This window comes from Agelaius tricolor, unplaced genomic scaffold, assembly GCF_023055355.1.
Source record: "Agelaius tricolor isolate 1412-34295 unplaced genomic scaffold, bAgeTri1.0.p SCAF_1, whole genome shotgun sequence".
Taxonomy (NCBI): domain Eukaryota; kingdom Metazoa; phylum Chordata; class Aves; order Passeriformes; family Icteridae; genus Agelaius; species Agelaius tricolor.
The window spans coordinates 65,679,060-65,925,102 of record NW_027269261.1 but is presented as its reverse complement, the minus strand read 5'-3'; the positions used below and the strand labels follow the sequence as shown (position 1 = coordinate 65,925,102).

General features: G+C 39.0%; 1 protein-coding gene across 2 annotated transcripts; it reads right to left on the bottom strand.

Moving 5' to 3' along the window:
• Positions 1-56,952: 56,952 nt before the first annotated feature.
• MAN1A1 (mannosidase alpha class 1A member 1) lies at positions 56,953-197,352 on the bottom strand. Of its 2 annotated transcripts, XM_071437815.1 has the most exons (13): positions 196,792-197,352; positions 196,439-196,710; positions 160,381-160,477; positions 151,161-151,276; positions 140,698-140,778; positions 117,317-117,411; positions 85,288-85,411; positions 82,914-83,007; positions 78,327-78,442; positions 67,595-67,814; positions 66,573-66,745; positions 61,123-61,238; positions 56,953-60,472 (listed from the first exon to the last, which is right to left on the bottom strand). In XM_071437815.1, exons 1-13 carry the CDS (start codon positions 197,027-197,029, stop codon positions 60,346-60,348), a joined length of 1,869 nt encoding a protein of 622 aa, XP_071293916.1. In that variant the 5' UTR covers positions 197,030-197,352; the 3' UTR covers positions 56,953-60,345. The 2 variants fall into 2 exon arrangements, with proteins under 2 accessions (XP_071293916.1, XP_071293908.1); XM_071437807.1 differs by having other exon boundaries at positions 196,439-197,352.
• Between the last annotated feature and the right edge of the window lie 48,691 nt (positions 197,353-246,043).

The following is a 246,043-nucleotide window of genomic DNA, read 5'->3' as shown; positions in this document are numbered from 1 at the left end:
GCTTCTCCTGGTGGGAAGCCCCGAGCGTGTGGCGGGGGATGCCCCGGGCAGGGCAACACGGTGCGGGATGCGCGAGTGGATGGAGCTGGTCCCCGGGGTCGGACCGCTGTGAGCGTGGGACGTGCCGTGCTCTCGCTGCAGGAGGGGCACGGGCAAGGAGCCACTGGAAATAGGAGCAGGTAGCACGGGACTGGCACGGTTAGCTCGGGGTCTGAAGGAAGTTAGGGGCTAGCCTCTACTCCCAGCCAATTAGCGACAGGACGAGAGGATAGAGTCTTAAACTGCCCCAGGGGAGGTTTAGGATGGACATTAGGAGGAATTCCTTCACGAAAAGGGATGATAAATGTTGGAATGGACTGTGCAGAGAGGTGGAGGAGTCACCGTCCCTGGAGGTGTTAAAGACAAGACTGGATGTGGCACTCAGTGCCGTGGTCAGGTTGACAAGATGGTGTTTGCTCATGGGATGGACCCGAAGATCTCAAAGGCCTGCTCCAACTAAACTGATTCTGTGATGAAACGCCCACAAGTGCTGCGGTGACCCAGCCAGCGAGTGGGGAGGTGTCCGGCTGAGCCAGCCGGTCTCTCCTGGCTCACAGGCACTGCTCCTGCAGCACACAGCCACGGGCCAGCAGACCGATGGGCATGGAACAAAGGTTCCCGCCGGAGGGGTTCACAGCTGGATTTAGCACGACCTTTAGGTTGGGTTTGACTGCTCTCTTTTTCAGTTCCCATCCCGTGCAACTCCTGAGAACTGCCACCCTCTTTAAGAATTTAACATCTCCTTGCTAGGCTCTGGCCTTGTGAGAATATATGTATATTAATGTGGTTGGACACATCTGATTCCCAGATTAACAGCCTCTGCACTCTTCCTTTACAGTGTTCTTGGTACTCTCTGTTGAGTAGTTTTATCTTTTTACTGCTTTTTTCCCTGCTCTAAAAATCTCTTCTCTGCCTGCATTCTTTGTAGGCAGACAGAGGTATCAAAGAGGCAAACCACAAAAATATACAGCTAAGTCTGTGCTTCTCAGCAATGTTATGGAGGAAAGCATCACTTAGAATTTGCAAATCATAGAAGTAGGTGGAATAGTAAAGTAGGAGAAGAGATCCGTATTACAGAGCAATGTGCCTCACTTGCTAATAGAGATTCGTGCTTGTATTGTATGATAAATAACCAACTAAACCCAAACTGCCAGTGCAAACCTGAGGTCATGGGGCAAATGAGGTTCTGTGATGCATAAACTGGTCACTGTCTGGAAGGCACAATTAGATATTGCTACTATTGATTGTGAGAGCATGAGAGAAATACTTGCATTGCGTTCTGCAATTTCCATGCATCAACACACTAGAAAGGTCTTCAAAAGGTCAGAAGTTCTGGGAAAAATCTCTTATAATGAGCCCCAAACTATTTTGGATAACAAGGAAACTAAGAAATAATTTAATCCTAATCTGAAGTAGCTGTATTGCTTTAACTCAGAATTTGCATTGTCCAGGAAATTCTGACACCGATTTTTTTTTCCTTCTGAAGTGGCCCATTCTGGCAACAGAGAACAAAGGACAGATGGTGCCTACCCAGGCAGTGATTCATACAGATAAAATACAAGGGGAAGAAAGAATATTAAGAGCATCTGTTTCAAATCTGTGTCCATAGATTACATCCATGAATAACACATACTTTTAATTCAGTTTTATCCAATTAAAAAATAATTCAGTGATTTTTCATGTCTAGGAAGGTCAAACTACTAATTAAGGCAGTAGACTGATTGTGGAGCCTTGGTTACAGGTAACGGTTGTGTCTGGCTGCATGTATGTCATTGTGCAAACTACTTAATTCTCATATAAAAAGACACATTCTTTAATGCACCTAATAATGCCCCAATATGAAGGAATGGCTGGCTCAATTTATTAGTGCTCCTAGAAATTTCAAGAGTTACAGAATATTTGTATTTTTATTTTAATCTACACATTTTAAATATTTTTGATAGATTTATTTTTTAAATAAATTAGAGCAGTTTGGATTTATTAACATTTTCTCTGAGACAAAAAGCCTTAGTGTTTTATTTTTCAGTTTCTTTTTAGAAACCCCTTTTGCTGTGGTTCATATTGGCCCCAAATCATTGTTTTGGAGCATTTTGAAGTGATTTATATATGGCCATGCTTATATATGTTCAACAAAACAGTCAAATATGTTCAATTTCTGTCTCCTACTGAGATGCTAAGTACTGAGTTTTGTCTAGGTGATTTTAAATTTTTTTAAAAAGCGATTAAATATTCTTTGTCAATATTTCATGTGTCATTTAGTAGCTAACTTATTCCGATTTTTTTCAAGCTTCTCTTTACACTTTTTATGCCTTTAGAGCTCAGATGGTGACTGCTAAGCTCTTTTCCTTTCAGGTCTGCACGTATAGGAAAGAGCCTGTTTTCTTTAAGGTCGCTGATGAAAAGGAGCAGCAGCGCAGTCAGGATCCTAGTGGGTTTTTCTCCTTGGTGGGATTTAATGTGCAGTAGGATCTGTCAGTCTGAAGGTTTTCCAGGGCTTGGGCTGAGGCCATCCAGAGGCAAATGAGGAGACAGCACTCAGGGTTTGCTGAAGGGTGCACAAAGCTGTGGAACAAGGCAGGGCTCCTGCCACGGATCACTGCTCCAGAGCTGCACAGTGAAACCTTTGGTGTCTCTGTCACCACGGGGTTACATAAGTGAGGTACACTTTGGATCTATCCAGTGTCTCCATGGGGTTATGCACACTATGTAGCTCTTGCTGTATGTATATGGAACATTTTTATGAATTTGAAAATAGAGTCAGTGAATATGTGCTTTAAGATTGCATTTTTTTAATACATTTGCTATGGATATATAGCAGCATGTGGGAAGGACTTTGTACTTTTGCTTTCTCTGATGTAAAATCAGCAACACTGCCTGTGTGGAAATCTACCTGTGCCTTTATTTGTATTCTACTGCCTATCTATTTATCTGCATATTTGCGGTTCAAGTGTTCTGGTATGTATGTAATGTTTTCTAAAATTATGAAATAACATCACTGATGTTTGCAAAACCAGGAAATAAATGTCATTTACACTCAATCTGCTGGGAATATTATGGATTACAGATTTCTATGTGCACTAACTCCCCCTTATTTACCTCATCACAGCTCTGACTAAGATAAATTTGTGCAATCACTGTATGCCTTATTTTCAAGCCATAGGCACAAAACTCAGTCTCTGATTCTTTATAGACAGAAAGTGTTACAAGGGTCAAGCTTGCTTTGTGATAATGTCTTTTGACAACTCTGAAGATGTCAGGAAGTTGGCGGCTTTTCCTGAAAGGACAGTTAACAAGAAATTTGACCTACTGGAATTTGCAGGTTTGTGCTATTTAATTTGTAACCCTGCAGCTACAACTCTGAACAGAATTTTCAAATTTTTTTGCACATGTGTATGAACAAAGTAACTAAATATTTAAAAATACAAAATATAGGAACTAGTTACTTAAAATACTAAGATTCTTTAAGAAAAACATTTTATTGCTACAAGAATTCTAACTAATAATTTATTATATACATATTTTCAGTTTATATGCAAGTTTAATTATTTTCATAAAGTATGAAATTCTTTATTCATTAAAAGAATAGTATAAAGTATTCAAAATAACAACAGAGCTTAAACATATCTATCATCCCTGCTTTAATTTTCTAGTCTGAACAAACCTGGTGGAATATAATAACTGAATAAGCCCATGGTGTCCTACTTTAACATAAAGACATCATTGCTAAGGCTGAGGTTAATCTCGGATGCTGAGGTTTCTGTGTAAGAAATCATGCAAAACCATTTTGTTTTGAAAGTGTACAAGTAACAAAGGCTTCTTCTGTTAGCTATAGATAATTGTATACAGAGCCATATTTCCAGATCTGTAAAGGATCAGAGTACCTAAAATTGTCTTGCTCTGGTTGCAAATACTATCATGAAGAATATGTGGAGAAAGGAGGAGAACCAAACAAAAATAAAAATTAAATATCCTAATAGTGTTGAAATAACCTCATGACCTTTTAATTTGTGGGTTAGCAAGACACTGATTTATGGAAGGTGAACAATCTGATCAACATTTCAGGATACTCCATCTGAGTAGTTCAGTGCCTTGCTGCCTCTGTGTATGCAAGTAAGATTTCAGTTAATATGACCCAGTGGCACAGGGTGACAGACACAGGTTTAAGACTACCTGGTAGATCTTTGGTTTTTACATCTTTTTTGGTTTTATAATTTTATGGCTCCACACTGACTTGGCCTTCAAAGCTTAGAAAACTCAACCCCTGCAAATCTTGAACTAAAACCTGGCATAAATTGAATTTTTCTGAATAAGAAAGCAGAGAATGGTGAACACCTATCTGATATAGATAAAGTTGTCTTTATTATGTCTTTTTGCCCATCTAGGAAACTGTTAGTGTGAGGAAAATAATTTAGGTCACCAAATCCTAAAAGGAATGATGCCATTTCATGCATGTGTCAAAACTGAAACTACTGTCAAGGTATGATGAAGGAGAGAATATTTTTGCCTGCAACTTGTGAACAAGCATGTTTGAAAGATTGGGGTTTTTTGCTGATTCTTTGGAAAAAAAAATTCCAGATACTGTAAAGATGTGCACTGGCACACAGAAAGAATCCCATGAGCAACTATCTCCAGGTATTTCTCTCTTTCTTTAAATCCACTTATACCTTGTCTTGCACAATATTTTTATCCTCACATTGAGGATATATCCTCGCATGCAGTTGGAGGCATATGGGTTTTTATTAGAAAAATTAACAATAATCCACTCTTTTACATTAATTGCTTTTAATCAGTAAAGACATTTCTATTACTTTAATTTCAAACACAAAAGAGTAGTTAAGCATGGAAAAGTTGAAGAAGATCAATAAGAAATGTGTAAAGCTTTTTCTTCTGATATAGCTCTCACTTGGAATACTTCACTCGCTTCATAAGTTGTCTGTTTTTTAAGCTTGTACCCACATTTTTTTCAGCAAAGAAGTTTTATTTTAAAGAAAATAAAAATTACAGAGAAAACTTTTTTACAGACAAAGAAAAAAAAAAACCAAAACAAACCAAAAAAACCAAACACCAAAACCCCAAAGCAGCAGAAGAAGCAGGAACAAAAGTAATGCATTGGGAAAAATTTCTATCCTCTTCAGCTGCACAGATGAGGAAGACAGGATGAATCCTCAGTTAAGTATGAATCCTACGATTTCTGTTAGTTATCATAACTTTTTCTTTGTCAAGTACTATTTCAGCCCCTTTCTAGTTTATCGGGGCAGGAAAGCTTTTGCCAACATCAAGAAAGCAGCTGCACACATAAAAAAATCAACTCTCTTGCTTTTCCCATCAAAACACAGAACTAAACCTAACAGTGCTCACCACTGGACAGAAAACTAATAAAACAAGTGATCATTGCAAAGCCAGAAAATTCATGTAAGTGGCAATAGTGCCTGTACAGAATATTTTGTGCCATCCATCTGTGCCAAGATGCAGCATGTAACCCTATGGAGCCTCTCAGTAACAGCTTTTAGTAATGAGTCACTTCATTCCTGGCTTAGAGATAGTACTTTGGATGACAAAATATACTTTTTGAAGTAAGCCTTCTGACTAAATGTTTTATTTTGCCTTTTCTCAAGGCTTTTGAGTTTGCTTTTTAAACACATGGTTCACATTTGGTTTAAGTTGTCAATAAAGTCCTTCAATAGGATAAGACAGTCCTTGTAGCCTTCCATGTCCCCTGCAAAGATTTAACATATAAGCTACTGCTTTGAGCTTCTTCTTAACAAGGTTCCTCATTTCATGTTCTCCTTATTTAACTTTTGGATGTTATTTAGGTATTAAAAATTAGACCTAAAACTGAGAAGCTGGAAGCTTGGCCAAGGGCAAGTGCATCAGAGGAATGGTAGACGGACAGGAGGAAAGGAACAGGGGGGTCTTGTTGTTTAAGTTTGGGCCCTCTGGGGCAGGGTGGGCCTTTATGCCAAGGAATAAGAGGCCAAAGAACATGATTTGAAATAAGGCCTGCCCAGCAGAACTCTGACAGTGAATTTAGCAGACATTAAAAAGAACTACTACCCTTTCCTGCACAACTTGTGTAAATCAACCTGGTTGATTTCACTCCCTGAAATATGTCAAACCAAATCCTGACTTTAATGTTTCAAAGAAATCTTTCTAGATTAATGCTACAAATAAATTTGGGGATGCAGAGAAAGCTTCATTTAATTTTTCTGATTAACTCAAGTTGCAGGCACGTTTCTGCACATGAAAATGCAAATTTATCAACATATGTTAAATCTAGCATACTTTCTCTTATGTGGAATTATCTACTGCAGAGGAGATGTCCAGTCTTGCATTCCACATTGGAATATAAATCTAATCATTTGCCTAAGACATTTTTATTCAAGTAGGTTTGAAGGCATTTTTTGTTTAGTTCATGGACAAAAGAGCAGAGAGAACAAAATTTGATGTATTAAGTAAAGTTGAATTTGAAAGTCTTATTCATAGACTTTTAGTCTTTTACATTCTTATGCTCCTCTGATAATAACTCATTAAGGAGACTGTTCAGATTAGAAAATGAATACATTTCACTTAATTCAATTAATACAGTCATATTAATCCTTGTTACAGTGAAAGCACTCCTATTGAAAGGAGCAGTGACCTTTAGTAGACTATTGGAGTTTCTCCCAGGGATGCATTAAGTAATCTTACTAACTTCTGTAATGTTCCTCTAAGGACTTAATTAAATGGAAGGGAGTGCCATAAGTGAGGCTGTCTTGATGCAAGTGCTACAGTGAGCTCAGAAAGGAGACAAATAGAAGGAAATCTGCATGGCCTTTTAGTAGAAACTGGTAAAGATTACTTTGATATATTAATGTGACTTGCTCAGCTCAATCCTGACATTTCTTTAATATGCTGGATTTGTTTCACAGAAATGTAATGCACTTATTCTCTTCTTGGAGGAAAAGCAGTTTTATAGGTTAAAATATAAAAAACATTCTGACCAACAAATATATTATTCAGATTAAAAATATGTGATAAAAAATCCTAAACAACTGTGATTGAGAATAAGACACTGACCTTCCTGGGAAAATCTGGCTGGCTGATGATGTTTGTTTGATTTTGGCATCATTATTGCCAGTTGATGTTTATTACACCTATTGTGCATTTTGAGGGAAAAATTCTTGGTAAGAAAAAGCAGCTAGATAGACTGTCCCCAGCTGCTGAATTGTGCTGCTCTCAGCACCTTGATCTAACATCTCATATCTGTCCATGGTGCTGGACATGCCAGAAATGTATATTCCCAAGCCAGAGATCCAATTGTATCCCAGCTGCATCCAAAGGAGTGTGGCCAGCAAGGATGATCAGAGGGAAGGAGCACCTCTCCTGTGAGGAAAGGCTGAGAGAATTGGAATTTTTTAGCCTGGAGAAGAGATGGCATAGGAGCAGCCAGTGGCCAAATTGTGGCCTTCCAGTACCTGAAGGGAGCCTAAAAGAAAAACGGGAGGCACTTCATACAAGAGCATGTAGTGACAGACAAGAGGGAGTGGTTTCAAACTGAGAGCAGGTTTACATTAGACATTAGGAAGAAATTCTTTACTGTGTGGGTGGTGAGGCTCTTGAAACTGGCTGTCCTGAGAAGCTGTGGATGCCCCATTCCTGACAGTGTTCAAGACCAGCTTGGATGGGGCTCTGAGCATCCTGGTTTAGTGCAAAGTGTCCCTGCCCAGGGCAGGAGGGTTGGAACTTAGGTGATCTTTAAGGTCTTTTTCAACCCAAGACATTCTATGATTCTGTGTTTATAGGAGCACAGGTACAGAGTTAGGCAGGGCAAGGATTTAGTTCACTATTTTTTATGCTGGCATTTATATTGCTCCTTACATGTACTCATTCAGATTTCAGGATGCCTATAAAATTCATGTGGTCTTGCAACAGGCATATTGGATGAAATGTAATTTTTTTTTTCATGAGGTCATCAGTGGAAGGTTGGATGGGACAGCTGAAAGCCACACTGAGTGGCATAGTTTAACTACAGTGCATGCAAAGGCACCAGAAGCACCAGGACTGCTCAGGTTTTCCTTCTCCCTCAGTACCAATGGGATCACTTGGAAGCAGCCACAGAAATGCTCCAGTAGGAAAGTTCAAACAGATGGCTGGTGTAGCTCTGATCCTGCCCTCAGGGTCATTCTGCAGAGCAACACAGACAACATTTGTCATCTGTATTTCTCACTGTGTTATTGGAAATGGAGATTGGTTGCTTGAAGGCTTTTACTTTGAATGTGGCTAATTAATCTCCAACATTGGTTCGGGATTTTCTGTTCCACATACTTATCTCTGGTCTCTTCCTTGACACATATGAATTCAAATTGCTGTCTCTTGCCAATGTATTTTGGGGGATTTGAGCATTCAGATTTGGAGACTAGAGAGGATTTTGGTTATGCTTCAGGAAGGAAGAAAGATAGAGACTGGTATATTTCCAGAAAATTGACAGATGTGCTAAATTGTGTTGAAGCCCCAAAAGCTGTGCACAAGTGTCAATATTCAAGTAAAAAGGCTTTTGTACGGGTTTTGTTACCCTCAAATAGGCAAAGGCTTCTTTTGAAATTAAATCTATTGAAAACTGCAATATTTTAAGATTTATTTGCATATGCAGGTTGCTCACTGAAGTCCCATTTTATAGAGGTGTTGCATAGAAATTGTGGTTAAGGGAGGATAAAGAAGAGTACTTATAGATTATTACTGGTCTTCAATTATGCTGTCAAAATCAAGACTCATAGCTCTTGATGTAATCTAATGAAATTGATACAGTAACTAAAACCATCAGGGGTAGGGGAAACAGAGCAAAGTTATCTGCCCCAAATCAGATAAGCTGCAATTACTCTAAGTTCCAGTGCCCATGCTTATTATCTGGTGACTGTTCCATTATTATCCACAGTGGTGGTGATTTGGGACCTGCTTGCCAGACATCTGGATTTGAACTGAAGGGTAAGGAATTGTCTGTCATGTGTCTGGATTAAAGTGCAGCAGGCCTGAAAATGTCCCATTATGCTCTAATTCAAATCAGCAGCAGCACAGTTTGCATACAGCAGAAGGGAGGGTTCCCTGTTCTTGACAGGGAACCTAATTCACTCAATAATAATTAAAACTTTGGAAGGGGTCAGGATTAGTGTTGCATATGCTTGGTTCTGTAAGAGATTTACTTTGGGAAAGGGCTTCCCTTGAAAGCTAAAATACATTCTACCCCAAATCAGCATAAACTTGTGTTTTAGCATATCATGGATTTAAATTTCAAAAAGTGCGTCAAATATTGGTGCATCGTATTTGGTGCATAATCAAGCTAGTTTATAAACACCAAAATGTCAGTATTTTTTATTATTATGGGAAAAGGTTGTAAATTTATTGAAAAATGTTCTTAGGAATAAAATGTACAGATAATTTCCGTGACAGAATAGTACTTAAATTTACAAACTATTGCTTATGAAGTTTAAGAACAGAAAAAACAAATACCTATATTTTTCCGCACAAAGCATGTAAAATGCTCATGAGTATCTTTTGAAATTTATAAGTACTAGGGCAAAATTGTAAAAATTATATATCACTGCTAGTGGTTTTTTACATCATTATTCATTTTTACTTTACATCTTAGTTACAAATGCCCCTAATTATGATAATAAAATCTAGTTTACTTGCTTGTAGACATATCCTGCTAGATATTAAGAAAATAATTCTGAAATAATTATTACAACTCTTTGTAAACTGAGCCAGTTACAACAGTTTATTGGCTTTCATATAAATCCATGTTTTGAACATTAAAAGTTTCAAGATTTGTAGGACTAGAACTACATAAAGCTAAATAAATATTTACAACACTTAGAAAGGAAAGTCATAAAACAAAGCATTTGAATATCAAGAGTTATATATCCACAAAGAATTTTTTAGTCAAAGAGTGTTATGGAGCAATGTAGTGTCTCTGAAGTAGAAAACATGAAGGGCAAGGAAAGGAATTCACTTCAAGTCTTCATCCACTTAGACTGAGCTTGGTGATTAGTGCCTCAATCCAGCAGGTACATTCTTGGCTTTGAATATTCAAGCCAGCTCTTTGAGATCAGCTTTCTCTTGATCAGTCTTGCCACACACTACCAGCCAAATACAGAAACACATCTCTACAAGGATTTTTTGCTATCTAGTATTTTGAGCCTACCATAACTTTCAGAGAATTTTGGAAAGGAAGTCAGTCAGAGCAATAAAAAAGAATGAAATCTTTTAGGAGCCATTTCCCAGCTGATCTTTAGTCAAACAGTTTGTCAACACTTCACAGGAGGATAAAAGTTTTTTTATTTTGTTTTAATCAGGAGTATAATTTCTCCACAGTTGAGTTGTCCGTGGCATTCTCAAAGATCATTCAGGTATGACATTTATAGGGCTTAGTATTAATCCAAAGTTATTTGTTGTTTGTTTGTTTATTTTTTTCTTGCCAAGCTTATCAGAACCAGTGAATTATTTGAGACTGAAAATCCAAAAAGCACAATAAACTTTCTAGGAATAATAATGCCTTAATCTTTTGTAATCTAAAAATCTGTAAGCCTTTGAAACATAGTATTCAAAAAAACCTTTGAAGCAAATATGGTAATTCTAATATTTATGAAAAGTCCAGTTTATCTTTAAAACACCCTCATTTCTTTTAAAGTACTTTAGAAAGCGTACCTGTGTAATTTCTAGTGCCAGGTTTCTGCATAGTTACATAGATGTCCTGTAATTAGTAAACCCCATGTCATTGGAGAGCTCTGTCTTCCTATGGGTTGTGCAGCTGGTTTCTGCACTGTTTGCCACAGAAGCTTTTTGATGCTGGACTGCACTTAACTACTTAATGAATACCTACTATCTTGGGAAATTTCCTGAGGAAAGAGGTCATATGCTAGTTCCACACTTTTATATTCTAAATCATATCAGCCCTCATAAAGATATCTTAAATCTCTAACACTTGGTTTATTTCAGGATAAAATAATTTGCCTTTCTGAACCCTTTTTTCTAAGCCAAAGCTTCTGCTGCAGCACAAATGGGTCCATCATAGTTGCAAGCAGCTCTCAGTTTGGCATGCACCCAAACCAGAGTGCAAGGCCAACCAGATATTGAGAAGTAAGTGACTGATTCTACCCCATGTAGCTGTCATACAGTGTGTTCTCTGGAGAGATGTCAAATTTGCCAGAGCAGGAATTGTAATAAAAATAGGCTCAGATCATGTCCTGCAGATATAGTGGAAAAAGCCTTGATGCTAAAAGATAAATCTCTATAATATACTAATGTTAAAGAACACCTTCAGGGTCACATGTAACCCATATATGTAAAGGGGAAGAATACTAACTTGTTCTTGCTTAGGTGGAAAGCCCCTCTAATGAAACAGTGATTTCTATTATTGCTCATAACTACCCTATTTAAATTCACAGATAAATGCAGACTTACAGTTTAAATTATAACCTTCTTGACATGCACAAGAATATGATACTTGTGCTCTAAAATAAAATTCTTGGAGTAAAAAGACTGTGGCACAATTCTTACTCTATTTCTGAGAAACTGGAATATCTAGGTCTAGTAAAAGATGTAAGTGATATTTAGAGAAAGAATATAGAGACTTTGTTGTCATCTGGTAGATATGCAAAGGATGAAAACTACTGGAAAATCTATACACAACTGTTTTTTCATTAAAAGAGTATTTTAATTCTTCATGCAAGAAATTAATATTTATTTTATAATAATACATAATTCAGCTGCTCAGCTCTCTTCTAACATCACTCAGGGATAAGTGTCTGATCCAGAAATACTGCCCACCGCTCAAACTCGTTTTTCATCACAAACCAGTTCTTTCAGAATTATCAGTCAGCCTTACATAATTATCATGCTCTTCACTTTGTGTTTGGTTTGTAAATTGCCTTCCATTTATTTTTCTTTTCAGTCATGAGAATTAAGGAAACTATACTACTGCCTATTTTTAATTCTGGTCCTCAATTACTTTAGCTAGCCCATAAATATTGAGTTAAATTGATTGGATATTTCTTGTTGGTTTTTTTGTGAATACTTTGGTGTCCACAGCTGAGAGAGTCCATATTAGTATGCAAGTTCATGCCCTCTGTGTTGGTAAAGGAAAAATTTGTTTGAATGGGAATGCATCATGCTATTTACTTCCATGCTAGACTTCCCCTTGGAGAAAGAAAAATATAATTCTGAACTGCACCTTAGAGAACTTGCTTAGCATTGTCAGATAGTAGTATTTAGGAAAAAAAAGCAATAAAATACACTAAAAAGAATATTAAGATGCTTAATTGCTTTTCTTATGAAAATATGAGGAACTTCCTAAATACTATGCCATCAGTAGGCTACCAATACCTTCAAGTATCAGCTGAATTAAATGCATTTTTTTTTATTAATAACCTTTGTATTGTATGTATTATATGTATGTATTAATATACCTTTGTACCTGTGTATAAATAAAAATTCATTTATATGCTTGTATCTTAGAATTTCTATACTGTGCTATGTAGCCCACTTCTGTCTTCATCATTAGCATTAGGTACTCATGCTAAGGAAACAAATGCCATGCCAAACACCAAGTAATTTTATAATCAATTTATAATAAATTACTTGAAATATTTTGTGGATTGTGCCATTAAAAACATGGTCTTCTCTCACACCATTTTTATAAAAATTAAAAGAGAGGATAAAGCCATATGCAAATAAAAAAGATGCATTTTTACTCAGGAGAGATTAGTTCTGCAGCTCCAAGTATTTCCATATTTGAGAAAGCAAGCATGAAAATGGAATGGGTTTGACATGGCTGAAGAGAAAAATACTAACCTCTGTTTGAATTCCTGCATCTTCTGCATTTTATTCTTCCTCAGTGAGCACAGTTCTGAAGTTGCCTTCACCAGATACTAGTCCTGGACAAGAGGAATAAGCCAAACATAATTTCGTCCTAGGAAAGGACCAAAATAAACTACCAGCATTGTGTTTGATAGAGGGATGATACAGAATACTGCTGAGAAACTTCCTTAACTGACATCCAGCTCTTCAAAGACTCAGTCATTCTAATAGTATAGATCTAATTTAGAATATAGATGACACAGTTATTTTTTGGTTTGGCATGATATCAGAGCATCTAGTGAGACTGAACATCCTTCTTTTTCAAAGGCAGTTTCAGGTCTCCAGTTCAATCAGTATCACCTAGAGAAAACTGTTTTTACAATGCTCTTACAAGTTCTTACTGATACCAGTTTCATGTTATGATCCCAAGACAGGTGTACAGAAGAATATAATACTAATTATGAGTAATTGCATAATACTAATGTAATCAAGATTTGACATCCTAACAAGTGAAAAATCCATCTTAATAATTTTACATTGCTTATCCACCAAGTATTGCTACCTCACTGTTATATAATAAAGCAAAGATTTCTCTCTCTTCTTTGATCCTTTCCAATTAGTTGTGATATTTTTTGTACTTCCCATACCCTTCAAGTAGGAAGAGTGTCTCTCTACAGTAATGCCTTTGGACTTACTTTTCAGTCTTGCACACAAAAAAACAAATCCAAAACCAAACCACAGTGGTAACAAACCAGTCATCCATGATTTCTTTCCAATATATTTCTTCATTATTATTTCCTTTCATTTTTCTCCTCTGCAGCATTTCTACTTTGGTGCCTCTGTCCCCACTTGAAAACTAACATATTTTCACACAAAACCTATAAATTTAAACTTAAAATTCATGGATCAGCTTTAAAGATATGCACAGAAAGTTATATTTAAAATCATTTGAGAAATTATACTTGTGTTTTCTGGTAAAGTAACTGCTAAGAAGCAGGATTACATATCATAGAAATAATTGATATATGTCTATGTTAATCCATTTTAGCATGACTTACTCCTCATAGTTCTAAGGCAATAGATGTGTCTAAGAAGGAAAGGAATTTCATGCATTATATGCAAAACTAATTTCATGCATTGTGCTTCTCCATGCTACTTGGAAGGAAAAGACAGGGTTACACATGGAAGGCCAGGTGTTAGAGCAAACCATTTTTTACTGATGACAATTCCATTCCCTGTTAGCTCTTACAATGTCTTGTGGAATCTTAATATTAGACATTAACCCAATAGACCACATCAGCTAAAAATCTCTTTATTAAACCAAAAGACAATTTACTTCAAATATTTTTCAGCTAAGTAATTACAACACAAAGTATTCCTACCCAGACAGGTTAGTAATTGCTAGAAAAATTCAGGTTAGGAGGCACCTTAGGGGGCCCCTTGACCAGCCAGGACTTATCCAGGCTCAGCTGTGAGGCCAGGCTGTGTCTGGTTAGGGCTGGAAAACCTCCAGTGATGGAGGCAGCACAGCTTCTCCTGCAGCCTGCTGCTTCTCTCCCTGACTGTCCTCATGGAGAAAGGTTTTCCTCACATGCAGTTTGAACCCCTCTTGTTTCCATCTATGCCACTGGCACAAATCCTTCTGCCATGCGCCACTGCAAGGCTCCATCTTCCTGATAAATCCCTGGTAGGTATTAGCATGTTGCTGTTGGATCCCCCTAAGCGCTCTCTTCTCCAGGCTGAACACGTTCCAACAATGCATTTGCAAATCCATTCTGACTAGCTTCAAAAGAAAGCATCAGGAACAGGCACTAGCTTGCATTATTTATGGTTTTGGTTTTGGTTTTATTTAAGGGTTTTCTGACATGTTCCTCCTTCTGGTTCCTTGTTTTTGCTAGGACTGGTTGAACTCAACTTTGGGCTATTGGGTTATTATATCCTGCTGCAGCATTTATCCTGCAACCTTGAGCACATCTTATACTAGCTGAGTCATACATCTCATCATCCTCAGTGATAAACATTCCCTCTTCCTAGCAAAGGACAATACCTAAAACAACAGATTATGGTCTTAAAATAATAAAATTAATAAAAGAATAATTTAACAAAACACAGCTATTTACTGTGACTTCTCCTAATTTAAGATCTGAGGTAATTCCATCACCAGGGTTTGAGGAACAAGAGGAGAAGGAGAGCAAAAATCATAAGATGGATTGTTTTTATTTGTATCAAGTCTTATGGAAAGCTTTTTTCCTTTAATTCTGCCTGTGTGGGAGGTGGAAAGATGATGGGAAGAGTTCTTTCTCCGACAGATATCCTGTATATATAACACAGAAAAATTTTAAACAAACAAAATAATTGCATCCTTCCCAGATGTGCAGGATGATACCAAAATGAAGCCTGACCAGGATAGCAGAAAAGCTTTCATATAGAGCCATCATGTAAGGTGCAAGATGTCACTTTCTGTAGAGCTGTTGCTTCATAGCCCTGCATAATATTTGCTAGACAGCCCAGATTAATCCACAGGATTAAATTAGGGCTCTAAAATAAGGTTACCAAAATAAAAGCTTTCTCATCAAGAAATGCTGTCATAAACAATCCTTCACAACAGAGGTACTGGGAGAGTCACCTGCTCTCTCTCTTGGCAACAGAAAAGTGCAGGACAAAACTAATAGCGTTTTTCTAGCATATGAAATACTGTATTGGTGCACTACAAAACCAGTTACAGCTTGATGTAAACGTTCTCCCTTATTTTTGTAAGGTTTTGACAGAGGAATATGATAATAGAAATATCAACATAAGGTAGTTGGGATCTCTCTGGTAACTTTGGCTGAGACACCCTGTCAGCCTCATGTTCCCAATTCCCATACAAGCAGGAATTAATCCATTCAGGGATGTGAAGAACTGTTGTTGACTAACAAATTGTCCACTGCAAACACTTGCAGTGATAAAAACCCATCAAGTTTTTTTTCAAGGTGGTATTACAATATTTTTATAAAATAATTGTGTCATTTGGCTGTCTCTTCCTGTTATAAAACTTCTTATTTACCACTTTCAAATTTCAGTCTTTCTTTTGACTTGTCAGAGAATTTTCACTGCTGCTCTGTGGTGAATATATAGGATGAAACTAGGTCACTTCAGTAACCTGGGGCTGTCTTTGCTCTGTCTCAGTGAACACTGTTGGTCCATGGTGAATGAATTATTTCTTTTCTTGACTGACAAGAGGAGAAATTATTTTAGGAAATTTTATGCCCATTTTAGACTGGTTATGTATTAATATGTAGACCGCTAAGGCTTTGAAGACCGGATCAGAATACAGTGGGCACTGCTCACTAAAGACTACCTGGGAGAGCCCCAGAAAGGTCAGTCTTTGCTCTACATTTGCATAATTTTTATGTGAGCAAAAGCAGACAGATCTTGAACCCAGGTACCACAGAGGTGGAGACAACACTTGGGTTCATCTCTCCTGACAACGTGCAGCGGTACGACAGCCATCAGGAAGGCAAAATGAAGTAAATTGAATAAATTTTTAGCCACAATGAGCTCTTTACCCATGACACCCATGAATAATATTTTATATTCTTCATAGAAGAAATTATGGCACTCTGGGTTACAGAATTGACTTCATCTAGGAAACAATTATATTGTGTTCCCACAGGACTTCAGCACTAGACTGTAGCCCAAGCCAGCAGTTTAGGAAAAAGGCTAATCTTAGACACACATTGATGACAGTGACTGCTATGAGCAAAAGTAGCTTTTTGCTGTTCCTGACACTGGTTTCCTTCATGAAGCCCCACATTAGGGTTTCTGTCCTTATTTTCAAAGTGCTTACATTCAGGAGATGCTTGTGGATATGAAAGTTCTCAGCCAGACTTAAAATAAAACTTTATTAGAGACTTTTTAGCACCATGGCAAAAACCTTAGTGTTTCCTTCAGCCTCCCATGGGAGGCCCATGCTGGAGTAGGCTCTTGGCAAGGACTTGCAGACCTGTGAAAAGGGGAGGCCACATTGGAGCAGGTTTCCTGATTAGGACTTGTGATCCCATGGGGGACCCACAGTGGAACAGCCTGTCCTTGAAGGACTGCACCCTGTTGGAAGAGTGACCCATGTTACTGCAGTTTGAGGAGACTGTGCCTGTGGGATGGCTAACACTGGAGCAGTTCAAGGAGAACTCTCTCCTGGGGCAGGAGACCCATGGGGAAGGGCAGGGGAAGGACTCCTCCCCGTGAGCAGTGGAAATAGCAATGTGTGATGAGCTCACCATAACCCCCATTCCCTGTCTCCCTGTGCCACTGAGGGGAAAGGGAGGAGGGGCACGGTAGAGCTGGGAAGGAGGGAGGGGTGGGGGGGCAGGTGGTGTTTTTGAGATCCTATTTTACTTCTCATTATCCTGCTCTTATTTTTTTAGTAAAGCAATCAGTTCATATCTCTAATTCGAGTCTGTTTGGCCCATGATAGTATTCAGTTAGTGATCCCTCTCTGTCCTTAACTCATCAACCCTTTGTTATATTTTCTCTCCCCTATTCAGCTGTGGAGGGGAGTGATAGGGTGGCTTTGGTGAGTGCCTGGCATCCAGCCAGCACTAACCCACTACAATGGGCATCCTGTAAATGCCTGTGTGCTATGGATAACAATTCCCAAATGTGATGGCTGTAAAGGCTGAAACAAAGCCCCTGTCTGGTCATGACTTGCTTACTCCAGCTGGGATTGTCACCAATCCTTTCCAGCACCTCTTGTTTCTAAACAGTAACCACTACATCCATCTGAAATCAGAAAGAAGTGGCCAGACAGTGAAAAGAAGAGAGTGGAAATTTTATAAATTCAGGACTGTATCTCTCGCTGAGCTGGGGCATCCCACACAGTTTTAGCACAAACAATTGAAGGCTTCCAAAATTTGTTCTTGGATTGCTCATTGCTGTAGTACACTACAATTTCGTTTGTTCAGTCATTACTAAAGCCATCCACCCACTTACAGCTATTCTTATAGAAAATAGCATTCTTTCCCACTGATGCACATAATTTGTATCTTCTGATAATTGTACATCTGATGCATGGAGAGAAGACAATAATAGATAAAGGCTTCAACTTGATTTCTGACATACTGCTGAAAAAAGGAGGCAATGGCTTTAGTTAATGTGTGCATACATTTTGCCTGAATGATAAAAAAGCAAATGGAAAGCTTCAATTGCACTATTCAGTAGTGGCAGTAATGTTCTGAGTTTATGAGTGACTGAAATGTTATCGAATGGACATGGATATGCAGTCACAGGCATAATGATTTTGCCTGTCAGTAACTTGCAACTTTTAAAAACTAAAAGTTAAAAAGCATGTCAGACTCTATAGATGCAGTTAAGAAGCTCAAATTGCAAAATAAAATGTGGCATGAAATAATCTTAACAAATGTATTTTCTTGTTAAAGGGAACATTAGTTTCTATTTGGTATTACTATAAGATTTCAAAAATTATTTGTTACTTATGCAGTTTAATCTGTTTATCAAAATAATGGAGCACACATTTAAAAAATAAAAAAAGCCTTGTGCAAGCATTTGGAATTCAGATGCTTAGAAAAAGAAGGGGAAGACAAACATAGAGTTATAAATCATAGGGGCTTGGAGTCTTGGAATAATTTTCTGTGAACTTCAGGAAGTACCTAGTGACTTTTGCAAAGCAAATTAAAAATCTGAGGAGCTGAGATAAAAAACTTCATAATGAAGCTCTACAATTATGGAATTATATATTTTGATGTCTACCTATATCAATGTGGAGTTCTTCTGTGTTCCATATTCAGCTGACATGGCTGAGGATAAAGCAAGCTGTGCCTCCCACCTCTCCACATAGCTGCCTGACCACCAGCTTGTGCCTTGCTTGGGGGCTGCTCCTGGGCAGAATAAGGAGGTGTGCCTGACACTGTGCTCACTTGTCAGCTGTGTTGGGCTGACTGCAATTCCTGCAAGCAGCAGGTAGCTCCAGCCAGCCCGAGTTCATGTCTGTAAGTCTGAAGTGTACAGACCTCCTCCTCAGAGCTGCCTTTGGCAACGGGGAGAAAAGGTTTCACTAGACAATCCTTTGCATCTGCACATGGAAGGATCTATCATATGTTTACACAGACATCAAGAAAAACTCATCCTGTTGTCAGTACATATAATCACAGAACCTTTGATTTATGCACATTCCATTAAGTAACATCATACACATCTTTTCTGTACCTGACACAGAAAGTTTAATGTCTTGTGATACTATGTGGGACTCTTCCTATGGAGTGCTCATGGAAGTCACGTAGGTGGAAAGTATCAAATATGTTAAAATTATATGTGGAAAAAGAAAGAATGAAAATTTTCTGCCAAATATAGGTCACCTATTTGTGCAAGTTAGCTTCACAGTTCACTGCCTAACCTCTTGCTTTTTCACCTAAGGAGTGTTGTATAGCTAACCCAAAATGAATATATGGTACTTAAGCTGTTTTAATGTTATTTAAATATATTCTTGAGGAACGAAATTGAGAGTAATACAGCTAAGTAAAAAGAAATACACTGGACCATTAACATGATTAAGTTAGTGTAAGTATGCAGGATTAAGTAATGAGTATAAAATGCCCCAAGTGTGCTTACAGTTATAGCAAATGCATAGTTGCATTATTTTACAAATGCCATGTTGTCATATCCTAAAACTTAATTTTAATGTAGGAGCCGAAATAAACTTTTTGATGCTGTTAAATTTTAGGCAATGGGTGTTAAAAAAATAAGCAAAATAAATAAATTCCTTGCACATGACAGTAGGGTACTACTTCTATATGTAGCTTTTTGATAGACTAATCACAGAGTTCTTACTGTGGAGGTTGTTTAAATGTACTCACTTCATAGACTTAGGGCAAAATTAGAAAGGTACCAAAAATTCCACAGCTTAGAACTGAATTTCTACTTTATTATGAAAAATATATAACACTGAAGCTGCAGCTCTCTTAATAGAGAGCAAGCAGGCACAACTTCCTAAGGATATTTCCTGGGAATCACAGAGAGGAACCTCAGAGAAAGAGAAAACAATTCTTATCTCTACTTGTTGCCCCTGTTGTTTTGCACATGTGGAATGTGTTAGGAAGATTGTTTACCTGAAGTGTTCTTAATTGGATTCTGGTGATTTTGTTTATATTAATTGGCCTATTGGGTCAAAGCTGTGTCCTGGCTGTTGGCAGACAGTCACAGGTTTTTCTTTAGTATTCTTTGTAGCATAGCATCTCTTTAATATAGTGTAGTATAATGTAATATCATTTTAATAAAGCAATTGTTCAGCATTCTGAATCAATGGAGTCAGATGCCAATCATTCCCAGATGTTGGAGTCATCCCTGTTTACAACAGAATCAAAAAGCCATCTCAGAAAATGTGTCTTTTTAACCAGGATGAGTTCTCTGGTAAGACTCACTGGAGAGCAGCACAGAAGGCTGTGACAGCCCTAGGTGGGGCCTCAATGGTGACTGTTGTTCCATTTCTAGAGTCCCATATTGTTGTTACCAGATTTCTAAAGTCCATACCTCCTCAGTGTATTCTTACAGCTGCAGATCTTCACTGCACAGACTCCTGCATGTTGTTCTCTCTTAGTTGAGGGCTCCTCCAAGGCTCTCCCTGACTGGCTAACCCACCCCCTTTTATCCCAGTCATCTTCATTGGTCACAGCTGCAGCCCAACTAAGGACATCACAGCTGCAGCCCATCAAGGACAACTGGAACCTCCCAGGGCAAAGCCTCTATACAGATATTCAAATACAATACATGCACTTTGCTAGGACTCCAAGGCCACCTCTACTATAGGTGACATAGGTGCTGCTTTCAGTAGGACTGCCAGTCTCTGCTGCTTTAAGGTGTTCATTTACCCACAGCTTGGGTGTGCACCTCCTTAGTGACCGAGGTCAGGCTAGGTTGGTGCTGGCACAGTCCCATGGCATCTCCTTCCTGCCCTCAGCTGCATGCTCTCACCTTTCTTTCCCTTGGCACTGGAATTTTATTCACCCCTTTGAGAGCTAGTTGGGATGGTAAAAGCAGCAGAGAGCTGTACACTTTTCTAACTGATTTAATTTCCACACTGACATATCAAAAGGTCAATATGAGCACTATGGGTGGCAGCATGAGAGCAACGCAAAGCTGTGGGTAGGATTGCAGCATCTGGGTTGTCTTAAATTGTCTTGGAAGTCAAACAGGTTTGTGGCAGCCAAGGCTTACCAGGATTAAGCTGCAGTTCTATGTTCATTTTCCTGGCTGCATGTTCCTGCAGATATTGGCATACATGGAAATTGCACTGGTCCAGGGATCAGCTGAAAACTAGCTACCCTTTTTTACTAAGTAAGATTAATTTGCAAAGGGTCCAGCTGCTGAGCCAGCTTCCCTTTCTGGTCACATACACACCCACTTAGGCTTGTTTAAACTGCTATGGAATTGCATTTCAGGGCGATGTGGTTTATGCACTGAAAGATCTCTGTTGCATGGAGGAGTCTGGAAGTGAAAGCAGGCAGAGACAGGAGCCCTGCAATGTGTGAATTGCTCCATCCCTCCTGCTGGCTGCTTTCTCTTCCCAGAGGCGATGCCTGTGGGCCTCTGAGCTGGCAAGGTAACCCAGGAGAAGCAGTGTTCCCTGGGTGCCTGCTGGAGCACGTGGAAGAGCACAAGTTAACCTTCACAGCAACACCCCCAGCACACTCCTGCCTTCCCAAGCTCTCAGCCCAGTCCCTGGGACATGAATGCCAATGTCATCCACCCAGCAACGTGACAGGAAAAGGGGAGGTTTTGCTGTCCTAGGAGGGAAAGCGTTCTGTGACCTGTGTACCTTCTTACAGTCTGCAGGCGGGCCCCTGTTTCTGACTCATTGTCTGCAGGCAAAAAAATTAAATGCACCCTTGAACATACAAGTGCTGACAGCTACAAATAAGGCAGATTTTTTTCAAAAAAATCTGTCTTGTGAGCAATGTGGCTTCCAGGTACTGTGAGGCTTCCTTTTAAAAAGTGCCAATGGATATGCATAAACATGCTTATGCTAAACATCCATAAATAAATTGCATATACAGTAAGTTAACTGTAACTAAGCACAAAACAGAAAGGATAGAAAAGGGAAAATGTGTATTTCTGTCACAAAAAATGTTGGGGGAGTGAATCTGATATGTTTATGTGTTTCTAAAGGATCTGAGCAATTTGCTGGAAAAGCATATAAGAAATACCGAATTTTAAGAGAAAATATTTTCTTTGTATTTACTGCCTCATACATACTAAACCACAGCTTTCCCTGGGGCTGTTTTATTTATAAATTCATAGTTATAATTTCCATAGAGTTACTCTGAAAAAAATTACAAGACGCAGCAAGATTAATCAAATAAAAATACAGTAATTTTTACAGGAAATACAGTGAAATAATACCTGCAATTGCCTTATAAGCTACCCAGTCTCACAGACTGTATTTAGAATTAAATAACACTGAAATTACAAATGTGGGTGTATCAGACTTTACCTTTCTTCAAAACATATTCCCTGGGGATGGCATGTGCTGCCCTTCTGCTGCTCTTCACAGCATGGGATACCTGTGCTTAAACCCATTAATTGGAGTTGTAATGAGGCTCTGGTTAAGAGCCTGGGGGCTTCAGAAGGAACCAGTTGTTTTCAAGGAAATTTTCTCAGAAGTCTGTGTCGACCCAGAAAAAAAGTAATTGCATTTTTGCATCTGCAAATATGTAAGTAGGAACCTGTTTTGTCTACTCATACTCTATAATATGTGACAAGTGTGACATAGGTGTGTACGTATCCTGTGTGTGTCTGGTGCCTTTTTCCAGTTCTAGGCTGGCATTTCTCAACTGCTATGTCAGGGGCATGCGTGCTGCAAATGAGGTGGTTGAGGGTCAAAGACAAAAAGGGACAGAGGACTGACCCTGAAATAAGTAAGAACCAGACTATAGGTTTTAACAGGTTTTTAACAGGTTTATTGTAAATTTTGAGGCATTTTTTTCCCTTTATTGTTAATTCCAGTTAGGGTGCCCACTGCTGGGGTTCATGGAATGGCTTAGGCTCCTGGTCAGGGCACTACAAACATGGACCCACATTCTCTTTTCCCACTGCTGCTACTGGAGCAGCACACCCTGGCACAGGGACAGTGCATTGCAGAGGCTTTGGATCTCCCTGCAAGATTTGCCAGGGGGCATCTGTCAGAGCCCAAAGAGGTAACAGCTGCACAGGGCAGGGTGGAACATTTTGAAAGAGACCGAGTACTGATAAGGAAAGAGGACAGCAATTTTTATCTGCCTAGGGCAGCAAAAAACCTTGCATCAGCTCTACTCAGTTTTATTACAGATTTTATTCTGGTTTTGTTCAGTTTTCCTAGGGAATGTTGTGATGTGCATTTGCATTGCATCTGCTCACCTTATTCAATTTAGGGAAAGGTATTCTAAGCAGAATACATTTTAGAGTTGCTTTTCAGATTGTAAAGCCCATCAACATAATGAATAGCCTCTGGAAGGGTCCTGCACCAAAAAGCCACACACACTGGCGCCTAGCAGTTGGAAGGCAATATTTAGAGAAATGAAAAAGGTCACTGGTGCTAAAATATGTACCAGGAAAGAAAAGGAAAGAGATAAAAAAAAAAAAAAAGTGTTGCCATGATATACTGAGGGAAAAGTACATATCTGAAGATTGCCAGCATTTAATGGAAAGATTTGACAAAAGCTGTGCTTTTCCTTCCATACAAGAGCCTTGGTGTTTACTGAATAAGTTCAAGCCTGTAACTTTTAGGATTATTATTACAGGATGTAAATTATTACAGGATGTAAAACAAGTTCAGTGTAGAGACGTTAGTGTTGGTGATCCTCAAGAACCTGCAGTCTCTCAGTACTGTCCAGAAGTGAAAGGAGATGTCACTTTTGTTGTTCTATCAATTTGTTCAACTCCATGCAGAGTCCTCCATGCAGATGGAAATAAAATCAGATTTCCCCAAGTGAACCTTAAAGATGTTCAAGATGCAGATTGGGTTTTTCCTTGAGTGTGCCATGTCTAGCAGTGATGATAGAAGTCTGCATTACCTGCAAAGATGCTAATGAAACTTCAGAGCTTCTTAGTTCTCATTATCCACTTACCATGAGCCTTTCCTACAGCAGTTCCACAAGTCTAATGTGAGGAGTAAAGGTCTCCTTGCCTTTCCTTGGAAAGCTCATAAGGAAGCAGCAATGCTTTTCATAATCAAATATAAACATTTTTCCTGATTGTTTTTTTTTTCTTGTCTAGGCTCAATGAGAGCTGCTTGCTCCCTGTGGGAGCATGAGCTGTGTCCTGAGGGTTACCCCAGTGCTAACCATGACCTCCTGGGTGGGTGTGTTTGACCATAGTGGGCAGAGCTGGGGGGACTTCACAGGGTTCAATGACAGCCCCTGAGATGGATAGTGAAGAACCAGGGCCAGGGACCATCCAGGTGTTCCCATCAGGAGCTAAAGCAGAATGGGCTGGGGGCAGGACTGAGACAATGAAGGGTTTGAAGTTCATACAAGCGACAGGGACAGAGACTGGAAACAAGGTGCAACATATGACCACAGGGGCCATCCAGGAAAAAATAGATCCATGGACATCCAGGTGGCAGGGCCACAGACAGAGATGGGAGATTGGCACTGCTTCCACACAACCCAGGCAGGGGTTGTCGTGGGCAGGACTGGAGGAAGGTCCCAGATGTAGCTGCTCAGGTCCATTATGGCCTATGGGTTCCCACAGGACCCTGACATTTCAAAAGGAAACCTTCTTGAATGGTTCTTCCCATCACTCCCAATAGCCACCCAAAAGATGTGTCTACTCTTGTCTCTCATCCTCCTCCTGTAATAGCAGCAGCACTGACATGGTCAGGCAGAATTCCCAAGTCTTGGTTCCTGCTGGATTCTGTCCTCAGGAGTCACACTGAGGCAAGATACCAAGAAAAAGTGGATTAAAAGCAGAAAGATTTTTTTGCGAAGCATCAACTTCAAAGTTCTGCTGAGTTTCTAACAGCATGGGGTTTTTTTTATTATTTGGGAAGCAAAACATAAGCTGTTGCACCAAAACTCATGTGTCACTGGGTTTCAGATTTAGTATAAAATCCTCACTGCACTAACTTCAGCAGCAATTCTGGGATTGACTTCAATATTTTTTTTCCACCTGTTATCTTCTTATACTTAACAGGATGTATTTGGTACTGAGGAAGCTACAAAGAAACCATGCATAAATGCTGAGAATCAATCCATAGGCCTGTTCCTCAGCTGATGGATTTAAAGCTCTGTTGTATGATTTCTGAAATCAAACTGGATTTTCAATGCAGAAATTGCATTTTGATATTGCTTTGCATCATGAGTAAGGCACATTAAGGCTCCTGTGATCTCCTGGCCATCAAGAAAGAAAAGGAAATAAACCTAAAGGAAGTTTAAATAGAAATACCCATAGTGCTAGGGAAAATGATAGATGTGTATATAAGAGAGAAAGGAAGGAGCTGAGGTAAAAGGGAATGGAAAAGACAATAAAGAAACATGATCAATTAACCTACAGCAATTAACTTTGCTAACAGTTACCTATAACTAGTACCTAGTGGTTTAGGAGAGAGTGGATATATGTCACAAATCTCTATAGGCCTGTTTGAATATGAAAAAACTATATTCAACAGCATGGGCAAATTGAAGTTGTTGGCCTGCCTTTGAGTGATGCATGAACCCAGGGCTCCCCCTGTATGAGAGGATAATAAAAAAGAATCTGAAATTCCCTTCATGTGGGTTAAAATATGAGACCTGATTTGATTAGTGCTTACAGCTACATTGTCTCACTGCTCTTTTGTTTCAGTGATGGACTGAATGTTGCATCTCTACTACTGTAGTTGTCTCAGAAAAGTACAGAAACAAAAAGGCAGATGTTGAACCAATGAGATAAGCATGTCCTCGTAGCCCAAGGCCATGAAACAATTTCATATATATACTCAAACAGACTCTGGGAAAGCATCATTTAGGCTGTATCCTGGGGTGAAGCTTTTCCCTGTCCTTCAAGACCACCTTTTCACTAATGTACCCACCAAGCTGCTGGGTTTAGACACATTCAGATGATCACCCTGCTCAGTTCCAAGGGTCCTGCCAGTGGCATGTGTAGCACCTCCCCAACTCAGTGATTTCCTCACAAGCCCATCCCTCACTGTGGCCCATGCACTGTGTCACACCATCTGTTTCCCCTGTGAAGCCAGATGTGGATTGTCTCACAGTGTACAGATGTTGAGGCCGGTCTTCTGGCCGGAATTTTGCTGGCTCCATTTTGATTATTATTTATCTCAGTAACAGTGTCCTCAGTAGATGTCCCCCAATTGTTTTGAATTAAATAATGAGGCAAGGACATGCAAGTGTCCTGTTCTACCAGACTTTCTTCCTCCTGCTGCTGACTGCAGAACTGCAGGGAGTGCTAGAGGGCCTGACAGAAGGCAGGGAGAATCTACAGCCCATGCTCTCTGTCATTTTTTTCTGTGACTTTATGCAAGTGATTGGCACCTTCACTGGGAGAGCTGTCACCTCTCATCATCCTCTGACATTTGAATGTTTCTAAACAATTCTGCATGTTTCTGTGAGCTGTGTCACCTTCTAATTTAGCAAATGTGCTCTTTTCTTAAAATAGTTTTGTTTATTTCTAATATAATAGAAAATGTTTTTTTCTTTGTATAGGAATCAAAAGTTACCAGGGTTAGACTATAGATATATTTGGGGGTTTGCTGCCATCTGCAGTTGAAACATAATAATTATCCTAGTTTGCATGAGTGAAATCTTCCCTGTCTTCAAAGACCTTCAAATCTCAGCCAGCAACAAAACATACAGTGAGGAACTATCATTCTATTCTGACTCCCTGCTCCAGCAGAAGGAATTAGAAGTTAAATTTATTTAACTCCTCCTGGCTGTAAAGTTCACCGGCAGCCTGGATAGATAGCAAACTCTGGTAGGCATCTCTTCAGCTCTTGCTTTGGTCAATTTGTTCCATTTCTGGTCCATACACAATCAAGACACAATCCCACTGTTTAAACTTCGAGTGGAAACTGTTCAGAAACTTTATAGTCTTAACTCAGAACTGGACTGGTTTGGCAGTGAGAGTTGACCATCTGCATTTCTGAACTGGACTATCTCCTTGTCTCATCTCTAAAAGAAAGACAGCTGCTGATGTAAGATACCTCTTCCCACAACACTGTATTGGGTTTCCTCATTGAGATATATGGTGTAGAAGAGAAAGGCATTATAGCTTGCTGTATAAAACAAAATAAGAAAAGTAATAATATTTACTCCCACAGTACTGAAATCATTCTAGACACCAAAAGATCCCAAAAAATTTAGATGCATCATGGGATGTTCGGAATAATTGAAAAAAACCTAAACAAACACCCCCCAAAAGCCAAATAAACCAACCACAAAACAACAACAACAAAGAAACCCCATAAAACTCCCTGAAATGACGTAATTTCTAAATATTTAATGATTTAGTAAACAATGCATGTTAAATAGTAGGAGAGTAATTCATGCAGTTCTTCACACATCCTGCAAGTAATTACAGAAACATGTAAATAATCACATAAAATAATGGGAATGGCACAAGTGGAGTGAGTAGATGTATTAAATTGTTGTGGCATGAACAGTCTTGTATTTTTTTAAATTAACCTACTCAAGCAACTTTACTGAGGTCTTAGTCTAAGAAATTATTTATTCTGCACTCCACTAAAGGAACTGCATCCCATTTCACAGGTATTGGTTTTAACTCCTTTATTACAACACATTTACCAGCTAAAAATCTCTGTACTCATAAGGATGTAGTATGACAATATCTTCTGATTTTCCTATCTCTACAAACCTTAGCAAAATTAAGAAGTATTAAGCCTGATCGTCAAGGGCCATAAATCACTGTATCTCCTTGAAGCCAATAGAGAAAGAGAAGATCTACCCCTAGATTTTAAGTGTTTCATAATCACTTCACTCAAACTGAGAGATATAAATGATGATTCAAATGATAGTTTTCCTTCTGCATATTATAGTTTATGTTCTGTTTCCCAATTTGCAGTATTTAAAGCATCAACAAATATAATAAAGTACAATATAGCAGTGATCAGCATGAAGTACATCAAATTACTATAGTTAAATCATGGAGTGAACTGCCAGCTTGTTTTTGCAGTCACATAAAAGCAGTGTCTTAATCTCTTCTGACAAATGGAGATTGTTACTTATGCAGATGGTGTGTATATGAAACATGAGTGCTAAAATTTTGCCAGCGTATCTTTTCCAAAAGAAAGCTTAACAGAGCAATCCTAAAATTCACATAATAAAAAAGTATTTCTGTGCTGGGATCTAGGTCAGAAATTGTAACCACGGTCAATCCAGTTTCAACAAATTGTTTGTATGGTCAAGACTTTGTAGTAAGGCATTCCAGGGAATCGGGTAGTATTTCTGGTCACTAGGGAAATAGACTTCATCTGGTTTGAATTTATTTTCTCCACTTCCTGCTCATGGGAAGACTTCACAATCCTCACATGTGCAGAAGTGCTCAGGTTTCTTATTCAGTATCTGGGAATTATGGGATTGAGTCTGGGCTATCCCATTATCTACTGTTGGACTTGAAGCACAACACTTATCTTCTTTTTAGTCTTTAAATTTAGGTGTCAGTTTTTTCACTAGAAAGTCAGTAATGTCACTGTTGAGTCAGAAATGACACAGATAATGAGTGACACACTCCAAACAATCTCAGAAGACAATAAAGGCAAAAAGCTTTGTGTTTATTAAGATGTCTTCTTTTATATCCTCATCCGACACAGGTGGACCTGATTGGTGATTTAATCAATACATTTCACACGATTGGCTTACTAAGAAACCAACCCTTTGGTAAACCTATTTCCATAACACATTCCACATGTTCACAAATATCAGGTGCAGCAACTTAAGGTAAGAATTGTTTATAATTCTTTTTTCTGAGCTTTTCACAGCTTTTCCCAGAATGATGCCTGGGAAACTATCCATTTCTCTCTCTCAGTATCTACAAGGTGAAAAATTTATTACCAGCTTGATAATTCTGTTGATGAAAATGCTAAAAGTTTTTTTTACTTAGTATGCCTTAAAAGCTCTTACTACTATATAATTGCTATGTTATTATATATTACAAATTACTATGTAATTTGTCTATTGATGAGGACATTTAGAATTCATAGATACAAAAATTATCTTCTGCAAAACTAGATTAATAAACTAAAGGTATTGTAATGCATTCAGATTGTATCTTGAAATAAAGGAGAGATCCAAACATTTTTGCCAGATTGCATTAGTGAAGAGTATAACCTAAGCAAATATTGAAAGTAACTTTAGCCTGTTTCTTAAACCATTGGTATACTTCAGAGTGCCCTGCAACAACCTAGCAATAAAAGAAAAACAGGAGACAATACCTTACATTCTGTATTAAACTTCTTAGTGACTAAATGGTGTTGTTTCCTCTAATTCTGTACTACAAAGTCTAAGTTACAAATTTTCTGAGAGACCATAAAGGTTCAGTTTGTAACTTGGTTCAAGATACTGTATCTGCCATAAGCTCAGTATGTGTCATTTAGAACTTCAGCTTCACTTAGATTTAAGCTTTAGGTATTGGCCATGTGTTCTGACATTTGAATGGGGAAAATTTCCTATCTTAAGGAGAGATCTATGACTCTTGTTTTACATAAATCAAGCAAAACTCTCCTTTACTTCTTTTATGATCTGTTGCAGTTGACAATGTACATGACAAGGGAGAGAAAGAGGGAATAAAATATTACCAGCTCATTTGATAAAGAGGTGAGGTTGTTCCCATTCCTCCAACACTTAACTAAGGTAAAGAAGGGAGGAGGGAAATAAAAAGTCCTTAAGTGTCATCTAAATTGCAAGATTAGGAGGGGAAAGTGGAATGAGCTCTCAAAATGGTCCCAGTGGTCTGAAGAGAAAACACAAGTTTGAGTAAACAGTTAGGAGTTGGGAAAAATACCCAAGGGTGGAGCTAAAAGGCAGCTGTGAAATCCTGTAACATAAGTAATGGTGAGATCTTTTTATTGAGTGTCAAGGCACTTGGTTTAATGTCCTTGGGAATATAAACAGGCTTTGCCATGGAGCTAGTGAAAAAGGGGAGTTCAAAAAGCAAGAGGACCAAAATGTGCCAATTTGATTTTATAGTCCCAGGTTTTTAGGGGCCAGGAAGAAGAAAACTGATAGAAACTCTCTAGAAACTGTGTCCTCAGCATTTCTGACCACTGCCATGTAATCAGCACAGGGTGTTTTGGTTATTGTCCTGCTCCAGCTGTGATGATCAAGTGTAGGGAAGCGTGACAGGCTCCCCCATAGAGCAGCAGGCTCATGATCAGGACATTGCATCATCATCTTTCCTGGTCCCCTGTTCCCTGCTTTGTTTCTGGGTGAAGGAAATTTGCTGGTTTGTTGTGTAGTTGTGTGTTTGATATAGATTTAGTTCCCTTTTGGAAGTTCTGCGTTATGAATAAACTAATAACCTTGCAGCTGACTTGATGGGACTCCCTACTTTTGCTGCTAGAGCTAGATGCTGAGGGGAAATGGGGCAGAGCCAGCTGAGGGAAAAGCTTTAGAAAGCCAAATAGATGGCAATTACTGAGATGACTGAGGAATAAAAAGCAGTAAAAAAGGATGTTTAGATGAAATTTGTTCTTGCTGAAGAGGTAATTATCTTTTCTGAGTGCATACTATTTTATCTCTGTGGTTTTTTTGCTTGGTTTGTTGATAATTCACACACTATTTGAGAGCTGGATGCTGATGTAAAGGTGGAGCCTTCATGCCTGAGGCATCTGGAAGTATTTTATCTTTGGTAATAGTTGCAAAACCTGATGAGTAAAAAGAAAGGGAAGAGCTGAACTAGGTAAAAGTAATTAAACCTAAAGTGTAATTAACTACTGTGGCCTGTTAAGTGGACTGACAGTTGGACAAGAGTTGCTGTAGCTGGTGTGCTTTGAAGGAGCAGGAAATAAAGGGAAGGAGGGGGGGTGTGCTGGTACTGTGCAGTAGAAACAGGCCAGCAGCTGGTGTTAGCATGGCAGCAGAATGGAGGCAGCAGTTTGCCTTAGCTTTTAGTTGAGTAATGCAATAAAGTACAGTTAGAACACAGCTAAATGAGGCTAAGATCAAAGTTTTCTATGAGAATGTTTGAAAATATAAGTTAATCTGATTTAAAAAAAAACTTACAGTCTGTGCTAAAATAATAGGAAACTAGTACATATGCTACTAATCAAAGAAATGTAATCCATATTGCTACAGGCCTGCTTGACTGCCAAAATGTAGAAGCCTTTATAACCAACCTTGAAACAAGAATATGTGGGAACTTCCACATAAATAGAAATCGAGATGAAATGTGATGCATGTATTTACTAGCGGTACTTTGGGTCAGGCTGACATTCTGTTTTTTATTAGTCCTCTGCATCACTTGATACAATTCTAGGGTGTAGATAATTATGTGAGAAGAGTCAAATTAGTGGAAAAATGTGGAACTGGTGGAAGACAGACCTAACTTACAACAGACCACACAGTGGTAGGAGGGGAGATGAAGGAAACATAGTGCAACAAGGGAAAGTCTAATTAGATGTTATTAAATGTTTTTTCTTTTAAAGTGAGCAGTGTCAAACACTGGCTAAAGTTGTCTGGAGATAAAATTCCACCCTTGAAGAAGGTCAGAATTCTGCTGGAGTTGTCAGATCTAATGTCCAAGCTGACCCTGCCCTGAGTGAGAGATGGGATCAAATGATATCCAGAAACCCATTTTAAATTAAATTATTCTAGAATTCTTTGAAAGATCCTTTTCTAAGGCAAAATTTATGAATGAAAGGGTGCTATCAGTGTATTATTGCAAGTATGGATTTCTGGGGCTCTTTAAAGTGTTTTGACTTATTCTAGCTGTACAATTCTGGGAAAATTTGGGAAATACTGCCTAGTGCAGGAAGATGAGGGTATAGATGAGAAACAACTAAGACGGTAGCTATAGCAGTGAAACCATTTTGTGCATTGCTATGTAAAAAGCTGGGAACAATAAGAATTTTTAAGGGACAAACCAGATCAAATGAGGATGCATGAGCTGATGAGGCCACCAGCACAGATGCAGTTATGGCAAAGGCAGATATGGTTCTAAGATGACAGCACTTCCAGTGGCCATTATCAGGAAATACGAGTTCAAACCTAAATGAATTAGTCAGGCATTGAGGGATTGGAGAGCTTTTCTTGAAAGGACTTGACTTAGTTTAGGAAGATTAGACTGAAAACCAAAATGTTTAACAGTTTGAAGTACATCAAAGTCCATCAAAGCTTTATGATAGAAGAAAGCCTGTTTAAGGTACAGGATAAGATATTGGGGTCAGAACTTCTAGCTATATGATTAGCAAACATTGAATCAAGTTATAAACCACCACATTCAGCATTCAACTTCTGAAATAACTTCCCAGAAGAGGCAACAGGGCCTTGACTGCTGTTAAAAAAAATTATTTGATATGGCTGTGGGGACAGCAAAGGACAAGAGCTGATGACTTTGAAACATAAGACTGGGAAGGACATAGTCTTTTAGAAATATAAGCAGAGCAGTTTGATGAAAAGCTACAGTAAATCACTCTGATTCTTAAAAGTCATTAGTATTAAAGGGTTGTTATTCCTCCAAAGGATCTAGGACATCCGGAGCCACTGAAAATGTAAGAGCTATTTATTACCAAGGAGACTTAGACTCAAGAGCTGCCTGGACCAGCATCCATACAGCTGTCATGGCCCTCCACTGTGAGGAGCTGCATGGAAAATGGCTCTGCTCTGCCTTGGCCCAGGGGTAAGGTTCCTTCAGCTGAAGAATTGCTCTGCTTGCTGCTCTGACAGAAGGCAGATTCTGTACGGGAATCCCTTTGTCTGAAGGACAGACTGCATCTGAACTAGACCTGTTTTAATATTGAATCAACCTTGTCCATCTAAAGCCATTACAAGGGTCCTGCCCTGCCAGGGAGATAGTGAGACCTGTTGAGCACATCTAAGCAAAGCAAAGGCACTTTTGAACACAGTAATCTGTATTTTGATTGTTTAAATTTAGTCTGAGGTCTGGGCACTTGTCAGAAATTATTCTAAATATATAGTGCATCTTAAGTTTCCCTAAATTTCACTGCTCTGCAGTGATTATATTCTTATATACATCTCTTGTTTGCAAGAATCGCCTTGACATTTCCTGAAGGAAAATTTCACTTTTCTATCTGACCACACAATTTTTAAAAAAATATAAAATAAACTGAACTTCTACCACGACTGACTGAAATATGTAACTGTACTGTTTTTGAAGCAGCAGAAATCAAAAAACCTTGGTGTTTGGAAATTATCTCAGTAGTAGTCCTTAAGTAAGAGTTTGCAATGGCTCTGCTTAGGAGTTTGTAGACACTGTTCTGAAATACTGTAATTTAATTTATCTCATATAAATGCATGTGATCTGTATGTGGTAGCACTGAAGCCACCTTTAAACATGTAAGCATAGAATACAGGTATGTACAAAGTGTAAACCTGATAGATTTGCTGTGTTGTCTGAATGAAACACTGCAAGACCAGATTTTGGTGAGGGATGTGGTGATGTCTTCAATAGGATTATATTTCTTTTTCTTTCAGAATAAATTATAAATGTCACAGTTCTGCACAGCTGAAAAGACTGAATTAATTAGTGTGTCACCTGAGAGTTTTCGCCCTTTCTGGGAAGGAGTGAAGTGATTTGAAAGAGCACTGGAAAAGGCCCTCATCCTACTTGACCTTTGCAGAGATGCAGCAGACAGATCGATAGGGAAGTGACTGCACTGAGCTGGCACCTTGCAGAGAGGGTGTACTTCAGAAGTGCCAAAACAGGTTATAAAAACACAGAGGCTGCCTGCTTTGTTGTATGAAAAGCCTCTCTCTTTCTTTTGGTTAAGGCTGAGGTAGCATCTGACCATTTTGTCTGTACCCTGACTTTATTTTATTTTAATTGCTTGCATCTTCATCAAAATCAAAGCCTTCCTCCTTCAAAAAGATTGCTGGTGGGAATTTACAATAGCTAACTGGGGGTTGGAGGGGGTGAATGACCTGACAAAGCTGAAAATGGCTCTCTGAGGTAGAAGTTTTAAAGATAAATTGGGCTTTCTATTGTTATTTTCCTCATCTTTTTTTTTTTTGGCTCAAAATCAAAGCTAAATGGCACCACTGTAGAAAGTCCAAATGTGCCTCACTGGTGTTGGTAAGAATTGGTGATGACTACAAACACATACACGCACACACAGTGCTGCAAGGCTCTTGCTCCCTATGGGGTATTGATGCAGGGGTTTGTTCCTGGGATCCTTGGCCAGCTGTTTCCTTGAGGGGAAATCATTGTGGTTGAAAGTGTGTGTGCTGATTCTTGGACTGAGGGTGAATTCCACCACATCAATTTTCTCTCCCAGACATTTGTCCATTTGTCTTTCAGTGTTGAAGCCCACTTGTGAGGAGTGATGCAAAATATCAAATAACATGTGGGTTGAGAGTGTGCCACCTGAGATGCTGCTCCTGAATCCCCTTTGATGAGCTTTCATGTAGTGAGGGTTTTACAATTTTAGTTGCAGGCATCAGGGAATCCTGTTTTCAGAGCCTGCCCTGCCTTCTTCAATTGCTTCCCAACAAGCACATTTATATATTTAATGTTTTGCTTTAATTTTTTTTCTTGTATCAGTAGGCTCAGAACAGCAAACTGACCGGGGGGAAGAAAGAGCATCAAGGGATGCAACACAAAACTAAGTAATTTAAGTTGATGATAGTAGGCAAACCAGGTGTACTACTCCAAAAGGAGACAAGAGTACCAGAAATGAGTTAATAAGGAACCTTTGCAATGTCACCACCTTTCTGAAATTCAGTCCTCTAGCAGCTCAGAACTGTGTGCCTGCTACACTGCTCTGTATTGTTGTGTATATGACTGGCAGAGAAGTGACTGAACAGGAACCATAAATTGTGCCCATATAGGCACAAGAAGTAGGACACAGTGATGATGAGGAGGATTAAGATTAGCTTTATAGATAATACAGTATTCAAATATTGCCAATGTACCTCAATAACAGCTCTGTAGTCTTCTTCATGGATTTTAGTAGAACCCATTTGTGGTGCCTCCTGTTGAGTCATGAGCTTTGGTGAGATACCCTCACTTCCTCAGCTTTTCAGAGAAGTCTAATTGTGGCTCAATCCACTTAGTCTGAGATTTGTTCAACAGTCTGTGACTAAAGGGCTATAATATAAAAAGGTTGAACTAGAAATGTATAGGTTTACAGTTTTTTGCTGTAGATGTGGCTGGTCTGAAACAGCTGATATTATAGAGAATAGGCTCTAGCATTATTTACCTTTCTGTGTAGGAGTAGCCATCATCTCTTCTAGAAAATGGGAGACAAGCTGAATCTGATTGAAATAACAAACTCAGCTGTTGTCTAGTATGTGTAGGGATGAAGTCACTCACTTGCAAGGTGATGCTCTAAGCTCTGGTCTTTGTTTTGAGGATTTTCTATATTGAAATTAAACAATTAGTGGAGAAGGGGAAGAGAATTAATCCTTTCCCCCAGTAGACTGGAACTGTAGCTTACAGTCAATGTAGAGTTGCAGTCTTTTATGCTCTTCTTCTGGCTCATTTAATCTTGATTTCCTCTTATTTTACGCTGAGTGCCTTGACCAGGAATAATGGACTGCATCTTTACTTACAGACATCCTCCTAGACTGGTGATTAGGGCATTTGTGTGAAACAAGGATTTATAATTTATTCATATTGTGCATCTAACTGACAAATTGTCTTGAGGGGTAAAATGAAGGATGAGGCAGAAATTACTGGTTTTGTAGGCCATGATTATATTGATCAGTTTAAAAGTTCAGTGTTCTGTTATTCAATGTGGGACAGAGAGCTGGATACAGGAGGCCTACAGAAAGACACAGGAGTTATTTGTACAACCCAGCATACTCTGAATGCCACTAGTCATGGCAAATCCCACTTCTGGTGTGGCACTGGCAGGAGTTTTCAGTCTTATCTATTGAGAAATGATGATCAATGGCTACTCCTTTCCAGGCATGAAACACTCCAAGGTAAACAGTTCTCAAACTCAGAATCATATGGGTACCAAGGGAGAGGGTTTTCCTGCATGTTCCATCTGGGTACCCTCCCTGAGCATTCCATGTGCAAAGCTGTGACACCGTGTTGCTGTGATTTTTCATCCATCCTGTCTTCTAAATAATCACTCAAACTCTGAAACCTGCTGAAGGAGGTTTTATGTGTGCTGCTGCCTAGGAACTTGTCCAACTTATTCAGTGTTGTGCTTTGTTTAGTGCTCTTGCCCTCTTCTGGGTGTGAGGAGGGCAGTGCTGAGTGACTTTAATCTTGAATTCCTCCCCCTTAAAAAAACAAAAAGAAAGATGAAAACATTTCTTAGAATTTTTGCTTTTCTTACCAGTCTTTCTGTTATGAGATCCCTTTGAATAGAACATAGCTATTTTCTGAGACACTGTTTGTTATCTTTTCTTTTGCATTGAAACAGAATCTTTCAGTTTTAATCATCAGCTTGCTCCTGCTGTTCTGTCAGTGAAAGAGATAATCTTCAGTGAACTGTGGAAATTCTGCAGAAACCAGAGAGGTTATTAATGCTCCTAAAGTCCAACTTATTGCCTGAAAGGGATCTTGGCAGAGAAGATCACTTGGGCTTCAGTGTGAAGACTGTTATTTTACTGCATGGAAGTTGCAGAAGTACCGAAAATCCTTGTTATAGTGGTTCTTTACTTAGTCAGGCAAAATGGGAAATAACCTGAACTGCTGTTTTAAATGTAGAACAGCTTGAAGGTCTGTTTAAAATATAGAATGAAGAAGCAGTGATACTTTCTGACCTGCTGGAGAGGAAAACATTTTATTTTCATTTTTTTGTTAGAACTTGACACATGGTCCAATAAAAGGTTAATAACTCCTCCAGGGTGAAATGTAACCTACCCAAAAGTCTTGAACTGCTGCATGGGTACTGCACAGGTCAGTCACTGTGCCTCACAAGGATTAATTTTTAACAGGATCTTCTGTGTTCAGTGTTCCAGTTTAGTTTTCTAACTCACCTGGTTTCAATTTTTCTCCAGGGATAATTGAAAAAAACCCTCTTGGTAAAATGTAGGCTTGTTGTTGGTATGCCAATAAGACTGGCTGAAATAATCTAACATGTCCAACATGTCTGTTGCATTGGTGACCTTCTGGCAAAAAAAAAAAAAAGGAGAAGGGAATATTCAACTTGGACCTATGTTCCTAGGCCTTTCAGGTGATGCATGGTGCTTAAGAAAGGGATTGTTGAGCACCAGTGGGAGAAGCAAGGTATCTAGAAATGCCAAAAATAAATAGGTACCCAACTAAGACAAACAAGTGCCTAATTCCTCATCTAACTCTCAGTTGCATACTCTCTTGGAAAGAAGGCTGGCTTGTCTCTCTCAGAGCATGGCAGAAGAAAAGTGGATTCTTTGCTGTGAATTTGGCCATGGTCAAGCCTTTACTTCGTGGTATAGAAAACCTGCCAGAGGAATTTCTGAATATTGTGAAATCTCACATAAGATGATTGCTCTGTCTTCAGGATTTATGGATTTGTATAAATAAAGTGACCCTCTTTCTTCCCTTCCCACTCCCCTGCCCTTTTTTTTTTAAGCTCCATGTTTTGGGGTATTTTTGCCTTGTCAGACATGTCAGAAATGCTGGACAGTAGAAACAGATTGACTCAGTCCATATAAATTAGAAAATGAGAGAATTACTCTGAAGGAACAGGAAGGCATCCCTTGTGATGTACAAGACTAAGGTTTGTATCTCCACTGAAGAGAGAAGCTCTGATCTCAGTTTTTTCACATTAAATGTGAGGAAACATGACTGGCTTGGAGAGAAAATACTGCAATACTGGAAAGCCCACACTGACTCATGATGTCTGTGCTGGGTTTCAGTGTGATACAGTTAATTTTCTCCATGGTAGCTGGCATGGTGCTGTGTTTTGGATTTGTGCTGGAAACAGTGTTGATAATTCAGGGATGTTTTAGTTTCTGCTGAGCAGTGCTTGCACAGTGTCAAGGCCTTTTCTGCCTCTCACACTGCCCTGGCAGCAAATAGGTTGGAGGTGCACAAGGAGCTGGGAGGGGGCACAGCCAGGACATCTGGCCCTGACAAATTTAAGGGACTGTTCCCTACCATAGGGCATCATATTCAGCATATAAAGCTGGGGAAAGAAAGAGGAAGAGGGGTTGTTCTGAGTGATGGCATTTGTCTTCCCAAATCACGTTAGTCTGATGGAGCTGTCCTTTCCTGAGGATAGCTGAACACCTGCCTGCCCATGGGGAGTGGTGAGTGAATTCCTTGTCTGGCTTTGATGGTGTGTGAGGCTTTTGCTTTGACAATTACACTGCCTTCATCTCAACCCATGAGCTTTCTCACTTTTACTCTGCCCACTTTGTCTCCCACCCACTGGGAGTGAGCAGCTGTGAGGGGCTGAGTTGCTGCTGGCTGTGGTTAAACCATGGCAATGTCTCCTGTGCTGGTTAAATTGCAGTCCCACACAATCTTGCTGATTTTTAGTGGCTGGGAGCATTTTAGGTGCTACTTATTATTTCCAGCTTGAGTCTGCCATGTCTATTCCATCACACAAGTCCCTGAAGTGGCACTTCTCATGGAGTAAGTGATTGTGAGAAAACAGAAGTCTTGAGAGGTGCATGAAACAACATTTGTGGATGTTGAAATGCTTTCCTTAATTTGCTAAAACCTTTTGCCATAGACAAATTGCCAGAGACATATATTTGGCCATGGGACTTACAGAAACAGAGGGATATATGGCCACATGTTTGTTTACAAACATTTAACAAACCTATCAAAATGTTTAAATTCAATGCACAGCTTTTTTTTTTTTCAGGTTTATGTACCTGAAGTGAATGTCCAGTACTAAGATAGCTCCAGCAATCCAATAGCCAAGTGCAGATTGAGTGTTGCTAATTTTCCTCTTAGAATAGAGATCTGATTTTAAAAAACTGTTCTACAAATCAATGTACTAATAAAACTAGAAGAGTCTCCAAACTTTCTTTCTGGATCTTGGATCTTGTGTGTTCATGAACTGGATTTTAGCAGCCTGTAGTGCCAGATCTATGAAGTATTCAATAACAAAGTAGGCAGTGCTTGCTGTGCAAAAGCAGTTCTCCTAGACAGATAAATTACTAGACTAAAGTGCAAGTATGCTTATTCTGACAATGAATTTAAATTATTGCCTCTAAAAATGGTGCATCTGTCCAAAGCTATGAAACACCTAATTTTATTTTTTTTCCTTGTAAATGTTCATAGGCAAAACAAGCCACATATAACTGTAGTATTATCTTCATCTATCTTGATTTGCTAATTTTTACACTATTCCACAAGAAATAACAGAAAGTTCTTTGGCTTCATTTCAGCAGCAGAAAAAAATATTTGAGCCCTCTTTAGATGTTTAACCTCCTTTAGTGGCTAGAAAGAAGGATAGGCTTGTGGGTAAAGGACTTGTCAGAGAATTTTTCACTTGGCTGTAGCATTCTTGAGTTACTGCAGGCAAATTAAATATTTTCCTTTTTTTCTCTGTTGGGATTTCTGTACTATTGTTACCTTTCTGTCTTCCCCTAGTAGGCTATAAGTTGTTTGAGACAAAACCATCTGTTATAGGGTCTATACAAGATATACTGATGCCAGCTTCTAGGCAGGAAATAAACTAGCTTGTTTCTGCTGCTGGTCCTTTTCTAGAATGTTTATAACTGCTCAGGATTTAAAGTTCCTTTAGGTAAAACCTTTTCAATTCATATACGTGGTATAGCCTGTTGGAAGTTTGTTCCCTTTTTAGTGAAGAGCTGCTTTACTCAACCCTGAGGAATGTAAGTGTGTAAAGTGTGAGAAAAACTTGTGGGTTTTTTTTCTCCTTTTTTTCTTTTCTATAAGGTATGGCCTTTGCCTCTAGGAGAAGTTATTTACTAGCATAACCCTTTTCAGTTATCTGCACCATGGCATTAGTATAGAAATTTGTTAATATTCCTTTTTAATCTTTTTTAATCTCCCTACTTTAGGAAGACCTGTAATTTTCCAGCCTACTCATGTAATGCAGAGTAAGGGAAAGAGAAATTTGCTATGACATCCTCAGACTTTTTGGTTGTAAATCTTTTAAATGTAAACTTAGAAATATAAATGATTAATGAATGGAAAATGATGGCATACAAAGGGACTCTCTATCTCTTGAAGTGCAGTGTATAGAATCTTCCTTCTTGTTTTGTGTGAAACTGAAACCTTTTTGTAAGCCAAGCTTTGGGGAGTCACAAACAATCTCTCAGAAGTTTGACAGTCTTAGAGAAACCTGATTTCTTGGAATCAGGAAGGACTTTGCTGATAACTTAAATCCCTCTCTACCACAGAAGACTTTGTACAAAGTTTCTGTTACACTTTAAGGTCACAGTATCAGGTATTTAGGTTTTATTTCTTTTTCTGCTATTATAAACTATTTCCTCAAGTTCTTCTCCTTCCTAAAATCCAGACAAAACCTTGTTCCAAACTATTCACATGACAATTGCGACAATGTAACTACCTTTAGGATGCTGTGTTTGAATCAAAGATCTTTAAGAGAAAAGCAACTGTGATGTCTATGAATTGTTTCCTGATTTACAGCAGCCCTAAATTTTCCTAAGTTTTTCTATTAGAAAGGTCTGATCTCAACTGTGCCTTTCCATATCTCACTCTATCACTGAAGCCTGTTTGCACCAATTTCACTGGGAGTTCCACCAGGAACAAGAAGAATCCTTCAGAGTATCAGCAGCAGTAATTTGCTTCTACCCACTCACATTCAGAGGCCCTTCTGGGGTTTCCATAGGCTGCAGGGAAAATGCTGTCTGTTACTCTGCTCTGATTCAGATTTGGGTGTGAAACCTTCACTCCACTTACCCACTGCACACATTGCATGTTACAGCCATTGTCTTGATTACTGAGCTGCAATTGATTTACTACAGAGCAAATTGAAAAATTATCTCTAGACTTCTCTGTAAAATTACCTCTGATAGCAGGAGCATTAGACAGTGCCTTAGTGCTAACAGGAGGCTGTCAGCCTGTCACTTTCCCTGCCAGCTAACTCTGACTGCTGGAAGAAAATTTAGGTCCAGCCTCAGAAGCTACAGCCACTGACAGATTGCCTCCTAACAATGGCAAACTATGGGGCAGCAGATTGGGAGGGAGGGAGACACTCACCTGATTTTATTTGAGCAATTGGGGTGCTTGGTTGGCCCTTTAAATAACAGTGATGAAAGAGCTTTCATGCCAAAGTTGGTAGGAAAGAGCAACATCCTTTTTATTTCAGCATGTGTGGGTTGCACACATATCTCCTGTAGTGAACTGGTACTCATGTGCCTTTTTGTGCCCCTCATCAGGAGTAAGAGACACACCATAAAACTCAGACAGCAGCCTTAGAGCAGAGGACGCAGTAGTCTTTCACACAGTATTCAGTGAGGATGGAGACCTCATTGCTACAGATGTTGTATAAGCTCAAAGTACAAATAATTTTACATGGAAGTGTGAATTTTTGTTTCCTTTTTTTCAATATGTTCATGGAAGATAGAAAGTTGAGAACAGATTTTTGACCCACAGGGTGTACTCAACAGTCATGACCAAGTCTGCTCACATTTATGAATAAGGGTGTAGTTGAATAAACAAACTGAGAGAAGGTAAATTAAGTTAAACCAGAGCCATACAAACCTCACTAAGGAAGACGTCATTTGGAATTTCAGGAGGGATTTTGGTGCTAAGAAGGATGAAAACTGAACTGGAAAGAATTAGACAATAATTATGATAGAAATGGTATTGAGATAGTAGTTACAGATAAGACCAGTGGAGCCTCAGGTTTATGTTGAGAGAGAGAGGGGAAGGAGTATAAAGTTGAGACACTGACTTCATGCTGGTGGTGCACTTTGTGGTTTGATATGAAAAACCAACATATTTGTGAGGAGAAAAACTGAAGGAGCTGTTCTGTGTCAGAGGGCCAGGAAAGTTCTGTCTTCTAGGAGCTATTTTGAAGTTGCTGTTGAGCAACAGGAGAAAAGCAATGTTTGCTTCTTTCTTAGGGTCAATGAATACAGGCTATTTTCATACAAGGCCATTTTTTTCCTCTAGGAGAGAGGCTGTCATTGGTGTAAGTGAAAATGTTGATTCCCTTCTGCAGAGAATTTTATGTACTAGTGGGGATGCAAGTGAACACATGCATTACTCATATCTCCTGGGGCTTTCTAAGGTTGTGATTTTAAGGTCTCCAAGTGGAGTCACACCTATTACAGTTTTTACAACGTGTTTTTAGCCTCACAAGTCCATGCACAGCTAGAATGTCTTTAGGTCTCACCTTTGCCTGTGCACATGGGTGTGTGCATGTGTGTGCACACACTGCTTGGTATGGCCCTTACAGCTTGTGCTAAAGTCACAAGCAGCCTCAAAGGTGACCTTCCTAACTGTAAATGACAGTGGTTTTGTCATTCTGCTTGGCATGACTGGGAGCTGTAGCTGTGAAAGGGCAACGCCTGCTTTTCTGTCCTTCCCTTCCTCTGCCCACCCAAACAGAGCTCAGCAGCCTGCTAATGGGAGGCTGGCTTCAGCAACAGTGTAGTGACCCCTGGCCCTTTTATGAACTCTCCCCTGCCCAGGAAGGAGAGGCTGACACACTCCCTTGTGTCTTCCTGGAATTCCTTCCACAATTTCTGCTTTCTTTTCTTGCCAGACACTTTGACAGCATGACTTATTTTTACACTTACAGCCACTTTCTGCTGAGAGCCCTAATGAGTGCAAAAGGGCACTTATGACTTCCAAACATTGCAAAGCATAATAGTGCCATGGGGGAGACAATCTAAAAGTGAGCAGAAAGAGCAAAACACTGAAGGGCAAATAGGGCAAAGCCATCTAGAAATAACTACATACCCTGCAATGACTTTGTCCCACCCTGAAGGTCTTTCCTCCTCTCTTCCCTGCAGCTTGCAAAGCTCTGCCTAGGTGTTTCAAGGGTGCTTTAAATTAGGCTTTACAAAGCATTGGGGCACTGCTAACACCATGTAAAAATGTCTCCATGTAAGCTTGCAGCTTTATGGTAGAACATTGTTAATGCTTGACAACCTTTTAAAAACCAGTCAGCTTTCTTTGGACTCCAGCTTGTTGTTGTAGGTTACAGTCTGTATTTTCCCCTTCCTGTGGAAAAAGAACACAAAAGGGAAAGTTTTATTGGCATTTATCCTTCTTTTCAGCTTAATGATCTGCTTTATGCACTCCTTTCAGAGCAGACAGAATACCTCAAAAGAGGTATTGACAGTTCTTATAGAAAAGTGAGTTTAACAGGTTGAGGATGCTCTTGGGCTGTTTATATTCTGCTCAGGTCTTCCATGTCACCAGGCTCAGGGCTCCTTTTCTTGCTGTTATATGGCTAGGCTGGAAAGGTGTGTATTTGAAAGGTGTGTATATTCTATTTGTAGTTACCACTCAGAGTTTATTAATCTGGTCTTTCTTGTCAAGGTTCTTGATTTCTTGATGAAATCTGCTTAAACATGGAACAAGAAGAGTTTTTTGCCATTGAGTTGAAGGGTTGGAGCCAGGCACTCTCTAGGCAGGAAGGTGGAAGTTGCTTTGCCATTCCTCTTGATTAAGTTATTGCTCCATTCCTTTATGTTTTAGGGTCTGTGATGTTTTTCTATGTCCATCTATATTAAGAGGTCCACCCTCCCTCACAAAGCCACAAATGTGAGTCAAAATGTGCAGTTGAAATCCTTCAAAAAATCCAGTGGGAGAGGATCCTGTGGACAAAATAGCTTATCTCTCAATTTCATGGAAAATACCCAGGGCCAGTCAGTGCCTGTTGGTGTGACAGGGAAAATCCTGAGCCTCCCTTTACAGTGACAAGCCTTGCAAAGCAGTGGACCTTTGGGACATTTTGGGACATGCAAGAGAAGATGCATTTCTCCAGTTTCAAACACGAGTCATACTGAATAAACACACCCTGAAATCCAGGAAACATTAGGATGTAACAATGCCTGAGTTTATTTGTTTCTAAAGGCTATCACAGAGTAAATGTGGACTAATAAAGCAGACCTGGTGACTTTAGGGACCTGAAGAATATCACCAGAGCAGAATTGGTTCAGTCCTTATGAGTGTGGGGTCAACTTTGGGTTTTGCTCCTTTTTTGACACGCTGAGTGCAGCTGCAGGCACTCACAAGCTGCTTCATCAAGGCTCTTCCTCTGAGCTAAGACTTTTTACCACAGGCTTCCAAATGGTCCTGTAATCACAGTGTTATGGATAGCATAGGGTGCTCAGCAGACCTTAATATGTTTGGGAAGTGAAACAAGGCCCCTCATGCTCTGCTAGCTCATCAGCTGCTTGTAGCATATAGAATTTAACCTTCCCAGATTCCCAGGTTGAGGAGAAGTTCGTTTCACCCCAGTATTAGGTGCTGATACTTGGAGGGCTGAGGACAGAGGGTGGCAGCACAGCCCCGTCAGAGCTCACCCACACGCGCTGTCGAGGCTGCGGCAGTGCTGAGTGGCTGTAAATCATTTCACACACAATTGCTTCCAATTAAATGTACCTTTTTGTTTGTTTTGTTTCACAACGGGGCAAAAGTAACTTCTGTTTGCTCAGTGTGTTTTAAGCTGTATCTCATTGTTTGATTTACGCTTCCGTGGTAAAGTTTAGAGCCACAAGTTGTGTGTATAGTGTATGTGTGCAGAGAAAACCTTGCCTCAGAGATCATCCACTGATCTTTAACTTATTAAATGCTCTAACTGATGCTCTTGCTGATTGTCCTGCCAGCAACTAACAGGCCAGCTCTTAGTGTAAGGCAGATAAGCAAGAAACTGTGGTACTGAGGATATAACCAGATGTTGCTGGGGGGCAGAGTGAAGAATTTTGGTACAAATCATAGCAGTGAGGAATGAACCACGTTTGTAGAAGGAGGCATGCTTCCAAGAGCCCTAAAATGCTTCATTTTGAATTTTGTCTCATTGGAAAAACTGAGATAACAAAGTGCTTAATGTGCTACTGGACCAGGTTGGAAATTTACAGTGCTGAGAGCAGGGCTATACAACACCAAACCCAGCAGATCCTAAGCCTCCTAAAACCAGATCTATGTACCTCAATGAAAAACTGGTACAAACTCCATTTCTCTCTCACTTCCCCAGATAAGTGCAATGAAGGTGCTGGGTTGATATAAATATATACCATGCTATAAGAATATGCATATGTTGAAAACTTTATTCCTGAACCCTCTTTGTTCTTTGATGAAAACAACAGTAGGATTACTGAAGGATCATTCAGAGTTCTTAGTACTAATAAAAGGTTTCCTGAATGAGTGTCAAAAATTATCTTTTCTGAAAAGAAGTTCACAGAGCATTGAAAGGAAACCTTGCCCATTTCCTTCATTAACAGGAATAGTCTTTGTTTTGCATGTTTTGAATGAAAGGTCAATTTTCAAACAGCAGACCAAAGTTTCTGGGGCATGCTGGTCAAAGCTCAAACATGAAAGTTTTGTATTGTTGAAAATTTGTGGTGTGATTATATTGTTTCTAGTACTTATATTGTGCTTATTTGTATTGTTATGAATTGATTTGGACCTGTGTAATACATTAATGTTGTACCTTGAAATCCCTGTAAATCTGAGATAACAAACCTAACTACCAAATGATGGTTACTGGAACTCTATGAAAGCAAAAAATAATTTATTTATGACTTGTGCTGTAATAAGAGCTTTGAAAATTAAGAAGCATACAGACAAACACTGGGCCACCTTTACAAATGCCTTTGTCCTCATTCATTTTGTTTAGCATTTCAACATTTCACTTAGATGAGATATTATGTCTTGCTTTTACATCTGTTGGCTTACTTAATCTTGTCTTGCTGGGCTCTTCTGGCTAATCAGGAAATGCATCACAATCTGTTTATTTGTGCAGATGAAATAATTTTATGTCTGCTAATTTCAGGAGAGGCTATTTCAATTCTGAATTGTCTCCAGAAGTCTTAAGTAGCTTACTGGGAACCAATGTTTATACCTATTTTGTACTGGTCATAATTTTAGATCAGAACAACATAAAAGAATATTCCTGAGCTGAAGATATAATGTGCCTTTTTTCAGCAGACAGAACATCTGAGTTTAAAACAAGAGAGGAGAACATCTTCCATCTCAACCCTCTTTGGATGTCGTCTCTCTAGATCTATTTAAAAAGACATTAAAAATCCTTGAAAGGACAAAGGTCAGATCTGAACAGGCTAATTTATATATAAAATAGAAAATGGTATTAGACAAGTCAAGACCTGATTGATAGAAGTCACAGCACATGTTTTCATTGGAACTTCATCTTTGTGAAAAGAATCTGAAATATTACTGAGAGATCATTTCTAATTATACCTTTAAACAGAAATTTGATAATCTCATGCAGCTCTGCTAACATCACCAGAACCTTATGCAGGTTTTGCTGACCTCACATTTCTTAATGAGTACACTCTGATCCTCACAAATCAGACAAGATTTTGAAAGAAATATTTGCAATGACCCATCTTCTGCAAATAAAGTATTGTCTGTATTGTCCTCCCTATGAGCCATTGTTTTAGAAAAGCTTTGTCTGCCAGAAGCTGATGGGGGGTGTGTGAGGGGTGTCTCCAAAACTTACATAAGTTGTAAATTGTATATGATGACACACATTCATTGCCCTTCCATTTCTGCAGGGAACAGTCAAACAAAGTAGTAAAGCCCCTGATTTCGGGCAGGTTTGCTTTGTAATTATTTGGTAGCAGTAACATTGCCCTGACTTGAAAGGTGGGATCCCCCACCTGGGGAAAAGCATTTTTGGGATAGAAAGGGATGTGAGGGACACAGCCACATGCTGTGATGTGATGGTGGGGCCAGGCAGGTAGGTGAATGTGTAAAGCAGCTGTCTGTGTTTCTTTGCTGCAAATAAGATTAGTTTTTAGATATGTTCACTTTGTGCTGGGAGCCAGAGCAGCTCCCTAGAATTTAGAGAAGTCATTTGAGCCGAGTTCAGGAAGACTCAATAATTGTGCCCTTAGGTTCTGAAGAGCAAGAAATGTTTTGAAATAATTATTCCCAGCGGAAGCTGTAATGAGGTTAGGTTAGACACGATGAATAATTCTAATTCCTTACTGTGTAATGACACAATTTAAAATAGCATTTCAGACGTGGGCCTCCCAGGTAACTGGGTTAGATCAGTAATCTCCTGCTCTGATAGAAACTCTTCTACTCATTCCTCAGTGTTGTCTCTTTTTGTGACTGACTGAACATAGGCTTTCTGGATTTCAGTACAGCAATTTGAATATCTTATTTATTCATCTTATATATTGCAACCATATTAATTAAGCAATAAAATGCTCCAGACAACTTGTTGTTGGGATTATTTATATACCGTGTGTGTTAAAGGGGGGGGAGAGGAATTAGTGGCTCCATCCTGAGAGGTGACTAAATGCTAGAGGAAGCAATTTGAGGCTTTTTATAGCCTTGAATATAGAGCCTATATATTCTCCCTGTGACTGTACATACACACAAGATGATTATTTGAGGGCAAGGTAGAATACAGTTTTCAATATATATATTTTGGTTGTGGGAGAAAAACAACATCCTTGAAAGTGATTCAGGGGAGGAAGATCCTTTTGAGCAGCTGTATCCAATGTTAGACAGAGTAACTGCTGCACCCTACCATATTGTCACCCTCGTGGCTGAAAATTTTTTGTCTTACCAATGAAGTCTCCTTCCTCCAGGTAGTCTCTGAAGGGAAATTGAAAAAATAGCATTCTCTTGCAAGAGAAAAGTTATGTATAAACTTTACAACACAGAAAATAACAGGTTGTCCACAGCAGTGAGGAAGTCTATGCTCTTAACTACCATAATATACATGTAGGGCTCCCAGCAGGACTGAGTCTTCCTCATACAAACTGCTTTTATCTGCCTTCTGTCCTCTCAAACATTATTCTGCTACTGCTGCTCATGGACCCTGAACCCAGGCCATGAGAGACTTTAGGTCCCACCTACTTCTCCCAGCTGTACTCAGGCATCAGTTCCTCACTGCTCTGCAGGGACTGGCTGGTACATAGGATTAGGAAGCCTAAAACTATGAAGAAAAGCTCAGGTGGTAATGGTTCATCCTTCTCCAAGGGAAAACAATTGGGAAGCAGTGAAGGCACCTGGAGCACAGATGCAGTTGTCTCAGTAAATTACCCAGGCATGAGGGCCTGACCCAATTGTTAGCTGCTTGGGAGAGCTGTGGTGTCTCTCAAATGTGAATCCAACTTCAACACAAGCAGAGTTTATTTCTTTCCTTCTGGAAGAGATTGTGGAACCATCTCTGCTAAACTTGAAGGCAGTGCAAGGGTTGTACATTGAGCTCTTTTCATGTGGAGAAAGAAAATGACTTTCATGTTGCCTCTGTTACCCCAAGTATCCAGGCAAGTACCTGTTGATGAACTCCCTCCTCTCTTTCCTGCTCTTGAGTTCTGTTTGTCAAGTTTGCTTGTATAGACAAAGTTCATCTGTGTCCTGCACGCCACAGCTCTGCAATAGCAGCAGGCCTGGCCAGGCAGGGAAGCCATGATGTGACCTCTCCTGTGCTACCCTGGAGGCAAACCCAGTGCCCCCCTCGGGCTCTGCAGTTTGCTGCCCAAGGCTGCACATCAGTTGTATGGCAGTGTGAGGAGTGGCACATCTTCTGCTTGGGAAGGCAATGTGTTCCTTGGCAGGCTCCCCAGAAGGCTCATCTAGATTTGTATCTGTTTGTCCTCTCTGTACTAATCACCTTGTGGTTAGTGCAGATGCCTGGCATAGTCTCCTTAGCAGGGTCAGAGAGGGCAAGTTTCAGATCTCCTTATTCCTCTGTTTGCCTTGGTTTTCTCAGCTTCACAGGGGAGATAACAGCAGCACTGAGACAGCCAAATATTTGCTTGTATGAGTACATATCTTAATTAGCAGAGTCCTTTGAAAAACTGACTGTGGCAAGTGCTCCAACAGCAAAGAGGAATCCTTCATGCTATAAAAAGCCTGGAATTGTTTCCTCAAGCCTTTAGTCACCTCTCAGGATGGAGATACTAATTTCCCTTCCTCCCCCTTTAACACACATAGTATGTAAATAATCCTAACAACAAGCAGTCTGGAGCATTTTATTGCTTAATTAATATGGTTTCAATATTCTGAATAAATAAGATCACATTCAGATTGTGAGTACAGTAAAGTTAAGGGGATATGATCCAAGAAGGAGTTTCAAATCCCTTCGCATCTGTTCCTCTATTTTGTTGGATTAATTTTATGTTCTAAATTAAATTATTCTTATGAATTTGTTGCCTCTGATGTTCTGCCCTCCTCCCCCCCATTTTTTTCATCACCTGTCTGCTCAACACCTTTCCTGCTCTCTCGCACAGGGAAATAAAAGCCACTTGACAGCCCAGCTGGCTGAGCAGGTCTGTGCTGCTCCTCTCCATCCCTTGTGGCGCTGCTGAGTGTGATGGGTTTGGAAAGCTCTGGACTTATTAGTCTCTGTTTTCAGATGAATGCAGGCTTTCCAACTGGCATTCATTTTTACTTTGATCCAGGTTTTAATTGAAAACTTGGGAATTCTAAATCCATTGAACTGTAGTAGACTAACTTTTTAGTAAAAGATCCTTTTCTTCCCCTCTTACCTGCCCTTAAATAAAACTCAAAAAAAAAAAAAAAAAAAAAAGCCAAACAACTCCCAGGGCCTTGCTTATTTCTGTTCAGCGAAGGAGAAAAAATTGTTAAGTATTCATCTTCTTTATACAGTTCTTACAAGGATTTTTTAAAACTTTTGGCGACAGAAACTCTGATGTGACTATAGTTTCCAAGTTATCAAAGAAGGTCAAAAACAGCCTGAAAAAGGTCACAAGACTGGATAAACAAAACCTCATAGGCATAAGAGATGCTTATTTGGTAATAAAGACTTCATTTTGTTAAATTATACACTGCCAATGGAGGGAGTCTTCTCAGGCTAGGAGAAGGACCTGGCACATTTTGGGCATTGCCTCAAGGGAAAAATAACTTGGTTGCAGGTATAGATGCTAAGGAGTTACTTGTTCTCTTTGGCTTAAAGAAAAATCTTTGCTCAAAGGTTCTTCCTCGCAGACCTCACCTTGCACAGCACAACCTGCTGATTTCCTTGCTGCTGCCTCCAAAATACTGCAGCTCCTGCTGGGGTGCAGCTGCCTCCCCACTTCTGCCTGATGCCCCTCTTGCTGAGAGCAGTGCTGCTGGGAGTTACTGATGTCTGACTGTGTGCTTCCTATTTTCCCTGAAGTGAGCAGCTCCATGTTCCCAGCTGATTTACCACCACCATCACATTTGTTGGGACCAAAAGCTGCCATAAATCCCCTCTCCTTTTTCTTAACGTTGTATTTTTACGGTGTGTGATTGTTAGTGGAACTGGAGTAATTTATCTCTGGTAAAAAATTGTCAGAAATCAACCTGACAGGTTAGAAGAGGTACAAACCCACATGGCCAGACTAAATTGCCATTTAGAAATGGATTATGGTTAGAAATCTAATATTTTTTCCAGGAGTGTTGTCAGGCCATGACCTGCTGTCCTGTCTCATTGTGCATAGTGGAAGATGAAGACTGGTGTCTCCTGGTATCCCTTTTAGTAAATCTTTGCACCAATTTATTTAGGGTTATTCTTGCCCTCTTGTATTGCAGATTCCTGATTGCACCAAACTGCTCATGGAGCAATATGAATGGTGTGTGACTTTTCCTCCTGCCCTCACAGGGAATGCAAAGAAAGGATGCAGGAGGTGTTCTAAGTCAGCTCCCACATGTTGAGGGACATGTGCTGGGCTTGTTGCTTCATGGTCTGACTCCTGAAACCTTTTCCCATTTAAAGCATATTAGCCACAGTCTCTCCACTTCTAATTTGTAAAAAATTATTGCTTGCTTTTACTACTTACACTCATCTCTTCTCCAGCAATAAAAGAAACAGCAACTTAATGCAAAGTAAATCATACCTGATTTATGCTTGTATAAACAGCATGTATCTCTTCACGTGCAGGTAAACGGAATTATAAAGACATTTGTGAATAAAATTTTGAGAAATGAGAGAGTTCACTAGTAACTCATTTACAGTGACAGGAGATGAATAGAGGTAATTTAGTCTCATAAAAGTAAAATTGGCTCATGTCTTACATGGGGATGGGAAAAAGATTATTGTTCAGCAGCTGGAAAGCTGAGTGGAGCTGAGAATTGGCAGCTGTGCTGAGGGGGTTTGACTGCCTGGCTCTGTAACCTCGGGTGAGTCATTTAGCGTGCGTGGTGTACACGCTGCCTCCTGTAAATACAGATCTAATTCTTGGCTAGTTTGTAGAGGGGTTTGCTCTCCCCAGGTGAGGCACCAGAAAATAGGACTCTGGTGGGCTGCTGCTCTATTGCTATGTTTGAATAAGAGCATTTCCGCCTCTCCTTCTCCTGTAGCTGATATATTTGTTCCAAGTGTATTTCAGTCTTCACATCTTTCCTGGGGACAGAGGGGAAAGTAATCTTGAAAGAAAAGCAAATATCCTTTGGTTTTAAAGTTATATAGTAATAAGATGAAAAGATTCGGGCGTGTGGGAGTAGGCATTATGAGACTTAGAGGAAATACATCATCTTCTACCTTGCTGGACAAATAAGCTGGACTGAAAGCACAAATGAAATGTGCTTGAGAGCTTCCTTCCAGGACTGTTACTAGTGAAAATGTTGTGAAAATCCCTGAGTTAAAGGATGGTCAGGACTCTGCTCTGTGCTGTGGGCTGAACGGCAGCTCCCTCTCCGGGTTTAGAGGTTGCCTGAAATGAGAGACTTGGCACGGATGAGTGGGATGTAAAAATAAATTTAAAAAAGGCATGAAAAGAGGTAAAGATATTGCATTGCTAAGTTTTTGGAGAACCTTGGAACCTTGTTCTTCCACTGTGGAGGAGGACAGCAGGGGTGGGGTGTGTTTTATTTTTGAAGGTGGAGCAAGAGAAGAGTTCTGGATTGGCTCTGAGATGGCCTCTGGCTTTCAAAGGTTCAAATAAGTTCTTTATAAAAATCTATGGGACTAGCAAAAATGCATTGGTTCTGCAGTGTGGGTAACGTTTGTTTATTGGTGTCAACGGATTAAACCCCACAAAATGTCCATTTTTGCCTAACCTGGTCACTTTCAGCATTTTTAGGCTCTTAAGAAATCTAAGCAAGGAGACTGGCTCATTTCTACTGTTTTGTTTCCTAAGAAGTGTTTGCATCAGTCTTTTTGAAGCTGAGCTATTATAATAGGAAATGGAGTTTCTAAACCTTGCATTATCGGTAATTAATATAATGATTATGTTTCTCTTTTCATTTTTGTGGGCTTTCTGGTTCCTCTGAGTGGTGATGATGTGCAGGCTGCCCTTTCTTAATGAATTTTTTTGCACATTATGGCTGGTAACTGGAGACAGAAAAATACTTTGTGCCTCTTTATAACATTCCCCTAAATTACTCTGAAGATGCTGCTGTCTCAGTACTACCACACATGGTACTTCTGGGCTTTTAATCAGCTCATCATGCTGCAGATCTGTGAATACTCTTGTTTACAACAATTTGGGGCTCTTGGCTAAACACTACAAGCAGCTTCAGCCTAGGGCTTTCTAAAGTCCCCAGTGATCACTCGAGCCCAAGTGCTAATCCTTCTGCTTTGCAGCCTGGGCTGGGATTTGCCACCAGGATTTTAAAAAAAGCCAATTCAAATATAGGAAGCTGTACAAATGCTTGAGGTCTGGTTAGACAGGGGAGAGCTGTGTGAGTTCAGGGAAATCTCCAGCTCTCCTAACCTTTAAAGGTCTGTGGGTATCTCTGGGTGATTTATGTGAAGAATGCCTCTAGATTCCCCCCTCCAAGTGAACGTGCAAATCCAGTGAGGGGTTCAAGCGAATGTGAAATGTAGAAGCTAAGGACAGTGAGTTAATAACCCAAGAAAGGGAAGCTATGCACAAATAATTGCAACTTTTCCTGGTGTTGTGGTTTAACCCCAGGCAGCTGCTCCCTCATTCCCCCACCAGCAGGATTGGGGAGAGAACTGGAAGAGTGAAAGCCAGAAAACTCATGGTTGAGATAAAGACAGGGAAAGCAAAAGCTGCACACACAAGCAAAGCAAAACAAGGAATTAATTCAGTGTTTCCCATGGGCAGGCAGGTGTTCAGCCATCCAGCAGCCTCCTGTGCCGTGGGGAAGCACAGAGATGCATAGATACACCATGATGAGGGATGGGAATTTTGGAGTTGTGAGAGGACAGAAAATCATCTTGCAGTGCAGGGTAAGAATTGGGTAGTGTTTTGAATTTTTTAATTTCTGGTTGTAGTAAATGTTTTCAAAGTCAGTGCCCCTGCAGATGCAGAACAGGCACACTACAGTTTCCCTCTGTAGCCTGTCTGCTCTGTGAGCTCCAGTCCTTGTAAGGAAGCGCCATTTTTCAATTCTTGGCCTGTCTGAAGATGATGCTTTTGAAGTGCCCAAATTGTGATTCCTACCCATTATCTCTGATTCCTTCTCCTCCTCCATTCTGAAGTACCTTACTGTTCTCATGGATCATCTTGCCTAATGCAGTAGTTCCTGTTTATAAGTTATGTCATTGTCCCTTTGCCATCTTCCTTTCAACCCAATGCTTTCAGTGACCTATTTTGCCTTACTCTTTTCACTGCTGATCTCCCTACGCCCTTTTCATGTTTGAATAATTGCCCAGTGACTTAGATTTACCTTATCTCATATTTTTAAAAATTTTCAGGAAGAGAATGTGTCTACATAACTTGCTTTACCTTTATGGCACTACAGAGTAGAAATGGTTGTTATTAATAATGCACACCAGAATGGCCTCTTATTTGACAAGTGTACTTTTATTTTAACATATAATATTTATGTCATGCTTGCTAGTTGTCAGCATATTTCATAAAATTAATGGAGTCCCACAAAATGGGAACTCGCTACTGTGTCTGGCTGTAAAATTTTTGCTGGGAAGTGGAAAGAGGCTGCAGGATTTTGTATGCAAAATATGAAAGCTGAAGATTTGGCTTTGTGTGTATTTGGCAGCCAGTGTTGGAAACAGAATGATATATGTGATGTATTAAAACATTTTAGAATGATAGAGAAAAGAAAGCTTCAAATTTTGTTGAAGCTATTCAAGTTAAGACATGTAGACTTTCATTAAAGAAGCCAAGCAACAGCTGAATTGAAGTCACTGATTTGTTTTCACTGTGAAAAAACAAGTCTGAGTGATAAGAAGATGGAGAGTTTGCTTAGTGAGAATAGATTCATACATGATGTTTATTGTCTAAACCATATTTGAGAACCTGATAATTGGTAGGATATTAAAAAATAAAAGAAAGAAAAGAGAAACATAACATGTCTGCTGCCTTTCCCTCAAGTGTTCCTTAAGCTGTGTCCCCTCCACAAGTCTCCATGTAAAATTCAATGGAACTGTTTTCTCTGAGTGAAAAATTGACTTTGATTAAATGAACAATTTTGCCACTGAGTTAAATGGAGCTGGTTCTCTCGCTGTACAAGTTATTTTTAGAAAGAAAAATGTTCATTGATGCAAGAAATTTCTCCCTGTTAGCCCATTCCTGGTGACACCACGGATATAAAGACGGAAGATTGCCCAAGCAGGTTTCAGCCGTGACCAGCCAATTAAAAAATGTTCATATACTTCGGTGTGACACTGTTGCCTCCTTGTTTTTTGCTTTGGAACAGAAAGAAGTGAGAATTAGATCCTGAGAACTATATTATAGTCTATCAAATCCTATGGCAGAAGTGGGTAGTTGTAAGGTTTGCCTAGATCTGTAAATATAGTATAAAACCCAAATAGAGTCTGAATGTTCTCTCACTTTTTTAGTGAGAAATGTTCAGGTTTGGGATTAAAGTAAGATGTGGACAATAGTATTTTTCCTGGACAAGATTGTTACAGTATGTTAAAACCACATTGCCAATTGGCTTTTTTTCTTTAATTAACTTTTTTTTTTAACAACTTTTATTAACTTGAGGTGCTCAAGACTAATAATAGCTCTGAGCTACTTTGATTGATGATGTGAAAGCAACCCACAACTGGAATGAAGACATAAAATATTAATAATGACAGGGGTTCTGTAAAATGTCAGCACAAGAATGGTAAAAGGCGAACAACCTTCCACAACTTGGCCACAAAGTGTGCACAGAGTTTGGAGAGCCCGTGAAAGTTTAACAGGGGCTTCCAATAAGAAGGTTTATTATGGTGAGTTTACAGGGTGAGTTAGAGCTGGTGCAGACAGAGGAGCAGGTACCTGAGACATGAGGCTTTGGAATAATGCTGAGTGCTAACAGCCTGCTGGGCTCTAGCTGGGTTCTGCAGATGTGGGACTTGTTCCCTCCACCACTCTGAGCATGTATGAATGGATAAACCCAGGAGAGAGCAAAACCCTGTGGTTTACCACTTGTTGCAGTATTCAGTGTCACAGACATATTTTCTGAAAAATCCTTTTGCTAGGATTTGCTAGGATTTTTTCTCCTGAGAAGCTGAGAGGCCTCAGAAAGGAAATGTAAACAATAATTATCTGCTGCTGTGGAATGTGGCTGATGCATCTTTGATTGGTCTCATGTGGTTGTTTTTACTTGGTGACCAACCACAGGTCCAGCTGTGTCGGACTCTCTGGTCAGTCACAAGATTTTATTATTCATTCCATTCTTTTCCTTTCTAGCCTTCTGATGTCTCCTTTCTCTTTCTTCAGTATAGTTTTAGTATATCATTTTTAATATAATATAATATCATAAAATAATAAATCAGCCTTCTGAAACATGGAGTCAAGATTCTCTCTTCCCTTGTTGGGGTTGCCTGCAAATTCCATATATTCAGAGCGGAACTCTTGAATCTCAGTGACCATTTCCTGGGTTTGGCAGTTTGCTTTTCAATGTGTAATCTCTCCTCCTGCATTTGAGCTCAACTAGGACAGACTAATCCCAAGATTAAGGCGGATCAGAGGAAGGGCTGTTTCCATAGCAGATGCTGCCGTGTGAGTGCTGAGTTCCTCTTGTGATAGAGCAAGGCCATAGGGCAATGCAAATGGGGCAAATCCTGTTTGTCTTGACTAATTGTCAACTCAGCTCTAGTTCCCTTTCCCCCTGCAGAAAACAAACCACACCAAGCATCCAATTAAGGAGAGTGAATTGGTTGAAATTCTAACCCAGGCTTGTGTTTACATCTCTTCTGAATCCCAGTCTGCAGGAAGGTTTGCATTAGTTTATGTTTGCCTTTGTCTAGTCCTGGGGCCAGCTGCAGGAGGGCACTGTCTCCTGACTGCCCCAAGGACTTCACTGTGTAGCTGAAACTGCTGCAAAAAATCTCAGAGCTGCCCTCAAAAATGATTTAAGCAGCTCTAATGAGTAAGTCTTTTGACAGAAATTGATACTACTGAGACTGTTCTGTAAAACCACAGCAGTTTATTTCAGTATCATCTTGGGAGGAGGCTTTCTACTAAACAGAGAAAACAGGGTTATCCAGGAGGTGTAGCTGTTATTTCAATATTTAGATTGGAAATCTTAATGTCCTTCTGAAACAAAATATAGTTACAGTTCCTATGACAACTGTTTCCTTCTCCTCTGGAGCACGGGCTAACGACAGGATTTCATTACATGGTCATGTAACACTGGGCACTGTGACAGCCTTGTCATCTCCACTGCGCTGTTGGCTCCTAAATGGCATTTAGCTTTGCCCACTTGTGTTGTGCAGAGCATGAATTGTAGTGACTGACCTTCACTGTGCTTATTGCCTGCCACCTCCCACTTCCCAGCTTCCCTCTTTTCATTAGCAGGCTCGTTTTCTACCAAAGTACATTTGGTATGCTGAATTTTATTGACAAAAAAATCCTAGAAACTTATTTCAGTGGTAGAAATTCTATACACTGACATTAATTAAGAACAGCATCTTAACAAGTACATGGAGTACTGACAAAAAAATTGGTGAGTACAGCAGCTAAACCAGAATTGCAGCAGATTCCTATAGTTACTTCTGGCAACACACGTAAGAAAAACTATAACCAGTTGAACAGATATATTAAAAGACTTTATTCACAATAGAGAAATTTTTACAAATATAAGTTCTTAAAAATTAAGCATCTTGATCTATTATGTATTCCATAATTTCAGTTCATATAAAGATGAAAAGACTAAATGGAATATGTACAAATCAAAACCAATTTAAATACATGATAGAAATGGATATGTATGAAGTTACCATAGAAACAGTGAGCTATTGGGCATTGCAAAAATCTGTGTATAACCAACACATATGCAATATTTATCTCACAAACAATCAAAAATTTTTTTTTTCCCCTGTGACACAATGTTGGTGCCATTTAAAGGGATCTACCTCTTGGGATCCAACATATGTAGATTTAAATGCATTATTATGCTACAAAGAAGTGGAAGAAGTGTAGGCAGTACGTTTATGTAAAGATAATGTGTCCATGTCACTGTCTTCTCCCCCCTGCCACCTCCCCCAATAATGAGCAATTTCTTTTGCCCTTATGAATGACTGGGAACACAAAGTCACCATCACTAGCCACTTCCATGAAGTGAGTTAAGTGAATGGGAATTAAAATGCATGTTACCTTACTGATCTAACAAGCAGTGGTAAATATGAACTGTTCAAAAATGATTGGTCTAACTTTGGTGTTTTGGGGTTATTTAAAAACAAAAAGAAAAGTTGATATATTCTCAGTTTATGAAAAGTTTTTTTCTTACAGCTGGCAGATCTACACGTTGTACAATCTTCTCGTCTACTTACATTACTTTACAAAAAGTACAGTATAGTGCAGTTTGTACATACAACCTGAATACCAATACCACATCAAATTTGTGCTCTTTCAGATCGTCCTAACTCCCACGCTAAGGAAAATTCCACGCTATGAAATGTCCATTTTACAAGGAAACAACCATGATGCTTATATTTAAGTACATTAAGACCCAATGCACATAGAGCTGTGTGACTGGAGCCTGCTTTTGAAACGTGGAGACCTGTCTGGTTCTCTGCTCTTCCCTTCAGCTTGCTAAGTACCAGCAACATCACCATAGACAGCTGGGGGAAGCAAACCTTGGTTAAGAAAACCATGTAGAAAGTGGCTTAGAAGACACACTTCTCAAAGACTGTTTCTGTCTGAGCTTTTGTAGTTATTTAACTGAGATGAGGTCTAAAGCAGCACATACATGTGAGAGGCAGTAGCAGCAGGTGACCCACTAAGCATAACTAAGAAAAAAAATTATTATTACATGTTAAAAAGAGAGGAAATATTTTGGTTTTATTCCACAGCTATGGTGATTCAGGGGATGGAAAAAAATCTCCTTTATAAATACTATTTATAAAGAAATACAATGAAGTATAGTCCTCCAGTGGTACAAATTCTGGACAATCAAAAGCAGCAGAATTTCTGATTTTCAACAGAGGAGAGAGTCAAGAACTCATCCTTGCTTGGCTGGGTTCAGAAATCTGCTGTGGCATGAGGGAATCCATGCTTTAAAAAAGAAGATAAAAATTTAAAAATACAATGGAGCACAAAGTTTTGAGCCGCTGTGCCTGGCTCTGTGTGAGCAGGCTTTACCTGCACATCCATTTCTATCCATTCTCCCAGTGCTGGGTGGCCCAGGCTCACCAAGGTGCCCCAATAACTCTCATACAGGACTGGCCAGCTCTGCCAAGCCTGTGCTGGAGCATCAGTGGATCCTTGCCTTGTCCCCTACACCAGTGTCTTTGGCAGCTTGTGGGGCATGTGCCATCTCCTCAGTCAGCAGGGGAGGCAACAGGCAGTGCTGTCCTTGCAGACTTGAGGGCAAGCTCTAGCTGCTATATATAAAAGTGTAATTAGTTATTTTTGGCTTCTACCTAAGAAAACCTCCACTGCAGACCTCTATCAGCATAGAAAAAATGCACTCTAAAGCTTAAACAAATGTGTTCCCTCAGCTGTGATTAGCAATGCTGGACATGTGAGCTATCTTACTAAATACCATTCAAGAAGGTTACTCTTCAGAACCAGGTTTGTTCCACTGCAGTCCAATCAATAAATAATGTTCTTTCTCAGAATGGGAAGCCAGGTTTTTCCTACCTGAAATGTATGGAAGTCATCCCATCACTAAATGAAAACAGGTAGACTTAAAAATCATGTAAACCACTTCAAACCAAGTAGAAACAGGAATTAATTGTGCCTCATTTCTTTTTACCTTTGGTGATGCCACAGAGCAAAACATTTTTGGCAAAGCTGTTACCTTTCTTAATAAGCCAGGCCTCTACTCGAAGGAATATTTTTTAAGCCCATTGCATTTCTGTTACTTAAGACAAGGCAGTGTTGTCAGAAAGTTTTAGTTCAATGCAGGATAACTTCCTCTCTGAATGACTTCTCTTCTTTTGAGGAGGCAGGTTTTCTTCAAGGCATCTGAACACCCATCTTCATTCATACAGAGTCATCAAACTGCTTTGTGACAATTAACCACCAAGCCTGGTGGCAAGTCTGGACCTACCTAAATCTTTGCAAAAGTAACAGAAAAACAAACAGACTGTATCTGATATAATCTGAACTTGCAGGAAAATGTTGTTGAGTGGATTTTTTTTTGCCAACCAACCAAATGAAAGCTACTGGACTAAATATATAAAGAAGGTTAATAGTCCCTTTCTTAATATGAAATGATTACCTTATTTTACTCCATAGTAGCTTGACTAAAGACATAAGAATAACACCACCTAGAAAAGGGAGGAAACAATTTATTCTATTACAATATTCTAATCAAAACCTGAAAAACTAAGGTCTGCTAACTAATGTGCTAAATTCATAGAAACTAGTTTAATCTAACTTCAACTTATACTGCAGTTTCAGAGTTGGGTCTGCATGAGATGAAAGTACCCCTATGTCGACTTCATTGACAGTGAAATACATCAGATACTCCAGCAAGTAATGATAGACCCGCATAAGAAGAGGCTGTCACAGTCACAAGATTTGTCCTGGATGACACACAAAACAAACTAACATAGAACATAAAAAAAGAAAAAGAAAAAGCTCTTTATACTTAATTCAATATGGCTTTTTGCAACATGGCAAAATATTACAGCTTAAAGCATACATCTCCTCACAGAGGAGAGAAGAATTTTGCAGTCAAATTAAAAGCATAACAGGAAACAAGTAACATGCAGACCTTCTGCTTTTTTTGGCCAAAATGACACTGCAGCCTAACAGAATCTGGGAAGATACCCTATTTCACTTCTAAGAAGGTATTAATCTGAATTAGAGGATTAAGGTTTTATCATAATTAATAGGGTACATTCATAAAAATTTACTGTTAAAGAAAACAGACTGCAAAACACTTGATTAAAAAATTTAACTTAGGAATTTAAAACCAAATCATGTGCCCTAGTCCTGGAAATGTAAGGAATGAAACAAAGTATAAATTAATCTTCATCTATTTCTGGTTTTCTTCTTTATTCCCATCATCTTTGTGAAGAACAGGGAGAGGATGAGCCTCTGTGTTGAAGACCCAGTGTTCAAATGGAAGAAGATCATCTTCAGAAAACAGCAAATATAGGTACCTGGCAAGAAAAAAAAAAGCAGGAAATGAGACCACATCAGGGAAGTCATTTTCAGGAAAACACATAATAATTCATATTTAATTTACTTGAGTATTAAACTTCCTGTTGAGATGGCATGACTGATTTTTTCTTTCACAGCAAAAAAAAACCTCCAGAGCAGAAGAGATCAAGACAAAAGTTTAATCTCATAAAAAATTTAGGAGATCTTGATAGATAATGAAAGCATTTGATTTTTTCTTGTAACAGGCCCTGCATGCTTTCCGTGGAAGTTGTTTTGTCTTCTTTTTCTAAAGTTTTAAAATGAAAATATGCAATATAAGCCTATTATGTTCTCTGCCTAGTCAATTTGTTTCATTAGTGCTGGCACATATAATTAGATCCTATCAAAGACAAGAGAAGCAATGTCTCAAAAACTATCAAGTACCTTTATCAGAAGTAAAGATAATTTGCAGAAGTCAGGGAATTTAGTTTATTGACAAAACCTGGAAAAAAAAAATGCAATTTTGCCTCCTGTCACCTAAGAAGAGCTCTGCTATTTCACTCAGATTTTGTTACATGAGAGTGTCAAGGGTACTAATGATAAATACTTATCTGTAAAGATGATACACAGAATTACTTCACATTAATGAAAGTCAACTTTCTCAACTTACTTGAGTGTCTCTGAAAGGAAGAAACTTTGCTGCACATCATCATGGCTTTCATGATTGTTATAAACATCTCTAAGGCCAGAATAGCCACCGTCAACTCTGCAGTGTTTTTCCAATGCCTGAAACAGACAAGAGAAAACCCAAATCAGTGGGATTAACAAAATGAATAATATGCCAGTTTTTCTGTTTGGCAATAAAACTAGCAAAAAACAATTGCCACAATTCTTCTGATAAAGAGGTGAAAACTTCGTAAAAGTCCAGACAGAAAACTCTTTTAAAAAAAGACATAGGCATACCAGTCTAATTTAATATTCAGGAAGAGAAGCAAAATAATGAATGAATAAAAAGTGAACAAAAACCAGCTTTCAGAAGGAAAGATGTATTGATATAAGGATTTAAAGACATATGGATTTTCACTTATATTCTTTTTCCTCTTTTTAATAGGAGTAACGATAGCCTTTCTCTCCCAATCTCTCAGCCTTTGGAAATTGTGTTACCTATACCTTTTCTGGTCATATTTTAGTACTTAAAATGATTGTGACATAATCGAACACCATACTAAAGATCAGTCTTTTCCTTACCTCCTGCAAATCCCTTCAAAAAAAGGAAAGGCAACTCTTCATTTTCTGTGTAAGTTATATGGCTTCTCTTAGCAATTACTGAATTTTTCAATGGGAAACCACTGATATTGGGCTCTGAGTGAATTTTTCTTGTTCAGCAGTCATATTTTTCTTTGCTACCTCTCTGAAAAAGCTTTGTCTATTACACAGGCATAGATAGAAAGCCGGGACTTAACACAACATAATTTAGCTGTAACAGTAACAGTGTATTTTTCTCTAGCTATTTTCCAAACTCTTTATTCAGTTAAAAGGTGTAAAACAGGTGACTAATTCCTATTTCACAATATAAAGGAGTACATGGGCTACCTTTTCTGCCCACAGAAATGTCCTATATTTATGAAGGAGAAAAAAGATCAGATGAAAAGCATATATAGAAGAGCAAAAAAGATGCTGGAATTGTAGAAGGCATATACAGTGAGACTATTTAATAAATTTTGTTCCTTTTATTTATATTAGGTGTTTGCAATAGAAAGGTGGTACATCTATGCATATATATGAGCCATAACTTCTTTAAATACACTGCTATCCAATACCTTATCTGAATATTGGTTATCCTATCACTACTATATTTAAAATATTAATTAATAGGGTTTTTCTCTATAATTTATGTATCTAACGAGGCTACAAGTATTCTTACTCCATTCATTTTTCTTCACTTTTACAACAGCTCTCTGGTATCAGACAGTATAAGGAAGGAGTAAAGAGAATTTAAGATGATTATATTTAAAACTACTCATTATTCAAAACCAAATGAGGAAAATGTTACTTAACCCTAAATAACTTCCTGCAATGAAAATGACAGCAAGGATTGTGGATGGCTGCATTCACTCAGGACCAGACTACTGTGAAACAAGGTGTTTTCTGTGGAGATGGTATTGGAACAACAACTTTCAGGCAGAAATACTTGGGGCTTTACCCTCCCCAAGAGAGAGTCAGGAGATAACTGGTTCCTCCCTTTCTGAAGTTACTACAAATACCACTGAAGTGAGTACAGGATGTGTAGATTTTATTTAGGGAAAGATGCTGCATTTCAAAACACACAAGCTAAAAAAGGAAGGCAGAGGATATATCTAAACCAGGAAGAATAAGTATTTTCTGAAGACAGATGGGACTAAGAGTCACTAATAATTACTGAAGTATTCATCACCTTCCCCTGCTCTAAAGGCTCTTTAAGATCTGTGTTTTGCTGTGAGTGGATATCCTAAATGTCCTTGATTTTTCTGGAGTCCCTGTAGCTGTGTGCACATATTTGGCTTGCACGTCAGGCTCTCCTTGGTTTTCACTGGAGAATAAGCTGCCTATCGTATATTTAAAAGGGATTTTTCTCCAGAAGAGATCCTTTAAAGTATAACAGCCTATTTGTCTTTTCTTATGTGTCCTTAGGTTCTTTAATTTTCCTGGACACTTTTACTAAATGACAAATATACTTAAGTTTAAAGAAGTCATTTCCTCTGGCTGGTATTCCTTCCCTCTTGTCTACTTCAACCTGCAATGAATTCCAAATTCTGCATCTGTGTCTGGATTTTCAATGTCAAACAAAAGATGATGCTTTTCAAGGCACAGCAGAAGCAGAACTTGAAGGATAAGGCTACTGTGCAAGGAAATATCTGCATTCTAAACAGGATGAGGTAAAATAAAAGCAAATTGCATTTACCATTCATATGCTCTAATGTACTTTGAGCATTCTCTGAGTTCAGAGGCATCATAAAGGTTGCTGGATGTAAACTAAGGGGTTAACTTGCCCATGTTTGCCTTCTGGTGGTATTTGCTTGATGCAAATATGAAGCATCTCATCCCTCAAAGCTCCTTTCCACCTAACTAAAGGAACAGGACATCCACCTGCAGGATTAGTAGGATAAAAAGGCTCTAGGTTGTCAACCATCCTGGCAGTGATGGGCTTTTGTGCCCTCTCCTGCAGTTTGAGAGAACAGTGATGTTCACAGTGATAGGGGTAGAGGTGGGCAGGAAGAAACAATCAAGCACATTTTAAATAAGTAGTTCTCAGGAAATGAGGGTGGCTAGGATCAGTTATGATACAGTAATGGAAAACATCAAGCACAGTGAAAACTGACTGACAGTCTCAAACTATCATAAAGGGGAAAACAAAGGAAGTGATACAAATTTAAAATATGTGCCACATTTATAATGCAGAGAGGGAGGCTTTCATGAGCTAAGCTGATAAAACCTTTCTGACTCAGTAACAGTGGATATTGCTGGTGGTCATAACTGCATTTTCTCCAGCTGCCGAAGTACATACAAAATTATCTTGGACTCAAAGCAGCAAAGAAAATTCACAAAGAAAAAAAAGGACAGGCTATAGCATATTTTAAGTCTATAAAGTTAGAGAAAGACTTAAGAGACTTGTCAGAGAGTTTAGAAGTCATGACTCTAAACCTGCCTCCTTTTCTATTACAAAGGCCCTGGGAAAAAAACCTAATGAGTTCTTATTGCCAGAGTGATGAGTTAAAAGTGGACATGAAACACATGCAGAACAACTTTTTTTGGACAAAACCCAAATGGTCTGATCGTTAGTTTCCTCTTTTTTCTTGTTTCAATCTCAGGTTCCCCTTTGTGCTGATAATTAAACCAATGGCTCTCAGTGGTTGGGGGTTTCCCCAAGGACAGAATGGGTCTGTAGCTCTTTCGAGCAGCATTAAGGAGCAAGAGGGAACAGAATTTATGACATAGTTATGGCAAACTAGCATGATATGTGCTGTAACAAAAAAATACTGTATTAGGTGGAGCTGTATGGCTATAAACACCAAGAGAGAACGGAGAGGAAAAAGATTTTAAACCTACAACTGACTGCATAAGTTCTGGAAAGCTGCAAGATTTGTTTTTGTGAAACACCCAACTGCACGTTTGGAGAGTGGAAGATGTGCCCTGGGCAGAATGGGACCAGCTGCATCTCCCACACCCATCTGGCTGTGTTGGAGCCAGATTGAGAATAACCACAAGAATGTTAAACAAGGGACACGTGGGGAGTGAGAAAGAGGTAAACAAGTGTACCAACTTGAAAGAAACACAAACAAACTGAACCAAATGGGTAAAGAATAATAATAAGGAAAACATTTCAATTGTTTATAACAATGTTATCAGTGTGGCCAGTAACAATGAGTCAGGAAAAACATCTCCTGGAGAAGGAACAGTTGGCATTGCTGAAGCCTGATGGGATGACTTCCACAAACAGCCATTGTAAATATGCCAATTATAATCTGCATGGGAAGATTCCAGTAGTAAAATGTGTGCCTATGGGTGGTGTTAGCAAAGAAGAAAGTAAGGGAACAGCCCTCTAAATTAGAGGTTTTAAAACCCAAATTGCTTTGGAATTAGTAATTCAGAAGCATATTGTTTCAGGGCCCCCCAGAGCCAACACCTGAGGGAGGCAAATACAATGCCCTAAATAACTGCTCTCTACCTAGCTGAATACAGTGCTCAGTGCAGGCAGGGAACAATTGTGAATATTCAGGCAAGAAGTTTGAGAGTATAAGCAGAGGTAATACTACTATTCTTTTTTGGAAAGCAGATTTTGCTTTACATTTAATTCCTGGAGGATATCTAATTACCTGACTTGAAATAACCTTTTTTCCACAATGCTCAACAGCATTTGCACAACATTTCTGATATGATCAATATCTACACAGTGAATACTGGATGCATTTAGAGATCTTGGTTGCTGTGGAGGGAGTTGGGTTTATGGGGTCATAACCCAGTAACAGCTCTCTAGTAGGGTCCCTTAGGGATGAGAAATTGGAGGGCATAAGTCTACATGTTCTACCCTCAGAGCAGAGAAACCTTCTATAACTAGTGGTGTAAGCCCCTCCAAGAAGGTTGTAATCATACATTTCTAGAAACAAGGAGTTGGGTAAACTGAAAACCAGGATATTTCTGAAATCCTGGAAAGCAATACCTCTGCACAAGAGAGGTCACTGTCAACAAAATACTGCAGAGAGTTTTGATTTTTTTTTCATTTTTCTTAAGTACACAGAGCCAGAAAAATAATGTTCTTCTACTTGCTGTATTTCCTGTCAGATGTCAGCTAATTTAGCAAGGGCAATGTCAGTGTGAGGAGGACAGAAGTGAACTCCAGAGAAGTGTAATAAGGACCCATACCTCGAGGATGAAATGTGGTAAATCTAAGGCTCTCAACCTTAAGAGTAAGGGTGATTAACCTCTGAAATAAGGTAAACAATGGATTTGGCAAGCCCATTCTTTGCAGTGCAGACCAGCTGCCCTTTTGGAAGGCTTGTGCTAGACAAACACAAATAACTAGGTTCAGCAAGACTGCTTGAAGCTCAAAGGCCAGTGGGACAAAAAATTCAAATCTATAAGAGACTACTGCCATTTAGGGAGTTTGGTCCATATAACTTATGTTTCTTGAAAGTGACATGGTTTTATGTTTGGTACTATCTAGTCCTTCATCCTGGCCTTTTGTCACCTTAATTAAAATCACCTTCATACTATTACTGAAAATACATTTCATAAAACTTATTTCCATATCCAAGGCTCAAATCTGACACATGTATGCACTTTCCATTCACATGCTGCAGCACTCAACATCTGGGACAGTACATCCAAATGTGACCTCTAATCCTAGAAGTATTTAAGACAGAGAAATCACAAGGTACTTTTCTATTATACAATGTCAACAGTTTTTGGTTTTCTCAAAATGTCATCTATTTGGCAAATGAATTCCTGGAAATCTGAATTGATATCCCTGATTTAAAATAAATATTCAGCTTCCAACTGCTGAACAATGTCCAGCTATCATTCAATAGCTCACTTAACAATATTACTAGGATTTAACAACAAAGAAGTCCAAGAGAACATTACCTCAACAGCTTCCCATCCCCACTCCCTGTACTTTGGATCGTGAGTGAGGCGCCACATGTACATGTAGGTCTCTATGACTTCTGGTCGGAGGATGTAGTATTTTTCATTTTGTCTTGTAGCAATGGCCTCAACACCACCATCAAACCTGAAGGCTTCTGGTCCCAGTTTCATTCCTAGTCAATAAAAAAAGCACAGACTAAAATAAAGGCATTAAAAAAGGTTTCAAGTTATGTAACCAAATCAAACTCCCCAAATTACCAAATCAAGCTAAGCTTTTATGTGGCACAAAGCCAGGTTACCCAGAACAATATAATTTATGAAAGATACTGCAGCTCCTCCTGGTTTTGATATTTTATAAATAATTTGGAGTAGGAGAGAGCTGTTCTTCACCAATGCCTTAAATGGCAGTTTCAGTTTAACCAGTGATGCTAACATTTGCATTCTGGAAGACTTCGTGTAACTAGCAACAAGTGGAATTTTGCCTAAAAGATGAGGATATTTACTTTTCTATATCAAACTGGAAAATACACTCTGGGACATGAAATGCTGCCAGGGTTATTTCTATAAGAAGATGATAAAATCCAAAGAAATTTCCTGTACAGAAATCCACTTTCTTTGTACAATTCTATTGTTTGCAGCATTGCATCAACAGAACTGAGTGTAAAATATTCTTTTGTGCATAAAACATGAGTAATACCTGTGTTGATGCATAAATGAACAGTCCTTCTATTACTTGTATTCAGCTATACAGAAATTGGCATAATGAAAGAACCTTGTTAATTACTGTTATGTAACTGTCACGTCAATTACTACAGTGAGGAGATACACTTCAGGTGCACAGAAATTATTTATAAAAGAGAGCAACCATTTTAAAAGCTATTCTCAAAGCAAGGCAGCATTTGCTCAGAAGGGATGAACACTTCTCACTGTGCTACAATTTTCATACAGCTTTATGCAAAACCACCAGTGGCTGCCTTCATGGGGGCAAGCGGTGCAGCCAGACTCTGCAACGTGGTACTCACGCGTACGGTCGTAGGATTCATGGCAAGTCCTGGCAATTTCAGCACCCAGCTCGATGTGGTGGCCTGTCTTGTCACTGGGGGCTCCATCTGCTCCCAGAGCAAACATGCCCCCAGCAAAACAAGTGAGGTGTCCCATCTTGTGTTCCAGCAATCCGCCCTTCCATTCAGCGATGTACGTCAGGCCCCCGCTGGACTTTCGGATGAGGTGGGTCTCTATGGCCTGCAGAAGGACACGACCTCAAACCAAAGGCCCTTTGGTAAAGTGCAAAGGACAAAGCTGTCCTTGTATGTTGGTCGTTTTTGCTCTGTATTGCCTTTGCTCATAAAGTGCAATGGATAATAGGAGCCAGCATAACTTCAAAGTCAGCCAAACCAAGGCAGATGAACATACATCGGTAATGATGACTAATTTTGCTTCAACTTTGAGCAATTTACAGGGTAAGTTTTATAACAATGTTGGACAGACCTACCAAATACACTTCAAATTTTGAAATATTTTATTTTTTCCCCCTTTTACATTGAGCACTTTCAGGTAATTTAGCATTCAATAGTAATTTAACTTTCAATAGTTTTTAGCCATCACTTCAGGTTCTGTATTTCTCATTTTAATTCTGACTTAAAGGAGGTAGTTATTGATATAATTTCATGTAAGTTATATGCAGTCATAACTCATATTCAAAACACATGACTCAGTGTGTGCAGTGAATGATGTTAGGCCTCTGAGACTAGATGGCATTCCCAAAGTCCAATAGGTTTCCCCTCCCAAACTGAAATCCTCCACTTATTTATCAAGAGCAGGGTCTCACTGAGATCTCCTGGAAAAAAAAAAAAAACCTAAGCAGAATAAAAATACAGAAATCTAGAGGGAACTGGAAGCTGATGATGTTAGCAATGCATGGTCACTAATTACAAAATCCAGGAAGGCAGCCTGCTATCGTGGGAGAAACAGAATTAAAACAAGAGAGGAGATGCAGAAGAGCACATTAATTAGAAGCCCACAAGGAAAGTAAGGTATTACTCTTTAAAAGAAGTAATGGAGAGGAGAAAACTTTGTCATACATTCAGCTATCCATTAGTGCTCTGGTTGTCCTGTTGAAATCATAAGATCCAGAAACATGCATTATATAAGGGAAAAAACATTAAAAAATATCACTACAGAAAACTATTAACAAAAAAGCCAGGATTTTAAAAAAAGTTTTATAAAGAGAAAGTAGTGATTGCAGTAATGCTTTCCCCCATTTAAGCATTTGTAAAGGTTGTTCTTATAAGCATGAAAAATCCTCTCTAAATTAGAAACAGCAGAATAACTGCAGTTTTTACATACTGTTTTTTTTCTGCCAAGAATGTCACATTGAAAACTAGACTTTATTTTCCAGTAATATGAATGCAAAGCACCTGGTAAGGATGTTTTCTGCCCAGATCCAGAGCCACTATTAGCTCAGAAAACTCCTCCACTCCTTGTTTCCACCTTTATTGCATGCTTTTACTACTAGGTACCTACTGGAAAACATACCTAAATTTTAAAGCAGAAGTGAATAATGAAAATTCCTCTACTTTGAATAAATTCTTCTTTAAAAAAACCCTGAATAATTTAACCTATAAAAAGAGGAATTAGATGTGAAAGGGAAAAGGTGAGAAAACACACAATAATTTTGCAGGAAATAGCTTTCAGACCTATTTGGGCATTCTAACAATAGGCTACCTAAAACCAAGTTGAGAAAGGAAAAACTTTAATGACATTTCATTTAACCTTTCAGCATGGTATCTCCCATCTCACTAAAACAACAGTTCTAAAAATAGGCAATAACTCTACTGGTCACTTAGCTGTTGGATCAGAATTTATTTAAAAAGTAAGCAACCATTAAAATAGATTGGTAACTAAATTTACCTATGTTGCATTTTTTTTTTGAAGCAATGACTGAAAACCAGAATGAAGTATTACTGTATCTGCCTGACATAACAGCAATGATGCACTTTTGAGCTATATTAACTAGATCAGAGTTGATTCTTGTAGTATAAAAATGGATTTTGTGATACCAATTAGTATTGGTAAGTTTTTTCCTCTTTTGGCTCAAGATTAAAGTTCAGGATGAAAAAGGATGACTTCCAAGAGTTTTAAAATTATTCTAGCAAACTATTTGTTAAGGAACTAACAAATTGATGTTGATTGATACCAAGAATGTCACAAATTAAAAATATATTTCCAATTTAAGTATTCGTGTTTAGTAAAGCAAATCATCTGTTTTATAAATGGGGCCTATTAAGAACTAGTACATATGTCTATAAAAAGTTATTTTCTTATGTAACCATCTTATTTAAAGCTATTTTTATGAGGTAGTTATTAGACATATTATAGACACTCAGATTGCCTTGTCATGCTTTGTACCATCCTGGGTCCCTGGCTGCCAGATAATACCTATGCAGTGTGTATGTCTTTGTTAAGAGCATGCTAGGTCACTATGCATTTTTACCTAGACCTGAAAGCTGAGGTTTAAGACCAGGATAGGAAGGAAGGGTTATGTTCCCATAGGGGAATGCTATTTGCTATCTGCAGTGCTTTGGGTGCAGTTCTGGCAGGGAAATCAAGTGAGTAAAACAAGTTATCATAAAAGGAAAATATGTAGTGTAGTGACAAAGATCCACCCATGTGAAAAAATCTGTCTGGTACAATTAATTCTGATTTTCATACTTAAAACAAATTTATTTTTATTTTGATATCATTATGTACTCACTTCAAGAGACACATCTATTTGAATTGCATGTCTATTTCAACTTTCTCCCCAGCTACAAATAATTCCTTCCTGCACTCTTTTCAGATCAGGTAGAGGGATGTAGCACCTCTCCTATGAGGAAAGGTTGACTGGGATTGGGATTAGAGGTGGTTTGAGATGACCTAACTGCAGCCTTCCAGTACCCAAAGGGAGCCCACAGGAAAGATGGAGAGGGACTTTCTTTACAAGGGCATGTAGTGACAGGACAAGGGGGAATGGCTTCAAACTGAAAGAGGGTAGGTTTAGATGAGACATCAGAAAAAAGTTCTTTCCTGTGAGGGAAAGAGGCACTGCAACTTGTAACCCGGAGAAGTTGTGGATGCCCCATCCCTGGAAGCTTTCAAGCTCTGAGCAAGTGAAAGGTAGCTACAAATATATGTCACCAAAGGGAGCAATAGCAGATGCTACCTGGGAGTGGAAAAAAAAAATTGAACCAAAGAAATGGAGACAACCTGATTTGAGGCTGTAGTGGACAGAAAAGGAGGGGGAAACTAAAGGTAAATAAACATTTTATGGACATTTAGAGAAATACATTTACTGCATGTAAAGCTGGTATGGTATACAATATGCCCATAAGCTCTTAGAGCCAGAGTAACTTTTTACAGCTAATACAGTTCCTGGCAATTTTTCTGTTTTAGCTTTTACCTAAGGCTTTGCTTACATACCTCATTGCAGTAAAGCCTTCAGCCAAATTACCTTTTTCTCCATCTTGTGGGAAATGATTCCTTCGACACAACAACTGTATAAATGCTTGTGCACTCAATTAGAAACACTAACAGTGCTTTTTACTGTTTGAATTGTGACTCAAGTGCTCCTTGCATTACTACTGGCATCTTTCTCATGAGTTTGCATGTTAAAATTATGCCCTTGCCTATCTGTCACAGTGAATGAGACATTAGGAATGGTTTCAACTACAGGACTGCAAATTGCACATTTGTGTAATCTCTGTTATTGCCAGAATAAAGGAGAAACTCTTCAGTTTTTCCCAACCTGATTTCCTCGCCCTCCTGCCCTCATTGTTAAGGCAATATGTTTTTTGTTCTCTGCTTATCAGCCTGTTCCTTAACCTATACTTTACACTGCCAGCTCTTAACCTTGCAAAATTAAGCAGAATTGGACCCTCCTAATAAACAACCATTCTTCTTCATTCGATTCCTTCATGTCTTTAAGCTTTTCACACATCTTAAATGATGTCTTCACCACACCCTTCAGTCCATCCCTGACTTGATTTTGTGGTTGCAAAGTACTTCATTTACCCTTTGAGTTGTTTAGAATGTATGGTTTACAGGGGAACACGGAAGACCCAGAACTGAATCATCTCTCTGTTCAAATGAGTTAAAAACTAATCAATAAGCTTATTTTTACAGGGGTTCTCCTGGTGGATTACACTGACAGGTAACAAAAACACTAACTGAGATGCCTGCAGAGCACAGGTAGAGGCTTCTTAGGAAAAACAATCTGCTCCTCAAGGCTGCTCAAATTCTACATAGACATGTGCCACAGAAGTGTTAACTCTGCTGGAGGAGCTGAGATAACAAATTACAAACCTCAAACGGCAATGTGACCTCACAGTTCTGCTACCTCTAGCTCTTGGGCATCTTACCTCTCCTTTTACAGCATCTTCTTAATTATGATTAATGAATTTCAATGATTACTGCTGTTTTAACAAAACCCAGGTGGTTTCATTTCCTGCCTCAAGATGTCACTGTAGCTGGAGATAAAACTGCTCAGCAAGACAGCTCCATATTTCCATACCTTAATAAATTTGAAACTTCAGAAATATGATTCTAAGTTTCAAGGGTTTATAATGTCTGTTTTGGGGATAATTACAACTCTGCAGGCGTCTTCATAACAAAGCAACATAAATTATCTCTGTTCAAACTTTTAATACATTTTTCTTCCCCTAGGAATTTTCATAAACAGTATTTTGATCAACTGAAGCAACCGTGAGGATGAAAGAGAATTCTTTTATGTGTTATTTCCAATAATTCAAAGATGTATAATGTCAATTGCTTACTTATTTTTTTAATATTTACAGCTTGCACCAGTACATTTTATTGCTTTGAAACAGCACAGAGCAGCAGGTCAGGATTACTGCAGATTTACATTCTGTGAGTTTCTAAGTAAATTGTCTGCTTTCTTGTTACTTTTTTACTTCCCTTACATTTTCTGTTTTGTTGATCTAATGCAATAGATACTTTTCTTTCTCAACCTTCACAATTATCCAATTTATCCTTTATTCCAATGAGTTCCTTACAAAAAGTTTATTGATGGAGTAGGAAGTTCAAGCCCTTGCTATAAACAATTTAAATACTTTTGCCAAAGAAAAGTAGTGTCTTATGCTGAGGTCCTCACTGCTTACTAAACTGAGCTTTAAAAATCAGAACTGAAATCTGAACACAGAAGAACTTTGATTTGGTTAAACACAAAATATAAGAAACATTTTAAAAGCACCAAAGCACTTTACTTCTTTTGGACTTTAGACATGTTATGTAGACAAGCTTACATGTGCAATGAAATATGAGTGCTTATAATGGAGGTACCTAAATTTTTAAAGGGGAATCATTGGCAAACATTTGTACCGTGAGACCTATTCATTTGATCACTAAAAAGATGATTAAGTCCTAAGGGAAAGCTGACTATTTACTTGTGTTTGAAAATAATTTTTCCCTCTATAGATCTATTGGTGTCTCTCAAAGCACCAGTGCTCTAACTCTAAATGTATTAAACGTTGTGTGTTACCAGAAGGAAAAATTTATTCATATTTTAAAACAGTATTAATGGTCTGGCATGAATGAAATCAAGTCACTCTCAAAACTTTACACTGTGCATGTTCTGAATACTCTAGGATATCTGTTGATTCTGACAAGTTTTTTTTGTTGTCAGAAAAGGGAAGGGAAAATAGCATGACTAGTAAGGGCATGGCTGCTCTGAAAAGAGCAAAGCCATGAGCAAAACCCATACAATTTCTCTTTAGACTTTTCTACTTAAAATCCTCCTTAAAGACTTCTAACATTAAAACTTGCTGCTTCTCCTGATAGTCCATAAACAAGCCAAAAATTTGAATAAATACTTTATCTGGTCCGAAACTTAACATTGTGTGGTTATCAGCGAATTATTAACAAGTTAAAAATCCATAGAAGCCTGTCTTTAGCCTTGATGCTTTCTGTAAGCATTTGTAGAGAGTCTCAAAACTCATGCTGAGAGGGGAAATACAGTGAAGAGAATAAGAAGGAGCAGTGGGTCCTCTGGACGTTCTGGTGTGCTCACTGTAATGAACCTTGTGTTCCTACACAATGCAGCCATACTATCACTATGTGCAGAACACCAGTGCAGCTGGCTGATAAGTATTTTAAACATGACAGCTGACAAAACTGCCTGTTTATTGATTTTAGCACATTTAAGTTACATTCAGTTAAGTTGCCTCCCACCTCCTACACCAAAAAAAAAAGCTCCAAAACAAAGTATGCAGTGGGAATGCTGGGTACCAACTATTTCATTCTAAGATGGGCTGCTATTGCAGCATCCTGCCTGCCCCATTTATGTATTTTCTTCAATGCCAAGAAGTGCTTAAGTATTGAATATTCAAGACATTAATCACTTTTAGCTTTACCTAGTATGACAAGCCATTATATTTGAGTTGTTGCAGTTCTCTCCTTGTCCACATCAGTTATGCAGTTTTTAAGACCACTACGATCACAAAGCAAACCCCTTCAAGCAGCTTAATGGAGACTGCAGTCAGCACAAACCAGCCACCAGACTGTCACCTCAGTTAAACAGATCCTCATGAAGCTCCAGAGATGAAAAAAGCCTGTCTGCCAATATCATGTTTTCAGTTTGCTAACAACACTTCGTTTTCCCTCTCCTTTCAAGGAGAAAGGAGTCCCCATGGTTTTTTTTTTTTATTTTTCTGAAAGGCTGAAATCAACATCTCTGAAAAATATTCACTACTTAATGCTGACAGTTAAATATACCCAATCAAATCCCCCAGTTAAATCCCCCAATCAAAATATTGAATAAATATACCCAAAATCCCTCAATCACTACATTTGGCAGGGTGCAAACTGGGTATATAAAGCCAGCCTCCAACGCTAGCCTCCAAAGTTAGCAATGTGCCAAAAAAAATTAAACCCCCCTGAAAAAATAATTCTATATATTTTCTGTCTCAATCCTGAGGCCAGAAATTACTTTTTCCTCTTTTGACAGAAGTTTACTGCATTGACAGCATTGTTTAATTGTCCAACCCAGCCTAGCAGCAATTTCTGAAATGATGTTGAAATCTGGCAGAGTGGCCGTGGCACTGCTTCACAACACACGTTCCTCTTTTGGCCATTTCCATTGTTTCCACTTCCAGTGCTATGTTCTGCAGAAATCACTTGTTTTCTTGTTAGGATCATCTGAGCAGTTGTTACCCATTAAGAAAGAATAAACAATCTTAATGTCTAAAGGGAACTAGCTGCCCTGACTCAAGGTAAAAGTGCAGAAAGCAGCTGCTTTACCTCACTGAAACCACAGGGCCACCAAAGGCTGCACTGAACTGAGCTGCTTGGGAAGTGCTGGTGAGGATTCTCCCTTTTCCTTTGAAGTTCTTCTGGGGTGAGTTACCATTCTCTTTACAGCCTCTAGATATGCTACTTCTCTAGAACTACACTGAGAAAGTGATGAAGGCAGAGTCAAAGAGAGAGAATAAATATATATATCTGTAAGACGCAGAAGGATTGCAGAAATGGCCACAAATAAATGTAATGGGAAAACTTGGAAAAGATACCTGACCATCGGGCTTCAAGTGTGAGACAACCTACTTACAGGAATAGAGGGAAAATTGCCCTTCAGCTTAGGAAATGAGGGCTGAGACATTTAAGACAGGAGGATTTGATGCAGTTGCTTGTGACACTGCTGTTGCTGGAGTAGATATAAGTGAACCCACTTATAGGGGGTTCACTTATGTCTAGTAATAAGGTTCATTGTTGCTCTAAATTATCATGTTCTCTTATAAACCTACTCAATTGTGTCTCAGAGATCAGCTTGTTAACTGAGAAGAGTGAGATGATTCCTGTCCTGGATACTTGCAAAGACTGATGGATTATTCTACTGGCAGTTATTTCTTCAAAATATAGCTAAAAGCTGAATACACATTTGTTCTGTAACTAAATGTTGCATGCTACCCATTGAAACCAGTTTAGAAAGATCTCTTATTTAATGTATTATGTGAAGCAGGACATTATTTGTATTACTTTTCAAAAGAGAAAAAATAACTTACATTAAAAATACATTCACTTGTCTTTTTGTGTGAATTCTACAGTTTATGAATCCCTCTGATGGCCTTACACATTCATACTATGCTCTGGTATTCAAAATAAGACTATCTTGGTCCCTTTTCCCATTAGGAATAAACTCTTTCAATGGCTTCAGCCATAAATGCATTTTCATGGCAAGCAGAAGCAGTTTTTAAATCTAGCCTGACATCTTAGTTATTGCTTTTAACTTAAGCCATTATATAATCTATAGGTGATAGAAGAATTCTAATGGAAAGCATTCCTTTTTTAAAATATGATTTAGAGAACAATGTGAAAAATAACCCCTAAGCTCCATCTAAATAGATTTCAGCTTTTCACAGTGAACTATATAACTCACCATATATTTTCATTTGTGGTTTCTGGATAGCAGAAGGTATTGAATTAGGCATCAAGCCTTCACATCACTCTTTCAGAATCTGGGGGGTATGTGCTGGACTGAATGGCCAGGAATAATCATGCTGTTCCCTTTGGCACAGTCTTAAAAAGATTCTGAGAGCGCTGGGGGAAATATCTCTAAGAAAATACCAAGCAGACTCAGAATGCCCAAACCCTGCAGACTCAGTTGTAAAGAAAGATTGCAGCTTGTGCAGACTCCTAAATCAGCTTTAATTTAGATAAGTAATGGATCAATAGCAATGAAGTCAGTACCAGGATGGATTTCAAATCAGGATAGTTATCCAATGAAGAACCTGGAATCTCAGAGGGGCCCAATCATCCTGCAGCTTCTGTGAGGCTGAAACTTTGCTGCTGCTTTCTGAACAAGCTACTTTACAGCATCAAGCTGCCAACTCCTAATGCTGCATGTACACTTCCAGCTTTGGTACAGATGTACCTCAGTACAAAAAACAAACAGGAATGCCATCAATCAGAAAATACCGGAAATAGCAACAGCCAGCACCATAAGGAAATCTGGTTTTTAGTCAGGTCCTCTCAAGCATTAACACTCTGGTGAGACATGATGTTTGAACTGTTTCTGAGCTAGTACTACTAAAAAGTGTTAAGAAAATAGGTACTTTAAATACAGTCATATGAGCAGAGCTGAGACCCTGTCACTGATACTGTCACATTCGGTGATGCTGCTGAACAGGTGATTCTGCTCCTCCAGCTGAAATCCGAGCAAGGAGTGGTCTTTAAATGTGGGGGCTGTCCCCACTTCTGCTCCCTGCTGGGACCTCAAAAAACCTGATGTTTTTAAACCAGCAGAAGTAGAAGGCTGGAAGCAGCTTTGAGGTGCTTCAAGATGTCTTCAGTGCTAAGATGAATTGATAATTTCACACACTATGTTCTCTCTGGCTGACAACCCAATGTCTGAGCTATTACAACAGCACTGTTCTTATGTTATAGCCTCAAATGCACTCAAACCTAATTTAAGATCCACCTTTTGCTCTAAAGTTGATGCCATGCTAGCAGCAAAGATGAGGCTGACTGCATCCAAATCTGCACTTACAAAATTAAAGGCAAGATTTCCTTAGCAGAGGACACTTGGTTGTCAAATTTACAACCACCAGAGATCACACCCTCCCTCAGATCTTCACACTGACTTTCCTCTCTAATGGAAAAAAAGATGGTTGCAATAAGCAACCACGGTTATATTTTTTTAATGCCACCACTTTTTGTGTATGGGAAGTAAAAGGAGACTTATGACCTCCCTAGGGATGGTGTGTTTCCAGATATATGAAAGAATAAGCAGATACTGCTTAGCATCTCAAAGCCTTGTCTATGGAGGCACTGTAGATACACACAGTTAATAAGAGATAAAAGTCCTGGCCCTAGACAGCTTCCAGTCAAAACAGATGAAAGGATAAGGAAAAAAGAAGTAATATTATCCTCTTTTTTAATATATATCTATATATACGAAAGCAAAGAACTGAGAAAATAGGTCATTTGCCCAGGATTGGAAGGAAAGCCTGTAAATATGCATTTAAACAGAATACTTGCCAAGTCTCAATCTGGTGTCACAAACCCATTATTTCTCCCAAAACAGCATATTAAGGAAATACCACAAATAAAAAAGAGAGTGCAGACCAGCAGGATCATAAATACATATTGAACTGTAATTATGAGCAGTTCTGATTTTATAAAAGTTTCTCTTGTGTCCATTTGGGCTGTTTTGCAGAAGCTGACAAGTATATGCTCCTGTACCAAAAAGTTATTGTGAAATGACACCCCAATTATAATTTCTAATTATCTACCATAACACAATGATCCATGTGTGGACCATAATCAAAACACTTTTTATGGCTGAAACTCATGAGAGAATTGAACACATGAGAGGAACTCCCTCCTGGATACGAACGAAAAGGACAAGACTAATATATATCTAGAGAAGACTCAGGAAAAAGAGTTGAATGTCTATCTGAGAGCTACTTGTAGATGCATTTTTTGTTGCTTTTTTTATAGCCCTCTCCTCCAGCGACAATTGACTATATTGCAGTAAAAGAAAAAAAATAGTTATACTTCAAAATTCTCCCCTTTCCCGCAGTATCTGTATTCCTTTAGCACTTCTATTTGAAGAAGTCTTTTTTAGAACAGAAACTAATTCTTTGAAAAAACACCCTGTGGTAGCAAATACATAAATCTCTCATATTGTCCTCACAGCCTGTCTCTTTAGGATTATTATATATTAGATTATTATGGAAAAGAAGATTTAAATGTCTTATTTACCTGAACAGCATCATAATACATTTTCTTGCCGTCTTCATCTGTCTTGTCTGACATCAGCCATGCCTTGAGCAGATATTCATAAAAGCTATCCCCAAGCCCTCCAATGGAGACATGATCTTAATAGGGAAGAAAGAGATTGAACAGCAATTTCATCCTCAGCCATGACAATAAAATACAATTACGGTTTGAAACAGTGTATTTAATGATCTATTTCTACAACATCTTTAATAAACATAAGCCCTGAACCTCAGGAGAAACTTTACTGATATATACAGAGAATTATTTATTTTATTGCTATATTTTTAATCTAGCTAAAATACCATAGTTATTTAATATCCACAATGTACTGCAGGAGATCATGGCAAAGAGAAAACAATTTATATGTGTCCATTCTAATTCATGTAGTCTATTCCATACAAAACCATGTCAAACTAAGTTTTTTCTCTTTTTATTCTAAAAAGGTAAAAAAGTAGAAAGTGTTCTCTGATTTGATAAAGGCTTTCCCTTAAAGTGCAGGCATTGCTCTTTTAGTCACTAACTTTCCATTTAAGTCACTTCATAAAAAAGGCTTTTAGCTCCTTACTGCAGAGTTGAATTTCAGGTTATTTAGTGGTATTTCAAAATGCTGAGCCATATGTTTAAAAATAATACTACATTTTTAAACTTCTGACTGCTCTCAGAACTCAGCAGTGGTTTGGAAGGAAAAAAAACTACTTCACCTCATCTACAGAGTATTGTTGCTGTGACACTGCTTTATTCTGCCCTATGCTTACTATGTGAAACAATCTGGTACTACAGGTTCTGTGATTATTCAATTGCACAATTTAGTGACTCTGGAAACACTATGGTCACAGAAGCCAGACATCCAACATCAGTTGCACCAGTGATGGGAGATTTAGTGATGCTCTCAGCTGCTTGTACAAGGTTGCACCCACTAACTGTCCAGGAACCTAAAAGATTCTTGGCAAAATTTTGATGGGTTATCATGATTTCGGCATAGATCCCTTAAATGCATTAAATGCTACAACTATATATACATGTAAAGTGTTTTTCTAAGCTCCATTAAGTGAAGAAGAGTAGCTAGAGGTTAGCTTTTGAAACTTGTTGCTGGCAAAATTAAGTGATATTGCCTGGCAAAATTGAGTGATTTGGCATTTATCAAGTCTTCAGTGAAAAATTTCGGAGTGCTTTACTGGGACTTCCCATCTATAGCTGTCATTTTTACAGCAAAGGAGGGATCTGCTAATTCCACTCAAGAAATCCAGGATGGAGATGTCATTACACAGATCACACAGCAAGTTCCTGAGTCATACCACAAAATTCTGGCCATGAGAAAAGAAAAAAAAACCTGCATGGGATGATCCAGACTCATAAAGCGAGATGCAGAAGGGTTAGCGATCCTGCGCTCACACTCCCTGACACCTAACTCTGATCTTAGCTTCAAAGTTATGCCCGTGTTGGTAGAATTCAAAGGAACACAGAGAATTTATTTTTATACCCCTTTGTATCTTTTCTCCATGGAAAGCCTCCCTTTACCTTCCAGGCAGCTTGCAAAGACATGCAAATGTAGAAGACAGATATTTGTCTATTCCAACTACATCAACAGTGTCCTTTTCCTCCACTAGCCTGTGACATGCAAAAAAAAATAATTTAGTTTCCTGAATGCATCCTGTCCCTTTGCCTACCAAGTACATTGTACCATCAAACCTGGGTTTGAAAAGGCTTCTTTTTTTCTTCTCCAACCTCTTTTGAATGCGATATATTGAAATTCTGGGAAGACTACACCATTTTTTAAATTAAATGTTCATGATCCAAAAGGAGAAGAGGTTTCTTAAAACAATGGGAACATTTCCTGTGATCAAAGGCTGATCTTTGAACAGCAGCATTTAAATGACCTTTACAGTTTCCTAAATAAATTACCATAGAAACCTCTGACATTTGCAAACTAAATAGCACAAGCAGAGTTTCATCAATAATAAGCCCTGTTATTATATACATTATTGCAGTAGACAAATCCAATTGACGCATGCTGCAGCAAATCACTGTCAGTTTACTGTCAAAATAACAAGGGCTAAATGAATTTACAGGAACAATGGCAGAGATCCATCAGCGACCTTCACAGCTACAGCACTGCTGGAGAAGAAACACTCAGAAACCATTCCTCTCTCTACACTTTATATTTAAGAGAAAATATTTCTGTCTTGTGCCAATTAAGGGTCTTGATTGTTTGGTTTTTCCCTTCTGTTGTAATCAGCTGAAAACAGCCTAGAAAAGCAATTTCAAATGACATATTTTTCAAGTCTCACGTTCTGATCTTCTCTGTGGGGAAAACATTAGTTAATCAGTGTTGGTGAATGGAGGCAACTGATATGAAAGAGATGGAACAAGATGGAACTTGTCTTTGCTGCTTCAGCATGCCAGGGACAGACCTGCATCAACACCTGCACCCATCACTCACAGGCATGGGAAGCTATTTATTCATCAGCACTGCATGCTATTGGAAAACAAAGCTCCATGGACACTGCAAATTTTTCTGTGCACACCAACAAAAACTGGCATTTCATGTGAATGAGGAGTGCTTAAGACGCAATTATATTAAAAATATGGAATAACAAAGGCATAAGGGAGAATAAGTGTTTTGACTGCTTTAAAATATGTAAGGCAGAGCTACTAACTGCCTCACCCTCTGGAAAGATCTGCTCTAATGAAGCATCAAAAAGCTGCTTCTGTGGCTAAGAGAAGCCAAGAAAGGAGTTAACTACATCTGTCTCACAGGTGCTGAGATTGTCTCTAATTAAATCCAGTACCTACTGCTGTAGGATCAACACTTCCAGGGGAGGTTTTATGTCTTGTAAAGCTGTGCTGAACCAACACGTGTTGCAATTGGGCACACGTCTCATCTGTGCAGGGATGTCAGGGTTTATACCAACATGCAACCACAGCTGATGGTCATGCATGCTGAGCTGCCACAGGCCTTGAGGCACAGTGACCTGCAGGAAGCCTCACAGCATAGCAGACTGAGAAATGACAGTGTACTTCTAATTCATAAAGGGAAATGGCATTTGCATTGATGGGAAAATACAGCTGAGCAGCACAATCTTTTTGGATACCATTTTAACTCAGAGTGACATAAAACTTTAAAAAATTTATTTTAATCAATAAAATCAAAGAAATCACAGAATGGAACAGGTTGGAAGGAACCACAATGGATCATCTGGTCCAACCTCCCTGTGCCAGCAGGGTTATCCTAGAGCACATGACACAGGATTGTGTCCAGATAGTTCTTGAATATCTCCAGTGAAGGACACTCCACAACCTCTCCCAGACAAAGGCAATTTGCTCCAGTGCTCTGTCACCTGCACATAAAAGTTCTTCCTCATATTCAGGCAGAATTTTCTGTGCATCAGTTTCTTCCTGTTGCCTCTTGTCCTATTGCTTGGCAACCAGGAGAAGAGCCTGGTCCATCCTCTGACATCCTCTCTTCAGGTACTTAGGAGACATCGACAAAGTTCTTTCTCAGTTGTCTCTTCCCAATGCTGAACCAGCCCATCTCTCTTAGCCTTTCCTCAAAGGAGAGATGCTCCAATCCCCAGTCATCTTTGTCACCCTCTGACAGACCTGCTCCATCTGATAGACCTGTTTCTGGTACCAGAACCCCAGAACTGGACACAGCACCTCAGCTGTGGCCTCAATAGGGCTTAGTAAAGAGGCAGGACCACCTCACTTGACCTGCTGGGAATGCTCTTCCTAACGCAGCCCAGGATGCCATTGGCCTTCTTGGCCAAAAAGGTGTTGCTGGTTCATGGCTACCTTGCATATCTTGCTTGGTTTTATTCAATAATGTAAGTAAGAAAAAATAGAAAGACAGAATTGCATGAATAGGATGGTTACAGACTGAACCTAAGCAGGAAAAGTGCAATAAGGTCTCTAAAATCATGATCCTGCAAGTTATGGAGATCAGAGAAAGTAATGAACAACAACAAAAGGCTCAGTCATCATGAGGGAGCTAAGGAATTCAAGTAATTCAAGTATTTTATAGTCTTTTCCTTCTAATTTTGGTATCTACAGTAATGGTTCCAAGGGGATTAATGCCATGACACATTTCTGTTTAGTTTGCTTCCTCAGTTGGTGGCATTAAATTTCAACAGAAATCACAGCTAGGATTAACTGGAAAGACTTGTCTTATTACTTTTTTTCCTTCAGTAGAGCCACACAACTCTGGAAATGTGGAATTTGATTCAGACAAGCTGATAAAGCTTCCTTATACAGCTACTTCAGAGAGCACTTTAGATTTTTGAATAAGAGACTTCTGTAGTCCACAAATTCCTTTCCAAAGTCATACATATTCATACATTTCCCCGCTTCCACAAGTCACACTGAAAGCTCAGAAAAAGTATATTACAATATAGCAAGTAAGATTATTAATTTTATATTTGTAGTATTTTTTTACATTTTATATAACCTCAGATACAAAGTGAGTTTCTATACATTATAAAAGTTCTTTTTATGTAAAAAAAATGTAACAGTGACTGAAAGAAGTTAATGACTGATAGACAGGTCACAGTAGCAAAGACTTCAGCTACTTACGCTGGCCCCACTGGCCACTGCTGGGATTCAGGTAGTTGGGGTAAAGGCCCTCTGGTTTATCCAGGCGATTTAGAACTTTTCGGATATTCATTACCTAGTGGAAGGTACAAAACACTGAGCACTTATCCATTTCCCCACAAAATACAGGAGTGTAAATGTGCCTAAAAATAACCCACTGATCTTATTCAACACACACACCCAAACACCCCTGCGCAATTGTATCACTATTGAAAAAGCTGATATCATCATGCAAACAAGTTCCGGAAAACCTCGAGAGTTTCTGTGTCAATTGTCAGCCATGAAACAACACAACAGGAGCAAGCTCCAAAGTTCAGGACTTGCCATGCAGAGCATCCCCCTTCTCCCCAGGATGCTGAAATTCACTGAGGCTGTATGCCTTAACTACCTCAGCTACATCAGCATTTATATTCCTTGTATACCTAAATCAGAAAATGCTGTTAAATATTAAGCTTATCACCTAGTGCAGATGTGGAAGCGCGCTGCAAAGGAGTTTTGCCTGGAAAGGAGAGCGCGGCTGGAACTGACTGAGCTTTACACCAGCAGCTTGCCCAGCAGCAGGGACCCAGGCAGCCCCCAGCGCTCTGCCGGCACTGCTAAGGAGCTCACTACAAATGAGATGCCCGGGGAAACAATTACAGTCCAGATGCTCAGCAGCTGGAGCCATCCAGCAGCACAATCCACTGCAGAGCACATGAAATGAGTTATACTGCATTTTAGGATTCACAGAAAAACAAATGTCGCAGCTTGGAAGAATGAGGACCCTGAGCACTGCAGGCCAGAAATTGTAACAAAAAGGTACTGACAGCTTCATTATAAACCCCCGAGTGCCTAGAGACCCAGTGAAGTAGCTACTGAAAAAGAAGATAAATTAACTTATACCAAGCTGCAGAAGGATTTCTGTTGTGGTACACAAACTGCCTCCTGCATATTGACATTACTCATTGCCCAAATGTAGGCTGCAATGAGTCCTAGACCTCAATTAATGAGTTCTTCTATGAATACACCCATGCAAAGCTTATTCCAGTGTTTCTTCTTTATCAAGTGTACCAGCCCTGGAATGGTTTGTCTCTGAGGGCTTTGGAATTGCAGTCTCTAAAAGGTTTTAAGAATAGCTTACGTAAACAGATTTCCAGCATCTTGCAGCTAGAGCATGATGCCACTGTGTAGAAGAACCATGGGCTAGGACTTTTAAGATACACACTTTCATTGTCCCTTAGTAGAACAGATGTTATGCATTAAATTACCATAAATGCCACAAGATAATTAACTTATGTTGAAAATTTATTTCTGTCTATTCCTCAGTGCTGCCACTCCCTACTCATCCACTCCCCATCCCCAGTCCAAATTTAAGAGAAACTGCCCTTATATTTACCCCTAAATACATGAAAACTGCTAGGAGTTTGTTTCACAAAATTTATTCCAATGCTGACAATGGTCCTGCAGCAAAGCCACTCAATCCCTACCCAATAATAATTTTAGATTTGACTAATGCTTTTAGACCTACTGCTACACATTTGGAGTCTCAATAATTAGATTACTAGGTCGATAATATCAGCTTTAGGTAACATGGGGCAGCTGCAGTAAGAATACAAAATCAGAACAAGTGTACGTTTTAATTAGGAAATATAAAGAAGATAAATGATAAAGTGATAAAGAACAAGTGATAAATGATAAAGTGATAAAGTCCTGATAAAGAACAGGACTTGCTGGCTATTAGTATGTTAAAAAGCAAAGCAAAATTGTTCAGGTGGGAGTTGAGGGAAGGAGGAGTTCTTTCCATGGCCCATATATATATATAAAGTATCCAGAAGACAATGTTATCAACTTTTGGAAGAATTAGTATGCACAACAACTGGTTTGTCTAAGGATGTGATTTCTTTTTTCCTTCCCCAAAGAGAGTTCAAAATATATTTCTTATAGTGCAATGGAAGGGCTTTCTGATCTCACTGACAGCAGTCATATTATACAGCATTTTGAAAAGTAAACTTGTTGAAATCACTATGGTGCTTTGCTTTCTCTAGGCATCAGTTATTATTCTGAATATAATGTCACGTTTTGTTTATACCCCATTAAGTAAAGAACTGAAGAAAGCTGTACAGTCTGATTGCTTAATGTGATACTAATGTAGAAGATAAACAGAAATTAAATGTTTTATGGGGCCATATACAAGAACATATATCAGAATAATTTTGGAAGAGACTTTTGACTTTTTAATACAAAAACATGCCAAGGTAATTAGAGAAAATGTGACAAATGCTTACAACTGAGGAAAATCCAAATCTCTCCCTATTGATATTAGTCTCTGAATATGTGCTTTATCTTTTACAACATGATTTTGACGGAGCAGTCTAACCTTTTCAGCAAAGACAGGATTTCCAGACAGGTGGCTCAAATGTACAAACTCCAGATGCAAAGTCCCAAATTCTGCCAAAATGCTGCTTCCACCAGAGGCCCATGGCCAATTTCGACCGATTCCACTAAGATGGGGGGAAGAGAAAGACAGAAAATAATCATGAGCATCTATAAGGCAATGTTAATAAAATGTAATAGGCAGTAGCTATAACATTATCATGAGAAGATAATTAATCTAAATGTACTTAATATGTATGTAAGGAGCCATGCTTCAGCAGCCTTCCAGATTTCCCCACAGGACCTTGAATTACTTCAGTCCAGCTCTGCTTAGGCTGTACAGTTGCTTTTTGCAACAACCCAGTCTTTTGGCTCACAAATGGCTCCATCACACTTATCACTGTCACAGTGTTTCATTGCAGGATATCACGTTTGAAGACACGACAAAAAACTACCGACTATAAGAAAGCATTCTCATACTTCACCTCTTTTCCTCTGTACTTAACACAGCACTCTCCAATTCTAATTCTAATTTCTACAGTGCAATTGCTCATTAACTTAAATTAATGCATATATACAGAATTGGCTTTAACTTAAAGTATTGCATGTAGCATATACTTCTTAATGCATGAGACTTTGATAGGCTAGGATAAGTATGTATTTTCTGTCTGGGCACTCGTACCAGGATGAGTAACTTCAGTTATAATTATGACCTGAAGATACTTCACAGCAAAATTAATCTTAGGATTTGTATTGAGAATAGAGAAAATCACATTTATTGCTAAAACCCCACTAGAAACTAGAAACTAAAGCTGCTTGAGACTCAGAATGGTAAGTCTACTGAAGTTTCACTACAAAAAGGTGGGGGTTCTTTCCCCCTGGAAATTTCCAGCAGCAAAAAAACTCCTGAAATTAAAGAATGGTTAGCCAGTGTTCCAGAGCACCTAGTTGAATAATGACATATTAGATTGGCTTATTATTAGGATGAATGTTACATACAAATACACTTATTAGCTACTGGAACATCTTCCACATTTCCAAGTTGTAAAGAGCATTAAACACAAACACATCTGTATATAAATAAAATTTTCATTTTACTTTTACACATAAGCCGCCACTACATCAATTAGCAGTTGCACAATCATGAAAATATGGTATTCTTCCTGAGTTAAAATGTGACTCAAAAAACCCAAACCCAGCAAAAACTCCAATAAATCATGATAGAAGTTCTCAGATACATTAAAATCTCTTCTTCAAAAGATTGTCTATAACTGAAGTTTTACCAATGCATGGGAATTAAGACTCCATTAAGTCAATCTCCCTGCTAGCTATATAAATGGTATTTTGAGACTTCTGCCAGACACACAAAATAAAACCAAGTCATTAACCTTCAAAAGCAGAGAAAAGCACAGAGAGCACAAAGGAAAGAGATCTGATGAGGCTCCCCTGGTTGACCATAAAGGTGCAAGAGGTGGGGACACATGTAAGTCCTCTGATGTAAATAATAGCCCAAAAAGTGTTTCTAATCTTTATAGCTGCAGACTAAAATCAATGACACAATGAAATCAGGATACTGCAAAGATCCACACAAGTCCAATTTGGTATGGCATTTGAGTAACTGAAACAGAACACAAGTTTATGGTATCTTAATAACACATTTTAAGATCTCTCTTACAAAAATTAGAGTACTTTTTACAGAGTGAAGAGAAACCCACATCTGGTTTACAAGCTGTCTGCACTTCAGTCTACTGTGGCTTGGAATTTTTTTGAATGGTAATGTAAAAGCATCAGATACTAAAGGAAACAGGATCAAGGTGAGTACAAGCAGACAACATGTCTGGAAACATCTCCTCTACAGTCTGAAGAACTTGCAGACTGGTTATTCACCCAAGAACAGACCCCCATCTCTGCTACATGCTATCTCAAGTTCTAACTGCTGACTTCTAGATGAAAATATTTTATCCTGTTTCCAAATCACCCAGATTAAAAGAGCTGACATAAAGTTCACAGGAAGAAAAAAAATGAAAAAAAACCCCCTCAGAATTTCAAAAAGTTAGCATGTTGTGGTACAAATGGAAAAAGCACATGTGCTTTTTTCTAGAAAGTTTCTCAATCAATCTCAAAGTGAAAACATCGAGCTGTTCCTGCAGCAAGGCATCAACCAAAATTGACAGAAAACCTAATAGAGTTCCTACTTGCACTTCACCCCAGTGTCTGCTGATACCAATACAACCTGCCAGAACACTTTGATGTAGTGTGTTTTGTTAACAAGGAACATTTCCAAACACAGCTGTCAAAAGGTTTTCTGCATGCAGCAATGTGTTTTGCCATGAGTGGAAGATTCTCCTTGTTTAAGATGGTTTGAAAATTATGAACTTGCATTCTTTGATCTTAATGCAAAAAAAAAGTAGAATAAACATCTATGTAACATCTTAGGTACTATTTAATGGAGCTTTGATTTTTTTCAGTTGGGTCAGCTGGAAAAAAAAGGCATCAACGTATTTCTGGTAAATCTGCAAAATAACAAGGCTATGTGTTGGCTTAACCTCAGATGTGAGCTCTGTCACTGAAAAGCTCATTTCAATAAGTGGTAGTACCCACAATTTGCACTTCAGTCCCTCAACTATTTTTCATGCAAGCTTCAGCTATGGATGTGTGGTATTTTCTCATACCATAGAATGGCCTGGGTTGAAAGAGACAGTAAAAATCATCTGGTTCCAGCCCCTCTGCCATGGGCAGAGATTGCTCAAAGCCCTGTCCCACCTGGCCTTGAACACTTCATGCCACAGCTCCTCTGGGCAGCTGATTCCAGTGTCCCCCCACCCTCCCATAAAAAATTTCTTCCTGGTATCTATCTAATCTAAACCTAATCTCTTTTAGTTTAAAGCCATTCCCCCTTGTCCTATCACTACCTGCCCTTGCCAAAAGTCCCTCTCAGCTCTCTTGCAGACCCCTTTAGGTACTAAAAGGCTGCTGTGAGGTCTCTCCAAACACTCCTGCAGGTTGAACAGCTCAATTTTCTCTGCATATCTTCATAGGAGGGGGGCTCCAGCCAACTGATCATAGGATATATTTCATCTTTGGGAGCAAAGGAACAGGAAAGTTTTCTATGTTCCCTCACACTAACTGGAACAGCCACAGTACTACTTCTGATTCCATTTAACTCCATCCTTATTTTAAGATGATACTGCAGTGTGCATTACGCAGACAGTCAGCTCCTGGAGAGAGAGACCAGGAAATAATCAAACAAAGCTTTCAGCATACAGAATGGGACAGATTGCACACTCTGATCATTTTTGATTGGGAAAGTAGACTTTGACTTGTGTTTAACAGTATTTAGGCTTAAAAAAAAAGAAAAGGAAATGGGGAGGGTGCTCTTTTTTCAGCCCTGCCCTCTCCACCCTCCAAATCATAAATATTGTATACTTTTAAACAAAACACAGAACTTTAAAAAGGAGAGAAACTAAACAGAACAAAATAAATGGAAAAATATATCTGTGTCAGGGATTATAAACAATGAGTACATTTATAAATTACTTGAGGTGCCCTAGAAAATAACATGCAATAAATAAACAAAACAGCTCAGTAAATCTTAATAACTAGACATAGTAAAGTACTGATTTCTGTCCTTGCATGAGATAACATAACCAGTGGTCCCAACTCAGACATTTTTCAAGCTCTATACCATTACCATTATTAGGGTGAACAAAAACTCCTGCAAAGTTAAAACAAATCAATGCTAAGAACCTATTTACCATTCAGCCATAAAGTCAGCGCTGGGTATCTCATTACTCTTCGGTTATGAAGTTATGCACTGGCTTCCTCAAGTCTTGAGATGCAAACCTGAGTCTCTGGTGAAAGGTTTTATTTCTACTCCCAAGTTTTAGCAAACCTACATAATGTTGCAAGTTCCTACAGGTTTTTTGTCTGGGGATGTCCATTACTCAAGTCAAGAAACAACAGTGGGAATCTGAACCCAAAGATTGATCAGGGCACTTGGGGGATTCTCAAAAGGAGGTTTATGACTCTGTGCCAAACTTGTGTGCAGATCACTCCTCCCAGTCAAAGCAAAACCTGTAGAGCACTGAAAATTTTTGGCATCTTATTTTCACTCTGTTTAATAGTTTAATGTCACAAATGTCTTGAAAACTGACAAATGCAGTTTTCAGAAGGAGATGGAGGACAGCAAATGGGGCCAGGTATGATACTTTTTATATTAGCTGCATTCCTTTGTCTTGCTTTCTTTTTGTAATTTACCTTGCCACTGAATTTTTCAATTTTTCTTATGTTGATCCACTACAACCTGTACTAAGTGTCAGTCATGTACTGGCATCAGAGTTAGAAACAAAACTCCTACTGTACACTTCAGGAAGGAAAGAGGGAAGGAGACACACTACTCAAACTACTTTGAAGATCCAGATGAGTACTAAAATATCTTCAGTTTACAGGGTACTATTTTAACCTATCTGAAATCACTGTGTCTAAAATAGTATATTTTACACTGCATAAAACACACAAAAAGTTTCTGTAACATATTCAGAGAACTTTAGGACTTATTATAACTTTTATTATGTAAGTAAGACAAATTTGAAGTGAGGATCTGGATCAGAGAACCATAGTATTTTGGTTAATAATATTTCTTATTGATTTTATAAATTTTGTTTCTGAACACTGAGTGCCACAGAATCTGAAAACCAGTGTTTGTAATTCTACTGTCATTCATTCTTGGGAAATATCAGCCTGATTGACCTGGGCTGCTGGTAACTCAATTCAGTATTTTTCCAGCAGATCATTGTTGGTTCATCTGTACATAAGAACAGAAAGTAAGAAAGATCACTAAGTCTTCTAAAATGTACAGAGTGTACGAAGAGAGGGAACCACAGAGGAAATATAAATATTCAAAGGTTGCTTTTTAAAAAAAATCACTGAAATTCAGAAGCACAACCATATTTAAAAGAGTTTTAAAAAATTATACTACATCTCCAATATATATAAAGCAGCAGCTAATTTTCAACTGAAAGGAAAAGCAAATCCTCAGGGAAACTGCACAAATACTTCAAAGGGTCAAAACACTTATCAAAATTCTTGTCATCAGCAAGCAGAACTGTTTGTCTCTGCAGACAACTTGTTTACTATACCCCAACCTTTCCTGGAGGATGCCAGGACAACTCTGCAAGCTGGAGGCAGAGCAAGAAGTCAGAATTTCAATATTTAATGCAAAATGCACTAGCACAACTGGATAGTCAGTATCCTCCTGCAGACTTAGCCAGTAAAAAGGTGAAAGGCCAGAATAAAAGAGACACAGCAGCAGCAATGTGATATGTCCAATACCGCTGTTGAGAAAGGTTTTAGAATTAAATATGAAAATAAGCCCCAACAGTCCCTTTGGACTTTACTAAAGCTGATTTTTTTTTTCTGTAAGAAACCACCCTGTGATTATGGGTGAAAATGCAAAATGCTAGGACAGAGAAATCACTGAGAGGGGTCCATTGAAATTCACCAGAGCTGGAGCACGCGGGTTGTGCCTGGTACTTCCAACAGTGCTGAGGGGCCAAGGAGGATCTGCCTGGAAAATACAGATTGGGACTGGAATTGGTTAGACTTAATCCTGTGTTAAGAGGATTTCTGCAGGAGCAGAGTGCTGCCCAGCCCAGTCCTCAGAACCTGGCTTATGTCCCTCCACACCACCAGAGCTGTGGCTCAGACACCCAGGAGAGAGAGGGACCTTTCCAAATTGAGGTGGAGACACAGGCAGAGGGTGTTGCAATGGACACACAAACTTTCCTGCAGCTTTCCTCTCCTGGCACCCCAGGATGCACTTCATGTTTCTCCTTGAGTCTCAACCCCCAAGCAAACATGCCTTGAAAGCAGAAGTAACGTAGAATCATCAGGGCTTCAAAGAAAACCACAAATCCTCCCCCGCTTTTTTCCCCGAAGGAAGCCTGTGGTCCCCAGACAACTTTGAAAGCATAATATGATTGTTTTTCCATGTTTTAGTCTTAAAATTATGACCACATGCCATTTGGCTGCACAGCTGAAACCCCACACTGTAATCCAGCAGCACTGCTGTGTGCCAGCCACAGGTCTGACCATGAGAGAAGGTGGGGAAATGGGAGAGCTCTGCAACTCCAGCAAGGGCACTCTCAGAAATTCATCTCTTTGGGGCTCCCCTGATAATCAGTGCATGGAGATAACAGAATTAAATCACTTCACAGAGGAGATTAAGCTGAAGATGGAGTCTTTCCTGTTACACAATAAACCCATGGAGACCAGTCTCCTACAGTTACCCCTTGCCAGGTGCCCAAATCTCAAAATTTCAATTAGCTTCACAGGTACCAAATGGGTTTTTTAACTCTCTACAGGCTAATACACATAACAAAAGGGAGGACTGGAGATAAAGACTCTGTAATGTTATATTTTAAAATCTTTAATTACATAAAAGGTTTTTTCCTAGCTCACAATTTATCTTTAATGATTTTTTTAGGAACTAGATGATTTTTATGGTCTGTTCCAATCCAAACCATTCTACAGTTTTGTATTTCAATCCAGTTAGAACAATCTCCAAGGGGATAGTCCATTTTGGCAGACTTGCTTATTTTTGAGAAAGGTTTATTATTATTCCTATGTCTTCTTTTTGTAAAAAGTCAATATAAATACACAGTGTCCAGCCACAGCATTTCTAATGAAGTGTTTATATACTGCAGAAGCCTTCAGTCTATACACTGCCAAAGCCTTTGGTGTTTTTCTTTTCTGTCACTACCAGTCTTTCATAAGATTTTAATTTAATTAAATCAACTAAGTCTCCTTAGAACAAATTAAGAGAGGTCTGAAAACCATCAGGCTTTTCTTTTACATACTTGGTATCTATTTTTGATTTTAAACAAAATACATTTCAAAGATGAAGTTTCTCTAGAGTCATAGATGGCACAAAATACATCAAAATGCTAAATAAAACTTAATTGCTTTCAGAAATTCCTAGGCAAATGATTGAACTCAAACCCCAACAATTAATATGTTCTATACACACACACTCAACATAAAAATAAGCAAATACTAGGGAAAAAGTATTTTATGGATACTACAGTGGCATCCTCTGGGAGAGTACTCCAGGATAAGCCTGCTGGAGCAGGGAGGTTGGACCAGGTGATCAATCCACTGTAGTCCCTGCCAACCTGGCCCATACTGGTATACTGTATCCCTTAGGAAAGGGAGACAACTGGCAGCCAAAAGGATGATTCTCAGAGGCCATTTTGATAGAGTATCTAATGTTTCATGTATAATTTAGGATTGCCACATCTGAAAATACTTTCATAAGAATAATTTTTTGGACTGCCCTGAACGGAATGATTTGTCAATGTGTCACCAAGGGAAAAAAAAAAAAGAAAGAAAGATGAGTGGCTTCTCTTCTCAGAAACCAAAATGTTAATCATTAGACACACATTCCTTCCTAATAACTTGCTGAGAAGTTAAATCCAACAACACAGACCACACTGGGGGAGTTAAAGGATGAGTTAATACTTAGAAAAGGTTCCCTTCAAACTCCTGAGCTACATCTTTCTCCTTTTAGTACTGCAGCTAACTAAGAATGCTAATAAATTATGCTGTGTGATTTGAGTTTTAATTAGAGATTAATATTTTAAAGCAAAATTAAAACCAAACTCAACTATGAAGCACACAGGCAATGCTTGCTCAAAGTTTCAATCCTCTATTTCAGAAATTAAATGCTAAAAAGATTTTTTAAAAATTTACTTCTTTCTCCCCCATCCCCAGAAATACACTATATAGCATCGTGGATCTTGGTTTAAGGGCTTGTCTTCACAAGCACTGAAACTAATGATTTATTTGCTATTGCTTCAAATATATTTACTGTATTTTTGTTTTCCCCCTAACTGGCAAATCATCCTTACCTTTGTCTGAGAGTAGAAAGAAAAGTACAGAAATCCCATGTTTGCACACACCACTGGCACTCACTCAACTTTTCCACCCAAGTCTTGTGGTGGGAGCTGCCAAGGCAGGTTTGAACTGAGGAACCTGTGACAGGACTAGCACAGTAACTGTGTATTTCTAGCCCCAGCAGCAAGTGTGAATATCTTCCTGTCCAGCTTCCAGTAAATGACAGTTAACTTTTTGCAGGCTTAAGTGGTCTCAGAATCACCCAAGGCACCCAGGCTCCTGCTGGAGCTCTGACTTTTCCACAGTGTCCCTTCTCTGAGACAGGAAAATTATTATAATCTGGTCAAACACCTCTCATTCACTGTCTCGACAGCTGGAGACAGCTGAAAAAGAAACTGAAAATCAGCCAGCTAGCCTGCAGGGCAGTTTTTGATGTCTGTTTTATTCCTCTTTGTAAGGAGGATCGTGTAGGCAAATTCTAACAGCTGGTGAGTTTTTCAGCTGTGACAATAAATGTGTTAACTGCTGCCCTTGCCTAACCACTGCCCAGCTGGCAGCTTCCTGCTCAGCCCAGCTGCCTTCTCTGAAACTCATATCAGCTCTTACCTGGAGAGATGATCTTTAGGGATGCTGACTTAGCAGGAGGAGGCAGACAGTGAATTAGTACCATCAGCAATCCCAGGAGGAAGACTAACACAAGTGGTTACTCAATTTTATGGGATGACAGGGAATAGAAAAGATTTCTACATATGTTGCAATGTCAGACAAAACACAAATGTTTTTCACTGCAACAAGTGAGATAACCAAGAGGTATAATCTCAGAGCTATTCGCTTGAGAACATCAATTTTGTCTATTTGCCTATTCAATGCAGTGTCAGCATTAATATATGCTGATTTCCTGGCCACTTCAGTGATGCCAGTGGTGGAGATGCATCCATTTGTATTGGAGACACATGCATGTCTTCATCTGTCTGGAAATGAGAGCAAGAAAATCAGAGTGTTGTGGCTAAATGTTCATCATTTGAGAAACTACCAGCACAGCCCCCAAAAGATGCTAATATGAAACAGATTTTAAAACAAGATCCCTGCTTTTCTCCATGAAGTCCATCAGGTCCTTCAAAGGTAATGTTTATAGTTACATTTTCCAAGAAGAAAAGTTACCCTTGTCCCAGCATTTTTGCCTTTTATCTTTATAAGGAAACACACCCAGAGACCTCTAAAGCTGCCCTAGAATGGTCTTTACTGTACTTTCTTTACTTTCAGGCTCTTTACTGTACTTTCAGGCAAAAAAGTAAAATGCTCAAATGTTATCCAGTGGATTGATCTTCACCAAGGTGACCACCCAACAGGCAATTTCTCTTGAAACTGGACAGAACAGCAAAAGAGACAGAAGAGCACTATTCATGTAAAAGCAGAAGGTGAGCAGGAGATACATGAAGCACAAAGTTTCCAGTACCAACTTGTGCTATGGCCTCTGCCAGGACAATTCCCCACCTCCCTGGAGGGTCAGCCAGCGGTGGCGGACACAGGGAAGGCAAGAGAGCTCTGTCTGCTCCATGTTCAAGTCATTCTACATGAAAGTCCACTAAATACTCTCTGTGGTGAAAGGTATCTGCTCATGATTAGGTCAGAGGAGTGATGGCAGCTGGGGAACACTTAGTGAGAGGACTCTACAGTGAATGGAAACAGCAGATATGGAGCAGGAGGGGCCAAAACCCAGGTGGAGACCAAAATGCCAGAGAGAACCAAGGTGAAGTGGAAGCAATCTCATCTGCCTCTGGAGAGCAGCAGAGAATAAGCAGAGGCCAGTGAAACTGCCTTTGGGAAGACCATGCTTTACTGTAGGCATGGAAGTCTGACAGCCGCTCAGAATAAAAATAAATCACCTCCTCCATGGGCTCCAAAAATGGCCAGATAGCATGGTATACTTCTTCGGTGGTCTGATACATGGTTTTTGGACATCTGGATCTAGTGATACTGTGTCTTTTGACACTTAAAATAATCAGAGTATCTTATTTTTACAAAACAGTCCATCCAGACCATTGAGCTGCTTTGTTTACATCAAATTCTTGTAACATTTCCCTGTGGAAAAAAGACCGAATTTCTTTAGGATTTTGCAGGCAGGGTTCGTACAACCCTTTCCTTATGGCTGTCTGCCCCATGACACTTCTCACATTACTGCTGCTCTGAGGGAGCATCAAAGCTTGTGGAACTGGCACTCAGTGGCAAACCATCAGAGCACTAAGCTCACATTTACAAGCCCACATGGTGAAAGGGAGAGACAATTAGTCAGGCATTACATGATCTGAAATATCAATATGACACAAGTAAAGTATTTTCAGTGTCATCATCTAAAACTGTACTAAAACTGTATTTGTTACCAAAATAATTTCTGATAAAAGTTATCTGAGCACAGCACAGACCTACATGTCTCCCACAACACACTAATGAATAAACTAAAAAATTTGTGCTTCCTATTACTTTATATACTAAGGTTTAATTAATCAATTCCAAAGGCTAAAAAAGCAAGAGGGAATAGAACACAACAGAGCAACGCCAGAGATAATAAGTACTAGCATGGACTACTTTTAATCAGGTCCCCAAAGAGAAGTGAAAATAACAGGAAATGAAAGTAATGAATGGATTTGCACAGTTCTGCCATCCATGTGATAAGTTAAGACAGAATAAAAGAAGGTGGTATTAGAATGAAATTCCCTGCTGAAGCAAGTGGTGTAACTCAGTGCTACTGACAGTCAAAAACCTTAGAAAACCAAACCCAAAGAAAAAACATCCTAAGCAAAGCGATAAAAAACCAACTCCTGCTTCTGAGAAGCAGATTCACTGGGCAGGAAAATAATTAAGAGTTTTGGAAGAATCTATGAGAAACACCATTTATCTCTGTTCTTGTGCTCTCTACCATGCCTTTTAATACTAAAAGACAAACTAACTGTAAGTTTAAAGCTTTAGAACTTCACATTTCACATTAAGATTGCTTGCTGCCTTAAAACCACTGTAGCCATGGCATTTGGCACTTTTGATATACTTTAGTCAGTACATCCCTCTGTAAGACTCTGCTTCCAGTTCTACATCACTTTTCCAACACTCAACTTTTAGATTATCCTTTTTTTTTTCTCCTGAGGATTTGCTATAATTCCCCCCTCCACCCTGATTAGATAATTAACTTCTGACTTCAGTTAGTTTCTCTCCCACATCTGATTTCCTTTACTAGTAACTGATGTTCAAGTTCTGCTAAATTGTTCTTTTGCTATATCAGTTGCATTGTCCAAGTGCAAAGAAATGTTAACTTCTTCTGTCTGCAAACTTTGTAATGTGGATGAGTGTTGAACAGTTTGCATTTGGAGGTGACTAGGTGACATAGAAATAGGCTGGAGAATTGGTGCTAAACCCAGAACTTCCCTATATTTTTTATTTTTTTTCTTCTGCTTGATGTGTTTGTTGGGCCTTTTTTTTTTTTGGCTGCTCTGTTCTTTCTGGTTCCACAACTCTCTTCTGGTTCTCCCAGTCAATTCCAGATATTCAATTCCAAATCCCAGATAGTCTTTCTTTTACTGCCAGTCACTGGAGATCAAGTTGTCTCCACACTTTCTCAAGTGAAGGCAGAGAGATGTGTTTGTCTGGTGGAGATCCTGCACCAGCAGTCCCCTCCAGCTCAGGCTAAGGACACTCACAACCCAACTAAGGGTATTATTGTACTGAAGCATTGTGAAAACAATGGGTTCTCTATCAGAAGGGTTGTATCAGTTTTTCAAGAAAAGCCACTACTAATCTTCTGGACAGGATAAAATTCCAGTATTTGGTCTTTTCAGTCTGATGAGGACTCAAAAGAACAGGTAAAGATTCAAAGCACCAAAGCACAGAGGGCAAGTTACAGCTACATGTAATTTCTCTGCCACTAATTTCCCCTTTCCCATTTCCTACCACTCATTTTCCAGTACCCTAAATAATCCTAAACTCAATCTCAGTCATTTAAAATATATCTGTATCACTCTTGTCAATACAGTTCATATTCATTCCTTATCATCAGACAGTAAATCTAAAAAGATTTAATCTTTTTCTTCTCTGAACTCAATTGGCTCGTATTAGCTTCTTGTGCCACAAAAATATTTTATGTGGGTTCACAGTCATTCAGGTTAAAGTCTTTCAAAGCACCTAGTCACATTTATTGTGCTTGATGCTGCATGTGGTGCCATTAAATGCTTGAAACATAGAATCAGAATCATTACACTAACGGCATGGCTCTGTTATTAAAAATAATGGGCTGACAAGTCGCAAAGGTCTGCTTCAAGCCCTTTTGTAGCTTCCAGTCATTGCAAGGAGCCTGTGTCAAAGGCTTGCTGATTGGCAGTCAATTATTTCTCCTTCTAATGCAGCTGCTGGATCAACAGTGGTTTTGCATACTGGACAGCTTGTCACAGGACCTGCAGCTGTGATATTCATCAGATATTAACATTAACTTAACACATGCTGTAAATTACACTTGCATATGGATTTGTGGGTATGTATATCAATCTAAACATGCACAATACAGAGACACCACTGTTGTTGAGGGAAACCTCTCTTCAGTATCTGCTGTCACAGATGCTGTGACAGCTGTATGAAACTCTACTGAAATGGCATTCTGGTTCACTGAAAGGGACAGCTCCCCTAGATTAAAAAAACTTACATAGTCTTTTTCAGACTAGTGTTGTGAAAGACATAATCTGTTTTGACAAATGCTTTAAGAAAAGTATAAATGTCCTCTTCTCCCAGTCTTCTTCCATCTTCTTGTTTCTCTTTACCCACACATTGCTGTGTCATAAAAATCCATTTGTTCTGGGATCAGATAAAATTTATTTTGCTCACTGTCAGTCACTAAGGCCTTGATCCTTACTCACAGCCAATAGAAATACTTGTGGTTGCTTCAACGGGGACTGATCGAGCACTAAAATCCTGTAACTGTCATTAAAACTGTTGCAGAGACAATAAGTTAATAGGAATGCAGAGAATCCCTGCAGCCAGACTAAAACACCTGTATCACTGTAGAAATCCTTTCTGTTAGCATCATTCAGATTCAGGAACTTAGAGCTGATTCTCTTTCTAAAAAATCAGTGATACAACATAAAAAAGTTTCTTTTCCCAGCAAATGACACATTTGCTTATGCACAGTTTTGTCCTTCAATGCCTACTAACCACACAAAAATAAAATTGAAGTCAATGATTTAAAGAAGTACTTACATGCAATTTACATCATTTTTCCCCATCTTTATACATTTATAGAAGATACATTTATTCAGTATAATACAGGCAATTTAACAATAAAGGGCCATCCCTATTTTTCTCAAAATGACATTAATTTCAGGCATATCACAGGGCTAGAGGAAGTCCTACATTATATTTATCAGATTTTGATTGTGAATGTTATGCTTTTGCTCCATGTTTAATAAACACTAAATTTTATTTTATTTGCTCACATTTTTGTAAGTGAATCAAGCTCATTGCTGTTTGCATTATCACAGAAAATCAACCAATGGCTTAAATATGATCAAATTCATTAATTAAGGTAAGATCAAGAAAACTTCCTACTGTATAGCAAGCAAATGGAAAAAAACCAAACCCACAAAGAAACAAAAAGATGACACATAATGTAATACACATCTGATTTTCACCTGAGGAAATAACACTATGTTCCCTGTGATAAGAGTTTCTATCACCAGTTATTCAGCTGTGTTCTACCTAACCCTGAACTTCGTCAGTAATCTCCTTATTATTACTTCAAGCAACAAATACCTTTACACAGCTGCTGTTCATCTTACAGATGAGCTATTTGCAAGAAACCAATGATGCTGACAAGGCACAGCACAATACAGCTTAATTCCCACATATGCACTAAAAATTCTGATCCCGAAAAATCTGAATACATCATAAAGAAAAATCAAAGAAGAAAGAAAAGGACAAATATTACCGCAGAAACTCAGGAAAGCCAGATTAGTCAAGATTAGAATTTTTAAAGAAAAAATTAATTTCTTCCATAATCTTCTTGCAGTATTAAATTACAACAATACCTCAATACAGTAAATATCTTGAAGAAGGAAAGGAGTTTTCCACCCAATTACTTAACAATCCAATAGAGCTGAAAAAGGCTGAAAGACATTTGTTACTTTGGTAGAGCAGAAAATGAGAAGTACCAAACATTTATTCTAAAAGTACTTAAACTACATAATCACAATCCATGTACTAATACTCATGGCCACATTTAAGATATTCCTTGGAGGATTTTGTAAACCAGATTATCAGATAATAAAGGACCTGGCATCGAGTAGTCAAATAAGCTTTTCTTAATAGTAATGGGATTTTAATCAATACAATGAAAATAATATAATAAAGGATGAAGTGAAATAAGCATGAAGAGATTACTATTTAAAGCAATAGAACAAAAAGGTTCAGAAAAAAACCCCCACACTTCTGGAACCCTGCTGGAGACAATATGTGTACTTTTTGTTCCTGTACCAGCACGGTGTTTCACGAATCACCTTGAAAAAGCTTCTGCATATTAACAACATTCAGAGGGAAAGTACATTGCTATTTTTCTTTTATAAATTATCAATGAGAACAATGATGATACAGTTTTATAAAGCATTTAAGAAAATTGGGTTTCTGTCCCAATTCCAGGAAAACATTTGGTCAAAGGTTTTAAATGTTTTTTGTAATCCCTCACTGCTCTTGATGGCTTAAGTGAAAGAATCAGTATTTCAAGCTTTTTTTTTATTCCTGCCCTTTTTTCCCCTCTTTTTCTTTTCTGTATTCCCAGCTGTAGACTGGAATAATATAGTATGGAATATCTTGCAAGAATTGCCATGTAAGAAGTACCATATTTGTTTTTCCAGTGCAATGAAGATCATGTCTGGAATGCAGTATGTTCTGGATAGATATGCCATACTGGTTTGTTTTTTCTGACACTTCTGAAAGATAATGTCAGTGATAAATAAGTACTTTTGGTAATGTGCACAGTTGTCTTTTCAATACTAGAGAGACCTTGAACTCAAAAAAGCCACCAAAATAAACTATCTTTAGGTCTGTTATGAGTAACTTCTTGACACATTACATTACGTATTTGGGAATTTGAGAGCAACACACTGGCCCAAGTCAAAGTGATCAGAGTAAAAAATAAAAAAATGAGATGACTGCCCTTTCTCACTCCTGCTTCTTTCAGGAAGGCAGATTTCCAAAGGGTATCTTCAGGCTCCCTTTTCCTCCCTAAGAGGAAAGCATGAAGAACCACCTCTGCTACAGCTCTATGGAGAGCACAGGTCTTTTTCTAATCATCTTAAGTACCTAAGACATGTTTGGTCAATTCACAGCCAATTAACAACACAAACCAATCTGTGTCACAAACAAAATTTACTCATAAGTAGGATTTTGTGAACTTGTACTACTCATGAAAATCTCAGATGCCAGTAAACTGTACCCATACAACAGGCTGAATATTCAAATGACATATTTAAGCCTTCAAAGACAAGCCCAAAAGCTATTAGCCATTAAAACAATGCTGACAAAGTTAGTTAAGCAAAACTCAATTAATTTACAAAGGGAATTCTGGGTAAAAGATAGAGAAAACAGTACATTTATGGCCTCAGTAGAACACCGTGACATGATGTGAAACAACATTGCTGAAAGACTGAATATTCTAATGCCTGTTAGAAAATGTTCATTTGAAAAGAATTAAATTCAAAATGATGCCTTTTTAAAATCTTTGCTCCAGTAGATCTCATTACCTAGAGAGGTTGCTGTATGACATGAAATGGGCAACCTGAAAGGTCAACCAGAAAGACTATCAGAGTTGCTGCACCAACCACAATTTGCTGGGATGTATTTAAAACACATGGGCCTCTCCACAGCTAAGAACTGAATCAAGACATTTACATTAATGGGCCTTTGACAGACTAATACTCAATTTTCTTATACTACACAGAAACTGCTCAACATGAGCACCATTACAAGATATATAGCATATGGATACCATTAAAGCTCAATTATAAGGAATACTTGCTCATTTATTTCTCTAAGCACTACTCCAAGGATTGTAGCAGCAGTTTCACAGATGTCAAGTGGAAATAGTAGCCTTTCATTTAATTTTCTGAAAGATTGTTCCCTCCTATTAACTAATTTCCTCCTAAACATGTGTCAGTGTTATAACAATAAAACCGTCATTTTAACATGAAGTTTAAACCAGTGAAGGCAAATTGCTGGAACAAACTACTTGGCTGTCTTGCTAACCTCTTTTTATTTCCTTCTCAATAGGTCTCAAACTAGCCCATCATTGTACAAATCTCATTTTGTCTTTACCCTCTGCTATATGGATTTCTACAGCAATGTGAATGTAGCTACAGCATTTACTGCTGGGGTTTTACTACTGCTTGTTTGATATAAAACAACAGACTATTCTGGTAAGTATTTTAAATTATATTCAGTAATACCACATCCTCTAAGCCAGGTCTACTCAGTTAGGTTATGGTGTGCTACAGTGCCAAGGTCTGCTCATTAAAAAGAAGGAAACACCAGGACACTCAGTTTTTTATGTGAGATTAGAGAGAGAACACCATGAATTTTGGATATTGTCTAGGTGCATTCACCTAACTCAACACTTAGAAGAGAGTCCACATCTGCCTATTGGATAAGAAGTCAGGCTGAATGTCTTCCCCAACATAAAGACATGTTAGTGAGCTCCTACTCTTCCCTGTCCTTACAAGAGTCAGTCTGTAGTGAGATAAAAGTCAGTCAAGGCAGAACACAATCACCAAAGAGCTGCTCACTGGGTTATTCATTTTTAAGGTTGACTTGCCAGGCATTAACTCTCTACTCACTTTACTACTTACTCTCTACTACAATAATTCCAAAATTATATGGCAATATTAGAGAACAAAACCCAGCAGACTCAGCCTACACAGCATCAAATTGGCCCTGTACTCTTCAACATCTTCATAAATGACTTGCACAGAGGTCTGGAAGGGATACTAAGCAAGTTTGCAGATGATACAAAACTGGGAGGAGCTGTTGCCTCCCTTGAGGGGAGGGAGGCCCTGCAGAGAGACCTTGACAAATCAGAGGGCTGGGCAATCACCAACCAAGCAGTTCAATGAGGGAAAGTGCTGGGTACTGTACCAGGGATGGGGCAACCCTGGATGTACAGACAGACTGGAGAATGTTATCCTGGAAAGCAGTGCTGCAGAAAGGGACCTAGGGATCCTGGTCAGTGGCAAGTGGAACATGAGCCAGCAGTGCCCTGGCATCCAGGAGGACCAACCCTGCCCTGGGGGGCATCAGGGACAGCATCACAGCAGGGCAAGGGAGGGGATTGTCCTGCTCTGCTCTGAGCTGGGGTGGCCTCACCTCGAGTGCTGGGGGCAGCTCTGGGTGCCACAATATAAAAAAGAGATTAAATTATTAGAGAGTGTCCAAAGGAGGGCCATAAGGATGGTGAAGGGCCTTGAGGGGAAGCCTCATGAGGTGTGGCTAAGGTCACTTGGTCTGTTCAGCCTGGAGAAGAAGAGACTGAGGGAGACCTCACCACAGTCTACAGCCTTATTGTGAAGGGAACAGGAGGGGCAGACACTGATCTCTTCTCTGTGGTGACCAGTGACAGGACCCAAGGGAATGGCCTGACAGAAAAATTGAAGTTTTGCAGTTAAGATTCCATACCTTTTAATGCTGTGAGGAAAAACCTCAGATAGCTACAAAAAGCCTTGAGGCACTCATATACATGACTGAATTTGGAGGAGCTTTTGGACATTAGTACCCATGTCAGTTCTGCAACCGCCAATTTTCTCGGCACATCTGAATGAGATACAGCACTGGATATCATTTAGGGTTATATTTGATCCTACATATCTATGAACTAACTCTTTAATGTGTACTTTTTGTCAGTTGTAATACCTTGTAGTACATGAAAACACAGAAAAAAAGTGCAGCTGATCTAACTGGAAGTTACAGTGTGATCAAACTGATTTACAGTGCTGGACTGCCTAATCCACCACAGAATGATTTCAAACAATACATAAGACACTTAAAAATACCTCTTTCTCCAAAGAGCTGCATGTCATGTAGCTACTCTTGTTTTGCCATGTGCAAACTGAGCTTTATTACTGCAAGTGCTCATGAAAATTGTGTTACATTGGTAGCTTCAAAGAAAACAATTAGCAAATTTGAAAATAATTTAGAAACTTAGGATATTGACAAAATGGTTTGGAGCAGATTCAAACCATTCAATTATTCAAACAATTCAAATATGAATTATTTGCAACCATGTGTCTAAAAAGAAAGCCAAATTAACTATATTCTTTATTAATTTGGTTTGTTCCAAAGTGATTTGTTCACTATAACTAATGCAATAAACTGCAGTGCTGCCCATTTGTTAATTTTGAAGAGCAAGCTAGTTTATTCAATTAATTTTTTTGATATGAAAAACAAAATGGAATATTTCAGGGTCCTAAAACCACTGATATGCCACCGGCTGCGAAACACAAATTAAGAACCAGCATAAGATGGTCACCACCACCATGCATTATTCACAGTCATTAAGGTCAACCACAAACCTCAGACAATTTGCAAGTTTCATGCTTAGTGTTTGATTTTTTGTGATTGTTTTGTTTGGTTCTTTTTGTTTGTGTTTTTTTTTTGTATCTGAGAGCTATGCATGAAGCAAAACTGACATGAGATCTGTATGAATCCTATTCTCTTCCAATAAACCAACAAAATTTCCAACTAGGTCCTTTGTAAATTCCAAGGCTGTTATTTGATTAGAGCCTCAGTAACTCACTTCCCCACCTCCCCCAAACCCTTGTATATTTTATTGTCATTATAGAGCAGTCAAATCTTTGAATTTCTGCTTAAAATATTTGATTTAGCTAGCTCTCTGCTCAGATTGAGCTGGATCAAACAGAAGATATAGATGGCTTTGCTTTACTTAGTTATCCAAAGCCAGGTTTGTGATCCCCCACATGCCTTGAGAACAAGCAGGTCAACTGTGCCAAACAAATATCCACTTTTAGGCACTTTTGCATTTACCCACAAAACACAGCACAGCAAGTGGGGAACACTGGGAGAGACACTTAAGAAGTTCAACTCCTGAGCTGAATTAAACTGCTGATGAAGACACCCACATTGATTCCTTGATCTTAATTATTCACAAGCCCTTAGGCATAACCTGCCCACTATTCACCTAGCAGTAATATCCAATTTGGACTCTCTAGCTAATGCTTTCTTTTAAAGGAAGCAATAACCTAGGGAGGAAAAGCACATGTCTGAGAAGTGAAAAACCCAAGTCTGCTGAATTCCTGGAGAATGTCTCAAGTACTAGGAGAAAAACTCTTCTAGCAAATGCTGTCCATTTTCTGTTGAAATTTTGTCACAAAAGAACTGAAAGAACAAGATTCACTGAACTTAAAACTCCTCGCTTTTGGTCTCCCAGAACACCTTCTCTAATGCATTCCTAACCAAAACTTAACAACAAAATTCCTAAAACAAGACAAGCAAATTCCCCAGAAGTCTTATGTAAATAAATCAGGTGGTTTTAACTATCTGTTCACTGACAGTGTAAGGACACTGAATAGTTTTAGACCTGATCTACAGGTCTGATCTACACAGATGCTTTGTGCTTTTTCCCAATCACTTGTCAAAAACAAGACTAAATATAAACCGTACTGAGAAGATTACAACTCTTAATAGATTTTAGTAGGTCAAGTTTGATAGTTGCAACACTGGGCAGTCTGCTTAAGAGCATTTTCTCTTACCAATTTTACTGCTTGGATCCTAGTTGTAATTTCTGTTCAGTATCATCTAATTTCCTAAGAGACAAGAGGCTCTGAGCACGGGGTGACCCACAATAACCTTCATGCCTCATAAAGAAAGCAAGAAGGGCACAAATACTCTCCCCCTCAAGTCACCTTGTCATGCTAATTCAATATACCTAGGTAATTTCTATTTTCTCCTTGCATTTCTGAAAAACATATAGGGATAGATTATGAAAAACGTAGACTAGAATGACCATTATGGTAATTGCATTGGTTACAGTTATTAATTTGTCAAAATTAAGTCAATAAAAGTTTTAGTAACACCATTATATTACTTGATTAGTTTTGAAAGTGATCATCATAAGAACTCTATTTAATTGGAAGCATCTCAATTTACAGGATACATTAAATTTTCAGTAGCATTTTAAGACACTTCAACATATGCAGGTCAATTACCAGTAATCACAGATTCATACAACTGCTTCAGAAGAAATTTCAGTACAACACTGGAAAAGAATGATAGATGGTTCTAAAAATTACAACTGAACCTCACTTCTGAAAGATAAAGCTAAACTTGAGCTCACATTATTACGGTAAAAGGCCATATCCAACATCTATGCTGTTAAAACCATTCTGAAATGCTAAAGATTATAAAAATATGAGCAAGGATTAGGGAACAGTTGTCTACCTTAGAACAGATGATGATAATTTGTGAGGACTGCCAAATTACTGAAATGCACTAACTGCACTCATGCCCAGCTGCACATTAATTACTAGATTAGAAAGTTATAATTAATTTTCTTAATATCACTACACCGCTTTTCTTCCTTGAGTTAATAAAAACAGATTGCAATCAATCTTTGTTAATTCACGCTGCAGAACATGACTGCCGTAGCTATTTCCATCCGCGAAGAACTCAGCTCTTGCACTAATACCCTGCCTAGAAGCTGAATCTTCTGACACTTTAATGAAGTGTTGTAATAAGGCCAATAAATTATAAATTATAATTTGACTTAGTGTAGTCAGTAGAAAAACCACAAAAGCTTAAAAATTAATTCTTAAAGAATCTTCTTAATGACAAAACATAGAAGTGGATACCGTGTTCCAATGTCTTTTGAAAAGGAAAAGAGGGTTTACTCATAGTGGCATTGTTGAAAACCTTCACTGGTGAGACTTGTAAAATTTCTTTATCAACTGACTTTGTCATCAAAAATGCTCCAGACCTTTGCACATATTGCAAGAAATTTTAAGAACTAGTAAAGGAAAGCAACTTCATAGAGATACAGGGTAAAGTTCATCCGAGTTCTCATGAAGAGCATTCAGTTATAAATGCAGCAAAGATAATTAAAGCAGCATTCAAAGAGCATATATTTCCCTGTGTTCATATCTGTGTTAGTAACAAAAGGTGTTTTTATAAGATGGAAGGGATTATTCACGTAAAGTCAATGCAACGTTTTTTCATTTTCCATTAAGCCCAAAAGTTCGCTTCTTTCTCCAACCTCATTACTGCTTAAAACATATATTTTTTTCCTCTCACTTTCCCTCCTTTGTAAAACATGAATGTAGAAATATGAGAATTATGATATTGTGGCATCCAAAGTGTGGTAGCCTATTTTATTTTGATCTAATGGAAATCTTCACATGGTCAGCTTAAGTGTGAAAGAAAGAAAGGGAAGAGCAAATGTCAGCAACAAATGAAGGTTGACAATATCTGTTATTTGGGTGATTGTGTTTTGTAATGTTTATGAAGTCTTCTGGGGAATGGTAAAGAGAAAGTAATTTTGTATTTGTGAAAGACTAGAGATAAGAAAAGGGATTTTAAGAGAATATATAGCCTTTTGCAGCAAAGGCAGGCACAAGCTTTTTATTATGGTTTTTTTTCTCCCAAGCTTCCCTAGAGGAGCCCAATTTGCCCTTACACTGCTAAATGTTATAAATATGTTTTTATACATACATGTAAAACATCTATAAGTTTGTGTTGAGGTATACATACACACCCCCTCCACCCCCAATGTATACCAGAATACACATAGGCTTGATTAGCACTCTTTCCAGAGTATTCAAATATTTCAATATATTTAAGATCTTAAGGAACAATGTACTAGATGATACACTTGGACAAGTAGGATTTATGGATCAACTCTTCCATAAATGATCATACCTTAAAGCAGCAACTTGAGTATACATCCCATTGAGGGGCTGCAGAGAGCCAATCAGCTAGGTGACCTCAAGAACATTAGGGATGTAGGAATGCAAGGAGGTAAAGAAGGAAGGATGGACGGGGGGATGGAAGATAGGAAGGGGAGGAAATTAATCACAGTCTGCCCAGAAGTCTCAGAAGACATATGTGGGATAGTAACCAGTACAGTTCTCAAATATTAATTTTCACATGCCATCAAACTGAAACATCTGGAAAAAGGTTCAGAGAAGCAACAAAAGGTTCAGAGAAGCAACCCTCAGACTGGGAAAACGTGATTCATCCAGGATTCAGATTCCTCTTGTGGAGGATGTGTGGGCAAGGACAGAATCACAGCTCAGTAGAGAAAACTATCAGAGCTGAAAATGATCACTAGTGTGTTTCTCCTCCAAAATCAAAATGGATTAGAAAAGGGGAGCAAGCATGGAAGAAGAGTAGCAGGGTTAGAAAATACACAAAGTAGAGCAGGATCAAAGACAGACTGCAAGAGTTTTGATTTACAGAAGGCATACCACAAAAAGGAACTGGATGACCTCAGAACCTTGGTACTAAAATATTGCAACTTAGATCAAGGATCCGGATGTTTAAGGGACACTATGAGAAAAAATGTAGCTGTTTTCCAACCAAAAACTGTGCTGTTACAATGATCAACATCTAGTAACTAAAAGTAACAAACACAGCACCACAGGCATCTGTATTTAATGCTGAGATTATTGTTTAAAAACAGTTAGGTGTTCTGTATTCAGCTGGGTGTATGAAGCTGGTCATAAAGCTGAGAAAATGCAAGTACTAATCAGTAATTATGCAAGCAGGCAAGCAACTAATACTTACATCATACCTGAAAAGAAAGAAAACTTTTGAATTCTCACCAAATCTTAAAAATAACTGAACTATTACAAATAATAAACTTTTGTTTCTGTTAAAAGGTAAAGCAAAAAATGAATCTGTATGAATATTCTTACTATTCTGATATAACAAACTGATTTCTAGGGGAAAAACGATAGCCCATTTTGTGCTAATTTGTTGTTTTAAGTGTCAATCTAAAAGATTAAATGGAAAATGGTACTGCAAGAGTATCTGACATATCCATGAAAACACATATGCCATGAATTTCAGAATGACAAAAGGTGTCAGAAGCAGTAAGGAATAGTCATCTTAAAATTAAACATGCTTATAAAAATGGCACAACACACACACCTCAACGCTGGTACAATGAAACTGAAAACCACAAAATTCAAGTTTCACGGTATTAATTAGATTATGAAGTGCTAAAAAGAGAAGTTGAAAATTCAGATAAGTAAAACTGTTATTTGTGATGTACATGATGCACTGGAACTGTGTCAGTTGCAGCAGGGTTTTGGCTGTCCAGCTAAGAGGCCACGGATGGGTGCAGGTTAAGGAGAGAGCCTCTTGTATCAGCAGCAGTAAGAAACCAGAAAATGATGAAGAAAGATTTACCAATCATTTACCAATGAATTTACATGCATCTATCTGTGTGTTTATCTGAAACCAAAGATGTACTTCAAGAAGTATTGAAGGAAATTGCTTTTTCAGCAAGGGAGAAAACCAAATATTCTTTGAAGATAACAGCAGAATCTGTTCTCAGTAACAAAAAATTACACTTAGCAACTCTTGTTCATGCTCATCATTTTAGGATGGTAAGAATGCAGAGTAACTACAAACATCAGTCAGCTATTTCCTTGGTCAATTTCAATTCTTATTATCTACCACATCATATGGATGCTTAAACCACTGCAGGAAAAATAACCAAACAACTTCACATAGCTGAGAATTTAACCAGGTGGAAGTATCAAATTCCAGCTAAAATACACAAGCAAAGCACTTTGCAAATGCCCCCCTCTGCTTCTCATGGTCATTTCAGAATTTCCCTAATGAGTAACGAGTCATGGATTTTGCAGGAAAAATACTGCAAAAGTACATAGATTGTAACAAATACATAAAGTAAACAACTTATAAGTGGCTTTATAATTTGTCTGTTGGAAAATTCTTAGGTGGAACAACACAACTATTGTTTTTAGATAATGTGTTTTTTCTGAGGTAAATTGAATTGTGGTGAAAGTGACTGAGAAGCACTTCTGCTCATTTTATGCATTTAATGAAAACTGAAGTCTCTAAAAACTGATTCCCTTCCCTCTGAAGGAGGCCTCTTTTGACAGTCACACTTTGTCTGCTGTAAGATTATCATTTACTACACACAGATAAAAATTAGGCCATACATGATGCAAGCAATTAAAAGGGAAATGATCTTTAACCAAGTGCAAAGATTAATGTGCCTTCACTCAGGGGTCAGCATTCCCAGCACAGTCAGTATCAGCCATGGAAAAGCCAGGCCCTGGGTGCTTGATTTCAGGGCAGGACAAATGCTCCTCAAGCTGCTTCACAGTGCCCTTTGCAGGGTCCCACTCCAGCAGGAGCTTGTTCCTGCAACATACAAAGGTATCCCACTTGGAGCTGGGCCTCATCCTGCACATCTTCACAAACAATTCCAACTCTCAAACATGTCTGGCAATTCAGCACCAAGGGTTCCCTTGCAACTCCTAGGCAACAGGAAGGTATGGCATAGAAACAACTCCTGATTATCTGCCAATATCGAGGTGGTAACAGCACTTATCCAGCTAAAGCAGGAGCACCAGCAACACCCTTAGCCATATGCTCATTTATAAAATCCTATTCTCAATAAATGTGATTTCAAAAACTTGCAGAGGAGCAAGAATGGTTTTAACTCAGGAAGCAAACTGAGGATCTGATGCAACTTTCCCACCCTATGTCACCACATTTCAGCAAAGGAGTGGTTACAACCAGACTGGCAGGAAATTGGATGTACATGCTCGGTGCATGCCACCTATTGGCACATGAACTTCCTAGTCCTGGTTTCTTCTAGGCAAAACACAAAACAGCTCAACCTGCCTATCCTCCCCCTTTCTGGCACAGAAAACCTTTATATCTTCTTTATAAATAACACACCAAAAAAGCAGTTCCCTGGTTTTTTTAAACCATCAAGACAAAACGTCACGATAGTCAGGGAAGGTTTGGATGCCCTGGGTAGTGTCTGCTGAGGAGGGGCACAAGGCCCAGGCAGTGGAGCCTCTGGTAACCAGCTGGTTTCTGTGGGACTGTCTGGCAGCAGGTTTGTTTGGTTTTGTGAAAGAACATTACCTATTGATAGCACCACAGAGATCTAGAAAGGGTTTGTAATTGTACATTTTGTGCTGAGGAGTACCATAACTAATACTCACATAGGCTTTTACACAGATAAGTAATATGATAATTATGAACTTGCAAGTATCTATACTCATTTTACATTGCACAAGTAAACTGTGGGGAAAGAGTGTTTAAACTTAGAATCTGGGACTAGAATCTTTCTTTTGGCTATAAAGAAAGCACTTCAACTGAGAAGGATATTTTGCAGTAATAATAATAGGTCCCAAATTCTTCCTGTGTTATTGCCAGAGGGCAGCCTCCCACACAAATTCTGCATTACAATATTGAATTGAAGCTGCTAGTTGAATAATAAAGCCTATCATTATGGGCTATCACCAAAATAATATTTTTCTTGGTTCTTTTCCTTTCTTGACAAAGAGCTACATTGCCTGAACTATCTCATGAAATTTTTGTGATGTTATTATGAATGAGATTTTTTACATTGCTTAATGGTAAATCAGACATTGCCACAGGTCAAATATACTGAATATTGAATATAAAGTGTGACAGTGCTCACAGGGGTTTTCAGGATGAGGGAAGAGACGTAGATCTGACTCCATATTTCAGAAGGCTTGATTTATTATTTTATGATATTTATATTACATTATAACTGTAGTAAAAAGAATAGAAGGAAAGGTTTCATCTCAGAAGGCTGGCTAAGCTAAGAATAGAAAGGAATGAATAATAAAGGTTTGTGTCTTAGAGAGTCCAAGCTGACTGGGCTGTGGTTGGCCATTAATTATAAACATCCAAGATGGCCAATCACAGACACACCTGTTGCATTCCACAGCAGCACATAACCATTGTTTACATTTTGTTCCTGAGGCCTCAGCTTTTCAGAAGGGAAAAAATCCTAAGAAAGGATTTTCACAAAAAGATGTCTACGGCAATAAAGCACTAGTCATGCAACGTGGAAGCAGCTATTATTTCAGCTGAGGTGACAACACAGCAAGGAATTTGTTTCCTGTGGTGTTCTAACATGTCCTAAAACATAGAAATTTTTAGTTTTCTGTTATTTAACATGCATAAATATTTTTCCAGGTTGTTTTGCATTCAATACTGACTCAAGAAATGTAAACTTGTTTATGAATCATGCAATGAACTGAAATGACTGTGCTGAAAAAATACCCTTTGCTGAAATCATCCTTGTCACTAGTTACTTATAAATTAGGATGTAATTAATTTCCTCATCTCAAGATGTCAGTGCTTCCAATTAATTGTGCAAGGTCTTCTTTAGTCAATGGAAAGAGATCAGTATATCCAGACAGCAGAGCACTCTATGCCAAAACATATGTTTAACACAAAACAAACCATTTTTAGAGAGGCAAAGTTCAGCCAGAATTTTCCCTTTGCATCCAGTGCTAATACAAAGCCACACTGCAATCCAAATGCCTGAAGGCAAAAGTCTGCTTTCCATTGGTCTCCTTTGCTGCAGGGGAAATCTCAGTGTTTAACTCAATATCCAAATCCTTTTTTGTTATTATTACCACTTTATTACATCAGTGGAGTCATTTGCCAAAACCACACATACAAAGCCTTTATAAAGTATGTCTGCTACTTTTAGCTTTTTTCTTAGGTAATTTTGATTTCTTCCTCTAAAATTACGCCAAAATTAGACAGAAGGAATATAATTAAAGATTTCATCTAAACACAGTTCTGCATGATCCTACAATAACAAACTGTGCAGACAGGGTGAGCTTTTCATATCTAAACTCTCTTTTAAAATAGGTTTATTTTTGCCAAATACAGTCAAATTTTGAAGAACAACTTATTTACTTAACTCTTCAAACCTCTGCAAATTCTGCAGGTGTTTTTTAAAATTTATTTATTTTTTAATTTATACACTGGAGTTAGCAGTGCAAACCAGAAAAATTAAATTATCCATCCTGGTTAAATCTCTGCAAAAAAGTGCTTCTTGTGAGTAAAAGCATGAACTGCTAATTCTGTTAAAGAATATAGTATCATACAAAAAATTTTGCAAAATAATGCAACAATCAATCATATTTCAGACATTTCTGACTGTAAGTGGGAGAATCAAGCTGTCAAAAAGGTTTACTGAACTTACATATTTGGATCCTTTTGTAATATTCTTAAACTTTCTCAATGCATTAAAACTCCTTACTAACTATAAAGATATGAACTCTTAGATGTATTATGATATTTTGGAGATGTCACAGAACTCAAAAAGAACCATTCTGTTTTATGCTGAATTATTTCCTTAAGAATACTGGAGTTTTTCTAATGAAGTACCACACACACAAGATCTTTTGAAAACCATGAGACTCCAAATATGTTTTGAAATTGGGAAGTACTTTGAAACTTTGAAATATTTTCAAGCTAATCCCATTGTTTAAAGGCCAACATTTCCTACCTCCAAGGTGGTTGGTTCATTGGCCATATTTTCACCTATGAGGAAAGTGCTGAGAGGGAAGCTCCTTTAAATGCCTGCAACCTAAACCACTGCCACCAGCAGTCTGAAACACCAGAGTGAGTGTCCCATAAGACAACACCACCTGTGTGTGTCATCCTTCCGAACACTGTTGCATTTTAGCATAAAACCCCTCTCTAAAGCAGCCAGGTTCTGCTGGGCAAGCTGAGATGGTGGCAGAACCATCCTGTTTAGCACTACTGCCACAGAACAGAAATCTTAGCTGGTGGTAAAAAGTTGTTCTAAACAAAAAAAACTATGGGCGGTTTTTTTCTTGCTATTTTCTTTTTTTTTTTCCAAGTGATGTGAGATAAAAAAACAATGTTTGAAATTGTGCTATGGGAGTATCTCCTTTTTCTGAATACACAGGGGCTGCAAGGGCTCAGAAGTGCCAAGAAACTATTGTTTAAACGAAACACTTTGAGGCTTGGAAAGACCTCTGGCATAACTAACTGTGCTGTACAAAATGTAGCAATTTAAAAAAAAAAGTAATTTTGAAAGTCAAAAGAGGATCTTGCTTTAAAATCATGCTGACAACATCCCAGTGACATAAATATTGCAGCTCTGTCACTTCCATCCTCAGTTACCTATGAATAACTACTTTGTGCAAACAATTTAGCAAGACCCCTGCTATTTCACTTCATAAAGTATGTTATATTGAATACAACTCAGATCCACTATTTATGTACAATCAATATTCAACTGTAAAAGGTAAAGACTCCTGAACTGACACCAGACACAGTAAACATTCTACAATTATGTCAAGTAAATCTTACCAGTCCCTGTGGTTTGATTTCAATACAAATTAATCACATGTATTTCAAACTCCTCTTTTGTAACTTCTGCTAGGCTTTCCCACTCTGACCCACTCCAATAACATCTCAGAGCTTTTCCTTCTATACAACACTTCCCATGACCCTTTTAAGCCACAAATTATTATATAATTTAGATTTGTCAGTGAGCCAGAGAAACAGGCACAGTATCCCCCTTAGCCACAACAACACTTATGAACAGGCTGGACATCCAAAAAACCTCCATTTCCAGCTTGTTATGTTTCCAGAAATAAAAATATTATTTACTCTAGTTGAAACTTTTTCATTAAGGCAAGATATAACTATTTTTCAAAGTTTCAGATGCACTTAAAGGTTATATGCTACATTGATTCTTCATAAAAAGGCAGGCACTTAAATGCCTAACAGTATTGCTACATCACAGCACACAAGGCACAATAAATAACCTTGAAACTATGCAACTGGTCAATGCATAGAGAGCAAATATTTAATGGAAAATATATTCTTTCATATAGAAATTCTTCTGGGTTCCTTACTGGCGAAGAGTAATGTGGTCTTATTGGAAATAGTGACTGAAAACCAGATACAGGTTTGCTTTCAAAGGGGGAAAAAGTGGCATAAAGACAAAATTTCCATCTGAAAGAAAAAAAATAAGCACAGACTTTTATACTCAGATGTTTACTTCTGATTGATTCGATAGAATAACAACAATCTGGCTTCTTTTTTGTATTTGACAGCTGGGCATCATCCCATAAACACAAGCCCCATACAGCACTCCCTTTAATAATTACAGGGGTAATAATAAATAGATGTGTTAAAAAGATTACTTGATCTTGCAAACTTGATGCAAGTCTGGGTATTTGTTAAAATTACTTAACTCACTGAGTTATAATTTCAGATTTTTAAAATTTCTATAAATCTGAGAGGTAAATTACAGAAATACAAAAGCAACCTGATTGATCAGTCATAAACCACGCAAAGTTTATAGAGAGAAAGAGAAATGACAATTTTAGCATGGAGAAGCCAGATTGTCACAGCTTACTAGGAAGAAGAAAGAAAGGATCTAGTGGTACTTGCAGAAACTTTTATAGTTGGCATTTTAAAAGTACTGAAGAGGAAATATCTAAACAAAGGATTTGTATGAGAGAGGAAAACAAATAAGTAAACAAATAAAGAAATAAAAGTGGCTCTGCCAGTTTGTGCTTCTTATACCCAAAAATAAGACTCAAACCTGTCTGTCAACACACCACTGCTTTACACACTCTCTCTACAGCCCTTTCTACCCGTTTTAAGCCAGAGGAGTCCACAAGTGCTATACCACACAGTTTACTTAAATAAGCAAGTGAGCCATAGAAGGAACTTCAAATTTTGCAGCACAAGCAAAAGTGAAAAACAGATGCTGAAGATGAACTGAAAATACCAAGGAACATCAGAAATGTGGAAGTGCAATTGAAATTTTAGAAAGAAAGAGAAGGAAATCTCCCTACAAACCACTCACTGATCTAATTATTTAAATTGTACTTTAGAGGTCAAAGGAAGTTTTTCAAGCAAACATACTCATTAATTGGCAAGTATTTTTAGCTGAAGAATAGTACAATGAACTTTTTATCATATTTGATAATAAGAGTTCCAAAAACAAGACACTAAGTGTCCCATGATTACATGGTGAGGAAAGAGGCAGGATGAACTGAAACAATGGAAAAGATAAAGAGAATAATACTTCACTTGGATGTCTTTGGTATGCAAGGAGACAAAAGCACATATATATGTTTACACACAGAGGCATGCAAGAAGTGAGCAAATCTGGCTATGATGATACAGGATAAGCAGAGAAAACCAACTATTTTCTGAAGAACATTTGCAAAGTTAAACAAATATCCAGCTCATCTCTTAATCCAAAAATAATAATTTAAAAATAACCACTGACATCCATAATCTATTGTGAGTGTTTTCCAATTTGAAGCATAAATCAAAATAAAATCAAACCAAAAACTAATCAGAAATGAGGCACATTAGATCTGCAATGTATGCAGGCTTCAGTGGCTTAGCATTTCCTAAGCCTGGATGACAGCATATTTGTTTACTCACAGTATTATGGAAGAGTCATCTACTGAAGGTCAAAGCTAGGCAGATGTGCAAGGATTCAGAATGAATAACCAAGAACCCAGCATTCCATGTCAATTTTTCTGCCACAGCAAAGGAAATTATTTCAGCAGAAGTCCTCTTTCACTTTTGTGCCAGGTAAGAAACAAATCCCTTTTGCATTACCACCTTGCACTGCTGGCAGCTGACATCTGTAGTGCCCCACAGCAGTTGTTGTGAGAAGGTAGGAACAAACCATAAAGAACTACCACATAATTTGGACTATATGCAAAAAAACCCATTGATATATTAACAGTTAAGGAGGGATTTAGACAAGGGCTATATAAAAGATATATTTTTAGCCTGAATACTTTATGCATGCTTAAATATACTATGTAGAGTAAGGTTTGTTGCAATTACAAACATATACAAGGCTTTTGTAGTCAGAATTTTTTCTAACAGCTTAAAAACATGACCCAAGCTGCTGAACTTAGGCAGAACTTATTAAAGCCTGTTGTGAAAAAATTATTAGCATGCAAGTAACCAGCCAAAGTCCAGGGATCATCACCAGGCAGCAGTTAACCAGCCCCTTCAATGATGAGAAAGTCCAGGAGTCACTAACTCCCTCCTGCTCCCACACACAGATGTGCTTTTTTTGGCTTTCTACCTCACTGCTGTTTGAAAGGAAGGTGGAAGATAAGCCTGTCTGAACTGACATGCCAGGGGTTTCTGTAGGTCTGGCCCTGAGCAGTTTCCTGGGAAGCTAGAAGCAAACACAGCCAATCAAGCAATATGTCAATGTCCATCCCACTGTGGGGAAAAGTTGCACTCATAAATACAGAGTGAGCAAGGGACAGCAGAAGATGCTGACTGTCAAGGAGGCAGCCACTCAACAAAACACATCACCATCACACGCACATGTGAAATTCTTTTTTATTCACTTTCCTGTGATAAGTGATGCTGGGGTTTATCATCAGAATGAAGAAAGTTGATGTATCCTTATGAATACACAGATACACCCCACAGGTGTAATTGTCAATATTCTTCACCAAGCAGTGCAAAGAAACTATTTTCTTTACCAGCACAGTCTCACAGGTAGCAGTGCTGAGTTGGACGAAGGAATTGCTGACATGTCTGGAGCCAGACACTGGAGGCAAGAGTGACTTCAGGAAAGCAAGCATGTCCTGCAGAGCAGCAAACACAGAACTGCCTTCAAACCATGACTGCCCAAAGCAAAACCACTCCTTGGGAGAGGGTAGAAAACAAAGAGTCTTTTGTAGCTGGTATTCCTCTTGTTTCTTGATATGAAGGACATATTTATACCACATTTGAGAACAGGTAAAAAAAAGAGCACAAAGTAGCTAGAAAACTTTTAAAGTAGCACATGTCCTAATGCTCTTAGACTACCTAAAACAACACTAAAAGGATGAGCAACAACATACTAACTGACAAAACCACACTGTTCTTAAATGAATAAATATATTTCTGTATGTATCCTTCTGTGTGCAACATATAGCCACTTAAATTTCCCACTTCAAACTATATAAAACTCTGCAGCCACTGTAGTAGTTTTGTGGCAAAGATGGATTCAATATAATTTTTTATGTGTTTCTAGTAAAAAGCAGTAGTTTTACCTCTTGATATTAAGTAATGCCCAAGGTATCCCAGTGGGAGTGTTGAAAGCAGGTAGCAATTTCTCTCCAAGCTCCACTGCCTTTTTTCGGAAAACCTGAAAGTTAAGAAGAAACCAAGTGTTGGAAAATGCATTGTTGTTCCAACTCAATTAATTTAGCTAATATCATTATTGAGCATATGGCACAATCCATCTCAGCACAACGAAGCATCCCTGCTCCTTTAGCGTGACGTCAAAGGAACGAAGCAGCACAGTCTGTTTCCATTGCACCTGGTGAGGAGAGAACTCACACAGCAGGAACACACAGTGACAATGCCCAGATGACCTGCTCCTGGCACCACCAGCATCGAGCCAGAGGCACCAGCACAGCCAGACCTGACACTGCAGAGCAGGTCATGCACTCCTGGCTGCCCCTGCCAGGCACCCTGTGCTCAGGGAAGGGGCTGTGAGCCAAGGATGCTGCTGCACCCTGGCTGGCCAGCAGCTCCCTGCCCCAAGTGCCATGTCCTCCTGGAGCATGGGGATGCAGCTGCTGCAAGGGCACCTTTGCTCTCTGTCAGGTTTATTCACAGGGCTCAGCACGCTGTGGGAGCCTGGGCTGCATCTCCATGTGGCTTCTGTGCTGCCAACCTTGCAGTCTATGGCAAAAACATCCCCCCCACATCACCAAAAAAATAAACCTCACACATTTTGCAGTGCTCCAGTCTTTATGGACTCAGCTGGCTGATACCCAGAGTGTCAGTGCCACAATTAATCAAAAAATTGGAATATACTCCTGTGGCCAATGAGACTTAACTGATATGCAGCATCCAAAGAGTTTCAGCTTCCATTTCAAAAACATGAAGCAGAAAAACCCCAAATGCTTACCATATGCCCACAAGAATGACAGACAATTTAACAAGAGGAACTTTTGTGTCCAGGTAAAAGGTTAAAAAGCTGGAACAAAGAGGATTTTGCTTTCCTTCAACTGCCAGCTCAGCTCAGGTTACATTAACCTTACTGTTTGTGCACTGAGCGCTCTACTAAGAGAGTTTTTAATTAGAAACAATATTGTTCCAACTTAAATATAGAAACCTATTTAGTGATTTCAATATGTGGATGTTCAAGGCCTATCTGCTCAGAATTACACTGGGATCTTGTGCAACACTGAAAGGGATTATCCCAGGTGTAGTAGTCAAAATAGCAAAGTCACCTTCATTGTTCTCTCTTTCTAATAATGGTTCCTTTCAACTCGTTTTTTCTCCTCAGACATATTTATGATGGATTTATATTTATTTATGTATTAGGAATCAGCTTGTACATCTGATGCATCTTGTGATGCAGCCATGCATATATGTTGATGCGAATATAAAAAGCCGTTTGCTGGGCAAAACAAGGTAATGAAGAAATTTCTTTCCACAAAAATAAAATATAACTTGTAAAACACCACCTTCTAAAAGCCACATTGAAAAAAGGATTTTATTATTGAAAACAATATGTGATCAGGAGTGAATATAAAACTCTGGAACAATCATGTTGCTATAAAGAAGCTCCAGACTATCCCATCCCACGCTCTCTCCATATGATACATATCTCAAGATTTCTCTGGCAACAGTTCAAGATTTAGAATTACAGTAAAACATATTTTGAGGGAGATTAACTAATTTCAAGCCAAATTATGTCTGGAGTCAGAAAACTTTCCTGAGTGGATTGCATCAGAGTGCTGGGAGAAACCTGAAGCAAAGCAGCAGGGAAAACAATTTGCTCGGAAATCCCTTCACAATCCATGATATTTCTGACTTCCCAGTTTACCAATTATGTGGATTCTGATGAGAATTAGTTATGGATTTGTGATCTTTATCCAGCACATAATTCAGTCTTCCCAAGGCTTAAAGCCTTGGTGAACACTCAGAACCAGTTGGTGCAGAACATAATCACCTCTTAGCAGATTTCCTCGGGAGGAGCCAGGGACAGTCACCCACCTGGAGTGCACAAGCTTTCCCTCATTTCACAGCCACATTTTTCACCTTGGTCTGCTGAAACCAAACCTATCCTTTGCTCTTATAGCACAAGAGAGGCCTCCCTCAGCCTTTCACAGCATATGGCATGATCAACTCACCAGCCTCTCTGCCCTGAAACATTGAAGTACTGACAGGAGAGTGGCTGCAGTCATTCTCCTAAGCCATGGGCACACCAGGACCCTGGTATTCTGTAGAAGCATCTGCTGCACAGCATGAACCCCCTACCTTTAGCCATGCATAAAGGGGCTAGATAGATATCATATGGAATGCTGTCAAAGGTGCCACATGTATTCTTTTTAGCTGTTTATGTAAGGACAAGAGGAGATCTCCCCTTCAAAAAACACATACTTAACCACTGGAGAGGCAGCAAGGCTCAGTACCTGCTGTACCTTGCAGGCTGTATCAATCCTTCATCAAAAATATTACATGTGAGCTCAGAATGGGATCTTTTACAATAATTGCTTCTGGACAAAAATGTGATATTTTAGCATCTTAATTTGATGTAGAGCAATAATGCTTCACATTGAAGTATTTCTACCAACTCTAACATCTTTTTAAAATTCTACTGTATTTATTTTATACATAAACAACATAAATTCTCTCAAAATAAAAATTGCCTACTTTATGGAATTGTCACAAACAATGACTATCAAAAAATAAACAGATGAGATACAAAGCATTAAGTATTGTTCCACGTATGGATATGGAAGGAAAACGTAATTCAGTCCTGTCAAAGCTAGTGTCCTGAACACCAACATTAGAATACACAGTGAAGCCAGGCATTCTAACTTCTTTCTTGTCCAAAATGCACCTCTTCCAATGCACTAAACAGTTTTCATAGTAGGCAATTAGGAAAATAGAAGTTTAAAATATTTTTAAACCATTGCACAATTTTGAAACAAGTGCTGACGTGAAGATGCACTTCTTGTTTACATGAGAATTTCAACAGGTTATTACTAAAGCATGCTGGTGATTTTCCTTCTCCTTCCAAAGTTAAAAATAAAAATCAACTATGGACATTGTCTACTTTTATCTCTAGGTCTTATTTAACATGGCTGAACAACTGACAGGTAAATCACTATCTATGAAGAAGAATGGCATAGACAGTAATGACAAGACTATAACAACACTGAATGACTGAGCACAATAAATTGTAGCCTCCTGCAGTAAAATTATTTTCTTTCAGCTAGGATAAAAGGGTGAAGATAAATAAAGGAACCCCTTTATTTTTCAATTTGCAACTTTAAAAGTTAATAATAAAAATAATAGGAAAAGCAGGTGCTGCAATTATTGCACATCATCCACAATGTTCACTGTATTTTTCTTCTGCAGAAACCTACAGCACTGGAAAAGAAATAAATATTGTGCTGGGTAAGATTTTTTTTTTCTTGGTAATACAAGTAAATAAACAATAGCAGCTTCTACTTATTATCTCTGCTTCTGAATTGAATTTCAACTTTTGCCAAGCCCTGATCCTTCCCCACTACCACCAGTAAAGTGATTGTTTGGTAAGCACAAACGATGACAGCCATTACAAGAAGCACAAAACAAAGGCAGAAATGACAGAGCACAAAAATCAGAGACATTATATATAATAAAGGAAAACATCCAGGACAAAATTTCCCAACCCAGTGGTTATCTTTAGAGCCTCAAGGAATTTTCCTGGCTTTTCCTCATGAATGCTCATTCAGCAGTAATGAAAGGTTACTTACATGAAGTACTCCAACTAGGTCAGACCTGGGAGAAGCTGTCACAGTCCCATACCTGAACCCACCACTCCATGCTTAGTTTAAATATTTATCTGCAAATACAAAAGTCTACAAAGCACTCCTGAGGCCTCTATCACTTTCTCCAATGCTTTATCATATCTAGACAGCATACTTTTTAAAGGAGGACTGTGGAGTTGCTTCCTTAGCATACTGGCATTCCCTTTACCAGGTGGTGCACAGAATAAGCCACACTGCCATCAATCCCTTCTTTTAAATTGAGGATTCAAAGCAAAGTACTATGATTACCTTTAAAGAGCGATGAAGCCCCTCAAAATTGCACTGGTATTTGACTCAGCTAAACACCATACTACATCAAAAAAATTATTCTAAGTGAAGCACTGTGATTCAGGAAAGAAAATGATAATTGAAACCAGTCACAAATACACGATCAGTATTTAAAAGTATAAGGTTGGGCAGGATACAAAATGCTTTCTCAATCATTTCTCTTTAATCTAATTTTTGCCAGTAGTCAGACTTTGGATGTGAGATAATTCTCTTTTTGAACTCTAAGGTGTTACTAACATTTTTTAAAAGTATAATGCTGATTCATACTGTGTGAAGGTCCTGTGTAAGATGGACTCCTCCACTAAACAAGTAGAGATTCCTTCACACTCTTCAGTCCTACTTAAAATCAGCACTAAAGCAAATTAGATACTTACTATAATCATACAATAGTTTAGGCAGAAGACAGAGTTACTATACTTTCTATTTGAATCTCTGTTTATGTTAGTAAGTTGTGAATAATTACAAACACAAAAGTCACATTGGACCACCACCATTACTCCAAGCCAGCAATTCTTTGAAGAACATTTGGGTAAGCACTGGTAGGTAAACAAGAAATCCACCTTACAGCTGCACACACTCATCTTTCCTATTAAGGTCTATTCATTCCATAGGCAACACACACGCCAAGCCAGGGAACAAGACATTATTTTCTCACTCATTAGATAGCTTTAAATATTTCTTAAATGCATATAAGCGTTTTTGGTCTTCATAAGAGAGAACAAACTAACTAACTAAGAGATCATACAGCCAGAACTGTGATGCTAATGTTAGAACACCCAATGTCACAATCAATCAGATCTTGCAGACTCTTCCGTCCATTAACAAATCTTATTAGGGAAAAGAGTGTTCCCACAGAGGAACAAGGCTCTGCCTGCAAAGATGCAACCACAGGGCAAAGACCAGACCTGTCATCTTGTGAGCACTGGCTTTCATTATACTGCAAGAATGTTATCTCCTCTGGATAAACAAAAATGTTTCCTCTGGCTGGAATGACAAATCCCTTTGAAAATGTCAGATTACCTCATTGTAGTTTTAATTGCTATTGCTAATCAGGAAGAAAAGAAAGCACAGGAAACAAATATCTTAGAATTGCATATGTGGCACATCTAATTTTAAAAAAGGCATAACATGGTACAGCATCATAAATTAAAGAACAGCCAGAATTCTGCCTTAAGAAGTCTGTCATATAAAGGGAACTAGTTGTTAAAATTTAACATCAAAGGAAGGAATACTGTATTTTAATCTTTTTTTCAATTGACAAAGACGTTCTGTCTACATTTCTAATTCGATCAAATTAAGCATTTCTCATTTTTATTTTTATATTTACAGATAAAAACTGACAAGTCACTAAGTAAGATTTATTGCTTTCTTTCCTGTACCTGACTGCCTTTCCCAGTAGGGTAAGGAATGAATATTTCAATGCAAAAGCAGAAAACGAGAGCAGAAAAATGAACAGGGACAGGCCGCTTTCCTGCTCTTCAGAACACTGAATAGAAATCCTCTCAGCATAACAAATGTTGATTTGGGTTCAAAGTGATGTGCTAACAAAAAAGAGCCCTCTTAGAACAACTTGTTCCAATACCTTCTTTACTGAAAGATAATCCAGAATTTTTGCTGTATTTACATTTGTTTTATTTTTACAATGAAAGGCAAGAAATGCTACAAAAATTGTGGTGCTCCTGACGTAACAGAATACTTGAAGTAGTGTAAGCTGAATTCTGCCACTATCTGCAATACCAAGTGATACCACACCTAAAAGTCAAATTATTTGAAACATATTTCCTATAACACATTTTCAGTGTTTATGACAGCTGGATAAGTTACCCAGATGCTGATGTTAATTCATCAGCAACTAGAGCTTTTACAATTACTGTCAGCTTGACACTAGCAGGTGCCAGTGAATTGTATTTTATTCAGTCCTCACTTCCAGCTGAGCTGAAGTAATTTATGAATATTCTGTGCTAAAAGGTGAGGAGACAAATTAATAACATTTCTGGAAACAAGCATTATAATGAATCACATCAGTGTGATCATCAGTGCCAACAGAAGAAGCCAAATGGCCTTCAAAGAGGACTTTCACAGCTGTAGAAGTATTTTGTACATCTAGATCCACAAGTGTCAAGAGTGTGTTTTGAGCATTTTCCCCAGGAAACAGACTGTTTTCAAGACCAATTTCCTAGCTCTGGGCCAGCCCTGGTCCTGCTGGACTTGAGCATGTAAAATGCAACACCAACACAAGCCCACCCCTGTGGAGGGACAGAATGTAAGAAAATAAAGATAGTACAGAAGGCAATCTCACCCCTAAAGGTTGCAGCTGTGCTAATCACCAAAGATTAGGAACAGGCCTGCCCTTAACAGGCCACAGCTGTGTCCAATAAGGATGAGTGCTATAAAAGAGCAAGTTAACTGGTTGAGAAGAGAGTTGGAGTTTGTTAGCTGTGCTGTGAAGAAGGAGTCAGAGCTGCAAGCTGCCCTATGAGAAATCACTGAGAGGGTATGGAAGATTTGCAATAAGATGACAAAACACCTCCAGCCCAGGACTGCACCCAGCCTCAAGTTTTCCTACCAGGATTCAGAAGAGGGGGACAGTGCATTCAAAACAAGTGGTTCCACCTGAGCTACACCTGCAGCAGCCAAAGATCAGCCAGAGCTGATCAACACAATTGCACACAGACACCAAAACACCCTTCACCACCCTGAGTTTTGGGAAGGCTTTCCAGTTTGCAAGCGTAATACCAAACCCAAAGCACCTGTGCCCATCTGTAAAGTTCTTCTCAAAGCTTTTGAAAATAGTGATTGTAGAAATATGCAAATGACTTTCTGCAGAGATTCAGGCAGCTTGTGGTATCTGTGAGTAACCACTCATCTGCAAACTGCTGGAATAACAGGTGTCTTTTTCACAACTACACAAAGTAAAAAACATGAGTAAGCTTTTAGATTTGTACTACCCTTTCCAGAATAATCCAGTATGCTGGTGACCAGCTCGTAGAAGAAAGTTCACATAAAAAACCTGCCTATTTGCAAAAATTAGATTAGAGTAAAAAAAAAAACAAAAGCAAAAAACCCTTCTTTTATTCAATCAGTCTTTTTTTGTTATGGTTTCACTGGTGGCAAGAAAATTAATTTTCTTTTCTAGCTGACTGATGTACCAAAGAAGTCACATAGTACCATGAAGAGTATCCCCTCTGTGGAAAAGATTGTAGAGAACTTAATCGAATGGAAGTAAATGGATTAGTGAGAGATTTCCAGATTTCATTCAAATGCACACAGCAAAAAGCACAAGCCCCCTCAAGTTATCAGCAGTAGCTAACATATGTAATTACTTGAGTTATTTTTTAACTAAGAATTTCTATGTAGATATACTGTGATTGGAAATCTTATTTTAGGAAGGCCAGAATTAAATGGTACAAACTGTCAAAAAAGAGTGCAAGGCACAAACGAAAGAAATAATGTAATGTACAGTAAGTTTTCCATACCTCACTTGTACATTAAAAATGAAGACAGGAATTGCTATCTTAACTGCAGAATTCAAAAAATCATAAAGGAATACTTTGTTCCTGTTATATTTGGTAAATTTTTTTTGTGCTATTCATGTGTATTTAGGATTGCTTACACAGACAAACTCCAAGAAGTACTTAGGAGGAAGAACTTTTAGACTACAGGAGAAAAAGCAACTGGTCATTTATCGACCAACGTCAAAAAGCTAATTTTTTTTAAAGCTTATGTATATTTGAACAATTAGAAGCTTAGCTACAACCCATTAGCACTGGAGAGCTTATGAACCAACCATTTAATAATATCCCTGCTGCAATAATTCAAGAAAAGGCAGTGATGAATGCAGTAAACAAACTGCAATGATTGCCTGTAATAACAAAAGGAATTTGTTACTCACAAAAGCCTTTGAGAATTCCTCACCCCAGACTCAGGGCAGCTTTAATTTTTCAAGAGGTGTGATAAGCAGCATGCACAAAGAGTAACGAGTTGGATTTACTGCACGCGTACGGATTAACCGAGCGCTGGCAAGCGGCTCCCGAGGCCCCAGCTACAGGTAAACAAGGCCCACATCTCCAAAAACTGTGCTCAAATCTTCAGACTCTGAAATACCACACCACCCCAAATACATAAATTATGACACAGCTCAGTGTCAGCAAATCAGTGTCAAAGATTTGGGGTGCCAGCTTTGTGTCCTATCAGCAATAGAAAGCCTGGAACTGCAGATCTCCGGTCAAACAAAGCATTTGTTTCAAGCAAGGACAGATGGCAAGCTAGCAGGCATTAAAAGTGTCAGCAGCCATGATGGAAAACTGAGCCCACATCTAAGAGCTAGTGGAAGTTTTAAATCTCTCTTTTTACACCATATCCACATTAGAGGAACAGGATCTTAACCCATATGAGTTAATACTATGTTATATCCTGCTTTGACCAACAGGCACCACTTAAGAGACCCCATACAACTGTACAACTAAAGTATGAAGAAACACTAGCACTAAAAAACTCCTTCCCAAGGCCCCTCTGTCCCCAACAAAATAAGCCTCCTCCAACCTGTGGAAGTCAAATATTCACATGTTTGGATGCTGGTGAAAGGCACTATCAGCCCTGGAAGCAACTCACAGACTAACACCAGGCAAGGATGCCAAGAGTACAGAATATGTCATGCACCTCACATAGTGAGGTCTTCTACAGTTCAGGAAGATGATACATGCATTTGAAAGCATATTGGATATAAGTGAATGCAACTGAAATTAAAAATATGGCATATAAAATGGAAACTCATTATATTGTGAAGTGATACAGAAAACATCTGGATGTCATCTTAAGAGGTTGGTGTTTTTCCTGATTAAGGAAACAGCTGCCTTAGTAAAATTACTCATATCCAGCAGTAACAAAGAGTATCTTTTAGCTCAATTCTTCTGTTAAGCCACAAGCATCTGCTTCCTAATTTTCTTTTTATTTAATCTTGTGTACCCAGCTCAAATGCTATACCAACAAATTTAAATAGCTGCCTCAGTTTATATCTTGCAAGCTATCATGACTAAACAAAGAACAGCACTTTGCATATGAAACTTTCCTTTCAAGCAGGTGACCATTGAGGGGTGATTTGCAACACCATCTGTGTGAAAGCAGGGGGTGGGGTGGAGGAGCTTAATAAACTGCATGGGGAATCAATAACTACATCCTCAATACAGCAGAAAGGGCTTTCAGAAGATTCATTCCTAGGCTTGTAAATTTGACTGCATATTTTAATTCCAATATCATTAAGTGATTTAGAGTGATACCTTCACTCTAAATGACAATCCTAGACCATGGTGGCAGGCACAGAAAGGGCCAAAATCACTCTGTACATAAAGGGAATTCTATTTTATTTTTAATGGTAACTCTGCAGCAAATGGGGAGCTGTTTGTTTCAGCCAATGTTATGTGACAATTGCAAGTTTCTTCCAGGCTCTAATGGCTAGAGTTTTAAGTGATGGTTATCAATTACACAAGTATAACAATGTGAACAGGATACCAAGGGTGTCTGCTTTATTCCCTCAACCATTAATTTTTTTCCTTACTTCATTCACTCACTTTAATATTTTACTCCAACACCAGAACAAGCTTAATGAAATTACTCTCATCGGTTTGAATCAAAAAGATCCTTGGATAAAAGGGACCAAAACTCAGGGTTTCCCATATTCTGCCATCTCCCTTGAACTGACCACTAGCAAACCTGAGCAGCCCACTGAACAAATGGAACAAGTAACTACTCCATCTTTTTGCTGTTTGCCCTCAAAAAGATGGTCTTCCTCAATCACTACATAGTCTTGATCTGACATCATCACAAGTATTTCAAGTCAGTTACTTGTATCATTCAGAGGCTGGTCCTTAAACGGTTAAAATGTACACTGATGGTGTCCTCAGACAAGGTACAGAGTAGGAGTTCTCCAGCCAGCTCAGGGTTTGTTCTTTCTGGAATTACTCCCATTGCTCTACAGCAAGTGTGCTGGGTCTGCAGCAGCAGTGCAGTAAGTGCAGGAGTAGTAAGGAAGAAAAGTTTTCCTGCTGTTTTCATGCAAGGTGCTCCAGATGGCCAAGGGCTGTGTTTTTATGAAGCTGTGAATGAAATTTCACAGGAGGATGGTTGAGGTTGGAGGAGACCCGTGTGGAAGGAGTTCTGAAGGTCATCTGGTCCAGCTGTGCTGCTCAAGCAGGGCCACCCAGAGCCTGCTGCCCAGGAACATCAATGTGTACAGATAGCTTTGGAATATCTCCAAGGACAAGGACTCCCCAATCTCACTGGGCAATCACTGCAAATCACTGCAGTGCCCAGTCATCCTTACAGTAAAAATGTGTTTCCTGATGTTCAAAGGGAACCTCTTGGGTTTCAGTTTCTGCTTGATGTTTAACATAAATGTTATATTTTGGCATTAGGACATGGACAGGGCAGAATCATAGTAAAGGTCTAAGTGACAAGCTGTATCTTCAGTAGACATTGCAACAAGGTATTTATCAGGGGTCTTGTTAATTGTTTGATTTCAAATGAAGTAAGCAACAAACTTGTAATAATAGCAACAATAAGGACAACTAATAGCTAGTGAACTACATGTAATGCAGACTATGAAAGGATTAGCACAAGGAACAAAGTATGATGAGAATCCAAACTGACAAGTTTGAATACTGAAGTTTTAGAAACAAGCCATGATTTTAGGCACAGATTTATGGAGTTCCAGGCTTTACATGGTCTTCATTAAACACAAATAGCCTAAGTAGTTAATTGCATTACTCTAATGTCCTTTGCCAGAGACCCTATGCTGCTCTTCGTGCATAGTCAATTCCACATTCCACTGCCCATTAATTTGATATGCTCATGGATACAAGGAGAATCAATTGAATTAAACACTACTATTTTAGAGTGTCCCTTATATTCTTTAAACATATGTAAAATATACTGAGTATTCAATGGAAATTAGTGTTGTACGTTATGGCTGTCCCGTGTTTAAACAGTAAAGTGCTTCTTGTAATCCTTATACTAGTATTGAAGTCAATACAGGAATTTCCAGATTTTGTCATCACAGGTACTGGAAAAAAGTAGAATGATCTCAAGTACAAAGACACTGCCAACAATCCCTCTGTTAGATCTACAGCATGGATCACTTATGAATAAGCCACTGAATCACAAAACTCTCTCACTGAGTTTCTGTAGCACCAGCAGCTACAGACTATTTCTATCTCACTTGTATAGATATATGGGACATAAATCAAGTGTTTTAGCTGTTTCAGTCCTCAGGTTTCAGTGGATGCTAAGATTACAAATCAATTTGTTTTGGTCAATTTCATTAAAAACAATGGGATTGAGGACGTGCCATTTGGGTAAGCAAGTTTACAAATTTAAATGTACAAATTTTCAGATTGGATTTGCAACTATGTGAACAGCTGAGCCTGACCCCATGACAGGTGAGTTTGGTAACACCAACAGTTGCATTGACGCATTCTTAAGTTATTTTTCAAGGGGAGGAACAGGCTAAAATTTAGCATACTCTGCAGGTTCCTTTCCCCACAACACCTCTGACACACCATCTAGATGGCTTTTTATATAAGTAATGTAACAATAAAAATCTTCCTCTATACAGCAGGACAAAAAGATGATGGTTTCCTAACTCAGTGCTTTCTTTCTCATTACTGAGATTTCTCTGACAGACAATAGTCATTGAATTGTCTGATGAATAACGGACAGGATCAAAATGAGCCTGAATAAAGTGCTTGTATATTTTCCTTAAATTAAATATAAGAGATGTGAACTCTTGTAGTTCTTTGCATGTAAGCCAAACAGGAGGCTTCAAGAGAGAACTATGATTTAAGAAGCTCCTTTTATGTTGTAAGTTAAATCATCAGGCAGACTAATTCAATTCCTTTCTGTTTACTGTAAGACTATTTCTCTTACTGGACAAGTCATAAAACTAAATTGACTAAAATATAAGAATTTCCAATTCTTAAAGACTCAGAAACAAGTCCTCTGACTGAGCAGCAGGGCTGCCAGCACATCAAATTTATGAGCGATTCAATTGCTTCTCTGAATTTCCGGCAGTTAAAACTTTTTTACCTTTTTTGAGCTAAACCTCAAAACCATTCCTGTAATTAAACAGCCATAAACTGTACTCTGTAAAGATTAAACTATTTTTGAATGCAGAACATATTTGAAGGAAACAATGGTTGGAAGTATTAATAAAGACTTCAAGTATGTGTATTAGCATGTGGACATTGCTTTCCATGCCCCCACTTGAAGCAAGAGAAAAAAAAAAGGCATGACAACCATGTAAACTCTCTCCATTTTTAACAAAATTTGTTACAAGGCTGTAGTGCTTTATTTTATTCTTTAACTGAACACTACACAGCCATTTCTAGAGAGAAGGCCTTTCAGACTTCACTAAATTATTTCTATATTTAATAGCATGTAAGTTAAAACATTAGAGTACCTTAAGTGCAATTTCAAGCAGAACTAGATAGAAAAAAAGTCTTCAAAGTATGATTTTGAAAAAGGGCATCTTAGTCACCAGCTTCACTCACTCATTAATTCTGTTACCAACTGTCACAGTCTATCAAGAAAAAAATATGGCTGAGTAAGTCCTCCTCATTATCCCAGTAAATCTTTACTTTTGACCTTGGGTCAGTTAATAACCATATTAACTTAAGACAGACCCTTCAAGCGAATTAGAAAAGCTGATGGCATTTAAGACTGAACTAATTCTGCTCAGGCGTGCTGAGAACCACCACCGTAGTTTCCTGCAGCAGTGTGGCAATGATGGCCCAAAGCATTACAGCGGTTGTAAATCTTGCCTGGAATCAGGAAGATTATCTATTCTTCCCTCTAGAATATAAATGGAAATAAAAGCAACTCTGGAAAGAAAAGGCTGAGCACAGACTGAAGCATGTTTGTAAGAGATACTCTGCAAGCAGCAAATGCTGATGAGAAGGTTTCAGTTATTCACTAGTTTTGCATGATAAAAGGAAAAAGATTGAAATTGTCTGTGTACTATGAATAGTGTTTTTAAGAGCAAGTTGGGGAAAATAGCATCCTTTAAGAAAAACGGCATTCTAAGCTGCTGACTTTATTCTGCAGCTGTTAGTTTGAAGAAAACAACAAAAAAAGAGTTTTTAAAGTACAATGGAAGGAAGTGAAATTCATAGCACATCCTTTTCCCATGATGATCCTTAGGATCTATTGGACTGTAAAATCATCTAGTCATGCTTGCAAAAATTAAGGACAACTTGGCCCCCAAGGGACAACAAAACTTTAAAGCAGTAACAGGACTGAACCAGCTCCCAAAAACAACTAGTATGATTATTTTGCTTAGCCTGCAAAAGCAGATGATTGCCTAAAGACTGAGGGAAAGAAACAAACAGGACACATCTAGTTCTTCAGATGAACTAGTTACAGAGTATTTTTGGTAGTTCAATGCATTTGAAAAATCAGAAGCAACAGAACTGGCCCTTTATGCCAGAAAGAAGACAGCTCTTTGTTAATTGAAGGTTGACTCTACTCCAGAAACACTGCTGCTGGAGTGATCTTCCTTGTTTGCTTTAGAGTTATGTCAGTTTACATAAGACTTGGAAGTTAAAACAAGCTCTTGAGCCTTCATGTAGCTGAATGACAAGAGTCCCCTCATCCTGCACTGTTTTAATTAGCAACTATTTGAAGGAGTTCATCAGGGTTGGGTGGGTTAATCTCAGCAATTAAAGGTGTTGGGTAAAGAATTTCAGAGCTAAACACATAAAACAAAATCCAAATTCTTCAGAATATTTTACCACCTCCTGACCTCTCTTGTATCTTTTGCTTTACTAGGAAATTAAACAGTCAGATGGCTGACCAGCTAACACCTGTGGGGGTATAGAAGCTTGTATACGAGTTGACAAAAGACTTGCAATGTAAACAGTGAGCTAAGAAACTGAATCTGCTGTTTAACTGCGTCCTAAATTATTTTTTTTCTTGAGGAAACCAAGTAAGATTTGTCTGAGACACTGGCACTACATACCACTCCTCCTTTTCAGCTTTCAAATCTTCATGTTCATCCTCTTCTCAGTTTCTGGCTTAAGAAAAGTTTGCAGTTTGCCCAATTCTGTGCACATAGCCCTGGGCAAAATGAACCCTTACATTTACTGATTGGAGGAAAACAAAGATTTGTTTTTCAAATGTTTCATGACAGCTCTGTTTAGGGGCAATCACCTGCCAAAACCACAAAACCCCATTGGCATCTATCATGCTGGAAGTGACACAGGATTTTTAATGTGCACATCTTTTCCAAATTCCTTCTCAATCATTTGCACACAGGGTGCAAATACAGTCTGAGTATGGCAGAGGCAAGCTTTTGGCACAGATGATACAGCAACTGGACTCATTTATCAACCAAAACATTTACCAACATTATTCAACTGTTGCATTTTTACAAATGGCAAACAAAGCATGTGGCTTCCTGCAGTTTTTGAAAGGTGTGGGAGAATGCTCCCTACTCATCTTACAAATCTTTCAGATTTCTGTTGCCTGAAAATAAACAATTGATCCTGCCAAAAAAAAAAAAATCCACAGGACAATTAGCCCTCACCATAAATTGATCCCAAGAGTTGGTGCTAACTTAAAGCAAATGAACCTTGTTTGTATCTGTCTCATGTTTGATCTGCTGAGCAAGATGTGTTGCAAGTGCAAAGGAGACTTTTAAAAGAATATCTCTTTCTCCTGCAGCAAGGATGCCATTATCTCTACCTGTTGCTAGAGATATGAAGAGCATGCAAGAGCAGCAATGATGTCTGTATGCTTCTGATTTCAGGCATTCCATCTTCTCAATGATCTTCAGTTAGCTTGAAGCAGCAGAATTGGTGGGTGGCACAAAGTGGTGCTTTGAAATTAATTTCTAATCTGATCCTTTAAAGAGCTAATTGGATAGGAAGCTTCCCAAATTGCATTATACATTTCTGTTCACTCAAATTGTATTTATAATATTAAGAATATGCCTACATATTTTTTACTAGATGTAATTTAAATTTTTGGAAAGAGATGTGAAGATAGAAAGATTCTTTGCTAAAGTCAGCTTTGGGAATCTGATGGAATGTCTTCATAGCTGCCAAGAGAATCAAAAACGTGGTAATCTTCTACTGGATGGTTTATGCTGTAAGCTAATAAGAGAAGGATGTCATCACCTACTTAACTCCCAACTTAATGAAAAATAACCTCAGATTCAGTTTACTGAGACAAAGCACAAAGTGGAATCTCCCATACACTGGTTATACATTGTGAAATATTTAGATGAAGAAATGAAGAGTTGCTCCACATATACAGTAAAATAATATTTTCATATGGACTTTTGGTAAAAAATCAGTACAATGATTCAATAACATCTATTATTATCACCTAATTGAACATTTATACCACATCCACTGAGAGAATATACTTCCCAAATATTTTACATAGCTTGGAATTTAAGCAGTATAAATTCATGCTGATCCCACTGACAGCACTGAGATTTTTTTTGTTGCTTTCATTTGCAGAAAGAATTAAAATTCTTCACTCTACTATTATACATAAGCATTGTTATTTAGATATGACTAGTATATTTCCAACAATCTAAATGCTGCTTGCAAATGGCTCCACTGAACCCTGTATCTAACCATATGTTGTACATTTTCTATTAAATTTGCACAGCAACTCCACCACCTCCTCAGGCAGCATGTTTTTACCCTCCTCTTACTCTTCTTTATTATGAAACTGCATTTTGTGCTGCTAAGTGACAGAACTGGAAACTAAGATAAATAAAAGAGAGAAATATCTTGCAAACAACTTCTTTGCAGGTGCCTGGTGATTCTGGACAGACTGTTAATAGCGTGTAATTTCTTCTGTACAGTATATCAACCCACATGCAAAGAATTCTTCTTTAGAGTCTATCTAGAGCTGCTGCTCAAAGGGAAAGCACTAACACTACTATTTCTGACAGACATTCTCTTTCCTACTGTTCTGTAGAAGCAGAATGAAGTGAAACTGTAGGAGCTAGTTGAAAGCCAAATCCTCAGAAGAAACAAACAGCTCCCTCTCAGCAGCTTGAATTCTACTTAATAACATAGCTCATGAGCTTGTGTCAAATATACCAGCTGTTACAATCACAATCCAGTATTTCTTAGGTCTCATTATAATCCATCCTCCTTTCTAGCAATTTACCATCAGCCTACAGTAGTGTGGAGGTGAGCAGGGATTTTAGTTAAAATAATGTAATGAGCAGTGAACCTTTTTTTTATTTCCGAAGTCAACATATGAATGCAAAAACATGTCAAATAGGTTTACCATGGAACAAAGCAAATTTTCTTGTTGTTTGGAGAAAACTCCTCAAGCAAACCTTTTTCTGCTAGGCAAATGGGAAACCACTAAAAGTGAACAACCTAAGTTATGTACAGGTTGGAGTTCTAAACTGATATTTCTCAGATCAAACTCAGGGCTCTGATTGCTGGTTTCATAGCAGGCTTAGTTACAGCAGCTGCAGCAGGCTGTCACCACTGCTTCTCAGTCCCCTGCTGTGGGTATTCACACTGACAGACAAACAAAATGACAAACAAAAGCAAAACATACCCACTGCTGGACTCCAGCAGACAGCAATTCACTGAATTAAGGCAAATTACAACTATTCCCACTTCACATTAGCAGAGTGGCCTGAGGGCCCTCATTCAGAGGCACAGAACCTGTTGGTGATGGCAGCTGATGCTGCGCCTGGTGGTGGTGCCTGATTGCAGTACAGGGGCACAGCCTCCATCACACTGCAGGTACTCAGACTCCAGAAGCAGTTCCCTGCCAATGTACACGTGGGTGTCATCAGTAACCCCACAGCAGAGTGGGAAGAGAAGGAAAACCTAGCAGCAGCATCTTAATTAAGTGCAAGACTGGAAATCCACAACTCTGTTACCATTCTTCCAATTTTCTTCAGAATTAGGTGTGGGGGCAGCCTGAGCAGCACAGTGGCACAGAGCAGCTGAGCAAGTAGCACTGGGAGAGAGTGGACAGAAGTGTTAGGAATGAGAACACTTTTGGAGTAAAGGGAACCTATTTGAGAGAGATGGGTTTCATCAACAGTGACAGTGTAATTGCACTGCAGGAACTTAAGAGACAGAAATGGAAGACTGAAGGGCAGTCTGCTGGCAATGGCAGAGCAGCCTACATAAAAGAAAATCTTAGGAGTCAAGGTTATCTCCAGAATGTGAATCCATAGGGATTCTGCAGTACATTTTGATGCAGCTAGCACAGAAAATGAACAGCATTAGATTTATTAAAGGTGGAGAAGAGGCTGAAATAGTAATGGAGATTACAGACTGTGATTGTGGGAAACAGAGGAGATTTTAAATCCTTCTCTGTCCCTGAGTAGGCTGTTAAGTACTACATCAGAGCTGATATAAACCTTGATTTTATACAGTGTAATGACAGCTTTCTACAGAAATTAAGAATCTATAGGAAAAAAAGTAGCACTTAACTTAGTTTGACTTATATTACTGTCAACAGGGGCTGCATGCCCCAAATCCAACACATTCTTTTAAAAAAAGGTTCACTTTGGTAATGTTTAAGTTTAGAAAGAGAATCAAGTTGACCAGCTGAAATGAACTTAGAAAGAAACAGCCACAAGGTTAAATTGCTTGGAGATGATTTGGAGATCAAAAGGTGAGGTTCAGAGTCCAAAAATTCTGAAATCAAAAGGTTCAGATGACTTTTTCCTTCTTTTGGTTTGACTGTAAAGAAGGTAATTAAAAGTAAAACTATATTGAGTCCAAGTAAGGAATACAGAAACTGACAAGTTAAATGAAAACTCTTAAGTCAGGCTAAATCTAATTTTTGAAGAACAAGTGTTTAAGGTTAAAAAAAAAAAAAGAGAGAGAAATATGAGGCCTATGAGGCCTGCATATGAGGCCTATGAGGCCTGCTAGAGAGCCATGAGAAACAATAGCAGATGTCTGTTTAAAAGAGCATAGTGCATGAACCAAAGCCTTGCTAAAAAGATAAACTTGTCCCTGTGTTTAGTCTTGAAGAGCATAGACATGTTCCCATGCAAGAAGGTTCTTCAAAGAATAAGCCTAATGGACTGTTGCACTACTGAGGCTGGACTAGCAGATTTCTTGAGGTCACTTCCAAGTTGAATAGCTCCAGAATTCATTGAAATACCAAGTTAAGAAATCATAATCTATAAAAATGAAAGAGAGCATAAAGATCATTTCAGAGCTCTACAGGAACTAAAACATGACACCACTGAAACACTGATGCATTGCTTAAAAGTGGCAGCAGATGGATGGTAGGTGGGAAACAGGACCCAAGTCTGAAAACAGGGCTGTAGAAAGCTACAGGCAATTGCAGTCTTCTAGTCTGTACCACACAGGGAATTCTACTGCCAGTCTGTGGAGGTGATTAAGGAGGAGTTAAGTGGCAGTCACAGAGAAGTGATCAAGCTGATACAGTATGCCTGGAGTTTCAAACAGCATTAGAAATCAAGCTTCCAGCACATAAAAGGGAAAGTCCTCTTGTTAACTAGTGTCAAGTTAAGTGAGAGGAAGCAGGAGATAAAACATGCGCTCAGTGCTCACACTTGGTGAGCTCAGATCCCCAAGGCACATACACTGGAACTCAATCACAATTTGCAGAAAAGGCCAACACCCTTGTATAGGTGACAAAAACTTAATTCTCCTACCATTCAAGACTGCTAAATGATGGAATTTTTTTTTTTTTTTTTTGTATTTATGGAATTTAAATATTCTCTCTGAAGAGACACCTCTACAAGAGAGGGAGAGACCGAGAGAATAGCTACAGCTAAATTCTGCAGAATGTCTCAGCACTATATGAAGTCAGCAATCTTCTGTGGTCAGCCTGGCAAAGGCAGTTGGAGATCAATAGCATCTGCATCATTATTTCATGCCTGCTCCTCGTTAGTAAGATAGCTTGACAATCACTGAGGGAGAGTGGTTTACAGTGAGCAATGATTAGGCCTGTCTGAAGTCAGACAGGAAGCCAAGATAAGTGAGGTTGAACAGTGGCACTGTAACTCCAACTCTAAATGCAGATATAAACTAATTAAGTATGCCATGACTTTTTCCCCCATTTTTTTTTAACCTCTAATTAACAGCTAGTAGAGAGAAACACATGAAACTCCAAGTCCAATACCTATCATGAACTTGGGTTTTTTTCCTTTGATTTTTTTTTGGTTTGGGAGTTTTTGGAGGTAATTTGTTTGTTCTGGTTTGTTTTTGTTATTCCTTCCCCCTTATTAGAATAAATTAGTGTTCCTTCAAACAGGTTATCCTGCCACAGTAAAAAAATTACAAATCTGTTACATTTCAGCTTCATGACATGGAGAAGAATGGCAATATGAGCATATTATACAGGAAGAACAGCAGAACAGCTGCTGCATCCAAAATATTTTAATTCTAGGAAAAAAAAAGAAAAAGCTACTTATCCCATTCAGAAAACAGAAAAGCTTCAAAGGAATCTGGGAAATTACCAGCTGTATCTGAAACTCATGGCCTTCTTATTCACTTCAGAGTGTTTTGGATTAACTTTTTTGCTGCTCACACAAACAGCAAACTAAAAGCTCCTTCTATTTCTGCCTGTGCAATGTATTCCCAGACTGTGGAGCCAACCTTCAAGTAAAACAGTCCCCTTATTACTTAGTTTTAGTAATGCCTTTTAGAGCCAGTTATGAGTAAATCAGAAGACTTAGAGAATGTACCAACCCCACTGGACTAAGGCAGGGCCATACATTTGGCATGACTTTCAGCACCAGTATCACAGCTTTTCCCAGCTGTGAAAACTACAGTGCTCACAAGTAATGTTTGTGGTCTCCATGAATTCCAAGAAAAATCTTAGTTGCTGTTAGAGGGTTCAGTGTTGTCCTCCTCCAAAAGTTAATGAATTATCTCTGTATATGACTACATTTGGAAGTGTAAATACTTGGGTCTGCAGGACAGAGGACCTTGCTGCATGCAATACTCCTGACCCTTGGTATACCAGAATTTAACATCAAACTAGCAAGTACAGCAAGGCAGTTGTAAAACAAATTTCTCCCTTACATTTTATTTTTCATTTCAAAACAAAAAAATTACTTAAATGAGGAATCTTCCAAGATTCTAAGACATGTCTTGTACTTAATCAAGGTTTAATTTGAACAAAATGATCAAGAAAGTTTGAAAAAAAATTTGTCCCAGTCCTGTGGGATAAATCTATCATATTACAGTTTCCTAAAGATATTTTCTTAAAACCAAAAAAATTTCTAATACTAGCAGTGCTTTTAGGGAGTCAGGCTTATTTTTAATAATAATTTACAGCCAGTGACTCATGGAAAAAATACCAAGAAAAAAAATACCAAGAAAAGCATTCACATGCAATATTATTATGAGGGACTTAAAAACTGAAAAGAAACCAAAAAATAACCAACAACAACAACAAAAAAAAGAGCATCAGTTAAACAGTTATTCATCTTAAAATCAAGTTTTCTGATATTTGTAGCTATATGACAAGTTAAGTTGATATTTGACTGAAACTCTTTTTGACTTGGGTTTAGACAGATATCACAGTGAAAAAAAAAGGCATATGATATTTCTACCCCTTTAAGGTATTTCATATGAATTCTAGTAAGGTAGAAATTGTAGGAAGTTTAACAGAAAACTTCTTGTGGCTCTATTTGCAAGTGAGCAGCACATATAGTTATCAAGGGGTAAAGTATTCAAATTGTTCATTTATAGAATGATTCACATTGGTGACTTTATCTAAATGAACTATTATGTGAGTAGGATGTTTTAGGAACTACTCAGTATGATAGCATATTCTTTAATCGTGATTAGTTAGACTTACAAATGATTATGGAACATACAATGTGTTGCAGCTTTGGATCATTACCCATGGAAATGTAATTCAGAAGCACAAACAATAATTATTTCCATCACTCCTTCTACCGAAACATAGCTTTCTTTAATTAGAATACTGGTAAGTGAGCACAGCAAATATAAGATTTTTTAATAGTTAATCTGATAAAGAATTAATTAAGCTTTTAACAGAGGAAGTTTAATCCTTCAATCAGTGTGCATACAGATTGTGCTACCTTTTTAGGAACACCCACTAATGTCATGGAGCAACAGATTACTAAAGATGTATTTTCTATGGTGGCAGCCAGCCTCTGGGGCCCTCAGACCTGTCCACACCTCTCAGCAGCAGCAGGGAAGAAGAGACCCACATAATACAGAAGAACCTCATCCTACTGCATCCCATTCTTTCCATTGGCAGAGGTTGGCTATTGCCACAGCATGTTGGGATTTAGGAGACAAATCATGAAGTTTCCCCAAATCTGATGAAGGCAGAGCATGCTGAATTGAACTCTCTAAGCCACCAGAACAACTGTTTAGGGACTTCATTCTGTCTTGGATAGCAGATGTCTAACAGAGAACGTGAGAACCAGTGGCAAACATGGACGATGCCCTTCCGGCCTGCAAGAGCTTGGCATCCTCCTTGATAATAAACCTCTTCTCTGTATGTAAGAGGCAATTTTACTTTCATTACTGAGTCCCTCAATTTTAGAATGGGCACTAGCATCCTTTATCACTGATGTTCTACTGCAAAGGGTTCCATTCCATTTAATAATCCGTTGTGAGAAACACTTTCTTGTGCTTCAGATGTCTCCTCATTTCATTTGTGCAAGAGTTTTACTGGAACACGAGTGCTGCTTTCAATCTAGCTGGAGAGGGGGTGGTACAACTGCCTCTCTGAGGATGAAGGAATGGTTGAGAAGCAATGGCTAGGTGTTATTTAGGAGAAACTATACACACTGATTGAAAGTGAGACTGCACACTAACAGACACAGGACATAAACCATCAACATACATATGAAATCACCAGCACTGATGACAAAGGATTAAGGCATTTCTTGGCAGACAAACTGCCACTTGATGTAAAGGCCCATGAGCATTCATCTACCAGCTCATCTGCCAAGAAATGAGCTTCTGTCAGGACTGGTTAATTAACCTGTACCAATAGCTTATGCAGGAAAAGCCCACATCTGTTTCCCAAGTAGATTTCCAGTGAAAAGAGAAGAAACATAAGTGAAATAATATCTAGCAAAGATCCAGACACCAGCTCCCAAGAACATCTCAATTTTTTTCATTACTGTTAAGTGTCTGACTGCATTTTTTCTCCTGTAAAATTACAAGACTATTCAAATAATAAAACCTGTGCATTTTAAGACAGGAATGTCTTTTCCATACCATCTACACTCAGCACAGGCCCATGTGAAATAAGCAGGTAAGTCTAGTTAAGATATAAAAGTGTCAGAGTAATTTTGTCTCCTTATAACTGCTTTGTCAGGTACACGAACCAGCAGTACCTGCTAAAACAGCTTTAACATAATGATAAATTTTAACAAAAAATAATCATGCACAGCCATAGAATTAAAGTAATTTAAAGTGACAGGTTCAACTAGTATTTGGGAAATTTACTCATGAAAAAAAATTAATTTCCTTGAATTTGTGGAGTTTCTGCTAGTAATTGCTTTGGATTTAAGGAACGATAAATTCAATTTATGGTTAAAGAGTACTAACTTGTGTAATCCTGCAACAAAATACTACTATAATCCAGAGACAAAACAAGAATTTAAACTAGTAAGATTTCAACTTTTTCAGTTGTTTTCAACTGCCAAGCTAAAACTTGAAAATATACATGTCATTTAAAATGGTACTTGTGACTCTTTTGGCCTTCTCCAAAAATATTATATAAGTAATTGCATTTAGACAAAGCTCTAAGATGAAATTGCACCTTCATTCTCTCCAGAAACCATGGCAGGTAATAGAGATTAATAGGTTATAAATGCTTTAGAGACATTCACATGTATAGGTTTACAGCTACCTTTTCTTACTTAACATGTCTTCTCCATGTGAGTTGAAGGCTCAGGTTCAGGTATGCAAACAGAAAGTAAGAGTTTAAACAGGTTCAAGGGTACACTTGAAACCCTTTTGAGAAGCAGGAAGGTGGTGCACCAAACCTACCACTACCACAGAGTAGGAACTCCACAATTACACACTCTAGCATGAAGCCCAGAAGATGTACTGGGTGTGATTCCCACTCAGGATAAAACCTGAAATATCACTAAACACCTAAAAGAAGCAATAGCTTTAGGACTTAAGGAAAGGAGCAGCAATAGAAACAAGAAGATCCATTGGACTGGTCTCCATTGTACAAGCCATTTTCAAAGTTTTAAACAATGGATAAATGAAATTATTTAATTTGGATAAATAAAACTATTAAAATTAAATTTAATGACTTATCTAGATGATGATATATCAGATAAACCATCTTACTTCTTCTCCTGAAAGATAGTAAGCTGAAAGTAGTCCACCGACGAAACGGATGTTGACTTCAAATACGGAAATTTCAGCATTCTGTTGAAACAAACATAAATTTATTTCTATAGAGGTTTATTTTTACATACATGCATATATATTATATATATATATATACACATATACATACACATATACAGGTTTTAAGGCACAACAGCCTTAAATAGCAAAACACAAAAGATGTAGGGAAGGCCAACACAAGAATTTAAAGCATTTCTTTCTCTTCCTCGCTTTGACAAAATATCCTCATCCTGCTCAACTATTCATGTCTTCTTTTGGGCTCTAGGGCTTTCTCCAAATCCACATACCTAAGTACTTATCATTCCTTGCAGATGATTCAGCATTTGCCCAAAAGGTGCTCTTGGATCTCATGTCCCACACTATCTCCCCTCACTCCATCTCAGACAGATCAGTATTGATCAAAATGTCCCATCAAGTGCTTTCCTACTTCAGTCTAAATGCTGCTTACTGCAAACAAGAAGGTGACACTAGAATGAGTTTATTACGTGCTCATAAAAAAATGTAATCATTATGTGTATTCACAAGGAAGATGGTTCCCTATTACAGTGATAGCCCTTTCCAAGCTGGTGTGGATCAATCTTTTACTAACGACAAAGACTTGGTCCAGCCAGTATCTACCTCAAAACTCAAAGCACACTCTTTCCCTGCCTTTTGAAATTCAAGCATAATTGAGGAATCTGAGTCTCACATGCTTTTGTTCTTTATTAAGGCAATTCCAATTTTACTCCAACACTCACTCGAGGCATTCAGCTAAAAAGTTGGTCTAGTGAAGTTTCTAAATTTTTGCCTTTTTATGTAATATTACTGTTTTAATTTCTGTGTTTCTACAGAAAAAGGTATCCAACAGTGTCCCAAAATTTTGGGCACATAAAAAAGGCATTTGACTTTCACATGTTCTGGGTTGCTCTTACTTCTACTGAGTCACCTTTTCTATTTGCCAACATACACTATAGCTATATTTAATATAAATCAGTGCATGGTGGAGCTGATGGATTTTCTTCTGAAAGGCTTGCAGGCTTTTTTCATTTAGCTAGGTTTTGTGCTTTTCCAGTTTATGCATTTAGATGTCAGTTTGTGTAGGAGGGAAGAAGTTGCTCCCTATTTTTTATGGATTTTGAATTGCAGCAAACTGCCTTTACAGAAAAAACAAACAAACAAACCAGCACTGGGCTACTTAACAGAAATATTATTTCATGCTTTTCAGTTTCCAAGGTGCTCTGATTAAGAAAAGGTACCTAGACACCTTGCAGAGTTGGTGAGCTTCTTGTAAATTGTAAAGGTACAGGCTTCAAAACACACTCTCAGGCTTGCTACAGTGCTAGTTGGTCTACACTCAGGAATTTAACTTTTCTCCTCCAAAATGTATTCTGCACTTCCCCCTCTAAAAAGAGGACATAATTTCCATTCAGAATGACTCTGATTAATACATAATTAATATAGTATGTGTGTGCCTGTAAAATTTTTTAACACATGTGAGCACAATTCAAAGGGGCTGACAAAGTAAAGCCATCACACATATCTGACCCTTGAAAACTCAGACTGGCATCATGGCTGAAGACTGCAAAATTATCTTTCTGTCTTGCAGTGTTCAGAACATAACATTCTTACAAGCTTATTTTGAGTAATCTAAATAATCTAAATTTGAGTAATCTTTGCAGTTTCTCCTCTGTCACTGCTCTCTCCCACTGCTCCTCTCCTATTCTTTCTAAGAGAAATGACAAAGTCTAATTTCTGCAGCTTAATTTCTGTTTCCAAAATGCCTTTTATTCAAATTCTGTTATTTCTCTTTACAAGTGTTCAGTCATTGTCTCACTGAATGCAGCAATAAGGCAAATGGAAACAGGTATTCATCTCAACTTCAACATTCCTCAGCAGGCTTTTTTATTATGCCATGATCCATATTAAACCTGGGGAGGCGGATACAACAACATTTAAATTCTCTAGAAATCTGAACTAACTAGATGATGCATCTGTTCACCTGCTAATCAGGCTACCTGTGTTGGAACTACAGTACATGTACATTAAATACAGAAGTACACCTGAAAATCCAACATATAATACAGCTGGTAGAGAACTGATTTGACTAAAGAAAGGCTGATCTGACCTGATCTGATTGAAGAAAGGATGATCAAATGAGTGAAAGGGGTGGCTTCTCTTCTGTGGAGACTGATTTTTATGAATAGTATGAGAATATGAATATGTGAACCTTCTTCAGAAGTTCAGGTCCTTTCCATTTCAATCCTGAGCCTTAGCACATGTCAAGTACCTTTCTTTGATGTGGGAAGGTTGAAGCTGTAAAGAGGTAGGTCTCAGATGAGGAAATGAGTTAATCAGATATCCCAGACACTTGTGTTTCCTTTGAGAACTGAATTAAATTACTTTTTGATTTTCAATTGCTTGAAGTAAATTGAGTGGTGTATGACCTGAATATTTTGTCTCCAGAACTTTACATTTTGCCTTTCTGGATTTAAATATGACCACTTAACTCCCAAAACCATTGCTATCTTTCAAGGAGTGCAAAGGCCCTTTAAGGAAGGCTCAGTATTTGTGCACTGGCATCTGCTTCTGGAAATCAGCTACAGACAAGAAGACTACTTGGAAATAATTTGAATAAAGGTTTTACTGTTGAGCCACAAAGATTAATTGCACTGTAATACTGAACATGTGTTGAAGGGGTGATCTTTCAGGACATTTCTCGAAGGCAACCATTGTTCTAATGTCATCAGATTCCCAATAGGTCACTTGAACCTCTGAACCTTCATTTGGAATATTTGCCTCTTACCAAAATCTTTATGCAAGCCACTGAAGCAGGCAAACACTGCAACAGTCATTTCATGAATGGTAGGTTTGAAATCTGTATGCCTGATAGTTATTCCTAAACTCATTGTACCAGGTTAATATTATTCTCAGCACACAAATAACTGTAAGTGGCAAAACAATTAAAGTTTTATAATTTCACATCAAGAAAACATGTCTACATATTTTTGTGAAGTAAAGTTTGTGAAGGAAAGTTTGTGTGAAGAAGTAGTCTATTAAGAAAAATGAACTTTTCCTAAAAGTAGAAGATTTCTGCTACACCAAATTTACCCTTCTTCCTGGTTTGATTTTTAAAATTTTTGTATGATCTGACACATTGAAAATGCCATACCCTGATCATTACTCTCTTTTCATACATTTAATCATCCACATACAGTTTGCACAAATGAGTCTGTATATTTCTACTCAGCAGTAAAATTCTAAGTAAGCAATATTATTTTTTATTTTGCTCTCAGATCAATCTGTATATGAATACCTAAAGATTCATTTAACAGTACCAGAATATATCAGAAAAACTTTCAGCTGAACTTCCCAAAATTTCTACTTCACCATCTGTAGAAGTGAGAATAAAATAATTTTTTTATTTTAAATTTCGCCTTCTCTTTCAAACAGTTATTGTATCACCTACATAGCAAGTCTGAGAAGTGGTTGAATTAATTCCACTACTTCTAATGGAAATTCTGTAAGGCGAAGTGACTGGACATGCATATTTCAAGATTAATAAGATGTTCCCTTTTTAAGGTACCAAGTGTAAAAGACAGGTCTGAACAACTGGATAAATATAATTTCCAGTTTTATGGTCTTTACATTAGTACCCCAAATAGACTGTGCTGTGTATGAGAATATCTGAAACACCTTTGTTAGTACACCTCTTATCTATGCTAACGTCTAAACATCAGTTTGATCTGATATTTGCAGGCCTCACTTTTAGAAAGGATTCTGAAAGTCTGCAGGTACTTGGAAAAGAGTTACATGTATTGGGAATAACATGTTTTTGTTTTAATTCCAGGGCTTTTATGTTAATTGTAGAATGTGAGTAATGTGGTCTTTCATCTTATATTTATTCAGTAATTTATCATTCACTATTTGAACCATAAATGGAATAGTCCAACTACTATACAAGATCTGGAGAAATTGTGACTTCTGATCAGTGTACTTGAGAAAAAAATAGAAAACAAAAAGCAATGCATGAATCCAATATGTGCTGTGAGAGCAAAGCTGACAGGTTTCAGAAATTTCATCTGATTTTTTTATTAGCATCTAAAGATGAAATTACTTTGATGCAGACATACAGCATCCTTTACATTACTGACTAGATGCATAACACCAAAGTTATGTTAAAATTTCTTTTTTAGTAGAAGAAAACCCATCGCTCAGAAACACTCAAGATGCTGGAGAAAATTACAGATATAACTAGGAAACCTATTATACTAACTCCTTTTAAAGAAAGGGAGAGTGACAATGACTTAGCAAGACATATCTTCAAAAAGCAACAAATATAACCAAACAAGGAGGGGGCAGGCAGAATAAAGTGCCAAGACTTATATTAGTTAGCCTGTGTTACTCTGCATTTCTATTCTATTTGCAAATCTATGACAGGGCCAATTTGATCTCAGCTGCATCTCACCACTCGACTTCCCTCACCCTTCCCTAAACTGCAGGATTACAACTGCAACTGGTAAACTATTGAGGCTTCAAACAGCTGTTATATTGAATTTAATATTGAAAACATTGTTCAGACAACAAACTACTGTCAACTGGGCTCTCCTGAAGGTCTTCTCCCATTGAACTCCTCCAGCTTCCCAAAAATCAGTATTCATATCCTTCTGGATCATTTCCTAATGCATCTCATTCCTGATAATCTTCCTCTCCACAATTCACAGACCAAGGCCAAAACAATTTCCATCAGTATTTTCTCATGGGAAGTCACCCTCCCTTATAAACACAACACTCTTTTATTTATCCACCTGGCACTCACCAGCAGCACTGGTTACATGTTCTGTCATTCAAAATTCAGCTGGAGAAAATACTGTGTGCTCTTTACACAGATGAATGTATTCCCAATGAACAAATCACCTTAATTTACATTTGATAAAGAGCTTACTCTCTTAGTTTTTATAAAGATAACAAAAAATAATGCCACAAGTCCTAGCATATCATTTGTTTCAGTCTTCTCTATTGCAAAGATTCCTTCCAAAACCTTCCTTCCTTTGGTTCTCCTGTTCTTGTATCATCAAGAGTGTACAGAACTTCAGCCATCTCATCTGCATTTCCATCTATTGCTCCTGTGTAGAAGGAATATAGCAACTCCCCCCCCATGCACACACACCATGGCAAGCAGCCCATACCCTGAAGTTTAACAAGCTGTGCAAGAGAACACCAGGGAGCCTGTACTCAACAATGCTGAATAATGTATATAATTCTAGACTAAAAAGTGGACACAAAGGGCCCACATTTCCTGTGAAATGAGATGAACTTGTAATTATTATTACTATTAAATAATAATATTCCCCTGTTGAAGCACAAAGGTTGGGAACAGCAACAAATCCTAGCATTTTCAAGCAGCCCAGGAATTACAATAGAGTCACAGATAGTACTACAATAGCTCACTTTCAACTATTGCAATTAAACAAGATTTTAATTACCTGCAATTGTGGGAGGAAAAAAGTTTCATTCATATTCCACAAATGAAAGTTACTGGCAGCTTGCTAAAATATTCAGTTCCCAAAGACATGGGAAATAATCTTAGCAACCTTTTTATCACAAGTGTCAAAGCCTTGTTATTGCATAACACATTATTTAACCTTGCTGAAGTCCCTGCATTGCAAACTGCAGGCACAAAAATAAAGTGCTACTGAAGGCATTAATAAACTCTAGCAGCAAAAGAACTGTGTTTAGTAATGAATTTGCAGGATCTCGTTTTAGCCCATCAAAATTGGTTCTTACACATAATTAAAACAAAATCAAGTCACTTTGAAGTCTGGCATTTATGTGTTATGTGGCAAACTAGTAATCAAATAGTCCCACAAACTAAAGAACCATTTTCACCTGCTGGCTTAAGATTTCTCTCTGACCCATGACTTTTTTTTTCTTTTTTTTTTCAAATGGGAAAGCTGTTCCAAATAGCTGTATTAGGAAACTTTCTGATTTTTTCACTTGAACAGGAAAAATACCATGAATAAAGAGCCAAAAAACTATAATGTTCCAAGTTAGAACAGTAGGTTGTTGACTGTAAAATACAAGTCAATCATAATACCTACAGTTTGAAAATAGGATTTAGGTTTGTAAATATTGAAGTTTGAAATAAGCAAACTGAAGTCTGGAAGTCTGTACTGTTACTGACTGCCACATCACAGATACAACTGAGTCAATGATAAATGCTGGAAGCCTTATTTATGCAAATAATATTTGCTATTCTGGGACCTTGCAAAGGGGGTATGCTAATCTATACATGACAATAGAAAAACCCCCATAACTTCAAGTTTCTCCACTTTCACCAGTTCTTTTCCAGTTCTCAAATAACAGGCATGTCACTCACAAAACTTCTAGGTTGCATGAAGCTGCTGACCAAACCTCTTTGAAAGACACTCAGATTTGCTGAGCTAAGCACAAAGATGAAAGTCAGAAGTGGTAAGTTAGCCTTCAAGCTTCAAAAGTGGTATATAAAATCAGATACAGTGACTGACCGCTGCTTAAGAGCATTGGTAGGACACAAGACAGAGGGCATCCTCACCTTCTTCTTCATTTCCTTCTCTTTATGCAGTTCCTCAATTCATTAGTACCTGTCTTTGAGAGCAAATAATGAAATGCCCTTCATACTTTCCTTATTTCTCTCTTATCTGAGTGAGTGCATGGCTTTCTGCTCCATACCTTGCTCCCATTCTGATCTTGTCTGGCTACACTTCCATCAGACAGCTGGTCAGTTGGTCAGGGTATGAATCCAAGTCCTGTCCCGTGTACAATTTGATTGCTAGCACCTTCTGGTCTTGCTGTGGGTCCCTGTTGTTCCAAGTCAACGCCCAGACACGCTTTAGGACACTGTGTAGACCAAGGACTGCTCCCAGTAGGCAGTAGAGGCAAGACTGCCCCTTTGCACAGAAGGAGTTTAGCAGGGCTGAGGAAGAAGGGGATGGACCACTTGGTCACTCATCCTAAACATACTGGGGTGTGTTTGGGCATGGATGCAGAGCACTATCAATCCAATACTGAACAACTCCCAAACCCTCACTGCTGCACCACGTGGCTCAGTTCCTGCACCACTACTCCCCAACACCTGACCCCTTCATCTGCCTCATCAAGATCCCTTTTCCTCTCTCTCTCTTCCCAAGTATGTATTCAATGTTATTTGGCCCTGGGACTGCAGAGACCAATAGCTTTTTCCTCCCCAGTGTGAAGCAGAAGTGGGGTGGTGCTACAGAAACTCCTTCAGAATGCTCTGTGTGTGTGTGTGTGTGTGTGAAGCTTCTGAAACAAATAAGAAAAAATAAGATCAGAGGAGCAGACAGCATGCATAGCTGTAGCTAGGAAACAGCCAAGTTCCCTAAAAATCCCATTATAGACAGGTTCTCTTTTCCTGCCTTGTAACCTGCTGATACAGAGCCCAGCCCATCTGCTGCAGCCTTGGGCTGTGCACTGTGGAGGGGCGTGTGGGCAGCAGCCTGTGTGGGGAGGTCAGAACAAAGCCTTGGCCATATTAATTAGAAGGGCAAAGATGAATCCCCCAGAGAGATGAAGTGATTTAAGAGAGAACAGAGCACATACCCATCGTGCTACTCAAAGCTAAGACCATGGATTTAGCCACTGCAAATATCATCTTTTTCCAAAAGTATGTCTATATCTCTTATAATATTGACAGAATCAGAAAATGCAACATAATTCCTGAAGGAATGGCTCAGTTTAGCTCAAACTTCTGCAAGGTTTCAAATTAAAAAAAAAAAGTCAGCAGTTGTGACATAAAAAAGCTCCAAGCACTGCAATGTGGATATCTCAGTTATAAAATCACAGGGCTACCAGCTGTAGCTTTAATGAAAATAGCCTGTGTTATACTCCAAAAGGGAAAGCTTCTAAACATACCCACTGACAAGCTTACTAAAGTGCACAAGTTTGCCAAGAAAGGTGCTGCTGACTTGACTAGAGTTTTCCCTCACAATCAAAACCTATCTTTGGAAAGGTAAAGAAGAGCAACCCTGACATCTAATTCATTGAACTGCGAGATTGAAATCCAACGCATAAGGAGACGTTGCCATTTCCCATTAAGTCATCTTTATTCCATAAATCCTTTCATGTGGATAAACTAGTGCCTACTTTACAAAGTAACACCAGGCAACTTTTATGATCAGGTGTTGAGAGTGGTGTGAGTGCTGGCCAAATAGTTTGGTGAATCTTCTGGAGTTTGTAAAAGTTTCCTATATCCAGCTGCATTGAGAGAGAACATAAGGAGTAAAAATTCTACTACAGAATACAGTCACAGCAATTTTTGTAAATAACATCTTAAAGAAAATTAAAGATTTGAAAGACATGGTTCTAAGAATAAATGAAGAGAAAAATGTATTCTACTTATGGAAATAAAGGGGAAATATGCTGATTAAGCAGTCCTGCCCAGGAAATGATCAGAAACATCAAAGACAAGTTTATACTACTCAGAAGAAATAACTCTTAAGGATATATGAGTCAGTTATTCCAAATAAATCACTTTAATGGGACAAAGGTTTCTAAAACAGAAGCAAGTAATAGTGTACATAACATTTTTGCAGAATATGTCATGTAAGGTCTGATACATGATAAACACTTCAACACAAAAGAGAACTGCTGTTCTTTAAACTGTAAGATATAAATACAAAATGGCATTTGAATCTAAAATCTATACTTAAAGTGGAAAACTAAATAAAAGTGCAAGTTGAGTAGCTTCCAACAATCCAGCCGCCATTAAACAAACGGGCATCCATTATTAAATTTGGCATCGCAGTTATTTATTTTAATTTCCTTGTTCCAGTTTGGGAAAATTCATCTACTCACTGCTGATGCCAATGTAAAATTCAATTACATATGATTATGAAGTATTATGAAAATAATTTTGTGAGGTGTTGAACTCCAGGCTGCTATTTACAGGAATATCAGTAACAATATACTGTTAGTGACGCACGTCAGTGTTATCTGTGAAGCTGCTTTGGTAAATCAGCTTGACTCCTGCATTGAACAGCTAACAGAATATGAAATTTCCGACATTTTCTTAGCTTATAAGCATTACTGAGAAAAAAAAGGTACATCAAAAAGAGGAAATGTAGGCAATACCATCTAAAAGTTTCCAGTATGAAATATATCAAGATATATGTAAACCCAAAGATTTTCATGTTAATAATGTAAATCACTTTACAAAGCTTTACAATGTTCCTCCAAGTAGAGCTCAGCTCATCCTTTTAAGTGGAGTTTGTTATTTTCTGCTGTCTTATCCTGGTTTTTAAACATCTTGATAATACCAAGCTAATAAGACAGGAATTTAGTATTACAAAAATACCTTTAGGGAAAAAAATTTTATGCACAAAATAAAATTAGTATGTCATTCAGGCTTCTGACACTACACAGGAGCACTGTTTAATATCCTCTATTTACATTCTAAATGTAAATATAAATGCATACTAAATTACTGCTTATATAAACTATGCTACATCCACTCTTATTAACTCCTTAAAAGGATAATTAATTTTCAAGCATGGAATAGACCCTAATTAAACCTGACTTTTGCATAACTTATTAGAAAGAGTACTTTGTTTTCAGAAAGTGTTTCTAACATTACGCATGTCAACTACAAGAGCTTTCAAGTGCTCAGTGTACTGTGCTTACTTTACAGTGATCAGAGGTGCTTCATCAGCTCTCTGCACCCAACAATAAATCCTCTGGCCCAAAAAAAAAACCCAAAAGGAAAAAAAAAAGAAACAAATACTAAACCCAGGACTTTGCCATTTAATTGAAGAGGTTCCTACTTGTTCAAGGCCTTTCTAGAATAAAAATTTAATAATGAACTTTGCCCTCAGCTGCACATTTGTCACTTAATAGGGTGATTTGTATGTGCAGATGTGAGGACCTGATGCTTCCTAAGACTAAAGCAGTTCAGATGTGCCAATAGTTCAGCCTAACTCATAATATTCAACTTTACTGGAGTAGACAAAGGAACCTAAGTAGTATGTATGGCATGTACCTTTCCATAAACACAACTAAAATCTGTAGATTTTATAAAGGGAAAATGTAAAAGGTTTGCATAATGAAAAAATTAATGCTTGAAGAGTCCCAATTCTTCTATCCAAAAAAGCTGAAAAGGCTGTTTTTTACTTTATAATGACAAATACTCTATTTCCTTTTTCCTTCCTCCAGTCCAGCTCATTGCCTTCCATCTACCTAAATCTCTCTGATTGAAAAAGAGCATATAAGCAGAGCAGTAGATTTCCTATCTTTCAGCTTCCTGCTTTATCTATCAATAATCTAAATTCTTTAGCCTTGCATTATGCTTGTAATACCAAGAACCCAGTCCTCAGTTGGCACTTGGAGACTAAACAGAGCATTAAAATTTAATCAGCAATGCTCCTTACCACATTGAAATCCAAGTTTTTTTCAACCCACTCCTTGGCTTCCTTGAACTCCTCTTTCATTTCCATGATGTATAGTGTATCAAGGGCATCCACGATTGTTGCTCCTTGTATGTTACCTGAAATACATGAAGAGCCAGCAATTTACTTTCCAACAGAAGACTTTTCAGTTAGATCTAATTAATTTAAATTAATTCTAATTTCAAAATCCAATTTCAATTAATCCAGTTAAAAACTGGGTGCATAAGCATTCAAGTGGTAACTAGTAATTCACAGCCCTTTGACTCCCATGCCACAACACAACATCATAATATTTAAGTATTTCTTCCACTAATGAACTTTTGAAGAGCTGCTCTAATGCACTGTATTTTCAGCCATATTTTTGCATTTTAAACCACTGACAGAACAGTTCACCGTAAAATAACACAAAACCCAGTAAATCTCGGTAATTGAGAAATTCCTGTTTCTTCCAGTTTGGAACAAAACCAATCAGCTGTTTTTTTGTTTTTATACTCAAACATATCATAAAGCTTTAAGAAGCTGGTGAGTACTGATCCCATTTTAGTTAGGAAAGCCCTTTAAGAAGTACAGTCTGCACAAGATAGCACTGGGGGAGGCAAAGGCAAACCTGCACACATGGATTTGTCAGCTCAGGAAGGGCTGCAAGGCACTGGTTTTCAGAGCAAGGCACTGGTGGTCTGCAAAAATGGCACCCTTCTACCTCTGTTACAGAGATGGGCAAGAGCTAGCCTTGACCTAACACTGCAAGATGAAATATCACCAGTATGTTGGCTTTGGAATGGATTAAATGCTCATCATCCTGTACTGAAAGGTTAATGCGGACAGTGGGGTTCAAGAAAACACAGTCACTCAAAACACTTTTCCATACTTACTCCAAATTTTCCTTGACCTTTTCAAAATATCATTTTTGTCTAGGAAGAGTTTTAATTCCTATTTATGGGAAAATGTCAAAAATTCAATTTTGACCACTCTACTAAGACTTTTATTTCCTTACTTGGCTCCTGCAGTTTTCATAATGAAAGGAAGACCACTGTTATATTTTAGAGAAGACTCTGGTACAGAAGGAAACATTTAGAATTAGAAAATAATTTAGGTTGCAATCAACAGAGAAAGTCATTATGTCCAATCTCTGTCTCCCTCAGCAGGGCTAATGAGTCAGGTGAATAGCTGACTACTCATTCTGGAATTGATTATACCAGGGGAATAACAAGATAGTAGCTACAACTAATTAAGGAACTTGATTATCCTCTTGTCTCTGAAATACCTGATGAAAAAGTAAACTTAATTTTATAAACTTATCAAATATCAGAATTCAATTTTTCATATTTAAGAAAGAAATCTACTCTCAGTCAATTCTTGCGTTCACTGCCATCATGGGTTTCTGTTTCCACATGAAACAGAGAGGTGATTGGAGAGCTCTGTAAAGCAGGATTGACATAATTACCTTAAATTAAGGTTCCAGGTAGAAAATAATTTTCCATTTCCACTGTCTTAACAAAATAATATTTGAGGTTGTTATAATAGTTATTTGGTACATTTAACAGAATCAGCTATTTTCTCTATTTTAGCAGCTGTCTATACCAGCCACTTTTGGAATGTCACTTTCCTACTCTGAAGGAAGGAATCTCTACATTTTCCCCCAGATATTCCACTAATAAAACTGCAGCCTGCTTTAGTAAGAAAAACATAATATCCTCCAAGAGCTTATTTGGAACTTGGCTGCCCTTCTCTAATATTAAAGGAACAGTATTCTTTAAACTTGGCTAAGCAATTTATATTTTTCCTGAGCTTATGAGAAAGTGAGAGTGGAAAACTGCTGGAGGACATCTGCTCAAGATCACTACTGCAAAAGCTCTGGAGATGTCTGGTAACTCCATACAACAAAAGCAGTTCCTAGTGAACCTTTACAACTGAGCTCTACTTACAGAAAAACCATCGATAATCTGATTTGCTTCAGTGGATTGTGATAGGCTCACCATGCAAAGACATTCTTTGTGATAATCCTCTTGTAATACAACTAACACCACCACTAAACAGTTAAGCTTTCAATTTTAAGGATTAGTACTTGAGCTGCAACCCACCACTAAGTCAGAAGTAAAAGAGGAGAAAATAAGGAGAAAACTTATTGAGAAATCACCCTTGGAGTCACCTACTTATTATGATTTTTTTTCCTCTGAACCTGGCATATTTGTGGCCTGCTTAGAGCACAGTTTGAAAAAAATGCTAGAATCTCAAGTAGATCTTACTTTATTTGAAATTATTTCTGCTATTATTCTGAGTGCTCGGAAAATGGAATAAAACAATTAATGTGACACTTAGTCAAGTTTGTCTCAAACAGCTGTGCTTCCAAGTTCTTGATAAAAGACAAAAGAATAGAGAAAGAGTCAGTTTAGAGGCCAGAATTATGACTTGTGAACAACTGCAGTTTGTGCTAAGTCAGCCAACAGAATAACTTAAATTTGAGAGTAGTATGGAAATCGTGATGCTGAACAGTTCATTAATAACCAGTCAGACAAACCAGTGGTGAGGCTGGGGGAAGGAGTGCAAAGAAATTAAATGAACATTCCTTATTATGGGATAAGACCAAACCTTTCACAAGCCTATATAAGCTATGATTCTCAAAGCACAGCACATAAATTATTAAATATGGTTATCACTTGTTTGTTCCTACACAACATTCCCAAGGAATTACACAGCAGTCATGGTCTACAAGAAGCAAAGATTATTGCTAAGCAATTACAGTACACACTCATGACACAGAATATTTGGACAAGAGGACTGTTTTCCTATACACCTTTAGCACTGCTACAAATTTGACTAACTCTGCCTTACAGAGTGCGAGCCAAGTTGCAGTCACAGTGGTAGAGTTTCAGAGTTGCCCTAGGCAGGAGGAAGATATCACAAAAAAGACTTGGATAAAATTCATAGACCTCAGGTAAATACAGATATATTTTGCAGATAACTAAATATATATATACTCAAAGCAGAGAAAATGAACTTGAAACTCATAAAACATAAGTCAAAGGAAGTAATTTTGATGATAAAAGAGATAATCAGATGTAAAAGCCTACCAAAATGAAGAATTATTAGTGTCTATCAAAGCCTCCAGACCAGGTACTCACATATGCGCCATTTTACTTCTGTTGTTAACCCTTTACTTTTATCACTCATCTTTACTGACAGCATGATTTACTCCAAGGGATTAATAGAGAACATATAAAATAGCCTACTATTAGCTGAAAAGAATGCAAAAGAAATCAGTCAACACAAAATTTTCAGTAGACTATTCAGTAGACTATTGAGTAGACTGACTTCCTTTCCAGTTTAACACTTAGAATCTTAAGCAATGATCTGGAAGAAAAAACAAAAAAGAGCATATTGCTAACAAGATTTGTGGACTGTTAAGCACAACAGCTTATTAAAAGCACAGGTAGCCTATATCTCCTCTGGGTAATGCACAGTCAGCCCATTTAAACTGCATGTTTTTTAATATCCAACAGCGCCAGTGTACGTGCGTGCAAATAAAAGAAGAGATTACGTCAGAGAATGCAGTAGCATCTCAGGACTGGGCAGCAAGAGCAGAATAAGAAAAGTGATCAGAGGATGAGTAACTTTGTATGAGTTTCCAGGATGCCACTGCAGGGAGAACTGCTCTGGATGTGAGTGACAACCTTATTAGCACAGCTCTGTGACTGAGCTTATATGGCCATATGGTTGAAGAACCACACCTGGCTTATGGCCAAACCCTTTGAAGTGTGTGCCAAAATAAGTTCTCACTTGTCTAGACCAGGCTTTTAGATATGGCCAGAAATAGAATACTTCAGAATCAATGCATGTTGGTGCACTTAATAATTTAAAATTTCCTCCCATCCCTTGGACACCAAGTTGGCATTTGAGAATACATACAGGTTTGACTAAAGCAACATTTTGATTTGTGCTGGAGGTTTCTTGGAGCGTTGCTTCAAAAGCTGACTCATATCTTAGAACAGTGTTTTCCTTTATTTAAAGTTCACTGAAAAGGTTCCTATGCAATATCATTAGCAATTTAAAGTGTCAAGAGTGATTAATTATTAAAGTGTGCTATGCCAAAACATGAAACTCTTGACTCAAGTACTGGCAAACCCTCAGCAATATTAACACTTTTAATTTCAGTGACTATTCACACCTGGTAAGAGAGTGAAAAGAAAAATTAATTCAATTTTTAACAAATCTAGTTTTTCATATATGTAACATTAAACAATCTAGTGATATTTCTAAAAAGTTCTTCCAAATCTCCAGTATTTTATACATCTCTGCATTTTAGAGCCAGCTCTGGTGTCTTTGACTTTGATAAAGTTTAAATATTTTTTCCTTCATTGCTTATCTCTGTGCTTCCTGCAGAAGCCTTTGGCATCCACCACGCTTCTGGCACCATGCAGCTCAGCTACATGTTTAGCTATGAACCACCTTCTTTTGTCTGAACCTGCTGCCTAGTAATTTGCTATCTCCACCCCTTCCTTACAAAGGATATCACTCCCCACAAGGAACAATAAATCCTTGTTCCCATCTATGCCACTTTTTATGGACCCCCACGTATTGTTCTGGAAAGCTATCAAGCTTTACTGCTTACTGTGAGCTCAAGCCTGCCTGTTCTGTGCATTAACTCAGAACTATATCTCCTGCTTTACTAAAAGCCAGTTTAAATTAGGAACATTTTCTATTTCTAAGTGCAATTATCGCCTGTTGGGAAATCCTTCTGGATTTGTGGAACTGTTTGCAGTTTGCCACTGTCAAAGCTACCCCAAATAACTTATTTGCACTGCCAAATTTCACTCTGGTCATTTGATTTTTCAGTGTTGGGATGAGTAATTTGAGAGTGTGGCCTCAGCAGTAACAGATTCCTGTGAGAGGCCAGTAATAAGCCTGAAAAATGTTTTTTAGAAATCTAAAACGACAATACACTTGTCACTGTTATGCAACATGACCTCCTCTCAAAAATGCTGTGTTGAGTAATTCATCCACATATCTGCTAATGTTATTCTTTACACAAGTTAATTTAGTTGAGCTAGATGTCAGGCTTGCTTCCACCACATACCACAACACAAAATTTCTAGGAATACAGCAGGAAGAGTGAAGACAAACAAGACTGGGGTGGGGGGAAGATTTTGAGTCCTTTCAATTTAAATTAATATATTGATTAAACACATGCACAATTAATTGCCTAGGCTATATTAATAGACTTAGAGTTTGAAAAGACACATTGCTATACACTGCCAAGACAGTTTTGGATATAAATTTTGGCAGGCTTTAAAAATATTCATACACCTCAACACTCCATAAAAGAAATGACAAAAAACAGTTCAAAGTGGGAGGAGCAGGATCTTACTAAATTATAGTACTTTGGGGTTTGCAGATTGTGAGTATTTATTAAATGCTTCCCTTTTTGCCTCCAGAAAAGGTCCCTTTTCACTTGCAGAGATTAATTATACTATGCCTACAAGTTATAATATCAAACTGGCAATACTGCACATGAAACACAGCTTCAGATAATTAAAAAAGCCCTTTAGTTACAGTCATTTAAGTGCAGAAAACACTTTTAGAAAGAGTTCTCTGCTAGCACAGCAACACTCATTAGTTTTAAAATTAGTTCAGAAGGCTTAGAGAGGAATAGCCCTAGTTTGAGGGGCTGGTAGTAGAGTGCTATGAAAAAAAAGCAAAATTGTGATTTTGCCACTTTTGCAGTAGGAAGGTAGATTAATAAATCTCTGCTTTAGCTAACCTTGTTAATGGTAAACTGAAGTGAAAGATAAAGGTTAAAGAATTAAAAAGTAACAGCACTTTCTCATGGCCTACTTTCTACTAGGAATAGTCAGAGAAGAATTAGTACTCATGGAAGAAGTCATACCAGGAGATATGCCCTGTCTTGCTAATGGACAGATATGGTGCAAACAGATGCTGAGCTATTCCAATTTATTTGATTAATCTAGAAACAGTTGTACACTTCATGCAATTAAAACAATAAGAATATTTCTGTCTTTTCAAATAGCTGCTACAGCATGGTAAAACCTAACATGGCAAGTACAAAGGAAATAAAAACATTGCATGGATGTGCTGAAAAGACATTGCCAATGGTCAGAGGCACGTATGTGGCACTGGCTTCAAGGAGAAATCTTTCAGTGTTTCTCTAAAAGTACATTATTCTTGGTATGCACATGTGAGAGAAAGCACCTTCTGCTCATAACATAAATATATCTACAGTCTGCCAGTCTAAAGGCTTTCTCAGCTTATCACATACACCCTTACACACACACTGCCTGCAGAACACCAGCAAGACCAAGGCAGTTCCTTGATTTCACAATTTGTTTTCGTGGCCTGAGTTTAGGACAAAATAAGTAATTTCCAAGTTCAGCAAAAAGTCTTCAGCTAAAGATTAGCTCTACTACTAGTAATTTAGCACTAGTACAAGGTGCTAAAGCAGGGTTCTTTTCCTTCCCCCAAAATTAGAACCACCAGTTGTCCCTAGCCTTTCTCCTATCAACACCTCAATGGCCATTTTCCTCTTCTCCTAGCCCTGGTATAGTGCCTGTATTTCATGATGTTATTTCCTAAGCCACATCCATGTGTAATTACACCTCTCAAAAGCCATCTTATTTTAGTCCTTCTGAGAAACACAGCATGACAGTTATGACTTGCCTTCAGGACACAGCAGTCATTTCAATCTACCTGCAAAATGGAGATTGAAAGGAGCCATGCATTTATACTTCCAAAAAAAAAGCTTAGAAGCAGTATAATTTGAAAACAACTCTCCCCTTCTGTGTCAGGAGAGCTGTACTGTAACTTTTACAACATAAAGCACCACACAGCACTGGACTCTTCTGTTTCTCACAGTGAGATATAAAAGTATCCCATAACAGCCACTCCCAGTATTTGCAAAGCAATGTAAATGCAGCAATTAATTCAAAGGAGGGAAAGTGTTTCATTAGGGATCAAACAGCGCCTAATGAAATGTGCTGTATTTTACTGATACCAAGATGATTCCAAACTTGCATTTTTAAAACAACTGAGACCTGGCAGCAAGAAGAAAAGACAATCTTGGCAAATTGGAGATAGTTATGATGGATGACAGTGAACTGAAGGTCTTACATGATTTCTGAAGGTTGGGAGGAAATTCACAGGACACAGAGCTGAAGGTAACCTATTCTCCACTAATACAACTCAGAATTACCTTAAATCAGTAAACCATTTGCAATTTTTAAAATCTTTTTTAAAATAGGAAACAAGGAAGATAAGGAAACTTGTCTGTCCTTTCACGAAGGAAAGAAACCCAACACACAAACAGATCACTATTTTATTGTTTTATGAAAAAGGTGGCATTTGTTGAATTCAAACATGAAGGTAGAGATCAGATCTAATAAATCTGTACACTTACAGAAACAAGGTTTTGTTTGTAAAGAACAAAAGGTAGCTATGGATTCGGGCAAGGGTGAGGCAGACCTGCTTGCAGATATGCTGCTCTTTGTGGTATTCTGTAAAGCAATTCAGCAGAAAGGGACCTCATGTTTATTTTGATTTGCACCAAGATCAATAAGACTGAAGGTGTTTCTAAGGAAAACTCCTCAGCAATAAGATCATATACCAGATGACCATGATGAGAAACTGATCTGCATTTAGACTGACTCTGCCTCTTACTCCTCTAAATAGTTTTATTTTTCAATTCAACACTTGTCCTCTTTCACAGAGAATTGTGCCTGAAGTGACTTAAACTTATGCAATGTCCACAGAATTCCTACTTAAGAATTTCACAAGTCAATACATCTCCAGCTTTTTCTGCAAATCCATGCAATATTATCATTAATTCAAAACTTAGAAATGTATATACCACTTCTGATTTCAAAGGAAACTACATTAAGAGTTTTAATTTTCAAGAAATTTTATGACATTTTGTTGTACTGCAAGAAAACAGAATTCCATTAAATAGTTCCTCAAACATATTAAATCACATAATTATCATTCTCCTGAAGACAATAAATAGTTTTCATTTTCAGAGAAGAGAAGGAAAAAGAAACGTGATGACTCAGCCTTGAAGTTAACTCAAACTACTCTGGTTTCAAGAACTCAAAAAGAAGTCCAATAACTAACTAGATAATAATTATTTATTAACATTTTTTATATTACCTTGGTGTAGCCAAGCAGTGCAGCAAGATCAAAGTAGATGTTGTGTGTTTTCCAACTTATTTCTGTAATCACAACTGCTGTCTCTAAGCAACCTCCAAATATAGTTGGGGATTTGATAAGTGCTCTATTTAGGCTGTTTTAGGAAATGTTTCCACTTCAAGCTATCTTTTGCAAACATTCAACAAAGTAAGTTCCTGTTAAAATCAAAATAATGTATTGATTTTGTCTCAGCTATAGAAATAGTAATTTTTCAGCTTTCTGTTTGAAAAACAAGTTATTTGAATAGAAAAATTGATGTCAAACAGTTTAATTCTTCATTTTTCTGCAAAACTGAAGATAATGACAGTTCATAGGACTGTATTTATGCTTCCTCAGAATGCTGTTTCTCTTCAGCCACAAGTCCCACTTGGACACCGAGGAAGTCTTGCCTCATTACACTGGATTTCTGCAGTGTGCCTCTCCTAATAGAACTTTTCAGTCCCATATTTGTTCTACACTGATAACAACTTGTGCTTTATTTGACATCTCCTGTACAATATTTAGAGGTGCAAACAACAGTTATATTAATGAAAAAGAAAGCCTGATAAGGGACTCTGGTACAAATTAACAAATATTTATAAGAAATGGAAATAAATTCCGAAGAACTGCACACAGCTTTAACTACCTTCATGAGTGTAGAGAGTATTGTTTGTTCCTTGTATAGGATTTTTCCCCTTCTCCACACCCTCCCCCTTAGTTTCCTGCTTATTGAATGTGGCATCAATGATTTCCATAGTAAATGTTTAAGACAGGACAGTATTTATTGCAGCAAAACTGTATTTTTATCATGCAGCAATGCCATGCTCCATTTATTCTCATTCAGACACTAATTTATAAAAGTCATAGAAAGCACCTACATTTACTGTTACTTTTTACACATAACAGAAGCAAGAAACATCATGCTGCATGACAGGGAGCAGCAAGAAAGCATGTTTATCACTTATAAGCTTTTCAGCTGATTTACTGTTCTATGCTAACGTCACTAAGCACAAAAATACACTGTACTCACCAAATAAATTGCTTGAATGTCCTTGCTTAGATATGGGTTTCAGTTCATTTAATCCCCATGCGTAACGCTTATAATTATCCCAGGCATGCTTCATCATCTGTAGGGAAACCAAAGCAGGATTATGATGTTGATTTAGCAAGAAGCCACAGCAAACACCAACTTGAGAATATTCTCAATATTAAAAATATTTAATACAATTCTTAACCAAATTCCTGCATAGATCTATGAAATATTCAATAAAGAATAACAGTGGCAGTGTTTTCTAGGTAGCAGTGGGACGGCTGCTAAAAGAATTACACAACTGTCCTCTCCACTTTTGTTACCTGCAAGCTTATGGTCAAGACACACTCAAAAATAATCAATTTTTAGGATGGGAGTTCATTGGGTCATATACCAATTCAATTGAGATTTTATTTCCCTTAAGCATACATCTCAGAAACTGAGGAAAGTAACATTTTTAAAGAAGGTTTTCCCCCTAGAACCTTTAGATTCTTTAAGGTGAACATAAAGCTTTCAGTAGTTTTCAGATTCTGGCAGAGACCTGCTTGCATAAAACGAGCTGGTTCAAACTCAGGACAGCTAGTAACAATAGAAGGATGGTAAAGTGGGCAGGCAGAACACCTAGAAAATGTTTTGAGGTTTGTACAATACAATCTTTTACGACTATAAATGCATCTGTAGCTACTTTCACATGTCATTTTGCACAAAGAGACGAAAACCTTTACAACTTAACATATCACCACCAAATCACATTTTGCACAAGAAAAGGTGCACCACAGATAAATACTGCTTTGGGAAACAGCCTTGCAGAGCCCAGCACAGCAGTGCTGTGGTAAGAGCAGGGGGCATCCACACGGAAGTCAGGGGAGTGGGTTGACTCAGGAAAGGCTCACACTCTCTACCACCATCACCAGGCATATCTGGTGTGATCTGTCTTTTATCAGTGGTCCAGGTGCATGTCCAGGAGCCCACGTGCCCCTCCCCAAACATCTGGTGAGAAGAATGCACACAGCTCTGCAGGCCTGGTGACAAACCACTGCCACTCCAGCAGGTCCAACACCTCTCCTTGGCAACCACCAGTTTTAACACCTGCTCAGGGATAGTCTTCTTTAAAGGTCACCACAAGCAGCATTGCTTTATGTAACAGAAAGAAAGATTTTGCCACCTTGCTGCTCTTCCTCCCCTCTTCCACAAGGCAGAGCAGTGCTGGAAATGCCAGAGGTCATCATCTAGACAAAAAGTGACAATTTCAGACCTTTTCAGAGATAGTGCTTCAGGCTGTCAGATGACAACACTGCTCTGTCCTTGCTTTTAGATCTCTTCTTGAGGCCTTGTGTGTCAAGGATAATTTTGTTAAATAACAGTTATAATCCTAAATTTAAAAGCAGCAGCCTTGGGACATGCTGATAATAGTAATCCTGCACTTTCTCCTTTCCTCTTTCCTTTGCTCAAATCTCAGAGAAATTATGTCAATTAAAAATCTGCATTAAGCCATACTATAACAAATGACAACAGATTTTTTAGAATACTGCCATACTCTTGAGAATAAACATTTCTCCACTATTAATGGGAAAAAAAATGCACATCTATCCTGCAGGAAAATTCACAGATGTTAATCTACACTACAGGTCCAGCTTTACAAATACAAAAATTGGCAATGGCACTTAATATGTGAGCATTTTCAAGCAAAAGATTAGCCTGGTGTCAGATCTCAGCCGAAAGGCAAGTCAGAGGCCCTGTGGAAATGGTCTTGGGCCATGGATAGCAGTGATATGTGGGATGGAATTGCTGCCATCCATGGTCTGAGACCAGCAGGAGCTGTTTCTGTTGCTTGACTTCATTGCAGAATGGCTTAGGAGCTCTCCCAAGATGGGGCTTTTGGTCTCAAAGCAGAACTGGTAATAGGCAGCCAACTGGCAGGCTTTATGACTATGGGCTCTTCTCAGTCCCTGGTACAAGGATCAAGACTGCATGAAACCAATCATTTGTCCACAGCATATTTTCTAATTTACCAATTGAAATTTTCTGGTAGTTTGCCTGTTGTACAAGAAAGACTTATTCTGCCCTGCCATCATATCCCAGACCTGCAAGCTCAGCTTTAGATATCAACATACAAACTCCCAGAGATTTCGGGAAGCTAAATCTTAAACTTTGTCAAAGCTTATTTTCTCATGCAATCACATCAGAATCTTTTCATTTGCTTAATCTTAATCAGGGCACACCACACAAAAGGGCTTTTTTTAAAAAATTTAAATAAACTAAACTTGTAATTAAGTGGCCTGAATCAAAGGGCCTAAAGATGTAGTACTATAACAACATTATAATTGCTCAAGCCACTACCAACATTGTTCTTCCCTTTTTCCCTCCTTTTTCTCCTAGCACACCTATGCTCCTCCTCTTGCATAAGAAATGCAGTGGTCATCTATTCCCAAACCAAGTCAGTTCAGGAAACAGAAACTTCTGCAAGTGATATTCTTGTTTTGAGTCTCAATTTTGTCTTGTCAGATTCCCCAAATCAGATTGTCATGGGTATCAGTTACCAAGAGGGAAAGGCAGGAACAGCTCCAGACTGGTTCAGTCCAGCCACAATAGTCACAAAGTGTGTGATGCTACAAGATGTTCTAGATGTAATCACTTTCCTTTAGTTTTTCCCCATGGATTGACACTTCGATGATATTGTATCATAAATGTATGCATGACTTGGTAGCAGAAAGCACTCTGATTACCCTATAGCTCATCACCCCCTAGCTAGTAAGACAACCCAGGAAGATAACCCAGACAGTAGACCACTACCTTCTAATAATATTTATTATTGTATGCCAATGAACATCAGATGGGTTGTTGGGGTTTTTTGACAAAAATTTCCTCCCATTCTGCTAACTACTCAGGTACACTTATCTAACTGCTTCCTAGGAAATTACAATGTGTGGATTCCACAAGCCAAGCAGACAAGAAAAAAAAAAACAACAAAACCCCCAAACAAACAAACAATAAACCAAAAAGCACTGCTCTGCCTAAACTTAAGGAAATATTCCAGTATGAAAAACCCTACCAGAATTCACCGAGCAGATCAAATTCATCTCTTTTGGCTAATCAAAGTATTCTTCAGAACTCTTCCAGAAAGCCTAGATTTAGACAAAACCACTGAGGTTAGTGAGTAAATTTACTCCTAAGAAAGGACATCCTTGCTCAGACCTTTGGAGATTTATGGACATACACTGAAAGCAAAAGGTAGCTCCAAAAGCAGTCAGTGAGCCCTCTAGTGTTTCAAAAGAAACGAGTCATTCCAACCAGACACAACCGTGAATGGCTCTTTACAAAGAAGTTATTAGCTCGTAGTGTTACTGTGTGACTGGGCAAAGAGCCCGCAGACACAGCAGCCAAAGAACCCTACCTTAATCAACACTGCCTTGCTACACAAGCCACCTTGGGCATCTGACCTATCAAGAAGTCTCAATTTCTAGGATTCAGTACATCAGAAATACTCTACTGTGGAAATTACAAAACCATATTGAGTTTCCCGCTACATTAACTTCCTCTCTGTAAATAGCTTCATTTTCTATGTAAGAATGAAAAGGTTCTAAAATATTGAGGAGCAATTTTAATTGACCCAGCTCACCAAGGTAATTCTTTGCTTAGGCAAAGCTCCTAGTACTGGTATTTCGGGAATTAATTTTAACAGGTTTTTTTGAGAAATCCATCTATCTTTGCAGTCTTCACCTTTTTGTTTGCACGGGATATCACGAAATCATTGCCTCCTGATTTTTTTTTGGTAATTCAAGAGTCTTTTGATCACATCTCTGACTACTTGTACAAGTGCTGTTGATCACTTGAAATTTCTAAAGATCACAGTTCCTGAGAACATCTGGTATATCAACACAACACTACTGATGATGTTAAAAAGAGAAATTCCCAGTGAGGGAGACTCCAACAGCTTTTGACTAAATGATTCCTGATACTCTCAATCTCCTCTACAGTATAACTAACACAATTATTTTAAATAATTACATATTAACCTTCCAGGATGTTAACAGGCAGTTATATTTGCATAGAAGCATCCCTCAGTTCTTCCAGTTTCACTACATACTAAAAAAAAAGAATCCCAGAATGGTTGGGATAGGAAAGGAGAGACAATCTGGAGATCAACCACCTCCAGCCTCTGTGCTAAAGCAGGTTCACCCACAGCAGGTTGCACAGGATTTTGTCCAGGCAGGTTTTGAATATCTCTAGAGAAGGAGAATCCACAACCAGCAGCTTGTTCCAGTGCTCTGACACTCTCACAGTAGAGATGTTTTTCCCTCACATTTAGATGGAACTTCCTGTGTGTCTGTTTGTGCCCACTGCAACTTATCTTGCTCCTGGGCACCACTGAAAAGCCTGACCCTGTCTTGACCTTAAGATATTTGTATGCATTGATAAAATCCTATCTCAGTTGTCTCTTCTTCAGGTTCAACAGGCCCTTAGCCTTTCCTCATAGCAGTGAGATGCTTCAGTCCCTCATCATCTTCGTAGCCTTTTGCTAGACACTCTCCAGTAACTCCTTGTCTTTCTTGAACTGGGGAGCCCAGAAAGGTTCATTGAACCTCAAACTCTAGAACAGACTAACAGCTCTTTCTCTGTGAAAGCAGAGAATAAATAAAACCCTTTCCTACAGCCATAATATTGGCCAACTAAAAGATGATGATAATGCACTCCCATTTGTTGGTATTTTAGTTACTGTCACCTTTCAAAGCACTCTAACACAACACCTAGAGAGGACATATAAGTCACTTGAAATTTGCAAAATACAGCTCTATTCAAACATTGACAGAAAACAACAGCGATGCTGAATCAGCACAGTAAGAGTGGTGTTTAGATGGAAACCCTTGCAGTACCAGGTGGAGTGAAAATAATAACTTAATAAGGTTTATTTTTAGCAGTTACATACAAGTGGGGGAGATGCAAAAGAGGATGTCAGGAAAAGAATTAAAGCACCTTTTAGAACTGGGATATTAAAGGAGAAAAAGGATTAATTGCATGAAATAGTACCATCCTGACCTTCAACAGAGCCATTTAAGTCTTGCCAACAGAGGAGGAAGGCAGAAGACTAAGGTAACTGAAAGTTCAAGAAATGAAGAGAAAAAAAACCCCAAACAACTCCCTTCCAAATCAAACCTCCCCCTGCAACAAACCTCTGAAGAAAATGTAACAGTTTATATAGTCTCTATGAACTCCCATCCCTGGCTTGGAGGGATTATTATAATAATAATCTTTTCTTTCTCACTTTACACTGATCTTTCTACACATTTAACTTATTCTTACCTTTTAAACTCCTTACCAGAACTACATGTTCACTCAGGCTACTCTCCCTGCATCTTCTCTCCTTGCTGCTGGAACTAAAACATCATTTTTCCACAGTATCAGCAAGGGTAAGGAAGTCCCTAAAATTAGTGAGAAACCTCAACAGGCATTCCACTTGAACTTTCCTCCTGAAAAAATCAACTTGCATGGCTGAGGACTGTTCTGGGTCTGGCTGGGATGGAGTTAGCATCCATCACTGCAGCCCATATGGTGTTTTGAACTGGTGCCTGAAATAACGCTGATAACACAACAGTGTTTTGGCTGTTGCTGAACAGCACTTGTAAAACAGCAAGGCTTTCTCTTTTTCCAGCTCCTGCCCCTTTTCCACTCCTCCTGAGAGGGAGAATGGAGGAGGTGGCTGTAAGGTTGAGGAGGGGGACAGCTGGGAGAGCTGACTCCAGTTGGTCAAGGGGTTATTTCCTACCATGTTAACATCATGTTCAGCAACAAAAACTGGGGCAGAGGAAGAAAGAGCAGCTTTCCAAGGTGGCTGCTGTTCAGTGACTGGGCGTCAGTCTGACTGTGGGAGGATATGAGTGACTGCCTTCGCACCATTTGTCTCTGTCCCCTCCTTCTTTCACCTAATAAATGGGCTTTATCTTGACCCACCAGCTCTCTGGCTTTCATTCTTCCTGTTCCCTCCTGCAGCCCACCTGGGCCAGCAGCTGTGTGGCTGCTTGGCTGCTGGCCCTTTGACCCACCACAGCGTCTCATCAGCACAGGAAGTTCGTGGCCACAATTCAACCTTCCGGTTTCTTTGCCCCAATGAAATATTACATCAACGTTAGCAAAACCTCAAGTTATAGAAAGCCTTATATTCTTACTTTCTGTTCCCACTACTGTTCACCAACAAGGTAAGTATTCTGTAAACTATTCTGCATAACCTGTTCACAGCCACTGAGAACCAACCAAATTGCAGCACAGCAGAAAAAAATCATTATAAGAATTTATTATTAGCAAATGCAATACTACCTTTGAAATTATTGAATTGCCACCAATTAGGATTTCTCTGTGAAAAACTGTATGATCCACCTTCAGCTGATTCACTATCACTTTCAAAAGGCTGTGCTGGATATATGAAAGCTTTGTTTAATATGCTCTTACTGAATCTACTGATTACCACAGTGAGTAATTTTTAGAAATACACAGCCTTTGTTTCTTTAGTTATCAAAAGTATTACATTTGTGTTTCACCATTTTCATAATGATATTAAGTGTAACATTGCGCTTTAAAGAAATACAAGTTATTAACTGAGTTTATTGAGCTTCTCTTGAATAATATACAACTAGAAAACATGAAGTAATAGGTTAATTTTCTCTTTATTTCAATACATAATGCTTTTTCTAGGATTAGTAAGCACAACTACATTGCAAATTCATTTGACGTTTTCCCTTGCTTTTGAGCATGATCTTTCTTACCTTTGTCAATATTCACTGTTATTGCTTTGGTAATGCTTTAAACCTTTCATTTTAATCTTTTCTTGCAGTTCTGCATGCAATCCTAACACATTTCAGTGTCTTTTCCATCTGGAAATATTTTGATCACTAATAACTACCTTGACTTTTTTTTTTTTAAGTAATTTTTATCAGTATTCACAGTGTGTTCAGACTTGCTCTATAGTGGAAATTCTAGGTAAAAATGTAAGGTGTTCTACTGTAGTTACTTCTTCACTGATTAGTTCATAACCTTATCTAAGCAAACATGCAGATCTGACTAACAATGATCCATGTCTGCTTTAGGCTCCTTCAGTTATTCTGTCTAATGTTATGCTGGACTGCTGACACAATTCACTATAAGCAAATTTCCATAAAACGAAAACTTAATTTTTAAACCAAACACCAAGGTTCACTAGAAAACTAGTAAAAACTGGTTTATATCCAGATCACTGTTTTCTGTACATAGAATTGTGTCTCGAGTTTATTTGCAAGCTAAAAATTAGCAATTATAGTTGAATTTTATTTTAAGCTATTTTCTGTTACTATTGCTTACTTCAGATACAAAGCTGAAGAAATAATCTCAAATGTATAAAGGTTCATCTCAGTTGATACTGTTTATTTTTTTTTCTCTTGAATCTGACAGAAATGACAGACTCCCTTTCTCTATTGGCAACAGAAAACTGTTTTTTTTCCTTCGAGACATGTAAAATAAATCCTGTCACTATGAACCTTCACATAAATAATCACTTCTTATCTGTCAGCAGGAAGATTACTGCAAATCAGGAGCTTGACAGATTTTTGGTGTTAATAACCTCATTTCCTAATGGCATCACCCTGAATTAAAAGCAAACCACACAGTGTCAATGTTTGTGTAACAGGCACTGCCGAGGTGTCACCATTTCTCATTTAGCAGGTGGATGATAACCATGCTCTGAAGCCCTGGCAGGCTGGAGGAGTTCCTGTGAGTGCTTCCTGATGGGACTTCCACCCAGCCAAGAAAAGCCACAAATGAGACTTTAGCATTAGTTTATGGGCCAGCAACATGGATTCCCAGTCCCTGTTTTCCATGAAGCAGCACACGGGCGTTTGGAGAACATTTAGGTGCTCACAGCTTCCTTGTGCACTGTGATGGGAACGAAGGACTCCCAACAACCCACAGGGCAGGGCACTGCCAGACACAAAGTGGGGGAAATACCCATGCCTCCTACCACAGCAAAGGCAGAACTAAGGTAGCCAAACTGGATTACAGGATTTTCCCTTAATATTAAATGTGTGCACCATATCATGGAATACTTTATAGGGTTCTGTATTTAATGATCTGCATTAAAGGGATATGCGAGCAAAATCCTGCTACTCTTCAGCATTTAAGTATCTTACAAATAATTCATTTCTTGCCCACAAGGACAAATTAAAATATAAAAAAACAATCTAGCATTTGCATAAAAGAAAAGGAAGTAAGAAAAAATAAAAAATCTCAAGGCCTATTCTGAGAATTAATTCATCTTTTGTACTGCAAAGCACTTTAAACTTCTCAAATGGAAAGCCTTACAGAAATGCTAAGTATTATTCCCTCATGTGTTAAGTTACAGATAAACTTCTATTCTTATATTTTCTATTCCTCACAGTAGCTTGTAAGCCTCCTTAGGACTGTATTAAACTATCCAACTAATATTCATCATATGCCGTTCTGGGCATCATTTATTAACCAGGGACAGACTCTGCACAGTGCTTCATTCTGTTACTCATTTTAAAAGGAATCAATTATCCTATTAATTCTGTAACAAGAATTATAATTAAAAGGTAACTGAAGAGAACAGGAAATTTGCAGGTGAAGTATTTTCTACACTTATTCTATTACTGCACATTTTATTTAATGCACAAGTACACAAGAAAAAAGAGACTATTTCATGTAAGAAATAACTAATAAGAACAGCAGCCCTTATGCTTTGACATCTGCATTAAAAAAAAATCATTTGAAAAATGATTGTATGACATGTGAAACTAATCCATGATAACAAGTCACATTTTACTCATTTGTCAGGTGTACCTCTCTTTGTTAACTGAATATAATTGAAATATCTCTCTTTGTTAACAGTAATGTACTGCTAAAATTATGAATTTACTGAAAACCTGGAGATACCAGAATATTTTACTATTAGTTTCTGAGAGCTAGGATACAGTGCATTAACTATTGAATTGTTCATTTTAGAAGACACCAGAGTGATAAGGCAGAGAAACCTGAAGGAAGATCTTCAGGAAGGAAGAGTTTACCTGCATATTTCCTATATTAATATAATTCAGTTAGTATATTATATTAGCCAATATCTACAGCCTGCTTCTTACCTGGCCATCTCACCAGTACAGCTACAAGCAAAACAAACTTTTTGGTGCAGCACAGAAGTATCCTGAGACCCCTTCCTTGACCAATGAAAAACTAAGAAGGCAAGAAAAATGTATGGCCCTTCCCACAAAGAGCACTTTCCTTGCACTTACTGTAACCAAAAGTCTGTTTAATTGCAGCCAAATGAAATAATCTAGTTCAGGGAAATAGAAAAAAGGGTGGTTCAAAATCTTGCCCATATAGTTACCCAAATAACAGCATTCATTCTACCTTGAACCAGCCAGAGTACATCAGTTTTAGCTCAGTTTTAGACTCATTCACTCAACTCCAGCTGTCTACCACCAAAAGTATTGAAAACAAAATAGATATGCAAGAAAATGCTATTTCCTTATCATATGGAGGGGTTTGAATAATCTTTTTCTTATTATTTTTTATTTTCCATCCCAGGTAAACTAGGATTTGAGTATGTTCTGTGGGCATTTAAATAGTTTTTCCTGAAAATATCTGCTTTGAAAGCATCAGTTAGGATATTGTTGAACTCCTTCTTCCTCCAGCTCTCAGTTACTAGTGGGTGAACCAACCACACATTCCCACTAACTACAGGACTAAGTGGAAAAAGAAAAGAAAATATAGTACTGAGGTACAGTATTATGAAATTACACACAATTTATGTTAGTAACCAAAAATCTTTTTCAACTTATGCCACTTGTCATTGATGTCTGTATACATAAACAAGACAGAAATCTTGAACTGTCCAAGTCATCCAGTTCCAAGCAAAAGAGGAGTCTAAAGAGCAAGCCATACAGCCTCTACCTTACAACTTAGCAACTGTTACCAAGATCTGCATTTCAGAAAAAAAAATGAAGCCTACAGCCTGTCACTCAAAACCACTGCATTTCTCCAAGGCTGTCTTCTTCAACACTTAATATAAAAAAGTCAGATGGACTCTTTAACAGATGCAGGGAAAAAGTATTTCCTTATCAATAGCAGAACAGATAGATGATGTTTCTTCAGACAACCTATTATTTCAGCAGTTTGGATATCTATTTTTTTCTTAAATCTCTATGGTGGATAAATCCGTGATGCTCTATTCTGTTTTTTTATCTAAGGAGAGTCACTGTCAGCTATTTTTTTAAGAACCAGATCACAAAGATGTTTTGTGTTAATTAAACACCCATTAAAAGAGAAACACATCACATTATAAGGTAGTGCGGAAGAACTCAGGTCATTGTTCATTACTGACAATAACCAGAAAGAAAATTCAAATATTTTCACTTAAAACAGAAAAGCATTGAAGAGTTGTATAAAGAAATTGAAGAATTAGTAGCAGCCTCTGAAGTTCATGCACAATTTGAATAATGTCACAGAAGGGAAGGCAAAAAGAAAGCAATTTGTGGAAATACTACTATTATGAAGAATAGTAGTATACGTAGACTCATCCCACTCAGTGTCATTTTTTTTTCTTAGTCTACTTATGACTTGCTACAGTTTCCAAGAGCTCCCAAGCTGAACAGTGTGAACAGTTCAGCTCCTGCACCTGCACGATACAATCCTGCTTTTGTTCTCTTTTTCCTACTATTCTTTAAGAAATGATTTGGTAAGTTTGGCTTCTGATTAGATTATAAATTATTCATGGCATGGACTGTATGTCCTATTTGTTTTTAGGTACCTGGCACTCCATAGCATGCTGCTAGTGAAGTTCCCAATCTCAGCAGGGGCAAGGCAAATAAAAAAGTAAGCAGTACAATAATAAGCAGTGTTATGCATTACAATACAGACACAGGAAGTGATTAACATCAAGGTGATTCAAGTTGCTGTTTCAGAGCATGATTAACACACAAAAATGAAATAAGATACTTTCACACATTTTGAACCTCAATCTCCCCTTATATGCTTCTAAGTTTTATTCTGCTGCTAAAGCCAGTAACAAAGTTTTGGCCACTTTGTTAAATGGAAATTGTCAGTATATCCAGGTCTATCGAGCATGTCTTTTAAGATAGGAACAACAACTTAAAAAAGCAATAACAACCTTCTTGAAGTTTCTCTCCCTTGCAAAATTAGTCTAAATTCATCCCACAATCCTGCTTCCCTACCAGGGAATTGGAAGTGATAAGACAGTATCCTTGGTGGTAAGAAGTTATAGTGGTGAGATGAATGGCAGACTGGCATTGAAAGGCAAAATTTCAGATGTATTTTCTAAGAGCAATGTTTCTTTAATCATATTTTCTTTTATTTACTTGTACTTGATTGAAGTAATCACTTTTAAATGCTTTTTTTATTGCAGTTTTTTTCCTTAAGAAAAAAAATGAAACAGTGAGCCATGCATTATTAGTCGATTTGGGGCCATTACCAACTTAAGTTAAATGGCTAATAACAGTAAGTAAAAATACAAATAAGCTACAAAAGCTACTAGAGTTTCCCAGTTAATGAGAAACTTACTAGAGCTTGATGCTGCCCCCAAATTCATGAAGTGGAGGGCAATTTGACTTTTCAAAAATGTTGGGTACTGACAATAAATACTTTACCCATCCTCAGGCCATCAGCTTTGACAAAAGGCCCGCTCTTCCTTTCCCCTCCCCTCTCCTCTCTCCAGTTAGAGAAGCTGAAGGTCTCCACTGCTGCAGCTCATTACTGTGGCCACGGTGAAACTGCACTTTCCAAAGTCAGAGAGCCCGGTCACTGAAGAGTATTTACATGGATTAATCAGATACACAGTTGCTGCATGGATCAAGGGCTAAGTCTGCATCATTACCTCTACCACCAGAATATCCTGGAATTAGGGCAAAAGGATGGGACTGATTCCCAGCAGCTGAAAACCAGTTACACCTGGGTCAAAAGCAGGTGGCACCTGAAGAATATCATGCAGTGCAACCTTACCCAGCTTGTAACCAGCCAGTTTGGGGTAGGGGAAGGAAATCCAGCCTGGGAGCCAGGGCTGCTGTTGGCAGAGGTCAAAACAGGCTGGAGAACAGGCCAACAAGAACTTGATGGAATTTAGCAGGGTTCAGGTGGTGCACAAGGACAAGGAGCCAGGGAGGCAGAGGTGTGGGCTGCCCAGGGTGGCTGTGCCAGCTCTGCTCTTCTCTGGGGGGTTCCAGCACTGTGGAGGCACAGACCTAAGCGGCCCTGTCTGACCTTGGATCAAGGACCTTCTCATACCTCCAGAGCGAGTTATCCTGCAATCCCACCAAATTCAGTACGAATTGCACATATTTATGCACATTTTACAGGGCAAGTAAATTGACTTGCTTTTCCTGATCAACAAGGACACAACTCAAATTTCAGCCCAAGATTGTGGCTGTTCAAAATATTCCAGATGAAAATCATAAATTGTTAACGGCTCTTCCCAGCCTTCAGAAATATTTCAAGGTGTTCTCTATACTGAAAAAAATATGTCAGCTATGCAAAACACTGCCAGCTCACTTCTGAAAGGAAGCAAGAGCTATCTACTTATGGCACTAGTATAGAAAGATCCAAGAAGAACAGTTAAGATAGTCAGACCCTGGCAAAATGGGATGAAGATCCAGTGTCATCTACAAATTCATGATTTCTGCCCATTTCAAATTCACATCTACCTATCTTGGTCAGAATTGATCAAACAGCTTTTCTAGGGCTGCATTTGATTTCAGGAAAAAATATTATTTCAAGAAGTATTTATTTCTGTGGCCCTATCTCCAGGAAACATGGGTTGTATAGTAGCAACTTTTCTAAGGTGAAGATTTCTTGCTGTAAATTAATCATCACATCTAGCTCTGCACACAATGAAATAACCACCAAAACAGGAAAGGTGTATCAGCTATTTCCCTTCATCAGTTTTATCACAGTATTCAAAATGGATATTGTAAGCTGCCTAAACATTACCATTCTTTATGTGGCATTTTTTTTTTCCTCTTGAAACATTTATCTGATTAGGTGGCCTGTGGATCCTGACACAGTCAGTGCTGGTCGAGTTCCCCAAATACAGGACACTCAGACCTTATTCCTTTGCTTAATTCCCCTACCACAATATATCCATGATACAAACAGTGACTGGATTGGTAAATTAACTTTCCAGATCACATAAACACATCTGCAAAAATAGTAATAAAGACACTTTCCCCATCCCCAACAGGTGAAATGTATATACTGACATCTATATTTCCTTCTGTCAGGCTGGAGTAATGTTGGCACCTTGGAAATAATGCCTTTATAATGAAAAGTACCACTATGCCATGAGTCCTTTTGTGGAAGGGTAGCGCTTAAGAAGAAACTTAAAAATCTAAACAAGTCTGCTTTTATGTACTAAAGTTAATTTAACCCTTGGGTAGTATCTCTTCCAGTGCTATACAAAGCATATTAGTGCTTTACACAGTATTTTTCTTATATATCCAAATCTTCCTCAGCAATAAGCAGACATAATTGACATAGAAAATCATAAGATGGTTAATAGTTCATCAACTCCATGTGAGTTTGGGCAGAACTGTTGCAGGCTTATGGAGAATGCCTCTGATCATGTTTTCATGACAGTCAAAAGAATCAGATGCTTAATTATACAAGAAAATGAATGCAAAACCATAAAGCTGTTATGAGACAAAACCAGCCACCAAGGATACTAGTGGTCTGTTCCAAACATCTCCTGGCAGTGGAGGATACAGAAGAAAAAGAAAAGATACAATTAAGAGGCATGAAGATATTTTCCTCAATGGAAAGGATGAAAAATGGGCAACAAGATAATAATAAAGACATTAGAAAAGTAAGGATTGTTCCTGAATGACTTTGTAAAAGACAAAAGGAAGAAATGAAACACACAAGCAATTAGGTTTGTTACTGAAAAGGCAAACACTCAAGAATCATTGCCAGAAGATGCAGAAACCTAACAGGATACTGAAGGATTTGAGAGAGCAGATGGTCAGAGAGGCCCAAACTTCATACTGCATTTCCTAAGCTGCTAACAAAAAGTGTGTCAAATGCAGTTTTCACAGCACAAATGGAACATAATTTTAGTTTGCACTACCTATAACACAGATAATGGCATGATGACTTTTATTGGGAGATACCTTCTAGCCAACACACCCAGTAGAGACTTTATATTCTAGAGTCATGTGGTCATGATTAAGGTTGGAAAAGACTTCTAAGGCCACCAAGTCCAACTACTAACCCAGATCTGCTAAGGCCACCAATAAAATATGTCCCTAAGCATCACAACTACATAGCTTTTAATAACCTCCAGGGATGAGGGTTCCCTGGACAGCCTGTTTCAATGCTTGACAATTTTTTTGTGACAAAGTTTTTCCTAATACCCAACCACTGGTGCAACTTGAGGCCGTTCCCCCTTGTCCTATTGCTTGTTACCAGGGAAAGAGTAACCTCACCTCACTACAGCCTCCTTTCAGTCAGCTGTAGAGAGTGATAACATCCCCCCTGAGCCTCCTTTCCTCTAGGCTAAACAACCCCATCTCCCACAATGGGAGAAAATTTTAGCTTTCACTGCCATCTAAATTTACACTTTCTCAGCATATACTGTGCCTCACACAAATATAAGCTACAATAAAAAAACATAGAAAGTGTAATGCTTCTCCATAATACAATGCATTCAACAGCTACCTGTAATTTCTGACCTTTCCTAAGAAGGAACAGGAAAGCTAGCTACAGAGAGAAAGGAAAAACTGGATGTGACTGCTTTCCAGACACTCCTTTTTTTTTAATTCTCTTGCTTTTTTCAGGCAGGTATGTAAAACCACACAAGTCTCCCAGAACCTCTGTTGATTCTTCACTTGCATTTCAAGATTCCTTAAGACAACTTAATGTAAACTACAATACAGATGAGACAAAGTCCTTGCTCTCCCTCAAACTATTTTGGACAGTTCAGCCTAAAGTTGAAGCTTTAGGGGCTTGGAACTAGGTGATTTTTAAGGTTTCTTCCAACCCAAATCATCTTATAAAAATAATCTAGGGAGTTTGCTGCAGCAAAGATATAAGATATAGTTCAAAGAGAAACATAATTATATGGCAAAAGTGAAAAGAAAACATTCAAATTCTTATAATAATTTAAAAAAAAACCTATGTTAAGTCACCAAGCTACAAAATGGTTGGTAGAGTAAAGCCAGGGATGAAGTTTGCTGTTGAGAATCTACTTCCCATGTTTATAAACAGCTCTCCCTCAACACACGGAAAACAACCAACCAACCAAACATATACAAGCAAAAAACACATCAACTTCACTTGCTATGGATAGAAAGATGAATTTGACAAGCCCCTCGCAGGCAGACTGATGGCTGATGAGTAGAGCAGGCAGGGACTGAGCCTCCCCAGCAGCCTACTTGACAGGTCCTGTCAGTTTTCATTTCTGCCTTACTGCCTGCCCACGAGCAGCTTTTGTAAATTCTGAAGATTCTACTTTTGGGTGAAGCATTTTTTGAAAATAAATATATTGTTCTTCAGTCTCACGTTTCTTCCTTAAATCTCAAATTTTTCCACCAGGAATGTTCTCTACCCAGCTCTGGGCTCAACCCCTTTCCCAAGTTTATTCTTCTTTCCCAGCTACCAAGTCCCCAGATCTCCAGTGCAAACAGCCGCGGTTATCCCTATAGAAAGACTTCAGGAAAACTCCAGCTACATCTACAGTTACATAAACATCGAGGTATGTGTGAACTGTGTTATTCTGCAAGCTTTTTGGGGGTGCGGGCGCAAAGAATTACAGACTGCCAGACTGTGAGCGCTGCCAGGCTGGAGGCGCTGTGCCGAGATAATAGCAGCGAGATACCAGCACCGCCCCGGCGTGCGAGATGCTGCCGATAACACAGCGGGAGCAGCCCACACACGCACGGCTCACCCTTCCCTGCGGCACCCCGACAAGGCAGCGAGGGACAAAGGGCAGGCAGGTGGCAGAGATAACACACTGCCGGCTTTTGACAGGATGGAGGCCAGCGAGGAAAGCAAAACCAGCCTGGTTAACTGCGCTGAGGATGACAAACGGAAAGAGCTTGGAAAGCAGAGAACGGGAGAAGGGAATGCAAGGAGAGACAAATGGGGTGTTTGAGGGCACATTATCAATGCAGTGCGTGCTCTCTCTCCTGCAGGTGAGGGAACAGCTAGAGAGGATCTCCTGAGCTCTTCAAATATGGAGCAGACCTTTCCCCAGGTTTATAGCTCATTTGGGGAATACTAATGGAACTCTGCTCATGAAAGTTATGAATTCTGTTTGTACCATTCTGAAACAATGCAAATAACTTTACTCAGGACCTTTTTTTGATTGTTTTTCCTGTCTCAAAAATAGATTTCTCCCAGGCCAAGGCAGGCAACAACCATTCCAGTTCTCAGAAGATACTCAACACAAAAAATGACTGCCAGATCAGTCTAAAAGGCGTATCTACTACGGTTTCCTACCCCTAACAAATGCTTATGAATAGTCCAAACAAATAAACATTTCCTATGAGTAATAAGAGTGTTCAGAACTTGAGAGTGGAAGACTTTTGGAGCCAGATGTGATGCTTGCATGATTAATAATGCCCAGTAGAATTTTCTTCCACGAAATTACTCAACTGTTTTCTGAGCTGGTTTGAATTTTTTATACTCATAACATCCTGCAGAATGATCTCTACAGCTCTGCAACATAGTGTGCAAAGAGCAGGTTTTTCCTGGTTTTATCACCTAGTAGTTTCATTTGATGTGCCTTATATTTGACAAACAGGAATATTTCTCAGAATAGATGTAAATAACACCACTAAGTACACCATAAAAACTGATGTCTTACTCTTACACCTCTTTCTCCCAATTACAGTGCTTTCCTAAAAACACAGACTCCATTTAATCTTAAAGTTTTGAAATAAAGTATGCTTTTATTATTCATTTTGGTAAAGATTGTAGTAGTGGAGAACATACTTGACTGAAACGTATGATATACTCCCTTCTAATTATCTACTATTTTTGAATTCGAAGAAACTAATGTGCCTTAAATCTTAGTGCCTGCATTCAAAGATGGGGAAGAAATTCTCATCTTCTCTGAAATACTTCATTAGATCCATCCATAAGAACTTTATATAAAATTGCCATGTGTTAGCATAGTATCCAGTTTTCACACCATGTTTATGAGCAGCATTTTTTAACTCTCAGTGATGAGCAGTTATCTGCCTATGATCTCAGTCTCTACACATTTAACTGATTTCAGAATCAAATTTCAGAAATCCAGAACTTTTAACTTTTAAGGATTCTAATATAACATTTAGCATGTTAAATTAACATGCCTTAGATGTCCAAGATGACAGTTTAGGACAACAGAGGTTTCAGTCCTTCTAAGGATATAACATTTCACCAGAAGTACACAAAGCTCCTTTTTGAGCACAGAAGTTGAACACATGAGCTATTGGTACAGCTGCTTACAATCTTCTCAAAACTGCAGTATGTTTCATTCCTAGAACTTATTCTTTCACAGTATCTCTGTTCAAAACTGGAAGAGGAAGACATAGTTGTTGGTCTGATACTACTTTTTAACAAATATGTGAAATGTTTTACTCCAAGAATTTGAGAAAGATTTTTCAGTTCTTCCAATGCTCTTCTGCTGCTGTGTTTGGGACTAACAAAGTAAAACTACATAGGTTTTAAAACAAAGTAAAACTACAAGGTTTCTATCCAGTAATGTCCACTTGAAAGAAAACTATCATAAAAAAAACCCCTCCTGACACATCTGTTAAGTTTGTTTTCTCTGCTCACTTTCACAAAATGCTGAATCATATTTTCTCCACATGCAAAAGAGAAGACTGACCACACACAGAGATCTCATCTGAACATTGTGGCTTGAATCTGTAATTAGCAATGGTTTTAGGTTGTTTAAGTTTGTTTAAAAACCAGGACACAGTGGAAGGGTCTGACATCATTTGTTTAGAATAGGACACAATGTATCCTAGTTGCTTCCTGTTAATCAAAACAATTCATCATTCCCCGTGTCCAGTGATTTAGGGCTGCCAAGCACATGGAACAGCAAACTCGTATGTATTGGTGTCCTGATTCTGGCTAGGATGGAGTTAATTTTCTTCTCAGTAGCTGTACAGTGCTGAGTTTTGGATTCAGTAAGAGACTAACGTTGATAACACACCAATGTTTTCGTTGTTGCTAAGTGGTACTTATCCAAGTCAAGGACTTTTCAAGTTTCCCAGACTCTGTCAGCAGGTGCACAAGAAGCTGTGAGAGAGCATGGCCAGGACAGCTGACTGAACTGGGCAAAGAGATATTCCATACCATGGAACATCATTCTCTATAAAAACCAGAGCACCAGGACTGCACCCCATGGAAGGGACCCATGCTAGAGCAGTTCATGAAGAACAGCAGCGTGTGGGAAGGACTCCTGTTGGAGAAGTTTGGAAAAGACTGTCTCCTGCTGGAGGAACCCCAAGCTGAGGAAGAGTTTGAGTAGTCTGCCCCTGAGGAGAAAGGAACAGCAGAGAAAATGTGTGATGAACTGGCCACAGACCCCACTTACTGTCCTCTCCACCACTGGAGGGGAAGGAGGCAGACAAAATTAGCAGTGAAGCTAATCCCAGGAAGAAAAGAAGGAGGAAATGTATTCTGAGATTTGGGTTTACTTTTCATTACCCTAATCAGATTCGATCTCCCCATGTTGAAGCTGTTATGCCCGTGACAGTGACTGATGAGTGACCTCTCCCTGTCCTTCTGTCTACCCACAAGCCTTTCATTCTATTCTCTCTCACCTGTTCAGCTGAGGAGGGGAGAGACAGAGCAGCTTTGGTGGGCATCTGACTTCCACCCAGGGTCAACCCAGCACACTCAGTTAAGCATATTTGCAAACTTTTAGCTGACATGGTTAATTGAGAGTTAAAAAATTAACCTGCAGTAGTTAAGGAAGGCAACAAAGTACTGATGTGAATATTGCAGTGGAAATCTTATTGTCCCATCTGTCAGTCGTAAAAACAAACAAGGCAACTCTATCACTGCCTTACCCTGATGAACACAAGAGACTCATTTCCTTGTATTCTACTTGTACCCATTAATAGCCTATATTCTTTTAAGGCTGTCATTTCTTTGAGGAAAAATCAGCTTTGAGCTCGGTCCTTTTACACGTACTAGTGCAGTAGCTTTGACAAGAGCTACTAGGCAGTGTGTTCATCTGCTACTGACTCTGAAATAGGTCACTAACCATTGCCCCAGCTACATCAAAGCAGACCCCTCCAGAAGTGTCACACCAGTCAGGGCCCACAGCTGGAGTGCTGAACAGCCTGGAGCTTTTCATGTCCCATTCAAGAGCAGTGAGATGTGGCAGGAAAGCCTTTGGGCTGTACAACACAGGAGAGAAGGCTTTGCTCTGGTGCGTGGTACTACTGGAACTGGTCTCATACCACGGCCTCTGGCCAAAGATGGAAAGCCAAAGAGTTGGTGCCACAATACACCACTAGAATTAAAATATTTAGCAGCTCAGGCTTTCCATTTCTCTACCTGACTTCATGCCTACCTTTATATATGATGTCTCTGCTACTCGCTAATAATAGGTAATAACCAGATGCCAGAGCAAGAAACTGTCAAGCTTAAATACTGAGCAAGTATTTTACATTTTTTGAGGAAGTTATAAAGTCAGCATCAAAAGTCAATAATGCCTGCTGGTGCAAGTGAGTGCTGTAATCAGACTGCAGACTAAACCCAAGGCAGTTTCAAGCAGATTATAAAATGAAGGGTCTGCAAGAGGCAGCACATCAGAAATACATCTGTATTTGAAGTTCTGCGGCAGAATTAAATAAACTCAAATTCAAAAACTACAGTCTTCCAAAACACATGCCCTGAAAAGCTTGTTTAATATTTGCAGTCTAGTGCCTTTTTCATTGATTTAAAGAGATATTGTTTACTGCTTTCTTTTGGAGGAACAGCAGTCTGTGTGGAGCATCATTTGCTATGTTTGAAAGTGACAGATACAGCCATAAAGAAAGAAAGCCACTTTCACAGCAGTGCTCCCTCTAATTCTCTGTCTTCATTCTCAACACTAATGATGGGACATTAGAATGTTTCAAGAAATCATTGGGAAATGCCAGTTCCATGCCATCATGTCACAGTTACCTTACAAGGTAGACAGTGGGAGAGTTAAATACCCCACCCCTGATGGAGGCATCTTTCAGTGATTCCATCTCTTGGAAGCAAACTACTGTAATAATTTGTTCATGGAAGGTATGTTTTCTAAGATCAAAGTGGACTACAGTTTTAGCTTGGCTTTAGTCCACATTTACAAAGTAAATAGAGGTATATATGTTCAACCTATGCCCAAATTTCAAGGAAAAGTACAAATATTCCACAATCTTCATTCACTTTCAGAAATATTTGCCCCCTCTGCTCCAAAAGGCTTGGCACCAGGTGCACGTGCCATGTTATTCTATGAATAACACCAGCACACACACTGTGACTTCAGGGACAGATGATTTTTCAGTGGTAAAGTGTGTGCCAAAAAAGCAGTGGGGTTTTGGTGAATTTCCTTCCAGCTCTGATCTGGCAGAACCACAGCTGGTTAGAATTTTAAGTGTACTGCCAAAGTCCAAGGGAGAATAAAAAGAACATGAGTTTTTGTGCTGATCTGGGGAAAGTGGTTGACTGTACAGATCTTAAAAGGTCATGAAAAGGCAAAAATCTTTTTTTTTCCCTCACAATACTTATTTTCCCTACTTTTCTGTAGAAACAGAAGCAAGTGGGTTTAGAGACAGATGCTAAAATAAATTAAATTCTGCTGTAAAACCCCAAATTATTTCTAAATTTGTCTAGAGGTATTAGTGAGGTCATTGCTACTTCAATAATACTAACCATCTCACAAAAGCTGGAGAGCACGAGGAAACTGAGAGATGTCCCAAAGTGAGAAATTAACTATGTGAATTAACTGTAGAAATTAAATTCTTGTCAAGTACCTTGTAGAAAAAGCTGATTGAGACCTGCTGATAAGAATTTTCAGTAAGCTGTAAAGTAGTGAATAAAATTTGTTTTTCAGCACATTCTAACTTGCAAGCAAATACTGCTGTTGCCCAAAGAGGTCTATATTTAGTTAGTAATAGCCCTTCTGAAGACCAAAAATATTCTTTATCCCCAGCATTCCAAAGGGTGAAAGGCAAAATATATGAATTATACAACATTTAATCAGAGCCCATATAATAGTCATCAGTCCAACTTTATCTACAGCTCCATGCTAAGTTTCAAGAAATACCTTTGATCATCTGAGCTAAACACTTCCTCCCTACTCACCAGCCAAAACAAGGGCATTTCCCAGGCTTCAGTCTCACAAGCAGGAACAGCTGTGAAATACTCACACTATAGAAAAGCATGCTGTGTAAAAATTACAATTTCAGTTTACTTCTTTGGCAATAATTCCATGTATCAGGGTATGAGCTTTTTCTTTAATCTTTTTTCACTAACAGACATATAGATTTATATATCCAGACACATACAAATCTTCCTCCACTCCAAACGCTCTTAAATGCTGATTTCCTTGGTAAAATGTGTCACATTCACAACATTCCCAGTTACTAGGTTTTAAATGAAGGATGAGCAAGTTTGCCTGATCACATCAGAAAATTTTCCCTCCTTCTTATACATAACATCTTTGTGGAATTTAGTAAAGTCCAAGAAAAGGCTGAAGTTGAAATTTGAGCGAGACTGAGGGGGCGGGGAGAAGAAAACATAACATGTAACAAATTCCCTCTTGTTTTGATTAAAGCATGTACAATGCCACCCAGGATGCTTCCTAGAAATAGCATATTTGAAACCAGATATTACAGCATAGCAGGAATATCCAAAAGAAATTATGAATAAGTTATTATCTTCCAAATAATAGGGCATTCACGGCCTGCAGAAGGTCCCCACATAACACAGGATTAAGGGCAACCAAGTTACCAAGCACAAGAGAATCATTATTGGTGATGCTGCAGTAAAATCAGCCACAAAGTTCTCAGGGAATGTTTCTATATGTGGACACAAGGTAGGGCTGGTAAAACAGATACTTCAGTGTGTTTGGCATTGAGGCAGCTGATCACGTCCACATTTATTTACACTGCAGTGTTCACTTGAACACAGGGACTTTTAAAGCTGGTTTGGAGACTCGTCTTTGGCATCAGCCACCAGTCCTGTGCCTTCCTTAGAAAACATACATGTTTTGCAAACAGTGGCAGGAATCTGAAGTGAGAAAAACTCCTCGTGAAAAATAAAGAATATAACTGGCATAACAAAAATACTATGCTCAAACAAAAGGTAAGGAAAAACTCAGTAAAACCCCCCCCCCATTAGAGAACACAGTAATGGGTAATTAGCACACCATGAAGCTACTGCAGAGGTACTCTGAAATGCACACATGTAATACCTTGCAGTGCACTACTCTGTGTTTAAAATAGCTCCATCAATATTTGTGTCCTCTAGGTTCTTATGATCAAGACTACAGCTGACCAAAAAGAAAATGTTCTCTCAGTGCCCACCAGGTGACTGTTCATCTAGAAATTTCTTTTCACGTGCAAGAGATCAAAATGGTGTGATTTCACTAGTTTAGACTACAGGATCAGCCTTATGTAGGAAAATGCTGAAACTTTGATTCAAGTCACTGATCAAAAATGTAGAAGTGGACAGGTGCAGCCACTGGTCATGCTATGGATTACTAAACATCCAAAATAACTTTCTTTCTTGATGAAATGAAACCTCCATATTCAGGTACAGTAGAAAATAGTCTAATGAAAATTAAAATAAGCCTAAGTCCTCTTTAAAACCTCAGAGCCTTTGCTCAAACTTACTCAGTTCCTACCAAAAGTACTCATTATAGGTTTTTAACAGCTACCTTTTCACACTTATAGGGCCAAATAAAAACCTATGTGTGGTCACTGTTCCCATAACAAAGGACCATAACTGTGGGGCAAAAGGAAGGTTATATAGTCCCTGCTATAGACAGGAGGAGCTTTGCTTCTCACATCACAAAATCAGAATAGGTATATCAAATTGAAGGGATGCTCATGTATTTCTATAATGCTGGAAACCAACCCTTTTAGAAGTGACTAGAGGGTCTGGACACTGAGCATGTGGCAGTGTAAGGAAAGACTTCATTTTCAAAACCAAGCTTCTGTAAAGCCAGACCTCTTTATGATGTCAAAAGTGACAGAAAATCAAATGCTGATGAGTTGAACTCTTCTGAATCCGTGTGTAGTTCAACAGTACAACCCCACTGTAAAAATATTTACAGTTCCTCCCCCATATTAAGTCACAAAAACCAGAAGGAAATTTAATTGAAAAATACATGTTTATAAGCTACCCTTAAAAAAGAAATCAGACAGAACCGTGCTTTAAACCTACTTTAATAGCATCCATGTAAGTTTTAATACAAACTCCAAACCTAACAACTTTGAAATGACTCTGTTAGCTTTCATGTCCTTAGTTTCATATTTGCATTGTATAAACATCAGGTGACTGATATTTTGATCAGAGGTATGCAGAGGAAAGATACCTCAAAACAGCACACAGTGTGCTAGTCACCCATCCACAGCCACATCTTTTTTTTTGCCACAAAGTGGCAAAAGCTGCAACTAAGAGCTTTGTTTTCCATCAATAGCTAGTATTTCAAAAATTCTAATGGCAAGTCCCTGTCTTGTCCCTTAACCAAATCTCTTTGTCCAGTAAACATTTCCTCATCTTTTTAAATACAAAAAATATCTGCTGAGCTAACATACAGTTGCCTGCTGGGCTTCCCCAGAGAAACAGAGAGGCAGCAAAATAGCCAGGAAAGGCTGCATTGGCATTTCCCTCCACCACCCCAACTCCCAGGATAAAAGCTTGCTTCAGAGCAACTGATGCATGAATGAGAAATGTCTAAACCCCAAGTCTATTTAAATTAAATGCTAGACAGCAGAGATTACAATCCTGAAAGAACTGCAGAAGGCAATGTAAGACCCTGAACTTGAGAGGAATTAGCTCAGTTTCTTCAGGGACCTGATCTACAGGATCCCATGGGAGAATCCCCTGTAGGGCTAAGGTGCCCAGGAGATCTCATTGACCTTCAATGTGCCACATCAGGAGAGGAGGGTGGCTGCATAAGGAGCTCAGGTGGAGGACAAACCTCCAGGGAAGAGGAGAGAAAATGTGGGGAGATGTCCAACAGCAGCTCAGAAACACTGGCTGGGCACCAGGGAAGAGGAAGCCAAAACTCATCTGGAAGCTGCCAGAGGACAGGAGGTGCCTTTACATCAACAACAAATGAAGGACCAAACCAAACAGGCACTGGTAACTGAGGAAAAAAAAACAACAAGGAAATTCTGGGGAATTACAAGACAGCTTTATTCCAAACCTTGGGAAGGAAATGGAGCAGAACCTCCTTCACTCTATTTCCAGGAATATGAAGGACAAAACCTTTGCAAATGGTAAGGAAAATTTCCCAAAGGCAAAATTTATCAAATAGACCCAGTTACTTATGATGAAGCCACTGGCTCTGTGGATGAGGGCAGCACAGTAGACACAATTTCCCTGACAGGCTTTTTGACACAGTCCTGCCTGAGCACTAAGCAGTGAAAAAGGAATGGACAAGACTCATAAAAAAGTGGCTGGCTTGACACTCTCAAGACAGCTGTAAACAGGTCAAAGTCTAACTAGCAGCTAGCTAGGAGTGACGTGTCCCTGGGGTTCAACTGACCCAATGAGCAAACACACACGCAGTCGCCAACTCCACGTGTAATCCAAACTCCAGCAGTCAACAAGGTGGACAAGAGGGCTCCCACCTGAATGACCCCAGGAGCTGATGACCAACTCTTGAAACCAAATAAAGCCAAATGCAAAAATCTTATGCCTAAGTATATAACGGGAATTTACAGGCTAAAAACCAGCTTTGGGACAGATGTCCTGTGGGTCCTGGTGAACACCTGGTCGAACACAATAAACATCCTTGCAATGATGAAGGAGAACTGTACAGAGGGCTGTGTTAGCATGAGTGCATGCTAGTGATGGGAAGCAACCAACACTTCCCATGTGACGTTCCTGATGCCTCAAATGGAAGCCTGTTTCTGGTTTTCAGCTCCTCTGCAATATGTAGAGATATTCTTTTTAAATTATAGAGAATACAATGACCTATAAAAAGAGGCAGAGGAAGCTGGGTATGTTTGGTCTAGAAAAGAGAGGCTTCTTAATGACTTAGGGGATACCCATGGAGAAAAGGTAGCCCAGATCATCTCAGTGTGGCACAATGAAAGGAGTAAAGGCAGTGTCATCAGTTGCAGCAAGAGAAATTTTATCTAGCCACAATAACAATTCAAAAATCCTACAATAAGGGTCTTCAGACACTGGAATAGGTTTGTCCAGAGGGGCTGCAGAATGTCCCCCTGCAGAGATCTTCCATGCTTGAGTGCACAAGACTGAGCAACTCAATTTTATTTTGAAGTCAGCTCTGCTCTATGAAAGAGATCAGGCCTCCAGAGGCCCAGTGGTGAGCCTGAATTTCTCTCCTTCTCAACAACAAAATTCTATGGTAAGCAGAAGGCTGGGAAAAAGAACAAATAGGACTCCAGTGTGCATAAACCCAGACCAGCTGAGTCTCCATAATGCCTACAGATGATAAGGCTGCATATGAAAACTGTTTCCATGAAGTCTGAAAACTTTCCTAGGGGACATCTACTTTCTGAAATATTTAGATTTATATAATAAAAAAATAACTTGAGTAAAGCTGATTACTGAAACATAAGGATTTCTTTGCTTCATCCTAATGTTCTGGATTTTGCTTGCAGCATATGTAAAATTCTATTTCCAATTTATATGACAATTTGTCAAACAAAACAAACCCTATGCCTTTAACTTTTTTCAGACCACACAGAGCTTGTCCCTAACAAACTGCATTCTCAGCTACAGAAAACAGACCAATTGCACAGCATATTTCACTCTTATGTAAAACATACATATGGAGAGAGATAAGAATACATCTCTATCAATACATTAATTTGTTTTTTTAAGAAACTACATGAAGAGACATATGGGCTTTTCTTCAGAAAGGTAATTTCTTTGAAGTACACTTCTTGATCTGTGATCTTCAGCCCTTGACAAGATCACACACCTTTCTATTTCAGTCAGTTCAAGTTCAGTGCCACACTTACTCTAGAGATTTACAGAATAAGACATAAAATACCAGCCAATTTGCAGTTGGTCATAGTTCTCCCCATGGTGATTCTTCAGACGATCTCATCAGAACAGAGAAAGCAGCATGCAGTTTAGAAGTAGTATAACTTTTAAAATAAGTAACATCTATAACTCTTCTACTCTCTAAATGGTAATTAGGTTTTCTGTTGCTTGATGGGGGTGAGGGATGGAAATACATCACTGCAAATAATTAACATCTATTTCTTTTCTTTAGGCTTTAAAGAATTTAGCATTACTACCTAGGTCCAATTCAGAATATCAAGTGCAATTCTTAAAATCACAGATGGGTGGAGAACTACAACCACAGTAGCAAGCAACAGATTTCCCCACAGACAGCAGTATGGGCAAAGCTTTGACAGCAGTAGCACCATTCACTGCACCAACAGATGTCAGTGCTCAAAGGCAGTGAGAAAAGTGTGAGCAGAGTTAAAGGCTGGGTCTGCATCTGCATGTGTCTGTCACTGAATAGTAAAATTACTATCTCCTTAAGCACTACACTTTGAAAGCAAAATGGCTTTTTTTAGCTTGATATTCTTTTACACTAGCTACTTCCTTTTTCCTTGGAAGAAAGCAGTCCCTGAACAAAAGGAATTTCAAAAGGCAAAGATTCATATTAAGCAGGGAACTAAGTGAAAGAAAAGTATGCAGATACTTTTAAAAAATAGTCTCACAGTGGTCTGAATGCTAATTAAAGAAGCAAGCCACACTGATCTAATGTCATTTTACTGCAATGTTTTAAAAGCAGACACTGACTTTTAATAAATAATTGAAAAAGAGGGTTTATGTTTCCAAGCAATATGATCACCCCTACACAAGTGAGATGATGTAAAATTCTGGGAAGAAAGTATCAGACATTCTTTCTTTCTACTTTATTCATATGAAAAACACATAGAACTGCCTCTACCCTAAATTGCCAGCATTATATATCTCCATATGGGAAGTGCAAAGCTGCATACTTTTCCATTAAAACTGCAACTTCTGTTTCTACCCAGTATCAGAGAAAGAAGCTGATTCTTCTACAAGTATTTCTGAGATGTACACAAAGTCTTATAACAGCCAGATGTTCCACAGTCATCAGCTCATTCATTGCACAGAATCTTTTCAGTCCTTTGCACAGTATTGCCTACCATCTCTTCTGATTTTCACCTATTTTCTTACCTGATTAGAGATTTGCCCTTAAAAGAAAGGGTCCAAGTTTCAAATAAGTCAGAGTCCACTCACTTACTGTATTCTTAAAACAAGTTTAAAACCAAGGTACATGCAGCTTCCAAGAAGGAGTAGGAAGACAAATGGAAATAGATTTTGCACTTGTAGTTACCCTTGCCTAAGAGACCGCATATCTCAGTGTTCTCACAAGGACTGTGAATGTTTAATTTTAACAGTTATAAGAATGTAACAGCAGGTTATTCAATCTGTTTGAAAAGCTTTTAAAATCAGAGGCATCAAAATGAGCAATACCTGTATCTTCATAAATACTGGCTATAAAATCCAACCAGCTTACCGTGGAGAGTTTATAGCAAGTTGTCATATTATTTAATGCAAGCCTTTCTTGGTTACAACAGAGTTCAAACTGAAGATTTCAAGATGCAAGAAAGGCAAACTAGGAGTTTTACTACTCTACATGCCTTCCTTCATAACAGCACTGGAGCACAGCGCTCAAGTGTTGCTTCAAAAGCTTCCAAAGCTAATGATCTAAACACAGAACCAGGGAGTCTCAGGCTTTACCTGTCCCTGCAATAAAACAATGCATTTAGCAGCAGTTTAGTGCTAAAGCAAAGCTGCTCATGTGCAATCATGAATCACACTCAAAGCTCACGTTTAAACTGACCCTAATGAAGTGACACACCCGTGCTGGACACCTGCAGCACAGGTGGGAGCCAAGACAGCCTTCACCCAGCACAAAGCAACAGCCCCTGGTTTAGTGGGGCACAGGAACCAGGTCTCCACGTTCTGCTCTGAAACCTGGCACACTGTGCAACCCTGGGTGAATCAATGGACTGCTCTCAGCCCTAGAAAAGCACCCAAGTGCTTCCTCTCAACACCAAAGCCTTCTGGACTCTGCAGGCAGGGCTGCCAAGCAATAGAACTGAGGCTCAACCACAAGTCTGTAAAAAGTTTAATTTCATCTGGTTTGGGGAATAATAAGCTTCATTACTCACCAATTATGTTTTCATAACAGACTTGCAGACACGATTAAAGAGTCATGGAAAACAGCAAAACAGAAGATGCCTCTCAGAAGTGTGCACACAATCTTTATGTCACATGCTTTAAAAAGCTCAAACAACTCAGTGAAAAAAGAAAAACAAAAACCAAAAAACTGTATAATGTTGTGGATAAAGAAAATTTTCACACAAAAGGAATCAGCATATTGAGCATCTGGTACATTGCCCATATTGCTTAATTCACAGTCCCTCATCCCCCCCAGTTATTTCCCTCACTAGTAAAATCACAGTTCTTCTATAGATAACTTAGGAAGAGACCACAAAACCCTTCAAAACTGAGTGTCTAAAACCTGCTTTACACAGAGACACGTCTGAATACTTGAGTTTGTTACCAAAAAAGACACACAACCAGAGTGTCTCATCATCTCCGTACCACCTCAGGTAGCAATTTATTGTCAGAGTAAGTGCTGCACTGTTAAGATGGAGTGAACACTGAATCAAAGCCACTTTCCTGAAATATTACTCTTACTAAGCCAAATAAGTTGGGAAGACAAATTTCTTATTTGTAAATAAAGGAAACACTTATCAAGATAGTATCTTTAAGATGAAAACCACAGTAATTTCCTCTTATGCTGGCTCCCTGAGCTAGAAAACACCCCAAGCTAACCAAAGAGGAAGTTAACACACAGCAATCCTCAGAGCAGTATGTTTCAGACAACTTTAAGAAAAGGTCTGTACATCCAACAGTCACACAGGTCTTTCTGCAAGGACATTAATTATTTTCCACAAGAAGAGCTGTCTTCTGCCTCTCCATGACTTCCTTTTCATAAATCCTGTGCTTTCATTAACATTCAAAGAAGGTATCAAAGCCTGGCTGTCTACCACTCTTATTTGCTCCCTGAATGAGATAAGACCTTTTTTTTATCTTAACAGTAGATTTTAATAAACAGGTGGAATTTTTTCTGCTTCAGTTTGTCTGCAGCATAGAACTACAGCCTTAGGCAACTGTACTTACTAACATTATGATTTAGTCTATTTCTTTATATTAATTGGCTGCCATAGGCTACTACACTAGCATTAAGTACAAAATCATCTATGAGATGATACACACTATGAGAATGTAACTTCTGCTGAAGTACAGGAGATATTCCATTTTAAGCTTTATCTCACATGTTTACATCACCTTATTTAGTTCTCATGAAGAGTCCTATGTGTCTGGAATTTACATTTTGCCTTTACAGAAAGATAAAGAATTAATCATGTGCTTCTTTTGTTTGGTTTGGTTTTTCTTTTTTTGTGAAAACCAGATGTTTTTCACCCAACATTTAAAGCCTTTTTATTTCCCCAACAATTCTGAGGATCTGGTTATAAAGGACATTCAGTTACTTTTGATAAGTTTACCTGTTGAGAATACAGACCAAGCCTGAAGATAGGAAAATTAAATATTATTCTTAGCACACAGAAAACAGGTGCAAGGCTATAAAAACAAGAACCAGCAACTGGGAACACACCCTATTCCAATCAGATATGCACACAGTCATACAGTGAAACACCCCTCCCACTCATGATCCCAGTTCAAATCCAAGATCATTTGACTGAAGGGAGGCTATGAGGTTCTCACTGAAAATCCCCAAACAAAACAAAACAAACCCAAACAAGGCAGCACCTGAAACAACTCACCTCAAACAATGTCCTTCCCTAAAAAGACTCTAAGGTGTCTTATCAGGGAGAACATTAATTTGGCAAATATATACCCCATTTCATATTTTGGGGACATAAAGATACCTCAGACCATTCTCCTCCACTTTCCTCTCCTTTTAAATGCAGTGAGCTTAGTGGGGGTCCACTGCATCCACTGTGCTCAGAACTCCACTAAACCTTTTCAGCTCCCTACCCCCCAGGGCACAAACCCAACTAAAGCAAGAACAGCTTCACGTCTGGTTGGCAAGTTGATCTGGCTCTCCATAGGTTCTGCCAAGTGAGTCACTGAATCATACTCAGTAACACAGCTGAAGCTTCTCTGCATCCTGTAGTGCCATTAACCCTAAGCAAGCACTTTAACTTATTGGTTTGTGACATTTTGGATATCATAAGGCAATCCTGGCCACCTCCAGCTTACCATTTATCATATGTGACTCCCATCTTTAGGCACTTTATTCACCTCCTCAGTGACTTTTATAAAACCATAAAAAAAAACCCCACAACACAAACAGTATTTATCAGGAAGGAAAGCACTATCAAACACTTGAAAAGAAAAAGCAAATACAAAAATACTGAAGATTAAAAGTAAATAAACAAAGCTTTGGGTGAGAAAAAAACAAGATTAATTTTAAACTTCAACAAACTTAATAACAAGTATACTGTGTCAGCATTAAGGTCACAAGATACTTCAGGAAAACTTCTTTCGAAATGCATTGATTGCATCATCAGCATGTTGGCAGGAATCACCACACTGCTTACTCATTACATGTCAACTCTTTTCCTTTCACTGAATCATGTTCTTAAAGAAATGTACCATCAGGGAATGTGGCTTTTTCTGTTTGAAACTCAAACCACCCAGTACTTCAACTGCTGTATTTTAACTGTTTCCTCTCCTATGAAGGTCTTCACAAGTAAAAGTGCACTGAATTTTGGTCTACAGTAGCTGGGGCTTCAGTAATTCCTGTTTCTGTACTTCCTGTCTCCTATTTTCTGTTATGAGAAGAGGGGTTGGGAGGTAAACCTTCTGAAGTGAAATGCTTCATTCTGCTAAAGATGATTACAGTAGATAGAACCTTTGCTCTGCAAAGGTCTCATTGCAGAGATTCAGTTTTAATGGAGAGCTTAGCCAAGAAGAACAGAAACCAGGTGCTAAGACAGAGCTACTCAAAGAGATTTCATACCTTTCTTCCACCTGCTCCCTCACCACAGCCAAAACTAGCACCAAGTCAACCCTTTCATTAACGCCTTTGACTCACCAACCTGACAGAAAGTTTAGCAGAAATCCATCCAATTTCTTTCTTTTTTTTCTCTGACAGTTTTTAGCTGACTTACTGAGCTGAAGCAGATTATGGAGGGATGCAGTGAAAATCACAGAAAGTAGATAGTGGGAGAACGCAATCAAAAGTGGGATGAAGAGACTTGTTCTCCTCTTCCAATAGCAAGAAGTATTAGTGAGCTCACCTTGTCATGTAAACACCCTCATAAGGAAATAAAACTCCATCCAGCTGGCACTGGACCTTCCTGAGCAGCAGCACCAGGATACCAGGCAGTAGGAAAGCAGCTGGTGGAAGCATGCAGGAAGACACAAGGGGCCAACTACCCTTCCACAGCAGTGAGTGACCATCCATAATTTTGCCATCGCTCCTTGTTAATGAAGAGATCTTATTATGACCAAGTATTTAATGCCAAGCACATATTGGATCTCTGATTAGTGCTTTATTTCCATGCTCACAAGCTTTCTTTCCTCAAGATATTGCTGAATATCCCTGTAACATTACTGAGACTTTCATCTAAATTGCATAAAAGCCACCATAGGACTTAAAAAAGCTTCAGAATTCACTCTGCCAATGCCACCTCAATTCATTTCTTTACAGAGAGATGGGGAGGGAAGCTGCAGAGTCTGTTTTGCTGACTTGCAGCTAGTGCCCTGTTGAGCTCAAAGGACTGGTGCTCAAATTCCTCTCTGCAAGACTTGTACTACATGAACTACATGACTGCAACAGCTGAGAGCTGTGCAAGTACTTGGAGCACTGCATGACCATGCTCTTTAGACATTGATTCCAGTTTACCAGGGAGGCTTTTATCCTGAAAACATGTCCAAACAGCTCTGATCAATAATGTGAACAGTTTCCAAGCTAGTTACCTTGTACAAGAACAGCACAGCTGCATTAGTATGGTGCTCCACCATAGAGCTTGCTGTTCAGCAGGATTAATTAGTCTGGGCAGAGCACCACACTAATGTGATTATATAGCTTCTAGTACCTGAGCTAGCTCACTCATCAATTCTATTCTTTTGCTTTAAAATAAAAAGAGCTTAGGTTTTGCTGTTTTCTTAACACCTAAATAATTCCAGCACCATTTTCTTTTTCTTGGAAGAGAGAGGACTGAGACTTGGAGAAGACTCAAAATCAGATTTTTTTAATGAAAAGAATTATCTCCTGCCTTCATAGCCTCTTTACACTATTGTCATCCTCTTCTAATAATTTCTTTTGCTTGTATCAACTACCTATGCACCTGCAAGTCTTCCCTTGACATCAGGAATAATGATGTCCAGCCATAACCAACAGTGACAAAAGCAGAGACTGGAAGACATTGCACTTGAGTGGAATGGAATCAACACTGCCTTCCACTCCTTTTTTCCAGGTAGGGAACAGATACCACAGGAGGCACTTGCCACAGGCATACCAGGGACCCAAACCTTGCTCCAAGTCATGGGAGCACTGGAGGAACTGACTGAAGAATGTAAATTCTGGCAAATGCACTAATGCTGGTATGCTCAAAGCGTGCTTCATTGCTCGAGCCTCCATGAGGCATCCTGCATGAGGACAACACCCAGGCCATGCAGTAAAAAAATCAGCAGCCACAAGCAACTGACAGCAGTAGAACAGGAAGTAGTGGGGAAAGCCCCATTGCTGGCAGTGCTGCTCTTTCCTCTGAGGTTGCCTGTAACACATCAACAGAAGAGAAACAGAACACCAGCACAGCACCCATCAGTATGGCTGGTCTCTGATTCACACCCCTGCCTGCACACAGCCAGGCCCCAGTAACACAGTGGGGCAGACCTTTCCACACACACCGTGAGAACAACCATGTAGTTCTGACAGAGTGAAAAAGAAGTGAGGGTTCCCTCATAGCAAAAGGATCTCTACTTCATGTTTCCATAAGTGTTTTACTTGCTCAATAAGCATCTAGCATTTCTTTTTGGTAATATCGTGTTGGTTTAAATACTAAGAGAGGTTCAAGAACCTTTATATTTCCTTCTTGGTTTAAGTTTCACCCTGTTAATTTTTTTTTCCTAATATAAAAGAGCAAGCTGTAGAAAAAGTGGTTAAAATTTCTAGAACAAAACTTGGCTAAAAAATGCCATAGAATCACAGCATTTCATTGTTTTGTGATTCTAAGTGATATTGTACTGGCTGGACTTCTAAACACACATGTCAACTTAAAATTTAAAACAGTAAATGGACAAAGCAGCTCTAAGGTATCTCCCTTCTCAGCTTTATGTCAGCACATTAGCGGGATGGAGCCCTTCCAGAACAGAAACACAGGGAAGAACAACCTTATTTTTTGGCATTCTTTTCTTTTAAAGTAACTTGCTTCCTTCTGTAAAAAGTATCACTAAGACTAGCTTCAAATGTTGAGTTCTAGATATATGACATAGATCATACAATGCAGATGCGAATTCCAGGCTCAAAAGAGTATGAAAGCAGAAAGGTTTTTTATGTTTGCATCTCCAGCATGTAACCACTGGGCACAAAGAGAAAAACTTTTAAGGGATAATTCTGGTTTCTGTGCATTTACAGTAGAGTACAAAAGTTCATACTTTAAAAAGATACAATTTAAAACTATTTAAAGTTTTAAAACTAAGCTAAAAAGACTGCAGATTAGAAATCCATCTTGACACTAAGGTAACAATATAAAAAAGGGGACTAAAGCTTGCAAAAAGACAAAGAGAAAAGCAACAAAAAAGCCAACACATGAAACAATGTGAAGCAAGTCAGCACAGAACAGAAACACTGTTTTATTGTCAATGGAAAAATGTATTCTTCATAAAAAGACAAAAAACAAACCAGGCAAAGTACTGCAAAAATGCTAAAGCAAGTAAGGAACCAAGATGTTAAGATCACATAGTGATTTAGGAAGAAAAGAAACTCCCAGAAACAACACTTAGTATTGAGGACTTAAACTGAGGTATGAAGGAAAGCAAAGATCTGGAAAAAAAGTGCAGTTTCTGCGTCATCTCCTATGCTTAAACAGCCAAAACTCTGGTTTGGGGAGGCTACTGTGAAACTGATGCTCTGTGTGGAAGTGGAGGAGAGAGGATGGAAAGCAAAGGGACATTGAAGAGATATTGGCCATATGTTTGTAAGTACACACACGGATATCCACATGTAACAAAAGGTAACTCAGACCAGCTGGCACACAGTGGGACCAGCAGGACAACACTTAAACATGCTGCTATCTTCCTCCTCCTGTTTAGTTACTTGTTACAGTCTTCTGTACCACAGAATCATGTACATCAGGTCTGGAGCCTCATTACTTCTAAATACTTCTCCGTGGCAATGTCACATAGCTGGAAAAAGAGTTTGCTGGTATTTCTAGCTTTCCATATACCTCAGGGAGGCTGCATGACTAAACCAGAAGGCAACATACTCTCTGCACACTTCAAGATGTGGTCTGTACCGTGTACTCCTCCCGTGTACTCCTTCTCCCTTCAAAATACCTTTGCATTGGTACATGCTGCTTACGACTTAAAACTATGCTCCACGATTTGCTGAAATAGTTAAAGTGGCACAAGGACTCCAGAGCACAGAACACAACTTGATATTTGTGAGAGCTTATTACATGATGCTCCATGTGATATCACAGCTCACTTTTCAGAGCACTCTGTACAAACACACAATAAAAATAAATACTTTTAACTAAGGCTAACCAGGTTTCACAAATACTGAAATACTCTGTAGTAAGTCTGTAGTAAGCCTATCTCATTTCCATCACCACAGTACATGAAATATATACTACTAATTAATTCATAAACCCTAATCTCTGCAGGCAGCTGAAATTGTCAGTTCGATAAATTAACCAGCCAGCACTGATGGGAAGTTGAACTGTATTACTAAGGAAATTCTTCTTCTGCTAGAGGACCCTGTCAAACTCTGCCCACGACAGCATTACCTAGACAGAGTTTGGAGAATTTTTGTAGGGAAGGATTTAAACCGGTACCTGAACCAACCGAGCAGCAGGACCAAAAAAAGGTGGTTGAAGGAATTCATCAAAGCACACACAGCTCTGACGCTTTACCGCTGCAACCTAAATTGACTGTATTTGCCAAATGTCCTCAACTCTTCAGACAGCCGATACCGCTGAATAGCGAACCGCACGAACCCGAGTCAGACCGCGACACCTCTGGAGCGCTGCACCGCACCTGCGCCCCGCCGGACAGCCCCGGGCAGCTCCTCTGCCGGCAGCGCGGCACGGGCACGGAGCCGTGCCCCGCTGCCTCCCGCACCCGCGGAGGGTCCGACACCCACCGCCCGAGCCCGGGACGTCCCATGGGGAGTGCAGGCGGACCCGCGCCGCTCTTTCTCCCCGGCGTCGCCGTCCCCAGCCCTCGGCGACCCGCGAAGCGATCCCTAGCCTGCCAGCCCTGGCGGGGCTTTGCTTTCTGCCCGGGTTTCGGTGCAACAGCTGGGGGAGCCCGGCAACATCGGGAGGGAGGGAGGCGCAGCCGGAACGGAGCCGGCAGCGCGGGCGCCCAAGCGGGAACGCACCGCGGGCTGCGAGGATGCAACCGCCGCCGACCTGCGCTGCGGCTACCGAGAAACAGCCGGCCAGAAAGACCCTCTTCCCGCAAGGAGGAGGCGGCAGGAGGGCTCAAGGGTCCCCCAACACCGCCGCCAGAGACCTGTTGCCCCGCGCGGGAGCGTCGAGGCGCATCCCCCGGAGCGGGACCGACAGTCACCACCACCCACCTCTTTGATTTTCTCCCTCCTCTGCCGGACGTCAGGGTCGGCGGGCTCCTGCCCCACGGCGCCGACGGGCTGGCGGAAAAGGCGCTGGGGCAGCCCGGGGGCACCCGCCTCCTTCCTGCCGCGGGCGTCCTGCAGAAGTTTCTCCTTGTCCTGGCGGATGTCTCTGCGGATCTCCTCGGGCAGCTTCTGCAGCGTCTCCTTGGCCTCCCGCAGAGCCCGCTCGTGGTCCGCGCGGATCCGCTCCAGGCTGCCCGGCCCGCCCGCGGCCGCCGCCGCCGCCGGGCCGCCTCCGGGCTGCGGAGGGGCGCGGGGCTGCCCGCCGGGCGGCGGCGGCGGCGGCTGCAGGGCGGCCGAGTGGAAGAAGACGCCGCTGAGAAGCTTGGAGGAGTCGGGCAGGAAAAAGATGGCCCCGAAGCAGAGGGTGATGAAGGCGCTGAACACCAGCAGCAGCACGAACTTCTCCGTCAGCCGGAACGCGCCGGGGCCCGCCGCCTTCCTGCCCCCGCCGCCCGCGCCGCTGCCCGCGGGGCCGCCCAGCGTCCCCGGCCCCGCCGCGCTACCGAAGAGCGGCAGCAAGCTGGCGGCGGGCATGACCCCCGCGCCGCCTCAGCGCCGCGCTGCGCGCCCCGCCGCCGCCGCGCAGGGACCGCACCGCACCGCACCGGACGGCTCGGCTCCGCCGCCCCCTCCCCGCCTCGGCCGCACAAAGTTTCCCCGGGCGGACGCGGCAACTTTTCCCTTCCCTGCGGGCGCGCTCCCTCTGCTCCCCCGCCGGCAGCGCTCGGCAGCGTCTGCGGGGCGGGCGCTGTCAGCTCCAGCCCATGCTGCCGCCGGGCCGCCGCCGCCGCCGCGGGTGCCGCTCCCCGCTCCGCCCGCGCGGAACTGCCGGGCAGCCGGGGGCGGGGCGGGGCGGGGCGGGGCCGCCGCCGGCCCAATGGCGGGGGGGGGCGGGGCGCGGGCGCTGCCGGACCGCGGGTCCCGGGGCTCAGCCGCGGGATGCGCTGCCCTGGGCGCCGCCGGAGCCCCGCGGCCGGAGGGGAGCGGCAGCAGCAGCAGCGGCGGGGCGCGCCCGCTTCGGCCCCGTGGGCGGCGTTGGCCCGGGGCGGGCGGGTGCGCGGCTCCGAGAGATGCCGGCGGCGCGCCCTCGCGCACCCACGTGCACGCTGGTGCGCGCACACACACGCGCGTGTACGCCCGGAGGGGCGCGCGGCGGGGGCCTGCGCGCTCACAGGCGCGCACGCACTCGCCGGGGGCGCGCGCCGGGCCGGGGGCGGTGCGAGGGGAGCGGGGGCACGGCGGGGCCGGGAACAACTCCTGACCCGCCGGGTAGGACGAGCCTCTATCTGTTCTTTGCGTGAAAAACAAGGGTTAATTTAATTTATTGTTTTTTTGGTTTTTTTCTGTAGGTAAAATGCACCTTGTCCAAGGAAGCAGGGTACGTATATCTGTGCAGTGTGAAAATCCGACTTTTCATCTAAGCTCGTACGAATGAAAAGACCATCGTGTGTTGGCACAAGGAAATACCGAGTTTGATAGTGGATCAAATTGCTGCATCCAGCTCCCCAAGCATTAAGCGAGAGGGAAAGTTTCCAAAAAAAAAAAAATCGATTTATTATTTTTGCCCGTGTTACAGAGCAATGCAATAATCAGCAGGCATGTAAGAAGAATAAAATGTTGTGTCACTTTAACAGAAAAAGGGAACCCAGCCAACATCCAGGGGTTTATCTCCAACTCTTTTGGAACATACTCAGAGTCTACCTAGAGTTTCACAGCAGTTCAGCGCTGTAATCTTGAACATTTCCCCCAAAAGGTTAACCACACAGTCAGAAAGAAAACAGTGAGATATGTGGTCTCAGAAGTTAGGATGCTGAGGCTGGTTTGTTTGTGTATTTGCATGGCTTTATTTTACAAGGGATTAAAAAAAAAAACAAAACAAAAAGCAAAAAAAAAAACCCTAAAACGACAGTAGAGGGAAGTCTGTGCTTTAAGCAAGGGCAGGGAGAAGGCATTGTGTGAGCCTTAAAGACACGATTTTGAAAATGGGCTTGGCATGGAGCTAATTCTGCTCCCAGTGGAATTAAGGGGAGTTTTACCATTGACTTAATAGGAATAAAGCAAGGCTGTTGCCCAGTGCTTTTCCAAATCCCTTTCTTTAGAAGTTAGAATATGTAACAGATTAATTAAAAACAGGTTCAGGGAAGACAGTTATATAGAGTTATATAGAAATGATAGAGTGAGTCCTGCAAAATTCCCCTAAGTATATAAGCAAATGCTTCTGTAAAATTTCAGGATTATACATGAAACTGAAGGATCAGGGGCCCAACTTCATATTCAGTCAGATCAGTAATTCAATTTCGTTTTTATTCTGGTTTTCTTATAAATCCTATTTTTTCCTGAGTTGCATTTTCCCACATTTAGATGTGAAACTATTGCTCAAACTAAACAATGAGCACTCTGACTTTGACACACATTTCCCAGAAACGTTTAACGTAGCCTAATAGCTGTGCCAAGACAAAATTGTTTAGGGTTGAAGAAATCAGACTGCTTGGAAAAGGAGATAAGAATCCATGGTGATTTTAGTTTTGTTTTTGGTTTGTTTTTTTTTTTAAGCAACATTAAGGTAGCAAATATGGGGTTTAGCTGTTGAAAGACAGTTGACTAATGAAAAAGCTTCCTAAATGGTGAAATACCACTCTCAGCTTCAGCGAGCATATTCTGCTTCAGTCACTGCATATGTGGGTGTGCAATATTTCTCACAGATTCCCCTCAAAACTCATCTGTACTTATATGATAATATTTGGAGGCTGAAGTTATTGCTGAAAGAAATGCCCTCCTTCAGTATTCTGGAGTCATTCCTTAGGTTGCCATATTTCTATAGCACTTTATGAAGGGATGCAGGAGCAGAAAATACTATCACATGGGGTTATGCTCCTGTGTCTCCTAAAATGAGAGACACATCAACCTCTTGACTTCTTTTGGTGTTCATCCTAAATGCTAGGGGTCAAGTGTGGATTCATGCAAGGGGTTTCACTGCCACACTCATCACTGTCTTTGGGACATCCTGAACATAAGGGAAGCAGCAATGAGGATTTTCTATGCAAAGGTGGAAATTGTGAAATTCTCAAGCCTTTGTGATGAGATGATCATTCCTCCTTCTCTGAGCAGGATACAAAATTTTGTATGCAGAGTGTTCCTGTTGTTAGCACTTAATGTTACAGTTACCAGTAAGGTCATGTGGGAACTATTCAGTGGGACTGTTGAAGCATGTAAAGTTACTGGCATACAGAGCTGTTCACTTCGTGAGGGCAATAGGGACTGAAAGACAAAAGAACTGCTTCAACCCAACCCTGATGTACAAGTTCCTCGGGCTTTTTGTCACTAATTTACTTCAGGTGCAAGGTATTCCAAGGACCACGAAAATACAAGAAGTAGCTCAGAGAAAAACACCCTTGATTCCAAATGGCAAAATGAAGGGCTGTACAATGCTCCTTTTCAACTGGCTGTGTCCAACAGGCAGTTCAGCTATAAAGTTAAATCATGTTCGTAGGCACTTAAATAGTGGCTAAAAATCCAAATAAAATGCAAACAAGAGAAGCTTGGTATTTGCATTAGAGACAGCAGTGGAAAACCCACCTGCCTGCACCTGGACTTGCACTGGGAAAGCCTCTTTGAACACAACTCTGTCAGCACATCCACCTAGTGGATATCGAACTGCCTGCAGCTTCGGGCTGGGTATTTTTTTGCTAGTCAAGCTGCATTACTTCCTGGATGACATAAACTAAAATGGGAAAAAAACCAAGTCTCTGGGCAGTGGTTTTGCTATGCTGGGTCCTACCCAGTTTGGTTATACCAATAAAACACTGGACTGTATCCCTCCCATGGAGGGAAATATTGCTTCCGTGGATTCAGTTGCAGAATCAGTAATAATTTTCCAGCAATCATGCACAGGTCAAGCATTTACAGAAAGGTAGAACTGATACATGAGAGGTGGTGAGAGGGAGATTTGCATAATAAGGAACAAGACTCTTTTCTGTAATAAATGTTCTGAATGGGGAAATTTGTTACATATTGACTGAAAGGCCTGGAAAAAACCTGAGCTCCTGTAATAATATTTTCTTCTCTTTTTTTTTTTTCTTTTTTTTTTTTTTTTAATCCACTTATACCTAATTTGTCATGGTTCCAACCTTAGATCCTGTCTAGTGATACTAGTGATAAGGAATTAGCCAGCTTGGTCTGAAAGATACATGCCACAGATAAGAAGAGAATTAACAGTTGTCCCACTTTTGGGCCCATTCAGCTGAGGCAGAGATACCTACTGATACATCTTCTTGGATAGGGAGTTTGTAACAATACAGCTCCCTTGCAAGGGGTTCCCAGTGTTACTTTCTAGTTAAGACTACTGTAAAAACACATTGACAGCTTCCTTTTGAAATGCAATACTTTAACACAGCTTTCAGAGATACTTTTAATATGTTTGCCTTTGCGAATGTGACTCATAAACCCAATTTAGACATCCAGCTCTTCATAGATTAAGTAACGTGGCACAGACTTAGGGTTCCCAAGGCACACAAGCTGGATTCATAACACCTAGTGTGCTCTTTGGAAGGAGGCTTTGACCATTTGAGGACCAGATGTGTATGAAATGCTCTCTATCTTGGATTTTGGCAGCTGGCTGCAGTTCTGACTTCAGTCTGTGAGGAAAGTGTGATTCACAGACACAAAAACTTTGTTCAGTCTTCAGTGTTTTGAGAATACAGGACTGCCTGATGCTTTTCTTCAAGAGCTCAGAAGAGAGAAGTGTTGACCAATTCTGAGAAGAGAGAAGTGTTGACCAGGATTTGGAGATCTGTGTTTGACATATTTTGTAGTCTTGGGGGATTCAAATTACCCTATTTTGCAGTGGAACATGTACATCCCCCACCACCATTCATTTTGAAGTAGTGCTATGACTCAGAGACAAGTGCAGGACTTTGAAGGCAAAGAGGAGAAAAGTTTTCCACTGAGCAGGGCTTAACAACCCTGAAGGAAGAATGCTGCACTCCCAGAGGAGGCTACAGCCTAAGAGCTAGGGCACTAGTCTGAGAGATTGAAGACACCAGATTATCTCCTTCTCAATTAGATGGCTGTTGAAGATTGGTCTCCTATTTGAGGATGAAAAACAGAAGAAAGAATATTAAATTTTCTCACATCCTTTCTCAAACATTTTCTCTAGCCTAACACATGAGATGATTGTGGCTGACCAACTAAACTTTATAAATACTGTAGAAATAAATGTATCAGGAACATGAAGCTGTAGGCTCACCAACCTTCATAAACACTTTTTCAACCCTTTCCTGGCATGGATGTCAATTCTACGAGAGGTCTCTTTTCTACCAGTATAATTGGAAATATCTTCCATCCCTACCTGAGGGAGAGGATTATTCATTTCTCCAAAAGAAATCTCTGTAGTGCAAGCAGTTTTCAGTGTTTGTTGGGAGGCTTTGCTGTAAGCACTCAGGTAAGCATCCAGCTAAGGGCAGAAAAGCTTTGCCCTTTCTCTCCTCTCCAAGATTTCAGAAGACAGAAAATGAACTGCAAGAAATCCTGTCTGAAGAAAATATTTGACTCTTCTATTAAAACATCAAAGATTAAAATAATTGTCTTCAACATTGCAAGAAACCTGATAATCTAGAATTTGAAGTGGGACTGCTTCCAGTATTTTATTTAGCAGTAGCATAAAGTATATCATACTTAGCCTCAGATGGCATCTTTGAGAATATCTCACTTTGGTTCTGGCTTGTTATCATTTTATAATTGTTTCAGTGAGAGACTTTTGCACTCCCTCAAAGCAAGCAGACATGGTTTGGTTTTCAATGTGCAAGGAAGAGGAATATAGAGGTAAACATAAAAGTAATGGAAAGAAAAAGAACTACAAACTTTATTCTTCTTTTCAGAAATTTATCAATGTTCATATCCTTGAAGAAGATTTTAGCCATGGAACTAAGAAATGGAAGCTAGCTCTTATAGTATTTTAGTATTTAAGATTCAGAATCTGATGCAATTATTTGCATAGCAATTAAGGATGAAGTTGTTTGGAGATGTCCCATGAAATTCCTTCTGGACCTTAGATCTTTAAGAGATTAAAAGCCATGACAGGTACATATTCTGTTCACTTCTTCAGAAGTGAAGAGACTGCTGCAGTAAAGAGACTAGAGTGACACTGCTGTTCTTTCCCTTCCTGCCTCCTATTTTGTACCTGTAATCCCCAGGAAAGGTAAAAGGCCATCGGATTGGGCAAATATATTTAAGGGACAAATCTTAGTGGATTGTGAGTGACTGAAAGTGATTTACTGCTGTGGTTTCCTTTGGACTTAATTATCTCCAATAGCACTAACATGTCTTGTGCCAGAACCATGACTGTAGCAACTAAAGGAACTCCCAGCAGCTCTTTTTTGCTGTCATAAAGTTTGTATATCACATTTATAGGTACGAGTTTAGTAGATTGTGACAAGATTAAATCAAGACAAGAAGGCAAAATTTTTTTAAGAGGATCCTTGGAAAACAGCCTTCCTGTCCTTTCCAAGGTGGTTTCATTTTCCTGAACCAGGGGGGAGATGTGTTGGCTGAAAACAAGACATGGCCACTGGAGCTGGCATTTGTAGCCATTCAACAGCTGTTTTGCAGCCAGTTGATTGGAATAACTGTATGTCTTGGCTGAAAAACAGATCTGGCTCTCTTAGTGTGTAGCCTCAAGGAAAAGTGGTTAGAGCAGAGATTTCTAACCTGATAAACCTTCTAAGGAGTAAAAAATGTGCTATAATAGATGACTAAAAGTATCAACAAGAAATATTAAAAACAAAAGACACTTCAAATTACTCTTTTTTTTTTTCTAGCCATGCTTAATTTGTACAAAATTTTAATTCCCTATTCAATGGCTCCCTATTTCATAAAAACCAATGTTCTTGAGCTTTTTTAACCCTGAACACATGTGATGACACATGGATTATGTAAATTGCCCTCATGTAATAGTTTAAGTGGTGTCCTTGTGCCTCTCCTCCCAATGTATTTTCCTAACCAGATGAGTAAATTCTGCTCAACAGCACATTTTAATAGAAGTACAGATGTGGTTTACTGACTGTGCCCTGTTTGACTGCAGCATTACTATGAATTTACTTAATTTTTGAGTCTATTTAAAAGGTTCTTTCTCTTTCTGTAAATCTGTTATGGATTTGGGGTTATAAGCAATATTTAGATTTTTTTTAGTTAATCTTTCCTATTGAAAATATTCCACTGCTTACCGGGTTCATCAGCTGGAATACAGTGGTGCACTTTTTCCCAGTGCTTGTAATTAAGACACATTTTTGTTTCACAGACTTTTGCTTAAAAGTGTGGCCAGTTCCACCAGCCCTTGGTGGATTCTCCTTCTCCAAGCCACAGAAGCCTTTTGGTGACAAAGGGTTAATATTTTTTTGCTCTTCTGCCTGTGCCATGTGTGCTCTGACTCACCTTGACACACTCTGATATTTCGTCAGAAGTGTTCAGCTACCACCTGATGGGCTGTATGAATTTTTTCTTTGCAAAATCCCTCCCCAAGCAGTGGCTGTCAGCTGCAAACTGGCAGATGGTGCATGTGCGCACAGTGCACACGTGACTGCTCAGATCTTACACAGTTGTGAATTATTTGTCTTCCCCAAATGAAATCCAGGAGTTCCAGCCTGGGTTCAGATCTGATCCCTTATCCTGCTGAAATGCCTTTGTTTGATTTACCGCTTGGGCTAAATGATGCAGGGAAAAAAAAATCGGTGCTAATCTGACCTTTGCTCTTGCTGTTTGTCTAGACCAATATCTTACTGAAAACCTTGATAAGAAAAATAGTTTTGCCATTTTTCATCTGTGTGATGGTGAACCTTAGTTTCCTCAGCTGTAAAGTAAGAGCTAATCTATTTCACAGTGAGACATAATGCATGGAGCTTACTTTGATATCCATAGGTGAAATATTGTTTTGGGGTGCAAAGTCTAGCTTTGTTTTCCTTAGAAATTAAATTCGTCCTAATTTTCAATGGTCAGTTACTTATCCAAGGATTTGTAGTATACCACAGACAATGTATCCTAGGCCAGTTCTGGTTTATTGGGCTTTTTTGGCTGTGTTCCTGAAACACAGGTCTCCTTTCTCCCCCCCATATGTCCAGTTGTCCCTGAGCCTTCTGCTTTATTGACAGCTGTAGAGCTTCAATGTCATCTGATGCTCTGGTTCATTGCTGCAGCCCTGAGCTTGCAGTGTGTAATGTTTTGCTGAATACAGGGCATCTTTGAGTGCATTATGCTCAAAAACACTGGGCAGTGTGAGATCCCAAACACAAGAATGACAAGGCTGAAGTAGCTTTCCGACAGGCAGATTTCAATTTAAGATGAAACTTGGAAAAATATTTAAGGATGAAAAGGGAAGATAATTATTGAGTCAGAAGCAAATGTTTTTTAAGGAAATTAATCTCTCTCAAGATGAAAAGACTGAATAATGTATCTTTGACTTTCAGACTTTCATATGTGGCATGAAGTTCTCCATGCATGTCTTGAGAAAAGGGTAAATGTTTGTATGTGAGTCAAATCTACAAAGAGGAGGACAAGAGGTACAGGGTCCTCTAAGATTTTAGTAGTTTCATGTCTCTGCATGTTTCTCTAGTTCTCTTTTATGTAAGCTATTCCTTTAATGTCCCTGCAAGCAGGGTGGGTCTCTGGGCCTTTGGCACAGTTGCAAATGTTGAAAGTAACAGTCTAACAGGGAATGAGTAACAATATCTTTAGATACTATATCTACCATAAGAGGTAATATCTGCTATGTCTGCTATTTTCTCGAGTTAACCAGTGACTGAGTGACTGGCTACATTTGAAAAAAATATACATGATCTGTTCCTTATTTTTGACTCATCATTGACACTCGCTATTTTGCTCAAATGAAAATAATTTGGCCCTTCTTTCCCCTTATATATTCAAATCAACAGAAGAGAGACAGCAAAATTAGTTAATTGTTAACATATGTACATGAACACAGAGGACAAATTCCAAACAGAACATCATGAGGCATCTGGGTAAGGTTGTCATGCTCCTAGAATCACCCATTTAATACAGATTTACCTTGTTCCATCTTTTCCCCCATGTGTTAGCATAGAGACAATTAATTTTCATAGGTGTGCACCTTATTGTTGACCTATATTAGGAAGACATTGATTTGCAAATTGCTTTGAAAAACAGATCTTTAAAATTTGAAATTTTTTTCTTTACTAGTGAGGGGTGTTTCCTGATGGACAGCAAGGTTTACCACATCACATTTAAGCATCTGTGAGCAATTTATTCTTTTCTCTAGTTGCAGTGGAAGAAAGAATAAATGCATCCAAGCTAGCAGCAGGGTAAAATCATATTTCTCTAATGGTTTGGGCTGGCATGACCTATCCTTTGCCTCTGTGAGAGCTGGAACAGACTGCTATTGAAAAAACAGACAGAGTGGTCTTTAAAAATCTTTATCAGAAGTGGTTTGGTGTCATGATGTCTTTTACTACAATCTCACTGTATCTCTTCAAAGAAAGATTTTCTGTCTTTTGTTGCCTCACATTTCCTCCTCTGTTTCAGCTCATAGTGACATTTGATAGTGCAGAACTGAGGTGCACAGAAAAATTAATAGTCAAGTGTTTTGCTCAGAATGATCACCACTATGCTGTTCTGTTTTTGAAAAGGATGGTTGCAGTGGGGAAGGCCAGTGCTGACTTGGCCTCTCACCAGTCCTGTCCTATTACGAGTCCAACTGGGGCTGTAGAGGGGCCTCCACAAGGCACTTCACGATCACACCTTTACCAACAAGGTCTTGCACCTCTGGCTGTTCATCCATCCCTGATGTGTTTGTGCCACACGTAGTCATCCTCTGATCTCACAGTCAGGCAATATCTTCATGTAAGTCCTTTGCCCATCAGCATCTCACCACAAAAGCGGGAGATTAGGAGTCTGGGCTGGTGCAACACTCAGGCTACAGGCTTACCTACAGTGTGTCCCTATATCCAGTTGTCCTGAAGGACAATGGACACTATCCTGTCCTTTCGTAACCTGCACAGAAGAAAACATCTGCCCCCAGCCTGGAGATGGCTCTGTTAGTATATTCTGCAAGGGTCACTGGTCCAGTCATTTTCTTCCATGAGGGGAAAGTAGAGGCCTGACAGACCATAATTCAAGACTGACAACACAACTGTGGTGATTTGTCCATGGAATATGGACCACGTGCTAAATGGACTGTTTAAAAATGACACCAGAGAGACATTCTTAAGGATGTGTTTGTGTAGAAGAAAATGAGGGAATAAACACAAAGCAGACTTTTGGGAACAAAAATCTATCCCTGAGGCACCATGTCAGGAAACCAGATACTGTCACAAGACATTACTAATTGTCAGCTAGAGTGGCAACCCATAGTTGGACAAGATGTCTTTGTAGCTGTCGTTTGCACTGGCCAGAGGCAAGAAGGAGACCTTAAGCCAGCTATCCCTCGTGTCCTCTACACACCAGCATTTCTTAGCCTTACTAACCTGTGATCCTCCAGGTTTGACCATGATGGTGCACAGTAGCCAGGAAAAATGCAGAAATGGTGTAAGCCTTTCAAAGTTACATGTTTGGTCTTTCTTAGAGCCAATTTTATGACTGTTACTCCTGTTAGACACTACCTAATTCCATCCTATTTTAGTCAATTGGATTCCTTACCGGGATGTAGAAACAATCTGTGTGCTCTGAACCCTTGACAAACAAAGTCAACACAGGAGAAGAGTTGTTCCCTGCAGTTGAATCTGTTTATAAGCATTGTTGGAGGTTAAGCCACCAGGGCAGCAGTGTTTCTACTCTGCTGGTCTGTGGCTTATGAGTGGTTAATGCAGTGATTCAAATACTGAGATGAGTGCCTCAACACATAAGTAAAGCAGACGTACTACTAAGAGCAAGGAAATGTGAATGGGTTGCTTTAGGTTAATGCATTAACATAAAGTGAGTTACTCTACTGTCCTTCCCAAAACAGGATGGGTGGTTATGGAAAGCAGATCCATAAATAGAAGTTGCTGAGTTGTGTCCTGTGTCAGGCCTGTCTAGTGCTCCTTATCCTTTGCTCCTTCAATTTTTAGCTGTGGAGATTTAATCTGAGCTGCTTGTCATTGAAATAGAGAAATAGAGCAAAGAGAGTCTAAGCACTGGGAATCTGGGAAGCAAACAGCTTTAAAATTAAAAACTACCAGCCAGATGCTTTTACAATAGTAATAAAATCATACACTGTGTTGGAGTGACCCTGTCTGGGTGCTGGGTATTCACCACAGCTGCTATGTTAATGTTCTCTTTGACTTGAGAGGGGAGAAAGAATATGATGAAAGGCTTCTGAGTTGAGGTAAGAACAGGGGGAGATCACTCACCAGTTATTATCATGTGCTAAAGAGACTCAGCTTGGGGAAATCATTGAAATTATTATCAGTCAGATCAGAGGAGCATAACAAGAAATAAAACCAAATCTTAAAAAGACCTTCCTCCCACCCCTCCTTTCTTCTCAGGCCCAACTTTTCTCTGAATTCTCTGCCTACTCCCCTGCAGTTGGGCAGGAACATGGAGAAGGCAGGTTGCAGTCAGTTTATCACACACTCCTCACACCCCTTTCTCCTCAGTGGGAGGACTCCTCACACACTTCAGCTGTGTGTGAGGTCCAGTGTGGTGTCCCTCTTGTGGGAAACAATTCCATGAATTTCTCCAGTGTGAGTCCTTCCCACAGGCTGCAGTTCCTCACAAGCTGCTCCAGCATGTGTCTCTTCCATGGAGTGCAATCTTTCAGGTACAGACTTCTCTGGCCTAGTTTCCCCTGGAGTCCCAAGTCCTGCAGAAGCCTTGTCCAGCACAGGAGCTCCTCTCCACAGGCCCATAGCTCCTGCCAAGACTCTCCTGGAGCCAGGGCTTCCCATGGGAGTGCAGCCTCCTTGGGGCATTCACCTGTTCCAGGGTGGGTCCTGCATGGGCTGTGGTGGATCTCAGCTCCCCCATGGCCCTCCCTGGGCTGCAGGGGCACAGCTCCTCACCGTGGTCTGCACCAGGGGCTGCAGGGGATCTCTGCTCCTGTGGAGCCTGCAGCACCTGCTTCTTCACAGAGTTTGGTGTCTGCAGGGCCCTGCACATGCTCACACTTCTTTCCAGCTGCAGTTGTGCCAGGTGGATGGAGCTTTGAACATCCTGGTCTACTGCAAGGTGTCCCTGCCCATGGCAGATGGGCTGGAACCGGGTGATCTTTTAAGTTCCCTTCCAACACAAGCCATTAATTCTGTGATTCTATGACTGAAAACTCCACTGTGTGCATGGAACTTCAACGAACCAATGAATGGATGAGCAAAAATGTTTGCTGCTTTTTTTTTTTGGTTTGGTTTGGTTTGTTTTTTTTTTTTCCTTCCGGGGTGCAGAACTCAGGTGTTTATAAACATAAATCAAGTCCTGCAATCAATTATGCTCAGGTTGATTATAGTAATCAAAGGGGATTTTGAGGCCAGCCTCTAGTGCTCTGTGTACTGTTAGAATGTGTTTCAGTTTCACTTAGTCTGAGTCAGGGGGTACTGAGTCAGCGGAGAGCTCTGCTTGGACCTTGGCAAAGATGAATTTTCAAAATGTAGTGCCACATAGGACAGAAATAATGTTGATAAGTGAAGAAACAAACCAAGTAGAGGAAAGTTTATGCTTGACTGTCTTCTGAGTGTTCTTTAACCAAGTCCTGTGATACCACTAAATTTCCAGCTTCTTCCTTGTGCCCAGGTATATGGGTAGTCAGGAGCACTGCTCCCCTCTTTCTTATACATTAATTGTTTTCCTCATTAGACTAAAATGCATTAAAAAGTTACTGAGAAACTTCAGTGAGTGTTTAATGCAGTCACATCTAGATATCAGAAAGTATTCTACAGTATTCCATAATAAAAAATAGCTACGAACCATTTTTATATCAAATATAAACAATCAGTATAGAACTCTTAATTCCATAAATGGTCTTGATGTCTTAGAAAAATTTGTCTCCTAAGATGATATTATACTTTTTAATATGGACATTAGAATCTGCTGATGCTTCTTTTCTTCTGCTGTATTTTTTCATTCTTCTTGCCCATGAATTAGGAGGTTAAGACACTAAATTGTCCAGTTAACATATATGTTAATATATAATTATATGTATTATAATATATAATATATATACATTGTATACATATATATACACATAATGTATATATATACATATATATAATATACATTGTTTATATATAATGTTAACATCTATGTTAACATTAACATATATAATATGTTAACATAATTTGTTGTTAATAAATATGATATAAAACACCTACAAAGCAACATAAGTTGAAATCAGCTTTTCTCTTTCCTTTTCTGGTCCTTGCAAAGATAGACAAAGTAAGGGGAAAGGGTGAACTCTGGAGGAAGGCTATCCTTACCTCTGGTGTCATTTCCATGGGCTCCTGTGTAGTCAGTGGAAAAAGGCAAGCCCTTTCAGATTTAATAGCTGCTTTGAGCTTTTGTTCTGAATCTTTTCTGGAAGAGATGATCTCTCTCCATCTGCAACAGAGAAAATTCCTGGAGCTTATAGAGTAATCATTGTAACATTGCCCAGGAGCAGCAGACAAGCACCAGCAGTTTCTTCCAGAGGTGTAGGAAAGCTCTGGAGATTTTATTTTTTGAATTGCATGGGGAGGCAGGCAAGTGATTTAGCTGGTATATAATATCAAGAGAAAGACCACTCTTGCCTGACAGCAGTATGTGCTTGTCTGTATCCTTGCTCATAAAGCATGAACTATTAGTGAAAACAGGCTTTTCTCTCCTAGAGTCTTCTCACAAGCACTGAGTAAAACATTAGGACATGTATGCAGTTTCCAGTCACTGCATTAATGAAAAGAAACTGAATTGCACTCTGAAAGGTTCCCGTCACAGTGTTGGTTCAAAAGCAGTGGTGACATGCTCTGAGCTGCTGTTCATGATCAGTTTTCTTGACTGTAGTGCTGATAAGTGATCTTTTTCTACCCCCAATGATTTACAACCATCCCTTACTGGAGATGAATGCTATAGTCCTGACCATCCTTTGCCTTTCATCTTTGCAAGGAATTTTTAACCCTGTGAACAAGTAATAGAGTATCCACAGCCTGGTCTGGTGGTGCCCATGCACTCTGGAATGTTCATGCTGGGCACTGATAGCCTGTGCTGTCCAGTGGCTCAGGCAGACAGAATTTTGTGTGTGGGAAAGTTCCTTCATTATGGATGCGTCACGGTGAAGAACGGAGATAGTTTAACATGCTTCAAGAGAAAAACTTCCCATCTCACTCAAATATAATATGGTATTAGTTTTTTCCATTGGGGCAGGGTAAAAAATAGTAATCTGTTGTGGCTGGCACTAACACAAATGTCTTATTTTGAATCCGTGTATTTGCAACTGAAGGACTCCCTCTGCCCTTGGGCTTCCTTTACCTTTAGATGTGCTCTTTTTTCTTGTTCAGGAAGCTGTCATTAAACAGTAATAATCTTTTATTATTGAATTTAGCTGAATTCTAACAGGTGACCTAGAGATCAAAGTTTCAGGCTCTGTTATTTATTAAGAGAGTCATTTGAATCCCTGATGGTTTTATTATTTAGTACCTGGACTTAGATATTTTCTTTCATTTCACAAAGGTGATGTTCACATGCCTTTTGTGATTTAGAAGCTACCTTTTATTGCAGAGCAAATTTAGTCTGCTTATTCATCACTTTGATAAACATTAGTCTTCCAAGGCAGGAAGTTATCAGTGTAAGCTCTACTTCCCTAGCTTTCCATTGGGCAAGTGCCATATGCTGGTCTTTCACAGGATATGAGATGTAGAGTAGATATTAGTGAAATATGTCTTTGCTTATGTGTAATTACAACAGCCTTATATGAAACACAAAACGTAATTTTCAGATGGGAACATCCTTTGCACATGAGATGCTCAAACTGCAGGAAGCTGCTAAGTGCCAGAATATTTGACACTGTTATAGTGGAAACAAGTGAACAAATGAGGATATATGGGCTGAAAATTGCATTTAAAAGTAAATAACACACCTATAGCATAATAAGTAATCTCAGGAATCTGAGTGTCAGTGGGGTAAGAAAATACTGTTTGGAGGCTAAAATCAGAATACTAGAACTATTCAATTTCTTCTTCTGTTCTTCACCAGTGGCTGGAAGAAATAGACAGGTAAACTTCTGAGGACTGAATTGGAATCTCATGTAAACATTTCATTTGAGAAGTTTATCACAGTTGTGTAGGGGGATAGAATACAAGAATAAAGATAGTGTAGAAAATAATCTTACCCCTAAGGAGTTGCAGCTGGGCCAATTATCAAAGATTAGGAATAGGCCTGACTTTAACAGGCCACAGCTGTAACCAATGAGAAGAAAAGTGCTATAAAAGAATGGGGTGGCTGGTTGGGTGGGGTTGGGTCATGTCACTTGGTTGCTTTGTGAAGAGGAAGGAGGCAGTGCTCTGAGGAGCTGCCCATGAGAACCACCAAGAAGGTATGAAGTTTTTGTGATAAGGAGACAACAGTATGGAACCCCTGCAATAAGATGACAACACAGTTGTGCTCTTTAACAAAATCTTTTTAATAGTGTATTGTTTATGCTTTTATATTACAATGAATGCACTGCTTGTGAAGCAATGTATTTAAAAGCATGTTTTAAAAGTAAGCCTTTTGAAACTCAGAAAGTTTTAGGAGTAAAAGTCAGTTCTTGTATGAAATTTCTAGGTACCATATTTATAAAAAGTAACTTAATTTCATCTTGGCAGGTTCTAACCAGACAACAGCTTTGCAGAGTTGATTCTACTGCTGAGCTGATGCACCAAGAACAAAGCTTAAAGGCAATTTCAGTATCAGGTTTTAAATTTGTAACTAATAAGTTGGTCTGTTCTTCCTCTTGCATTATAAATTTGCAGGAAGAAAAGAAACTTTTAGAAAGGATTTTGATGGATGTTTAAGACTCCAACAGCTCTATCTTGCATTTGTTTTAACCTACTGTGTGTTACGTTACTGTTGTGAATGAACAGGAAGATTTTTGTCATCCAAATATTCTGGTATGATTTAGATCCTAGCTTTTATTTGAGGCATTTAAGCTGTTTCTTTTACAGTTTACACATCTGCAATTACAGGGACCAGATTTTTCACTGTCAGGCTTAATGTAGCCTAAACAACATCACAGTCCCAGAGAAGTTAAAAAAGCTTTGCCTACTAAATTGATGTTTATTTTCCCTTGTTATCATAAATACCTGTGAAACCTGTGGAAAGGGCAAGCCCACGTACCAGGGCTTTCCAGCTCATTGATTCAGGGATGAACTGTGGGGATATATTTGTGTACACACTTCACCCCTCATTTCTGTGTTTTGAATTCCCGGGAAATCTCAGTTCTAACATCCATGCGTTATTAGGGAAACAGGTCTGTGGAGCACAGGGCAAACAGCTATGTGTTGTTATACAGATAGGTCCAGGATGGATCGTGGAAGTACAAAATTTACATATCCAGATAGAGATCTGGAAGAAAATAAACTGACACAAAGAAAAGGATTTGAGCACCTTTTATAACAGAGGGGCTTATATGGCCCAAGTGAAGAGGATTTGGAACTGAAATTTACAGGAAGGAGTAAGGTCTAAATTTTGGGGATTTTTTTGTTCAAATGTACTGTATTCTTGTATTTCTGCTTTTTAGGAAGGAGTCATGGAGGTGTCTTTGGTACAACACCAGGAAAGAAGCTGCATGCCTACCAGAGCTATTATCTGTGTCTTTAACTACATATATATATTGTTATATAGAAATATATAGTTTAAATGCAACCTTGCAGTAAACGGAATTCTTGTCTGAGCTAAGTAATATTTTTTTATATATTTTCAGACTCTTGAGAGTTGTTCAACTGTTCTGTGGCAATGTAATTAAAAGCAGACATTGTTTAGGGTGAATGAGACGGTCCTCATGAATAACTTATATTCTGCAAGAGCTGACTTTGTGTCAGCATATATAGAACAGCCAGAAAATAAAGCCATGGATACCTCATTTGCACAGCTTAAAACCAGTGGGCATTCTTTTATTTTTTGCATGAGCTCCTTAACCAGGGAAAATGTTTGTCTATATGGTTATAAAAGAGATACTAAGAAGCTGAGTCCAATAGAAAGAAGATGACACCAAAAATGAAAGGATAAGGCACTTGGTGGTCTAGAAATAGAGTGAAATTGTTTTCTGCCTTTCACATAGGTGAGATAGAGGTCTGCATAAATATATTTCTAGAAAATATATAAGCAAAAGTGTTTCTCTGAATGTCACATGACACATTCTTTTTGCTAGTCAGCACCTTTTATCTGACACCACAATTCTAGTTCCAGGTACATATTTTTTCACCTGTACCTCATGGATTTTCTTTACTGTGTTGCCACTGTACAAAACCCTCCAGTAGTAACAAAGAACTCCTCAAGTCAGAAAATACTGATATATGGTCACCCTCCTCGACCCCCTGCACGTTTTCTGTTTTCCTAACTTGTCTGGAATGCAATTTTATTATTATGAAAGTAAAATCTGTTGCCAGATTAATTTTTCAATCATTTCAATCTGCCCTAAATATAAAGGTAAAAGTCTTAGAGAAGGATGGAGATAACAGAATGGCTTTATATCTTTCTTTGAAGGAGACAGATATTGAAATACATAACATTTATTGAGAAATTTTAGTGACATTATGTAATTCCCTCTAGATTTTTGATCTATGATTTAACACAAACTATGGATCAACTTATGAGAGCTTTTCATTCAGAGGAGCTTTCCTGCATTTTAGGTTGACTCCAGTGCATGAAGGGACACGATCTGAAGGGCCTTGTAGGTGCTATGTTTGTATCAGTATGGGCAGCTTCCACACAGAGGATAGTCAGGTTCCTTCCTTCTGATTCACAAGGTTTTGTTATAAGAAAGACTTCATAATAGAGACCATAAAGTAATTCTGTTTTATTTTTGAAGGTTGAAAAGGCACTATCCGTTTTTGTTGTAAACCCCTGAAAAACATGTACTTTTAACTATGTGACATACCCTGCTTTCCTAGAAACGCTTTATTTCCTGCAGACCATCAGGAAGAACAGAAGCTCCTTTATCAGACTGTTAACTACAGATCAGAAGGCCCCATCCTAATTCCTGACTGCCCACAGGTGAGCACACTGCTCAGTGCATTTTGGCACAGCTGCTGCACCCTGGTGTCAGTGGGCTTCTTCCTCTCTCCATCCCCCTCTTATCATGTGCCTGACTGCAGGATAGACAGGATAAAGCACCCCATGGTTTGCCCTACAACTTGCAGGCAGTGCTGTGGGCTGGTCTGTGCGCTTGCAGGGCACAGGAGCAGATGAGAAGGTGCAACAGGAGCAGGTCCCCTTTGCCTAAAGGACCAGAGGCAGGCAAAGCTTTTTGACATTTGGTCCTGCAGCCTTCTCCTTGTTGAAAGGCTGATGTGGATGTTGGCTACAAACTGATTGAATTCCATCACCAGGATGATATTGCCCTTCTTCTCCCATGCTGAGAGTGAAGCAGGACTGGGACTGTGAAAAGCAATCTCTTTTCTATTTGTGTAAAGGGAATTTTTAGCAGATAGCTGGGATAGTTACAGGGTAAAAATGACAAATTACAAGCATAGTACAGGAAGACTAGTCTTAGCAAGAAATTGCAGAGATTACCTATAATTTTTATTGAGCAAAAAACATGCTATTTTATCACTTTCCAGTAAACTAGCTCCGTTTCTTTTGAGAAGAGGGAGTTTAAGATGAAATGGTATTTGGGTGGAGATGCATTTAATAACGTTTTATGGCATACTATTTTTTACAACAAGCATAAGGCTTGTCATTTTTACTTGTCTACCATAAGAAAAATGACAGTCTGTTTGAACACTGTAAGACTCCAGTTAAGGCAAGGCATTTTTACCTCTGTCTGCATTTTCAAAGCAGGGCTGAGGTGAGAGAAGCAGATAACTAGAGGTGAGCTGACAATGTACCGACCATTCGAGCACTTGAAAAGTCATGTCTGAAATTAGAGCGTAAAATCTAAAAATCTAAGAATTTAGAGTGTAAAATCTTCAAATCCTTCAGCTACTCCACTCTCACCTCACTTGGTGAGTCTGAGAGTTGTGTCCAGCTCTGGGGTTCCCAGCAAAAGAAGGACATGGATCTGTTGGAGCAGGTCCACAGGAGGGCCACAAGGATGAAAGGAGGGCTGGGGCACTTCCCTTAAAAAAGACAGGCTGAGAGAGTTGGGGTTGTTTACCATGGAGAAGACTTGGAATACCTTAGAGCTGCCTTCCAGTACCTAAAGGGTAGCTGGAGAGAGACTTCTGAAATGGGCATGTAGTGACAGGACAAGGGACAATGGCTTCAAGCTGAAAGAGGGTAGATGTAGACAAGGTATTAGGAATAAATGTGAGAGTGGTGAGGCACTGCAACTGGCTGCCCAGAGAAATTGTGGATAGCCCAACCTAGTCCAGGTTGTATGAGGCTTTGAGCAGCCTGATGTGGTGGAAGGTGTCCCTACAGATGGCAAGAAGGTTGGAACTAATCTAAACCATTCCAGTCCTTGCTGTGCTGATAGCAAGGACTAACTCCCTCTTTGTTCCCTCAGGAAGATCAACTTCACCCTTCTGTACTCTAAGTCAGTCCAAGGAGAAGTGGTCCCAGTTCAGGGCTATGGATCCTTCCGAGATGAGTGCAACCCCTTTCTGGACTGAAAAGTGGATGGAGCACATTTGCTCACTCTTGGTGTCTGTACATGCACTCCTGACCCTGCTGTTGAATTTGTGTACACAGATGTCCTGGTTCTGGCCAAGACAGGGTTAATTTTTGCAGTAGCCAGGAGGTGTCATGGCTCAGACACAGAGGTTATTCTTGGCACCACCTCACATCACAGCCAGGGCAGGGAAAGGGAGTCTCTTCCAAGAAGAAGGGCTCTCTTCTGCTCTGGATGGCTTTGGTTGGGTGGCTGGGTCTTGGGCTCCATGGTGAGCATTTTGCAAGTGAATCAGTCTCTCTTTTGGACACTTTTGTTATTAACACAGTGGCTGTTACTGTTTGTTTTCTAATCTCATTGCCTTTTCCAGTAAATTGTTCTTATCTCAGCCTGTGATCTTTACCTTTTGTGCCTCAATTCTCCTATGTCCTGCTGCAGGGGAGAATGTAGGGGGGACTGAAGAACACAGGGTTTTAGTGACAGTACTAAATTGGAGAATACCTTTCTAAACCACACAGTGTGTCAGGTTATGGGTGGCAGCAAAACCTGGGGTCTCCATTTTTGCCATTTGCCTCCCCTGCACTAAGAACAACAATGGGTGAAGCCAGGAACCCACCAAGCAAAGCAGGCTGGGGGAGGCTGAGCAGGGATGTGAAGGCAGATAATTTGCAGGCCGAAGTGAAAGCACTAGTGGAAGTGTGACACAGGATGCAGGAATGTGGAGGTGGCTGGTACTAAGGTCAGGAATACTCTGAAATATTTGTTGTGATAGGGTCAGCTTGGCCACGCAGTGTTCACTGAAAACCAGCTCACGTCTGGCCTATTCTGCTCCAGGTTATGTCTGGATCACTGTTTGATGTGGACATAGAGGTGTGAAACCAGGGTGTGATGGGGAAAACCTGCAGCTGAAGGGAAGTGAATACGCAGAGAGGGAGAAAGCCAAAATATCTTCATGTTCTAGTTAACCTCTGGATTGCCCCAAGACATTATTAGGTTAAACAAGTGACAGTGATTTGAGAGAGAACCTGTGGAGACACAAAAGTTGACAGAATTAGGTATTGTGTGTTCCAAGGATGATGTGTCCTTGAACAGGTTTTGGGAAGCATTACATTCACAAGTGCTATCCCGAAGCATCATTCATGCATTCCTGTTTGTTTGGCTGTCAAAGTGCTGAGACAAATGTGTTTTTGTGGTCAATGGGAGAGAACACCAATGCTCAACTTTCAGTTGAGTTCTGACAAATAGTTCTTACATCTAAAGCATAATGTACTGTTGATTGACTGTGGTGGCCTGTTGCATAGGTATGGGTTGTTCTTGGGTTTTGTTTGAGATTTCTCCCAGCAAGAGAAGTAGTAAGTAGTTTATTGAACCCTTCACTGTTTTTTCTGGCCTTAAAATACTGAAAACACTTTACAGACAGCATTAACTTCATTTAAATAAAACTCCATTTAAATATCATATTCTATGATGTAATTAAATCAGTTACCATATCTCTGTCACTCTTAGTTTATGTTTGTTAAGAGAAAGTTTATACTGCTAACTGCTGTGGCTTATTAGTTGCTTGTCAGAAGTATGATTTTTAAGTTAGTTAGGAAACAATTATTTGAAGAGGCTGTATAAGCATTCTTCAATTAGAATTAGGAAATACATATAGGAAAATTTAGGCTCCACCTTAAAAGTTGTAATGGCTATTACATTTTAAGCTAAATTCCCTGTGTGGACATACCTCTCCTCAAAAATAGTGTTGTAACAGAAATTTGAAGCAGGCCACCAGTTTTTCTGCAGGAAATTTTTATTCACTTGTCACTTGTTGCTAAGATTTTTATATAAATCAAGGCTGTAGGCAGCTGTTTCCTTGGATCTCAGTAGGATGGAGGTGAGAAAGAAAAACATAGTGGCCCACCACCTGCACAGGAAATCTCACAGAAAAGCACTTTTTCAGATCTGGACTTCTAAGACTCCCAGCAAGGAGTTTGTCTTAAAATATGGATTTCCTTTCCTCCCTAGACTATTTTACACTAGTTCATGAATGTTGTGGGATTTCCTTGAGGATATGTCAACAGGAACATCACAGGATGTCAGCTTTTTTTTTATGTGTATCTGTTGTTGCATTATTTTGGTCGGTCTGAAAAATACAAGGTGCCTACACTGGTGTCCATCACCAGGAGAATTCCTGGTTGCAGCTGCTTCATCTTTGAGTGCATTACAACATGGAGTAAGTACTCTGCTCAGTGTGTTGGAACCACAGATGGGCCAGCAGAGCCTTACAACTGAGAGGTGTTGAGTCAAGGCTTCCAGACATATGATTTAATATATCTGTCATCAGCAAGCACAAGTTTCAACCCACCTGCTGTAAAAAAAACCACTGACAAGGGCATTAATTCCAGCTTGTTATGCTTCTTGCTCTCGCTTCTTGCTCTCCCTTGAGCACATCAGCCTTTAGTAGGCATCAACAATTTTCTGTTTCCATCTCTTGTGCCAGTGGATGTGAATTGCAGCACTGCAATTTAAAATAGCAAACACATACTATGCAGCCTAAAATAATGAGAAATTTAGAACAACTGTACGGGCAGATGGTTTTATAGTTCCAGCATTCAGAAGAAGATTTAATGCTATTCAGTCTTGAATTAAAAGAGGCAGAGATCCTTTGAACTCATCCGACTATTGGGCAGTCCTCATTACAAAAAATGAGGTCCATATCTTTGGCAAAGTACTAATATCTTTTTTCAGAACAGCTGAAATTAAATGAACGCAGATCTTATGAATTTTGAAGAGAACTATTTTCACAAAACCACACAGCAAAAATTGGTGTTAAGAGGGTGAATAGATCTCTTATTTGTGACAATTGAAAATACACGTGACTGCATCATTTAGAGGTGTTAGATTAATTTTTTCTTTAGAGAGACCTTTGTTCAGTAGAATAATTGTAGAAAGATGTGTAATATCTGATTAGTTCCAAGAGAATTAACTTTTTCATTATAATTTCAAGAGTGACCAGCAGCAGTGTTTCTCCTGTCCTTAACAGGATACCAGGAACTGAGAGGCAATAAGCAGTTAGGAATCAGAAATCATCCTGTGAATTTCCAATGAGCCTTAGTCTTTCAGTTATGCAGAAGACAATTGCTGCATTTTTGTAACCTCAATGAAGTTCACTTAAGTCATAACACTAAAGAACTTGTATCCTTTTCTGCTTTATTCTGCCAGACCTAAGCTCCTGATTTCCAATACCATAGTCTTCAGGCTTTGGAGGATGACTGAAAGGAAAATGGTGATTAAAACATTCTTTTCCCAGGACAGATTGCCTTGCTAACATAATTGATTATTTGTCAGAATTTAATTCCTGTTCTATGATAACACTGAGGTAGTGACAAAAGAGTGATCTATGTGTTTTGGTGCCGAATCCTGCCTGGGAAGACATGGGTTTCTTTCTCAGTTTTCCTCTAGATTTCCACAATTGCCTTGTGCAGGTCACTAAGTCACTCTGTGCTTTACTTCTTTGTCTCATAAAGATGAATGCTAAGCAGCTCCCAGATTGTAGTTCTTGTCCAGAAAAATACCCAGCAATTTTGGATCCCCTAAAAGCTGTGGCCAAACAATGGAGTTGAAGGGATCCCCATATCCCAAATTAATTCCACTAAACTGGAAAACAGGAAAAGGCAAATGATGAAAAAGAGAATAAGCAGATGTATTTCTTTACATAACAGGCTGAAATATCCTTACACTCCTAGTACATTTTATTTTCTGTGGTTGAATATAACCCAACTTTTCTCAAATGACTCCATATTGCTTTTTATTCAAGCTTTACAATTTGCTCAGCTTTTCTAGGCATTGATCTAATGAAACCTTTGAGAAGAAATCAGCAAGAAGAGGAAAGCTTTGACCTATTCCTATTTACTGTACCATCTGTTCATTCCTGCTCGTGTATTTCTCATGGCCAACATGTTTTCTTTTCCTTTTACCTTGAAAACTAAATTTAAAAGTCTTCATTGTCAGAAAATACAGGTTTATTGTCAATATGCCCAACAATCAAGGAATGTAGCTTCTGTTCCCAGTAACAATTTGCTCTCTTGCACAAATGCCACACCTCACTGCTAGCCTGGGCTCTTGGAGAGCTGGGTCATTGCATCTTCACGAGAGACATTGTAGTGATAAATGGTTGAATTCCTTCCACAGCTCTTTTTACATTAAGAACTGTAGAAATATATTTTCCTAAATTCTTTTGCCATCTGGGATTTCAGTTCTGTTGGATGTATTCTTACTGTCTTACCACGAGGTCCACAAGGAGCTAGATTCTCTAAATGGGAGCTTTCCCATTGATTTCATTATTTACATTGTTTCACTTCACATTATTGAAACTCCTACGCACTGAAGCTCTGACCCTCGGGCTGAAAACTTCTAAAATGTGAAACATCTGTCAGGAACACCTCATTTTTAATGAGAGTGAAGACTTCTGAGACCAGAAATATTACTGTGGCTTGAGTCAAAGGAAAACAACCATCTATATGTTCCTGCTTATTCTGCACATTTTTTACCTCCCAGAAAAGACATATGAACACAGATTTACATTTTTATTTAGCCATCTTGTAATTTAATCTCTCAATCCTTCAGTAAGTTAAGCACATATTTTTTTTTTCTCTTCTGTTTCTCCTCAGTAGCTGTAGCAAGCTAAACATTGGCATCTGTTGCTCCAGCAAATATTTTGTGGTTTTCCTAGTATCTGCAGGTGGTTGTGCTTGGCTGCATCTCCCAGTCCTACTGCTTCTATGTTTCTCTGACAGAAAAATATAGAAGTAATAACATACAAAATTACCATGGTCTGGAGAAAAAAAAAACCTTTTGGGGAGTTTATACCTTCCAGACATAATACCCTGGATATTTTACTTTATATGAAAAATTTTGAGATTTTTTTCTCTATTTTCCTAGTTTATACCGAGAGAAAAATGTGATCCATTTGTGTTCATTTGTTTATTTTATCTTTTTTTTTTGGAGTGAAGGCACTAGCAGTGAGTAGTATGGGGGACATTCACACTAAGTGGAAATCCTAATAATCTCTTGTAGCCTAGGGAAAGAACTTTTCCTACCCACATCTGATACAAGTACAGAACTGTTCATCTGCAGCAGAGCAGAGATCTCTTGTATCTCTGAATTTGACGATAAAAACCCTAACTTCCTCCATGTCCCATGGGAGACACTGGGGCATTTTCCCCAATGTCTTTCTACAACAATTATGCAGATTTTTTAAACTCAAGTTTTATGCTTTATTTTCTCCCTTAGGTCTCTGAATTTGGCTTCTGCCTCTGATAATGGTTCACTGTGCACCTTTGGACAGGTTCTTGATTTCTGTGTCTGCTGCCCAGCTGCCTTTAAAAGAAAGGTAAAATATCCCATGTTTCCCTGAAATGCTTTACAACTATTGTAATAGCTGCATTTTGATGTAAACTTGTAAATAAATGGAAAAATGCAGAGTGCACCTATAAATATGTCAACAGATTCTTAACTGTGTTTAATTCCATTTTAAATAAGCAGGTATTTATTGTTTCTTGTGACTTTGCTTGCTATAGTGGAGTAAAGATAATACTACAATGTATATCAGATAGATAGATTTGTGTTTGGGAATATGTTAAATTTTTAATGTCTTCTTGCAGTGGTTTTCCAGTAGTTTGTTTTTCTTGGTTTTTAAACAAAAACCCCAAAACAAAACCAATCAAATGAAAAAGCATGAGTGGTTATTTTAGAATAGGAAAAACATTCCCAAATGACTCCCAGTCATTTGTGTTTATTTCCCAGATGGCATACTCTGAAGTTATTACTACATAAGGTCTTAATATTTCTGCAGTTTATAAATCAACCAAAACTTAGCACTTGGAGTTTTCTCACTGTGTTTGCCACACAGCTTACAAATATTTATGTCATTTACTTGTAGTTACAAATCTCCATGTGATTTTAAGGGATCATTTTTAAGGCAGGGTTGAACAAAAAGTAAACCATAACAAAGTCCATGTGAATTACAATACACCTGTGTATGATGTACTTCTCTATCCATGTGGTTTTGTTGCCGTTAGAGGCTTTGTGCTAAAAACAGAGAGAAAGGGCAGTTTCAGACTGCTGTGTGATCAAACACATTGTAAACTAGTACCAGACAAACCACTAATTATTTCTTTTTACAATTCCATTTCCTGAGAGAGAAAATATTTTTGTCTCAGGAGTCTTTGCATCATCTGTGGTATTTCCCTTGATGAGGACGGCAAGATCCTCTGACGATACTGAAGAACATCCTCCCTCTGATAGTGCAACACTGGACCCAGCAGGAGCTTTGCTTTTGCAGAAAAGCAGGCATGGAGGTGCAATAAACACAAACAGTGCTCCACTGATCCTCTGACTGTGCCTTCTGGGCAAAGCAGGAGCCTCAGACACTCACTGAGGTGATGGGACCATGAGCATGTTTTCCCTGGCTTTACTGCATCAAGAGTGTCGGCCTGTCTGCTGCGTAGGACAGCTCACGTGCTGTGTGTCTCGTGTGTGCATGCATGTTTGTGTTGATTTAAACTGGCAGGTGTCTGAAGCCACCCAGAGATCTGGTGCACAGTAACATGCCACAAAGCATACTGCTTTTGCTCTGTGGCCTTCCCCAAGGAAGACAGTGAGCTCAGAATGAGACGCTGAAGGTGCTCACTGTGCAATTTGGTGTCTTGTCTCCTTCCCACAGTGCCACTGAGCCGTGCTGGTAGCTGCAGAGTGACCAGAAAAGTTTAATGTCTGTTACTACCCAGAAGCATTGTGCAAAGACGGGTCTGGCAATGCCATGTGTTGCTTCCTCAGGTGGGTATCTGCAGACAAGGCTGTCCATGTGGTTGGCCAGTTTTGACACATGGTTGGTTATGTGCTGTGTTTTTAACATGCTGCTGCAGCGTGGTTGGTCCCAGAAGTATAATGAATCACAGTGTTCAGTTCAATGGTTTAACTTATAGTTCCATAGAAATTCCATAGTTAAATATGTTAAACTTTTCATCTCCTTTTGATGCTCTGAAAAACCTCACATCCTTTTCATGCTGTGGTTTTTTTGCTGATCCCCTTCCTTTCAGCATTCTCTTTTGCCCTTACAAATGCTTAGGGCAGTACAAAGTAAGTAATAAATACATCAAGGCTCTTTGGTATTGTAAAGATGTGAAACTCTTACCGTGTTCTCATGGGGGTATCATATTCCATCATTCATAAAAAAATACTGTGGGTAGATCAGATACTTGAGAGTTTGCCTTACTACATTAAAAGTCAAAGGCATGTCTTTAACACCTCCAGTGATTTTAATGGAAGCAGCTTAAAAACTTTTAAAAAATGCTGTATCATTTCAAAATTTGAGAGTATCTGGTTCTGATTATAAACAGTTAAAAGCATTTTAAATTTGAGCTATAAAATATTATTTGTTCTTATTCCTTAAGTCAAATGCACTTTATATCTGTTTCTATGGTGATAATAATATAATGCACAGGGAATGTTAACAGGCTGAAGCAGACTGGATCCTCAGGTGATCTGAGCAACTCCTGGGAGGGCTGAGGGTCCTTAGCTCCTGGCAGCAATAGAGTGGAACATATCAAAGGAAAAACATTTTACAGGGGTAAGGTCTTGCAACTTTTGCCAATTAGGAGTAGAATCTGTTGTATAGTAATGCATGATCCTGTTAAAAGCAGCCAGAAGGGACTCCACAGCAAGTGACAGCACCAACTGTAAAATCTCAGCCTGGGAGGCACAACAGGGTCTTGGTTCCTTCTGGAGTTTGCACACTTAATGCTTGTCAGCATAGCTGCTTACCTGTGTGACACCCAAGCAGCTACTCAAAGCACCACTAATCCCCACAAATGCATTCCAATGCTGGTGGCACACAGTGAAAATGAGCAGGATAGGACTTACAGCTGGAGTGTCACTCAGCAAGCCAGGGAGAAATTGATTTTACCTCTGTTTTCAAACACCTGGTAAGTGAGGTGAAGCTACTTCATTAATTCATTCTCCACCCCACTCTCTCTCTTCTCTACTTCAGCCTTCTAGGACTTGCTCCCAATTTTTCTACTATGGCTACCATTTGTTTTCAATGAAATATGAACTATTATTTTAATAACTATTAAATAAATGAAAAAAGAATAGGAAACATAATTTCCTACCTGAGCGGATCCAGGAAATTTGGGATGACAGACAGAAACTAACACCATATATTTTTATATGTGTCTTTTATACATATCTGTTAGGAGTTCATTTCTTCTTCCTCAGAAAACAAAAAATGAGATTGGATAGCAAACATTCAGAGGACCTTGGCTTAGGAGTCTTTTTACTTTACTTCTCTATTAAATGAAACTGGGATTTTTTAGTATGTTAATTATAGCTGTATATATACTATTGAAATTTAATTAATATGTATTTTTGACAAACTATATTTACATATGTGTATTTAAGACATAAATTGACCAATGGTACAATTTAATAAAAACTGAAACTTGATTTATTGAAGAAAATACTGCACAAAAATCATTCATCTGAGATTTTAATCTCCCTGTGTCTGGATGGTTCATTATTAACATTCCCTGCAAGAGATACCCTGGACTCCAGGCCTATCCTCCAAAGTAGTGTGAACATGACTCAGGTTTTTAAGGTTAAATATGAGGATATTTAAAGAGGTTTGTGGAAGGGACAGTATAGCCAGAGGTGAAATTTTATAAAATTGTATTTCTCTCTTGTGCTCCTGCCGTAGAGTAGAAGTAGTAGGAAGTAGTTCTGTTATTTGTGAGGGCAGGTTAAATTTCATTCACCAACACAACCTAATTGAAGCACTGCAAATATTAAGAAAGCACAATGACTATTAAGATGAAAAAGACTCATCTTTTATCTGCTGTTTTAAATTTTGGTATAAAAATACAGGTGTAAAGAAGTGTGAAGGTTGGGAGAGATGTATTTTCTTAACCAGACACCATCTTAGTGGAAAGCAGACAGGTATTTATAAGCATTTGAGCAAAGTGTTTATCACAGACACTGAAACAAAAGCCTGCTGAATTCTAAATTACAAACCTGGTTCAGGAATTGGCTGTTGGACTGTGCCTTTTAAAATCTCTTTCAAGAGCTACACTATGCCTTTGTGACTACTAGTGCCAGAGAAAAACAAGATATAGGCATCTCTGTAAGGTGCTTGCATATGAAAAGCAAACACACAGTTAAATCCAGTTAAATGTGATAACATTTTTGTCTGCCTGGGAGCTCTGCCACCCACTTGTACAGAACTAAACCAGCACTGGTTTTGTAATTGCCTTGAGCCTGTGGCTTCCTTATGGAAAGATCCAGAACAGAAATCTCTGTGCTTCCACGTGCTGTGGAAAGCCAGGGCTCAGGTGGTGTTGGCAGTGACTGAGTGATGGCATTATCCTGCCCAGTGACAGGTGAGGGGGTCGGCTGCATACCAATGAGCTCGGGTTTCAGGAGCCTCTAAACTCCACATGTAATTAAAGAGACTTTTCATATTTAATAGTATTTATCTTGTGTGTCAGATAACACTTGTTAAAACTCATCAGCTTTTCATTACCAAGATTATTAATACTATTGGTGATGCTGTGACTTGAATAGCTCTTCACTTGTTTTTCACAGCTGCGGATTGACTTTCTAATGACTAATTCAGCTGTAAATTTGCCTTTTCAAGAACACAAGCAGAAGCATCAGACCTATTTCTTACCTCAAATTATTTTATTGAAATTTCCTTTCAGTCTAAGGCAATGTTAAGCCAGTGATTTCAGAGGGAAGCTCCCTTCGGAAGGTCATATTTTCAAAGAGGTAGCATGCTGCCCAACAGAGCAGCTTTTCTGTGCGTCCAAGTTCTGCTGATCTTCCCATCTGTTCCCCCTGCTGTGATAGGACACCTGGCAAAAGGACCAGATCTTATTTTTTCCTGCATGCGAACACTTTGGCCTGCTAACCTTTGCATTACTACCCCTATGGAAAGGACAAAATTGTGCTGGGCTGACAGGCAGGAAACCTGTCTGCTCTGTGCCTCCACTTTTACTGGCAGACTGAGCAGCGGAGTTACTGAGACTGCTGCCGTTTCAGAATGGAAGGGCGGGTTAAAAAGTTGACTTTTTTGTATTGTTTTAGTCTTTAAATACAACAAGCCCTTAATGCCAATTTGATGTTGTACAAGACTTTAGACGGACAGATAATCTTAGATTTTAAAGCCAGAAGTAGACCAGTAAGTCACTGAGTTTCATGTCTTATAGTTGTTAAGGTGTTTCTTCCCTGTCTTTAGCCAGAGCCAGATATTTGATTAATACACAACTTCCAGAAGACATCAAAGAATGGCCATCACCATGTTTTCCTTTTAGGTTTTTTTTTTTCATCACTTTAATGTTTCTTTTGGTTTTGGGATATTTTTTAATTTTTTTTTTTTTTTTTTTTTTGTATCTGTGTGTAAATGTTGCTCCACAATTTCTGGACTTGAGAGACCACCTCTGCACTGAGAAACTGATTTAGTCAATATAATTACATGTGCCAAGTGAAGTATGATGTTGCTGTCACCTGCCAGTGTGGGAAGATATGACTCAAGAAAAAAACTTTGATTTACAGTCTATGTTATCAAAGTATACTGCTTATAATTTCTTAGCTTGCAAATTAATTGTGATAGGCCTGTGTAGACTTTGCTTAACAAAAAACAAACCAAACTAAAACAACTTTCTTAACAGGAAATTCTGAACCTCCATTCTGACACAAGCTGTTTGAGAGTGTGTTCATGGGTTGGGAGGAGAGGGCAAGGGAATTGCCACCTGAGGCATGACATGAAGAAGAAAGTATTTGAGGAGCCTCTTGTTGGTACAGATAAGCCAAAGCATTGTAGCTACAAAGAGTAGATCCTCAAAAATAGCTGTACTTGATGACAGTTTAATGACAGTACTGAGCCAGGTTTAACTGTTGTCTTGTCAGCAAGCACAAGGTTATACACTGGAAGAAGACTACTTTTGAGGATGAGGTCAAATCTGAAAAGGAAGAACATCACCAAAGTGCATTGTAGTCAGAAGGTGATTGATAGAGGCAAAATAATTCAGCTGAGGTGTGCAGCCCATTTCCTTGGCATGACTGTGAACTGGAGCTGAAACTTCCCGAAGGCATCCTTGCTCAGGGTGAGAGCCAAGCCACAAAGATCTTCCAGGCTTGCAACTGAATCCAGCATGGATCAGCACTGTAGTTCTGGCCCAATAAAACTGTCAGGACAGATGTAAAATTATGGAGTTCTCTGCTGGGGCATGGTGGGGGGTGGGAGGGAGTGGTGAGCTTTGACTACTGCAGTGTTTTCTGTGGTTGTCCCATCACTTTCATCTTGCACAGGGTGCCTAGGTAGGGAGGGGGCAGAGGGAATCTTTCCTGTAGCACATGGAGAGCAAGTCAGTTTGGTGGAAAATCCTGGGGATTATGTTTTGTTAGTTAGTTTGCTCACTTAGAGGGCTGAATGTTTGGTTTATGCAGCTGTAATCTCAGAAGCACAGATGAAATTTCTTTTCCTCTTTGTTGCCAATTCATAGTCTAACTTATTCACAAAGACCCTCTTCAATTAAAGGACTTGGCATTCAAAGCCAGACAAGCATCATTTGGCCATTAATTGCATTGGATGAGGAGGTAAAATATGATCTCATAGTGTTGCTGAATTATTGATCTTGTTTTTTTGTTTAATCCAATCTCCATGGAGAACTCTGGTATACTTCATATATCCCTGCTTCATACATTTTGTGATGAAGTGGGGTATTAAGGAAGTAAAATAGCCACAAAGATCTGCATGCTGGTGAGGTTTTGTTGTATATGGGGAAATGGAACTACAGGAATACCCTGAAGATATAAAAGCTTGAGAGTAGGCTCTCAGTGAAGGTCAGACTGATTTTACTGACATCTCCTGTGTGAAAACTGAGTGCTTGGTGTTGGAAAATAGAGGTGCACTGGTGGATTTTCAGTCAAAAGGCACCTTGAGTGGAAAGGTTACTTGTTTTGTTTGGGCCCATTAAAAGGATCACGGAAGTTACTAATCACAGAGGTAATGGGCCCACAGAAAATGAACAAACTATATGAAAACCATGGCCTTTGCAAGATTTTATCTTGCAAAACTATCAAATATTGAACAAGTAAATAGCTCCTAATTAGAGAAGTGTTTTAATAATAACAGTCATTTTAGTCAAGATGAAATAAAATACTTTTACCAGTGATAAATCAGCCTGTTACAACCTTGAATCTAGTGGTGTCAGTGGCTTTTTTGCAAGAGACATCCATGACAAATCTATAACAGCCTAGATAGAATGTGGCAAAGGAAGAGAAAAAGCTGCAACCCCATAGGAAAAATTATCTATTACTAACATTTGCCCTCATGAGTGGAAATTAGATAAACAACTATATGAACTCATTATGTTCCATCAATGCAGAGAAAAGAGCTGCTATCTTCTTGGGTGCATGTATACTTGTGTGGGGACAATATGAACTCTCACAGGAACTTCTGTAGGGCTATCTTCTAAAAAAAAAAAAAAGAAAAGAAAAAAAAGAGAAAAACAACCCCTGGAATTGCCATGCACACAGTTGACTAACAGAGTCCTATGCAATTCTACTACTAAGGGTTTAGAGTGGGATTCATCTCCAGAGTAAGATACCTAACTGAATATGTCATACGTGAACTTGGATAAAATACTAGATGTAGGTATCTTAATCTAGAGACAAGTCATGAAATCATGGAATAATTTAGGTTGCAAAAGACCTTTGGGATCATTGAGTCCAGCCAATAACTCAGCGCTGCCAAGTCCACCATTAAACCACGTCCCTAAGTGACACATCTTCACATTTTTTAAATACCATTAGGGATGGTGACTGCACCACTTCCCTAGACAACCTCAATGTTCCAATGCTTGATAACTCTTTCCCTGAAGAAGTTGTTCCTAATATCCAGTCTAAACCTACCCTGGCACAACTTAAATCCATTTTTTCTCATTCTGTCACTTGTTACCTGAGAGAAGAGAATGACCCCCCACCTCACTAGGGCCCCCTTTCAAGTGATTGTAAGAAGCAATAAGATCACCCCTAACCCTCCTTTTTCCAGGCTAAACACCTCTAGTTCCTTCAAACCCTTCACAAGACTTGTGCTTCAGAGCCTTCACCAGCTTTGTTGCCCTTTATTGTAGCAGGGTGTCCCCAAGGCAGTAATAATTAGCATTGACTCCATGATTGCAGAAGGCTGGTTCTTTATTCTACTATACTGTATTATATATATTCATATACATATATATATACACACACTTTATTCTACTATACTGTATTAAGAAACTCATTGCCCATACAGACACTCGCGACACAGGTGGATCCAATTGGTCATTGAATCCAAAATACCATCACCAGTGGCCAATTAAATCACCTTTTGATAAACAAATGTCCATAACACATTCCACATGTGCACAACAACAGGTGCAGCAAGTGAAGATAAGAATTCTTTCTCATTCTTTTCTCTGGGCTTTCTCACAGCTTCGCAGGAAAATCCTGGGGGAGCTATGTCTCTGTCTGTTCAGAGGATATGTGATTACCATAGCCTTTCTCTGGTCACACTCCAGTACCAAAATGCTTTTCTTCTAGTGAGGGGTCTGAAACTGAACACGGGATTTGAGGTGCAGCCTCACCAGTGCCGAGTATAGGGTGATAATCAATGCCCTGGTCCCACTGCCCACACTATTGCTGGCACAAGCCAGGATGCTGTTGGCATTCTTGGCCACCTGAGCACATGCTGGCTCCTGTTCACCTGGCTGTTGATGAGGTTCTTTTCCCTTTGGCCACTTTCCAGCCACTCTTCTCCCAGCCTACATGAGGTTATAACCCAAGTGCAGGACCTGACACTTGACCTTGTTGAACCTCATCCCACTGGCCTTGAACCATGGATCTGGTCTGTCCAGATCCCTCCACAGAGCCTTCCTGCCCTACAGCAGATCAACACTCCTGCCCAGCTTGGTATTACCTGCAAGCTGACTGAAGGAACATGCTGTCTCATAATCCAGAGCATTGATAAAGATATTAAACAGGACTGGAGGTCCTTGGATGTCACCACTTGTGACCGCTGCCCACTGGATGTAACCCCACTGACACTGCTCTCTGGGCCTGGACATCCAGCCAGCTTTTCACCCACTGAGCTGGGCAAAACCCCAGCCAAGCCATGAGCAGCCAGCTTGTCCAGAGTAATGTTTTGGAAAATGGTGCCAAAGGCTTTACTAAAGTTCATAAACCACATCCACAGCCTTTCCCTCATCCACTGAGTAAGTTACTTTGCCATAGAAGATTGAGTTAATCCTGCTCCTTCAGCTCTGATGCAAAGTAATCAAAGCCTGATCCTTGGTGTTACTAAAAAGTGGGAGGTAACAGTTATGATATTTTAGAAAGCAGCTGTAGTTGAAGGGTTCTTTGTTAATATACTGATGGAAATTGAGAAGTCATAAAAACAACAATGTAAAAATATGGCAGGTTATAAAAAAATAACAATATTGAAATGGAGCTTTTGTTGCAAACCCCTAAACAGTGTAAAAAAAATGTTGATGATGGGGAGAATTTGCTCCTTATTATAGTCTTAACTAATAAAATGCCACAATAATGCTGGGAAATGGAAGATTTTAGCTCCCATTTTATGAGTCATCTGATTTTTCAAAGTAATGAGTGTATATTAGCATCTACATTGCTTAGGGCTGGATGGAAGTTTAGATAAGTGACCTTCATATCTTATGGTTTAATGCTGATGATTCTCAACTGTACACTCATAGTACCATCTGTAAGAAGATATAAAGAATGATGTTTTTGTCCATATGCCCATCCAGGTTAAGGAAAAAATTTCCACTTTGACTCATCTTGGGCAAGGTAGGTTTCTAGTTTCTTCCTGTGTTTCAGAATTCTTGTTTGCATATTATCCAAGATACCAAAGCCTCCTCTTATAAGTCTGCAATGACTGCCTCACTCCCCTCTGCCTTCTACCCTGCATGCTAATTTATTTTTCTGTGAGCAGAGTATGAAAAACAGCAGGAAGAAAGAGAAAAGAAGAAGGGGTGTTTTGTTGGGATACTCAAATACCCAGTGCTGGAGGGAAAGCAAACCACACTTTCTCTTGCTGAAGAATGAAAAATCCCTGAATCCTTTGGTTTCTGTAGGATGATCTCACTTGCCCATTTGGAAGAAAGGAAACTCCTCTTTGACTGCCTCCAAGAGTTTCCTGGGGCTCGTATGTCCTTCTTTCTCTTCTCCCTTTGAGTGGTGAAGCCTTGGGGCTTGTGGCAAACAGTGTCCCATTTCTTGGCCTGTTACCTCTATGCCTAGGGCTCCTCACCTCAGCCATGCTCAGAACTCAGGGACTGCCCCTTGTTTCTCTGCAAAAAGGCATCATCTGGGTGAATGGCAGGGTCTTCCTGCTCCCCTTGAGTTTTTGAGTAAGGGTTTCCAATTTTTACTTATAACCCAACTCTTGCTCAACTGGTCCCTTTCCTTTCTCCTGCCAGGAACATACTGGTAGTGTTGACTGTGCAAAGAGAAATGCACTAGCTCATTTCTTCCATAAGTTGCTAAAGGACATTACTGTCTTCCCCCTTCCATGATTTTCCATTTGCAGCAGGAGTAGAATGGCACCTCGCTTTGCACATGTACACAGATGGTCATAATCTCTCCTGCATCACATCATTTTGCTAATCATTTTTAATGTCAATTTTAGTCTCCTCCCTTCAAAACCTCCCAGTTTCCCAGATATATGTCTCTCTTCCCCCTTTTTTTCTATCCTGTTTTTAATGGACTGTCAACATGTACAAACTGACCAACATAAGTGCACAGTAAACCAAGTCATTCTGCAATAACTTCTCGCATGAACAGCCTTCCAGAGAATAATTTACAGAATAATTGTGCTCTTTCCAAAGCCACACACTCAAATCTTGAAGGAAATTCTTTGGCTGGATTTCCAGCAATTTGTTTCTGGTTTAATGACAGGGAAACCTAGCGGTGTCTCTGTCAGATGACAGGCATTGCTTATCCTTATGTAGAACTTATGCAACAGTGTAGTATGAGTTTCTCTCTGTCAAAAGGATCATCCTGATTATTTCAAATTTTTCTACTCCTGGTTAAATGTATCAATTTCTATCTCTCCTTGCTGCCATTTAATTTTGTCATTAAACATGTAATAACCTTCATAAATTTGGAGGTGTTTATCTCTCATAAAAATAGCAATTTTGGAAATGCTATGACTCAGTGAAAACAGCAATATTTTGTTATACTATCACAATTGCATCCTTAAATGATCATAAATTCACTTGGAATTAGCATAATTATTCTATAAATGAAATAAATTAATTATAAAATACATGTGAAAAAGGTTTTAATTTTAGCATAAATCAGGAAATAGATCCTGGAGCAAAAACAAAAAATTCTTGGTGGTGTGTTAAACAGCAGGAGATAAAGAAATGACTAAAAAATCCAAAATGAATTAATAAAATGAATGACTGTTGGCTGAAATCTTAACACTATGTGAAGGATTAATGGAAACCATTCTAGCATACCAAGAACATATTAAACACACTACTTTCCCATTAGGATTATTTGGATTTTTTTGATAAAAGCATTTGATTAAGGAGCATTTTCTTGTTAGCTGCAAAGGGTGGGCAGACTGAGGCACACAGCATCCCTTAGAAACCATCACACTGTTCCTTCTTGGTGCTCAATCCCATGTATTTCATGCTGCCCTGCTGGGCTCTCTGTGAAGCTCTTTGGTACCATCACTGAGGGAATGTGAGTGGAAACACTGCAAAGGAGAACATGGATTTCTAATAACCAGGGAAGTGCACTGGTTTCAGTGTCCATCACTGCATCTACATTTACTCTCATCACGGTGCCACAAATCAGTGCTTTGCTCTAACTTTTGCAAATGTGAGAAGCTGGGGCTAAATTTAGTCTACATTTTCTGTTATAAAATCTATCATTCTCCTCATGACTCTTTGCATTGTCAGCAATACCTCTATCGACCAAGGTGGCACCTAGCAACCGTACACAGGTCTCCTGCAACAGACGTTGTTCTCTGATATCTGCCTGAGGCAGAAAGGCAGCTGAGGTGGATGGGAGGAGAAGGGAGGAACAGAGCAGGGTGAGGAAAGCATAAAGATTAATATTCTGGTCTGAGAAGCTGAAAACACCAGGTGTATTTTTTTGCCCCACTAACTCAGCTCTCCAAGTATGGGAATTCAGGACATTGTCCTGTGAGTGACATGGGTGCTTGGCCAGCCACTCAGACACTACTGCCATGTGGAGGCCACATGAAGCATCTTCTACTGCCAACCCTGCTCTGGGCATTGGCCCTGAGAGGCAAAGCTCACCCCTCCTGGGTTGGGAGACATGTCTTCTCCAAGGGCCATTTCCTCACTGGTTTGCTAATGAAGATTCCTAGCAAAGACATCCATTGTGAGGAAAAGATTTGTTGTTGTTGTTGTTTTTCCATTTTTTAAGAAACAACAACAACAACAAAAATAAATTAAGATCCTCTGTTTTCAGACCACTTGCTGATGCTCATTTGCATTGCATTGCTCTGAAACCAAGAGCAGCTGCACTGCTTACTGTAAGCACATCTGGAAACAGGAGCCGTGTGCTTTGCCCAGGCAATCATAAAAATAAAACTCAAAGTTTGAAGTTTTCTGATTTATGTTTATTTTTATTTTGTATTACTTTGCTGCCGATTTAAGTCAAATGACTTTACAGCTTTGATATGGATGCACATGGTGTGCAAACTGGTTGTCACAGACACTGGATTTAGATGTCAGCTGGCACTTTCTGAAACAGACAACTTTATGATAGAGCTAAACATCCTTTCTCTTTTAGGTGTTGTGAATGTAGAAAAATAAGTGAATACTTTACAAAATACTTTGGGTAAAATAGGGAATATATTTATATCAGTGTACTTTTGTAACAAAATGTGAATAAAATTATAGCTAAGTTGCTTTTGATGTGATTTTTGGATTCCATTCTTATCTTGACAAGTAAATATTTGAATACATCTTTTTTTCTTCATGGTTTGTTTTATATTGGTGAATGTCATTGAAAAATTGGTAAATCTTCATTTTTCCCAATTGTGTCTGAGTTTTAGCAAATCCCACTTTAAATTTAGTGGGAAAAAACCCCAGATCTAGCAGAGGTGACTTATGTTCCTGACACTTGACTTGCTGCCTTCAGAAACTGAGCTGATTTACAGCAGTAAAAGCCACAGTCATTCCTGACTGTCTGCTAATCCCACTCGTTTTTAAAGCTTCTTGCCCCTCCTGTTGGATGGCTCAGCTGTTGCTTGGCTCCCTTAGCTTGTGTCCTGCTGTACTGAGGCAATGGGGAGTGAGTGCCAGCTCACCTGGTTATGTAGCACAGTGTCTCCACCTGAGGATTTCTGTCATCCATACAGCAGAGGAAGAGAAGGGGAGCAGAAAGCTGGAAGTGGGAACTGCCACCGTTGTCCCAAGGCGGACAGTCCTCATTTGTTGGTCAAAGCACTCAATCCCAGCTAGCTGGCACAGCTATGATCTGCCTCAGGCAGCTCTAATCCAGAAGAAAAATGGTATATGGAGGTTTTTGTCCTTGAAAATTAGTCAGTGGTAGATGATGGGGATATATTAATTGCTATCCTAATGAGGACAGAGCAGCTAGATGAAATGTAAGAAAGGAAAATGTGACAATGCCTGGGGAGGAGGAATCTCCATGGCAGAAAGTAGGGTATGCTTGCATCCACTTACTCTGAATGCCTCTTAGCATCCAATAAGTGATTTCAGGATGGATCAGGCTGGAAGGGGCACTTGCTGCAGCTGGGGGCTGCATGCTCTCCATATCTGCCCCTGGGCTGCTCCTCTGGGTCTCCCTGCGGGAGAGGGAGGCCCCATTGCCCCTCCCCGTGTGGGTTTGCACTTACCAGGCTTGATTTAGTGTGGGTACAGAGCTGAGTCAGATTTAATTTGCAAGCTTACTGCCAAACCTGAACCAATTTTAAGCCAGCTGTACAGCACTGATTTAACAAGAAATGGAAACCATTCAAGGCTCTGTGAATTTGGCATAAATTAACAATTTTGGCTGAGCATTACTATGGGGTTTGGACTAATTCAAACCTAAGGCTCACAGTGAAATTCAGGAGGCTTGAATCCATGCCAAGGGAAAGGTTTGCATAGATCTCTGCAAATTGGAAGTGTCAAGGTTTCAACAGCTCTGCTTGATAAGTAAGAGGAGATTTCTCTCTGAAGTCTGTATCTCTCCTGGAATCCACAATGAATCTGCCATGGTAACATACCACACCTGATAACATATCTTCGTTAAACAGCTTTATTTGAATGGGTTGTTAATGACATGAACAATAGCAATTAGAAGTATTGATATCATATTGACAGGCTGCGAAATGGTTTGGTGATTCATTCTTCTAAATTAGCTTTTTTCCTGCTATGCACTGTGAATGCTGCCATTCCTGAGAGGAAAACAAAAATAACTTCAGCAAAAAGAAAAAGGGGAGAACTATCTTGGGGGAACTCTTTCTGGGGCAAATATTTGTGTAAGGATTTGATCTGGGTATTGTACTCCTTGCAAATATGTTGTGGCTAAAACTGGTCTTCTTTTCTACACATATTTGTGCATTAATTTCTGTGCAAGTACTTGAGAGCTATAATCAGTTACTACATGAGTTGGATAGTTGTTAGGTGCAATGGTTGTTTGCAGTTTCTCACAATGAATATTTATGATGTGCAAAAGTTTCTATCATATCGTATTGGATTTGGCCTTTAACATGGTAACTGAAACAGAATAAACAGAGGGGAAAAAACCAACAAAACACAACAAAATCATGACAAGTGGAAAACAAATATTGTTCATACACTAATAGTCATGGGTACAGAGAGTTGGAGGTATTTGTGTGTAAATCAGCCACTTAGCAAACATTCAAGTCATCTGAGAATTATTTTTAGATTTTTTTTGCTAAAAATGGTACCACAGGTAGCATGAATCACCTATAAAAAGCTATTTAAATTATGAAGAGAGGAAAACAAATATAAAGTCTGGTGCTTGCATTGAAGAACTGCAGCTTTGTGTTTTCACACCAATACAGAAAGGTCAACACTTTTTTAAAAAAATGAGATTTCAGAGCTGTAGACTCACTTTTTAAAATTAGTATTTCCACTTCATCTGTAAAGACCTTCTGTAACTGCTATTGTGTACCACTGGAAAAATACTAGTGCATGGAAGAGAGGATATGGGAGGGAGAAGAATTTATCTTCAGTAAGATTAATGGAGTACAACTCAGCACCATTTTATTGTTCTGTAACCCCGGATTTTAATACTTGATCTGTGCAACACTCACAAATGGCTGGTTGCTTTATCTTTAATCAAAGTAATTTGTGACACTGTCTTAATATTTATTGCAGTCACATAACTTTATTACCACAGCCCTATCTCTCTCTCTTTCTTATTATTTTTAGAGTGCTTACCTGCAAGGTTGCAGTGTAGCTGCTGACCTCCCAGTAAACTGTGAGGCACCAAGGCAGGACAGCAGGAAATGCCACATCCTTTGATGGTGACCTGGGCCTCACACCTGCAGTTAGCTTTTGTTACACTTCACAGACATTAATAATCACAATTTAAATAGCTTAAAGCTGACTAATGAGCTTACCTGAACATCTTTCTAAGAATGTTTATCAATCATTAGAGAAATAGTCAAGAAAGTGAAGAATTAGCATCCCAGAAGCCATGTAATAAACCCTGTAAGACTAGATATTAGGAAGATTAAGCTGTTCTTTCACTACAGCAGTATATATCTATAATGAGATGCAGTTGCTTCTTGCAAATGTGCCACAGATTAATTAGTTTCAGAATACTGCAGTTTGTTCACAGTACCTTAAAGGCTCTTGAAAAATATTATGCATGATAAGGATGCAAAGTGAGTATACAGGAGGGAGACTGTGAAAAGCAAATAAACGTGGCTTTTCACATTGCTGTATTCTGAGGAGACAATTTCTTTTTAATGAGTCTTCACTCAAAAATCCTGATAGGATGTTTCAGATGTGACCTTCATCTGTATCTTTTGAATTTGAATAAGCTAAGGAGAATCAACTTGGCGGGATACTTATTTCTCAAAAAAAAAAAAAAAAAAGGCACACTCTTTGAAGACCCTAGAGCTAATATTGTTTTCTTTTCTCCTTCTCCTGCTTTATGTACAACTTTTTAAGTGGTTCCAATGCTTCAAACCAGATGTGCTGGGCCAGAATTATTCAACTATTGCGCAGCTTCAGTTAAAGAGAACATGTGCTGTGTGCGCCTGCATAAGTAAGCTCTGTGCTGTGCCAACACTCTCTCTTTTCTGTTTGCATATTTTTCTCCAATCCATCTCCCTCAGGAAAACAGAAGTGCATTGGACTGGATATGAAACACGGGACAAAAAAACCCCAAACCATGCATGATGAATTATGTAAAGGGGAGACATGGTGGTGTAATATAAAGAATTTATTAGCATGAGCATGAGATCCCTGCATTACTCAAGAGAAGCAAAAGCCAAAGCTAAATTATGTAGGTCATCTCAACAAGTACCAAATAAACCTTATGTAGAGACTATAATTTGTTATGTGGTACACAAAAATTGTTTATATTTATTATTGTGACTTTCTGCTTTTACCTGTATATAAAGGTTTATCTTGTAATAAGGTTTATGTCTAGATCCACATAAGCAATGATGTAGATCCAAATAAATCATATGGCATGGCATGGGAGAAACAGAACATAGGAATACATTGGAATTCAGAGCCAAAGGAGAGAGAAGAGCTAATCAGGAGCGAGGTGGTAAGACAATGCCTAGCAGAATCTCTTGATTTTTGGCTAAGCGGATACATATATCTCTCAGAAATTTGTAACTGATACAGAACTGAATGATTCTGTCCTAGGAGATGTGTATTCCTTCTTTGAGGAATAGTCATAACAATGTATTTAATTGTCAAGAGGTTTTTTTTTGTCATTGTGGTTTTATTGGTTTGGGGTTTTTTGGGTTTTTGTGTGGTTTTTTTTGGTTTTTTTGTTGTTTTTTTTTAATGTAGCTGTTTTAACATAGGGCGTTTGTCCTGGAATGATTAACAAGAAGAGTGCAGGTGGTATCAGAGGTGCAAAGTGAAATTATCTTTGTCTGTCATTCCTATGCATGCTCATATTAGTGTTCAAACTCTGATTTTTGTAGGCAATCCTAAGTAACTATAAGCCTATTTTCCTTTCCCCTCATCTGGGATATTTATTGGCTTAGAAATTGCTCCTAATAATTTTGTTCCTTTAGATGTGCTATTGTGACAGCACTTTGGGCTACAATAATCTCATTAATAGCTGACAACAATGTGTGCAGTGTACACGTGGACCTGAAGTGAATGTATGACTTGAAGTGATGATATCAAACCCTGGTAAAATCAGTGGAGATAATTACATACAGTTTTTCTCATGAAGATTTCTCAGTACTTCACTGGGGTGGATTAAAATGTGGATTATTTTCTCCACCCTTGCTAAGGAATTGTCATAAAAGGGATATCAGTGGCTGTGGTGGCCCAGTGGCAGCTCCAGAATTAATGCAGAGGGACACTTCCTTAACTGTATTTGCACAAAGGCACATGGTTAGGGAAACAAACTGGGGGAAATTCAGTGGGGACAAATGCATAGTTAATAACACCTGGAAATGGATTGCCCTGTGAGAAGAGGCTGAGGGATGAGATCTGATTTCTCTTCAGAGACAAATTTTTGGGGTCTAAAAACAGCCCCCCAGTACCTATGGGGATATGACTCAGAAGAGGGAACTAGGCAGACAAGGGACATTGACTGAACCAAATAAGAGAGATTCAAGTGAGATGGATCTGGGCAATGGCTTTGGGAAACCCTGCTTCAGGAAAAAGTTGAACCAGATGGCCTCCAGATATCCCTTCCAATATCAAGTATGTTGTTCTCCAATCCTACGAACCTATCTAGGGATGCAATTTCAGGAAAAACGGTGTAATATTAGAGGGACATTTATTCTTTGTGTTCTAGATCTACTAACATAGCCAGATCCTTGAAAATATCATTTTTTCTTCCAAAAATTTACACATTTGTTACCAAATAACTACATTGTAAGACTAGGATTGGTATTTTCCACCCCATATAATGTGCATGACTCAACCACAGTCCTGTCGGCTCTTGCTTTATAATCACAAATAATGTATTGATAACTGCACTCTTGTTGGATGACCTTAGCAAGAATTCAGTGCTTTTCTGCCAGTGACTCTATTTGCTTTCAGGTCTAGACTCAGTCAGTTCTTTGAATATTGGAGCTAGGGCCATGACACACTCTGATCTCAGATGTCTTGAAGCTTGCAACACAGAATTGCTGAAGAATCCACTCCTGAGTTTCCATTAGTTGGATAGCCACTTGCTTAACCAAAAAAACTACTGCATGTGCATTCTTAAACACACCAGCTATAATTAAGAAGCATTTTAGCAATCTACTTTTATGTCTGATGTTAGACCACAGTAGATCCTAGCAGAAGATTTTCCAATTGATTTCAGCTATCAAATCCAAAATCATGACTAAAACTTATTAAACTGGCTTCGAAATTTCTCAGCTATTTGCTCTTCAGTGTTATTTTGTATTGACATTGCTGCATTTCAGTGAATGCTCTTGTCACAATTTGAGAACTCAATAAAATATAATGCCCCATAAGAATACAGATTATATGATGGCAACATTTATTCCATGAACCGAAGGGGATAATTTGACTTTCATCTCTTTTTTCTCTGTCAAAATATAGAACTACCAATAAATGGTATGTAAAGGAGATCAGAGCAAACTGAGAAGCTGAAAGTTTGCAATTTATTAACTTGAGCATGAAAGTACAGAAAATAACTGACTCAAGTTAGTTGGGAAAGAAGTCTTAACCTATTGCATTAAAATATAGTTTGCACTAGTCTAATGAGTTTTCTACCAAATGAGGCATGAAACGTACTGCCAGAATATAAAGTCAGTAAAATACTCAAGTTACTGGATAATGTCATTATATGTTTTATCTTATTGGGGAGCTGGTACAGAATACATTATCTTTAAATTTGCACATCGTGCAAAACGAGAAAAAGGCCTTTTTTCTAAATGAATGTGCCATTCAGATAAGTTGCTAATATTAAGAGATCACAACCTACTAAAATCCATAAGAAAAAATATACACATACAGAATTCTCAAGAACACATGAAAAGAATTTTATAGTAAAGATCTCAGTTCAATGTCCTATGTAATGAGACTTATGGAAAAAGGCACACAAAAATAGCAGGTGTTGAATCACACTGAAAAATTTGCTAAAATTGTTCAAATAATTAAGAATTGCAATATAATTAATTTAACATTTGCAGTCTGCTTCAAAAGTTAATCTTGATTATTTTCAGGATGCTATGTTTTGTAAATGTTTAAAGAGGGAGGACTGCTTTCCTTAAAAAGGAATTGTGTTATGTTGCAAGTGGTATTTTTGCATGACTGAAGGAACTGGTGGTTAAAATTTTTAAAAAAGGAAAAAATCATCTTGAGTTCTTTGTTCAGCCCTATTCCTGCTACCGTCCCTAAGGAAACTTTTGCAATTGGAAGACAATTGGATGCTTTTGAAATTAATGGAACTTCTATTACTTCTCAAGAGCCTGGAATTTGCTCCAATCTCCTCAGACGCAAGAGTAGACTGTCTGCTCAAATGTTTCCCCTTTGACTACTCCTGAATTCCATTTTTCAATGGTTTCATTACAAACTACACCCAGAAACTCCCTAGAACTGACTACAAGTCAGCGTATCGCATAAATTACTGCAGTGTGATGAATTAAATCGTCATTTATCCAAAGAGCCAATAGGCACCTCTGAATCTTTCCTGCATGGCTGAACACTACTTTAAGCACAGACAGAACTCTGCCCTTGTTGTCTGGGCTGGTTCACTTGTGTCCTTTTGGTGCTATGTGTTGTTAAAACAGTTGTGTTTTCTCTCAACATGCTGTTTAACAGATGACTGTCCATCCACTTCCTCAACTTGCCTTTATTTGCCCAGCGATACACTGACATTGACAGACTCAAAGTTTGTTTTCAAAGTGCCCCAGGTTTCCTTCTAAAGGTTCCTTCTAGGTACCTTTAGAAACAGAATGTTGTTGAATTCTGTGGCCAGCTATAACATTCATTAAAAATTAATTTCCTGCTTGCCTAGTATTTTCCTGATTTATGTGCTTTTGAAGGCATTTTTGTGCCTTCTTGTGCATGGGTAGATTTTCAGGCCTCACATCAGTATTTTAAATTGGAAGTAGGATTGAGAGCCTGTAGTCTGGCCTTACCAATTAGTAATGCTTTTCCCTTCTGAGAAAAAAAAATCCTGTCTCTTTCAAAGTATGTAATCTGATTTCTGTTACATGGGTGTGCCTTAAAGGAGCACTTCGTCTAGAGAGATGTCGATGCAGAAGAGGATGCAAGGAAGGACTGGGGCATCTCTTCAGAGGGTGAGGAAGCTGTTGTCTCCTGGGCCATGAGGAGAGAGGAAGTTTATTCTGATTAAATTATCAGGGGCCTAGCAAAGTGTCCACTCAAAGAAAAAGAAAAGGGGAAAACACATTCTCTGGAATCTTTAACTTTAAATCTTTAATTTTAAATTAAATTTTGTCAGAGCTTTAACTCTGTCTTATTTTGACACAGCTTCCAAGTCAGCTACTCTGTTACTGGAAAGAGTAGTGTCTTTATTTAAAAGCTAATTCTCCTAATGTGCAGTCAAGACAGGCAGTGCCAGCGTTGTGTCTGCCCGCCCTGTGTACGTGCTTGTTTTAACCATGCAGCTGGTGCCAGTGCTAAAGAGAAATACACTCTCACTTGACACCACTTAAAAAAATGGTCAACTCTACATTTTTTTGACCACACAATGTGTACCTTAACATAAAACTCTGATGATGGTAGTAGTTTTTATTGGCAAGCTATTTTACTTTAAAATGATCCAGAGTCAATTGCACCACAGGCTGCCAAATACTTTTTAAAATCTTGGACATTTCTGGAATGTGCTTTTTGGTATTGGACAGTCTTTCCTTATTTTTAGAACAAAAATGTGATTCACACGTCATCTTTTGGGTCTAAATCCAGTCTGCTCTTGTCTTAGGTTTGCCTCAATTACTTTGTTCTATTCATGAACTAACTACAAAATGTTTTGTCACTGAAACAAGAGTAATAGCTCACCAAACACAGGCATCCCTGAATGTATGTTTCTTTGGTCTTCTTTTTCTGTCTTCCCTCAAGTAGAAAATATAGTAATAGGACAAGGGGGAATGGCTTTAAAATGGATGACAGTGGTTTAGATTGCATATTAGGAAAAAATTCTTCCCTGTGAGACAACAGTTTACCCTGCTGTGGCCAAGGCCAGACTGAATGGTTCAACCTGAAAAGGTCTAGTGAAAAGTGTCCCTATGCAAAGCAGGGGTGTTGGAACTGGTGATCTTTAAGGCCTCTTCCAACCCAAACAATTTTATGATTTTATGAATATTTCTGGACTCCTCTAATGTCAGAGTTTCTCTTTTCTCTGACCTTCTAGAGATGATATAGATGTCCATCCAATACACAGAGGATCTATGTGGCTCTGGGGCAAACCACACTGGAAAATGTTTGCAAATTTTCAGATACCTTAGTGCCAGGAGAGAACTTGTAGGGACCAGCCAGTGCTCTTTGAGCATGATGATTTCATGGTTTTGGTCTTGGGGTTTCTATGAAAGACCCTTACAACTGTGTATGTGTCAAAGAATACTGCCACTGTTATGAATCACTGAACCTCCAGTTCTGATGATACCATCATAGCTGACTGCTGATATGTAGCACTGCAGATTCATATTTTTAAATTTATTTTGTTTAAATACAGCTAAAAACAACTGACTGTTTCCTGGTGAATGAAGTCTCTCTGCTTTGGAAGTCCTCAAGAAACATCTTATCACAGCATCTTAACTCCTTGGGCATGCACAATTTTCATTTGGGAACTGTTGTTCACTGAACCTAAGGAGTCCTGGAGTTTGGTCTGTCTGGTTTTTCCACCCTCTGTTACTGCAGACATTGTTTCTGAGACACAGAAAGCTATTTTCATAATTTATTTTATATTTTTTGTAAAACTTCTTCACTCAGAGCCTCTTCAGAGCCTTTTTCAGCTTTTGTCATTATTTCTGGGACAAAGTTTATTGATTTTACGTGCAATATGCAAGGGCAGTGATCTTGTGCTGTTCCTTTTATCAAAGTCTTATGATGCTCATCTCTCAACCCTGAATTCATCCTGTGCAAATGCAGAGTCTTTCAGACAGCTGTCTTCTCTGTGCTGGAGAAGAGACATGGTAACAAAATCTAGGCTCAGCAGACTATTAACATGTGGAGAAATGGCCCAAAATGTGGGTGGTGCTGGGCAACTGGGGCTAAATCTCTTGTTCTGCAACTTCTTCCATCTGTGTTCCCCCCATGGAGACACGAAAAGTGGTAGCCCTGCTGTTTACCAGAACAAATTTTTCTCAGGTACAAGTGTTCAGAGAGATGAAAGGAGGTATCTCCCCATTTAACCAGCTGCTGGGGAATCTGACTCAGTGGGTTAAAGAACCCTATCAAACACTTCCTTAGCTCTCTGCATTGCAGCAGGACTTTCTCTTCTGCTAGCCAAAATCCTAAGGGAACCACTCCTGATAGGCTCTTCTACAGCTTTTTCTCCCCTCAGAAGGTGCTCCAGAGCAATTTAGGAGGGACTTAATCCATTTGTCCTTCGAATCCTGACAACTATTAAAATGTGGAATGCAAAATGAAAACTTATAGTGGACTTTGTCCATCCACTAAAAATAATATTTCCAATTGTAGGAAGATGATTTTTTTTTAAATTAGCTCCTCCAGCAGAATTCCTTATTTTTTCCATGCTGGTGTCTCAGATGGTAGACAAGATTGGTGCACTTTTCTTCCAAAAATGTTCAAGATTAGTTAAGCTGGTGCTGGTACAGGTTAATAGATTTCAAACACAAAGTAGCAAATTGAAAGACCCTTCAGGCTTTTTCTGCATCAGGGTTTATAATAACACCTCTTTTTCACAAAAGCTTATTTTAAAAGATAACTTTTTTTCTAGTCAGCAAAATGTGAATTACACTAGGTAATAACAATAATTGTAAAAAATGCTTCTTCATTTGGCACTGTTTAGCACATTCTAATGAATTGTGGTAATAAAGGCATCTTTCTTGTGCTTTATAGTATATGAAACTAATGCCTTGAAGGAACAACACAAAGGGATACAAAAAGCTGGTTGCAAGCACTATCTTCTGTAAATGCTTTTAAGGTAATTACATAGAAGGCCATAAGGAATACTTATCAAAAAGATAGATACTATGTTTTTATTCTTAGGTCAAATTAAGACATGTTTAGGTTCTAAATAACTATAAGTGTTTTAAAGGAAATATTTGTTACTGGTGGAAGGTTGAACTTCTAATGGGACCAGTCTCTCCTCCTCTGAAGGAGATTTGCCTCTGAAGTCAAATGTAGTTAACAGCTAATGAGAACTCAGAGAAGATGAAAAAAATACAGGTTGTAATATTTTTTTTACTCCTGTACTGTATATTGTTGTGGGAAATGGTAATTGGTGGGGAGTAATCAACATTTGTCTCTGCAGGATGAAAGGACAGTAAAAGCATAATGGGAGAGGAGAAGCAAATGGATGGGGGCAGGATCTCACTCGATTTCTTTGCTATTATTTTTACAGTAAAATGCTATTACATGGGCTACTGAAATACATCTGTAGTCAAAAATGTAAGAATACAGAACTTGTTTGCTTATAAAGTTCATTGCATAGTTAAAACTTACTGCAAGTATTCTGTGTCTCAAAGCTACTTCCAGTGATTTTTTTAAAGATACTCGCAGTCCCAGAGTATGCTCAATGGATATGCATGTTCATAATACATCATCAATAGGATACTGCTCAGTGAACAAAATAGAGTAATGTTATTCCTTCCCAAATGAGAAAACAGAAATATGGCAATTGCCTTGGAGGATCAGATCATCAATTCAGTATTTAGTCTAGCAGTTGTCAGTGATATTTGATTAAATGCCTAATCCTCCCTCCACCACCAACAATTAAACAAAACCTCAAAGAAAAGCTTGACTCTGCATACCTTTTTTTATAACTGCCATTACACAGAAATTGCCTTAAAATATGTATAATATGGGTGTTATATTCATGCCACTGTCAGGAAATCCAAAAGAGGAGTTAAGAGATGATCTTTTGGAGGGTGATTAGATTCAGTGGTGAAACAGAAGCAACAAACTGAGAGAGCAGTGGATGCTGGCATTGCCTCCCAGCTGTGGAGTGGGATGTTCGGCCTGTAGGAGAGGTAGGAGCAAGGAATGTGGGGAAAGCAGCCTGCATTACTCTCAAATTACTCCTGTATTATGATTTATTTGTTTTGAAGAAGTGTTTTGGGAAGCTGTTCTGAGGAATAATACTCACACAGTGACCACTGGTTCATTATCACTCATTTAACACTGGGCTTCAAACCCATGAGGACCTACAAAAATGCAGGTTACTTTGAGTTAGGATGTGAAATTTGCACTACAGGTGTATTATTCATCTTCAGAGAAGTCCCTGGCAACTCTGAAGTATATTGCTATATATTAATAAACAGCAAAGAAGTAGAATTAATTGAGCATCACACTTTCCTGAGTTTGAACATTTAACCTTTCCCTTTTCTCAAGGTCATTTCCATTACTGGAATTTTAGTTTAATGAGAACTTGACTCTGTCCCACTGAAAATTCTATATTTTGTAATTAAATCA

What these genes read in the sequence shown, in the direction of transcription:
- MAN1A1 (XM_071437807.1), bottom strand. Translation starts at nt 197,029, where the DNA reads ATGCCCGCCGCCAGCTTGCTGCCGCTCTTCGGTAGCGCGGCGGGGCCG. An exon ending in TGTATTATGATGCTGTTCAG is followed by an intron (nt 67,815 to 78,326) that starts GTAAATAAGACA and finishes GTCCTTCTGCAG; the next exon opens with GCCATAGAGACCCACCTCAT. An exon ending in TGAATCCTACGACCGTACGC is followed by an intron (nt 66,746 to 67,594) that starts GTGAGTACCACG and finishes TTTATTGACTAG; the next exon opens with GAATGAAACTGGGACCAGAA.